This window comes from Mya arenaria, chromosome 8, assembly GCF_026914265.1.
Source record: "Mya arenaria isolate MELC-2E11 chromosome 8, ASM2691426v1".
In the NCBI taxonomy this organism is placed as follows: domain Eukaryota; kingdom Metazoa; phylum Mollusca; class Bivalvia; order Myida; family Myidae; genus Mya; species Mya arenaria.
The window spans coordinates 20,487,345-20,767,765 of record NC_069129.1 but is presented as its reverse complement, the minus strand read 5'-3'; the positions used below and the strand labels follow the sequence as shown (position 1 = coordinate 20,767,765).

Genomic DNA, 280,421 nt, shown 5'->3' with positions numbered 1-280,421 from the left:
GTGTTTCGCAAACTTTAATAACAACGATTTTCGTGATAAAATCTTCCAGAAACTGGCTTGAATGTGTCAAAACTGATCTTTCCTTTTTTGGAAAATTGTTATTTTAACACGCAATTTAATTTCTCCTTCGAAAATATAGTCACCTGTTTGAATCGAAAAAGAAATCAAGAAAATGAATTTATAATACGTGTAAAAAACTGAAAAAAATGACAGGAAATCGGGCAACATCAAAGTGTGTTCATTTTTGTTTAACTTTTATTTCGCATTGATTTTTCATTATATCAAAATATATTTTTTCTAAGATAAAAATATTCTAAATTAAAAACCATATGAAAAAAACCTTCAATCATCATTTGAGAGATCAAAATACACTTGTTCAATGAATCTCACTTAAATCATTGAATGGTAAAAGAGAAATGAGAACAAAATGGTTCTACAGAACGTCAACATGCATTATATTTTAACATGTGCTTGCTCTTTAGTTACAGCTTGAAACATGCATCACAATCATAAATGATTCTACAGTATGTAAAACACGCATTATGTTTAAATATGCCCATGCTCTCAGTAACAGATCGAAACATGCATCACAATCATAAATGATTCTACAGTATCTAAAGCATGCATCCCACTCATATGAAATAGTTCTACAGTATATAAAACACGCGTTATGTTGTAATATGCCCTTGATTTTAGTAACAGCTGGACACATGCCTCACACTCATATTAAATAGTTCTACAGTATATAAAACACGCGTTATGTTGTAATATGCCGTTGCTTTTAGTAACAGCTGGACACATGCCTCACACTCATATTAAATAGTTCTACAGTATATAAAACACGCGTTATGTTGTAATATGCCCTTGATTTTAGTAACAGCTGGACACATGCCTCACACTCATATTAAATAGTTCTACAGTATATAAAACACGCGTTATGTTGTAATATGCCGTTGCTTTTAGTAACAGCTGGACACATGCCTCACACTCATATTAAATAGTTCTACAGTATATAAAACACGCGTTATGTTGTAATATGCCGTTGCTTTTAGTAACAGCTGGACAAATGCCTCCCACTCATATTAAATAGTTCTACAGTATATAAAACACGCGTTATGTTGTAATATGCCGTTGCTTTTAGTAACAGCTGGACACATGCCTCACACTCATATTAAATAGTTCTACAGTATATAAAACACGCGTTATGTTGTAATATGCCCTTGATTTTAGTAACAGCTGGACACATGCCTCACACTCATATTAAATAGTTCTACAGTATATAAAACACGCGTTATGTTGTAATATTCCCTTCCTTTTAGTAACAGCTGGACACATACCTCACACTCATATTAAATAGTTCTACAGTATATAAAACACGCGTTATGTTGTAATATGCCGTTGCTTTTAGTAACAGCTTGACACATGCCTCACACTCATATTAAATAGTTATACAGTATATAAAACACGCGTTATGTTGTAATATGCCGTTGCTTTTAGTAACAGCTGGACAAATGCCTCCCACTCATATTAAATAGTTCTACAGTATATAAAACACGCGTTATGTTGTAATATGCCGTTGCTTTTAGTAACAGCTGGACACATGCCTCACACTCATATTAAATAGTTATACAGTATATAAAACACGCGTTATGTTGTAATATGCCCTTGCTTTTAGTAACAGCTGGACACATGCCTCACACTCATATTAAATAGTTATACAGTATATAAAACACGCGTTATGTTGTAATATGCCCTTGCTTTTAGTAACAGCTGGACACATGCCTCACACTCATATTAAATAGTTCTACAGTATATAAAACACGCATTATGTTGTAATATGCCCTTGCTTTTAGTAACAGCTGGACACATGCCTCACACTCATATTAAATAGTTCTACAGTATATAAAACACGCGTTATGTTGTAATATGCCGTTGCTTTTAGTAACAGCTGGACAAATGCCTCACACTCATATTAAATAGTTCTACAGTATATAAAACACGCATTATGTTGTAATATGCCCTTGCTTTTAGTAACAGCTGGACACATGCCTCACACTCATATTAAATAGTTCTACAGTATATAAAACACGCGTTATGTTGTAATATGCCGTTGCTTTTAGTAACAGCTGGACAAATGCCTCACACTCATATTAAATAGTTCTACAGTATATAAAACACGCGTTATGTTGTAATATGCCCTTGCTTTTAGTAACAGCTGGACACATGCCTCACACTCATATTAAATAGTTCTACAGTATATAAAACACGCATTATGTTGTAATATGCCCTTGCTTCTGGTAACAGCTGGACACATGCCTCACACTCATATTAAATAGTTCTACAGTATATAAAACACGCGTTATGTTGTAATATGCCCTTGCTTTTAGTAACAGCTGGACACATGCCTCACACTCATATTAAATAGTTCTACAGTATATAAAACACGCGTTATGTTGTAATATGCCGTTGCTTTTAGTAACAGCTGGACAAATGCCTCACACTCATATTAAATAGTTATACAGTATATAAAACACGCGTTATGTTGTAATATGCCCTTGCTTTTAGTAACAGCTGGACACATGCCTCACACTCATATTAAATAGTTCTACAGTATATAAAACACGCATTATGTTGTAATATGCCCTTGCTTTTAGTAACAGCTGGACACATGCCTCACACTCATATTAAATAGTTCTACAGTATATAAAACACGCATTATGTTGTAATATGCCGTTGCTTTTAGTAACAGCTGGACAAATGCCTCACACTCATATTAAATAGTTCTACAGTATATAAAACACGCGTTATGTTGTAATATGCCCTTGCTTTTAGTAACAGCTGGACACATGCCTCACACTCATATTAAATAGTTCTACAGTATATAAAACACGCGTTATGTTGTAATATGCCCTTGCTTTTAGTAACAGCTGGACACATGCCTCACACTCATATTAAATAGTTATACAGTATATAAAACACGCGTTATGTTGTAATATGCCCTTGCTTTTAGTAACAGCTGGACACATGCCTCACACTCATATTAAATAGTTATACAGTATATAAAACACGCGTTATGTTGTAATATGCCCTTGATTTTAGTAACAGCTTGACACATGCCTCACACTCATATTAAATAGTTCTACAGTATATAAAACACGCATTATGTTGTAATATGCCCTTGCTTTTAGTAACAGCTGGACACATGCCTCACACTCATATTAAATAGTTCTACAGTATATAAAACACGCGTTATGTTGTAATATGCCCTTGCTTTTAGTAACAGCTGGACACATGCCTCACACTCATATTAAATAGTTCTACAGTATATAAAACACGCATTATGTTGTAATATGCCCTTGCTTTTAGTAACAGCTGGACAAACGTATCGCACTCATATTTGGGTATACATTAAGTAGACATTTATTATGTTTAACATGCCCATGTTACATTAAGTAACCAGATCGACAAATGAATCACACTCATAAATAGTCCTGTACTACATAAAACGCGCGTTATAATTTAACAAAGCAATGCACTTAGTAAAAGCTGGGCATCAGGATCATAATCGTAAATTATTCTACAGTTTGTAACAGACGCATTATGTTTTTAATATGACAACGCTTTTAATAACAACTTAACACATGCGCCACAATCATAAATCGATCTACAGAACGTTAACAGGCATTATGTTTTAACATGCCCATGCTTTTAGTTACAGCTCGACACATGCATTACAATATTACAATCATAAATGGTTCAACCGTATATAAACACGCTTTATGTGTAACATGCCCATGCTTTTAGTTACAGCTCGACACATGCATTACAATCATAAATGGTTCAACAGTATATAAACACGCATTATGTGTTGACATGTCCATACCTTTAGTAACAACTCGAAACATGTATCATTATCACAAATGGTTTTACTAAAACACGCATTATTTTTTTAACAGTTTTCTTTTTAATGGTTGCCTAAAAAGGATATTAAATGACATTTTATTGTAGGTTTTCATTAATACTTATGTTGAATTTAAATGCTTTTGAAAACAATTTAATTGTAAATTTTTGATTGAAAAATACTTGCTAGATGTCAAATGTATGATAAAAAGGAAATACTACGTTAGGTTATTGATCTGTGGAATTGTATCGCTTCTCGTTTCTCGCATTAAGATACTTCTCACTTGTCTTTCGGTCTCGTACGATAAGAACGTTATTCAAACAACTCATAGTGATAACCGACAAGCAAAATATTCCCATCCCATGTTTGACTTGTTTTGATAAGCAGGTAGAAGTGAATGTTGGATTTTGCCAACCTTATACCACCATTGATATATATTCATCTGGCAAAACGAATGGTATAACCACGAATCTTATATTTGTAACAGGCGTCTTTGTCATTGGTAGTCATGTGCGCAGATTTTTGCCAAAGAGACTTACCTTTTTGTCTTTTATTTATACACATGCTCAGTAACCAAAGGCAACTGGTAAGAATCAAATGATGATAACAAGATGAATATATAGTAAGGAGAACGCATATGATGTATAGTGTATTTGTTGGTTTCAGTATGAGATAGAATTTTATCTCATTAAAACATAATTTTAGCATTCACGAATCCACGAGGAAAAATATACTTTTTCTATGATCTCGAGATTTAAGTGTGTTGTTTTTATAGTTTGTTATTTACTCCTGCTTCCGTGCAAACATTTTATGGACATGCATCAATGATTTTTTATTAATGCATCTATGTTCAGAAATAACATTTAATGCACGATTACATTTTACAATTTAAAAGGACATGAATACATCACCATATGACACTAGACGCCATTTAATGAAATAAAGGAGAATATTTACGCCACGGACTTTGTCAGTACAAACATGATCCATATGCAGGTGACATAAATATCACACCCTACACTCACAAATTTTAATTTGACTTTGTTGACAAATTCTGATGTTGGTGGGGTAAAAAATCAATAAATTGCTGTGTGTTTTTTTCCGGGAAGTTCCTAATACAAAGTCAAACAGTTTAAAACTATATTTGTTAGATGATATGACATCAAATTATGTTCGGACAGTTGTTTTCGTCTGTAATTTGTCTTATGCGAAAACAAATGTTCGAACATTTAACTTGAAGTTCAAGAAAATATTTGAAAAACTGGATTATCATTTTTCTAATAAACGATGATTGTTCTATTAAAATATATATTTGGCATTAAACATTTGCATTCTATGTTATATAAAATTATTATTATTGGCAACATCTTTTGCAAAATCTGGCTCAAAACTGATGTTTTTAGTTTTGTTTAAGATGAAGTAACTTCATTTGATTTTAAAAGTAGTTCTTAAAGTTTATATGTTCGTTCCTTAGTTTGCAATAAAAAAAATATCAAATTGGTATTTGTATTATTGTTATTTCACTGATAAAACTCAATTATTCATTGAAAGCATAAATAAAACTAGTTCATTACAAAGAGCAATTTCAGAGAAGAAATTACAGGAAGCAAAAGTAAATGACAAGAAGTGGTTAGCAAAATGCAATTTTGCAATTATTTAAAATAACAAATGACAGTTTGCAGACAGTAATTTTCAGATGGCAATGTCAAGACGGGAAAACAATGAACAAATTGCATTTGACATGAGGCAAAACTCAATTTACATTTGACAAATGGCACGAAGCAAAAATAAATTGAGAAAGGTAATCTTCCACGAGGCATAAAACAAATCCACAGTTATTGTTTTGAAATTGACAAATGTAAAAGCATATGGAAAAAAAGAAAATGGCAATAAGCCAAAATATTTTGGAATATAATATTAAAGTAAAAAAGCAATATTTTCATGAGCCAAATTGCAAGAAACGAATAAATTCATTGATAATTTTATGGCAAGTATATACAGTGCTGCTTTAGGTATTATTTTTTGTACGCACGTTTCGTAAGTTATAATTATGACGGTTGGCTGAAGAATAATTTAAATCTCATTATTAAAAAAGGATTCTTAAACTCCACTATTGGTTGGCAGAAATCTCTCCGTTTGGATTGTCTGCTGCAAATGGTAAACATTCTGGATGTGTCTGTTGCAAATGTCAAACATCCTTGATTGTCTGCTGCCAATGGCAAACACTCTGGCTCGTCTGCTGACAAAGAAAAAACACACTAGATTGTCTGCTGCCAACGTCAACAACCTGAATTGTCAAGTGCCAAACGTCCTTGATTGTCTAGCGCCAACGTAAAACATCCTAAATTGTCCAGTGTCAATGTCAAACATCCAGGTTTCTTTACTGCTAGAATGAAACACAGTGTATTGTCTAGGGGCAATGACAAACATCTTAGATTGTCTGGTGCAGCAAACGCACGGGCCAACTTGCATAAAACATGAATGTCATTATATGTTCGAGTGTAATCCTTTTAGTTGAGTATCTGAAATCAGATATTTACGTACCCCCTTATTTAAGTAATTTCGATTTATATTTATTCAACTGTACAATGTATAATATGATTTAAGCAAAACCTCGACAATTAAAATTATATTATTTCAAACTGCAACGACATTTTAATGACTCTCCATTTATAACAATGTGTCAAGAATTAAACAAATGTATTACATTGACAATTTTATCTATATACTATGTTATCAAAAAGATATTGTGTATTTTAGGAAATCAATCAAAATACGCCTATATTTCACGCGTTCGCCTCTACTTTATGCTAATTATTTGATATACCTCCTTTATTCATATCTGCATTGGAATAAGTAAATAAGTGAAACTTGTTTGGCGACTCTTGTATATAAGGAATCATTATTTTAATTTACTTTTAACGCAGTGGCTGTATAATAATGTTGTTTGTAGCTGATGTGAACGTTTGATAACAACATCAAGTGATTGTGCCCTTGCACAAACTAGAACCGTATAGCAATTTCGGTACCCTGTTCTCCTCTGTTGTATTCAGCTACTGTCAGTGGTAAAAAAAAACAAATGTTTACGTAAATTGTTAAAATTATTAAGGTAATATTTTATGTTCATATTAAGGGCATGCTTTAGCAATAGCGTTTACGAAAGTTATTTATAATATACCCCATTCCATGGGTATGACCTGACCCAAGGTTTCCTATTATCGGTCAAATAAAGGTATATCTCTTGGCAAAAAAAGAAAACAAAATCATCAAAAGGCCGTTTCAAACTTGAATTTTATTATTCTTCCCTAATTGAATACGGATCGAGTAGTTTGACACATGATTTAATTATCGTTAAATTATACCGACTAGTTTCCCTATTTTTGCATCAATGCCACTTTTGAGTCTAATTTCTCCACAAAGTTCCAGGCTGAGACAGATCCTAATGGCACATGGTTCACCTTCGCTGATGGATTTTGCCATCTAGCACACTTTCTGACGACATGAGCAGTTTGAGTGCTTCTTTCGAATTCGAAAGAGTGGTACTTTACGATATATAAATTGCTGCAGGAAATGGTATCATTCAAAACATCGATACATCTATAACGATTTAATACTTGTATCTTGTTCCAGTCCTTCTACCAGCCATGCTATGATATTGTTGCAAAGATACTGTGACTTTGTGTCTTCAAGCTTTTCAATAGACAAATATATGTTTGAGATGCCATGATCATTTTATACCCTTTGATAAAAATTAATGTACAAAAACAGAGTATGTAGCATTTCAACAGATGTTTTTGTAAAAATCAACCATGTTTAAAATTAAGGGAAAAAGTAAATTTCAATTCCGATTTCATTTAAAATACAAAACTACTATTAAACCATTAATAACTTTATGTAAAATGAACGTTTGTTCATTAATTGTTTTTATCAGTCAAGAACACTTACTAAACAGATATTTTTTTAAATCGCACAAATTTAAAGGGTTACCAGGCATTGAAATATAACATTATGGATGATGGAGCTATATAAAACCTGTCTTATTTGTTGGTCGGATTCCTAAAGCACTTATCAAAGATCGACCGCCGCATGAGACGTTTATTGTATTCATCTGACGCCTCCTCAATACATTGTATGACGTGTGGATAACGATATCAGCAAGTCACATATGTTGATGCTCAATGCTTATCCTCTTTATTGGGTAACAATTGAAGGCTATCAATTCAAGAGTTTTCAATATTGACAATGGAACGAGAACAGCCTTTACAAGAACAGAGATAAAAGTTGAAGTATAACCTCCTACGCATAACCTTCTTGACATCACTGGGATTTGAACAAGTCGTAATCACTGTACAGAATCACGTGATTATTCTGGGTTTCTCACACGAATCATCAGGGGTATTAACAATCCGGCAAGTGACGGTATTTTTCTTAATTTACAAAAACCTTTTTGTTTCATTTTAGCCAAGTGCAATTTTTTCGAATAAGTTTTACTTTAACAAACTTAGCGAATAAGAATACGAATTCGAATGTGAATGTTAATTTGTAAAGAAAAGCCGCCAGCCCAAAATACAGACAGATTTGTGTTATAAATACATTATAATAACATGTTTGTCCATGATAATAACAAATCATATCACAAAGAAAATTACAACATTTACAATGAAATTTCAAGGGTACAATATATAATAATATTGAAGCGTTTAAACTATTATCATGAGATTAATATTTTACATGGCATTAACAATATTTGATAGATTAAAATGAAAAGTGATAAATATAATACAATGACAAATGCGACACAAAACATATGATATGGTATAAGTCTGATGGCATATACAATAGCAATAGAACACATTTGGAAGTACAATTTTAGGAAATCAACCTCTTCATGAACTTAACCCGTACTTTGCTACATTCATATACACATATTTCTACAACGAACGTCTCTCTATCTTTAAAACAGGCATGATTCTTGTGAATTAATGTACAGTTTCTAAATTATTAAGGCAATAAGGAGGAAACATATTTCGTCTTATTGTATCATACAAAGGACATATCAAAAACATGTGAAACTTATCTTCTACTAAATAATCACGCCGCATGTTGAACAAAATCTAGATGGTTTGTTTTATGTCAAAGAGGTTATTTAGAGAAATAAAAAGTCTCTTACCAGTCCACACATTGGTAGTCTTGACCACATTCCATCTCAACCAGTTTCATTAAGAAAGAGTTGCAAGCGAAAACGTGTATGGCAAGGTCTAGTTTAATTATACGCAGTGCATGTGTTACATTACTAATACTAACCGCACTCCTCTCCGAGTGATATAAATACATTTATCACTAAACGCAAGTTATTTATAACTTTAATCTCGAGGGATGACTATTGTAGTTGTTTTGTATCATATTGCCTACCGTACCCAGTAATAAGTAGCGTGTTTCCAGTTATATATCGTTGTTATTTTTTTTTAAATATTGCACGTATCTTGCTCTTTCTATAAGTTACTGATCGGGTGTTAGAATTAAATTAAGAAAATAATTTCCAATGTTGTACAATAAATGGTAGGTACATGGACGTGACTAAACTTGTGATGATTTTCATTATCTTTGCCAACGACTTCCTAGTGCTATATTTATTTTATTTGAACTGCACCAATCTTCCTAGTTCCGTCGTTGATAAAAGGTTGCTCTAATTAAGATCCTAACTATCTCCATCATGTCACCAAAGCAAGCAATCAGGATGCTTTTTTATCTTATATAAGGAATAACCCACTATCTGCTACTATTCTTGACACGTAAAACGGGTTCTGATTAGAAATCTGTGAGGTTAATAATTGGCATTGGGAGGAGCAGGGAACATCATTAGTGACATAAAGCATTAATTCATTCCAACTAACAGCGACATAAGGAGAAATATGGATTCCGGTTGGGTGGGAAGCAATATACGGTATCCCTTTTCCAAACCCGGGCACTGACTCATGGTGTTGGTTTGTCCCATAAATAGTATTGCTATGAAGATTCGGATTAGAATGAATATGACTCATTTTCTTTTGCAAACGTTTTCTTTCACTCAATAAGAACCTTCTTCGATGCATTCATTGATAAGGCTTCACAGTGTAGCACATCACTGATGTCTCCATTATGATGTCCAAATAAAGCCAGACAACCACTTATTATAACTCCATTATTCAAATGAAGGTGGGCATTTGTATGGCTTTCTGTGATCTAGGTGTCGTACTTAGCCTCACCGACTAGGGAGAACATAATCAGACGCGTTTAAAGCAATTGTCCACCAGATGATCAATTTGCAAGAAAAAAGAAAATTGTCTAAAACTGTCATAAACTTGGTATTAATGTGTACAATGCATTGAAACTTAATAACTGAAGTACCACATAGTTTACAATTTATTTAAGTTTAGCAGTTATTTCGTATTTTTCCATTAAAAAGATTACTGGGTATGTCTACCTAGTATAATTAATTCCTTATGCTAGTCGGTGTTATCACGTGATATTACCGAGTTAGGTGTAAAGCTTAATTATGACACCCGAATAGAGTAAGCTGTTGTAGCTCAGTGGATACGACGCTGGACTGCAATTTTGGCGACACGTACTATTTTTTTACATTTTGGTACCTTTTTTTTACAATTATGTTATCAAAGCGTAACACATTCTATACAATAATTCTCCTGAGATTCGTTACAGAAAAAAACGTTTTTGGTGCTAATCTGGTGTACAGTCTCTTTAAGATTGAAATTGTGACCTCCTACGAAAGGAATGGCAATAGTGATTAAGTGACAACGGTTAAATCTGGTTGCATTATCATTTAATGAAATGAATTATAATCCATCACCCGTATTCATAAATCTGACTGCTGACTTTTCGTCTTTTAGGTGTCCAATACACAGGTATGTGAACTTTTAATACATGGTGACTTCATGCAATTTGCATACCACTTGACAGGGGTTTGTGCGCAGAAAAAAAGAGCATGTAGCAATTTAACAGATTTGTTATGAGAAACAAGAACTTTTTTTAAACAATGCAAGTCCGATTTCACTTATGAATCAGAAGCCAACAAGCAAACATCTCTCAAATTCACGTAAAGGTATGTGTAACCAGGCATCGAAATTTAACATTATTGATAATTGAGCTTTTTGAGACCTGGCTCTTTTCTAGGTCGGATTCATCAAGCACTTATCAAAGGTCGAAAGCCACATGAGACGTTTATTGTCTTCAGATTACGCCTCCACAATCCGAGGTATGACGTGTGGATAACGATATCTGCAAGTCATATGTGTTGCTGCTTAATGGTTATCCTCCTTATTGGGTAACATATGAATGATACGAATTTAAGATTTTTCCGGTATTGACAAAGGAACCGCGTACAACATTTACAAGGACAGAGATCATTAGTGGATTTTAAACTCCTTCGCAATCCTTCGCTGCTTTTAGAAAAACATACTGGCACAATGAATAATCCGTAATTACTGTACATAATCACAAGACTTTTGCAGGAATCACAAACATGCCATCGTGGATGAGATAAACCCGGTAAGTGATGGTTTGTTCTCAACTCATTTTTAAAAAAGTAAATATGGAATATCTCCTGCCTTAGAATACAACATTGCTTTCTGCTTCCAACCATGGTAAGCGTTTAAGAATAAGTTATATTTTAACACAGTTATCCGTGCACATAATTTCAAATAGATGGAATTCGTAATGAAATACAATGATGTGTGTTGTGAATTGTTGGGCAAAATACAACTAATTTTAAATTAGTTCACTAGCTTCGAACCAGAAACCACCGTTTTCTTTAAAAGGATTGGACAAATTTCCATATTTTTCTGTTAAAAATATAGATTGAAGCAAATTTCAATAATTTAATTTTAATATGTTTAACTCATTTGAATGATCAAAACAAAACAAAAATCATAAATTTCATGCGAAGAAAAAAAATGCTTTTTAAGATTGTCATGCTGTATTGGCCTGGTACCTTGTACTAAACTTCTACCCACAAAACACGTTCCCGAAGATACTCGGGTAAACATCCATGCATAAATTCGGTCCAATAAGAAGGTGCCATGTGAATATTAGTTCATTAGGATAGTAGACCACGTGATAACATTTTGGGGACATCTGTAAATAATTAAATTGCCTACGGCAATACTAAAACACACCAGATGTCTTAACATGCCCAAGCTTTAAATAACAGCTGGACACATGCATAGAGGATAGTGGTTTGTTTCGGTGTAAGATCGAACTATATTTTACGAACAGAACACCTAAGCTATATTTCACGAGTGACGTAACGATCTTACAGTTTTCTTTTTAATTGTTGCCTAAAAGAGACATACAATTACATTTTATCGTAAGTTTTAATTAATACTTATGTTGAATTTTAATTGCTTTTGTAAACAGAATTATTGTAAATTATATTAACAAGTACTTGAAATGTATGAAATAAAGGAAATACTACGTTATTGTATTGATCTGTGGAAGTGTATCGCTTTTCGTTGTTTGCATTAAGATACTTCCCACTTGACTTTCGGTCTGGTACGAAAAAAAACGTTATGCACAAAACTCGAAGTGATAACCGAATAGCATAATATTCCCTATGTATCGCAAAGCATGTAAGATTGGATAAACAAGCAAAAGTGAATCTTTGCAACATTATACCGCCATTGATTTATATTCATCTGGCAAAACGAAGGGTATAACCACTAATCTGATATTAGTAACTGGCGTCGTTGTCAGTGGAAGTCATGATGCAGACCTTTGCCATAGAGACTAACCGTCTTATCTTTTATTTTTACACATGCCCAATACCATAAGGCGACTGGTAAAAAGCTAATAATAAGATGGAGATATGGTAAGAAGCAGGCATATGATATAGAGTGTATTTGTTGATTTCAGTATGAGATCGAATTTTATTTCTTGAGTTTCATTGAAAAACATTATTTCAGGATACACGTACCCACGAGAAAAAATATACTTTTTCTATGATGTCGAGATTTAAGAGTGTTTTTTATAGTTTGTTATTTACTCCTGCTTCAGTGCAAACATTTTATGGACATGCATTTATGAATTTTTATTAATGCATCTATGCTCAAAGAAATAACATTAAATGCACGATTACATTTTAAACAAGACACGAATATATGACCAAATGACACTGTCGCCATTTATTGAAATTAATGAAAACATTTACGCCGCCTGTTTTGTCAGCGGACAGGATCCATATGCAGGTGACACAATTTCACACTGCAATTTCTACTTTGAAATGTCGAACGCGTAAGCAAACCTAATCTGGATTAGCATTGGATTAAAAGGGGTTTTCGATTTTGTTTCATGATACATGGATATTCAATAATCTCTCACTGCCAGAGAATATTCTTATTTGCTTGAAGACGGGTCGCTTTCCAAATAAAGAGTGGAGACAACACTAGGTTGTTGACAAATTCTGATGTTGGTGGGGTAAAATGTCAATAAATTGCAGTGTGCATTTTCCGGGAAGTTCGTATTACAATGTCAAACAGTTTCAAAAGATGTTTTTAGATGGTTTGACATCGAATTTATGTTCGAACAGTTGTTTGCGTCTGTAATTTGTTTTGTGTTAAAGCAAATATTCGAACATTCAGCTTCAAGTTCAAGAAAACGTTTGAAAAACTTGATGATTATTTTTCTAAAAATCGATTAGTTGTTTATTAACAAAAATATCTTGCTTTAAACACATGCAATCTCTTTTAAATAAAATTCTTTTTATTTTTATTGGCAACATTTTCTGCAAAATCTGGTTCAGACGTGATGATTTTAGTTTTGATCAACATGAAGTAACTATAATTGATTTTAAAAGCAGGTTCTCATTAATACTTATGTTGAATATGCATATGAAAGTGCATATGTTCACTCCTGAGTTTGCAGTAAAATATCAAATTGGTATTTGTATTATTGTTGGTTCGCTGATAAAACTCCATAATTTATCGAAAACATGAATGAAACGAGTTTATTACAAAGAGCAATTTCAGAGAAGAAATTACAGGAAGCAAAAGTAAATGGCAAGAAGAAGTTGGCAAAATGCAATTTTACAATTATTCAATATTATAAATGACAAGTTGTAGAGAGTAATTTTCAGAGGGCATGTCAAGACGGGAAAACAATGTAAAATTGCATTTGACATAAGGCAAAACTCAATTTACATTTGACAAATTGTACGAAGAAAAACTCAATAATGAAAAGTCATCTTGCACGAGGCATAACACGAATTCAGAAACATTTTTTAAATAAACAAATGTTAAAGCAGAAGCAAATGGCAAACAGTAAATGGCAATAGGCCAAAATATTTTGGAATATATCATTAATAAAGTAAAAAGCAATAATTACATGAGCCAAATTGCAAGAAACTAATAAATTGCTTGATAATTTTAAGACAAGTATATACAGTCCTTACTTTAAGCATTATTCTTTTGTAGGCAAGGTTCATACGTTTTAATTAAGACGTCTGGCAAAATAATAATTTAAAACTCATTATTGAAAACGATTCTTCCATTTTGTTGGCATAAATATTTCCGTTTGGCATGTCTGCTGCCGATGGCAACCGTCATGAGTTTTCTGTTGCCAATAGTAAAAAATCTGGATTTATCTGCTGCAAATGTCAAACATCATTGATTGGATGCTGCCAATGGCAAAGAACATTGATTGTGCCTGCATGTGGCAAACACATAGCTCGTCTGCTGCCAATGGCAACCATTCTGGATTGTCTGCTGCTAATAGTAATTATTCTGGATTTAGCTGCTGCAAATGACAAACATCATTGATTGTATGCTGCCAATGGTAAAGAACGTTCATTGCCTCCTCCCAGTGGCAAACACTCAGCTCGTCTGCTGACACTGGCAAACACCCTGGATTGTCTGCTGCGAACGTCCAACAACATGGATTTTCTGGTGCCACTGCCAAACATCCTGGATTGTCCTGTGCCAATGTCAAACATCCTGGATTGTCCAGTGCCAAGGTCAAACATCTTGGTTTGACTAGTGTCAAACATCCTGGATTGTCCAGTGCCAATGTCAAATATCCTGGTTTGTCCAGTGCCAATGTCAAACATCCTGGGTTGTCCAGTGCCAATGCCAAACATCCTGGATTCTCTGATTGGAGTATCAAACATCATGTTTCAATGATAAACATCTTAGACTGTCTGCTGCAAATGTCAAGCATCCGGGTTTGTTTGCTGCTTATTTCAAACGCACGGTGCAACTAGCATAAAAAATAATTCCATTATCTTTTCGAGTGTAATTGTTTTGTTGTGGAAAGGAAGAAGTATCTGAAATCATACATTTATATACCCCTGATGTAAGCAATTTCTAATTATTTCTAATAACTGTAAAATGTAAGGTATTTTATATCTAAAAACCGTGTTAATTAGAATTATATCATGTCCAATTGTTAAGATATTGTATTGACTCTCCATTTTTAATAGTGTGTAAAGAATGAAAAATAAATGTAACTGACAACTTACTATTTATAAAATATGTTGTCAAAAAATAATTGTGTTATTTTAGAAATCAAATCTAAATATTCCTATATTTACCTCGTTCGCCTCTCATTGATCCATACATGTTTTGGAATGATTGAGGAAGGTAATTTGTTTGGCGATTTATTTTATTTATATGTTTGCTCTTGCAAAATCAAGAACCGTCCAGCAATTTCGACACCCGTTCTTCTCTGTTGTATTCAGTTACTGTAACTGGTCAATATTAACATTTGTTATGTAAATTGTTTAGATTATTATGACAATATTGTATAAACATGTTAAGTTCATTCTTTAGCAATAGCGTTTACGAAAATTTGCTTTAGTTTGCCCCAACCCATGACCTGACCCAAAGTTTCCTATTATCGGTCAAATAAAGATATTTCTCGTGGCATAAAAAGAAAACAAAAACCTTAAAAAGCCATTTCAAACTTGAATCCTATTTATTTTACCTATTTGAATACTTATTGTGTAATTTAAAACATTATTTAATTATTGTTAAATTATACTCAATAGTTCCCCTTTTTTGCATCAATAACTGCGCATTGACGAGTAATCTAATCTCAATGTTTCAGTTCTTTAGAGCAAGGATATCAGGAAAACACTCTCAAACAGATGAAAAAATTGTGATTCGATTAGGACCATTTCTGATGCCCATGGCAAACAAGTGCAAAAAAAGACACCAGTAGTACTTCAATTCAAATTCTCCAGAAAGTATTAAACAGAACCTAATGTCATATGGTTCTTAAAACCTTCGGTGATGCATTTTTCGTCTCAGCACTCAAGAAGTAATTCTCGAGAAAATCTACGATGAAACGGAAATTTACGATACATTATACTTTGTATCATCTGATGCATTTTGCCATCAAGTACGATTTCGACACAAGTAGACAGAGTTTTCCTTTTAAAATCGCATCTCGTATTATTTCGATCAAGAGATGGACCTTTACGATTCATGTATTGTTTTATTGTTTATTTTTATTTATTTTTTTTATTTTAATAGATGATAAAAGATGTAGGTTTTTTATGAAGCGGATGCATAGTATTGTTGATCCACAACCATTTTTAACGCGTTCTAGATATGCTGTAAATAAATGTGCATGAGTAAATCTTATATATCACCGAAAGAGTGGTTCTTATTTACTATACGTATTTTGCTGCAGGAAATAGCACCATTCAAGCTATTGATACTGCTGACTTTGTGTCTTCAAACTATTTAATAGACAAATATATGGTTTGGGATGCCATGTTATTATTATACCCTTTGATAGTGGTTAATACGCAAAAACAGAGTATATAGCAAGTCAACAGATGATTTTTTTATCAACCATGCTTTGAAATAATGCATAAAAGTGAATTTCAAGTCCGATTTCATTTAAAATAAAAAATAAGTATACACAATTGTAAAAGCTTTTTTTAATGAAAATGTGTTCAGTAATTGTATTTACCAGTAAACAACAAGCAAATACTTTTCAAATCGCACCAAAATATATAACGGTTACCGAGCATCGAAATTAAGCATTATGGATAATGGAGCTATATGAGATCTGGCTTATTTGTAGGTTGTATTCCTTATGCATTAATCAAAGGTCGAAAGCCGCATGAGACGTTTATTTTCTTCAGCTAACGCCTCCTGAATCCGAGGTATGACGTGTGGATAACGATATCTGCAAGTCACATATGTTGCTGCTTAATGCGTATCCTCTTTAATGTGTAACCATTGAAGGCTACATATTTCCAGTATTGACAATGGAACGAGTACAGCTTTACAAGAACAGAGATTATAGGTGAAGTAAAACCTCTTACGCATAACGTTTTTGACATCACATGGGTTGGAATAAGTCGAAATTAGTGTAAAGAATCACGTGATTATTCCGGGGTTCACACATGGATCATCAGGGGTGTTATTAATCCGGCAAATGACGGTAATTTTGCTCAATTTCTGATTTTACAAAAAAAAAATCTCCTAGCCTTAACAAACTTTGATTTCTTCTTCAGACCAAGTGCAATGTTTTCAATAAGAATAAGAATTTGTAATGAAAGTCCGCCGGCCCAAAATACAGACAGATTTGTGTTATAAATACATAATAATAACATGTTTATCCATGATAATAACAAAACATATCACAAAGAATATTACAACACTTCAATTTCAAGAGAAAAATATATTATATTTTGAAGCGTTTAAACTATTATCATGAGATTAATATTTTACATGGCATTAACAATATTTGATGAACTAAAGTGAAATGTGGTAAATATAATACAATGACAAATGGGACACAAAACATAATATATGGTATCAGTCGTATTGTATATACAATAGCAATAGAACACATTTGGAAGTACAATTTTAGGAAATCAACCTCTTCATGAACTCAACCCGTACTTTGCTACATTCATAAACAAATATTTCTACAACGAACAAAGGACATATCAAAAACATGTGGAACTCATCTTCTACTGAATTAACATGCCGCATGTTTAAGCAAAATTGACAATATCTATGTTCACGGCTGTTATCCATATGACGCTCTTTATCAAAGAAAGCTGATGCCCAGAACAGGAAACAAAAACGTTTTAAAAGTGTTTATAACGTCTTTAATCCGGGCTTTGAATGTTTGTAAGAACGATTTTGTATCCACAATATCATTTGCCAACCATGTATTTCCAAACCCATTTTCAAACAACAGTCATTTTACGTGGAAGGCCCAATTTGTTCTGCTGTTCGAGTCAGGATTTCGTAACAAAAGGTACATCTGTCTTGGATATCTGTTTGGAGGCCTTGCCCCGTAATTCAAAATCTATGATATTGTTAGTTATATACAAAGCTGTGTGTGTCGTAAATATCGAAGCATGAATAAATTTGTTAAAATATCACTTATTATAGAATGGTCCACACCCATGGACACAGAAAACACCATGGTCTTTTAAAGGTTAGGACACATTTCCGTATGTTTTTAATGTCATAAAGGTTATCTAGAGGTAAAACAAGTTCCTTACCAGTCAACACATTGGTAGTCTTTAGCATAAGGACACGTTCTTGTGACTATACTTTGATGAGTTTAATTATATTTACCAACGCCTTCCTAGTGCTATATTAACTTTTATTTTATTTGAACTGCACCAATCTTCCTAGTTCCGTCGTTGATAAAAGGTTGCTCTAATTAAGATTCTAACTATCTCTATAAAGCCGCAAAAGCAAGCAATCAGGATGCTTTTTTAACTTATACAAGGAATATCCCACTATCTGCTACTATTCTTGTCACGTAAAACGGGTTCTGATTAGAAATCCGTGAAGATGATAATTGACATTGGGAGAAGCACGAACATCGTTAGTGACATAAAGCATTAATTTATTCCAACTAACGGTGACATATGGAGAAATATGGATTCTGTTTGGGTGGGAAGCAATATAAGGTATCAATTTTCCAAACCCGGGCATTGACTCATGGTGTTGGATTGTCCCATAAATAGTCTTGATATGAAGATTCGGATTAGAATGGATGACTCATTTCTTTTGCAAACGTATGATCGTATTTTCGATTTTCTTTCACTCAATAAGATCCTTCTTCCATGCATTCACATGGTAGCACATCACTGATTTCTCCATTATGATGTCCAAATAAGGCCCGACAACCATTTTTGATAACTCCAATATTCAAATGAATGAGGACATTTGTATGGCTTTCTGTGATCTAGGTGTCGTACTTAACCTCGCCGTCTAGGGAGAACATAAAAAGACGTGTTTAAGATTGAAATGTTGACCTCCTACAAAAGGAATGGCAACTGGGCACCGACTAGGAAGAACATAATAAGACGAGTTTAAGATTGAAATGTTGACCTCCTACAAAAGGAATGGCAACAAGGCACCGACTAGGAAGAACATAATAGGACGTGTTTTAGATTTAAATGTTGACCTTCAACAAAAGGAATGGCAACTAGGCACCGACTAGGGAGAACATAATAAGACATGTTTAAGATTGAAATGTTGAACTCCTACTGAAAGAATGGCAAAAGTGATTAAGTGATTACAGTGAAATCTGGTTGCATTATCATTTAATGAAATGAATTATAAAAAATCACCCGTATACATAAATCTGACTGCTGACTTTTCGTCTTTTAGGTGTCCAATACACAGGTATGTGAACTATTAATACATGGTGACTTCATGCAATTTGCATACCACTTGACAGGGGTTTGTGCGCAGAAAAAAGAGCATGTAGCAATTCAACAGATTTGTTATGAGAAACAAGAACTTTTTTTAAACAATGCAAGTACCATTTCACTTATGAATCAGTAGCCAACAAGCAAACATCTTTCAAATTCACGTAAAGGTATGTGTTACCAGGCATCAGAATTTAACATTATTGATAATTGAGCTTTTTGAGACCTGGCTCTTTTCTATGTCGGATTCACTAAGCACTTATCAAAGGTCGAAAGCCACATGAGACGTTTATTGTCTTCAGATTACGCCTCCACAATCCGAGTTATGACGTGTGGATAACGATATCTGCAAGTCACATATGTTGCTGCTTAATGCTTATCCTCCTTATTGGGGAACATATGAATGATACGAATATATACGAGTTTTCCGATATTGACAAAGGAACCGCGAACAACATTTACAAGGACAGAGATCGTTAGTGGATTTAAAACTCCTTCGCAATCCTTCGCTGCTTTTAGAAAAACATACAGACACAATGAATAAGCCGTAATTACTGTACATGATCACAAGACTTTTGCAGGAATCACAAACATGCCATCGTGGATGTGATAAACCCGGTAAGTGATGGTTTGTTCTCAACTCATTTTTTACAAAAGTAAATATGGAATATCTCCTGCCTTAAAATACATTGCTTTCTGCTTCCAACCATGGTAAGCGTTTAAGAATAAGTAATGTATTTTAACACAGTTATCCGTGCACATAATTTCAAATAGATGGAATTCGTAATGAAATACAATGATGTGTGTTGTGAATTGTTGGGCAAAATACAACTAATTTTAAATTAGTTCACTTGTTTCGAACCAAAACCACCGTTTTCTTTAAAATAATTGGACAAATTTCCATATTTTTCTGTTAAAAATATAGATTGAAGCAAATTTCAATAATTTAATTTTAATATGTTTAACTCATTTGAATGATCAAAACAAAACAAAAATCATAAATTTGATGTGAAGAAAAAAAAAGCCTTTTTAAGATGGTCATGCTGTATTGGCCTGGTACCTTGTACTAAACTGATATCCACAAAACACGTTCCCGAAGATACTCGGGTAAACGTCCATGCATCAATTCGGTCCAATACGAGGTGCCGTGTTAATTTTAATTAATTAGGATAGTAGACCCCATGATTACATTTGGGGACATATGTAAATAGTTAAATTGCCTACGGCATTACTAAAACACGCCAGATGTCTTAACATGCCCAAGCTTTTAATAACAGCTTGACACATGCATAGAGGATAAGAGTTTGTTTCCGTGTATGGTCGAACTTTATTTCACGAACAGAACACCTAAGCTATATTTCACGAGTGGCGTAGCGATCTTACAGTTTTCTTTTTAATTGTTGCCTAAAAAAGACATACATTACATTTTATCGTAAGTTTTAATTAATACTTATGTTGAATTTTAATTGCTTTTGTAATCAAAATTATTGTAAATTATATTAACAAGTACTTGAAATGTATGAAATAAAGGATATACTACGTTATTTTTTTGATCTGTTAAAGTGTATCGCTTCTCGTTGCTTGCATTAAGATATTTCCCACTTGACTTTCGGTCTGATACAAAAAAAACGTTATGCACACAACTCGAAGTGATAACCAACTAGCATAATATTCCCTATGTATCGCAAAGCATGTAAAATTGGACTTGTTTTGATAAACAAGCAGAAGTGAATCTTTGCAACATTATACCGCCATTGATTTATATTCATCTGGCAAAGCGAAGGGTATAGCCACTAATATTATATCAGTAACTGGCGTAGTTATCAGTGGAAGTCATGTTCGCTGACCTTTGCCATAGAGACTAACCATCTTATTCATTATTTTTACATGCATCAATGAACTTTTATTAATGCATCTATGTTCAAAGAAATAACATTAAATGCACGATTACATTTTAAAATTAAACAAGACATGAATATATGACCGAATTACACTGGTCGCCATTTATTAAAATTAATGAAAACATTTACGCCGCCTTTTTTGTCAGCGGACAGGATCCATATGCAGGTGACACAAATTTCACACTGCAATTTCTACTTCGAAATGTCGAACGCGTAAGCAAACCGAATCTGGATAAGCATTGGATTAAAAGGGGTTTTCGATTTTGTTTCATGATACATGGATATTCATTAATCTCTCACTGCCAGAGAATATTCTTATTCGCTTGAAGACGGGTCGTTTTCCAAATAAAGAGTGGAGACAACACTAGGTTGTTGACAAATTCTGATGTTGGTTGGGTAAAAGGTCAATAAATTGCAGTGTGCGTTTCCGGGAAGTTCGTATTACAATGTCAAACAGTTTCAAAAGATGTTTTCAGATGGTATGACATCGAATTTATGTTCGAACAGTTGTTTGCGTCTGTAATTTGTTTTGTGTGAAAGCAAATATTCGAACATTCAGCTTCAAGTTCAAGAAAACGTTTGAAATATATATTACAGGAAGCAAAAGCAAGTGGCAAGAAGGAGTTGGCAAAATGCAATTTTACAATTATTCAATATTATAAATGACAAGTTGTAGAGAGTAATTTTCAGATGGCAATGGCAAGACGGGAAAACAATGTACAAATTGCATTTGACATAAGGCAAAACTCAATTTGCATTTGACAAATTGCACGAAGAAAAACTCAATTTAGAAAAGAAATCTTGCACGAGGCATAAAACGAATTCAAAAACTTTTTTAAATAGACAAATGTTAAAGCAGAAGCAAATGACAAACAGTAAATGGCAATAGGTAAAAATATTTTGGAATATATCATTAATAAAGTAAAAAGCAATAATTACATGAGCCAAATTGCAAGAAACGAATAAATTGCTTGATAATTTTAAGACAAGTATATACAGTCCTACTTTAAGCATTATTCTTGTGTAGGCAAGGTTCATACGTTTTAATTAAGACGTCTGGCAAAATAATAATTTAAAACTCATTATTAAAAACGATTCTCAAACTCCACATTTTGTTGGCATAAATATTTCCGTTTGGCATGTCTGCTGCCGATGGCAACCATGAATTTTCTGTTGCCAATAGTAAACAATCTGGATTTATCTGCTGCAAATGTCAAATATCATTGATTGGATGCTGCCAATGGCAAAGAACATTGATTGTGCCTGCATGTGGTAAACACTTAGCTCCTCTGCTGCAAATGGCAACCATTCTGGATTGTCTGCTGCTAACAGTAAATATTCTGGATTTAGCTGCTGCAAATGACAAACATCATTGATTGTATGCTGCCAATGGTAAAGAACGTTCATTGCCTCCTCCCAGTGGCAAACACTCAGCTCGTATGCTGCCACTGGTAAATACCCTGGTTTGTCTGCTGCGAACGTCCAACAACATGGATTTTCTGGTGCCACTGCCAAACATCCTGGATTGTCCTGTGCCAATGTCAAACATCCTGGATTGTCAAGTGCTAATGTCAAACACCTTGGTTTGACTAGTGCCAAACATCCTGGATTGTCCAGTGCAAATGTCAAACATCCTGGGTTGTCCAGTGCAAATGTCAAACATCCTGGTTTGTCCCTGCTGGGAGTATCAAACATTATGTTTCAATGATAAACATCTTAGACTGTCTGCTGCAAATGTCAAGCATCCTGGTTTGTTTGCTGCTTATTTCAAACGCACGGTCCAACTAGCATAAAAAATAATTCCATTATCTTTTCGAGTGTAATTGTTTTGTTGTGATAAGGAAGAAGTATCTGAAATCATACATTTATATACCCCTAATGTAAGCAATTTCTCATTATTTCTAATAACTGTCAAGTGTAAGGTATTTTATAACTAAAACCGTGTTAATTATAATTATATCATTTCCAATTGTTAAGATATTTTATTGACTCTGCATTTTTAAAAGTGTGTAAAGAATGAAAAATAAATGTAACTGACAACTTACTATTTATAAAATATGTTGTCAAAAATAATTGTGTTATGTTAGAAATCAAATCTAAATATTCCTATATTTACCTCGTTCGCCTCTATGAAATGCTCATTTCTTGATTATCTCATTGATCCATACATGTTTTGGAATGATTGAGAAAGGTTATTTGTTTGGCGATTTATTTTATTTAAATGTTTGCTCTTGCAAAATCTAGAACCGTCCAGCTATTTCGGCACCCGTTCTTCTCTGTTGTATTCAGTTACTGTAACTGGTCAATATTAACATTTGTTATGTAAATTGTTTAAATTATTATGACAATATTGTATAAACATGTTAAGTTCATGCTTTAGCAATAACGTTTACGAAAATTTGCTTTCGTTTGCCCCAACCCATGACCGGACCCAAAGTTTCCTATTATCGGTCAAATAAAGATATTTCTCGTGGCATAAAAAAAACCCTCAAAAAGCCATTTCAAACTTGAATCCTATTTATTTTACCTAATTTGAATACGGATTGTGTAATTAAAAACATTATTTAGTTATTGTTAAATTATACTCAATAGCTGCCCTATTTTTGCATCAATAACTGCGCATTGACGAGTAATCTAATCTCATTGTTTCTGTTCGCTAGAGCAAGGATAAAAAGAAAACACTCTCAGACAGATGAAAAAAAATTGTTATTCGATTAGGACCTTTTCTGATGCCCATTACAAACAAGTATAAAAAAGACACCAGTAGTTCTTCGAGTAAAATTCTCCAGAAAGTATCAAACAGGACCTGATGTCACATGGTTCTTAAAACCTTCGGTGATGCATTTTCCAACTAGCACACTATCTGACGACTCGAGTAGTTTGGGCCTCTTTCGATTTTTTCACTGGTCGCAAGTTTATGGTGCATGTTTTTTTTCTCTTCCTTAACTCTGCCAAAACAAGCGTTATAACGGCAGCATTAGTGTTGGTGCCTCCTTTGAGTTTTACTTTCAAGAAGTAATTCACGACAAAAACTATGCTGAGACGGAACCTTGCGATACATTATTCTTTGTATCATCTGATTCATTTTGTCATCAAGTACGATTACGACACAAGTAGGCAGGGTTTTCCTTTTAAAATCGCATCTCGTGTAATTTCGATCAAGAGATGGACCTTTACGATTCATATATTGTTTTCTTGTTTAAGTTCTTTTTTTATTTTATTTTTTTTTTATTTTAATAGTTGATAAAAGATATAGGTTTTTTTATGAAGAGGATGCATAGTATTGTTGATCTACAACCATTTTTTAACGCGTTCTTAATATGCTGTATATAAATGTGCATGAATAAATCTAATATATGACCGAAAGAGTGGTTCTTATTCTTAACTATATAAATTGTACTGCAGGAAATAGCACCATTCAAGCTAATCGAAGCAATAGCGAATGGTGTAAATGAATATTGTTCCAACCCCTCGACCAGCCATAGCCATGTTATTGTTATACCGTTTGATAGTGGTTAATACGCAAAAACAGAGTATATATCAAGTCAACAGATGATTTTTTTATCAACCATGCTTTGAAATAATGCATAATAGTGAATTTCAAGTCCGATTTCATTTAAAATACAAAATTAGTATACTAAATTGTAAAAGCTTTATTTTTAATGAACATTTGTTCAGTAATTGTATTTACCAGTAATCAACAAGCAAATACTTTTCAAATCGCACCAAAAGTTATAACGGTTACAGAGCATCGAAATTAAGCATTATGGATAATGGAGCTATATGAGATCTGGCTTATTTGTAGGTTGTATTCCTTAAGCACTTATCAAAGGTCAAAAGCCGCATGAGACGTTTATTGTCTTCAGCTAGCGCCTCCTCAATCCGAGATATGACGTGTGGATAATAATATCTCCAAGTCACATATGGTGATGCTTAATGCTTATCCTCTTTATTGGACAACAATTAAAGGCTACAACAGATTTTTCCAATATTGACAATGGAACGAGTACAGCTTTACAAGAACAGAGATCATAAGTGAAGTAAAACCTCTTACGCATAACCTTCTGGACCTTACTGGACAGAATCACGTGATTATTCCGGGGTCACACACGAATTATCAGGGGTGCTATTAATCCGGCAAGTGACGGTATTTTTGCCCTTTTCACAAAAATAGTGTATTTCTTCTAGCCTTAAAAAACTTTCTTTTCTACTTCCGACCAAGTGCAATGTTTTCAAATAAGTTTTACTTTAACAATTTAAGCGAATAAGAATACGAATTCGAATACGAAAGTTTATTTGTAATGATAGTCCGCCCGCTCAAAATACAGACAGACTTTTGTTATAAATATATAAAAAACATGCGTATCCATTATAATAACAAAACATATAAGAAAGAATATTACAACACTTCAATTTCAAAAGTAAACTATATGATACTATTGAAGCGTTTAAACTAGTATCACGAGATCAACATTTTACATGGCATTAACAATATTTATGTTAATCAATTAAAGCGAAGAGTCGTTAATATAATACAGTGGCAAATGGGACACAAAACATACGATATGGATTGGAAGTACAATTTAGGAAATCAACCTCTTCATGAACTCATCCCGTCTTTGCTTCATTCTTATACAAATTTTGCTACAATGAAAATCATTTTTAACAGACATACTTCTGGTGAATAAATGTCCAGTTTCTAAATGATTTAGCCGATAAGGAGGAAAAACATTTCGTCTTATTGTATCATGAATACAAAGAACATATAAAAACATGTGGAAATCATCTTTTACTGAATTAACATGCCGCATGTTTAAGCAAAATTAACAATATTTATATAAACGGCTGTTATCCATATGACGCTCTTTATCAATTATAAGTTGATGCCCAGAACAGCGAACAATAGATATGCATCGTGTAAACATACTTGGCATATTGATCAACAAACAAATAACGTTCGACATTTAAAAGCGTTTTTAAAGTGTTTTTAACGTCTTTAATCCGGGCTTTGAATGTTTGTAAGAACGATTTTGTATCCACAATGTCATTTGCCATCCATGTATATACAAACCCATTTTCAAACAACAGTCATATTACGTGGGAGGCCCAATTTGTTCTGCCGTTCGAGTCTTGATTTCGTAACAGAATGTACATCTATCTTGGATATCTGTTCGGAGGCCTTGCCCCGTAATTCCAGATATATGATATTGGTAGTTATTTACAAAGCTGTGTGTGTCGTAAATATCGAGGCATGAATAAATTCGTTAAAATATAACTTATTCTAGAATGGTCCACACCCATGGAAACAGAAAATCCCAAGGTATTTTAAAGGTTGGGACACATTTCCTTTTTTTATGTCAAAAAGGTTATCTAGAGATAATAAAAAAAGTCCGTTACCAGTCAACACATTGGTAGTCTTCAGCATAAGGACACGTTTTTAATCAGTATCATTTAGAAAGAGTTGCAATCGAAAACGTGTATGACAAAGCCCAGTATAATTATACGCAGTGCATGTGTTACGTATTAATGGTAACTTCACTACTTCGCAAATTATCTATGTTAAACACATTTATCACGAACCGAAAGTTATTTATAATTTCAATCTCGAAGGATGGCTGTTGTAGCTGTTTTGTATCATATTGCCGACCGAACCGTGTAATAACTAGCGTGTTTCCATTTAGATATCGTTTTATTTATTTAAACACTACTTATTGCACAGATCTTGCTCTTCATACTGGTTACTGTTCTGGTATTAGAATTTTAAGAAAGCAAAGAAAAGAATTTCCAATGTTGTACAATAAATAGTAAGTACATGAACGTGACTATATTTGTGGTGATTTTAATTATCTTCGCCAACGTTTTCCTAGTGCTATATGAAATTTTATTTTATTTGAACTGCACCAATCTTCCTAGCTCCATCGTTGATGAAAGGTTGCTCTAATTAAGATTTTAACTATCTTGATTATGCAACGCAAGCAATCAGGATGCTTTTTTAAACTTATATAAGGAATTACCCACTATCTGCTACTATTCTTGACACGTAAAACGTGTTCTGATTAGAAATCTGTGAAGATGATAATTGACACAGGGAGAAGCACGAAACATCATTAGTGACATAAAGCATTAATTCATTCCAACTAATGGCGACATATGGAGAAATATGGATTTTGGTTGGGTGGGAAGCAATATACGGTATCCCAAACCCGGGCACTGACTCACGGTGTTGGTTTGTCCCATAAATAGTCTTGATATGAAGAATCGGATTAGAATGGATATGACTCATTTTTTTTGCAAACGTATGTTCGTATTTTCGATTTCCTTTCACTCAATAAGATCTTTCTTCCATGCATTCATCGATAAGCCTACACATGGTAGCACATCACTGATTTCTCCATTATGATGTCCAAATAAGGCCCGACAACATTTGTATGGCTTTCTGTGATCTAGGTGTCTTACTTAACCTCGCCGTCTAGGGAGAACATAATAAGACGTGATTAGGATTGAAAAATTGACCTCCTACAAAATGAATGGATATACATAAATATGACTGCTGACATCTTTCAGGTACCTTATTCACATAAATGTGATATTTTGATGTCTTGTGTCTCTTTATTGTTTGTAAACCATTTAAAAGTGTTCATGTGCAGAAAAGAGAATGTAGCAATTCAAAAGATTTGCTATTAGAAACAAGCACGTTTTCTTTACATAATGCAAATTTGAAGTACAGAGCAACTAAACAAAGCTTAATTAATTTATATATAATGCACCTCAGGTCATTAAGTGTATGTATCGATAATCAACCAGCAAGTTCTTTTCAAAACGCAGCATAATTATATAGGTTACAAGGCATTGACATTTGTCGTTATTGATAATGGAGCTATATGAGACGTGTCTTATTTATGGTTGTATTCCTTAGGCACATAACGAAGGTCGAAAACCGCATGAGACGTTTCAAGTCTTCAGCTAACGCCTACTCAATCCATATATGCAAGTCACATATGTTGCATCTTAATGCCTATTTTTCTTATGGACTAACATATGAACGATACAAACTTTATAGTTTTCCAATATTGACAAAAAAAACGCGAACAACATTTACAAGGACAGAGATCATTAGTGGAGTTAAAAGTCATACGCAAAAAAGTATTGGTACAATGAATAAGTCGCAATTAGTGTACAAAATCTCACTAATTCATAAACGTGTCATCATACATGAAATGATGAAGCGTTTTTTATATATCCATTATTCAAATTAATGTGGCCATTTGTATGCCTTTCTCTGTGGTCTAAGCGAGGTACTTAACCTCACAGGCCAGTGAGGACATAAACAGGCGTGTTTGTATCGGAAAGTTGACTGCCTACAAAATATACGGCTATAACGCTACAATCGCTAGCTAATAGACATGCATATATCACCGAAAGATGTATTTTACGATATTAACTTCGCAGTAATAAATGAATTCATTCAATCGCTAAACCAATCAGGCAATAGATGCGCTGAAAAATAATATGTTACACTTCTAAAAACTAAAACAAGGTTGTTCTTTCTTTGATGTTTTTAAAAAAGTGGTATTTCACGTCCGAGTTTAGTTGAAATAAAGAGAGGCTTACGCAAACTATAATCACTTTATATATAATGCACGATTGGTCATTAAATATATGTATCAGTAATCAATACACAATTACGTTTCGAATATTACCAGTTTTATGTTGTTAATAATGCATCAAAGTTTAACATTATCGATAGTGGAGCTATAACAGACCTGGCTTATTTGTGGGTCGGATTTCCTTAGCACTTACCAAAGGTAGAAAGTCGCAATAGATGTTTATTGTCTTCAGTATGACGTTGGATAACGATGTCTGCAAGTCACGTATGTTGCTGCTTCATGCTTATCCTCCTTTGTGGGCAATAAATGAACGCTACAACTCCAAGAGTTTTTTTCAATATTGACAAAGGAACCGAGAACAGCTCTTACAAGAAAAGAGATCATTAGTGGAGTTAAAACTCCAAAGTAATTATTCGTGATTTCATTGCCTTTATAATAGTATTGCCACAAAGAATAAAAGAGTGGAAAATCACCTGTGATATCCGGGATTCACACAGGGGTCATCGTGGATGAAATAAAACCCGGTTCAACTTTTTTCTTAATTTATATTTTGTACAAAAACATCAATGGAATATCTCCTGCCAATGAAAAACAAAAAGTGCTTTCTGCCTTTAACCATGCGTTTTTTATTAATAAAAGATAATTATATACTAATATATCTAATATTTTTACAAAGTTATCCGTGCACACAATTTCCAATCGATTTGATTTGTCGTAAAATTCCATGCTGAGTATGCCTTGAATTTTAGGGCTAGAAGAACATCTTTCAGAAACAACTTATTCTTATTAAGTGTGCATGCCTTGAACCAGACAACAGGTTTTCTTTTATATTCTTGGACAGATTTTAATATATGTCATTAAAAAAAGTTAAAATGAACAAACTTCAAGTGCCCGACAACACCTTGGTCATCTCGGGCATAGATTATTGAACGGGGACAAAGAATGCGCCACGTTTTAAACAAATGATCATTGCCCGTTCATCTTGCTCACTATTGCCAATGTCATTATTATAATAATGATTATTTAAGTACATGCTCTATCTTAATTTATTTGAGTTTTTCAAAAGTTGCAAGCGAATTCAAGTATGACATACATTAATAACATCACTTGATAATGTCATTCAACCAAACACGCAACAACAAAGCTATTGACGCTATTAATATGAATATTGTGGTATCTAAGAACGATATTTGAGCAAATATAAATATTTTTTAAATGGTTGCAGCTTTTAATAACTTAGTTTTAACACTCCTAATGAATTGCCACATTTAATTTCGTCATACACACACACACACAAGTGCATTTAAAAAAAACATGAGCGAGTACCTCAGCGATTTTTCACTGAACAACATTGATGCTGTCCTCCATCCACTTATCTGCCGCATAAGCATGTAGTGAGTCAACGGACCGGTTTGGAATTTTGATGGTATTTCCCGTACATTATTTTTTAAAAAGCATCGTGTTGACCTAGGGAAATTATCAGACGTTATATGGGACTCTAAAAAGTTACATACTTTCTTTTGTTTTTCTTTCATTATTAAATCCTAAGTGGCACGGACGCTTTGAACATATCATCGTTAAGTGTTTGGCTACTTGGGTTGTCCCTGTAGTTTTTTTATATTATTAAATATTAAATGAATATCTGAATACTGATTTCTATATTATTTGAATTGAAGTCTGTATTTCGGGTTTAAAATCAATTTCAGGTTTAAGTTTTTTTTCTTTACATTTGCATAAGTATGAAGCGTAAATGATTGCGTAAGAGTGACATATTTCAAACCGATTTATATCCAATTTAATTATTTCTGCAACTTTTTAATATGCAAACACAGTATTACCTGTTTGATTCAAGTACAGCATGAACTGATGGAAAATTACCTAATCGTTAATAACAGCCGGGTACTCGTAAATACATTTACGCCGCAGGAAAAAAAAACAATATAAAATAGTGACCATGTCGTCTAAAACAAAAACAAGTTGATTTTGGAGGTTCCTAAAAAGTTTGTCATATGAAAGTAAAAAATGCCGTTTCTGTAATAAAAACCCAGCCACAATGGTTTACATAACGCCATGTATAAAAAGCACGTTGAACAAACAACTAATCATTCACGCAGCAGGTGACATGGCTCTCGCTATAAACACAACAACACCAATTAATGAATGGTCATTTTGTGTAATAAAACTGTAACTGTCAATAAGTTCCTGTCGTTACCCGGATACCTGTTTGTGCCCCAGTTGCGAAACATGGCATATTTGAATATTTTAAAGAAAATACAATGAACTTGTTTTTCGGGGCACAATGAGCGAAGCACCACATCGGAACATATAATAAAATGTTTTAAAAACAATAATATATTGCTGGATGTAACTTTTAATTAACTGACGATAACCGTACAGTCTTTCTACACAAACCATAACAGAGGGCATCTTATACAGCAAACAGACTCATGGTGTTGTTTTGTCTTCATAAATATCCTTGATTCGGGTTAGAATAAATACAATTCATTTCCTTTGCAAACTTACGTTCGTTTATTCGATTTCCCTTTACTCAATATAATATTTCTTCCATGCATTCATTGATAAGCCTATAAATGGTAGTACATCACTGATGTTCTAATATGATGTCTAAATAAAGCCAGACAACCACTTCATACAAACGTGTCTAGGATTGAATCGTTGGCCTCCAACAAAAGAAATGGCAAAAGTGATTAACTGATTTTGGCTGCAAGGGCATTTAATGAAACGAATTATAAACCATCACCAGCAAATATGTATAAATCTGACTGCAGTCTTTTCGTATTTGATTTAGCTCACACAAATATGTGATTGTTAAGCCTGGTGACTTCATGCTATTTGTAAACCATTTGAAAGGGTCGCATGCGCAGAAAAAAAGAATATAGCAATTCAACGGATTTGCTATTAGAAACAAGCAAGTCCGATTTCATTTTTAATACAGACCATCTATACAAACTGTATTTATTTTATATATTATGTACCGTTGGTCATTAAGTGTTTGTATCAGTAATCAACAAAATATCTCATCCAAAATCGCAGCAAAATTATAAGAATACCAAGAATCAAAATAAAACTTGGATTAATAATCTAACTATATGACACCTGGCTTATTTATGGTTGGATTTTAGGCACTTATCAAACCCGCATGAAACATTTAAAGTATTCAGCTTACGCCCCCTTTTATCCATATGACGTGTTGATAACGATATATGCTAGTCACATATGTTGCATCTTAGTTCTTATTTTTATTATTGACATATGAACGATACAAATCTAATAGTTTTCCAATATTGACGAAGGAGCCACGAAGAACATTAACAAGGACAGAGATCATTAGTGAAGTTTAAACTCCTACGCAATCCTTCGCTGCTTTAAGAATAAAATATTGGCACAATGAATAAGTCGTAATTAGTGTACAGAATCACATGAATTCTCCGGAATTGACACACGTGTCATCGTGGATAAAATGATGAACCATTTTTATATCTCCATTATTCAAATGAATGTAAACATTTGTATGACATTTGTATGCGGTCTAGGCGAGGTACATAGCCCCACAGGCCAGTGAGGATTTAAACAGGCGTGTTTAAGATTGAAAAGTTGACCGCATACAATATAAACGGCAATATGTATCAACTGATAAAGGAACAATTTGGCTGCAAAGCATTTAATAGAATGTTTTATGAAACCATCACTGGCTAATAGACACAAATATATCACCGAAATATGTTTTTGACGATGTATTTCGCGCCGATCGAAAGTATCATTCAATAGCAAAACCATCAGGCAAACAGAGTAAGTTACAAGAAAACAATTTTGTTTAAACAATGCAAAAGAGGTAATTTCAAGTCCGAGTTTAGATGAAATAAAGAGAAGATTAGGCAAACTATAATCACTTTATATATATGATGCACGTTTGGTCATGGAATGTATGTATCAGAAATCAAAACGCTATTACCTTTGAAATACTACCAATGTTATATTGTAAGCACAACTGGCTTGTTTGTGGTCCGTATTCCTTAATCACTTATCAAAGGTCGAACGCCGCGTGAGACATTTATTGTCTTCAGATTACGCCGCCACAATCCGAAGTATGACGTGTGGATAACGATATCTGCACGTCACATATGTTGCTGCTTAATGCTTATCCTCATTACTGGGTAACAAACGTTACAACCCCAAGAGTTGTTCAATATTGACAAAAAACGAGAACAGCTCCAACAAAGACAGAGATCATTAGAGGAGTTAAAACCCCTACGCAATCCTTCTCAGGTATTCATTCACGGGTCATCGTGGATGATATAAACTCGGGTTAGTGACCTTTTTCTCAATATTTTTTTTTTTAAATAACATCAATGGAATATCTCCTGCCGTGATATTTGGGGCAAGAAGAACATCGTTCAAATACAACTAATGTTAAACTAGTCCACATGTTTGAAACCAGAAAACAGGCTTTTTAAGGCTTGGATGTATTTCAATATTTGTCTGTAAAAATAGGTAATAACGAGAAATACAATAATCTCCCGCCGGACATCGTCTGATCATCTTGTACATAGATTAATTAACGGAGGCACGGAATCAGCCACGTTTTAAACAAATGCTCATTGCCCGTTCACCATGCTCGCTATTGCCCATATAATTCTATAAGGACACGTTATATCTCAATCTATGTGAGCCTTTCATCTAGAAAGAGTTGCAAGCGAAATCAGATATGGTACATGACAAGGTCCATTTCAACTATTTGCAGTGATTATGTTACATAATAAATAGTTACTGCCCATACTATCCTTGTTATTAAAATTAAACACAGCAAGTGCGAATCATGTGAATCAGGTGTAGTACGTAAACAAATATATCAATATAACGTACTGCACGGAAGTTTGCTCCGCCTACTGGAAACCGTTCTCAGATAAGAACACATTTATAAAAGAAGAACATATACTCTCCCAAACTGAAAAATAGATAGCAAATGCATGAACATATCTTATATTGTGTTGATTTTAATTGTCATTGCCAAAGACTTCCTAGTGTTATATTAATTTTATATTAACTGCACAAATTCTTTCTATTTTCATGTCTGTGTTTGACAAGCATGGAAAAAATGTTGACTCAAAGAAAGTCTAATTCAGATCTTGCATTTTCACAATGCCGACAAAAAGCTGTCATTATTCCTCGTTTAACTTATATTATGAATAAAGCGCTTTTTGCTACTATTAATGTCACGTACATTAGGCTCTGACAAGAAATCTGTATAGATAAGAATTGACATTTGAGAGATGCATGATACATCATAAGAGACATAAAGCATTACTTCTTTTCCAGTAATAGTGTGCAATTGAGGAAATTGGCTTCTTGTTGGGCGGCAAGCAATATACTGTGTCTTTAAATGGACAAACATAACTCGTCTGGTGTCTGTTAGGCTTGACCTTTTGCGTTTAAACAAGGTCATCGATAATTGTCTGGCTTTTGGGTTGTCCCTGTAGTTTCGTAATATAATTATTCCTTAACAGAATGTCTGAATATTAAACAATACCCTTTTAGCCGTGTAGTGTCCATTTCGTGCTTAAAATATTTTTTAAGTAAATATGCTGTGTTTTCCGCACATATCTTTATGCACATATGTAGATCACCCTTACATGCACGATGACGAAAATGATTGTTTTAACTTTTTATATTCAAATCATTCACTTCCTTCACTATTTATGTGCATATACATTAAAACTATTACATACGAGTTGTAATAAGGGCATTGATATATATAGAATTTGGACGCTGGTTCCCGATCGTTAATAACCCTAGAGTGTCAGCATGTACATTAAGGCCGCAGAATAAACACGATATATCATAGAAACCATCTCTTTGGAGAGAATCACAAGTACGGTTTGAAATTTATTAAAACGTTTGACATATAATAGACGAAATGCTCTCTCTGTTAAAGTGAAATCAGACACAAATATAGGTGAACATCTCTGGAAAAGAACGTGAAGAAGGTACAATATTTATTCACTTAAACCTGCAGCAGGCGATAAGCTGACAGTAAACACCTAAAATCACCATACATCTTATGCTCATGCTGTATAATTTTAATAAGTAAAGGACCATAATTCTGCATAAATTTGTCTGACGGTAAAAAATAAAAATAAACTAATGTGCATAATCTCCACTTTACCCTTTATCCACATACTGAGTTTCATGAACCAAGTTTTTGATACTTTTTGAGTTATCACAGGACCAAATTGGCTATATTTTTAATAAGTCAAGGGCCATACATCTGCATCACTTTGTATGACGAAGAAATAAATTAACGTGCATAATCTCCATATTGCCCTCTTTCAACATATTTATATCGAACACGCCAAAACGCTTCAGCCGATACCACTGTACCTGATCTCATTTTATCTCCGTAGAACAGTGGACACCCTTGCCCAAAGTATTTACTTTATGAGCACCTCATGTTATTAAAAATAGTATTTATTTTGGACGGAACACCTCGATAACTGCCAATTACCGTACACTCTTTGCTAGATCTAAATGCTTGAACCTCAAACAAAACCATGGTGTAGGTTGTTTTTTTACATATATGTTTGATCTGAATATTTGGACAAGAATGAATATGACTAATTTCCTTTGCAAACGTATGCTCGTGTTTTCGATTTCCTTTCTCTCAATAAGATCTTTCTTCCGTGTATGCATTGAGAAGCCCATACATGCTAGTACATAGCTGATTTGTTTTCCATTATCATGTTTAGATAAAGCCAGACAACTTATTTTTGTATTTCCGTTATTCAAATGAATGTGGACAAGTGTATGGCTTTCTGTGGTCTAGATGACGTACTTAACCGCACAGCATTAGGAACTCCTCGGTCATTTTTATCGAAGACAACCTCGGATGTATGCCGGTACATCAGTTGAAGTAGTTCGTATTTTTTTTAATTATATCATTAATTAAATGTAGTGTTTTAGAGTTGTATTTACTGATCTTAGTTTAAGTTGATTGTCAGTGAAGGGTATTATTGCAAACATAATTAAGATTCCCAAGGGTTAAGTCATAAAGTTTAACTGCTAAATAAACTTACTACGCGATCTACTTGCAGCGGACTTAAACGTACCACTTTTTGAGTATGTAAACCGTCAAAATACATCCCAGGTTGTTTTCGATAAAAATGGCCGAGGAGCTCCGAATGAACCGCACAGACCAGTTGGGACATGAGATTAAGAGGTCGACCGTCTACAATAGGAATGACAATAGTGATTAAATAAGTACGGTTAATATTTGGCTGCACACGTATTAAATAAAATGTATCATTTAACTATCAATGACAAAATTTAACTACGAAAAAAACTAAATACGTCGTAATACACAATGATGTGTGTGAAGTGAATTTTTAGGCAAACATACACCTGATTCTAAATTAGTTCAAATGTTTGGAAACAGAAAACAAGGTTTTCTTATGTAGGCTTGAACAGATTTCCATATTGTTCTGTAAAAATATAAAGACTAATTAAAAAATAAATAATTTAATTTGAATAGGTTTAACTAATTTTAATGATCAAAACAAAAACAAAACATATATTTTGTGTACAGAAGTTTCTTAGTATTCAAAGATAGACGTATCTGTTCTTTCGCGGTTATCAGACCTTTTCAGCAGTAAAAACACTTATGAATAATGACCATACCCAATTTGTAAATTGCGTAAATTTGTTTCCTAGGGAAATGAAATAAAAATATGTTTGAAGTTTTATAGCAGGCCTTTATAAAACGACCCACAATTAAAGATAATAAAAACGAGATTTTATTTTAAATTTACACTTTATGCTTTCAGGCACTAAAGTATATGTGTGTTTAATTGTCAATATCAAATCTAACTCTATAAAGAAAATATAAATTATTCCTGCATATTGTACAGCATTTTAATTTCAATGCGCCTTAAATAAAAAAAAATGAATGTCCTAGTATTCCATTGCCAACAAAAATGGGCATATTTGCGTATTGTCAATGGAATGTCATTATAAATGACACTTTATCTCAATATAACGGTGGAAAAAAGAGCGCCGCGCAGTGGGTGCCAAATGTCCCCTTCCGGTTTTAAGCCTTGTGAAAAGGATGAGCGTGTCTGAAGAGAATCTCCATGAAAACATTAACAAATCTTACCAATAAATTAAAGTTGTTTGATACTTGTTGAGTTATCACAGGACCAAATTGGCTATATCTTTAATGTCAAAGGCAATAACTCTGCATTTCCTTGTCTGAAGAAAAAACTAACGCGCATAATCTCCATATTGCTCTCTTTCCATATACTAACTTACATTAATCTAGCTTGGATACTTTTTGAGTTATCCCTGGGCCGAAAAATAAATTCTGTCAACAGTTATATTTTTAATTAGTGAAGGGCCATAACTCTGCAATTCTTTGTTTGACGAAAGAAATAAATTAACGTACATACTCTCCATATTGCCCTCTTTCCACATGCCTAGTTTCATTAACCGAGCTTTGATACTTTTTCAGTTATCGCATGCCCGATATTTGTGAACGAAAGGATGAAAGGACGGACAGAGGGTAAACCTAAAGTCACCTCCGGTGACACCGGTAGGGGACTAAAAAGTGTTATAAGGCTCAAAAAGCGAAGACCGACATGCAATGAAAATCTATATTTTGTTTGTAACAGCTCATAAACCGCACAAACCCAACCGCGTTCATTCTTTTCTAGAACTATATGCTTGCACAAACCCCTCAATGAGGCGACTGTATACAGCAACCAACCCCAAGGTCTGGGATTTGTCCTTATATGTACGCTTAACGTACAGATAAGAATGAATATGAATCAAGTTCTTTGCTAACGCCTTTTCTTGTTTTCGAATTCCTTTCAAGCAAAGATCTTACTTACTTATATTCATTGTGAATCCCATACAAAGATGCACATAGCTGATTTCTCTATAATGAGGTCTAAATAAACCCAGACAACCATTTTTATACCTCCATTATTCAGATGAATGCGTACATTTGTATGGTTTTCTGTTGTCTAGCGAGGTACTTCTCCTTACAGGCCAGTGAGGGCATAAAAAGGCGTGTTTGGTTTTGACAGGTTGACCTCCTATGAAATTAGTGTCAATATTGATTAACTGATTACGGTAAAACCTGTATGAAAAAGCATTGAATGAAATGAATTATCAACCATCACTAGCAAATATACATAAATCTGACTGCTCACATTTTGTCTTTTAAGTATCTGATACACAAATATGTGAATGTTGATGCCTGATTCCATTTTAGTCATGTGTATAGCAATAAATTGGGGTTTATGAACAGAAAATAAAGTTGACATTATCAATCATCTGGGTAATCTTGGTATATGAGACCCGGCCCCAATATCACGAAAACCCTTAAGTCAAATGTCAATCTCAACTCATCTTACCAGACAAAAGCATTGTTTAATTCTAACCTTGCATGTTTTTATTCTTTTTGAAAACGTTTTTCTCATAGAATAAGTTTTTGAAAGATTTTGTATTTCGGAGAAAACTTATTCTAGAGCAACACATTTACTATACTATTTGTTAAAATACAATGTATAGTACTCAAGTACATTTTTGGCTGTATAATATTTTCCATTGGAATCTAGACCAAAGGTTTTATTCAACATATTCAATGATAGAATGCGGTTTAAAGAATTGTGAAAAAAATATATGTTTGTCAATACATTTTGATGATACATGGAGATTGAGTTTGAGATTTGACTTAAGTATGTTCGTGATTTTGGGGCCTGTTTTTTTAAGGTTGTATTTCTTAGGCACTTACCAAAGGCCGAAAGCTGCATGAGACGTGTAACGGCTTCAGCTAAAGCCTCCTCAATTCATGAAATGACGTGTTGATAACGATATATGCAAGTCGCATATGTTGCATCTTAATGCTTATCTTTTTATGTATTAAGAACGATACATCCCATTAGTTTTCCAATATTGGCAAAGGAACATCGAACAACATTTACAAGGACAGAGATCATAAGTGGAGTTAAAACTTCTACGCAATCCTTCACTGCTTACAGGAAAATAAATATTGGCACAATGACTAATGCGTAATTAGTGCACTGAGTCACATTAACTCTCCGGGATTTTAACACGAGTCATCGTGGATGAAATAAACCCGGTTAGTAATGGTTTGTTCTCAATTTCATTTTTTACAAAACAATATTGAATATCTGCTGCCAATTAAAGACAGCATGGCTTTCTGCTTCCAACCCAACCCTTTTCTTTTTTAATAACAGTGACCTTGACCTTGACCCTAGGGGCCCAAAAACGCAATCCCATAAAAGGTCTCCATAACCTTTTTCTCATTACCAAGTTAAGTCTAATTATGTCAACCTTAACTAAAGTTAATCAGTTTCAACCGTGTTTTTATTCTTAGTAACAATGACCTTTGACCATAACCCAAGGGGCCCCGAACGCAATCCCATGAAATGTCTCCATAAACTCTTCCTAAATACTAAGTTTAGTCAAGATATGTCAACCCTGACTAGAGTTATTCAGTTATAAACGTTTTTCTACGTTAAATTGCATTCACTTTGCCCTTGACCCTAGGGGCCCCAAACGCAATCCCGTGAAAGGTATCCATAAACTTTCATATATACAAAGTTTGGTCAAGATATGTCAACCAGAACTAAAGTTATTCAATACCATAGGTAAGTTTGACGCCGCCTCCCGGCCGTCCACCCGCCCGGACAACGACGTACGGCATTCTGTTTAACAATGTTATGAAAACAAAAATGATCAATATTTTGGATGCAACATCTCATAAACCACAGAGCGTCAGCGGCGTACATTTCTTTTAAGAAACAAATGCTTAAACAAACCCCAAAATGAGGACACTGTATACAGCAAACACACTCATAATGTAGGTGTTGCCCTTACTGATACGCTTGATCTGAATATACCGATTACTGATTATGAATATGACTCATTTTCTTTGCTAACGCGTTTCGGTGGTTTCGATTTCCTTTTACGCAATTAGATCTTTCTTACTTGAATTTACTGTGAAACGCACAAAGCTGATTTCTCTTTTATGAAGTCTAAATAAAGCCAGACAACCACTTTTTATATCTCTATCATTCAAATGAATGTGGACATTTGTATGGCTTTCTGTGGTTTAGGCGAGGTACTTAACCTCAAAGGCCAGTGAGTATAAAAAACGTGTTAGGGATTGAAAAATTGACCTCCTAAAAAATGTAATAGTGGTCAACTTATAACAGTAACATCTGGCTGCAAAAGCATACAAAGATTCATTTACCATCACTAGCAAATATACATAAATCTTACTGCTGTCTTTGCGGTTACTGATACAAATATGTAAATTGTTGGTGCCTGATACTTTATGCTACCTAGCTCTTTTTGTAGGTCGGATTACTTAGGAACTTATCAAAGGTCGAAAGCCGCGTCAGACGTGTATTGTCTTCAGCTAACGCCTCCTCAATCCGAGGTATGACGTGTGGATAACGATATCTGCAAGTCACATATGTTGCTACTTAATGCTTCTCCTCATTACTTGGTACAGACTCAAGAGTTTTCCAATATTGACACAGAAAGGAGAACAGAGATTATTTTCGAATTAAACATGTTACACCTCACTTCTTTTAAGGCAATGAACAAGTCGTATTCAATGTAGAGAATCATGTTATTAGCCCTTGTCTACACACGGACAGTAAGTGATGTTAACAATCCGGCAAGTGAGAGGGTTTTTCAATTATTTCTTATCTTACAAAGAAAATATGGGGATTTTTCCTAGCCTTTCAAATGTGTCCTTTCCAACAAAGTGTAATGTTTTTAAAATAGGTTTTACTTTATGGCAGTTATCCTTGCCCTAAATTCCAAATCTATTGACATGGTTGTGAAAGACAAGGCTGTGTGTGTCGTAATGTTTGGGCAAAAATAACATCTTTAAAATACAACTTATTCAGAAATGGTTAAAAGGGTAGGACATAATTCCAAAACAATATGGCAAAAAACGTTATTTATGTCGAAAAAAATTCCATTCCCGGCTAACACCTAGATAATCTTATGCATATTTGGATTACCGGGGACATGGCATACGTGAACGTAATTAACGGTCAGCCATGCACTTACCAAGACGATCAGAGAACCCAACAAACAAATATATAAGGACACCTTCTATAGCAATAGTGTTAGAAGCAAAATAGTGTATGACAATATCCATTTCAATTATACGCAGTGATTATGTTACATTATTAATAGTATCTGCATCCACTCATCGAGTTATCTAAATTAAACACATCGATAACGAACCGGGATTCAAATATTATTTCAATCTCAAGGGATGGATTGAGCAATTCATTCCGGTCATAAATTGTATTTATCAGTAATCAAAACGCAATAACCTTTCAAATTGCACCAAAATTATATGGGTTACCAGGCATCAAAATTTAAGTTATTCGATAATGGAGATGTAACAGACCTGACTTTATCTTGGTCGGATTCTTCAAGCACTTATCAAAGATCGACCGCCGCTTGAGACGTGTTTTGCCTTCATCTGACGCCTCCTCAATACATTGTATGACGTGTGGATAACGATATCTGCAAGTCACATATGTTGCTGCTCAATGTGTATCCTCCTTATTGGGTAACAATTAAAGGCTACAAACTCAAGAGACTTCCAATATTGACAATTGAACCGAGAACAGCTCTTACAAAAACAGAGATAATTAGTGGAGTTAGATCTCCTAAGCATAACCTTCGTGGACTTACTATTTTAAAGTGTAATTAGGCCGCTTGGCCTGCAGACTTTTATAACCGTAAATCGGAATCTACCATCGGCAGATCGACATAACATTTTTAACATTTGACGAATGGATACTCGCACGGGCGAATCAATCCCAGCGCTGTTAGAACTGAATGGTCAACGAACTAATTAGGTGGTGGTGGTGTTAGTAGTTTATACTCCGGGTCCCGGCGTGAGCACATTGAAGGGTCCCAGAGTGACAGTTCAACCACCGCACACCTATCCTGGGCGGTGAACCAGTACTAGGTGCCTTCACTTCTGCAGGGAACTGACAACTTCTGTACATGCCAGGGGCAGTGGTACAGTGCGAATGGTCGTAGAAAGGATTTCATAACCAATCACAACAGAAGTGACCTGGTCCGCCCGGGAATCGAACCCAGGCTGTCCGATTAACAGTCCAACGCTCTACCGACTGAGCTAACCGGGCGGACCTCAACGAACTAATTAACATTTCCAAACTGCTTTAATAGCTAAGGATTTGGGCTAAGTTCTGCATGAGTAGCTTGTTAAAAGTAGTGTATAACATGTTGTGCGGTTATTATTGTGCAAATAAGTGTTGTTCTGCCGTAATTACGCAATTAGAGTCATAGAAAAATGTAATTACATGTACTTTAATATTGAGTTACAAAACGCTAAATAAACAGAAGATTACGCAAGATGTTTCAAATGAACGCGTACTGCATTAAAATAAATACGTGCGTATCTGTGTTTACATTTTGGCTGCGGCTGGGGATCTAGATACTATCTGTTATAAATAGAATCGAGGCCATAGGATTAGGACAGGTTCATTACCAGGAAATTAACCCAGAGTGTTGAGCATGTTGCACATACACAATAATAAATTATTGATATAAATCTGATAATTTTGCTCGCGGGTGAAATATAGTACTTTATGCACACATAAAATTATTTATTTCATTGTGAAGCGAATATTTCATTAGCAGTCCCTTTATCAGTCAGCTGATCGTAATCATTCAATCAAGAGATTATCATGTCACTTAGCCTGTCATGTGATCTCTGTAAACCAATCAGATTGCTTCAGCCATCTCCTTTGTTTACTTCGGCACAATAGAAGCGTTCGACTGTACTTACATGCCCAATGTATTTTGTTGCATGCAATTGGTTTAGCGGACAGACCCTGGAAGTTAATTAAATACGACACATGCATATTTGAAGTGAATAAAAGATTTTAATAATTCTTATTACTTTATGCGTGGCAGTGCATTGTTTATGAAACCAGTGTCAATTAGTTTCAATAATCCTCGAAGTTGCAATAAAATACACAATCAGTTGAAACCAAAGTAACTGCATTATTGGTGTGTAAGTTTATTCATACTCACACTCTGACAAGGCTTATTCGGCGAGTGCTCCAACAAGATTATTTGTCATGTTATATTTTTGGAGCGTAATGCACAGACTGAATGGCACACTGGTTAGAGCTACCCTGGTTCTTTAACGTGCACCAGTGTATATCGCTACCAAACGGAAATAATTATAGTTATATACCCATCGAAACCACGTGACCACGTATAAGTACTTCTGATTGGACTATTTACTGGACTACCGACTATTACCGACGAATTAAAATCAACTGCAGATTTAAAACCGGAACAGGTAGGACATGGACTATAAGAAAAAATACTTATAATAAATATATTCTTAAAACATTGAACCACTATTGACATATAACCCTACTTGAACTACATGTATCCATATACTAAATTGACATTTAACTTCAATTTGGATTAACGATATTAAACATAAGCTTATAATTACCTTTTTAAGTGATTACAGTTAATTGCGTTTTGGAACTTTTGCCAATGGAAAATTTATAACTAAGGGGAAAAACTTATGTCTGTAAAATAAAGGGAGACTAGACTCAAGTAAATTATTGTCAATCCAAATTCGTCACAAGTGACAAAAAATCGTTGATAAAAGATTGCTGTAATTTAGATCCCAGCTATCTCTATGATGCAGGTAAAAGCAGTCATTATGCTTCTTTATCTTATATAAGGAATAACCCGCTATTTGCTACTGTTCTTGGCGAGTACATTGGGAATCAGTGGTGATAATTATGGAATTTATGAGAGAAGCACGAATCATGTCAGTTGCAAAAAGCCATAATTAATTCCAGCTATTGGCGACAGGTTGAAAACTGTTGTGGTTATACAGGAATCAATATACGGTATATCTATTCCGAAATGGAACAACTTAACTCGCCTAGTGTTTGTTGGGCATGACCAGGTGGATTTAAACTGGGTCATCGTAAACTGTTTGGCTACTTGGATTGTCCTTGTAGTTTCATAGTGTTATGGAATCTTATTGGACATCTGAATATTTAATCAATTTAAGGTTTATGGTAGGGGCCTTTTGACTTGTGCCACTCCCTCGGAACCGAAATTTATTTTGTTTTGAAGTGTTGGCATGGGGGTTGGCGGTACTTCTCTAGGAAAATTTTAACGATTTCTTTTCCGAAATAGTGCATTGGCGTATTTTATTACTTTATTACTCCATTATTGAAATAAAAGTAAAAACTTGGACATTCTAATTTTATTTATTTATTTGGGGAGTGGGGAAGGGATGAAAAATTCCAAACATTAAATGCATGTGCCGTTTTGGTCGGTACCGGGTACTTCAAGTGTACCCGCAAAAACGAACCCGGCCAGCGGTTACCCGTCTACCCGTCAATGCCCTGGTGCAAACATGCATATATATGTATTGATTTGTATTGATCGTATGTGTGTACCTGTGGTTTCCAAGATCATTATTGATAACTGAGGGTGCCTTTTTCACGGCTACAATTATTTTTCACCAATATACAAACAAATGAATAACGACAAAACGCCATTTGTAAATTGCATACATGTGTTCCTGGATGCCATGAAATAAAAATGTATTAGAAACTTCATCGTGTTAATTAAATACTCCCGCAAAAAGATACACTTTCTTTTAAATATAAACTTTATGCACAAATTCTGGATCTTAAAAATCGTCTCTGCAGAGTGCCCAGTTTCTTATCATAAATCTTATATTTGCGTTTGATTGAGTAATAAATATTCTAAATTCAAAATGATAAAGCCTTGTTCATGGAGCTTTTTTCACTCTCAAAATGCAGTTTCAAGTTCAAGTTACTGGACCTATTACCCGAGTAATTAGAAGTATAATTTTAATTTCAATCACGACTTTCATTGCTTCAATCATTGAACTGTTGTTTACCAATAAAGGCAACCGTTTGAAATATGGTGCAGTAAACGCGAATAGCGTTGTAATATACTTACTTTTTAGTTACTGAATACTGTAACTCCACCTACTTGTTATCGTTCCGATATTGACAAAACCAACGGAAGCACTCTCAAATATTCTTCAGGAACATAAACTGAACATTACATGGCACATTACAGACATCATAACCAGTGTCATTAAAATATACACAGTAATATTTCCATGAGCCGCTTGTACTTAAGAATAATAGAGACGACTAAATCCCTTTTGTTTATTTAAGTTCCATCTGAGTATTGTCATGTTCATTATATGCCATTACTAATGACACTTTATCCAAAAGTACAGTGAAAAACGGACTATGAATTAGCTATGAACTTTTTTATTGGAAAGATGAGTGAAGCTCACATATAATCAAAATGTTCTGGAAAAAGATATCATCTGTATTTTGAATGTAACTTCTAATCAACTATAGAACACCAACAGCGTATATTCTTCTCTAGAACCAAAATGCTTGAACAAACCCTAAATGAAGACATAGTATATACCATCCCACTAATGGTGCAGTAAGTACTTACAAGTTGATTTAAGTTATTCAATTCCATAGGTAAGTTTGACGCCGCCTCCCGGCCGTCCACCCGCCCGAACAACGACGTACGGCATTCTGTTTTAAAATGTTATGAAAACAAAACTGATCAATATTTTGGATGCAACATCTCATAAACCACAGAAAGTCAGCGGCGTACATTCCTTTTTAGAAGCAAATGCTTAAACAAACCCCAAAATATGGACACTGTATACAGCAAACACACTCATAATGTAGGTTGGTTTTGTCCTTACTGTTACGCTTGATCTGAATATACTGATTTCTGATTATGAATATTACTCATCTTCTTTGCTAACGCGTGTCGGTGTTTTCGATTTCCTTTTACGCAATTAGATCTTTCTTACTTGAATTCACTGTGAAGCTCATACAATGAAGCACATAGCTGATTTCACTTTTATGAAGTCTAAATATAGCCAGACAGCCACTTTTTATATTTCCATTATTCAAATGAATGTGGACATTTGTATGGCTTTCTGTGTTCTAGGCGAGGTACTTAACCTCAAAGGCCACTGAGGGTATAAAAACATGTTTAGGATTGAAAAGTTGACCTCCAAGAAATTGTAATAGTGGTTTACTTATAACGGTAAAATCTGGCTGCAAAAGCATAAAATGAATCATTTACCATCACTAGAAAAATATACATATACAAATATTACTGCTGTCTTTTCGGTATCTGATACAAATATGTAAATTGTTGATGCCTGCTTTATGCTACCTGACTTTTTTGTAGGTCGGATTCCTTAAGCAACTTATCAAAGGTCGAAAACCGCGTTAGACGTTTATTGTCTTCAGCTAACGCCCCCTCAATCCGAGGTATGACGTGTTGATAACGATATCTGCAAGTCACATATGTTGCAGCTTAATGCTTATCCTCGTTGCTGGGTACAGACTTAAGAGTTTTGGAATACGTGAACGTAATTAACGGTCAGCCATGCACTTAAAAACGATTATAAAACCCAACAAAAATGTATATAAGGACACCTTCTTTCTCAATATAGTAAGAAGCAAATACAATGTTTATAACAATATCCATTTCAATTATACGCAGTGATTATGTTACATTATTAATAGAATCTGCATCCAGTCATCGAGTTGTCTAAATTAAACACATCCATAATGAACCGCGATTCAAATATTATTTCAATCTCAAGGGATGGATTGAGCAATTCATTCCGGTCATAAATTGTATTTATTAGTAATCAAAACACAATAACCTTTCAAATTGCACCAGAATTATATGGGTTACCAGCATCAAAATTTAAGTTATTCGATAATGGAGATGGAACAGACCTGACTTTATCTTGGTCGGATTCTTCAAGCACTTATCAAAGATCGACCGCCGCTTGAGACGTGTTTTGCCTTCATCTGACGCCTCCTCAATACATTGTATGACGTGTGGATAACGATATCTGCAAGTCACATATGTTGCTGCTCAATGTGTATCCTCCGTATTGGGTAACAATTAAAGGCCACAAACTCAAGATATTTCCAATATTGACAATGGAACCGACAACAGCTCTTACAAGAACAAAGATAATTAGTTGAGTAGATTTCCTTAGCATAACCTTCGTGGACTCACTGTTTTTTAAGTGTAATGCCGCTTGGCCTTCAGACTTTTATAACCGTAATTCGGAATCTACCATCGGCAGATCGACATAACATTTTTACATTTGACGAATGAATGCCACGGGCGAATCAATCCCAGCGCTGTTAGAACTGCGATCAACGAACTGTTTAACATTACCAATTTGCTTTAATAGCTAAGAAGTTCTGCATGAGTAGCTTGCTAAAAGTAGCGCTGTAGTGAGTATTCATTATAATTATGTTGTGCGGTTATCAAATTGCGGATAAGATGTGTTCAGCCGTAATTACACAATTAAAAAATTAAAAAATGTAATTATTTTAATATCGACGAGTTTCAAAACGCTAAATAAACAGTTTCAAAATGAACGTGTATTGCATCAAAAATACATGTATGTATCCGTGTTTACATTTTGGCTGCGGCCGGGAACCTAGATACTATCGGTTATCGGACAGGTTTATTATCCGGAAATATACCCGGAGTGTTGAGCATGTTGCACAAACACATTAATAACTTATTGATATAAATCTGATCATTTTGCCCGCGAGTGACATAAGTTGAAGTCAAAATACATCAATACATACAGGAAATAGATAGTATGTTGTCGATTCCATCCAGAGGAAATTTGCGCGAGGATCCTGCCATTGTAGAAAGAGACCTTAAACATAAACGTTATTTACATGCAAAATGAATTTTGTTGAAAGCAATTGGTTTAGCGGACAAACCCTGGTACTTTAATAAATACAACACAGTCATATTTGAAGTGAAAAATACCATATATAATATTTTACCAATGAATTCCTTATTACTTTATGCGTGGCAGGGGTTTGTTTATGAAACCAAAATTCCAGATAAAGTTTCATATGCAATTGAATATTACTCCATACTTTTGAAATTATTTTGGTTTTCCACATATTAAATGAGTATTCCAAGTGACTGATACTTCATGGTTTTGATTCAATAGAGTATCAGCATCAACACTTAAAAGTATTTGTGAAGGAATTCATTAGCATGCATATACTTCTTTAGATGTGAATGTAATTGTTTTACATGACTATACTCACAAAACGTAGCAGGTAGCAAGTAGCAGGCTCACCACACACGGGTCATCATGAATGTAAACAACCCTGTAAGTGACTTTTGTTTCTCATTTTTTTTATTTTAATAAAAACATATATGGAAATAACCCCTAGATTATAACCTAACCATTGCTTCTACTTTCAAATACGTGAAATGTTATAAATGAAGTTATATTTAAACAAAGTAATCCTTGCCGATCATTTCAAGTAGAGGGAATTCGTAGAATACAATGTCGTGTGCCGTGACCTTTTTAAGTCCAACTATTTATTAAATAGTTCACGAACTTGGAACAAGAACACTCATTTTTGTTTATATGCTTACACAATTTGCCATAATGTTTTATCTTTTAAAAAAAAAGTCACTTACCTGACAACACCTTGATTATATTGATCAAAGAGAACTAACGGAGGCACGGACTTTATCCTTTTATACATGAACGTTCATTGCTGGTTAGCCATGCACCTACCAAGAGAATAATAATATCTGACAAAAGAATATTTAAGAACACATTCAATCTCATTAATTTTCAATTGATTATGTTTAGAAATAGTTGAGAGCGAAACGTGTATGACATGGTTCATTTCAATTTTATGCATTCCTTATCTAACTTTTTATATCTACTACATCTTGTACCCTAGTACAAAGAGCACAAAGTGCGAGTTATTTATACTTTAAATCACAAGGAATATGTGTAGTAACAGTTTTTTATTATATACCCATCATAAATCCACACGTAATACATATCGCGAAATATACGGTAGTGCGTATATCACGCCAGTGAAATACGAACATATTCCAAATTGCTGACATCACGTCATATCAAGAATCAGTGCGTGATGTTAAAATGACGTTATAAAAAAAATAGTGTGTCATTAAACTGACATTTATTTAAGGAATTAATGGCGTGATTGATGTCCTTATCGAGGTTTGAACGCAGTTGGGTCGAAGGACTCCACGCATACTTTTTTAACCAGCCCAACTACGTTCATATCCCCGATTATGACATCAATTACGTATTTTTACATCAATAGCACATAATAGAAGTGTTCAAAAAATACTTCATTTCATTTTAACGCTTGCGCCCCGTGCAATACTAATCTGCAAAAATCAACTCGAGTCGAATACATCCCGGATCAAAACCAAGTAATAACAACCCTATTGTATCCGTGTTGTATCTATTACCGACCTTACCGCATATTAAGTAGCGTTCGTACATTAAAATATCGTTGAAAAATAAACGCACGCTAATTTTGCACGCAAGTCTGCTCCGCCTACTGGTCATCGTTCTGATTTGAGAATTAACGCATAAACGAATAGAACTATTTCAAATATGAAACAATAAAAAGTAACATCATGGCTTTTTATTGCACTGGCCAACGAATTCCTAGTGCCATATTTTGTTCATTTGAACTGCACAAACTCTGATGTCAAGTAAACGTGTGTAACGTGGGGCTACTTCTCGAGCTGTCAATTGGCAATATATATATATAGTTTTTTTCCTTCATACTACTTTGTATGTTTATTGGTGATTAGTAAAAATGATTTGTAAATAATTAGTTTAAAAAATCATTAATAGGAATCAAAAGTGACATGGTTAATGTTTAACCTAACCTACAAAATTCGCCTGGTGCCATGTCCCTAAACCGACGTTTCTATAATGTGTCGTTATACCAACTGGCACGTTAGACCTCTACACCTTAGAACCTTTTCCCGCGGATTTTGCTTCTGTGAAAATGTACCTATTATGGGTATATGTTTTGCATCCGGGAAGTAGTCATTACATTGTCTAGACACTCCACAAATAACAAGTCGCAGATACTCCTCAAGTAATATTCAAGGTCAGTTTCAATTAATGTTATTAATCCTCGAAGTTACAATAAAACACACAGTCCAAGAGTTGAAACCAAAGTACTTCTGATTGGACTATTTATGTGACTCCCGAATATTAACGATGAATTAAAAACAACTGCAGATTTAAAACCGGAAGATGTAGGACATATTGAAAATCTTCTTAATACATTTAACCACCATTGGCATATAACCTTTTTTGAACTATCTATATAATTAATTGACATTTGACTTCAATTTATATTAACGACATAAACAATAAGCTTATATTTACCTTTATAATTATAAGTAATTACCGTCAACTGCGTTTTGGAACTGTTTGCAATGGACAATTTATAACTAAGGGGCAAAACTTAAAGCTAAGTCTGTAAAATAAAGAGAGAATAGATTCAAGTAGTTATTGTCAATACCAACTTCGTCACACGAGACAAAAAAATCGTTGATAAAAGATTGCTGTAATTTAGATCCCAGCTATCTCTATGATGCAGGTAAAATCAGTCATTATGCTTCTTGATCTTATATAAAGAATAAGCCGCTATTTGCTACTGTTCTTGGCACGTACATTGGGCTCTGATTAGAAATCCGTGATATTAATTATGTATTTTTGAGAGAAGCACGAACTATGTCAGTTGCAAAAAGTCATAATTAATTCCCACTATTGGCGACAGGTTGAAAATATGGGTTGTGGTTAGACAGCAATACGGTATATCTCTTCCGAAATTGACCAACATAACTCGCCTGGTGTTTGTTGGGCATGACCATTTGCATTTAAACTGGGCCATCGTTAACTGTTTGGCTATTTGGGTTGGTCCTGTAGTTTCATAGTGTTATTGAATCTAAAAAGCATATCTAATTATGAAATCAACTATCTCTATTCCGAAATGGAACAACTTAACTCGCCTGGTGTTTGTTGGGCATGACCATTTGCATTTAAACTGGGTCATCGTAAACTGTTTGGCTACTTGGATTGTCCTTGTAGTTTCATAGTGTTATTGAATCTTATTGGACATCTGAATATTTAATCAATTTAAGGTATATGGTAGGGGCCTTTTGACTTGTGCCACTCCCTCGGAACCGAAATTTATTTTGTTTTGAAGTGTTGGCATGGGGATTGGCGGTACTTCCTTTTTTATTTTTTAACGATTTCTTTTCCAAAATAGTGCATTGGCGTATTTTATTACTTTATTTCTCCATAATTGAAATAAAAAGTAAACTTGGCCATTTTTATTTTATTTATTTATTTTATTTTTATTTATTTTTTTTTTATTTTTTTGGGGGGGGGATGAAAAATTCCAAACATTAGATGCATGTGCTTTTTGGGTCGGTACCAGGTACTTAAGTGTACCCGCAAAAACGAACCCGGCCAGCGGTTACCCGTCTACCCGTCAATGCCCTGGTGCAAACATGCATATATATGTATTGATTTGTATTGATCGTATGTGTGTACCTGTGGTTTCCAAGATCATTATTGATAACTGAGGGTGCCTTTTTCACGGCTACAATTATATTTCACCAATAAACAAATTGCATACATGTGTTTCTGGGTGCCATGAAAATAAAATTGTATTAGAAGCTTCATATTGGTAATTAAATACTCCCGCAATAAGATTTGCTTTTAAATATAGACATTTTTTACAAATTCTGGACCTAAAAAATCGTTTCTGCAGAGTGCCCAATTTCTTATCATGAATCCTTATATTTGCGTTTGACTGAGTAATAAATATTCTAAATTCAAAATGAAAAAGCCTTGTTCATGGAGCTTTTTTTCACTCTCAAAATGCAGTTTCAAGTTCAAGTTACTGGACCTATTACCCGAGTTATTAAAAGTATAATCTTAATTTCAATCACGACTTTCATTGTTTCAATCATGGAACTATTTTGTACCAATAAAGGCAACCGTTAGTAATATGGTGCAGTAAACGCGAATAGCGTTGTAATATACCTGAAGTTACTGAATGGTGTAGCTCCGCCTACTTGTTATCGTTCCGATATAGACAAAACCAAAGGAAGCACTCTCAAATAGGGTTCAGGAACATAAACTGAAAATTACATGGCACATTACAGACATCATAACCAGTGTCATTAAAATATACACAGTAATATTTCCATTAGCTGCTTGTACTTTAGAATAATGGCGACGACTAAATCCCTTTTATTTATTTAAGTTCCATCTGAATATTGTCATGTTCATCTAATGTCATTACTAATCCAATGTACTTTATCCAAAAGTAAAGTGAAAACCTGACTAAGAATTAGCTATGAACTTTACTATTGGAACGATAAGTGAAGCTCACAAATAATCAAAATGCTCTGGAAAAATATATTATCTGTATTTTGAATGTAACATCTAATCAACTGAAGAACACCAGCAGCGTATATTCTTTTCTAGAACCAAATGCTTGCACAAACCCTAAATGAGGACATAGTATATACCATCCCACTAATGGTGCAGGTTAAGTACTTACAAGTACGCTTGATTTAAGCATACGGATAAGAAAGCGTTTTTGTGTTTTCGATTTCTTTTCCTCAATATAATAACATACATTCATTGAGACGCCATATATAGTAGCCTATTTCTGATTTTTCTCTATTATGATGTCTATATAAAGTCAGAAAACAAGATCTCAATTATTCAAATGAGTGTGAACATTTTGTATCGCTCTCTGTGGTCTAGGCGAGGTACATAACCTCACAGGCCAGTGAGGACATAGAAGTGAAAGGTCAACCGTCTTCCATAGGAATGAATAAAGTAATTAGAAGTTAACTTTGCTGCAGGTTTTGGCGAGAAACTACCTCACAGATCATTTAAGAAACGACAATACGTGTTTGATATTGAAAGGTCGACTGCTTACAATAGGAATAGCAAATTGAATGGTAATTAACTCATTATAGTCTAATTTGCTTCATTTGGCGTAGTTGACGTTGATTTAGAGTTATAAAGGTATGTCCGCGCCTATTGACCCCATGAATGCTTGACCCCATCAGCTTGCATATTGCGTATGACATACATATTCATTCTACGAGATAAACATGGCAAGTGCAGTCTAAAAATGGAGACAATTAAGTGTCTACGTACTTTTGATTAACCAATAGTTTTATATACATTTGTCTGGTATTAATCAAGTCAAGTCAGTTCATGTGTTTTGTTCCTTTCTTTTGATCATATTGTCTTAAAGGTGGGGAATCAACTTGACTGGTTGTAGATAACCTAATTTAGATCATACCACCAGTAGCATTTAAATATTCAGGAACATTGTATTCAAAGAAACACGAGGATAAGAACGAAGCAGAGAACATTTCCGATTTATCTAGACAACTAGTTGTTTGCCAATTCGAAGATCATTAATTGTAGCCTAATCATAAACATGAGCAGCTCGCCAATACAAAAAGAAGGCGAATTCGCGTCAACGAAAGTACTAGCGATTGACTCACGAACTTCCCTCAGTTCTCCAGAATCATTGCTTTACCGCTCACCCAGAGAGACCACGTAACCAGGCATGCCTGCCACACCTTTTGTTCCGCTAACTGACCATCGATCCAGGTCGGCGGCACAACCAGACTACATAAGGCTGACCTGAACCTGCAATGTATACTACGGCGGATCCGCGATCTAGTGGTAACACTATCAATCCAGGGGTCGCAAGTTCGATTCCCCGTCGCATCACGAAAAAATACTAATCGTCTTCCGGGAGGGACGTTAAATGGGGGTCCCTTGTGGCAATGCTATACACTGGTGCACGTTAAAGAACCAGGGTAGCTCTAACCAGGGTTACATTCTGTCTATGCACTATGCTCCAACAACCTTAAGAGACTAACAATCTTAACGGAGCACTCGCCGAATTGGCAAGGCCAGAGTGCGAGTATTAATAAGCTTACACACCCACCCGCAATGTATACCACCTCCCGGAGCATCATGTGACAGATTGGACGAGTCCATACGTGAGGTCAGTACATACTAACTTCCTAATACGTTGTATGTGATATGAGGGAAAATAGCTATGAAAACTGATATGTGAATTATACCTAGCCAGCTTAAAACTAAATGATTTACAATGATTTATTTTTCAAATTTATCAAATATCGTCTCATGTAGTCCAGCATATGCACCCTTCTGCTATCACAGAATTAGGTGCTTCTACTTTTCATTTTTCATACCAAACTGAAAGACTCATGATCATTAGCGATTCTCAGACCTAAAAGCGTATCCTCTCAAGGCTAAACAATTGTGCAGAATTTTGTTTTCATTTCCTCCAAAATGTGGTTAATGTGCTTGCAATAAACATAATGGGGGTTAAGGTGCAGAAATCGGCGTGGAAACATGTACCGTCGAGTAATAACCATGAAGTTTGGAAAATAGGAATATATACATGCAAGCACAGTTTCAACATACACAGATATGCCATATTTGCCGAGAAAATACGAAAATATTGTGGATAAAATAAACACTTTTATTTGTAAACATTGCCTTTTAAGCCACAATCTGTTCAATAACTTTTTTATTTTTAAAGTTATGATACCTAACTTAGATGTCGGTTCTTTTCATTCTAAATCCGCCATTGTGTTTGCCATGAAATATTTTTTCACTTAATGCTTGCATGAAACAAAATTATGTCCTGGCCCCTTGAGTTTTGCTATATTTCAAATTTCAATATTTTCCTTGGTTGACGTTGACGAAATTTGTTTTGCCAACTCACAAACATCATCAATAAACAACAAAGTTCGAAAATGCATTAGCAGAATTCTTAAAACCTTCAACTAATTGAAAGCTATACATATTGTTTCACCCAGTAGAAAGATTTAGGGTTGTTTTTGTTATATCTATATTCGCAAGTTAATGGGTTTTAAGATACACGTAATATCAATTTTCTAAACAACTATATAAGACTTGAGATCTGAATTCATATGCAATAGTCAGAGCTGTGGGACCACTCTCGAGGCATTTTGGGTACAAAATTACTCGTTAAGCGAATATGCCATCAACCGGTAGGGGCAAAGCTCCCTTTTTGGCTTCAACATTTTGTTTAAGTAACACTTGGCGATTTGGCGGGGTCAAGACATAATGCAGCTATTATAGAGCGCGGGCAGACACTTATAAACTACTCAACAACAACAACAACAACAACAACAACAACAACAACAACAACAACAACGACATTCACCGGAAAGCTACCAAATTTGCCTTGTTTACAAATAAGAATGTAGTGGAATTGAAATTATGCGGGTTTTTATTAAAACATATCGAAATGAATTGCTCTTTATTGGGATTTCTTCCGAAACTTGGAAATTTCAGAGGCTTATTTGGGGATAAAAGAGAGTCCGTTGCATGGGGAAGTACAATGTAGCCGGGTATAGTCTACGATAAAGGGTAAAAGGGCCAGGGATATAAATTCTAAAAGATTCATATTGGTATTCAAATATTCGGTCGAAGAATTACCGAATACACGGATAACATTTTTGCCATTCGCTTGCATCTCTATATTTTTGTATTACACACGTGTAAGATTGGATAAAAAATATATCACCCCACATGTTTGTAAACATTTTTTATAAAATAATTGCTTTGTTGGTATTATTCTACCATGGCATACGTTTATTTCTCATTTTTCTCTTTTATGATAAACATTTATTTGAAGGAAGTAGTTCATTTGGCATCTAAATCATGAGAGGAAATCGTCCTCTAGGGTTCATGTAAAACGTTCTTAAAAACGTTTGTTTCTTTTATTGCATTTAAACATGCTCACTTACTACATCTCCTGAACTCGTTTGGTACAAATGTGTCGACACGTTATATGACGACACGTGTTAGATCCCATTTATATAAAGCGTACATTTCAGAGTAATTACTTCATTGTCACATGTTAAAGAGCTATTTGAAAAACCTATTTTAAAAGCTTTTACGCTTATAGAAACAAAATATGTTTACAAATACCAGTAGAAGACAGAACAACGTGATGACACGCTAACCACCAGGGTATCTTTAAAATTAACAAAATAACTATATTATATTTTCTGTGTGTTCAAATGGCTATTAAAATTAAGTGTGCCGCTTGTTCATTCGTTAGCCGTTCCCAGTACTTGGAACTGTGCATATCAAAGCATTGTACAATAGTCAATTTAACATATCCAAAGAAGAGTTTCTAGCATCAAAAATCTTATTCGGTTGTCATATGTAACAGAAATGAATATTACATGCTCAATAAACGATGCATGACAAAAACTATTAAAGGATACGGACGGAGTTGGACATCGGACAGGAGTGGAGGAGAACGATCGGTGATTCTACAAAGCCAATTTGTTTACTATCTATTGTTTTTGAGTTGATCAGTAACTTTTGGACACCGTGATGTGGCTCGAACGGATTTAAGGGTTGGATGCAACCGGTGCTCCCCACAGTTAATTGTCCAAAGGAACTTTTTTTTATTCAATACCGGAGTAAAAAGTACTAATATAATTCACCTGAATACTTTTTTCTAAAGTAAAAATAGGCAAAATTCTAAACTCCTCTTGCCATATTTAAACCATATATATATTGATGTTTTGAGGGAGGGCGTTCCAAAGACACGGTGCGTATCTCTGACTCTATTGTTTCAGGAAAACTGTGTATTCTCTTTATACTGTACTGGTCTAGTTTAATTCGCAGCTATGTGAATACAAGGTCGGCCAATGTCAAAAAGACTCGTTAACACTTACTGGGTCAAACACCAAAAAACAAAAAAAAAACATGTGAAATGTGAACAAAAAATCGATATTTCAAGAAAGGCTGTTGTTAACTTGAATTTTATATATGCTGTTGTTAACGTGAATTCTTCGCATAACATTGCATATTTTATTTACTAATTAGTTTGAACTACTCTCTCAACTGTGACGATAATGCATTTAACATTGAACTATTATTCCAAATGATATTTCTTTCATGAAATGAATGTTTATCCATCCATTTGATTGATTGTAAAATGTTAAATTTATGTTCTAGGTTAGCCGCCATGGTGGTACGTCCAAATTATCCATCGTCCCTCTGTAAAAGACGGAGTCAATCCCCATATGTTTCAGCAAATGTTGACAAAAGGTGGATAATTTCAATTGATGCAGTGATGAGTACATTCAAATGGAAGACAAAATATTCTACAGCCAACTCCGTTCCATGTACATCCCCCGGTAAAAAGAAAAGTCAAGAAATGACTGAACTACGTGCTAATGTACACTTAATCGTTTATTAACTATTGAACCTTTATCTGTTACTTTATCCATTTAATTTATCCATCTTTGTAAACATTTGGTGAAACTTCACAGGGACAATGAGTATTTGGAAGTCCCCTTTGATGGCCTTCAGGCAACATAAATTGAACATTTTCAAATCGATCAAATTGATGTAAATTTATATCATGAATAAGAGTTTTAGGTTGTATACATTCTCGTCACGAATGAGAGAGTAATACAAACTTTAAACTATAATAAAATAAGCATGTTATGATAAGTTTGTTAAGCATACCGATTAAACATAGTCAGCTGTATTTAGATGAGAATAAGTTCACGTTAACTGCAGCACATATTACATTCACGTTTTCAACAGCATTTCTTGAAAATTCTTGATATTTATTGAAAAAACTAAGATAACATTCAGCGAACAATTCGTTTTATGAAAGTAATGTGCAAAACTAACTTTTAAAGGCATGTCTGATTTCTTAACTATTACTTATGACTAAGAAATGTGTACAATACAAAGAATTACGGCGCACACAGCGTTGCATCTTTCTACAAAATCGAGTTGATATTTTGGCCGAGGATTGCATCGTTAAAATACAAGCAAATCTAAAATATTTAACACGTGTAGAAGCAGAGAGTAGGATAGTCTTTTATAGGCTAAGAAATGTTTTTCTTTCTTTTCTCTAAAAAAGGTTATTTAAGGAATTACTGCCACTTTCTTGCTTGTTTACATCGGTTTGCGAAAGGAGCCTTTAAACCTGTTTATCAGAAATTGCAACAGCCCTATGGTATTTATCAAATCTACGCCCGGAGTTTAAAGGGGCTGTCTCACGTATGATAAAATAGCGGGGGGGGGGGGGGAGAAAATTGTCGAAAACTGACATAAACTTGGCATCGATGTGTACAATGCATTGAAACATACTAACTGAAGTTCCACATAGTTTACAATTTATTTAAGTTCAGCAGTTATTTCGTATATTTCCATTAAAAAAGATTACTGGGTATTTCTACCAGGTAGAATTCATTCCTTATGCGTGATTGGCTAGTCGGTTTTATCATGTAATATTACCGAGGTAGACCTATAGCTTAATTATGTCACCCGATTAGAATAAGCCTTAATAGCTCAGTAAGTTAAACGATGGACTTCAATTTTGGCGACGCGGGTTCGAACCCGGTCTCCGACACAATTTTTTTACATTTTGGTACGTTTTTTTACAATTATAATATAAAGGCGTAACACATTCTATTAGATAATTGTCCTGAGATTTGTTACAGGAAAAAATAATTTTGGTGCCAATCTGTGACACAGTCCCTTTTAAATGTCTTCGGGACAATGAGACTAGAGCGTTCTAATATACTGCCCATCATTATCACAGAAAGCTTGGCCAAGTTATTCGTTGACTTGAGGCAAAACACGTGACTTGGACATTCTTATTAAATAAAATAAAAGCGTGTAGTCGACATGAAACTATAATAGTTACATCACATGCAAATTTACAACATCCGGAATTAATCATGACAATTACATGCTGTATAGAAAGGGAAACAATTTGCAGAAATAATGGAAATATGTTCGGTACAGGGATTGACAAAATACATGTACATAACAATACCTATGCCAATATTAAAAATATAAATTTGAAATGCACGTCCAAATTGAATATGCTTGAACCATTTGTACTCAAATCAATTTGTACTAAATCAATTGAATGTGAAAACATTTAATTTCGCTGGTAAATTATTTTAAAATACATAATTCAAGTAATTTATTTTCGTTTTTAACAATTATTGTTATGCACATTTTGAAATTATTCAATTAATTGTGTATGTGTTGAATTTTGTAATTCGCCTTAAAGTACGACGATCGATTTCTCTATTTAAAACTGTCACATGAATTAAATGATGAAATGATCAATAAGTATAATGTTATGACTGACTTGACTTGACTCTGCTTGACTTGTCTTTTTTTTTACTTGACTTGACTGAATGCTTGCCAAATAAACGTTCCCTCCCTCGCCCCTGTATTTTCTCCCTCATTCATCCCTCTTTGTTTCCTCGATCATCCCTCTCTCTTCTACCTTCACCATCCCTTCCCCTTTCTCCCCTAGCCTCCTCTCCACTTTTCTCCCCTAGCGTCCTCTCCTTTCCCCCCCTAGCATCCTATCCTCTTTTCACCCCTAGCGTCCTCTCCACTTTTCTCCCCTAGCCTCCTATCCTCTTTTCACCCCTAGCATCCTCTCCTCTTTTCTCCCCTAGCGTCCTCTCCACTTTTCTCCCCTAGCCTCCTATCCTCTTTTCACCCCTAGCATCCTCTCCTCTTTTCTCCCCTAGTGTCCTCTCCTCTTTTCTACCCTAGCCACCTCTTCTCTTTTCTCCCCTAGCGTCCTCTCCTCTTTTCTCCCCTAGCATCCTCTCCTCTTTTCTCCCCTAGCATCCTCTCCTCTTTTCTCCCCTAGCGTCCTCTCCTCTTTTCTCCCCTAGCCTCATCTCCACTTTTCTCTCCAAGCGTCCTCTCCTCTTTTCTCCCCTCTTCTCCTCTACTGTCTTCTCCCCTCTTCTCCTCTCTTCTTTTCTCATCTAGTCTCCTCTCCACTTTTCTTATCATTCCCCAAGCATTCTCACCTCTTTTCTCCCCTAGCCTCCTCTCTTCTCCTCTTTTCTCCCCTAGCCTCCTCTCCACTTTTCTCTCCTAGCCTCCTCTCCTCTTCTCCCCTAGCCTCCTCTCCACAATTCTCCCCTTGCGTCCTCTACTCTTTCCTCCCCTAGCCTCCTCTCCACTCTTCTCCTCTCCTCTTCTCTTTTCTCCCCTAGCCTCCCCTCCTCTTCTCCCCTAGCCTCCTTCCCTCTCTTCTCCCCTAGCTTCCTCTACTCTTTCCTCCCCTAGCCTCCTTCCCTAGCCTTCTCCCCTCGCGTCCTCTACTCTTTCCTCCCCTAGCCTCCTCTCCATTCTTCTCCTCTCCTCTCCTCTTTTAACACCTTCCCTCCTTTTCTCCCCTAGCTTCCTCCCATCTCTTTTCCCCTACTCTTTCCTCCCCTAGCCTCCTCTCCACTCTTCTCCCCTAGCCTCCTCTTCTCTTTTCTCCCCTAGCCTCCCTTCCTCTTCTCCTCACTTCTCTCATAGCCTCCACTCCACTTTTCTCCACTAGCCTCCTCTCCTCTTCTTTTCTCCCCTGTCTCCTCTCCTCTTTTCCCCTATCCTCCAATCCTCTTCTCCCCTAGCCTCCTCCTCTCTCTATATCCCTAGCATCCTCTCCTCACTTCAACCCTAGCTTCTCTCCACTTTTCTCCCCTAGCCACCTCTCCTCCTTTCTCCCCTAGACTCCTCTTCTCTTTTCTCCCCTAGCCTCCCTTCCTCTTCTCCTCACTTCTCTCATAGCCTCCACTCCACTTTTCTCCACTAGCCTCCTCTCCTCTTCTTTTCTCCCCTGTCTCCTCTCCTCTTTTCCCCTATCCTCCAATCCTCTTCTCCCCTAGCCTCCTCCTCTATCTATATCCCTAGCATCCTCTCCTCACTTCAACCCTAGCTTCTCTCCACCTAGCCACCTCTCCTCCTTTCTCCCCTAAACTCCTCTCCTCTTTTCTCCCCTTAGCCACCTCTCCTATTTTCTCCCCTAGCCTCCTCTCATCTTTTCTACCCTGGCCTCCTCTTCTCTTTTCTCTCCTAGCCCCCTATCCTTTTTTCTCCCTTAGCCTTCTCTCCTCCTTTCTCCCCTAGCCTCCTCTCCTCTTTTCTCCCCTAACCTCCTCTCCTGTTTTCTCCCCTAGTTTCCACTCCTCTAGCCTCCTCTCCCTCCCCTTTTCTACCCTGGCCTCCTCTACTCTTTTCTCTCCTAGCCCCTCTCCTTTTTTCTCCCTAAGCCTTCTCTTCTCCTTTCTCCCCTAGCCTATTCTCCTTATTTCTCCACTAGCCTCCTCTACTCTTTTCTCCCCTAGCCTCCTCTCCTCTTTTCTCCCCTAGCCCATTCTCATTATTTCTCCCCTAGCCTCCTCGTCTCCTTTTTCCCCTTACTCCCTCTGTTCTTTTCTCCCCTAACCTCCTCTTCTCTTTTCTCCCCTAGCCACCTCTCCTATGTTCTCCCCTAGCCACCTCTTCTCTTTTCTCCCCTTGCCACCTCTTCTCTTTTCTCCCCTAGCCTCCTCTTCTCTTTTCTCCCATAGCCACCTCTTCTCTTTTCTCCCCTCGCCACCTCTTCTCTTTTCTCCCCTAGCCACCTCTTCTCTTTTCTCCCCTAGCCTCCACTTCTCTTTTCTCCCCTAGCCACCTCTTCTCTTTTCTCCCCTCGCCACCTCTTCTCTTTTCTCCCCTAGCCACCTCTTCTCTTTTCTCCCCTAGCCTCCTCTTCTCTTTTCTCCCCTTGCCACCTCTTCTCTTTTCTCCCCTAGCCACCTCTTCTCTTTTCTCCCCTAGCCTCCTCTTCTCTTTTCTCCCCTAGCCACCTCTTCTCTTTTCTCCCCTAGCCACCTCTTCTCTTTTCTCCCCTAGCCTCCTCTTCTCTTTTCTCCCCTAGCCTCCTCTTCTCTTTTCTCCCCTAGCCTCCTCTCCTCTTTTCTCCCCTAGCCTCCTCTCCTCTTTTCTCCCCTAGCCTCCTCTCCTCTTTTCTCCCCTAGCCTCCTCTCCTCCCCCCCCCCCCTAGCCTCCTCTCCTCTTTTCTCCCCTAGCCTCCTCTTCTCTTTTCTCCCCTAGCCTCCTCTTCTCTTTTCTCTCTTGGCCTCCTCTTCTCTTTTTTCCCTGTCACACTTTTTATTCTACCTCCCCTTTTCCTTAAAAGTGTCTTGTTTTAACAAAGATATTTTAAAAAAGATGTGGTTAAATATTCCGTAAGATAAACTTCTGAAGGCAGGCTTAATACTTAAAACATTTTTTTCGTGGACACGTTCCCTTATCCCTTAGCATGATATAAAGTTATAATAAACGATCACGTGCTATTTATTTGTTTTGAAAACGTGTTTCTATTAATAAATAGAAACACGTTTTCAAAACAAATAAATAGCCCGTGATCGTTTAGAAGGTGGCCGATATTAAGAGAAAGCAGTATAAATAGTATTTATACTGCTTTCTCTTAATATCGGCCAATTCCAGAACAACGGCATTCAAGTTGGAAGCGCATTGTCACTAGTTTTCTACATTTTATCATTTTTTATGTGATTGTGAACGAAATAGATATCCGTTTTGGTATAATGACGTTATACCATAGCTGACTAATACCCTATGGTATCATTAAAAAATCCATAGGGAATGCCATTAAAGAGCCAGCAAAGTAAGGTATCATCGACGTTAATGTCATCTTCGCCGAAATAAATTAAAGTGACGGCAATGAAATAAATCACGCTAAAGGGATACGCATATAAAAGGGGAAAATGTACTTTTAACTTTTTCCGCTAATTTGACGAATACACGAATTTAATGTACACATTTATGGTCCTTGGCTTGATATTGTTGAACTATGAAATAGCAAAATTGATGGGAGAATAGAGGGATGTGAGAGTGGGAAAAGAGTCCGGCGATGCGGGAAGCTGGGAGGGTAGGGTTGAGGGAGGGAGAAGAGAGATGGGATGAGGGATGACCAAGAGAGAGGGGATGAGTGGGTTGGAGATGGACTGGACGTGAACGGGGTTTTGGAGTGAGAAGAGAGGGATATGAGAGTGGGAAAATAGACAGGCGATGAGAGAGGCGGGGAAGGGTAGGGATGAGGGAGGGAGAAGAGGGATGGGGTGAGAGATGAAGAAGAGAGAGGGGATGAGTGGGTGGGAGATGGACTGGAAGGGAATGGGGCTATAGAGGAAGGAGAGAGGGGTATGAGATCGGGAAAAGAGACAGGCTATGAGAGGAGCGGGGGGGGGGGGGGGTAGGGCCGGATGAGGGATCGAGAAGAGAGAGGGGATGAGTGTGTGGGAGATGAACAGGAAGGGAACGGGGCTAGGGAGGAAGGAGAAAGGGATATGAGAGTGGGAAAAGAGACAGGCTATGAGATAAGCGGGGGAGGGTAGGGCCGGATGAGGGATGAAGAAGAGAGAGGGGATGAGTGGGTGGGAGATGGACTGGAAGGGAACGGGGTTAGGGAGGAAGGAGAGAGGGATATGAGAGTGGGAAAAGAGACAGGCGATGAGAGAGGCGGGGAAGGGTAGGGATGAGGGAGGGAGAAGAGGGATGGTGTGAGGGATGAAGAAGAGAGAGGGGATGAGTGGGTGGGAGATGGACTGGAAGGGAATGGGGCTATAGAGGAAGGAGAAAGGGATATGAGAGTGGGAAAAGAGACAGGCGATGAGAGAAGCGGGGGAGGGTAGGGCCGGATGAGGGATGAAGAAGAGAGGGGGATGAGTGGGTGGGAGATGGGCTGGAAGGGAACGGGGTTAGGGAGGAAGGAGAGAGTGATATCAGAGTGGGAAAAGAGACAGGCGATGAGAGAGGCGGGGGAGGGTAGGGCCGGATGAGGGATGAAGAAGAGAGAGGGGATGAGTGGGTGGGGTATGGACTGGAAGGAACGGGGCTATGGAGGGAGGAGATAGGGATATGAGAGTGGGAAAAGAGACAGGCGTTGAAGGAGGCGGGGAGGGTAGGGATGAGGGAGGGGGAAGAGAGATGGTGTGATGGATGGAGAAGAGAGAGGGGATGAGTGGGTGGAAGATGGAGAAGGGAACTGGGCTATGGAGGGAGGAGACAGGGGGATTAGGGAGGTCGAATTTCCGAATTTGTGCCCAATCTAGCACCAAATCATTGAAGCACCCTTATTTGGACAATTAATCAGAGGGACCGATACATCCGTATATTCTAGTTATTGGTACATAAGTACGTGTTAGTTTACTTTGCACCAATGTGAAAAAGTGTTGGTTTGATGACCGTAGTTATAACCAAGCGCATTCACAAATACAGATGCTAAAAGGGACCTGTCCGCACCTTGTATCCGCACCTAATAAGGTCTGATATCGAAACAAGATGTTCATTTGAAATATGAACAAAATGCTTGTAGATCTAACACTAGAAACGATTTTGGGGACCATGTTAGGTATATATTATGATAATATTTTTCATCACTAGCCATCTCTGACTGATTCAACCACCAGCCTGAGTATATAATAAACCAATGTGTGTATTTCTTTAGACCTTGTGGTCAAGGATAACCCGTGAAAGTGTAAGCATTTATTTCCAACGGGGTCCTTTGTTTTTTGCTAAATGGACAGCACGCTGAAGAGACAGTGGAAATCCGGGTGCTACACCCTAGCTCTTTTTTCGAAGAGATCCCTTGGTTCGTTCACGTGCTCGGTGTAAAGCACCGACAAACGGGGTACAACTTTCCTGGGTTAAACCAGTACTGAGTACACCACTTTTCCACTACCCTTTAAATGCCGAGCGCCAGGCAAGGGAGCTATTTGTACCAACTTTTAACGTCTTTTGATATGACCCTGCCGGTGATCGAACCCACGACCTCACGCTCCGTAGGCGGACGCTTAAAGCTGCACTCTCACAGATTGAACGTTTTGACAACTTTCTTATTTTTTGTCTTGGAACGAGCCAATTTTTGCGAAAATCCACGGAAAACAGTTATATAAGACTGCTGACAAAACAATAGATCGCAGATTTTATTATTTAAGTTCAAAAATTGATATTTTATGCATTTTTCTTAATCCGTTAGTAACGGTTTTAAGCCATAAAAAATTAATTTTTGAAAGGAAAAATGAAAATCTGAGATCTGATTTTTTGTCAGCAATCCTTCATCATTGGTTTACAGATATTTACGCCAAAATATGCTCTTTCCAAGACAATTTTTTTTTTAAAAAGTTGTAAAATTGGCATATCTGTGAGAGTGCAGCTTTAACCACTAGGCCACGGTGACGGTCGTGGATTTATTGATTCCTAATATAATCATTTTATATAAAAAAACCATATCAGTTTGAACGTCATGACTGTTTAGAGAATAGATTTCAAAACTCGCGCCAACAAGGACTTTATTGTGGTTTGAATAGTAGGGCACAATATTTCCAATGGCCAGGTGCGCGCTTTATTGGTACATTCGATTATCGCTTCGGAATCAAAACCATTTCTGCGACACATAATTCTGGCTTGTAAAAATATAATCTCAGCAATAAATATCTTAAATAAATCTTGACTAAGGTGCAATATCGAAACTCATTGCTTCAAACATATCGTATATTGACTTTAAACTTGCCATACTGTCAGCATTTCCGAGCGGTTGGTCGAACTCGCCCAAATATTTCCTAAATGAGTTAGCCCCCTTGATAATAATTTCTTTATACCCGGAAGAAAGTTTATTGACCCGAAAAAAAGTGGCACAGTTTGTCGAAAATGGTGAGCTAAGGTGTCATCTGTCGCAATATCAATCAACAATGACTTAGCACTTGTCTCAAACACGTGTCAATCTTGTGTTATTCTTTAAACCTGGATTGTGGCCGAAAATAAAAGTTCGAAGATCTGAATAAAAATGGCGGCGCCCAGTTTGAGTTGGACAGAAGGTCTCCCTGACACACAGACCATGCATTTGATTGGGGATCTGGAGAACGGGAAAGTTGTGACCATCTTCTTCTCAAAGACACGCCCAGAACGGAGGACATTAGCTGTCAAACAACAAACTAGCCAGCTTGTTTGGATTCGTGCGCAGGGTGTACGACCCGAGGGAGCAAGTAAGTTTCAGGTCATCATTTGTAGACTTTCATGAAGATAATAGTACTGAGCTTGATGAGATTTATCGTATATGTAATGTTACCTTGTAGATTAAGATAGACATAATGTTGCATAGACCATGTGCGTGTAAATATTGATGTACTGTATTTATATACTTTTATTTACATTTGCCTCTAAGTAGAGTCCTTTATATTGAAAAAACTTGACGTTCACATTGTTTAACACGCAATGACGTATGGTGTCATTGTTTTTACAATATTGTGCTCCAATTGGATTTCCATGACATCATTTAACTGACTAAGTAACAAATATCAGCTATTTTATTCAAAAGTATGTTGTCAGCTTCATTTCTTTAATAAGTACAAATACTTGATTGCAGAAGATACAGCTAATTTCGATCTTCATAAATAATTATTTGAATGTTTATATACATGTGATCAATTCTTAAATGGATGTAAGTAGAATGCAGGACATTCTCAAGGCATTTGGATGGGCCTTTAAGGTGAAATTCTAAAATCTTAACAACTTAGGCTTAAATAAAAGTAGTTATGTTTCCAGTAACCCAAAAGCCTCCGACAGTGTTTTTTTCACTGTGAAAAAAATAGTCGGTGACAATGAGGTTTATACTATATGGTTGCCTAGCGACGATGACTTCTGTTTCTGAATGCAATTTAATTTTGATAACCTGTTCTGCGTGCTGCCATCAAGAAGTTAGATGTTTACTAAAGGTAATTCCACACAGCAAGACCATAAGCAATCTAACCCTATCCCAGAGATTATTAAAGTTATCCAACCTCAATGGATGCCCTGATCTCATTTTGGTGATTATAATCCAACAGGATCCTTTGATGTTGAAGTTAATGTTTTTTTTAAACATTACAGTATTGTGTATCATTATTATGTTATTTTGTGACAATGAGCCAGAACTGCATGGAGGCACTAGCAGGGGGGTCAGTGCCATTCTTCAAAAATATATGCTCTTTAAAGTTTACCAAATAAGAAATGTCTTATGCCTTTGACCTTAATATTATTTTGATTGGCTTAAAATAATTCAGAAACTTTTCTCAATAAGGAGCTGAGGAAGCAGATTGACATTGGGGTGGCAGTCAGGGGTTGGGTTTGGGAGGGTTTTTTTCTGCTATTTAGGATGGGGAATATTTTGGGATTATCAATACAAAAAAGCGCTTTCTGTTTCATTTTAAGAACCAAAATCTAGTAAAAAATTATGCTGTAATGTCACACATTTATTTATATTAATGATTCAAAGTCTTAAGACGAACTAATGCAAAAAAAATGGAATTGCTCGGTTGGCTTGGTGTAGCCTTGTTAACATCATAAAGTCAATATGTTCATTCTACCTATGTACACCATGAAAATATTGAGGTATTTAATAAAGACGAGAGGCTCCTATGAATGAAATGAATGTATAAAGACGATTGTGAAAAAAATATGTACTTACATGAGCCATAATATGGAGTCCGGGATTTTGTGTTACATCACAGAAATTTCAGTTTAATCGTATGTATCTGGAGAAATGCATGTGATATACAGATTTGTAAAATTAAAGAAAATTTTCAAGACAAATAACTGTCTTTATTGATATGATGTTGACCTTTCAAGCAACTGTTACTTCATTTAATTCATACATTTATCATCCATTTTCCAGGTGTCCTGTGCGGACATTTTCAGGAGGGGTTGTTCAAAATACAAACTAAATGTGATTTCTTTTTATGTAATCCTTGTAGGCTTATTTGTGTGAAATAAAAACGTGGACATTTTATTTGTATTTACTAATTTCAGTTTTATTTCAGCAGCGGTAATCAGGGTTGCCAGCGGACTTGAAAAGTCAGGGAAATTGGGTATTTTTTCAAGGTCAGGGAATTGTCAGGGAATTTTGAAATTTGGTCAGTGAAAAATGAAAATCCTGAAAAGTCAGGGAAAAGTCAGGGAAAAATTATTTCAAAGGTCGAAAAATATACGCATTGAAGGTCTTTCTTGGCTATGGCAGTCTTTAGGCATTTAATATTTGACTTTATCACTCTCACAGTTAAGCATTAAATTCAAATAACAGTAAACTGTGATATTAAGAAGCATTATATGTTAACTTAGTGATTATAATACCCATTATTTACCTTAGAACATCATTCAGCCTAAAGACTGAAAGGCTTTGCAACCCTTGCCTCCAGAGCTGACTAATACGTAATTTCTGTTGTATTGTAGGAATATAACACCAGAAAAGAGAATTTACCTGACATTATATTCTAATCTATAGATTATTATCCTTGTTTCAGGTGTTGCGGTTTCTTTATATCATCTAATAAAGGGATTTGATGGCAGATAATATAATTAAATTACTCTGTTTCAGGCTCTTCCTTGTTAGCATGACAAATTAACAAATATGAGTTCAAAACAGACATCTTTCAATAATAACTGGCTTACGGACACAGAGTTTAAGTGTTGGGTAGGAAAAGACCCAAACAATGTGCTTACTTACACTTACTTACCATACTCATTCAAAGTCTTTAATTTTATAGTGATTATTTCATGATATGCCAAAATGAGCCCTATGTTCTTGTTTTCATGCTAATGTTTCACATGTTTCACTGACCAACAGTCACACTGTGTTTGAATAGAAATAGTTAAGAATAGTAGAACACTATGTTTGAATCATTACTTTGATGTACAATGTAAATGTTTTATATTTTGGAAAATAAATACAAGTTTACATGCAAAAATATAATGGGAGGATTGGACGGCTATAGGGGAGGTCAGGAGGCCGTTTATGTGTTTGACGATTTTGGTCAGTGAAAAACATGAATTGGTCAGTGAAAAGTCAGGGAAAAGTCAGGGAATTTTATTTCACCAAAGTGCTGGCAACCCTGGTAATACTATTATTTTCCAAAATAAAACCATGTAATGCGACGTAACCAAATGTGTCCACCTTGTTACGTCACAGAAAAAAGCATTATAACTCATGACCTTGACATCGATGCATCTTCGCGCAGCATGATAACAACGTGATCGATCGTGAACTTTGATAATGTCGTAAACTGGTGGTTCTGGAAAACGTCGGATTATAATGACAGGGAAGTCAACTATCGGGTGCGAAAGTTGTGTCTTTTTTGTTACGTCGCATTATTTTTATATTAGTAACAAATACTTAGTGCAACACCTCGGAAACGCGGTATTATCAGTTCTGTTTACGACATCCATAACTGTTTCACCAATTTTCGGTATTTTCGTTGCCTTTTTACGGTACAAGACGAGCATGGCAACCTCAAATATGAACGAGGAAAGACTTCAAAAAAAAATTACGTCGGCAACAAATCGCGGCATTCACTGGTCGCCAAGAATGTATCATAATACGTCCTTTTATTAGCTCGTCTGTTTTTCGAAGAAAAAAAAGTCGAGTTATTGTGATAGCCTTGGCGTCGTCGGCGTCGTCTGCGTCTGCGTCTGCGTCGTCGTCGTCGTCCAAAAACTTTAACCTTACCTCATAACTCAGACGAGCGTTGGCACCCACTCCGCGGTGCTCTTGTTTAGCAAAGTGATCAGTGATGTATGGAAACCCTTTACAATTATTTAATTCAACAGAAATAACCTTTTATTTAGTATTGACTGAAGAAAGTCGTGTCCCGTATTACGTCCATTGCATATGACAACCGTCTACGGCGATATAGATGATGTATACGCAAAAATAATGTGTTTGCATAAGTGAATCTATATATACTTTTGAATGGAAAACAATTTATAATAAAATAGATGAGATGCATTGTGATTACTCCAACTTTGTTTGTGCATAACAAAGACACCAGTGTGGATTTTGGTGTCCTGTTACACAATTTGTGCAGTTTTTGGTGTCCTGTTACACAATTTGTGCAGTTTTTGGTGTCCTGTTACACAAATTGTGTCCAGTTACATCTCACTTTGTGTCTTGTTACATCAATCTTCAACTAGGTAACAAACTGCTAAATATTTAACTAAATACATGATTCTGTATTCAAATAAAGCTATTGATTGATGTAAGTGGTCTAAATAAGTGAAAACAATCAACTGGACTTCATAAGAATGCTTTGTAATATGGTGTCCAGTGTTACTAACAATAAAACTTAAAATCCACATTACTTTGTATTTAAAGCTAGAAGTGTTATGCCATTTCAAATATAATTGCTTTAGATATTGTTCTATCCTAATACAGCATAAAATTTGACAAACGCAAATATTAAAAAAGAGGACACCACAGTGTTTGTGATGTAACGCAAATTCCCGGACTCCATATTATGGCTCACATCATTCTTTCTATTTGATTTTGCATTTACACCCTGGCCCTTTTACCCTTCTTGACCGATATTGGTGTCGGCTACTTTCCAAAGGGCCAGATCATTGTTTTGCCAAAATATTCTCAGAGTCTAAAGTTTTTGCCAATATATGTTTTGGCTTGCCCAAATATCGGGGCAGCAGCTGCTACCCCAGCTCCTCTAGCTTCAGCGCCTTTGTGAATCAAGTGTAAAATATAACAACAGAAAAACACTAAAGAACTTCCTTTTAGCCTGCTTCACGATTGGTGTCTATCAGAAATGGATGTGCATTTTCATGAATCTCTGTATTTGAATCACTAATAGTATAAGAGGCGGGGGATTCTAAACTGTTGCCTGTGCTTCATATATATAGATCAATGATCACCTACATACAATATGTCTTTCAGTGGTAGCATATAGACTAAAATTGTTCAGCTTGGAATCATTGGTTAACAAAACATCCTTGTTATCAAATTTCTTATCAAAGGAAGGTGCCATTTCTGACAGCATATCGAATACAAATGGCAATAAGTTTTAACAGTTTTCTAGTAATTGTATGTTTCCACTCTTGCTCGAATACCTTAAGTGTCAAATATACCTGATAATCATAAATGTATATAGTATTCTCTGTACTTAAGTGTTCAAGCTTAAGAGTTTAAGAAGATCATGCTGCACCTTCACTGTTTTTTGGTAGCATCCTTCTGCCCTTATACAAAACAGCATACATTTTGCACTCTGTATTCGTAGAATTGATGAAATGCTTTAGATAATAATAAAAAATCTTTCTATATGCTTACATAAGTATATAATTAAAGTGATACTCATATTTAAAATCAATACAAAAACATGTATGTATTACAAACATAAATTTGAGTGATAAACCTTTAACTACCTACTAAATAATGCATTTATGGAAAATATTAATTACTAATAACAAGATTGTATTTAATAGCTGAAACGCACAAATATTAAATAACTGGTGAGTCCTAAGAGATTTACAGTGCTCAACTATCATCTCATAAGGTACAAATATAGTGTTTTCTGCTGCCTTCTTTGAAAATAAACACGGTATCCTTCATAAGACCCATTGTTTTCGATATTTGTTCATCTTTTTTGGTAAATAAAAGCAATTGTATTAATTGTGGTACATCTAATTTGGGAGCAAGAGTGCATCTTTAATATATTTGGCAGATCAAACCTAAAGTGAATCCAATTAAAACTCAATTTAAAACATTATTATTATCATAATATCTATTTTCTTCAAAGACTTGCCCCTTTTCTGCAGCACCCTGCCCTATTTAAATCCTGACTAAAACCAAAACCCTTTTTAAAGCACCTGGCCCTATTTAAATCCTGGCTAAACCCCACCTGCATGTAATATTTATTTATTCAGTTGTTTTTGTAATGAGTAAATAAAGATTTGAACATGTTAGAAGTCTGATTTGAAAGTATCCAAACTATGTGTGATGGTACAGAATTAAGTATTAAAATCTAATGTAGTCATCAGGTATAATATGACTTGTTATTCGTGGTCGGAATTAGCACAAGCTTGGAAACTCTGAACTAGTAAAATGCTTTCTACAGTTACTGGTACACAATTTTTGATTTTTTTTTGGCCAGCATTAATATTATAATTCCGGCTTGTTCTTCCAAAAGTCTAATTGCGGAAACTGAATAGTACCATTTCTTCCTAGTATTTATGTCTTGAATTTGGGTCAGTCTGATCCAAAAAGTCTTTATTTGCTGATTGTGAAATAATATGTTGATATCATTTTAACTTCCTGCATGAAGTGTTATAAAATAGGGAAGTTGTGTTAAATTGTTTAAAACAGTAGATACCCAGACTTCTGGTATGTAATTGTGGTAAGTTTTTATTGACATGAAGATCAAACACAGCAATTTTAACCTTCATATCTGAGACAAGGCAATAGATTTACAGCTCAATATAAGCTTATGAAAGACCTTCAAGTAGGGTGAATATCCATATAAGATAAGGAAAAAAGTATGTTATCATTTATAAAGAAGATACATGTATAGATCTCAAAGTGTACAATTTGTAGTCTTAACTTTTTATGCCCCCACAAAGTGGCGGCATATAGGGTTGCCCTTGTCCGTACGTACGTCTGTCTGTCTGTCCGTACGTACGTACGTACGTACGTCCCGAAGATTGTTTCCGATCTAATTCTTGAAAACCGTTTGTCCAATCCTCACCAAACTTTAAACACATGTTTGTGACCATAATATCTTGATCAAGTTCGATAGTCATGGAAATCGCTTTAGTCATTTAGGAGTTACGGCCCTTTTTTGCCAAAATACTTCAAAAATATATGTTTCCAATCCAATTCTTGAAAAGTATGTGTCCAATCCTCACCAAACTTTACATACATGATTGTGACCATAATATCTTGATCAAGTTCGATAGCCATGGAAATCGCTTTTGTCATTTAGGAGTTACGGCCCTTTATTTGCAAAAAAAGACTTGAAAAATACGTCCCGAAGATTGTTTCCGATCTAATTCTTGAAAACTGTTTGTCCAATCCTCACCAAACTTTAAACACATGTTTGTGACCATAATATCTTGATCAAGTTCGATAGTCATGGAAATCGCTTTAGTCATTTAGGAGTTACGGCCCTTTTTTGCCAAAAATACTTCAAAAATCATTATGGCTTATTTTCTGTGACAAAAAACCGAAGTGGGGGCATCCGTGTCCTATGGACACATTTCTAGTTATAAAGGCTACATTGCTTACAGATGTATATCTGTAGATAAATTAATTTTTTGGAAGGGTTTTATTTCTATTATTTTCACTACAATTGGAAATTAAAACACCAGAAAATGATGAAAGGAATACCTGTGCCAAAAAAGCTTCGTTAAAGCTGTTCAATTAAAAAGCACAGCTTTTCAAAAAGAGCAGCTTTTCAAAAAAAGGCTTTCGCGAAGCTCCTTTTTTATTTGGCTAAAAAATCAGCGCTTTTTATATTTCAAAAAGCACAGCTTTTGCAAAGAAGTCACCAGAAGAAAAAGCTTCGCTGAAGCTGCTTTTTTTATGAAGCTTCATTTTTTATTTCGCACGGGCGTGACCCTATGTGATTAAATTAAGGCTGCATTGTAAATCATCATTGTATACCATAGTGAGTGCTAAAATGTAGGGAAATGGCTAAAACACCAAAATCACGAAAAAGTCCCTGTCAAGTTCAGAGCTGGCCAGTAAAGGCGCACAATAATAGTTGATGCAAAATTATTATTTTTTAACTTTCATGCATTATGTTTGACACATTTGACTCCAGTGGTCAAGCCAAAGAGAAGAATATGATGTGTGTAATTCACATTGAAAAAATGATTTCTAATTGTCCATTTCAGTCAACTTCCGTGACATTAAAGAGGTTCGTCGTGTCAAGAAGTCGAAGGACTTTGATAAGTGGTCGGACGATGCACGGCGTGTGGACGATAAACGCTGCTTTGTCATTTACCATGGCAACGACTTCAAACTGCGAACACTGTCGGTTGTTGGTGAGAAACAATGAATGTTAAAAAAGTATTATTCTATTGTTATTTCTGAAAAAGTCGGACTAGGCCCCGAAAAATTTATTTTGGGTCACTTGCCCTGCAGGGCAACGTGAACTTCTACTCGCCCTGCACAATAATTACTCGCCGTACATTTTCAACAAATTTTTTAGCAAAATCAAGTAACACTGATTAAACATAAGCTAGTTTTGCAGCCAATCAAATCTAATTTAAAAGACTTAAAACTTTGATCCGTTTGATTATCGTAAAAGTGTTCTTTCATCTAATCTGGGCCACCTACTGCTGTGCGATTCATTTATGAAGAAGCTGGTAACCAGATCGTATATTACCAGTTTATAATAGATTATAAATTATTAAAAACATTATAATAATTAATCTAATAGTAATAAAATAAATCTAACAATTAACAATTTGTTTTCTTTGATTCCCTGAATTATTATCCACAACATACAAATGATTAAACAGTCTCTGCCGTTCCAGTATTATATTATAATGTTTATCGCAATCATTTTTTTTTTGAAAATAAATAGGATTAAAAATTGAATCTGAAGAATCTTACTCGCCCAGGTGGACAAGAGTGATTAAATTTCTTCTTGCCCAACCTCGATATTTACTCACAAATTCGAGAGGGCGAGTGGACGGTTAGGCCTGCAGGTGTTGGTAAAAAATTACCCAAGTGACCACATGGACAGTCGCTTGCTGTGCTCTTCTATGCAATTTGGGTCTGACCTAATATAGCAGACAGATATATATCAGTGATGATATGAATATGCCCTAATGATTGAAACTGGTTTTAAGATCTTGACACATAAATTGTGCCACGATATGATTCCAACTGCTATATATATATAATTGATAAACAGTGATTTTTTTAGCTCACCTGTCACATAGTGACAAGGTGAGCTTTTGTGATCACAATTTGTCCGTCGTCCGTCCGTCCGTAAACTTTTACTTTAAAAGACATCTCCTCACCAGGCCAATTTCATCCAAACTTCACAGGAATGTTCCTTGGGTGGTCCCCTTTGAAAATTGTTCAAAGAATTGAATTCCATGCAGAACTCTGGTTGCCATGGCAACGGAAAGGAAAAACTTTAAAAATCTTCTTCTCCCAAACCACAAGGCTTAGGCCGTTGGTACATGGTAAGTAGGATCACCAAATGGTCCTCTACCAAGATTGTTCAAATTATGGCCCTTGGGTCAAAATTGGCCCCGCCCCGGGGGGTCATGGGTTTTCTCTATATGTTTATAGTGAAAACTTAAAAAATCTTCTCCTCTGAACTTACTTGGCCTAGAGCTTAGATATTTGTCATGATTTATCGTCTAGTGGACCTCTACAAAGTTTGTTAAAATTATGGCCTTGGGGTCAAAATTGGCCCCGCCCCCTTGGGGGGTCATGGGTTTTCTCTATATGTTTATAGTGAAAACTTCAAAAATCATCTCCTCTGAACTTACATTGCTTAGAGCTTAGATATTTGGCATGATTCATCGTCTAGTGGACCTCTACAAAGATTATTCAAATTATGGCCCTGGGGTCAAAATTGGCCCCGCCCCTGGGTGGTCATGGGTTTTCTCTATATGTTTATAGTAAAAAAATCAAAAATCTCCTCTGAACTTACGTTGCTTAGAGCTTAGATATATGGCATGATTCATCGTCTAGTGGACCTCTACAAAGATTGTTCAAATTATGGCCTTGGGGTCAAACTTGGCCCCGCCCCGGGGGGTTAGGATATTCCCTATATGTTTATAGTTAAAACTTCAAAAATCTTCTCCTATGAACTTACTTGGACTAGAGCTTAGATATTCGGCATGATTCATCGTCTAGTGGACCTCTACAAAGATTGTTCAAATTATGGCCTTGGGGTCAAAATTGGCCCCGCCCCCTTGGGGGGTCATGGGTTTTCTCTATATGTTGATAGTGAAAACTTCAAAAATCATCTCCTATGAACATACGTGGCTTAGAGCTTAGATATTTGGCATGATTCATCGTCTAGTGGACCTCTACAAAGTTTGTTCAAATTATGGCCCTGGGGTCAAAATTGGCCACACCCCGGGGCTGATGGGTTTTTCTCTTTATGTGTTATAGTGAAAACTTAAAAAATCTACTCCGAACTCACAAAGACAAGTAACGTCTTAATTTAAACTGGATAACATATTTAGTACACATACCAATTTTCAATATGGGCCACATGCAACAATTAATAACAAATATATATATATATATATATATATAGATACACACGTAAAATCAAGTAGTGACAAGAGCTTAGATATTTGGCATGATATATCATCTAGTTGACTTGTACCAATATTGTTCAATCTTTGGCCCTGGGGTCAAAAAATGGCCCTACCCGCGCGGTCATGGGTTTCCTTATTAGCTCACCTGTCACATAGTGACAAGGTGAGCTTTTGTGATCACAATTTGTCCGGCGTCCGTCCGTAAACTTTTACTTTAAACGACATCTCCTCATAAACCGCTTAGCCAATTTCATCCAAACTTCACAGGAATGTTCCTTGGGTGGTCCCCTTTGAAAACTGTTCAAAGAATTGAATTCCATGCAGAACTCTGGTTGCCATGGTAACGGAAAGGAAAAACTTTAAAAATCTTCTTCTCCAAAACCACAAGGCCTAGAGCCTTAATATTTGGTATATAGCATCATATAGTGGTCCTCTACCAAAATTGTTAAAACTATCCCCCTGGGGTCAAAAATAGCCCCGCCCCGGGGGTCACTTGTTTTACATAGACTTATATAGGGAAAAAATCTTCTTCTCCGAAACTGTAAGGCCCAGGGCTTAGATATTTGGTATACAGCATCATCTAGTGGACCTCTACCAGATTTGTTCAAATTATTGCCACAGGGTCAAAATTGACCCCGCCTAGGGGGTCCTTGTTTTTACGTAGTGTTATATAGTAAATCTTTAAAAATATTCTTCTCCAGAACCGTAAGGCCAGGAGCTTAGATATTTGGTATACAACTTCATCTTGTGGACCTCTATCAAAGTTGTTCAAATTATTGCCACAGGGTCAAAATTGGCCGCGCCCTGAAAGTTATTTGTTTTTATATAGTCTTATATAATAAAACTTTAAAAATCCTCTTCTCCAAAATATAAGACCTAGAGCTTTCATATTTGGTATATAGTGTTACCTAGTGGACCTACACCAAAGGTATTCAAATTATTGTCCCGGGGTCAAATTGGCCTTGCTCAGGGGTCATTTGTTTTTACATTGTCTTGTCACTTAAACATCTTTTCCTCTGAAAGTAAAGGTCAGAATGACTCCATACTTGATATGTAGCATCTTTACATGGTTCTCTCTCAACTTTGTTCAAATGGTTTTGTTTGGCCCCTTTTAGGGGTCACCAGAGCAAAAAATAGAAAAACCTTTAAACAACTTGATCTTAGTAACTGCTTGATGGATCTTCAAGTCTGAAGCATCCTAGCATGGGCCTCTGTCAGGCCTTTTCAAATAATTTTGTTTGGCCCCTTTTAAGGGCCACCAGAGCTAAAATTAGTAAAAAAAACGTAACATTGTCTTCGCATGAACCCCTTGATAGATCTTCAGCAAATTTGGTTTGAAGTGTCCTTGCATGGACCTCTCTTAAATTTGTTCACATAATTTTGTTTGGCCCGGTTGCCATGGCAACCTAAAGGAAAATGTCAACAATTGGTTACAATCATCTTCTTCTCCTAAACCCCTTGGACAATTTTGATGAAACTTCATAGGAATGATCCTTGGTTGGTGCTTTTTCAAAATTGTTCAAAAAAATTAATTCCATGCAGAACTCTGGTTGCCATGGCAACCTGAAGGAAAATATAGGCTGTCGTGTCCGCGCTGTGACTTTCTCTTATATGGACAGATTTTAAAATGACTTGCCATATGTTTTCGACATACCAAGACAACGTGTCGTGTGCAAGACCCATGTCCCTACCTCTAAGGTGAAAGATACACTAAGTGTTTGTTCACAATGGAATGCTGAATATGAGGACATAAAGAGTGTTGGCTGTCATCTAGTATGATTGTGTGTTTTTTCTATGCTCAGAGGCAATTTAATATAACTTGCAATATGTATTTGACACATAAAGGCTAGATCAACTTTTTATGTACTTGTTCATAGATCAATGTCACATTGGGGGGCATTTGTCACATACTTTGACAGCTCTTGTTCAATATTCTTTGAGAAACAAGCTATGTTAAACTCTTTTACTCAGGTGAGCGATTTAGGGCCATCATGGCCCTCTTGTTTATTTTATTGATAAAATCAACTTAATATCAGCATGTCCTTCTGATAAGGGGTAATACTGGTTTAAAGCACTCAACATTATTGTTAAACAGTGTGTTTATTGATTTTTTTTTCCATATTTTATTGATCAAAACTATCTTATTTCAGTTGATTCCTCGGACGAGCGGGAAAACTGGTTCAAGGGCCTCGATCTGTTGATACAGGAAGCAAAGTCGGCATCGCACACCCTCGTTGTTGAAAGGTATGAAGGGGTATTGTATTAATAAATAACTGGTAAAAAGTAATGATCTGAGTGATAAGGTGGTATATATAGAAGTTAAGATGGTATTTTAAAGGGACTAGACACCAAATGGTCCAAAAATCAGCAAATTCAGTATTTCTTTAAAACAAGCCTAGAATTATCAATACAAACTTAGTATGAGGCCGATGATACATCATTTTGCATGATTAAAATAATAATTTGTTGCTGTCTCAGCTGAGTTTACAATTTACTGCGATTTACTAGTAAATTCCCATTTTGAAAAATCGCAAAAACATTGAAAGAAACATGTGTTGTAAGCAATTTGATACATCAGTAAGTAAAATTCAATGCATTGTACACAACGATATCAATTTTAAGTAAGTCTTTGACGTCTTTTTTTCTTGCAATGGTATCATATGGTGTATTCCCTTTAATGGTAATTTTTAACTTGTCTGATTTCTGAAGACGAGAAAGGTTTAGGTATTGTGATAGCCTTGGTGTTGTTGTTGAAGCCACTCATAAAAATTTTACTTTTGGTGTTCACGAGGTAAAATATATTGTGATCTTACTTTGCAACAAACAATTTGTCTGCTTATTATATGCCCATAAAGGATATAAATGAGTTTTTAAGAAAGGTGCACCCAATTGTATGTGAACTTAACATCATATTGGACATTTTGTTGTTGAATGATTCATAGCCCTGTGCATTCATAGCCCTGTGCACACTGTCCTTTGAAGAAGAGAGGACTGAAATTCTAAAAGAGTGAAAAATATCAAAATGTTATTTCACTGTTTAAAAAAATGAAAAAACTGATTTTTATTTCTTTGATATTTATCTTCTATAAATCACTGGAAAGCATACATAATAAATCAATGTAATTTGTTGTGCAGTTTGCTTATATAAGATTCTACCCTATATTCTTACAAGACTGTTGCTTGTATAACGTTCTCTTCTCGAGAATTGCAGAGAAATCATAGAACTGAAACCTTTTATTCCTATCATTTCTGAGATCAAGCGTCCTCCATTTCTGTAATTATATTCTCTTTCAGAAAATAATGATACTTGAGCCTATTGTGATAACAGCGGAAAGGTTCTAGCTGCATCTCTATAAAATGACTCTTAGAACTTTTTTTTCGATTTTACACCTCGGTATGGAAATAAAAGTTTTGCGCTCTTTGTCCTTAAATATCTAGTATTGACGCAAAAGGAAATAATTAGGGATCATAATGTAAAGTATTTCCATCTTCTATCCTGTTAATTCTAATTTTTAGCTCTACTGGCCAAAGGCCAGAAGAGCTTATGCGATGGTAATGTGTACGTAGTATGTGCATCCGTGCGTCCGTGCGTTCGTGCGTTCGTGCGTCTGTAAACAATTGCTTGTGAACACGATACAGTCTTCAATTTTGATTGTATCTCGATGAAACTTGTACAGTATTTAGATATCCATTAGAGCTGGGTTCCTTTCGAAAACCAGCCAGATCCGCCCATGCATGCCTAGATTATGGCCCTTGATAGTATAAAAAAATGCTATTGTGTAAACAATTGGTTGTAAACAATTGGTTGTGAACACGATACAGTCTTCAGTTTTTATTGTATCTCAATGAAACTTGTACAGTATCTAGATATCCATTAGAGCTCGGGCCACAATTAAAAAATTCTTTGTTTGCCCTTTACCGACCCTAAATTTTAGAGGTGGGTCGGTAGGTAGGAAAAATATTTTATTTTTTTCTAGAATTTGATCTTGAACACAAAAACTGGTGTTTGTATGTTTGACCTTTTTTATTTTTTCTGGTTGATATCACTTTCTCTTTTTATATTGTAAGTAACATACTTCAACGAACAGTCAAAGGTATTGAGCACCGAAATACTTTCAGAAATGTCTGGATGGAAACTTTTGACATCGGTGCTGTTTTTGCAAACGGAAATTGTAACGGAATCCGTTTTTTGTAATGTTACGTTTGCCTTATTCATGAAGTCTGATAATACATCTTCCCATGTGTTAGTGGACTCGAAAGAACTTATTTTATTTTTCGCAATTTGATTTAATTTACCATCAATATTAATAAAAACACTGTAACAAAATGTTAATACGGACGCCATGATGATGAACTGTTTTCTAGACGCTTGCAAATCGTTCACAAAACGTACAACAAGCGCTTCTTTTGTCTTGATTGATTTAAAGAACCCAACGATTGAGCGGAAAGAAAATAAACTAAACTAACGGCGAAAAAACAGCGAAAACAAATCTTGACTGCAAAATTGAAAAAAAAAATGTTCTCACAAATTTTGCAATAAAATATTTTGGGTCGGCGGCTTTTTTTCGGGTCGGTCGGTAAAGGGCAAACAAACTTAATTTTAATTTAGGCCTCGGTTCCTTTCGAAAACCAGCCAGATCCGCCCATGAATGCCTAGATTATGGGCCATTAAAGTTTTAAAGAATAAATGCTCTCTATTTTTAGCCAGGTCTGCATGAGCGAATTCTATTTTTAGCCAAGTTTACATGTACATGTAAATTCAAGTCTAGAGTTAAGGGAGACAATTTGCAAGTCTAGGATTTTGAGAGACAATTTGCTTTTTGCTTCTGCAGCTGATTTTGTGAATTACTCTGCCTTGTTCTTGTTGAAAGCCCAAAGGCCATTTTTTAGCTTTAAGTTCTGTAGTTTGCGCATTCATCTTAACAAAATTGGTTGTGAATGTTAAGTTTTGCACCTGGTGTCATTACTGGCCACACTCAGGGTTCACAGGTTTGGTAAACATAAATCTGGAAAGGTTTAAAAATCTTTTTGTGTGTTCTGGATCCATCTCAGCACAATTGATTGTGAATGTTTGTTCAAATTGATCAAAGTTGTCCTAGGATGCCCTTGACTTTGACCTTTTGACCAACTTTTTTAACTTTTAAAACTACAGAAATTTTTACTATGAGTACAGTTTTGAAAGCATTTTTTTTTTGTCAGATGACTTTTACTTGGCACATATTAAAATAGTTCATGGAACTAATCTGCTTACAATACTTTCTGGGCTCAGATGTTGAACGTGCTACGTTTTCAGGTAAGCCAAACACAAAACATAAACCATATGTCTGTTGCCTTTTACCCATACATACATGCTCTGGATTGATATGACCACAAAAGCCATGCCAGTAGAACATAGGCCCTTTTGGGCCTCTTGTTTATGTCAACCAAGGTAAAGTTACATGTAGATATGCTTAGTTGGGCTTTTTGATTGACTGAGAAAAAACAGTAGATTGTAGATAATAAGTTTGGTTGACTTATGTAGATAATAAGTTTGGTTGACTTATCTGCATGGTTGACAAATAATGATAGTTTAAAATTTTGTTCATGTAAGAATTAAGTGTTGCAATCTGCATTACAATGAAAATAAAACAAAAAGAAAAAAACAAACATATGATCACTGTTTAGCAACCTCTGGTGCCCATGTACTTTAGACAAGAATAGGAATAGTTTGTTATTTCAATCTTCTTAATTCCTGTCCATCTAATATTGCCAAAGGTCCGTCTAGCCAGTCGACATGTGTATAATTTGGAAAAGAAGACTTAACCCTTTAGCACATAGACAAGTGGCCAGATTACACCTCCCAGTCAATAGCCATCTTACTGATAAGCAGTCCTTATCTGCATAGGTACTTTTCTGGATATTTGAAAATGAGAAAATGAATACAGCAGTATGACCTTAAAATCAATGTTACTCCAAATAATTGTGTCCAAATCTTTTTTATGTGAATTCATTTTTTATAGATAATTAAATTATCTAATAAATGGTGTCAATGATGATATATTAAATTATTTTATTTCAGCTGTGAATGTATTTTCAAGATGGATTTGTAACATTTCTTTGAAATGTCATAATTGCATTAAATCAAAGGGTAATAAAATGCTGGGATCGATCTAATTTTTATTACCCCTATCATAAAAAAGACCCATCTGGATTAAAAAGCCGACAATTTATGTTCTTGTGTATTAATACACAGAAATATGTCAAGAATATCCGGTGTCATCCAGCTGAGAGATCCAGTCCAAGGTGTCTGTTTAACTTTATTACCCCCTCATAAAATTGTTTACAAAAAAAGAAAGCCGATAAATGATTTTCCGGTATGAATAAAAAGATCTAGATCAAACAAAACGCTTGCACATGACCTATTTTACAGCCAACTATGATGGACATTATATAAGCTTCACAGAAAATTTACCCATCATTTTCTCATTTACTAATTGTTTCTTTTGTTTGTAAACAAAATATTACCTTTAAGTAAATATAATCTCAATTGATTTTAATGGTAAACTGAACTGACGTAATATATTTAATGATTTACGCATCAATGAATTTGGGGGAAATTCCATACAGTACTTAGCTCGTGGTCTTATTACGTCACAATGGGATATCACACCTGCGATTGGGAGTATAAACACCTTCTCAATTTAGCAGACGATATTTTCAAGGGAAAATCAATACACAAAAGGTTAAACTTTAATTTTATAAACATCCGGGATATTGTTTACAAAAAGAAAGATGCAAAATTGAAATATTGAAATGACCCTATTGAAATATGCGGGCCATGCGTTTACATCCAGTAATGGATACGGTCGGCCAAATGCGTATACATCTGGTAATGAGCTATGTCGGCCTATCTCGTATACATGCGCTAAAGGGTTAATAGTTGCTAGTCCAGCCAGTCCACAAGTGTATTATTTGGAGAGGCAGACTCATTAGTCTTCAAAATACTCTGAGGGCAACTTGTTTTTCACTCGCTAAGCTTGTTAGTGCGCTAGAGTGACGCTAAAATATTGGGCAGTCAGATTGATTAAATGTTCGGGGCTCCCTTGTGTAAAGTAATAAAGTTGTTGATTTAGTGGGTATTGGGTAATGTACAAATCCGTTATTGCTTTAGACGGCTGAGTAAAGGGGAAGTTGTTTTCTATTTTTCAGCACAAAATGTTATTACTTTAAAAGCTATTTGAATGACGGATTGTTTTTCGTCTATTGCGTGGTCTAGGACCATCTTGGGACATCTAAAGTCTGCAGCAATGATTACAACAATTTGAACGTAAAAAGTCTTGTTTTGAATGAAAATGAACCAGAATGCTTTTAAAAATAGATGGAATAATTTAAAGGAGACTGTGATAAAGTTTGTTTCATTAAGAAAGCACAAACTCTTCCTTACAAAAATGGTTTGGGTTCCAAATTATTTATTAATTTAGGCCCAAAATTGGCCTGAAAAAAACAGTGGTAAAATGTTTCCACTGAGTTCTTGTGGTAGATTGAAGTAACAAAATAACAATTTACAAATCTTCAGGGAAAGAAAATTACTTTAAACTGAAATTGAAAATGAGACTCTCGTCACAAGTGTCCGCTCGTTTTCAGAATTTACGGAAATGGAAATTGACAGGATTTGCATCAAAAATCACACTTGTTTTGTGTGAAAATGCAATTGAACTGTCTTGAATCAATAAGTATGCACGCGATATTGCATTAATCAAGTGCTTTTCTCGATTTTCACAGTTTTAAGCTACTTTCTCGATTTATTCTGCAAATAGTTAATTGCGTATCTCATGCAAATGGATTTAACCTTTGCTGTTTTGGTAATTTCGGACATATCTCTATAGAAGAAACTGTCTGTATGTGTAAATTAATAAGATTGTGATGTAGACAATCGTCACAGAAAGGGAGAACTTTCGAAATTTCCATTTCCGAGTAATTTTCGCCATCTTCCTTTGATGAATTACTGTCATTAAGATAAATTACTAGTTCACCAGGTTCTCCCTTAAAGCTGCACTCTCACAGATTGAATGATTTGCCAATTTTTAGCTCACCTGAGCACGAAGTACTCAAGGTGAGTTTTTGTGATCGCTCTGTGTCTGTCGTCCGTCGTCGTTGTCCGTCATCAACAATTTGACTGTTAACACTCTAGAGGTCACAATTTGGGAACTATTTTAATGAAACTTGGTCAGAATGTTACCCTCAATAAAATCTTGGATGAGTTCGATATTGGGTCATCTGGGGTTAAAAACTAGGTCACCAGGTCAAATTAAAGGAAAAGCATGTTAACACTATAGAGGTTACATTTATGACTGTATCTTCAGAAAACTTGGTCAGAATGTTAATATTAATACTCTCTAGGTCAAGTTCGATTCTGGGTCATGTGCGGTCAAAAACTAGGTCACCAGGTCAAATTTAAGAAAAAGCTTGTTAACACTCTAGAGGTCACATTTATACCTGTATCTTAATGACAGTTGGTCAGAATGTTTATATTAGTAATCTCTAAGTCAAGTTTAAATCTTGGTCAATTGTGGTCAAAAACTAGGTCATTAGGTCAAATCATAGGAAAAGCTTGTTAGCACTCTAGAGATAACATTTATGACTGTATGTTCATTGAACTTGATCAGAATGTTATTGTTGATGATCTTTATTGTATCAGGTGAGCGATTCATGGCCTTCAGGGCCCTCTTGTTTAATATTTTGTCTTGGAACAAGCCAATTTTCGTGAAAATCCATGGAAACCAGTTATATAAGACTGGTGACATAATTTTTTTTATAAATTTTTATATTTAAGTTAAAAAAATGATGTTATATGCATTTTTCTTAAACCGTTACTATTGGTTTAAGCCATAAAACATTAATTTTCGAATGGAAATATGAAAATCTATGATCTGATTTTTTTGTCAGCAATCCTATTGTGGTTTGCAGATCGATATTTATGCAAAAATTTGATCTTTCCAAGACAAAAAATAGAAAACTTGTAAAAATGGTAAATCTGTGAGAGTGCAGCTTTAAAGGGGCACATTTATAAAGGTTGATGTAAATCTTTTTTTTTATTTAATGCATTATTATGTTTACTCATTTGACTTAAATGATCAAAGCCAATACAAGCATATGTTTGTGTACAGAAAAAAATAATAGCGATATTTGGGCGTTTTGTTTAACTGTGGAATTTGTGCCACAATTTTTTAGATATTATTATTATGCACCAGTCAATTGTAACGAAGGCCCCCCCCAGGTCCGGGGAATAGCGGGGACTTTGACTTTCGGTCCAGCCAACCCCGGCTAAAGTCCCGCCCTGCGGGAATGAACAGATGGTCAAATCCCCGCAAAATAACCCCGCACCCCAGGGACCCTAGGTAAGGCCCATTCCCCACTTTATTTAAAGTGAAGACAAAACCACCACATTCACCCGGCACTGCGGGGCCATCTGAAAGGTAAAAACACGGCCCATTTCCCGGCTATCCCCGGTATACCCCCGGACCTGGAGGGGCCGTGATTACAATTGATTGGTGCATTATTATTGTATTAAATGCTCCTTTTTTATCTGTTCTCAAATCATATGCTTTTCTGTTTTGTTTATTATAGTCATTTTTTTGTATCAATCTATAATGTGTGCCTTTAATGTAGGCATTGTCTATATATTAGGACATCTGTCATTCTAAATTTTTCACATGGTTAATGGTGCCTTTTAAGTGTGTTAGTTTTTCCAAGGAGAAGGTCAAAATATTGTCAGTATTTAATGAGAAAAGGAAATCAATTGTGTTCTGTGAAATCGTTATTATTCATGGAACAATACTGTGGATTTCGTGGATGTGGAAAACCACAAATTAAAGATCCTGATGATTTTTTTTTTCCAAAAACTTACTTGTGTATATCCTTAGGAAATTTAATTCCAAACATTTTACATGTATATTCACTTACCAATGTCCAAATTGTATATAGTGTATTGTAAGTTAGATATTTATACTCTGGCAGCCAATTGAATAAAACATTCATAAATTGTTCACATGATATCTTCCGGTTATTTTGCTAAATGAAATGATTTTTTGGTTTATATTAATTATTGAATAAATATTGATAATTCAATAAACCTTTTTGTAAACTATGTCTAATCAAAAGAATTAACCAGTTTTTAAAATTGGTGGCAATTATTTTCATGCCAGTTCACAGTATGTGGCTTTATGTAAACAAAATCATTTCTAATATTTAAGATTACTGATCAGTTTTGTTTTGTTGAAGATGATTCAATTCCAAAATCTTTACTTTTATGTTTCAGATGGCTTACGAGGGAGTATAACAGTATACTTGAGCGAGATGGCCGTGTGACATTGAAGGCAATGAAATCCTGGACAACCAAGATCAACTGTAAACTGACAACAAACAAGCTCAAAGAAAAATACCAGGTATAAATCCACTAAACTTAAGTGAAACTAAACACTAATGAAAACCAAGAAATACCAAGAAATATGCTCAAAGAAAAATACGAGGTATAATTCCACTAATCTTAAGTGTAACAAAACAAGAAAGCAATGAAAACCAAGAAATACCAAGAAACAAGCTCAAAGAAAAATACCAGGTATAATTCCACTAATCTTAAGTGTAACAAAATACGAAAGCAATGAAAACCAAGAAATACCAAGAAACAAGCTCAAAGAAAAATACCAGGTATAATTCCACTAATCTTAAGTGTAACAAAACACGAAAGCAATGAAAACCAAGAAACACCTAGATCAGGGTTAACTGATGTCCAATAAGCTCAAAGACAAAAACCTAGATATACTTAGATCAATTTTAAAGCTGCACTCTCACAGATGGACCATTTTGACAACTTTTTTATTATTGTCCTGGATTGAGCCACCTTTTTGCGTAGCTAGATGTCTGAGAACCTGTTCTATAAGACTGCTAAGATCTGATCGCAGTTTTTCATATTTACGGTACGAAATTTATAAAACTTCAATTTTCAAACGTAAATATATAAAAGTGCAATATGATCTTTTATCAGCAGTCATTTAGCACTGGTTTCCAGATATTTACGCAAAAATTTACTAATTCAAAGACAAAAAATACTGTCAATCTCTGAGAGTTCATCTTTAAACTGACTACATTTAAGAAAGAAATCACCAACCAGTTGTACAAAACTGGTTAAGTCTTTGGTTTGGTTAAAGTTGGCCAATATATTTAATGATGGTCAATATTAGACCAATAATTCCTGTTGACCAATCAAATTCCTTTTTTGTGCAATTTAGCCAAAAGATTACATGTGGATAACTTATCCTGTTTTATGAAATTGATTGCATCAGCATACATGCCATATATCCTCTGCATTCGGAGCTCCTCGGCCATTTTATCGAAAACAACCTCGGATGTATTTGGACGGTTTACATACTCGAAAAGTGGTACGTTTAAGTCCGCTGCAAGTAGATCGCATAGTAATTTTATTTAGCAGTTAAACTTTGTGACTTAACTCTTGGGATTCTTAATTATGTTTGCAATAATACAATTCAATGGCAATCAATTTCGACTTAGATCAATAAATACAACTCTAAAACACTACATTTAATTAATGCTTTTATTAAAAAAATACGGACTACTTCAACTGATGTACCTGCATACATCCGAGGTTGTTTTTGAAAAAAATGGCCGAGGAGTTCCGAATGATATCCTCTGGTGGGGGGAAAAATGATAAGGTATAACCCTACTAAACTTTGGTATAACTTAAAAGTGAAATCTGGTTTGGAATAAAGTTTTATTTTTTATTAAAAGCTATATATCAATGTTTGATACTCTCTTGATATTAAATAAAACAGATTAGGTTTGTGAAATAAAAAGTGTTATGTACACAAAATATTGTTTTAAAATTAGCATAAATCTTTTTTAATGGGTTGGTCATAAAAGATTTAAATGGTTTACACTCGCGAATATGATGAGCATTATGGTGAACAGCGAAGTCACACATTAGGTACTGAATGAACTGATAATTGCACGCAGCAGTGTGTAAATATGAATTTGGTAAAAAGTCAAACTGAAATTGCAAATTATTTAAATGGCTGCATTTTTTCAGTTTTCATTTATTTGATAAAATCCCAGATTGTCTACATTTTGCCAATATCATCTGTGATAAACAGGTTTAGTTCAATTATATCGTTACAAACTTATTTATGATTACTGCTTATTCTGAATGTCAAGTTTGTATAATTTTAAACTCAAGGTAATTTACTAAACTTCAGTATTTAAGTGTAAATACACTGACGTAATTTACTTAACTTTGGTATGCCATGTACTGAACTTACAAAAGGTTAAAGGAACTTAAGTCACCAGATGATACAATTGTAAGAGAAAAGGAAAATGGCCAAAAACTTACACAAAATTGATTTCTTTTGTACAATGCCTTACATCTTACTTACTGAAATGTATCACATAGCTTACAAGACAATTTATTTGTATATGTAGTTTGTGAATATTTTTCCAATTCTAAATTTACTAGGTTTGTCTGCCATGTAAATTCCAGTTAATTTAAAAATAGTGTCAATATATGTATAGATCTGTATTAATCAGGTGTCTTTCACATGCTAAATTTACACACTATATATATATATATATAAGCTGGGAAACCGTTATGCACTATTTTTAAACATTGCCATTGTAAACTCAGCTGAGACAGTGACAAAATATTCTTTAAATTATGTATTATCAGCCTCGTACTAGCTTGTATTGACAATTTCAGGCTGGTTTTGTGGAAATAATGTATTTGACGTTTTTTTTGGAACCATCTGGCCCCAATATCACGAAAATACTTAAGTCAAATCTCAAACTCAGTCTCAACACATTTTACCACATAGCATCAAGATTTATTAAAAATCATATATGTTTTTACAGTTTTATAAGCACATTCTATTTTTTTGTCCGGGATTCATCTTTGTCGTTATTGAACAAATCTTTTTCAAACTTTCAAATATTAATGACCATGATGTAAACCTGTGCCTCCGTGGATTTGGTCAGAGTCGCATGATCCTGAGTGGAGTTGTGGCCCCTTAATGAGTTAAATTGGGCAAAATTAGCTTTGTCCAGGATTCTTCTTTGAAGCTATTGAGCAAATCTTTTTCAAACTTTCAAATATTAATGGCCATGATGTAAACCTTTGCCTCCATGAATTTGGTGGGAGTCACATGATCCTGAGTGGAGTTGTGGCCCCTTAATGAGTTAAATTGGGTAAAATAAGTTTTGTTCGTCCTACTCCTTCGTCATTTTTGAATGAATCTTTTTCAAACTTTTAGCCATGGTGAGAACATTTGCCCCTGTGATTGTGGTTGGAATCACATGATCATGTCTCCAATTATGGCCCCTGAATAAGTTAAAATAGGCAAAAATTATACAGCTTTGTCTAGCCTAATCCTTGGTCATTTTTTTTCATTTTTTCTATAAATCTTTTTCAAACTTTCAGATGTCAATGACCATGATATGAACTGTTGAATATGTGATTTGGTGCACCTGTATTAATCAGAATGTTTGCATGGCCTTAAAAAGACCTTTAATTGATTTTGTCCTTAAAAAGACCATCAAAAGTCCTGAAGTTAGGTGCATACAGGCCTTAAATTTGTTACAATATTCGCTTTGGTGGCCTACTCCTTTGTCATTTTTCAATATATTTTTCTCAAACTTTCAGCTATCCATGACCATGATGTGAACCTTTGTATATGTGATTTTGTGCACCTGTATTATTTCCTTGGTACTCATGTGTGGGGGGGAGGTGGTGGGGGTGGGTAAACAGAAATTGGGTTGGCAGACTGTCAAATTCACCCGTCCACCTTCATTTTGGAATATCCTGTCAGGAGTCATGACCCCTTTATGGTGAAAATGAGAGAAACAGGTTTGTTATCTCCCCTGAGGCCAGGGCAAACAACCTAGACAGGGAAGGGTTGGGGGGTATTCGTTAGCCTTTGGCTTACAGTTCTAGTTTGCTCTAGAATTAGTTTTCTTTGAAATATTTAAAAAAACTTTTTATCAACACATATAAGAAAATACTTTTCAATCAGTATAAAACCATGCAAGATTTTGAAGAATATTATGCTTTTATATGGTGAAATGAGTTGAGCCTGAGTTTGAGATTTGACTTAAGTATTTTCATGATATTGAGGCCTGGTGTCTAGCCCCTTTAAGGTATAACTTCGGAGATATGAGGTTAGGTAAACAAAGAATTTATTATTGGGTTTAGCTATTTTAAAATATGAAAGGTGAGAACGATACTGAAATATCTAGTGTTCATCATAAAAAAAATCAAATTCAGTTTATTTTTATGGAATGAGGAAGTTATCAATTTCAGTAGTAAAATTTAATCATCCATAACTAGCAAAGCATGTGAACAAAGGATGGAAACTGATTGATGTCAAAGTTAATGGTTGAATACTATTATGGTTTTTAAGTGATATGATGTAATTTCCATTTACACTCTGTCCTTGTTCTCATAAATGTCTCTCAGAGTGGTGTAGTTTTGTTGCCATATAATAAAAATCAAAATCCTTGTTTGTAATAAAAATTAAAATATATATTATATGTTGTTAAAGAGGCCCAAGCCCTAATAGGGGGAGGGAGGGGTCTCTTATTGGGTATAATTTGTCTGATTCGGAACTTAAATGCTTAATGCTTAATTAATCTGACTAAAGACTTCTAAAAGGTCATCATAAATAATTCCGCTTAAACATTCTATCAGCTGCCATTTTGTTTCCAGTGTACCTGCCATCGTGTCTTGTTTAACCCACTACCCAATTGTCCTACAGTAGGTTACACAAAACTAACATTCAAGTCTATAAGGACAATATTGTATACATGACATTCAAAATACTTAAAGAAGTCTTAGCAAATAACTTTAGTTCCATAAGTTTTCATTTATAGAGATGTTTTGAATGATTATCTTCTTCAGAAAACTGACATCGCAAAGACCTTCTGTCCGACAGTCCTAACCAGCAAATTTTCACTCGGTCCAACTAAATATGTAATGCAGTCAGTTCATCTGACCGACACTTTTCATGTCCAGATGTAAAAATAATGAAGATCTAATCTTTATCAATAATCAAATTTTTTAATAGAAAATCACGCTTTATTAATGAAATTTTATTTTTAATAACCATTTGTTTACGAATCTGATGTCATATTCAGTAGTGTAGATGTCAGAATGTGTTATACGCTTTAAGTCAAACACCATGCAGCATTTAACTCCTTTTGCAATACATTATCATGTAATTTATATTACTCTGTATATAATATGGATGTTTTGAAACACTAAAATAGTAAACTTTTGTCATGAACATTAGATTGTTTCAAATAACTGGTTATTATCTTAATACCTTTTTAGCTCACCTAGGTGAGCTATTAGGATCGATGAATGTCCGTCGTCTGTTGTCCGCTGTTCGTCGGACGTCCACACTTAGTTTGTTAACACTCTAGTGGTCAATTTTTGCCTCAACTGTCACGAAACTTGGTCAGGATGTTTGTCACAGTAATTACCCGGACAAGTGCGAATATGGGTCATCTGGGATGAAAAACTTGGTCACATGACCCAAAAATAGAAAAATCTTGTTAACACTCTAGAGGCTACTTTTTCAGTGCAAGTATCCTGGAAATTTGTCAGAAAGGTTGTTGCGTTGATTTTTAGTTCAAGTTCGAATATGGGTCATCTGGGGTCAAAAACTAGGTCACAGAGCCCAAATATGGAAAAACCTTGTTAACACTCTAGAGGTAACATTTTCAGCCCAAATATCCTGGAAATTTGTCAGAAATGTTTTTTCGTTGATTTCTAGCTCAACTTCGAATATGGGTCATCTTGGGTCAAAAAACTAGGTCACAGAGCCCAAATATAGAAAAACCTTGTTAACACTCTAGAGGTAACATTTTCAGTCCAAATATCCTGGAAATTTGTCAGAAAGGCTGTTTTGATAAGTTTTAGGTCAAGTTCGAATATGGGTCTTCTGGGGTTAAAAACTAGGTCACAGAGCCCAAAGATGGAAAAAACCTTGTTAACACTCTAGAGGTAACATTTTCATTCCAAATATCCTGGAAATTTGTCAAAAATGTTGTTTTGATAATTTTTAGATCAAGTTTGATTATGGGTCAATTGGGGTCAAAAACTAGGTCACAGGGCCGTAGTATTGAAAAGCCCTGTAAACTATTTAGAGGCTACATTTTCAGCCCAATGTCAAAAATTACTAATAATACACTGCCAGGCTACTGACAAGTCTTGGAAGGGGATTACAGGTCTGCTTATAGTAGACTTCTATAAAGTTTTCTTCAAATCCTGACCCTTGTGTCCAATTTATCCCTGCCCACCAGTTTAAACCGCTTTACAGGTGAGCGATCTAGGGCCATCATGGTCCTCTTGTTATTCCTTGTCAATATAAAATTAGCAAAAAAAGGCTTTGAAAAAGCTAGTTTTCAAACAAAAAATTTCTGACCAGCAAATTTTCAGACCGACAACATCAGAGGCTGTCGGACCGAATGGCCGACACTTTAACTGAACTTTTGCGATGTCTGCGTAAAAAACAAAACTAGACATCCTCATTTTGTGTCCTGCAAAGCATTTCAGTCATAACGGGATTACTTTGTCCAGCTTTGTTGATGTACACGATCTAGGACTCTAGACCCAAACCATAAAATTGGATGTTATTAGTTAGTTATTAAAACCAGTATTTTTTTCAGATAGTTAAATACATAATTCATCAATTCAGAGCATTGAAACTGCATGATAAATAAGGAAGGAAAATAATTTATTATAGTGAATTCAAATATGACATGTTGTTTTTTTTTGGTGCAATTTACTGCCTTCTTAAGGCTGTTAACCCTTGCAAAAAAATGTCCATTTTTCCCCAAAAATTATAATTTTTTCCTAATTTGATGAATGCAGATTACATTAATAATTAAAAAAAACAATGAATTTCTTAAAAAAATAAACAAAATCTTGACATGACTAACTCTTTCTCATAATAATGTATGCATAAAAATGTAAATGGGCAATTATAATAGGTTTTAAAAAATTGGCCTGCCCTGTTTTTAATTTTTCCAAAGTCAACTTTTTTTCCCAATTTGCAAGGCACAGCCGGTGAAAATAATTCCAAAAATAAATCACTGTATGATAAAGAACCATGCAAACAATAGCATAAAATCTGTAGAATTGAGAAGCAACTAGAATAGTTGTTTTTTCTAAGGCTCTCTTGTGATATTAGTGAATGGCATGCTCTTAGAAATTGCTGTAAAAAAACAACCATTGTTAGTTTGATATTTATGCCCCCTTTTGAAAAAAGTGGGGTATATTGTTTTGCACATGTCGGTCGGTCGGTCGGTCGGTCGGTCGGTCGGTCGGTCGGTCGGTCGGTCTGTCTGTCGGTCGGTCGGAATACCAAATGGTTTCCGATCAATAACTTGAGAACGCTTTGACCGAGGGACCTCATACTTGGTATGTGTATTGGTCATCACCAGCAGATGAACCCTATTGATTTTGAGGTCAGTGGGTCAAAGGTCAAGGTCAGTGTGACCTTTACATGAAAAACGGTTTCCGATCAATAACTTGAGAACGCTTTGACCCAGGAACCTCATACTTGGTAGGTGTATTGGTCATGACCAGCAGATGAACCCTATTGATTTTGAGGTCAGTGGGTCAAAGGTCAAGGTCAGTGTGACCTTAACATGAAAAACGGTTTCCGATCAATAACTTGAGAACGCTTTGACCCAGGGACCTCATACTAGGTAGGCTTATTGGTCATGACCAGCAGATGAACCCTATTGATTTTGAGGTCAGTGGGTCAAAGGTCAAGGTCAGTGTGACCTTTACATGAAAAACGGTTTCCGATCAATAACTTGAGAACGCTTTGACCCAGGAACCTCATACTTGGTAGGTGTATTGGTCATGACCAGCAGATGAACCCTATTGATTTTGAGGTCAGTGGGTCAAAGGTCAAGGTCAGTGTGACCTTAACATGAAAAACGGTTTCCGATCAATAACTTGAGAACGCTTTGACCCAGAGACCTCATACTAGGTAGGCTTATTGGTCATGACCAGCAGATGAACCCTATTGATTTTGAGGTCAGTGGGTCAAAGGTCAAGGTCAGTGTGACTGTAAGCTGAAAAAAGGTTTTCTGATTGTCCATATTTTTTATTTTCTTATATAGTAGACAGTAGAAATTTATATGTCACTAAATGCATGAGTTGAAGTATCAGTTTTCAGTGAACATCTAGTTTAATTATGCCCCCCTTCGAAGCAGAGGGGTTATATAATTGCTTTGCACATGTCGGTCGGTCTGTTGGAAGACCAAAGCTTGTCCGAGTGATAACTCAACAATTCCCGGACCTATGGTCATCAAACTTGACATGAAGATTAGGTATGACCAGTAAATGACCTGCCTCATATGCATCCAATGACAAATCAGCTGTCATTTCAGTCCATGCATATTTCATTCAATTGTCCAAATATTTCTGGCAACTTGGCGCTCAGGGGGCATAATGTTTGACAAACATCTCTTGTTTGCAATTAACAGTAAAAGCTATTTGCTATTTATATCAAAATGCATTACATTGTTTTTGCAGTGGTTCTAAAGTAGTTGTCATTCTCAGAAATGTAATTCGAGTTTATCTAGTAACAGGAATTGCATGGAGAGTGAAGGAATGTTGTAACGCACGTACGATTACTTAAACTTGATAAAAATGTTCAGGAAATAAGCTCTCCTTTTTTCAAAATTGATGAGACTTTTGATGTGTAGATTAATCAAAAAAACACATTAAATTTTGTGAAAGAAAAAAAAAGCCCTTATTTAAAGCAATAATTATCTACCGTACATGTCCTAATACACACACATGTACTTATTCCTTTTTTTCAACACGTTTGGGAAGTAGGGCAAGGGCTCTCTTATTGCTTAAAATGACGTTGAGTCAACTAAAAGAGTAGGGATTTTTTCCCCAAGGAATTTTCAAATAATGCAATAAGAAATAGAAAGAAAAAGTAAGAGATTGAGATTATGTTGTTTTTTTCCTATGATTAGATACGACAGTCCATAAATCCCTTCAGATACATTTGGGTTCTACCCAAGATACACAACACATATGTTTGGAAATGGAATCATTGTTGCTCTCAGATAGATTGAACTGTTGCATCAATAACTCAGTAATTGCCAAAGATCTTTTTGGCCCTTAATCTTGTGAAGAATGCCTGGTCTAGAATTCATAAAACATCTAAAGTTATTTCCTGACCTATGTCATTTTTCATATTTAAGTATCTCTCTATACAAATTTAAGTCTAAGTGACAGAAGTTATGAAATTACTAAAGATATTTTATGACTAAATCTAGTGGCATGCGGCTCTTAAAATGGTCACATATGAAACATGTGTTATTTACAGCACATACGGTATTTTATTTTTGCACAAACAAAATTTGTGTCTGTCACATTTCAAGAAACATGTCTTTGTTGCCAGGGAACATTATTTTCCGGTATTTGAAAGCTTTTAAGAAAGTTTTGAATTTTAATAAGTATTTATTTATGGTTTTTATGTGAACATAATCATTCTATTTATTTGTTCTTTTAAAGGGGCTGGTGAAAAAAAAGCGAAAAAAAAAAGAAGAGAAAATTGTCGAAAACTGACATGAACTTGGTATCGATGTGTACAATGCATTGAAACTTACTAACTGAAGTACCACATAGTTTACAATTCGCTGTTTTTTCCTATTTTTCCATTAAAAAAGATTACTAGGTATGTCTACCTAGTAGAATTAATTCCTTATGCGTGATTGGCTTAAGTATTGTTATCACGTGATATTACCAAGTTAGGTTTATAGGTTAAATATTCCAACCGTTTAGTGTAAGCCTTTGTAGCACAGTGGATTCAACACTGGACTGCAATTTTGGCAACACCGGTTCGAACCCGGTCTCCGACTCGATTTTTTCTGCCCCCGTCCGTCCGTCCGGCTCTGTAACTTTCCCTTGTATGGCCAGATTTTAAAATAACTTGCCACATGTGTTCCACATACCAAGACGACGTGTGGCGTGCAAGACTCGTGTCCCTACCTCAAAGGTCAAGGTCACAATTAGTGTTTATTCACAATGGAGTGCTGCATATAAGGACATAGAGTATAGGTTGTCGTGTCCGGGCTGTAACTTTCTCTTGTATGGACAGATTTTAAAATAACTTGCCACATGTGTACCACATACCAAGACGACGTGTTGCGTGCAAGACCCGTGTCCCTACCTCAAAGGTCAAGGTCATAATTAGTGTTTATTCACAATGGAGTGCTGCATATAAGGACATAGAGTATAGGTTGTCGTGTCCAGGCTGTAACTTTCCCTTGTATGGACAGATTTTAAAATAACTTGCCACATGTGTTCCACATACCAAGACGACGTGTCGCGTGCAAGACCCGTGTCCCTACCTCAAAGGTCAAGGTCACACTTAGTGTTTATTCACAATGGAGTGCTGCATATAAGGACAAAGAGTATAGGTTGTCGTGTCCGGGCTGTAACTTTCTCTTGTATAGACAGATTTTAAAATAACTTGCCACATGTGTACCACATACCAAGACGACGTGTTGCGTGCAAGACCCGTGTCACACTTAGTATTTATTCACAATGGAGTGCTGCATATAAGGACATAGAGTATAAGTTGTCGTGTCCGGGCTGTAACTTTCTCTTGTATGGACAGATTTTAAAATAACTTGCCACATGTGTACCACATACCAAGACGACGTGTTGCGTGCAAGACCCGTGTCCCTACCTCAAAGGTCAAGGTCACACTTAGTGTTTATTCACAATGGAGTGCTGCATATAAGGACATAGAGTATAGGTTGTCGTGTCCAGGCTGTAACTTTCCCTTGTATGGACAGATTTTAAAATAACTTGCTACATGTGTTCCACATACCAAGACGACGTGACGCGTGCAAGACCCATGTCCCTACCTCAAAGGTCAAGGTCACACTTAGTGGTTATTCACAATGGAGTGCTGCATATAAGGACATAGAGTATAGGTTGTCGTGTCCGGGCTGTAACTTTCTCTTGTATGGACAGATTTTAAAATAACTTGCCACATGTGTTCCACATACCAAGACGACGTGTCGCGTGCAAGACCCGTGTCCCTGCCTCAAAGGTCAAGGTCACAAATAGTGTTTATTCACAATGGAGTGCTGCATATAAGGACATAGAGTATAGGTTGTCGTGTCCGAGCTTTAACTTTCCCTTGTATGGACAGATTTTAAAATAACTTGCCACATGTGTTCCACATACCAAGAGGACGTGTCGCGTGCAAGACCCGTGTCCCTACCTCAATGGTCAAGGTCACACTTAGTGGTTATTCACAATGGAGTGCTGCATATAAGGACATAGAGTATAAGTTGTCGTGTCCGGGCTGTAACTTTCTCTTGTATGGACAGATTTTAAAATAACTTGCCACATGTGTTCCACATACCAAGACAATGTGTCCCGTGCAAGACCCGTGTCCCTGCCTCAAAGGTCAAGGTCACACTCAGTGTTTATTCACAATGGAGTGCTGCATATAAGGACATAGAGTATAGGTTGTTGTGTCAGGGCTGTTACTTTCCCTTGTATGGACAGATTTTAAAATCACTTGCTACATGTCTTCCACATACGAAGACGACGTGTCGTGTGCAAGACCCATGTCCCTACCTCTAAGGTGAAAGATACACTAAGTGTTTATTCACAAGGGAATTCTGAATATAAGGACATAACAGTGTAGGTTGTCAAGTATGGGTGGTATTTTTTATGTTCAGAGGCAATTTAAAATAACTTGCCATATGTATTTGACACGTAAAGGCAAGATCAACTTTTCATGTACTGACCTTGTTCGTAGGTCAATGTCACATTCGGGGGCATTCGTCACATACTGTGACAGCTCTTGTTTTTTACATTTTTTTTTTTTACAATTATGATATAAAAGAGTAAAACATTTTATTAAATAATTGTCCTGAGATTCGTTACAGAAAAAAACTTTTTTTGGTGCCAATCTGGTGTACAGTCCCTTTAAGAATCAAGTTATGATAATTTAGTCTTTCAATTTGCAACCAAAAGATAATTTAATAAAATTTCAACTAGACATACAGATATTTCTTGTTGGAAAGGAGGATTGTCTCTTCTTTAAAAGAAGAATTATTGTTGCAAAGAAGGATAAATCTTGTTGAAAGAAAGATGAATTAAATTCCAAATTAAGATAACTTGAGTTCCCAAGTGAAGATAGATTAAGTTCCCAAGTGAAGATAACTTAAAGATAATTGAATCTACAAAGAGAGATAATGTCAGTTCCAAAGAAAGGTTACCGTATTATATCATGTATAGGACGCTAGCATAGATAGGACGCAGGCAAAAAAATCGATGAGAAAACGGGTAAAACCCCTTAATATATAATATAGGACGCAGCGGAAAAATGTCAAAATCGGAGCCGAAAAATTGAGGTTGGTTAAGTATTTATAACATATATTGAAGTAAAAAAAAACAAACAAAAATTGTATAAAAGGCATATTTTGGTAAGTGTCTAGTGTATTTCGATAATAATCGTCGTATTTCGGTAATTAAACGTACACAACAATGATATATGTCTTGTCATTTTGAGAACATTCACGCATAATATAAGACTTATACAAAGCTGTAATAGACTAGTTCTGACTGACAGTCAACCGTTGCATCTCCGGACATGCCCTCTGAATGACAGTCAACCGTTGCAACCGTTGCAAAACTGTGTATTGTCAAAACTAATGATTGTTTTGATAAGGCTTGTCGCTGCGCGGATTAAAGCATGTCAGCATAATTATTGCGTGTCGGTAATTAGCCTTGCCAGCAGAAGGCACCTCGGGTAAAGTGCGAACAAACAACAATACGGTATTACCATCGCAATAGTTCGTTCTATTGATGTTTTTCTGATGACAGACTGCGGGTGTTTTTCACACCTTCGCACATTTGAAAAGATTTGATAGTGACAATAATGCTACTTTGCGTTATGCACATTCCTTTAATATTTTTTTAAAACAGTAACATACAACAAAATGTTTTGTAAAATATCGAAACATTAAAATCATGAACAACGATTAATTGATAAATACCTCCTTTCCCGATTTTCCGTTGCCGTTATAACTCAATCAAGTTAAAGTGCTGACTCACATCGAGTTTTTGTGAGTAGCGTCCCTTTTGTAAAAAAGTAAACACTCGTGTTTGTTTTCAATTTTTTTTCAATAAATCATTTTAATGTAAACTTTCAATATATTTCTGTGTGTGTTAACTTGCATGATTTAACCTATGTCAGTTGTTCACTTCGGTGACGCAGTACAGATACTTACTATTACCGCGTTCTTCCCCGGTCCGATATTTTCGACCTGAAATGGACTTGGAAAAAAACAGATGAAATTCTAATAGCATAGAAAGGACGCAGGCAATTTTTAAGACGATAATTGGGGGTAAAAAGTGCGTCCTATGCATGATATAATACGGTACTTAAGTTCCAAAGAAAGATAACTTTAGTTTCAAAAGAAAGGCGAATGAAGTTCCACAGAAATAGTTCCAAAGTAAGGTAACTTTAGTGCCAAAGAGATTAATTTAGTTTCAATAAAAGATAACTTTAGATTACCCCCCCCCCCCCCCCCCCCCCCCCCCCCCCCCCCATAAATTTATTTAACATCCAAAGAAATGTAATTATAGATCCAAAGAAAGATAACATTTAGTTTAAATGAATGGTAAGTTTTATCAATGGAAGGCGACTTTTGTTCTAAAATTAGTTTCAAAGAAAACTAACTTTAGATCCAAAGAAAACTAACTTTAGATTAAAAAAAAGATACATTTTCTTCCAAAGAAAACTAACTTTAGACCAAGTGTTCCAAAGAAAGATCATTTTAATTTAAGTTCCAAAGAAAGATAAGTTTAGTTCCAAAGAAAGCTAACTTAAGACGCAGAGAAAATTGAATTTAGATCTAAAGAAAGATAATTTTACTTCAAAAGAAAGATAATTTAAGTTTCAAAGAAAGGTTACTATTTTCCAAAGGAAGGCTACCTAAGATTCAAAGAAGATATAAATTGGATTCAAAGAAAGTTAACTTTAGATCCTAAGAAAAGATCCAGAGATAGATAATTTTAGAATAAAGAAAGGTAAATTTTGTTCCAAGGAAAGATAACTCTAGATCAAAAGGAAGCTTACTTTAGATCAAAAGAAAGATAACTCCAGATCAGAAGAAAGATAACTTTTGATCAACTTAAGATCAAACAAAATATAACTTAAGATCAAAAGAAAGATAACTTTAGATAAAAAGAAAGATAACTCCAGATGAAAAGAAAGGTAACTTTTGATCAACTTTAGATCAAACAAAATATAACTCAAGATCAAAAGAAAGATAACTTAAGATCAAAAGAAAGGTAACTTTCAATCAGAAGAAAGATAACTTTTAATAAAAAAAACGATAACTTTTATTCAAAAGAAAGATAACTTTAGATCAAAAGAAAGATAACTTTGATCAAACTTTAGATTATAATAAAGATAACTTCAAATCAAAATAAAGATAATTTTTAATCAAAAGAAAGATAACTTTAGATCAAAAGAAAGATAACTTTTAATCAAAAGAAAGATAACTTTAGATCAAAAGAAAGATAACTTTAGATCAAAAGAAGGATAACTTTTAATCAAAAGAAAGATAATTTTTAATCAAAAGAAAGATAACTTTAGATCAAAAGAAAGATAACTTTTAATCATAAGAAAGATAACTTTAGATCAAAATAAAGATAACTTTGATCAAACTTTAGATCAAAAGAAAGATAACTTTAGATCAAAATAAAGATAACTTTTAATCATAAGAAAGATAACTTTAGATCAAAATAAAGATAACTTTTAATCATAAGAAAGATAATTTTTGATCAAAAGAAAGATAACTTTAGATCAAAATGAAGATAACTTTTAATCAAAAGAAAGATAACTTTAGATCAAAATGAAGATAACTTTTAATCAAAAGAAGGATAACTTTTAATCAAAAGAAAGATAACTTTAGATAAAAAGAACGATTACTTTTAATCAAAAGAAAGATAACTTTTAATAAAAAGAAAGATTACTTGAGATCAAAAGAAAGATAAATTTAGATCAAAAGAAAGATGACTTTTAATCAAAAGACTTAGATAACTTTTACTCAAAAGAAAGATAACTTAAGATCAAAAGAAAGATAACTTTAGATCAAAAGAAGGATAACTTTAGATCAAAAGAAAGATAACTTTTAATCAAAAGAAAGAAAACTTTAGATCAAAAGAAAGATAACTTTAGATCAGAAGAAAGATAACTTAGTAGTTTCAAGAAATGATTACTTTAGTTTCATAGATGTATACTCCTCCTGTTCTTGCTTTCTTTTTTCAGAGCGTAGATAAGGAGAAGAAGGGAGCCATAGTCCAGGAGGAGTTTACCCAGCTTTATCATTTCCTCGTCCATGTTCCCACTGTGAGTATATAGTTTAACGAATTTATAATATAAGGCCAAAAATAAAATACATGTGTTTCCACTAAATTTGACTGTCCATTTTTTTGCCGCAAACTTTGAAACCTTCAAAGAAAAATTACACTTTTACTAATTACCTTAAATATTTAAAATCTGGTTTACTCATAATTTGCACTATATGGCATAAAATATAACATTAAAATGAAAATAATAAAATTGGCCATTGTTTTAAAAACATTAACGCATTAAGTGTACTATTTAGTTCATGTGTGGCTGTTTCATTTCCATTTTAGTGGAAACACTTATTTTGTTTTAAGGCCCAGTATTTATAGAAAAACCTAGTGTTTAAAACTTATAATAATATACAGCTTACGACAAAATGCTGTAAAAATACATATTTTGATAATACTTTTATTAAGTAGTGCACTTACATCACAATATGTTGTAATCAATGAAAGGTGTTAACAGAGTAGCCTCCATTGAGATGGATTATTTACAGTGGTGTAATGCACCAGTCAATTGTAACCACGGCCCCATAGGTCCGGGGAATAGCTGGGACTTTGACCTTCTGCCCTGCCAAGCCCGGGTAAAATTCCCGCCGTACGGGGACGAACTGCTAGTAAAATCCCAGCTAAATGCCCCTGCTCTCCAGGGACTCTAGGTCAGGCCCATTCCCCGCTATTTTTGGCACGAAGACAAAACCACCGCATTCACCTGGCACTGCGGGGCCACATGGAAGGTAAAAACACGGCACATTTCCCAGGCTATCCCCGGTATACCCCCGGACCTGGGGGTCCGTGGTTACAATTGACTGGTGCATAATGAAACCAATGTCACATGCATGGGGTCTGGCTGGCCTTCAATTAAAAGGACTGGCTCTATTTTTCTATTTTAGATGTCCTTCATTGTTATTATTTTAATCAAAGCCTATTATCACAAATGTGACATTTATACAATTTATGTGCTGAAAACAATTTGTGACATTAATAAAATATTATCTTTTGGAAAGAAAACCTGTCCGATTTATTCAATTTAAACTATTCCCAGTAGAAGGAAATTAATGATGCCCCCCTTCGAAGAAGAGGGGTATATTGCTTTGCACAGGCATGTCGGTATGTCGGTCGGTCGGTCTGTCCGTCGGTAGACCAAAACTTGTCCGAGTGATAACTCAACAATTCCTGGACGTATGGTCATCAAACTTGACATGAAGGTTGGGCCTGACCAGTAGATGACCCCTATTGATTTTGGGGGTCATCGGGTCAAAGGTCAAGGTCACAGTGACCTTTAATGGTAAAATAATTTTAAAGCTTTTCCGAGTGATAACTCAACAATGCCTGCACCAATGGCCCTCAAACTTGACATGGAGGTTGGGCCTGACCAGTAAATGACCCCTATTGTTTTGGGGGGTCATCAGGCCAAAGGTCAAGGTCACAGTGACCTTGAATGGTAAAAGGTCGTCCAAGTGATAACTTGACAATGCCTGCACCCATGGCCCTCAAACTTGACTTGGAGGTTGGGCCTGACCAGTAGCTGACCTGTATAGTTTTTGGGGCTCATCGGGTCAAAGGTCAAGTTCACAGTGACCTTGAATGGTAAAAGGTTGTCTGAATGGTAATTCGACAATGCCTGCACCCATGGCCCTCATAATTATGCCCCCTTCGAAGAAGAGGGGTATATTGCTTTGCACAGGTATGTCGGTCGGTCGGTCGGTCGGTCGGTCGGTCGGTCCGTCAGTAGACCAAAGCTTGTCCGAGTGATAACTCAACAATACCTGGACGTATGGTCATCAAACTTGACATGAAGGTTGGGCCTGACCAGTAGATGACCCCTATTGATTTTAGGGCTCATCGGGTCAAAGGTCAAGGTCACAGTGACCTTTAATGGTAAAATAATTTTAAAGCTTGTCCGAGTGATAACTCAACAATGCCTAGACCTATGGTCATCAAACTTGATATGGAAGTTGGGCCTGACCATTAGATGACCCCTATTGTTTTTTGGGGTCATCGGGCCAAAGGTCAAGGTCACAGTGACCTTGAATGGTAAAAGGATGTCCGAGTGATAACTCGACAATGCCTGCACCCTTGGCCCTCATTCTTGACTTGGAGGTTGGGCCTGACCAGTAGCTGACCCCTATTGTTTTTGGGGCTCATCGGGTCAAAAATCAAGGTCATAGTGACATTGAATGGTAAAAGGTTGTCCGACTGATAACTCAACAATGCCTGCACTCATGGCCCTCATAATTGACTTGGAGGTTGGGCCTGACCAGTAGATGAACCCTATTGTTTTTGGGGGTCATCGGACCAAAGGTCAAGGTCACAGTGACCTTGAATGGTAAAAGGTTGTCCATGTGATAACTTGACAATGCCTACACCCATGGCCCTCAAACTTGACTTGGAGGTTGGGCCTGACCAGAAGATGACCACTATTGTTTTTGGGGGTCATCGGGCCAAATGTCAAGGCCACAGTGACCTTGAATGGTAAAAGGTTGTCCGTGTCATTACTTGACAATGCCTGCACCTATGGCCCTCAAACTTGACTTGGAGGTTGGACCTGACCAGTAGATGACCCCTATTGTTTTTAAAGGGTCATCGGGCCAAAGGTCAAGGTCACAGTGACCTTGAATGGTAAAAGGTTGTCTGAGTGATAACTCGACAATGCCTGCACCCACGGCCATCAAACTTGAATTGGAGGTTGGGCCTGACCAGTAGATGGCCCCTATTGATTTTAGGGGTCATTGGGCCAAAGGTCAAGGTAACAGTGACTTTGAACGATAAAAGGTTGCCCGAGTGATAACTCAACAATGCCTGCGCCCATGGCCCTCAAACTTGACTTGGAGGTTGGGCCTGACCAGTAGATGACCCCTATTGATTTAATGGGTCAGAGGTCAAGGTCACAGTGACCTTGAAAGCAAACTCGATAATTCCTGGACCTATGGTCATCAAACTTGACATGAATGTTGGGCCTGACCAGTAGATTACCCCTCTTGACCTTAGGGGTTATCAGGCCAAGGTCAAGGTCACAGTAACCTTTAACGCAAAAAAGTTAACAAATCTTCTCCCAGTGATATCTCAACAATGTCTGAATCTATGATCATCAAACTTGACATGTAAGTTGGGCCTGACCAGGAGATGACCCTTATTGATTTTCGGAGTCATTGGGTCAATGGTCAGGTTCACAGTGACCTTGAATGCGAAAATGTTTCAAGTGATAATTGGACAATGCCTGCACCCATGGCCCTCAAACTTGACTTGGATTTGTGTCTGACCTGTAGATGACCCCTTATGATTTAAGGGGTCAGTGGATCAAAGGTCAAGGTTACAGTGACCTTGAACGAAAAATGCTTGTCTGTGTGATAACTTGTCAATGCCTGCACCCATGGCCCTCAAACTTAACATTTAGATTTCTGGTGACCAGCTGATGACTACTATGGATTTTGAGGTCATAGAGTCAAAGGTCATGGTCATAACACACTCTATCCACAAACTTTGAATGGTCATAATCTTAAAACTGCCTTAACGGCATACAATGTTAGCGACAAATCAGCTGTCATTTCGGTCCATGCATATTTCATTCAATTGTTCATATAATCCTGACAACATGGCGCTCAGGGGGGGCATAATGTTTGACAAACATCTCTTGTTGAATTGGAGGTTGGGCCTGACCAGTAGAAAACCCCTATTGTTTTTGGGGGTCATCGGGCCAAAGGTCAAGGTCACAGTCACCTTGAATGGTTAAAGGTTTACCTTGTGATAACTTGACAATGCCTGCACCCATGGCCCTCAAACTTGACTTGGAATTGGGCCTGACCAGTACATGACCCCTTTTCTTTTTGGGGGTCATCTGGCCAAAGGTCAAGGTCACAGTCACCTTGAATGGTAAAAGGTTGTCCGAGTGATAACTCAACAATGCCTGCACCCATGGCCCTCAAACTTGACTTGGGGAATTGGCCTGACCAGGAGATGACCCCTATGGTTTTTGGGGGTCATCTGGCCAAAGGTCAAGTTCACAGTGACCTGGAATGGTAAAAGGTTGTCCAAGTGATAACTCGACAATGCCTGCACCCATGGCCCTCAAACTTGACTTGGAGGTTGGGCCTGGCCAGAAGATGGTCCCTATTGATTTTAGGGGTCATTGGGCCAAAGGTCAAGGTCACAGTGACCTTGAATGATAAAAGGTTGTCCGAGTGATAACTCAACAATGCCTGCACCCATGACCCTCAAACTTGACATTGAGGTTGGGCCTGACCAGTAGATGACCCCTATTGATTTTAGGGGTCAAAGGTCAAGATCACAGTGACCTTGAAAAAGACCTCGACAATTCCTGGACATATGGTCATCAAACTTGACATGAAGGTTGGGCCTGCCCAGTAGATGACCACTATCGACTTTGGGGGTCATCAGGCCAAGGTCAATGTCACAGTAACCTTTAACACAAAAAAAGTTAACAAATCTTCTCCCACTGATATCTCAACAATGCCTGAACCTATGATCATAAAACTTGACATGGATGTTAAGCCTGACCAGTAGATCACCCTTATTGATTTTAGGATTCATAGAGCCAAAGGTCAAGGTCACAGTGATCTTGAATGGTAAAAGGTTGTCAGAGTGATAACTCAACAATGCCTGAACCCATGGCCTTCAAACTTGACTTGGAGTTGCATCTGACTTGTAGATGACCCCTTATGATTTAAGGGGTCATTGGGTCAAGGTCACAGTGACCTTGAACGAAAAAAACTTGTCTGTGTGATAACTTGACAATGCCTGCACCCATGGCCCTCAAACTTGACATTTAGGTTTCTGGTGACCAGCTGATGACTCTGGATTTTGAGTTCGTAGAGTCAAAGGTCATGGTCATAACACACTCTATCCTCACACTTTAATGGTCATAATCTGAAAACTGCCTTAATGGCAACAAATCAGCTGTCATTTCGGTCCATGCATATTTCATTCAATTGTCCATATAATCCTGACAACATGGCGCTCAGGGGGGGGCATAATGTTTGACAAACATCTCTTGTTTAAATTGCCTTGGATTTGTTAATGCAGAATGTTCTTTTAAATGCCTAAAAATTACACAATAATTAACGCCATATTTAGATGGTCTGTTTTTGGAAGTGAAATACTTGACAATTGTCATAGCCTTGTTGTTGTTGTTAGAGTCTGTGTCAACATTCAAAAACTTGAACCTCAGCCATGACTAATAAACTGTAAAATATATACATATAAAACTTGGTACACTTGTTGCCAGAGATAAAAGGCCACATCTCTGGCAAAGAACAAAACAAGAAAAGATTTGCTAAATGGCACTCTTGTTTCTGTAATAGTGTTAATTGATACTGATCTTCACAAGGCAAAAAATATAACTTTTAAAGCTGCACTCTCACAGATTGACAGTTTTGACATTTTTTTTAATTTTTGTCTCGGAATCAATTGATTTTAGCATCAATACCTTCAAATCAGTAATATAAGATAACTCAAAGAAGAGTATAACAGATCTCAATTGTTTGGAAAACTGCCGAAATTTTAATTTTCCTTAAAGCGTTAGTAACGCTTTTAGCCATAAAACATCAATTTTTGAATGTAAATTTTAAAAACTGTGATCTGATCTTTTATCAGCAGTCTTATATCACCGGTTTGCAGACATTTACGCAAAATTTGGCTCAATCCAAGACAAAAAAACAGTCAATCTGTGAGCGTCGCTTTAATGAAATTTTATTTCGTCCTAAAGATTTAAGAGCAGCTTTGTTAAAATTAAATGTTTCACCAGTTTTATGCTATATGTTTTTATCATGTTCAAATATCATCAAGAACTTCTAGAAACGGTGTATGGTTTCTTGTGAAGTGTTTTATTTCTACCAATTATGGTTTAAGGTTCTAAAACAAAGTAATAAAAGATGAGAACAAAAGTGCTTTCCAGGAACGTGTAGGCGTTTATGTCTGAAAAGTACATCAATTATTTAAAAAATTTTTTATTTTATTGAAAGTTATCTGATGTGAATAGAATTGTTGCCAAAGTTATTAAAAGTATTTCATTTTGAACTAAATTTAGAGATAGACGAAAAATGTAATAGAACGATAAATTGTGAGTCCTAGTGTTACAAGTTATGAAAAGTATGAATTATGTTAAATTTAAGTGGTTACGAAGGATCAAGCCAATGAGGGAGCCCTAATCTCACAAAAATGTCTCATTTTGAAAACTGTATTATGTATTATTTGTTACATCTTTAATTCATTAATTGTTGATTTCATGTGTGTATTTTGCAGTCGGTAATGTATATGTTCACTTTACCTGGAGTTATATATTATATAATCACACCAGCTAGTTTGCTTTAAAAAGGTTTCACCCCCATCTTATTTATAATACAGCTAGCTTCTTGAATCTGGAGATTTGCCCATATTATGCAAAGATTGACACTAACAGTTGTTGAATTTTCATGGACAACCAAATGTTGTCATCGGCCATGTGGATTCAAAAGTTAGTGTTAGCTATGCATAATATCATTGAGATGTTTTTGATTAAAATTAATTGTTTCGTAAAACAGGATTTCCCTTCACGTGAAATTTGTTATTAATAGTTTTTCATCAGAATTGTATTATTGGTGGATGGTATGGGGGGGGATCCAGGATTTGACATGAGGGGCACAACCTTGTGACATTCACCCCTCCCTCAGATCCGAAATTTAAATGCTTTATAATGATGGCGGGGAACGTGGATGGGGGATCGGCTAAGTGGACATGGTGTTTTTTGTGCGCTTTTATATTCAGTGCTTTAAATAGTTTATCAAGAGTTTAACCTACATTGAGATTCATGGTTCAAGGTTAAGGCTGTTTGTCATAGTAGCAAATAAATTGGGTCGGTCTCACCTGGGTTGCTCTGTTTATTAAATGAAAAATATTCAAGCCCCGTTGATGTAGATTTTCACATTTTCTTCCTCCATCTCATATAAAAAGTCTATTTGAAAAACAAATGTGTAATATAATATCTTTCCATGTGACACAATGGTTTTGTCTATTTCCTTATCCTTCAAAAATGTACAAAATCTAACCCAGTCTATTGCATGGAGCAATATAAGGGTATGCAGGGGTTCTAAAATTCATGTTAAGAAATCAGTTGATCTCAAGTGCTCAGATTGTTTTTTGCGAGGACTTTCGTATCAACATAAATAGCAAGTACCTTGAAATGAATATAAATGACTTATATGGAAACAGTTTCAAAAGGGGTCTAAGCCCTTTTTTTATTTACCCTGCTTTGGGCATGACTCTCTCCTCCTCAACCCCCCCTCCCCCCAGCTATTTTTTTCAGGATTGACAATTATCAGCTGTTTGAACCTCTGTTTATGTCCATACTGAATCAACTTGATATTTGCAGTAATTCTCCACAGTTATATATATGTGAAACTTTTTTTTCCTTTGCCCCAGTCTCTTAACTTGACTGTTTTTTAAAAACAGTCTTGGACCTGGTACAGTCCTAGCCTTTGTGTCTGCAGGGTCAAAATCTAATGGCCAAAACTCTTTTCAATATATTTAAATGAAACTTGGTATACACGCTGTCAAGAGATAGTTCACACATGTATAGCAAGGCCCACAACTCTGTTTTGGATAATTAGTGAATTATGTCCCTTGTTGAATAAAACAATAATAGACAAGCGTTGATGTTCAATCCGCAGTGCTCTTGAAGTTGTTTCCCTTTCATATAAAAGTACATAGAATGTGTCTTCTATGTGAATGAGATTACCTAAATAAATACTTTTCTTTTTTTCTGTTATTAACTGTCTTTTATTATTATAACTCTAGGGCTTTACCTGTTGTTGCATATCAAAAATAGATTTAAATGTGTTTGAAATTTATTGTTAGAAATGTCATCTTTTACAGGACAGAAATATTCATGTACCATAGGCTTTGTATATTGTTCAAATGCTTTAAGGTATTTGACCTACAAATAAGCTTGCCGTTTTATCGGACCATTATCGGAAATGTTTAATTGTAATTGTGTTCTGTGACCCAAAGTTTTGCATCTTTTGAAAGGGCTTTGCTTATGGATATTTTGTATATGTGAAAAAACAACTTTAAATGCATTACAGATAAAGTAATTGCAGTTTGTATATTTTTTCTTTATATTCATTGAAGCCTGTGTTTAGTTGTCTAATTAATAAATATTTTGAGGTCAAAAGAGCAAGAGCATGTTGTTGTTTTTTAAATAAGAGAAAAGCGTATATATTTTTTCAGATGATTTCTCTACACGTAATACCCTTTCAAATGATAATAAATTAATATAGGGTGACTAGGGGCCCAATTGCTTAAAGGATCTTAGACATTATATCAATATTTTTTATTTGTAAAATCATCACATTCTATTCATTTTTAAAAAAAAAAATCATCTTTATTTCTAATACTGGCTGAAGTTCAGTTAACATAAATATATAGCAAAAATAACAAAAAATAGTTTAAGTTATTTTATGACTTAGATCTGTATGGAAATGGGCTCCATAAGATTTCACTTAATTTTAAGATTGGAATTCAAGTGTTTTGATTGGACTGTAAAAATAACTGGCCAACTGAAAGGAATCACTGAGGCGTGTCTAAGGACAAAGATAAGATTGATATTGAATACCACCCCAGGCTGGCATCCAAAATTTACTTGGTTATGCATCAACTACCATAAGTTCCATATTCAGTATAATTCTTATCCATATCCTTAGTCATGCCTGAGTGATTGCATTCATTTCATTGGCCAATTAATTTTATAGGCCAATCAAAACACTCAGATTCTACTCTTATAATTAAGTTAAATTTAAGTTGTTTATTACATACAACCCAAGAATTAATTATGCTTTTTCTAACCACTTTTACTAGAAAAATTTACTTATATTTACAGATGGTCTATTATATTTGTTTTAAGAAGTCGTAACTTTAATGGGATCAAGATTTGTCTTTAAGTATATAAACTTTTGTAAAAAACTGATTTTGTAAACTGTTTTCAATGACTTAATCATTTATTTTATATCATTATTACAGGTCATTGATGAATACTTTGTTCCGTTTATGAGGAAATTGCATACTGACAGGTAGGTAACATTGGATGTAGTCAGTAACGCAGCAAGTATTAGTTAGTAAATGCATCAATGGTTGAAATTAGCAAAGGCCCACTGAGTGCACTGTTAAAATGCTTTCAAGGTTTTGCTCAATTTGTTGAAGTTTTCTGATGCACGTGTTTAAGAATTTAGGCTCAGAAAATAAAGTAAAATAAAATTTGTCCCCTTTATTAAGCTAAATTAATAAAAATAAAGATCCCCTTTCTGTAAACTATATTTGTAATACCTTTTGTAAAAATATTGTGATAAAACAGACGAATTTTTGTACATTGTTTATAATGACAATACACATGGTGAAAAATATAAGGCCTAAAAAATAAGGGTTTTTTTCTGGGAACCCTACTGACAGTGTTTTTATACCACAAACATTTTTTTTTTAAATGAAAAGGAAGAAAAAGATTTTGTGATCCAAATGTGTCAAACATTTACAGGAAGGCCTTTGATAACGGTAATGCCCTTTTTTATATAAAAGAAAAAGACAGCCATGTGTTCAGTTAAGGCTAACAGTGCTTAACTTAAGCAATTTTTTTTTGTTTTGTTTCCATGTTGCAAAGCAGGGCATACACTGCAAGCTCGGATCTTACCAGCAGAACTTGGCCACATACATGTTTACTGAACGCATGGCAGTTGTTGGAGTTTGCACCGCTGATTTACTCAATAATACTAGATTTACATGGTGTATTTTTTATGTTCACACAGGGTGGCCACTGTTGAAAAGCTGCACCAGTTTGTTACCCAAGAACAGAGGGTAAGTTGGAAAACAATCTTAAAATACTTGTTGCTTTTTTGATCAAAATTCTTTGGGAAGCCCTTCAAAAATATGGCATGTATTTATATTTCAGAATGACAAATTGTGTATTTCTTAAGAACATTTTGTTTCTGTCTATCAGTGAAAAATGCACATCCATTCACATTAAAAGAAGTTCAAAATATACATTACTCTTTTGCAAACAACGCATTAAACATAGCTTTTCATATGTAACATTCATAATGGCACATCAATACTTATGCTTGTTGTTTCTTTACTGTGCAGGAGTCATTGGGCCAATCTGAGGTGAAAGAAGTGATGAAGAACTTCCTCTCTGACCCGGGACGGGAAATCCATAATAAACTCTTCTTCACCGAACAGGAGGTACAGAATAACAAAAGATGATATTGTTAATATTGAAAGATGGTCGAAATGAATCTTATTGAAAGATGGTCGAAATACTTCAGGATTAATTGTATTTTTCTATTTTATGCTGTATGAACGCAGCACGGCACACGAGAAAATTCCATGAAGCCCCCTAGTGCTTTTTATGCCCCCGAAGGTGGGCATATTAAAATCGCACCGTCCGTCCGTCTGTCCGTCCGTCCGTCCGTCCGGCCGGCTCTGTAACTTTCCCTTGTATGGACAGATTTTAAAATAACTTGCCACATATGTTCCACATACCAAGACGACTTGTGGCGTGTAAGACTCGTGTCCCTACCTCAAAGGTCAAGGTCACACTTAGTGTTTATTCACAATGGAGTGCTGCATATAAGGACATAGAGTACAGGTTGTCGTGTCCGAGCTGTAACTTTCTCTTGTATGGATAGATTTTAAAATAACTTGCCACATGTGTACCACATACCAAGACGACGTGTCACGTGCAAGACCCGTGTCCCTACCTCAAAGGTCAAGGTCACACTTAGTGTTTATTCACAATGGAGTGCTGCATATAAGGACATAGAGTACAGGTTGTCCTGTCCGGGCTGTAACTTTCCCTTGTATGGACAGATTTTAAAATAACTTGCCACATGTGTTCCACATACCAAGACGACGTGTCGTGTGCAAGACCCGTGTCCCTACCTCAAAGGTCAAGGTCACACTTAGTGTTTATTCACAATGGAGTGCTGCATATAAGGACATAGAGTATAGGTTGTCATGTCCGGGCTGTAACTTTCTCTTGTATGGACAGATTTTATAAAATAACTTGCCACATGTGTACCACATACCAAGACGACGTGTCGCGTGCAAGACCCGTGTCCCTACCTCAAAGGTCAAGGTCACACTTAGTGTTTATTCACAATGGAGTGCTGCATATAAGGACATAGAGTACAGGTTGTCCTGTCCGGGCTGTAACTTTCCCTTGTATGGACAGATTTTAAAATCACTTGCCACATGTGTTCCACATACCAAGACGACGTGTCGGGTGCAAGACCCGTGTCCCCACCTCAAAGGTCAAGATCAAACTTAGTGTTTATTCACAATGGAGTGCTGCATATAAGGACATAGAGTATAGGTTGTCGTGTCCGGGCTGTAACTTTCTCTTGTATAGACGGATTTTAAAATAACTTGCCACATGTGTTCCACATACCAAGACAACGTGTCGCGTGCAAGACCCGTGTCCCTACCTCAAAGGTCAAGGTCACACTTAGTGTTTATTTACAATGGAGTGCAGCATATAAGGACATAGAGTATAGGTTGTCGTGTCCGGGCTGTAACTTTCCCTTGTATGGACAGATTTTAAAATAACTTGCTACATGTGTTCCACATACCAAAACGATTTGTCGCTTGCAAAACCCGTGTCCCTACCTCAAAGGTCAAGGTCACACTTAGAGTTTATTTACAATGGAGTGCTGCATATAAGGACATAGAGTATAGGTTGTCGTGTCCAGGCTGTAACTTTCCCTTGTATGGACAGATTTTAAAATAACTTGCCACATGTGTTCTACATACCAAGACGACGTGTCGTGTGCAAGACCCGTGTCCCTGCCTCAAAGGTCAAGGTCACACATAGTGTTTATTCACAATGGAGTGCTGCATATAAGGACATAGAGTATAGGTTGTCGTGTCCGGGCTGTAACTTTCCCTTGTATGGACAGATTTTAAAAAAACTTGACACATGTGTTCCACATACCAAGACGACGTGTCGCGTGCAAGACCCGTGTCCCTACCTCAAAGGTCAAGGTCACACTTAGTGTTAATTCACAATGGAGTGCTGCATATAAGGACATAGAGTTTAGGTTGTCGTGTCAGGGCTGTTACTTTCCCTTGTATGGACAGATTTTAAAATCACTTGCTACATGTGTTCCACATACGTGTCCCTACCTCTAAGGTGAAAGATACACTAAGTGTTTATTCACAAGGGAATTCTGAATATAAGGACATAACAGTGTAGGTTGTGAAGTATGGGTGGTATTTTTTTATGTTCAGAGGCAATTTAAAATAACTTGCCATATGTATTTGACACGTAAAGGCAAGATCAACTTTTCATGTACTGACCTTGTTCGTAGGTCAATGTCACATTTGGGGGCATTCGTCACATACTGTGACAGCTCTTGTTGGTCATTTGCTTGCTTGCCATACTGCATTCATACAGCATAAACTCAAGAAAAAAATGTGATCAATACTTACATTTACATTTTAAAAGAAATTTTCATAGTGATTGAACATTAGCAGTACCTCTTTTTATTAATAAGTGTAATAGACAAAATTTGTTTGTATAAAAGAATAGCTGTCTTGTAATGTTGTATAGCGTTGATTAAATGACATCCCACTAATCTAATCAGAGCGCAAAATTTGAATAAATAATGAATTCATCACTCTTTTAGAAAAGTATATTTTCACAAACCTGCCTCTATATTCTTGAACGTGCCATTTTACCTTTTCACAATCATTAATGATATACTATCTGTTTCAGTTTGTAGACTACTTGTTTTCCGGACACAACACGATTTGGGACAGCAAATATAATAGCGTGACACAAGACATGAATCGACCGCTCTCACATTACTGGATAGCATCTTCACATAATACGTATGTACTCACAATGAACTGACCGCTCTCACATTACTGGATAGCATCTTCACATAATATGTATGTACTCACAATGAACTGACCGCTCTCACATTACTGGATAGCATCTTCACATAATATGTATGTACTCACAATGAACTGACCGCTCTCACATTACTGGATAGCATCTTCACATAATACGTATGTACTCACAATGAACTGACCGCTCTCACATTACTGGATAGCATCTTCATATTACACATATGTACTTACAATGAACTGACCACTCTCACATTACTGGATAGCATCTTCATATTACACATATGTACTTACAATGAACTGACCGCTCTCACATTACTGGATAGCATCTTCACTTAATATGTATGTATTCACAATGAACTGACCGCTCCCACATTACTGGATAGCATCTTCACATAATACGTATGTACTCATAATGAACTGACCGCTCCCACATTACTGGATAGCATCTTCACATAATACGTATGTACTCACAATGAACTGACCGCTCCCACATTACTGGATAGCATCTTCACATAATACATATGTACTCACAGTGAACTGACTGCTCCCACATTACTGGATAGCATCTTCACATAATACGTATGTACTCACAATGAACTGACCGCTCCCACATTACTTGTTAGCATCTTCACATAATACGTATGTACTCACAATGAACTGACCGCTCCCACATTACTGGATAGCATCTTCACATGTTCACTGTGAGTACGTATGTACTCACAATGAACTGACCGCTCCCACATTACTGGATAGCATCTTCACATAATACATATGTACTCACAGTGAACTGACTGCTCCCACATTACTGGATAGCATCTTCACATAATACGTATGTACTCACAATGAACTGACCGCTCCCACATTACTGGATAGCATCTTCACATAATATGTATGTACTCACAATGAACTGACTGTTCTCACATTACTGGATAGCATCTTCACATAATATGTATGTACTCACAGTGAACTGACTGTTCTCACATTACTGGATAGCATCTTCACATAATATGTATGTACTCACAATGAACTGACTGTTCTCATATTACTGGATCAAATCTTCATATAAGACTTATGTTCTCCTAATGATCTTACTGGTTTTATACTACTGGATAGCTTTCCGTTTCATGTCTACATGCTTTGGCCTCTTAAAGTGAACACCGAAGTTTATTTATTCTGTTGACAGGTACCTGACAGGGGATCAGTTTTCCAGCGAGTCATCTGTAGAAGCGTACGCCCGATGCCTGAAAATGGGCTGCAAGTGCCTTGAACGTAAGTATTTTAAAAAATTACAAACTTGTAATGAAATAACACAGCTGGTTTTGTTTTTATCAAGCTTAAAGAAAATTGTTTTAGCAAAACTAAAGTCATCTCATTCGACATTCATATAGATTTGCAGACATTGGACATAATTGATAAACCTTAATTGTTAAAGCTGCACTCTCACAGATATACCATTTTTACAACTTTTTTTTTATTTTTTATCTTGGAAAGAGCAAATTTTTGCGTAAAGATTTGCAAACCAATGATATAAGATTGCTGACAAAAAATCAGACTGTAGATTTTCATATTTCCGTTCGAAAATTAATGTTTTATGGCTTAAACCGTTACTAACAGTTTAAGAAAAATGCATAAAACATCAATTTTTGAACTAAGATATAAAAACCTGCGATATTATTTTTTGACTGCAGTCTTATATAACTGGTTTCCATGGATTTTCGTAAAAATTGGCTCGTTCAAAGACAAAAAATAAAAATGTTGTCAAATTATTCTATCTGTGAGTGTGCAGCTTTAAGGGTATCCAATGTCTCACATATTAATAATATTACCAAAATAATTTTAAGTTAAGCCATCCATCATTAGGATGCGAAGATGTGTAAAAAAAATATGTGGATTTTAGATATGAAAATTGGGATTATTTGTATATTTACTTTATACTGATTAACTATTAATGTATAATTTTTGCATGGATAACATTTTTGAATAACACAATAATTATGCTACTATTATCATATGATCTATGAATGGCAGGTAATAGAACAAAAAATCAATAATTATATAGCAATTTTATTTATTTGTTTCTTAAATAATATTATGTCTATATCAAAAAAGCTTTCATTGAAAACTCTAAAAAAATCAAACTGAACATTTTCTAACTTTAAAATTAAAATTTACCTGAAGCATTTTTTTGTATTAATGATGGATGGAATTCCTTAAGTGATAATTTTACAAAGTCAAAAAATGTATTCATTTTGTTAAATTCTGTGCATGTCTTGTACACCTATTGGCCTGCAAATAGTTTTAGTTGCTTTTGAATGTTAATGTTGCAATATTTCTACTGTTTATGAATTAGAAAATTTTATTTTATTGATTTATCATAATTTGTTCTATTTGTTTTATTATCAAGAGAAGGAAAGCATGATGTGTTTAGTAAAGGTTTGAGGGACCCCCTTTCCAATGACCCTAATTATACGATCACTTTTTTGAGCTGGTAAATCCAAGAAGTAATACTATTTACATCGAACAAATTGTTTTATTTGGTGCATAAGACACAGCTAGTTTGAAATTGCAATGGACACTTTCAGTTCATTAAGTAAGTTTTAAGCCACTCTAAAGTCCTTGATCATAACAAGGTCCCAATTATATGGGACAAAAAGTGCTTGCCTGCACTATTTTTTTAAAAGGAGACTGTCAGGGATGTGATTTGTCTCCCCCCCTCCCCTCCAAACATAGGTGATAGGTTGTGATAGGTCTGTGTCCAGCATTCGGCGTCAACAATTGCTTATAAAAATAATCTCCTAAACCACCTGGACAATTTTCGATGAAACTTCCCGGGGATGGTACCCTTTTAAAATAGTTCTTAGAAATTAATTCCCTGCAGAACTCTGGTTACCATGGCAATGAAAAGGAAAGCTTCTTAAATCTTATTGACAAACACCATGGGGCCTAGAATATTTGTTGTGTAACAAATGTCAAAAACTTTTACTCAGGTGAGCGATTAAGGGCCATCATGGGCCTCTTGTTTTAACATTTGCTTCTGGTTGTTACTTTTTAGGTTGTTATTATTGACGTCCCAGTTTGCTTCAATTTGAAGTTAGGAGAAGATAGTCCTCAAAAAAGCTTCCCAAATGCCAGTTTTCATTCTGTACAGGGTGCTTCCACTCATTGAAAGGCCTTGAGAAGTCCCCAAACCCCTTAGCCCTTCAGCGGCCAGGTCAATCAAATTTTAAACTATGCATTGACTTTGTCCAAACACATCATGATTTCTTCTCTAAACAGTTCTGTTACCAATGTTTTATATTATAAGTGTGAACCTTTTGTCCACATGCAGCATTCATGATGAGGAAAGAGGATGTTTTTAAGGGGTTGGGTTGATAAAATTGGGTGGGTGGGGTTTGAAACTTGGATGGAGGGCAGAAGGATGTTCTGTTTTGTTCTCAATGCCAAAAGGCATCTGTCATTTTTCCAAATTTTGAATAAAATTCTCAAGAAGAATTACATTTTTTATTCAATTGATAAATTGTGGTTAATTTTAGTTGAAGGTATATTCAACCTGTATCATTATTTGAATGCTTATTTGAATGCATTTGTTTTGAGTTATGGGAGTTTGTGGGAGTTATGTGGGATTTGAGGCATGTGTTTGTTCAATTGAAGGAAGAGATATTTATTGGTAAGTGGGAATGAAAGATGGGAGGAAAATTTAGTGATGGCGTTAAAGTATTCCAGGAGGCAGATGTCTAGTTGAAGGGTACCCCTATATGGGAAAGAGTTTATGGGCTAAATATGAATCAGTCAAGAGCAGGGATAAATTGGAAAGGAGGGGTAAGAATTTAGGGAAGGTATTTGTACTGAAGGGGTTGGGATTTGAAAAGGGTTGTATGGTTAAAAGGGGAGGGTGGGAGGGGATAAAGGTTGTAATTAGTTAAATGTGGAATATTATTAGGGGAGGTTGGAGTATTGGATATATGGGTTTTGAAGACATGGTATAAATGCATCTCAGAAGGAGATTAATTGCCGTATTTCGAAGGGATTTGAGTTTATAAGGGATACTCAGTTTAAATTTAAATTTTAGTGTTCACACTTATGATATTTTTCTTGTTCCTCCCTGCTTGAAACTCACAGTTGATTGCTGGGACGGTCCTGATGGATACCCGAAGATTTATCACGGTCACACACTCACGTCACAAATACGATTCCTAGACGTTGTCAAAGCAATTAAGGAAAATGCTTGGGCTGTATCAGAGTAAGTTGTACACTCATGAATCTCTGACATACATGTATATATCTAGACATTTTCAAGAACAAATGTGTGGGCTGTTTCATAGTAAGCTGAACCCTGACATCACAAATAAGATTCCTAGCAGCTGCCGAGAAGAAATATTTTGGGTATATCAGAGTAGGTCAAATATGCCTGTCACAAAATGATACCTAGGCGTTGTTGAGAATAAATATGTGGGCTATATATATCAGGGTAAGCTGTAAGCTTACATCACAGGAATGATTCCTAGACATAGTCAAGGCAATAAAGGAAAATGTATGGGGTAAGTCAGAGTGAGTTGAATGATTACAACACAAATAAAAAATTTAAGACTCTTTCAAGGCAATAAAAAAATGTGTGAGCTATTTCTGAGTATGTGATAGACCAACTGACTTAACATTGTCAAGGCCATAAAAGAATAGTTATTTGAAATCTATAATTTGCACATTATTCCCGAGTTAGTGAGGCTTACTTGAAGTTTTTATCATGCAAGTTTTTCATTCTTGGTCAAATACGTCAGTTAAATGAGTCAAAGTTAGCATGGTGGTGTTGTTTCTGTTTTAACCCTGACTTTCATTGACCATGTGGTGCATGTTTGTGTGCATTTCATTTGACGTGTTGTTGTTGTTTTTGTTGTTGTTGTTGTTGTTGTTGTAGTTTAACGTTAATTTGAATGCATGCTGAGGATTTTTTTAGTTCAATCTTAGTTCACTTTATGGATATGTATAGATGTGCTTTTTAATCTTCTATTAAACCAGTTCACCTGATTTGTTTGTGTTTTTGCATGACTGTTGTTTATTGGTTATGCTAGAGTAGTTGTTTTTTATGGAAACAAAAGTTGTTTGAAAATGAGTTTTAGTTTAACGTTATCATTAGTTTTGCGGAATGGTTGTGGATGCAATGGTTTTGTAGATAAGTGGCTTTTTAGTTGGTTTGTTATTCAGTTCCTGCATCATGAATTTTGGATATTCCGTTCCTGCATCATGAATTTTGGATATTCCGTTCCTGCATTATGAATGTTGATTGGTCGATTTTTGTGCACAATTTTGATTCAAGGAGCAATTCTTTTACGAATAGTGATGATAGGGATAGGAAATCGGATCAAGATGATCGATTTTCGACAATTAACGCCATCATTATTTTATCCCTGAATGGCGTGGGTACTTTATAATTATCATGTAATAAAGTACCTTGAGCCTCGTGAAATTTGCAATTTCAAGTTGAGTCTGTAACGTGTATTTGTATCAGAACAATGTTTAACCAGGCACACTAAGCTTGTAGATGTGGAGCTTATTCGATGTGAGCATTGTATCAGCCGCCATTTTGACGTCTTTAATATACCCAACAGACATATTGTACTTGTAGGTTACTTAAAACCAATATTGTAAAAACACTTTTTTGGTTCATAATTCATTAGCAAGCTCTGAAAAAGACATTTAAAGGATGACAAATGGTATGTAAGTTTAATATGGCGAGTGAAAAAAATAGGCAGACTCCTTGAATCAAAAGTAGGCCAATATCTGAGGTATTGGAGTCAATTTTGCAGTGGATTGTTGGGATGGTCCAGATAACCTTCCCCTCGTGTTTCACGGACACACGCTGACTTCTAAAATCCGCTTTCGTGATGTTCTTGAGACAATTAAGGAATATGCGTGGGTTAGCTCGGAGTAAGTGTTGATTTAGTGTTGTAACTTGTTTGCTGAACAATACAGTTTTTAGTTCTGTTTACATTTCAGAGGTTTGCAGATGTTTTGTTGTTCTGAGATTTTTTGTTTTTGTTCATCCATTCTAAACAGATTTCTTTCCTTTTTATTGGTTTTCCGATGAGTTTTGGATTATCATTTTAGAGTTTTCTGTTTTCTGAGATTTCATTAATTTCCTGAGTTTGGTTAACTTTATTTTTTTAGAAATTGTTAAGGAAATAGATTTGTAAGTTACTATTGATGGAAATTAACTGTTTATTTATGAATATAGTATGATATTTAATAAAGATTTGAATGTTTGACATGATTTTCACCTAAATTGAATATATTTTATCACTTAAAACAGGCCAATCAGAGACATGTATTTTGTCCACTCACTTTTGGTTATTGTTGTACATGACCGAGTCAATCCTTGTATTGGACCATGATGTCATACTTAATTATCTAATTTGTTTCAACGATTAATAAGAAGTCAGTTATCAATCATGTATTACAATTTAAACGAAATTATTCTTATGGTCGCTGTTGCAACCTCGGAATTAATTCATTTAATTTGTAATTCATGATCTATGACCTATTCATATTTATTTTATTGAGTTTCCCCATGCTACTATGTGAAGTCCTATTTGTAATAAGTGAATTTTGAACTTAATTTGTAATGCATGTGAGGGTGCATGTGAGTTTGGTTTGTTGTCACCAAACCAGACAAGTGGGTTTTCCCCGGGCACTCTGGTTTTCCCCACAACACAAGGCCACACTCTCGTACAACATCATGAGTCACTTAGTATATAGTTAACATAACTTTCTTCACTATCGTTGTAAAATATATACTGTTTTAACTAAGAACTTAAATTATCATCTTTTTTCCATCTTTTGCAGTTATCCGCTAATTTTGTCAATAGAGAACCACTGTAGTCTAGGACAGCAAAGAAATATGGCCAGTGCTTTCAAAGACATATTTGGAGGTATGACCAGTTTTCAGAACATTAAGGTTATGCACCAGTCAATTGTAACCACGCCCCCCCCCCCCCTCCTTCCCCAGGTCCGGGGGTATACCGGGGATAGCCGGGAAATGGGCCATGTTTTTACCTTCCAGGTGGCCATGTAGTGCCGGGTGACTGCGGTGGTTTTGTCTTCATGCCAAATATAGCGGGAAATTGGCATAATCTAGGGTCCCTTGGGTGCATGGGCATTTGGCAGGGGTTTTACCAGCAGATCGTCCCCGCAGGGCGGAGATTTTGCCCGGGCTTGGCTGGACCGAAAGTCAAAGTCCCCGCTATTCCCCGGACCTGGGGGGCCATGGTTACAAATGACTGGTGCATTAAGTTAAACAATAAAATCACCAGTCGAAACCTGTTGGCTCGATATCCCAGAGACCGGCCAAAATACTTTGAACCTAGCAAATATCTAGCCAAGTGGGAATGCTTACATAGAGTAAAAAGAAATCGGTCCTATATATCCAGTTCGAGCCAAAGAGGAACTAGGCAAACGATATCGAGCTAACGCGTTTCGACTGTAATTTGCAGTGTTATGTCTGATTTGTTTGAAATTATGCACAAAAAAAATTAAACTGTAATTTTATCTTTACTGTGTTTTCCATCTTTTATTTGTCTTGATACTTATCAGCAATCAATACACACTCTTTTATATGACACCAAAACATTACAAGGTGACCAGGCATCAAAATGAAACAGTATCACCTATGGCTCGTCAAAATGACAAGCTAATTTGCAAATCAGATACCTTACTTAACTTTGATGGAATTGTGCATTTCTGTCATTCTTTTTCATAAGATTTAAGCCCAAATTTAAACCAAATTTATTGCATCCTAGGGCTGTTTACATTAGGCATATTTGTGAAAAAATTCAACTTGAACTTCAGTTGAATTTTAAGAAAATTAATAATACTTTTACCCCAAAAACATGAACAGAAGATAGAAAAAGGTCCAAATAATGAAGGTATATGAATATATTTGATTACGATTATTTGTAGTTAAAAATTCAACAAATTTCACAAAGTTAAAAGTTTCACTAAAAAGCTTCAATAATATAATGGCCCCTGTTCACTTTGTTTCAGACATGTTGTTGACGGAACCTATCCAGCGAGATTCCAATATGTTGCCATCGCCTGATCATCTCAAAAGGAAAATCATCCTGAAGGTGAGTCTAACAAGTACTGTGTAAATGTAATCTTTTTTAAGGTTGAATTATAGAATAAGGACACATTCTTGAATTTTTAAGAGCATATTTAAGCCAGATACCCATTAAACTGTGCGAAACTCCTTCCTAAATGTTTTTTAGCAAAATATTTAGCAAGAAGTGATGGAAGTATTTGAGGAGATTTGTGACTAGATAAAAATGGCTTAACTTTAAACTTGGGGTACATCGGCCTCTAAAATAAGTATAAAATTATTTTTGTTGTTGTCTTACATTCAAACTTTTTTGTTAAATTGCTGATTAATTATTAAATGTTTAGTGTTAAGTAACCTTAGATATAAGTGTTGTGTAGCCATTGTTTGGTTGTGTATTTGCAGCACAAAAAGCTACCTGCAGACCCCTCACAGGCAGATCCGCAGGATTTTACAGTAGATGACAGTGAGTGATTTAACATATGTCACGTTTATATGTCGAGATTTACCCAGGGGGCAAATTTTTCCCCAACTTGCCCCATTAGGCAAATCTACACCAGGGTATAATATGTGCATATAAGTGCAAATACTGTAGGGGTAAACATATACCATCTGCCTTTTGGGCAAGTTTGTCCAAAGTCTGGAGGTAAGGTCAATTTTCCCCCTTGAGTATAAATAAACACAACAACTCTATTGCCCCTGAGGGTATTTCAATTTCAGCAGAGTATTACAGTAAATGGTTGACAAATTAGAAAACAAAATTAAGGAAGGAAGTTGTAGAACTTTATTTATTTTATCAAGCTATTTTTGAAGTTTCTCAGCAGCCTGTTCCTACAAGGAACTGAAATGTTTGAAACACCATGTTTATGTCTGATTAGACTCTTTTGTTTTTTAAGGTTGGGAATTTAGTCTTTCTTTGAGAATTGTATGCTATTAAAAATATAATGAATATATATCCAACATTATATATATTTTACAACAATCGTGGAGAAAGTTATGATAACTTATAATAAGTCGCTCTGTGGTCTTGTGTTGCTGGGGAAAAAGAAGTGCTGGAAGAAACCCACATTTACTGTTTGGTGACCACTAATCAAACTCATATGTGCACTGGCCGGGAATTGAACATGTGTCGCCTTGGTGAGAAGCGAGTGCATTAACAACTGCGCTAATTGGACAACCCATATACATTTATGAATATCATTTTTTGTATAAGAATAGTCAAACTTCTTGGCGCGAACTCCAAGGGACCGGCAAAAATACCTCGTGCCTCGGAAAATTCTAGCCAAGCAGGAATGCTTAGCTTCAGTATAAAGAAATCTGTCCTTTACATCTAGTTTGAGCCAGGCCAACAGGGTTCGAATGTATATATTTACAAAGTAACAATTGCATTTGTCAGTTCAGCAATAGTTAGCAGACAAAACATTCAACATGTTGCACATACTGTAATGGACTTGAATTACTTTATCTAGTGATATTTTGTCGTACTTGCGTTGATGAGACAGCCCCAGTATCTTTTTCTATTTTCAGACACACGGGACGGTGACCTGAGTAACTCCGTTAAGAACGGAATTCTGTACTTGGAAGATCCAATTGATAACGTAAGTTATGTAGTTATATTTCAATAGCGATTAAATTAAAGTGGCAAAAAATTGAATTTTTGCAGATTAACATAGAGGCATAACTTTGCAGGTACACAAATTTTTTAACACCATGTTATTCAGTGTTGCAATTGCATGGAAGAGCATTCTCTCTGTGTCAAAGGCTCTTTCACTGGGTGTGACATGTCATCACTTGATGTCTAGTATTCACTAATATGATTTATGAATACAGCACCAGGTCTCTAAGATTTTAAACCTAACGAAATAATAATTTAAACCTAACAAAATAATAATTGTTCCATGGTTTCCAATGTTTAATAATGTCATCTAAAAGCATAAATGTAAATAAAATTCAACACCACTCTGATAACATCAGTTGAAACATGGTGTTCAGCCATTCATTAAGCTGCAATTACAGAGTTCTCATTATAAACCAGCTGCAAACGGTTCAAATGGCAATTGGGCCAGTTCAAATCTGGAAAAATAAATGAATTTTAAGTAGAATAAGAAATAGCTGTTCGGTTACTTTACTATTTGAGACGGTTCAACCAACACTTATTGAGAAACCTGAATTAAAATTATACAGTGCGCTCAAAACAGAGAGATACTCAAGACTTATATTCATAAGAATTAATATGAAGTTTTGATGGATGTTCAAAATTGTACAGTACAAAGCAGACATTATGATGTTTCTTGTCTACAAGTCATATTTCCTTATGTTTGGCAGCTGTGTGATTTATGTTTTCAGACGTGGACCCCCCATTTCTTCGTGCTTACGCCCAACAGAATGTACTACAGCGAAGAAACGAATAACGCTGAAGAGGAAGAGGAGGAGGAGGAAGAAAATGGTGTACGCAAGGAGGTGTGTATATTTATCTGAAAGGACATCGGTCCTATACACCTGTGTTTAGACATGGCATGACGTTGAACCATATGTGCTCTAAGTTATGTTGGCAATATCATCAAGCAATTTTTATTCACATGTAATTTTATTTTAAGCTGGTTTCTGATTTTACACTTTGGCCATAACTCATCACTGGGCCATTAAATCAAGATTTTTCAATGAAGCTTGAAACACTTGTTGCCCGAGTCCCATAATTCTGGCTTTATTAGTTACTGAGTTGTGCCCCGACTAAAAAACAACAATAGACAAGTGTTGGCTTTCGCTTTGTGGCACTTTTGTTAGAGAAATAGATTGAAGTATTTAATGTATAGTGTTGTATGAGGTAGTGTTGTTTCGATTATCAAATATATTCGAAAATTGATTGGTTGGGCCTGAAATTGAATGAATTTGGTCATAATCCATCATCGATTCAACCAGTGAGCTGTTTTTCTTCTTCGCTTTCGGTTAATTTTTGACACTCGGAAGAGTTCAGTTGATATCGTTAACAATATAGGTGATAACAGCAACAACACTGAATTCAAACATACACATAACATAAGCATAGTTAAGGATTAGGAGTACTGTTATTGCACAATATTAAAACTACAATTAAGATATGGTCGGAAATTGATTGTTCTATCGATAATTGGTTACTTGATTTGAACAGATAACCAATAGTCAATAGTCAAACTGGAACTGATTCCCAACACTAGAATGAGGGTACACAAACATAAAGGACTTATAATAAAGTGAACACATTTTGTTGAAAATGTTTGGAGAGTGGTACAAATGAATTTAAATACAATCCACATTATTGATAGAAAAATAGTGTGTTATTAAACACTTATATCTCTTGATTTCTTGTATCTATGACAAACAATATTTCAACGTTCAAATAAGTAAAGTGAGTGAAATCATTTTCTGTAATGTTTGGTTCAGAAACAATTGTTTATGCATGAAGAAGTATAAATGTAGCAGTTTTTTTAACCATGAAACATGAATTTGATATTTTTATGCCCCCGAAGGCAAGACCCGTGTCCCTGCCTCTAAGGTGAAAGATACACCAAGTGTTTATTCACAATGGAGTACTGCATATAAGGACATAGAGTATAGGTTGTCGTGTCTGAGCTGTAACTTCCTCTTGTATGGAAACATTTTAATAATAACTTGCCACATGTGTTCCACATACCAAGATGACGTGTCGCGTGCAAGACCCGTGTCCCTACCTCAAAGGTCAAGGTCACACATAGTGTTTATTCACAATGGAGTGCTGCATATAAGGACATAGAGTATAGGTTGTCGTGTCCGGGCTGTAACTTTCTCTTGTATGGACAGATTTTAAAATAACTTGCCACATGTGCACCACATACCAAGACGACGTGTCGCGTGCAAGACCCGTGTCCCAATCTCAAAGGTCAAGATCACACTTAGTGTTTATTCACAATGGTGTGCTGCATATAAGGACATAGAGTATAGGTTGTCATGTCCGGGCTGTAACTTTCCCTTGTATGGACAGATTTTAAAATAACTTGCCACATGTGTTCCACATACCAAGACGACATGTCGCGTGCAAGACCCGTGTCCCTACCTCAAAGGTCAAGGTCACACTTAGTGTTTATTCACAATGGAGTGCTGCATATAAGGACATAGAGTATAGGTTGTCGTGTCCGGGCTGTAACTTTCCCTTGTATGGACAGATTTTAAAATAACTTGCCAAATGTGTTCCACATACCAAGATGACGTGTCGCGTGCAAGACCCGTGTCCCTACCTCGAAGGTCAAGGTCACACTTAGTGTTTATTCACAATGGAGTGCTGCATATAAGGACATAGAGTATAGGTTGTCGTGTCCGGGCTGTAACTTCCTCTTGTATGGAAACATTTTAAAATAACTTGCCACATGTGTTCCACATGCCAAGACGACATGTTGCGTGCAAGACCCGTGTCCCTGCCTCAAAGGTCAAGGTCACACATAGTGTTTACTCACAATGGAGTACTGCATATAAGGACATAGAGTATAGGTTGACGTGTCCGAGCTGTAACTTTCCCTTGTATGGACAGATTTTAAAATAACTTGCCACATGTGTTCCACATACCAAGACGACATGTCACGTGCAAGACCCATGTCCCTACCTCTAAGGTGAAAGATACACTCAGTGTTTATTCACAAGGGAATTCTGAATATAAGGACATAACAGTGTAGGTTGTCAAGTAATGGTGGTATTTTCTTATGTTCAGAGGCAATTTAAAATAACTTGCCATATGTATTTGACACGTAAAGGCAAGATCAACTTTTCATGTACTGACCTTGTTCGTAGGTCAATGTCACATTCGGGGGCATTCGTCACATACTGTGACAGCTCTTGTTTCTGTTTAGGATGAGCTCCATTTTCGGGAGAAATGGTTTCATGGTAGATTAGCGGGTGGACGACTGGAGGCGGAGAAGAAGTTACGGGAATATTCTCATCTCGGGGACGGCACATTTCTCGTCAGGGACAGCGACACATTTGTCGGGGATTTTTCATTGTCTTTCAAGTAAGATTTTCATGCATTACTAAATTTTTATTAAACAATTATTTTTACTTTACATGATAAATTGGCTTGTCATTGATAAAAATATTGTTTTGTAAAATCCTTATTTAAAGTCGTGTATATACTAACAAGAAACATGAGCTCAATGAGCTATTTTTAGACATGCCTGCTAGCCCTCATAAAGATATTCATAATTGTTTAACCAATGGAAAGATTAACTAGTTAGGTAAAAAAACCAGGGCAATCTTCAATTGATTTAGCGTCAGGTCAATAAGTTAGATTTAGTAATAATAAGAGGGTACACTACTTAAAGGTATCTCTTACAAATAAAAAACAATAGCAGTTATGAAATAACAAATAAGTATACCAAATTGTCACTAAAATTATTTTGTTGAACCTCTTTCAATAGTATTAAAAATGAGACCAGTACAAATAGCAATGTTTTAGCATTTTATACCCTGCCGAAAGGAGAAGGGGATATAGAAATGGTAGGCTTTTGTGTGTGTGTGTTTGTTTGTTGAGGCAATCTTCACTAGAGCATAACTTGAAAATTCTTTGAGGTACTGACTTCAAACTTCATATACTGTAACAGATATATCTCATTCAGGAGAAGTGCTGCGCACAAGAAAGATAACTCTTGATGCAGTATTTTCTTACTTATTGCCCTTGTTAAATTTTTAGACTATTTTTTTCCTGAGCATATCTTGAAATATCCTTGTGGTATTGACTTTAAACTTCATATAAAGACATATTACTAAGGCTGCAGTATTTTTTCGCTTGTTACGCTTTGATAATGTTTATTGTTATCCTTGGTTGTAATGTGAAGTTGAGACTGTACTCATTTCAGTATGGGATATGGCAGTCTGTGACTGCTCTTGTGTCGATTATTCTTATTACAAGAGGGTTTAATTTTTGTTGTTTTTAATGTTGATCCGTCTGCTTATTTAGAACCTAGAAAAATATTTAATTGAAACACATGATGGCTTTCCAATTTTTGATATTTTAAAATTTTCGAAATTTTGCCTTTTATTAAATTTTTCGATAAGATGAACTTGCAAAATTTACAAAATCTACAGTAACTAATTTTCTTTGTATTTTTCAGATGGAATACCTCAATAAACCATTGCCGTATAAAATCAAAACAAGAAATGGGCCAGGTATATTATAAAAGCAAGAAGATTGCTGGGCGGTATTCATAAAGCATCTAAAGGCGTTTCCTATATTAAGTCAATTTCTCAAAATTGTTGTCAAATTTCAAGAAATGTATAAATTATTTTAACATTAATGTATGTTTTTTTTTTCAATATGGTTAATAAATATAATGTATTTTAGAAATGATTACGTTTTTACATCATATGACCAATAAGAAACTTAAATAAGGAAAGTGACTTAAGTCAGGCAATAACTTAAGATGTTTTATGAATACTAGCCCAGGTTGTTTTTTTTCCGGCATTTTTATGTTAAAATCTTTTGGGCTTCAAAATGTCCAATAAAATTTCACTAGGCCAAAAAAAAAAATAGGTCTGTTTCCGGTCGCCCGACCGACCCTCTTATTTCCGCGCCGACCCTATACTTTTTATTGGTGTAAAAGTTAACTGCGCGCATATTTAGTACTTTTCGGTACTTTCTTTCCGTTAATTCTTTGGTCTCATTTCGAATTCGGTAATTTGATAAGCAGTCTATTAAAATGGCGGCACCGCAGGGTTCGAATTTAGACTCGCATACTCGCAAAATGCGAGCGACATTTGCAAATTGCGAGTGACTTTTATTCAAGCTCGCAAAATTCTGCGAGTGGCTTTTTCTAGACCACAAAATGTTAAAAAGACAGTAGAATAAATATGAACTTTATTCCGCTGCGTAGTCGAGTGTAAACACCATATAAGTGGCATGTTTACACTACCAGTATAAAAAAGATAGTACGGAGTCACGCTCTAGTAAGTTTTCAAAAATAGAACATATACGGAAAAGGCCGAGTTTTATCTCGAATCTTTCCGAGGCGTGCATAATACAAAGTGAATACAAATGACGTAATCATCGCGCACTATATGTAAACCCCATCAACCTTTGATATATTTCCGCCAAACTGCCAAAGTGAATAGACTTCGTCGATCGATATATTTCATGGTCCAGAACATCCTCGCTAATTTAATTTTACTGTTTCTTTCATTTATTAAAATTTATAATGTTATTGCTTTTAATACTTATAGATTTAATGAAATCTGTACCGTGCTTGTCGAATGGATATTACCCGATGGTGAGGGTAAATATACAAAGTGAACAATGTCAAATTATTGGACAGCTTTGTAATCAAAAAGCGTCTAGCATCTGATGAGTCTTTCCGTACTCCCCAAAAAGAAAAAGCCATAAACAAGTTCTAGTAGTTGAGTTACTCAAGATTGATACGTTTTAATATTCATAATTTGTCTTAGGTGTAAATTTCTACTTAAATTAGACAATATTACAAGGGAATAAAGCAAATAATCAAATTGCAAGTTGATTTTTCATTTTGCGAGTTGCCTCAAAAAGCACTCGCAAAATTTTGCAATGCTCCTCAAAGTTAAATTCGAACCCTGGCACCCATGTCGAGTCCGTCAGTCAATAATCGTACAGTTATATATTAATCCTGCATAGCAATGTCCATGCTCTCCACGAGATCCTCGTGGGTATAACTGTAAGTTATGTGACGTCACACAGTGTGACTCTTTGATCTAAAGCCGATAGAATGTGTTTATTCAGTTCAATGCATGTATAAAATGGTGTTTTAATTAACTTGATGAAGGATTTTCACTACAGGCTTAATAAATAAGTTTATGACCATTGATTACTACGGATAAATTAATAAGTGGTAAAATGCAAACATGAAGAAAAAAGGCAGGTTAAACAAACATGTAAATAAAATGTAAAAATGGTAATTTTCTATGTTTTCGGATAGCGAAAAAAATAATTAATTTAAGGTGTCCGAACTCTTAGGTGAATTACGGTATCACTTTCAAATAGTTAGTGTCTTAAATTTAGTACTAAACATATTTTTGAGATTTAAATAAGAAATTAAGTTTCATACTCTTAATTCAGTTGAGAATGGAAACGCTTTGTGAACACGGGTCAGGTGTACTTCGGAGATCATTGAAGTGACAAAAAACAGCTTCTGACAATGTTTGGAATTTTAATATTCTATCAAATATAAGAATAGCATTATAGCACAAATGTGAAATTGGTAAATATGAAAAATTGACAAATCTGAGGCACTCTTTTTCGACATCTGTCATACAGACAAACATGTTCAACAATACATGCATTTATATTCTAGAAAATGTATATCTATACATTATAATTAATACACATTATACAGTTTTTAATAAATGAATGGACTTGTATTTACATTTTATGCTTTAGTACCTTTTAAAATTGTCTCATACGCAGTTAATATGGTTGTTTTTGAATAAAAGTCAGCCGCCTTCTATTCTAGATCACTCCCCCCCCCCCCCCCCCCCCAAAAAAAAAAAAAAAAAAAAAAAAATGCCTACCTACCTACCCTCTTTTTTTTGGGAAGGAGACCGGAAACGAACCTATTTTTTTTTTTGGCCCTATCAGAAATTGTAAAAAAAAAAAGAAATAAATGTTGTTCATTGGTAATGCTATAAATGCCTACAAATATATGGTTAAAAAAGTATATGAAAGTTTTGGATATGTATTGAAAAAGGTTATCAAAATATAAAATTCTTTTAAAAAAATAATAAAAATGAAATACATGAAGTGTCAGTTGCAAGATTCCAAAATGTATATTTCCTCAATATTTCATGAAGTAAATATTGAATGAAAAAGGTAAAATTCAGAAGGAACTTGTTTATTCAGTATTTACACAATAATACAGAAACTTCAGGCTTAACATAATTAATGCTGCGATTCCATTGCCTAACCAGCCTTAATTTTAAGTCTCTACCATACCAGGGTCTGTGTTCACTAACTTCTTGAGTCTGAGTTACAGACTCAGACTCAGAAACTCAGACTCAGACTCAGAAATACTGGTTGGAGAGCAGTAGCCGGCGGAAAGCAGTAGCCGGCAATCGCTTTTTATTCGTTTTTTTTTTAAATCTTCTTAAAGAAGGTGAGAATGGTAAAAAATAAACCGTAATAAAATTGCCAGGTACTGCTTCTCATAATCCGTAAATTGGCACTAATTGATTACCCCCTTTGTGGCCCCAATTAGGCACGCGCTTTGTGACGACACAAATTTTGATATTGTAAAGTTAGTAGACCTTGACCCCTAGTTTAATAATATGTAAGTATTATTTCCATTACATTTCGATCTACCGAGAAAATCTTCAAAAACATGCAAAAACTGCCGGCTACTGCTCTTTAACCAGTACTGAATTCTTAAGGGACTAGACACCCTCAGTGACACTGTTAATTGTACAAGGTGATACAATTACCTTGTACTTGGTTACTTTCCTGGCAAAAGTAATGTTGTCAGAATGTTACAATGAGAGTTTCCGCCAGAAATCCATAAGGCATGTCTGGAGGGGAGGGTTCCGGAGGGTTGATAGCTCTCGCCCACAACATTTAGAAATCAAAATGGTGCAATTTCCTGTTTTCCCGTTGCGAAAAAGTGTAGGAGGTGTTGGGGTAACAGCACTGTAAACCCCCACTGACAAGCCTTCTGGCTGTCATCGATCCTGATTGGCTGATACAAAGATCGTAATACTCCCGAAACACTTTCTAGCAGTCAGTCAACTGTTGCAACCATTGCAATCACAGCAAAGATGTGTATTTTCAAAATTGATGGTTGTGTTGATAAGGCTTGTTGCTGATGGATTATAGCATGTCGGCACAATTAATGTGTATTGATTATAAGCCTTGCCAGCAGAAGGCATGTCAGGCCCGACAAAGCCAGAAAGACCAGGTGGAAACCCTAGTTTTGATATGTGAACAATACAATGATATTCATACTTTGTATAATTATAATTTTACATATTTATATATTTATTTATAATTTATAAATTTGAAAATGATTTTCCTAAATTTGAAAATAATTTTTCTCAATTAAATGTTTTCCCGACCTAAGTAGCTCGTTTTCTGTTGTTTGTAACAGGAACCACATCTCTTTTTTTTCAAATTTACATTTGGCCTAACGATACTGATATACACTCTTTCTTTTCTGCAGGTTAAATATTATCTTATAGAGAATGTCACATTTGACAATCTGTCTTCGCTTATGAATTATTACCGCACCCATCCGCTGAAGGGAAGTAACTTCTCCATGTTTCTACGTGAGCCAGTGCCGCAGCCACAAAGCCACGAAAATGCGGAGTAAGTATAAATTGTTCATATCAGGTAACACTTAACTTACCTAATGTTGATAATTTTTTTCAGGTCAAATACTTTTTGCGGGAAAACGCTATGTTTGACAGCCTTTACAGTCTTATAGCGTATTATCGATCACCAGAACACAAACTCCGAGTCCAAGACATAGAGTTGGTGCTCAAGACTCCGTGTCCGCAACCAATCGTTCATGAGGGGAATGAGTAAGTCTCTCACCGACGTAAAGTTGTCGGCATGCGTCTTTGACCCTTAGTCAGCACACTCTTGCCCTGTGTCTTGTTTCGTTTGTTATTGTACAAAACTGCATAGATTATGTTTTATGAGAGCTCTTTTATATTTTTAAGTGTGAATTCTATTTTTTGGAATTTAATATAAGTTTATTAGGTGCACCTGTAGGTGTTTCTTTGTTACAATTTGACCATCATAGTCAATATAGATAATTCTTGAACACAAGTTCAATTTTGAAAATTATTCACACAAGTGTTCAGAGACATCAGGCAATTCATTTGGATAACTTATATGATAAATAATACAAGTTATATCTCCTGTTTTTGAAAAAGGGAAGTTTTTTGGCAAATTTCGCCATAATTCAAAATCTCCTTTATGCAATTTGCATAATAACCAAGACTTCACCGTATTAATCAGGCTTATCAGACAATTAAGTTGTATAACTCGTCTTACAAGTTATGTCCCCTGATAGACGACTGAGAAAGTTTGACTAATGTTTAACAGCAAGTTGACATAAGGGTAGCTCTGTTTCTAAATAGGTATTAAACTGAAACTCCAGGGATTTGTAAAACATAATTTTGCAGTTTTGTATGAATAATATGATGTGTCACTATAGATATTGTGAATGATGGCTTTTTAGCTACTAAGTCACTTCATCATTCTAGTTTACATTGTACTAAGGCTACGAATAATAAGATAACATGGTGTGTTTTTTTTGGCTATCAGCGTATTTTCATTAGAAATGAAGCACATACAGTTGAACACTGCTATTCCCAACACCGTTTATCCGAAATTATCGCTATTTCGAAATTATTTTTCGGTCCCGATTTTACTTCTTCTTTGTTTAACTATATTTTTAATCTTTAATCCGAAATCGCTAGTCCGAAATAAAAGCTATTCCGTTCAGTAAAATTTACGGTCCCGATTTGGTATTTCATACCTATTTAAGTCTTATTTCGAACTCGATCATGTCTTAGTTTTCATCATACTTTGAATGCACTCGGGTATTGGCTTGAGGTGACAATGGAGCACAATTAGCGCTTGTTAAAGAATGCCATTGAGCACGCGTATGTTACAAAATCATTTGGTTGATGTAGTTTGTATATCATTGCTGGTTAACACAACATATTATATATCATTCGAAAATGTCTATCTCATCAGCTTTGATTTCGTCATTGCTCATACGACCTGCTACCGAACAATCCGTGCTATGTTCCGAATGCATACATGTGCTGTCATTTTGTTTTAAATGTTTTTTGTTGTTTAAATAAAGAAGTATAATAATGAATTATTTGTCATTTATTAAACAAATCAACAAATATTTTTGTATTGGAAAGATCACTCAAACCGAATGTATCATATTGGTAATGTGTAACCGACATTGCAATCTTCACAACTTAGTATTTTAAGTTATCTCTAATTCGCGAACGCTGTCATTTTCTGAAAATTGTTGATCTGAAATATCGCTATTCCGAAAAAATTATTCTGGTCCCTACAAATTCGGATTAACGGTGTTCAACTGTACTTCAAAAATTCTATGTTTGCAGTGGGTTAGTAGGTTGGGATGCATCATACCCCTCGATAGTAAGTTCATGAAAACCCGACAAGAATTTCTGGTGAATTTGGACCTACTGTGAAATTCTGTCTCGTTTCCCCCAAATAAGATTAATCACATGCACTAACCAAACCCTTTCCCAGTCACTGTGGTATGCATATGCAACATTTGTATAAGCTTGTTTATACTCAAACTTGGGCAAGGCCCATTCCACCAGTGCTCCAATAAGATTTCTTAATTAAAGTCATGTTAGGTTTTTGAGCATTATATAGTGTACATACAGAATGTTACCCAGATTCCTTAACATGCACTAGTGTATATCACTGTGACATGGGACCCCAATTTAACATCCCTCCAGGAAGTATTTTTTTAGTGATGCGGCTTGGAATTAAACCTGAGAACCCTGGATTAACAGTCAAGTGTGTTACTACTAGACCAAGGATTTGCCACAACACCTGCTATTTGTTCAGTGGGTCTAACAATAGTTATTTTGTTACATGAATCTCCAAAAGTATTGGCGGATTCCTTTGTCCAGGTGGCGGTCTGAGGGTATTCATCACTTCTGTTATAGCTTTAGTTTCTTGTATGACTTAAATTAAGTTATAATTTAGTATTAATCAACACCGAAATAAATCCATATTAATATTTTATTTTGCCTACTCCAAGCCGTAAAAATTATGAGCCACTGCAAACAAACAATTTTTTAAGAATCACCTTCATGAAATTATTTTTCTTGGCCTTAACTGATCACATGGCTGGAATAAACTGCTGCATTTGTACTTTTGACAGCTGTTGTTTCTGAATGCTTAATCTCATCCATTTCATCTTGTGAATTGTTGTTTGAATGATGTGGATAAATAGAACTGCTTTATGTAAGTGAACTTGATCAGAATTTAGGTCGTACCTAATTGATTCTATGTTTTGTGTCAGTGATTTTTTGGGGAATTATTTTCACCGTCTGTTTCTTCCAAATGGGATTTTTTGTATGGCCTTAGTTTACGAAAGTTAAACAGCCAATCACAAACAATGTATGTCAAAGAGATGGATGTATTTTAAGGTATTTTTACTCTAAATTGTTAATTTCTGGGTTAGAATAGTATTTTATGCATTTCGAAATAAGCTCATATATACGTAGTGTCATTTGAACCAAATAGAAATTAAACAATGACCTATAAATCAGTATATACCATTTTGTTGTTAAAAAGAAAATGCCTCATCAAGCTCACTTTGTAACACAGATAATCTTTTTATGCTACTCTAGATCAGGAAATAACGCTTACCTTATCAAATTCTTGCCTTTTTTAAACATTGTCTGCGATTTATGTATCAAATTTAGTACCAGCAGTATTAAAACAATAGATTGATAAGTATCTTACTTACTTCAAAGCATGGCAGACATGTAAAAAATCTTTTTAACTAGCATCGCATCAATAAAACCATCTGCTTCACACTTTCGTTCCCGATCCATAGGTTTTTAAATCAGTCTAAATCATTTAAATAGAGTCTTTAAACTTGGAATGCCCATATTTGGGGATGTGATTTGTCTGTGGATTTTTGAGGATCTGGTGGCTCAACGGAACTTCAGCCCCTCTTAAATGATTGCACATGGTAGTTACATTATTTGTTTTTAATATTGTCACCGGAGTTCGCTTCATATATGAAACCATCTCAGAGCCCTCAATTTAAGAGCTTCTTAAAGGCCAGTTTTGCCTCTGGGTAGGGTACTGCACCCCACTGGAGCCCTAATGCTGCCCAAAGCCTCTCGCTGAAATGGTTTGAGTCCTTCATCTGCCTGTTCAGTCACATTCCTGACATTGGTCATGGTCAGTAAAGACCTCCATTGATTTTGAGGTCAGTAGGTCAAAGTTGAAGGTCTCGGTGACCTGTACTAGAAAAATGATTGGCTCTCCCAACCGGTAACAATAACACAACCAGTTTTGTTGAATTCTAGTAAAAAAATGGCACATACCACACACATTTTGTTCTAAAGTGGTAGTTTCCTCTCTATAGGTAATGCTATTTGGCTAGCTGCCTTTTCACTTAGTTGGCTTTTTATCATATACTCAACAATTATTTTCAAACGTTCCGGAAAAGAAGTTAATGTTAGAAAGTCTTCAATAATGATATAATGTAAGATGTTATTCCTGATCTTCAGTAAATCATATTTATGAACTTGATGTTAGAATGTATATCCAAGGCTGTATGCTTTATGCTAAGATTAAAAATCTTTTCTATGCTTTCGCAAAACTTGCATTCAAGTTTTTTTCACCCTAATTGCTGATTTTGAATATTTGACTGTTTCTTAAAATATCTTTAATAATTGCATGTGCAATATTTCAAAATAGAAAAACTTTGCAGTTAGCTTTTATCTATGCATTGCATGGTTGATATATTTTGGCTTTTAATTCTTATTGAAATAAAAGCATACAGTCTTATTAATAAATCATTTATTATTTGGCTATGCCATAGTTTATCATGAAAAATGTTGTTTATTAAGCACAAATTTAAATGTTTGTTTCCCCGAATCTACTGCGAAAACATAGGTTAGAACGCCATATATTTTAAAGGTTCAGCTATGTCTGAATGGCACTAAAATGCTTGCCATTTTGTGAAGTTCGATGTTAACTAGATGCTCTATGTAAAAAGTATAAGTTCATGCATCTTGCTAGTACCAAAAACTACTAAAACAATGCCAATATGGATAGAAAAATAAGATCCGGTGTGATATAGGGATAAGGGTCTATCCCAATTTCAAAATTTTTGGGTTTATAAACTAGAAACAAACATTATTTTTGTTATGCCCTAAAACAGTGTGTGTATACCACGTGATAAATTGCGTCATAAATGCTCCGTTGGAAGGCAATGTTTTGCTTCGAATGAAGACTTTAAACAAAGATAACTTTAGTATTTCTTCACCATTTTAAATGAATCAAAGCGCAGTCTATGACGGAGCCCCACCTTCAGTCTTTTACCAGAGTTTGATTGAGAGTTTAGTTTCTTAGAACAGTTCAACAAACCTTTTCACAAAACTGCAAAACGGTCAAAGTATGATTTTTGAAACAGGTTTGTCGTTTGAGAAAACTTGTCACCTTATCAAACTCTGGTAATACTGGTAAAACACTTGAAGTAGCATAGACAGCCCTTTGTTATCCCCCACCGAATCGAAGGTTTCAGGAGGGGGATATTGTTTTGGTGTTGTCCGTACGTCGGTCATTCCGTCCGTCCTTCCGAACCATATCTTGGTAGGCATTGATCAGAAAATGTTCAAAACTTGGTCAGAATGTTCCCCTTGATCAAATCTCGTATCATTTAAAATGGTGAAGGAAATAATAGTTATCTTTGTTTTAAGTCTTCATTCGAAGCAAAATATTGCCTTTTGACTTAGCATTTATGTTGTAATTTATCCTGTGGTATACACACGCTGTATAAGTTTCTAGAATGGTTGTCTGTTGTACATGAATATAATTTACCTATAGTTTACATATTTGTTGTAAGTTGTGTTTAATATTGTATTTGAAAATGTAATCTGCCGTTGTTCTTATTTATAATGAAAATGTCTGTTTTAAAAATATGTACCGTAAATGTCCTATTGAATGCGCAGGGGGTCTTTTTGTGGGTCTTTTTCCAATTCTGTGACATGAACAAAGAATGTGACCTTAACCCAAAACTCCAAAAAATGTAATTCATTGCGATGAAAAGTATTCCTATGGCTGCCATCTAGAGCACCTACTGAAGTTATACATATACAGAATAACCATTCCCTATTAAGCAACATGTTGGTTTGAAGTGCGCGTTTAATAGGACATATACGGTATTCTATAATACTATTTTAGAGATTGATAAACCACCTGATGGATGTTATTGCCATGCAGCATTTGTTGACAATAACTTTCTTGTTTATTTTTATGTGCATTTACATGTTATAGGTTGTTGAATTTATGATAGTCCATGCCAGATTGATTCTATTTTTAGCGTCATTGAATTGGATGTGTAAGTTTTGTCTTTTATATTGTAAAAAACAACACTTTAGTCCAAAGAAAGAGCTGATTAGGATAAAATGAATCAAGGAAAATAGAAGTTGTGCAAAGTTTCATTGTCAGGTGTGGACCTACAAATGTAAATGACTTTCTCATTAAGTGTTCATGATGACGTCTGGTAAGGGTGTTTTTAATCAAAGAAACTAATGAGATGTTTGAATTTCTTTTTTGAATGCAATTTTGGAAGTGGAACATGACATTTATTATAGAAGAATCAATTTGTTGATGGTTGTTACCTGAGCACGAAGGGCTCAAGGTGAGCTATTGTGATGCGTCTATGTCTGGCATACGGTGTATAGCGTCCCTCATCAACAACTGCTTAAAAACATCATCTTTTTCCAAACCACCAGGACAATAATGATGAAACTTCACAGGGATGTTCCTTGGGTGGTGCCCTTTTAAAATTCTTCAAAGAAATAAATTCCATGCAGAACTCTGGTTGCCATGGCAACCAAAAGGAAAAACTTCAAAAATCTTCTACAAAAATAAACATGAGGCTTAGAGCTTAGATGTTTGGTGTGTTACATTGTCTATTGGTCAGCTACCAAGTTTGTTCAAATTATGTCCCTGAGATCAGAACTGGCTCAGCCTAAGGGATCACAAGTTTTTACAAACTGGGAAATCATTTAAAATATTCTTTTCTGAAGGCACTCTTGATATTTTGTGTGTATTATCATATTGTTGTCCTCTATCAAGTTTGCTCAAATCATGGCCTGGGGGTCAAAACTGACCCCAACCTGGGAGTTAACAAGTTTCCTATAGACTTACATAAGGTACATATTTTATTAAAATTGATAATGATGACTTTACTCTAGAAGGAAGGGCAGCATATCTTGTGACATTGTTTCTAGGACTAAATTGACCTTTTTGTTAAAACTTGACAGTCTATATAATTATATGTAACCAGGGCATCTAAAAGTTTGAAACTTTAATCCGCCCAGACGGTATTTGTTTTAGGATTTTTTCACTGTCATGAAAAACACAGGTTTAAAACTTTCACTGAGGTGAGCGATATGGGCCATCATGGTCGTCTTGTTTTCAAAGTAACTTTAACATCTTGGCATGTATTCTGGGCCCATACTTACTGTCATTGCATTTGATGGCTAATAAGGTGACTATAGATTAACTGCTAGATGTTCGTCCCCATCCACCCCATTTTTTGATGCTGCCCCTTAAATTTTATTGATTCAAATAAAAATGTTGATCTAGGATATGTCTTTGCCTATCTGTCCGGTACTGGCTGGGAATGGCATTTATTTATACATATGGTGTCGATGTATATTATTTGCATGCAAAAAAAGAAAATTGTTGCAATCGTGTTGGTGGTTTGTCTAGAAACACATGTATATGGTCCCTTAATTAAGCAATAAGAAAAGGCATGAAGAAATTAGAGATATATAAGAAAAATAGAAAATAAAATGTCAACCTCATCCCCACCCAAGATTTGAATGAAAATCGAGCAATTAATTTATATTGGCCTATTGGTTAAACTTGCTATAAATGTGTAAATAACATACTTTACAATAATTTACACATTTTTTGTTAAAATAAATAATATTATAGATACTTTGTAATATTTTAAAAATCACTTCTCTGAGTCTAACAATAAGACTTCAGATTTTATAGTATGTGAGGTTAGAATATTAAGAGATTAAAATGATAACAGGAAAATTAATAAGAGGTCTCACAATCATTGAACCTATTGGGTATAATATTTACTGTTTCTTATTATCCAGTCATATCTTTCAGGTGGTACAACAGCAATGTTGATCGAGACCAAGCAGAAGAAATGTTACGACGTATACCGTACGATGGTGCTTTCCTCGTACGACCCAGTATTCCGCATGGCTGCGGAGATCCGGGAACATCACCGACTTTTGCAATCTCATTCAGGTAGGAATGGATAGGGTTTGAGAATAAGTCCATGCAGGGGTATGTTTAATAGCAATGACATACCTTGTGCTCAGTGGCTTTCCTCCTTTGACCCAGTGTTGAACATGGTGGTGGCTATCAGAGGTGCTCGTCTATTTACGTAATCTATTCAGGCCAGATAGGAAGTGATAACAAAATGAGTTCATACTCCGGTTTATTAATAAGTACACTCATAGTGTTAGACCCACTTTCCTTGCAAGCTCCAAGAGATAAAGTCGGGGGTTATGGGTTCCCTCTGAGGTTCTCCGAGCTGCTCTTTTACCCTTGCGTGTAATATGATCAGAATTAACAGAAATCGTCCAATGTAATTGATTTATGAACCTGTGGCAGAATTTGCTTCTGATGAAGTGTTGACATAAGCAAGAAATAAGTCTTTCGTGTATCTTAACCTTATTAAAGATACTACAGTACAGTACAGTTCATATATTTATTAAAAATTGTTACTGGCTGTGTTGTACTAGGTGATCTCTTTAAGTACATAGCAGACGGGCACTGCCTGTGTTCTAAAATCCAGTCCCCAGTTCGGTCGACTGATCAGGTGCCAAGGGCCTAAAATACATTACCCACATGAAGCGGGGAACCAACAAATTCATTGTTATTTTTCGCTAAAATCTGTGGAGGGAAAAAGAAAGTGGGTCAGACACTTTATATTGACTGTATTACTCACAATGTATCGCATTTGTGGGTGCTCCCATTATGTGCCGCATGGCAGCAGCGATCCAGTATTAAGCAATGTAAGAATTAAATAATTTGTTTGACCTAACCTGACCCACATTTTCTAGGATGGGTAGGCAGGGATGTGTTTTGTTTTATTTTTATCTTAAAAATTATTATTTAAACTGAAACAAGTAATACCCTCTGAAGAACCATTAAAAAGCAAGTTACATGTAGTTTAGTGAGTCAGCTGGGTAAGGCTTACCGAACGATTTATTAAATGTCACCTTACAACTTTTGTATATGTGGACATTTGATCAAATCAAGGCCAAAATTATATATGTCCCCTGTGTGATTTCCAGGGCTGAAGGCAAGATAAAGCATTGTCGAATTCGACAAGAAGGCCGCCTGTTCACGATGGGTGATGCAGAGTTTGAAAGCCTTCCTGAACTAGTCAGGTATTACGAGAAAAACTCGCTCTACAAAAAGATGAAACTACGAAAACCAGTGAACCAGTCTGTAGTGGATAGAGAAGGCCAGGTAAGGGGAATAACTCTTGTTAAATTTCACTTATATGTTCCTGATCTTGTATTGATAATTATTGTGAATATTTCTACCAAAAGGGGATTTTTTTTCACAGATTTATCTCCCTTTTGTTACTTGTGAGTCAGACATTTCCATAATGTACTTTATCCACAGTATAGTTATAGCTATTTGAAGTGTTTCTATGATGCTATGGGGCTCTGTCACAGTGTTGCTCTGCCATTCCAGAGGTGAAAGTGAAAAAGTTCCTAGTTACATTAGACAAAGAGTAGATATTAGAAGCAGACTCGAGAAGTAGATACTAGAAGCAAACTCGAGAAGTAGATACTAGAAGCAGACTCGAGAAGTAGATACTAGAAGCAGAGTCGAGAAGTAGATATTAGAAGCAGACTCGAGAAGTAGATACTAGAAGCAGTTAATAGAAGTTGATACAAGAAGCCGATAATAGAAGCAGATTATAGAATTTGATAAAAGCTGATTTTAGAAGCAGATACTAAGAGTAGTTACTAGAAGCAGATACTAGAAGTAAATACTAGAACCAGGTACTAGAAGTTGAAAGAAGCAGATACTAGAAGCAGATACTAAAACATATTCTAAAATCAGATACTAAAAGTTGGTACTAGAAGCAGATACTAGGAGCAGATTTTTAAAGGAGATATTATAAGCAAATACTAGAAGCAGATAATAGAAGTAGATTCTAGAAGCTGATACTAGAAGTAGATACGAAAAGCAGATACTAAAAGCAGTTACTAGAAGTAAATTCTGAAGTGGACTAGAAGCAGATACTTGAAGCAGATTTAAGAATCTTTACACTTTCACCTCTCACGTTCCCTGAACAGTCTCATTCTAACTGAGACTTCTTTTTTCATGCTTTAAGTTTTTTGTGCTTCTGTGAGATCTCTTGTGGAAATTACATCTGTCTTTAGACTTGCTGTAAGGAATAACATCAGCAATATGTCATTCTACTTCCATTGGGGGCAGATATCTCCATATAAAATACACTGTTGTTGTCAAACGTTGATAAATTGTCACATGAAAAATACATTGTGAATTAAAACATGTCATTATTCTTGTAAGAAGCATTCCTAACCATTCTTCCCTTGCTACATTTATATGCGAGCCGGTTAAAATGAAAAAAATGACTACTGCCAAAGAGGAGGTCATTTATAATGCTAGAAATTTAAGTCAAGACAATGTGATTGTTAATTTTTCAAGTGAAGTATGTGTTTCTTATAAATATTAATTTTTGGAATGTAGGTAGGTAAAATGTTGCATTGTAAAATATGCAATGCCTTAGCTTGAAATTAGCTTAAATTTTTGTCAAAGATGTTTAACATAGAAATGTCTACGAAAGTGTAACTGGTAGCGTATAAGCTGTAATTGATGTTTGTTTTAGGAGCCCACAGAGCAGGGACTTTATGGTTTATGTGGACAGACCGATATCTATATAAATCCTAACGATTTTACTTCTCAGGTATCGGAAATGACACATTGTATAGCGATCGATTTCTACCGTTGTAATGCATATGAATGCTTGTGAACTGATTTGTTCTTAAGGTCAAGCCAAATGTTGCTATTCAATCTGAAAAAGAAAAAAAATAAGGAGCAATTTTCGAATATGGATTGTCATTTTAAATTGTAGCATGATGTATGTAATATAGGGGTTTACGATGGTCTGGTTTTCAAAAAAATTTATAGACTTGATGTACGAGTTTCATTGTCGTTGTCATGGTTACAATTACTCAGATATGAAGCAATGCATGCATAATGCAAATAACTCAGGTACTGAACAATATGCTCATGATGGAAGATAATCAAGCAATCAGGGAAGTTAATCAAGCAATTAGTGAAGATATTCAGGGTAGAAAATCAAGCAATCTAGGAAGTTCATCAAGTAATTAGGGTAGATTATCAAGCAATCAGGGGAGAAAATCAAGTTTATTCAGTTAACTTATGGCATACATACATGACAAAATGAGCATTGCAATGAACATATTATACAGTAAGGGTAGAAGGGAAGATAATCAAGGAAGTTAATCAAGCAATTAGGGAAGATAATCGAGAAAAATAGGTGAGAAAAATTAGCAATCAGGGAAGATAATCAAGCAATCAGGGAAGATAATAAAAAAATCAGGGAAGAAAACCAAGCAATCAGGGGAGGAAATCTAGCAATCAGGGAAGAAAACCAAGCAATCAGGGAAGAAAATCAAGTAATTAGGGAAGAAAATCTAGTAATTAGGGAAGCAAATCAAGCAATCAGGGAAGAAAATCAAGTAATTAGGGAAGCAAATCAAGCAATCAGGGAAGAAAATCAAGTAATTAGGGAAGCAAATCAAGTAATTAGGGAAGAAAATCTAGTAATTAGGGAAGCAAATCTAGTAATTAGGGAAGCAAATCAAGCAATCAGGGAAGAAAATCTAGTAATTAGGGAAGCAAATCTAGTAATTAGGGAAGCAAATCAAGCAATCAGGGAAGATGATAAAAAAATCAGGGAAGAAAACCAAGCAATCAGGGGAGGAAATCTAGCAATCAGGGAAGAAAACCAAGCAACCAGGGAAGAAAATCAAGTAATTAGGGAAGAAAATCTAGTAATTAGGGATACAAATCAAGCAATCAGGGAAGAAAATCAAGTAATTAGGGAAGCAAATCAAGCAATCAGGGAAGAAAATCAAGTAATTAGGGAAGCAAATCAAGTAATTAGGGAAGAAAATCTAGTAATTAGGGAAGCAAATCTAGTAATTAGGGAAGCAAATCAAGCAATCAGGGAAGAAAATCTAGTAATTAGGGAAGCAAATCTAGTAATTAGGGAAGCAAATCAAGCAATCAGGGAAGAAAATCAGGTAATTAGGGAAGCAAATCTAGTAATCAGGGAAGCAAATCAAGCAATCAGGGAAGAGCAATCAGGGAAGCAAATCTAGTAATTAGGGAAGCAAATCAAGCAATCAGGGAAGCAAATCTAGTAATTAGGGAAGCAAATCAAGCAATCAGGGAAGAAAATCAAGTAATTAGGGAAGCAAATCTAGTAATTAGGGAAGCAAATCAAGCAATCAGGGAAGGAAATCAAGTAATTAGGGAAGCAAATCAAGCAATCAGGGAAGGAAATCAAGCAATCAGGGAAAAAAATCTAGTAATTAGGGAAGCAAATCTAGTAATTAGGGAAGCAAATCTAGTAATTAGGGAAGCAAATCAAGTAATTAGGGAAGCAAATCAAGTAATTAGGGAAGCAAATCAAGCAATCAGGGAAAAAAATCTAGTAATTAGGGAAGCAAATCTAGTAATAAGGGAAGCAAATCTAGTAATTAGGGAAGCAAATCAAGTAATTAGGGAAGCAAATCAAGTAATTAGGGAAGAAAATCACATTATATTTGGCTTGACCTTTCTGAAGGTTATATTTCTCTGGTTTATTTAGTTTCTATTTCAATGCTTTAATAATGGCAATTTTTCAGCTTCTAATTCAGACATTATAGCTTCTAGATCCCTGTATAGCCTTTAGCATTTACCATTGTTTGATAGGATTGTTAGCTCAACTGTTGGGGTTTTTTTTCATAAAAAAAAGTCAAAAGTGTTCTGATAGCTTTGGTGTTCAAGTCATTGTCGTCATTGACTAAAATGTTGTGCAAAAACTTTAACCTCAGCCATAACTTGAAATAACTCAAAAGAGTTATGTTTCTTGCTTGACTAAAATACAACAACAGATGGGCGTTGGACACCGCGGTGCTCTTGTTTTTTAGAAATAGTAAAAATATTGTCTGTTAATATAGATTAAAACATTGAGGGAATTTTAACCCTTGCTTAACAAGCATGAGGGACTTGGTTTGCAGAATTGTTTCGTTTTGCGGATGGTTTATTGCTAGACTTAAATTATTTTTGATAAGTTTTTTTGTGTTATCTAAACTGAGCTCTTAACTGCCAACAATATTTTAATAGGATTTTTTCTGCTGTTTTGAAATGTTTGTTTTAGTTTAAACAATTCATTTACAAGCTGAAGTGTAGAATTTGAACAACAACATCATCATAATGCTATCGTCAAATCAGATTTATTTTAGCCATTAAGATAATAACAGTATCTTAAATTTTGTTTCTTATTGCAAGCATTTCTTCTCAAGTAAAAGCAATTCAATATTTGGTAGAGAAGGATAAACATCTTGCTTCGACTTAACCGCTGTCTATATTATGACTTGATGAAAGTATAATTTGCATGACTCCATCTTCGGCAAAAACAATGTGAAGGAATGTGCCAATTCTAGTTATATGCCATTGTCCTTAGTCTATATTGACAACTTACTGTACAATAATCTTCCTTGAAGTACGGAACTTCAAAATATTTTTTACCTTAGTTTAAGTAATAATAAAATTTTGCTTGAATAAATCATTAAATCAGCATTCTTTGCCTGGCTGCCTATTTAATTGTTAAGTAAAGTAAAAATAATAAATTCTTATCTTAGTGTATGCCGATTAAATTGTTTAGTAATGCAAAAATAAGTAATAATTAACTAAGTGTTTAACCCCGAAAGTCTTTGTACAAGCATGCGCGATCCACGGAATAACTCGCTTAATAAAACCAGAGTGATGACTAAATGAAACGTTGGTTGTCAATTCTTCAGAAGCATTCTAATTTATTGATAAAAATAATTAATTTATTGATAAAAATATAAACAGTACAGCAATCGCATTGGCTGAAACATGAGCATTATCACTAAATTGATCTCTTGTTCTGACTTATTTATTTAAATGATTCTTCTGATATTTAATTATTATTTTTTTTTGTGATTTTCTTTTTTTTTGTTGAATTTTTAGTAAGCATTTTTTTACGTCTTTTTTATTGGTTTATATTTTATTTTATATCTGGCTTAAGCTGGGCTTAATTTTAACAGTCTAGAAATTTAACAATCTTATCATGATGTCTCTTTAGACATATATGCTTGTGGTGGGAGAAATTAGCCTAACAGATTTTTTTGTAGCCATTTAAATTGGTCAGGTTACTTATTCATTTTTTTTCTTGTCCGAGAAGTACAATTGATTGATCTGACAAGAGATTGCATGTTAAAAATTTAATGACCATACACATCTGAAAGTATTGGGTCAAAATACTAATTAAACAAAAATATATTAAGTATATTCTTGGTCTCTCTAACAAATGAACATACAAAATTATCAACAATAACTGATGGGGTCAAAACATAAGGAACTTTCGAGTAAATGATGCCTGCGTCACTGTTTAAAACTAAATCTGAAATTCATTTTCATTTTTGTGAATATTTTCAATCGTTTTATATTCCACATTGAAAAACTGTTTGTTATATACATGTAATTACATTTTCAGAAAAAAACTGACAGAATATATATTGTCTCAATATGAGACAGAAAAACAGATAGAAATTATGCCTCAGACATTACCCTATTTTTTCATCCCAGCTTTTGCCAAGCTTAATATGCATTCCTTTTATTTTGCATGCATTGTAGGAACCCAATATGGACCCAGAATCCTTATATGAGCCGGGAATTTATCATTCTCCCAATGTGTTCACGTCAAAGGTAACTATAAAAAAGGAAATGAATAAAAATTCAAAGAATTTGTGCATACATATGTTTGGATGCCATGGCAACCAGAACTTCTTGTGAACGAGCCTTGTGCTGACTATTTTGTATTTATTGCCTTTGATGAAGTCATTTTCATTTTGTGAAATTCTTTTTCTGAAATGCTTTAATGTCATGGGTAACATAATTATTTGTTTGTGTTTGCCTTCATGTCTTTAAAACAGTTCAACAATTTTTAAATATTTTTTGAATAATGCTAATTTTTTTAACTGAATTTTTATTTATGCAACAGATAAGCATTGGAATTTGCTCTGTAGCTCTCTTGCTTAAGGAAAGTTTTACTGTTTTCTGAGAAGTTCTGGATGTCAAAGTGTTCATAGACAAAAGCAAAGCCATATTTAAAAATTGTTTGATTGCAGGAAAGCATATCTCTGACTTGAATTTACAAAATGGTATTCGCTTCCAATGACAGTAAAAGAACAACATTGGCCTTTTTTTAGGGTCACTTCACATTAAAAAAAATTGAGGATATTATTTATGATGAGTCAGGTATGCAACTGCAATTTAATAATTTTCTAAGAATGGCCTCGCTGAAACCTGCAACAAATCAGATTGCATGGCAACCGATTTTTCTCCTTTCCCTATCAAACTGTTTAACACCTAAAATCCTTGCAGAATCCGGAACCGCTTGATTGTCAGAGTGATGGCGTATATATTCAGCCAAAAATCTTTTCGTCTAAGGTATCAACTGGGCACCAATAGTGTACACTTTATATCAAGCTGTAATTTACGCACTGTTAGACAAAACCTGCTGGATTGAAGTGGTAGTTTTTTGTTTTATTTTTAGCTCACCTGGCCATACAATTGGGCCATCTTAAAGTGAAACTTGTATTTTTAATCAATATAACAAACATAAATTTTGAATGGTAATTTAAGCCTTTAACTTCTTACTAAATAATGTATTTATGAAAAATATCAATTACCGATAACAATTGAGATTGTAACCCTGTATTTTATAGCTGAAAAAACATTACTATTAAATGACTGGTGGGTCCTAAAAGATTGATGGAGATCATGAGGTGGAAATACCGTGTTTCTGCACTGTTCTTTCAAATTAAACATGGTATCCTTCATAAGAACCATTGTTTTTGAAATTTATTCATCCATTTTATTCAAACACTTGCTTTGTATTCAATTGAAATTTGTGATCAGATGATATTTTGTCATATCACGCCTCCAACATTAATGACACAATGTCATTGGTCCAGGACTGGTCACCTGGTGACCCCATATTTTCTATATTGGGTCACCAAATTTATATTGTACAAAAATGGTGTCTATTTTCGATTCCGATGAATATTCAGATGAATAAATGAAACATTGAAACATGTAAATAGGTTGTCAACATGATATATACGCTACAGGGTTAGAAGATGACCCGATATGGGATATACAGTGTGCAGGAAACCATATTCGCTCTCACCAGATATGGTTTTCTTTACCCCATATATCCCATATCGGGTCACCTACTGATCCTGTAACTTATAATATCTCCTTCATAAGATGCTCCATTATGTATAGATAGTCAATATTTAAGATCAATAGTATTATTTCGAAAATTTCAAAAAACATTTTTTAAAAGCTTAATTGTTTAAATCATTTAAGCCATGTTTTCTTTAGATCTTTTTTTTTTTTAAATCTATCCATTGCTCAGGTGAGCTAAATTCTACCTATTGTTTTGGATTTTGGAAACATTTTACAGACAGTGAACATATTATTTTGCTTAAAGTCTTGTGATAGATATCCCATCTCATTCTCAAAATTTCTCCAGTTTAGCAAAATAGGGATTGACATGGTGGGTTTTGATACAAAATGATACACCATCTTTACACTGATTTAATTAGAAGTGTGTAATGTCTTTCATATAATTTATAATTGAACTATTGAATTTGTTAAGTTATTATACCTCTAGATAGATATATCCATGGTCTATATAGGTGTTGCGTTTGTCGTAATATATTAGGTTGTGTCACGTCACAACGTGAACAAATTGTTTCGCAGGTAGCTCCATCAATATTTCAACATACTCTCATGAAACTTCAAAGGATTGTTGATCAGTATGCGAAATGGTGCACATAAAATCTGTGGACCTTACACTCAAATTTTGCAATCATTTATATAATGGCCCTTAACGTTGTAAAAAAAATGACTAAAACCTTGCTGCACATTGTAGCTCTTAAAGTATTGCATCTACTCTTATGAAACTTCATAGGAATGTTGGTCTGTTTTATAAGGGATATATACTCAAAGTATGACATTAAACCATCCCTGTGTCCAGGCAGCATGGGGGGGGGGATGGGGGGTTCCTCATGGCTGTGATTATAGCTCTAGTTTCTTATGCATTCCATACACTAAAAAATGAATGTTGAAGTAACTTGAAAATTCTTAAGAAAATATTGCATTACTATTTGGTCTCCGATTGAAAGGGACACATCTTTGTCCAAGATTGTTCATAAAAGACCATTTATGTTTGTTGTTTTTATGTTTGCACAGAGCATGATATATACATAGTTATCTCACAATATAATTTATTGAATGCATGAAAACCTGTAATATGAAAACTATATTCACCCTCATATTGTTAAATAGATAACTATACATATACCTTACAATACAGCTGTTTAATGACTCTTTGCCTTTTGCTTAGCACTGTTTCTATGCAATTATTCAAAAACATGTATGACATGCTACATAATAAAGATAATTCTATAAGGCTCTTGTTTAACTGTATATTTATTTACACATAAGTCTAGGATTGATTTTTATCAAGAGACTGATTTTGTTTGACCATTCTTAACATTAAGCAATTGTAGTGAATTATTCGTAAGCCTAGAATATTTGATTAAACAGAAGTTATCTTAAATTAATTCATGATTCCACAGCCTTTTTTAAAATCTACCCTGATGATTACTATTTTAATCGGATTGTTAATTGCAGAATCTTTATTCTATCATATTTCCCTTATTAAGGGGTAAAAACAATATTCAGAAAATAATCAGAAAAGTATTGATAAAGTAAAAAATAAACAACATATTACATATTTTCTTAATGGGTCTCTTGCTTTTTCACTAGGTTCGCGTAAAAGCGCTGCACGACTATGGAGCCAACCACGAAGATGAACTGACCTTTTACCGTGGTGCCGTGATAACCAACGTCAACAAGCACGATAACGGATGGTTTGTATTTCATTAGGCCTAAAAAAAAATATGTCTGTTACGGGAAACCCGACCCTACCTATAAAAATGCGCCGATCCTAACTTTTTTTTTTCCGTTTTTGAGCAAAAAAAATATTCGTTAGCGAATAGAGAGTTACGAAGAGCGGATAAATGCAGATTTTAATCAGAATTATTGTTTATATGATAAAACAAAGTCAGGCAATGACAGTAATGTAGGAAAGACTGCCATGTGCAAGAAAACACTCTTTACGACAGATTTTGAAAAAAAAATCAAAAAAACAAAAAAAATCCCTACCTACCCTATCTAGACATTTTGGGAAGGTTACCCTAAACAAACAATTTTGTTTTTGAAAACTAAAGTCATTTTTAAGCTCCACAATGTTTTATTAGGTCCTGTTTTTTCGAGAAAAATAGTTGAGGTAATGTCTTAGCCTAACAGCTTCATGGTCGACCTCATTTGAGGCCCATAACTCTGGCTTTCATAATTGTTGAGTAATGCCCCTTTTTTACTGAAGAAAAACAGACGAGCAATGCCTTTCACTCTGCAGCACTCTTGTTTGAAGAAAAAAATGTCATGGTGATGTCATTGTAATGGTGTGGAAATAGGTGTTAGTAAAAACATAAATTGGCCATAAACATCGACCCTTGCAAAATTGAGCCATCCAGTTGAATCTTGTTTGTTCATGACGTAAACATAAGAATTGGTCCTTTACACCATGTTTGAGCCAACAGGGGAAATCGAGCCAAGCGATATCGAGCCAACAGGTATTGACTGTACATATAAATGTATGTTTACCAAGCTCTTGCTGAATTGTTAAGATATTCCCTGGTAAAAAACAGATGAGCATTGGCATCCTCCTGCATTACTCTTGTTTCCTTATAAGGTGGCGAGGTGACTACCAAGACAAGAAGCAGTATTGGTTCCCTGCAAACTTCGTTGTCGAGATTGAGTCTCAGGACGATAGCGGGGACAATACGCCCCTGGGTAGCCTGCAGAAGGGAGCGATTGATGTTACCAGCTGTATTGTAGGTGAGTCATGGACATAATGCAACATTATCAGGCACTATTATGGAATAGTTTGATAGAGTTTGAAATACATCTTTATAGACACTACAACACACCCTTTTCAAAATCTGTAAAGGGGAGAGGTCAGTTTAAACATTATATTTATTTAACATTGATTGTGAAGTAAGGTATCTTAACTTATGCTTAGTACAATCGTTGTTGATTAACACGATCTTAAGCAAGAATGTGGTCTTATGTTGGGGGGTAAAAGTGCCTGGGGAAAACCCACTTATCCATCTTGGTGAGGCCCGAACCAAACTAACATGCCCAGGCCGGTAATAGAACCTGCACCGGGTAGTGAACCAGGCCCCAATTTCTCGAAACTTCTTAAGCTAAACAGGCTTAAGTCGCTTATTTCAATTAGCAAAAATACATAATGCAAATGGATTTAGATAAATAACAAATGGTTTATTCTGATAATTATACAGGTTATTACTACATAATTTCTAAAAAAAAATGAAGAACTTAATATAACCCATTTTATAGAACAACAAAAATAGCGAGATTAGCTTAATCCTGTTATAAGAGACTTAAGAAGTTTCGAGAAATTGGGGCCAGGGATGCCTTGATGAAAAGTGAGTGAGCTAAAGGGAAGGGTTAAGGTAACAAGCTGAAATGTAGGTTAGTCTAGGAAGTTTAAAGGTAATTATGTGGTTGGGATTGGATCCTTAGATTTCTTACATATGAAATTTAGTAATTATTTGTTGTTGAATTGTTACCAACATCTCTTTTTCCCCAGAATCCATTCAGGGTCGCGGAAACAAGCCCTGCTGTTTCAGAATCTACAGCCCGTCACTTGTATCTGGAGACCTGGATATTGCGTGTGATGCAGAGAGCGAAATGCTTGACTGGATAGAAAACATTCGCATGTGTGCCGATAACCTTCAGGATCAGGTAAATATGGTTTGTTTGTTTGTTTTTGTAGTAAGTGTACTCCATTGTTGGGGGACTGATTGAGTATTTATTGTTGTGGTTGGTAAATTCTTGGTGAATATTTCCATTCAGTTTTATGTTGTCTGTAAATTTTAGCTGTGCTGGAGTTCATTGAAAAAATGTTTTGTGTAAGCCCTGGGCCTAAAAAAAAAATTGTTTGGTTAGGGTTACATCCTTTTCAAAAATAGGTAGGGTAGGTAGGCTTTTTTTTATTTATTTTTTAAATTTTTTATTAGGCTTTATACAAGAATGTTATTTTTATCATTGGAGAATGGTGTTAAAATCATCTTCTGTATAAGCATTAAAGGTTTTAAACTACAATTGAAAAGCAATTAAAAAAAAAAAAAATGTTTTTTTTTTTTTAGTTTTTTTTTAGTTTTTCATTTTTTTTCAAACTGACTATAAAAACGGTAGGGTCGGCGCATATTCCGTAGGTAGGGTCGGGTAACCCGAACCAAATGTAGTTTTTTTTAGGCCTTGGCGTTGTTAGAGTACAACCACTTGAACCTTGGCCATAACTCAAATCCCATTCAATATATTCCAATGAAACTTGGCATACATGTTTCCAGAGACAATACTTACTTGTAAAAAAAGGCACAAATCTCTGGCTGTAATAATGGGTGAGTGCTGTCCCTTTTTTAACCTTAAAACATACAGAGGAGCGTTGGATTTGTTTTGCGGCTGTCTTGGGATTCTTACCGGACAAAGGAAAAGGGAAACCAAATAATAATATTTATGTTCAGTTTAACTTTCCGCATGAACTGAACTTTTATGTATTTAAATGGAAATACTTGTACTGATTTATAAGCATGTCTGCAAGCTACGAATTGTTCATGTTCATTTTTTTAACAACCTTGATGTTCATGATGTTCTGTAATCAGTGAAAGCTTTCAACCAAGCCAAACCAGTATCAGGCCATACCAAAATGCTCTTATGTTTAACATCAATCCTTAAGTACGAAAACCTGTAGCTTTCAAAAAAAAAACAAAAAAAAAACAAATTCCCGGAAAAAACAAATACTAAATGAGTTACATTTTATGTAGAATATAGACACCGCAGCCTCCTTAGTCCATTCTCAATTGTTAGATGGGTTTCCTCTGCAAAATGAGTTCAAATAAAACTTGTATTTAACCCTTTAGCGCATGTATACGAGATAGGCCGACATAGCTCATTACCAGATGTATACGCATTTGGCCGACCGTATCCATTACTGGATGTAAACGCATGGCCCGCATATTTCAATAGGGTCATTTCAATATTTCAATTTTGCATCTTTCTTTTTGTAAACAATATCCCGGATGTTTATAAAATTAAAGTTTAACCTTTTGTGTATTGATTTTCCCTTGAAAATATCGTCTGCTAAATTGAGAAGGTGTTTATAATCCCAATCGCAGGTGTGATATCCCATTGTGACGTAATAAGACCACGAGCTAAGTACGGTATGGAATTTCCCCCAAATTCATTGATGCGTAAATCATTAAATATATTACGTCAGTTCAGTTTACCATTAAAATCAATTGAGATTATATTTACTTAAAGGTAATATTTTGTTTACAAACAAAAGAAACAATTAGTAAATGAGAAAATGATGGGTAAATTTTCTGTGAAGCTTATATAATGTCCATCATAGTTTTGGCTGTAAAATAGGTCATGTGCAAGCGTTTTGTTTGATCTAGATCTTTTTATTCATACCGGAAAATCATTTATCGGCTTTCTTTTTTTGTAAACAATTTTATGAGGGGGTAATAAAGTTAAACAGACACCTTGGACTGGATCTCTCAGCTGGATGACACCGGATATTCCTGACATATTTCTGTGTATTAATACACAAGAACATAAATTGTCGGCTTTTTAATCCAGATGGGTCTTTTTTATGATAGGGGTAATAAAAATTAGATCGATCCCAGCATTTTATTACCCTTTGATTTAATGCAATTATGACATTTCAAAGAAATGTTACAAATCCATCTTGAAAATACATTCACAGCTGAAATAAAATAATTTAATATTTCATCATTGACACCATTTATTAGATAATTTAATTATCTATAAAAAATGAATTCACATAAAAAGATTTGGACACAATTATTTGGAGTAACATTGATTTTAAGGTCATACTGCTGTATTCATTTTCTCATTTTCAAATATCCAGAAAAGTACCTATGCAGATAAGGACTGCTTATCAGTAAGATGGCTATTGACTGGGAGGTGTAATCTGGCCACTTGTCTATGTGCTAAAGGGTTAAGCATGTTGATTATGGAAATCATGCAGAATTCATCTAATACATAGTATGTAGCATGTTTTTAACACTTGTGTTTTTCAGTCGGAATTATAGTAAAAGGAAATTAAAAATATTTGGCAAGATCGTTGATCGTATAAAATGTGTGAATATTTTTTTGATCAGGACACTAAACAAAGATGCTGAACATAGAAACTATTTGGTATGGCCTTATTTTATTTCATGCAGTTTTCATGACTAAAACACTGAAATTATTAAAGGCTAGATTAAATAAATATGTGATCATAATATTTATATGCATGTTATTGTTTTTATTTGCTTGTATAGAATTTTGCTTCTATGTCGTGTCATACACTTTCAGCAGTTTTGTTGTGAATTTGATTTCAGAAAAAAGCAGAGGTTTGTTTTGTCTGCAGTTTTGTTTGTTGCCATAGTAACATGAAACTAATATTTACACTAAAGTTATATACTTTTCTCACCAAGTGTTGCCATGGTAAAGATGCTAGTAGGTCACTTACAGTCATAAAAAAGATCTTACTTAGTTGTTAGTAATTTTTTTAGGGTCAGAGAATTATTTTTTTAGACCCTCCATATTTTTAAAAAAAGTATTCAGATATTTGCATGAAACTTCATACACAAGTAAAAATGCCCTCTTATTTAACTAGGTCAAAAACTTGAAAAACAACAACAGAAGGATGTTGGCCTTTTGCTCTCAGGTGCTTTGGTGTTTAAGTGCTGTTTTTATTTTAATGGTTTTCAGACATGGGTGGACAGGTGGAAACTGTTATGAAGATTTCTCTGACCTTTTATAATTTACATAGTCTGAATTTTAATTAACGAACTTAATGACTGTGGGTGACCTTTGTATAACATTACTATCTCTATATAACCAAGTGCTTTCCAATTATTTAATACTCATGATAAATTTGCCATGCACATTCTGAAATATTCTCAATTTAACTATGTATATTAATCACTTAGTAGGAGAAAAAACAGTTACCAATTATCACAGAGGTGATGAAATTCAGGATTAATTACAGATATCAAGCTTGAGAGCTTCCAATTTTAGACTTTTGTACATTGTTTATTTTATTTTTTTATTGGGGGCATTAAAAATAGTGAGAAGTAACTTGAAATGGATATTAAAGGCTTTGAAAACAATTTTAAGTGGGGTACATTTTAGCCCTTAAACCCTGCTATCTCTAATACTCAAACAAAATATTTAGGATTAGGATTTTTGATTTGTAATCATCCCTGGGCCACAAAATGATCAATGAAGAAATGTAGACTATATTAATTGAGGTCTCCTCAAATATCTTGAAGCTTTTAAAGCTGCACTCTCACAGATTGACAGTTTTGACTTTTCTTTTAATTTTTGTCTCAGAATCAGCTGATTTGGAATCAATGCCTTTAATTCAGTCATATAACTCACAATAGAACAGATCTTGTTTGCCAAAAAATCCATTTTTATTGATGTTTTAGTAATGCTTTAAGCCATAAATTAAATTTTTTGAATGTTAATTAATGAAACCTGAAATCTGATGTTTTGTCAGCAGTCCTATATCACTGGTTTCCAGACGTTTATGCCAAAATTGGCTCTTTCCAAGACAAAAAAAAACAAAAAAAATCTATCAAATGGTTAATCTGTGAGAGAACGGCTTTAAAAAAAGTCTTATTTTTCAGATTCTGTTTCAATAGTTTTAAAAAACTCTCAAATTGCCATTATGTGCTATTTAACCAAATAATTCTATATAATAATATGCTTATTCACATAATTGATAGTTTTTGATTTCTTAACATCTCTAATCGAAATATATTTTGCTGAATTCTTAATCCATTCTCTGAAAACTTATAACATTTTTTTCTCATTTTTAATCCTTTTCTGAAAACTTGTGTTACTTAAAATAGAAGGCGAGGAAAACTGAGCAACCTATAGAACAATTAAAAAGAACGGTAATTAAACCACACTTCCCTGTCTTATTCATGTTGTGACTTTTGGTAAAGGAAAATCATTAGAAGCTTTAGGTGTCATATTATGTGTTTTATAATATAAATTCTTCTCAGGTAAGTACCGGTACTGCTTATTAGTTATCAGATGAGAATAGTTTTGTGATCAGATGAGAATAGTTTTGTGATTAAAACAATCGAAATGGCGTGTTTTGTTTTAGCACTGCATAATATGATCTCATAATTCTTAAAATAAAATACCAAATTCTGTTATTCTACATATATTTGGTACCAATCTTGTTTTCTTGCCTTTCTCATTTCTTATTTCAAAATTCAAAACTAATTGTTTCATTTTCCAATTTCAAGAATTTTGTTATAAGCATCTTTCATGTGTTTCATTGTGGGGATGGAAAAATTTGACTTGAGGCCACGTGCAGAAGTCAGTATTACTTACAATGCTTGCTGAGTAATCAACGCAGTGTGCCTGAGGGTCAGAATTTCCGTCTGTACAAGAAACACATGATACCTTTCTTGCATACCTCTAACTTTCGAATTTAATTAAATTTGGTTGCAAAAAAACACTGTTTTTGCACATTTCACCAGAAAGCTCAACACTGTTTTTGGACATTTCACCAGAAAGCTCAACACTGTTTTTGGACATTTCACCAGAAAGCTCAACACTGTTTTTGGACATTTCACCAGAAAGCTCAACACTGTTTTTGGACATCACTAGAAAGCTCCTGCTGTGTTGTTTACTGCTGCTATGACACTCAATAATTTGAAATCACAATTGAGTGAAAGAGTTGATTAGACCATCAGTATTTCACAGAGTTTGGGTTATTTTGTAATTACATTTATTCAAATTATAATTTATTTGTTTTTGCTCTTTTAAAATGTCATAATTTAAATTGCATGAAATTTTACATTAACCCTTAGGCTGCTGATGGCGTTTTTGAAGGCTTTGCAAACAGCTTGGAACCAGACCAGACACCAGTAACTCGGCGCTTGGTCTGATTCCAAGCTGTTTGACACTCAGTCAATATATCCCCAAAGTTTTAAGTAAATTGAAAGAAATTTAGAATAAACCAGACGACATTTTTGAGCAGACGACAATTTACCCAGCATGCAAAGGGTTAAAATATTCTAAATTGGCTTGTTATTGCCCATGACTTGCTCTTCCATGTGGGCTGGATGATAGATTTCCACGCTGGTCAGATGACCAGAAATACTTTCGTGGTATGCAAGAAATTTCCTACTTCAATACTTCTTTTGAACTCATGTCATTATATCTTACCTGAGACTTTTTCTGAAAAATATACCAACAGTTTTAAGAGTGAAGCATACATGTATAGATAATGGAACATTTACATTGTAAAAATGTTTTAAATTTTGATTAATAAATGACCTTTCTCTGGAAAAAAAATGGTGTGATATCTTATGTATAATAAAATTGCCTTTCAATTTTTTAGTTTTTGGTGAAAATATAAACCATTTACAATTTTGTAGCGTGCTTACACAAATGTACATGTAGGTGATACTAATCCAGTGTTGTTTTTTTCCTACCATTTTGGGAATGGTGCCAAGGCCTTTCTTCTGACTGGAATAAATATTTCATTTTGATTAAAATTTGGAATTCCAATTTTGCCTAAAAATGAACGTTTCTCAAAAAAGCTTTAAAAATAAAACAGATTGATTAATTTGTTTCTTTAAGAATACAACAACTTTTCCATATACTAATAAATTAAGTGTCCAATTAATTTTTTTCTTTGCTTTTATAAATATATTTTATTTTTCCAGCAAAAAATTTGGATTTTTTTTTCTCACATTTGGCACAACAATATGCGTTTGAGTGTTCGATTAAGCCAAATTTTTGTCCCAAATTGGTCAAGAAAAAACCCACACTGTAATTACAGGCAGGTGATGGTCTATTAACCAAATGCCGTGACTGATAACTAAACAGTTATGACTGGATTGAAACTAATGCAATGAAACTTAACCATGAGAAATCATCACTTACTGGTACATAGTAAAAGGAGCTGTTTTACATATGCATTGATGTGAGATTACAGATAGTACACATTGACCTGATACATGCATGTTAATAGTGGAAATGTTTTTCTTAGATATTGTAGCATGATTTGAAAATAACATTACATTTATATTTATAATAAATTGTTAAATCTTGAAAGTAACCTACTTTAGCACTTTTGAAAATTATCTCCCCTGATTTGCGGTTACAGGCCACTATAAAGCGTCAACGGGAGCGAAGGAACCAAATTGCTCAAGAATTTTCAGATCTGATTGTCTACTGCATCGCTGTGCAATTCAACTTTGACAGTAAGCATGACATTCATAGGGACTCATTCACACTATATAGCGTTTCACATTAAATTTGTTTGAAATGTGAACAAAAGTCATACTACAGTGAAAATACATCATGAAAATTTGAATCTCTTGTAAAAATATATTTAAACATGTGACAAAAAATGTTCTATTTTTTGAAACAGTTTGTTAAATACTATTGTAAATTGAATGATTAACAGAATTTATGTTCAAATGTGTAGGTGTTTGGAGTTTTTTCATAAAAGTAAATTAAATAACCTGATTGCAACAAAGTCTGAAAAAGTGTTGCCAACGATTAATCTGTGAGCGAGTCCATTTTTGTAATTCACCCATTTTGTATAACAAAAATTTGTGCAATATTGTTATAAGAAATTATACGCAAACATTTGCAATTTGCATCAAGCGTTGTTGTTTTTTAAATTGATAGAGTTTATGCATTCCATTGTAAAACTTGATTGTGTCCCCCATCATCAGGTGATGATGAAAATGCAATAGTTTTTATAATCTTTGTGGATATAATATAGGACCTCATAGCACTCATAGTAGCTGCTTCTTAAGAGGTAAATACAGCTGAACTGATGTTTTAAAGGGTAAAACCTGCTGTAATATAGAGAAAAACTGCTGTAATATGTTGTAAACTGCTGGTATATAGATTAAAACTTGCTGTTATATGAAGTAAAACCTCTGTTTTATAGAGTATAACTGCTGTTATACAGTAAAAACCACTGCCATATAGAGTTTAACCTGCAGTTATAGAAAATATGTAGTAAAACCTGCTGTTATATATAGTAAAACTGCTGTTGAATGGAGTAAACCTGCTGTTATATAGGGTAAAACTGCTGTTGAATGGAGTAAACCTGCTGTTATATAGGGTAAAACTGCTGTTGAATGGAGTAAACCTGCTGTTATATAGGGTAAAACTGCTGTTGAATGGAGTAAACCTGCTGTTATATAGGGTAAAACTGCTGTTGAATGGAGTAAACCTGCTGTTATATAGGGTAAAACTGCTGTTGAATGGAGTAAACCTGCTGTTATTTAGGGTAAAACTGCTGTTGAATGGAGTAAACCTGCTGTTATATAGGGTAAAACTGCTGTTGAATGGAGTAAACCTGCTGTTATATAGGGTAAAACTGCTGTTGAATGGAGTAAACCTGCTGTTATATAGAGTAAACCTAGTGTTGTATAAAACAAAACTTTTACAGAGATCCAGGGTTCAGGCAACTGTCTGGAGATGTCGTCCTTCCAGGAAATAAAGGCTGAGAGTCTATGTAGCAAGAGCAAAGCCAGGCAGTTCATCAAATATCCTTTACGTCACGGGCTATGTTTCTTATATGCCTCAGGAAAGATTTGTTGTATTTTCGGTAATTGGGAAATGATCTTGACCCTTCAAATCATGAATGTTTGCACCATTTTTTCCCAAATTTGGGAATTGTTTTTAAATTATTTTGTAAGACTTAGTTAATTTGCTCAAATAATGATCAGTTTTACAATTTATGTGTGGGTATTTATAATTTCAACAACAATTAACTATAATTTTTCAAACAGAACTTCTTCTTTTAAAAACACAACAAAAATTGTGGTTTTGTGTAAAGGTTTGTTGAAGTGTTGTCAGAAACTAGACTCTCAATCAAACTTTGGTACAAGATTGAAGGCGGGGCTCTGTAAGCGGCATAGACTGTGCTATGTTTCCTTTAAAATGGTGAGGAAATAGTAAAGTTATCTTTGTTTGAACTCTTCATTTAAAAAAAATATTGCCTTCTGATATAGCATTTATGACGCAATTTATCACGTGGTATACACACACTGTTAACAGGAAGGTTCTTTTTTATCTAGATTATACCCAAAACTGACAACCCCTGAATATCATTCCATTTACATATATGTAAGTACAGTGGGAAAATGGACTGAAACAATCTAGTTTTCATGAATATTAATGACGTATGGGAGAAAACTCATCCTCCTATGAAAATCACATGTTACAATTTAATACTCTTCAGCCTAGAAGATTAAATTTGATGTCATGCAGGGGTTTTGTTACTAAATAAAGACACAATGTAATGTCATGGGCTTTGGTTCCAAAGAGGTCCTCATTCAGCAACACTGATATTCAGGGGTGTAGCTAGCCCTCTATTCATGTGGATTCATAATTGTGCTGGGGGGGGGGAAGCCTGGGGCATACCCCCGTCAGAAAAGTTTCAAAAACATGGTGCATTCTGGGCATTCTGAGGCGCTTTTTTTGGTACTGGAAAAATGGACAGTTTTAGGATCATGTAGTCAAGAACGCATACTGCCACTTTGGCTGATTTTTTTCATTTGTTTGTCATAATAATGTGGATTCAGCTGCATACTTGCGTATATAGGCAGCTACGCGCATGATATTGCTTTGTAAATTATCATTCATGATTACGATAATTTCCCTGTGAAATGTCCCACAGTTGTCAAGAGAGCAGGGTGTAAGGGAACCAGTAATATTTGATAATGGCTTTTACTGCGCTCCTTAACTTCTTCCCACGTACAATAACACACAGCTGAGCAGGGTGTACCCGAAGGGCGCGCGTATAGATTCCACCAACTACAACCCCATGCCCATGTGGAATTGTGGCTCACAGCTGTGTGCCCTGAACTACCAGACACCTGACAGGTCCATGCAACTGAACCAGGGCAGATTCTTGCAGAATGGCATGTAAGTCTTTGAACTTGAAATTCGGATAATTTTGGTTTCTATATGACCCTATTTGCAAGTTTGAATATCAGTCTCAGATGAGCGCCCATATCCTACATAGATCCATGCAACTAGTAGACTAATGGTATGTATGTGTATGGGTTAAATTATGGCGAAAAAAATCAAAACAAGTTGCAAAAGACGTCAAGCTTATTCATTTTGGTGAAGAGTTAAAAAGAATATGATCTAATGATATCAAGTTGACTGCTTGGTCCATTCTTGAAGGTATGAAGGTCGCATATTGCACTTCAATTAAAATTTGCATTTTTAATAAACAAAAAACTTAAAATTGTGGCCTGACTATTTGGCTTTAAAGTTTATAAGAAATGATTGATTAACTTGAGTTTTGAGACTTGTTGAAATAATCATTCACTCTTGTTTTCAGGTGTGGGTATGTGTTGCAGCCGGAATGCATGAGATCGGAGGATTATTCCCCATTTGATAAGAAGTCGATAAAGGTCGATCCACTCACCATATCGATATCGGTAGGTAGCAGTCAACAGGTCCTGCTTTATTATTGGACTTAATCATGCTTTGAAAGTAGTTTAAAAACATATCCCCTTCAATAGCAATAACATTTTGGTAAATTGATTTAAACTAAGAATAAACATGGTCCTTCAGCAAAGTTAAGCATGTCTGATTTAAAAAAAAAAAAAATGGTGTGACTGTGTCTCCAATATGATTTCAAAATGAAGGTTTTGGCAAAAAACTGTTGAAACCTATTTTTATTTTATATGATTATATATATATATATATATATATATATATATATATATATATATATATATATATATGGCAGATTTCACAAAAAAGGCAATTATTTGGCCCATTTGCTTTCATTTATTGTTATTGCATGTCAACGTCATATATACAGCAATTGCCTTTCCCAACCCAATAAGAACACCTAATAGAAGTGATTTGTATTAAAATAATGAAAATATTGTGTTAAATAAGGTAAAAAAATGTAAAAATATGCCGATATTTAGGACAAAAAAGACAGAAAATCTTCCCAGTACCAATATACCACTTTTTTGAGGATGCTTTTCAGTAACATCTGGTAAGTATTTTATTCTTGTCTGTTGAATAATGTTTGCAAGAAATGTTAATTAAAACAATAATATATCTAAAATGATTGCATTTCGTTCGTAATATACTTAAATTTTCGGTAATTGCGCATGGTGATAACGTTACGGTAATCTGTCCTCGAATTGTTGTGTAACATTAGCAGACATGATCCACTGCTAACTGTTTTAAGCCTAAACACACCTTTATTAAATCACTGAAAACAAAGACTACGTGTCGGATAAAAACAGTATTGCATGTAACAAGAAATTGGTCATTCCCGATCATAAAGTTTTTTAGGTCTAAAAATGTGTTAATGTTACTCAAAATCGATTCTGTCCCATTTTAGCATGACGATAGCACCTTTTCTATTCGTGAATAATTTACACCGACTGAGGGTTAACATCCGGGTAGCGATTACTTTTATATTGGACTGGTTCACAGTTGACATTGAAATGATAAAAATAGTGGTGAATACCGTTGATAAAAACTTAATCCAAGTTTGGCTCATTCTGTCCTTCGATGTAACGTTAACATTATGTCACGCTAGCATTAAGACAAGGGCTTAATAAAGCAAGAAAATCGTTGAAATTTGATGACTTTCCCAGAGTCAATTATTCGAACATAACAATGTCGTCTATAAACTATCGTTTGTAAGTATTCATTCATTAGGTACGTAGTTTATATTGAATTCATACCGCTTTTGTGTTTGATATCGTTATTTATTGGACAGAATTAAGAATTTTTGTGATTATCAATTGACCGTGTTTATCAATCATTTATATAGTTTGTTTTATACTGTATCAAGCTCAAACAGTCTGTGGTAGGTCTGTATTTTAATTTGTTGTGAAACATTCTGTCCAACTGCTAATGTGACATACTGCTAATGTTACTCATTTTGTTTTGTGGTAACACTAGCACATACTGCAATTAGCAATTTATAATATATATGTTTAATATCAAAGGTAATGATAATTGCACCATACTAGAGACATTTATATTACCACAACAAAACATTTATGTTTATAGCTTATCTGATCTGATATAAAAAGAAAACCTATGTTTGCAGAAAGCATTTTCTGTCTTGTTGTCCAATTAGGGTTTGTTTCAATAAATTTATTTGAGAAAAACGAAACAATCTTTATTTTTTGTCTGTACAATCTTCTGTTTTATAGATAAATGAACCATTTAGTGCAAGACAAAATACTTCTTTGGATCAAAATATTAAAAAAAAACAAGTTTTTACCGGCAATATTGTAACACTAGCACAAATGGTATGGTGATACAAAATTCTTTTTTTTATAAAAATGCATGAATAAATCATTGCAAATGTTCTAAAATATGATAGATAAGAAATTGCTGTAAAAGATTATGTTGAAATCACAAATCTGCAAATCTGTCACCAAAACGTGAAATCTGCCATATATATATATATATATATATATATATATATATATTATCAATAACATGATACATTGAAATGGATTGAAACGAAAACAGAGCTAATAATGTGTCATCTCCATAATAGCATTATCAGGTGTTTATTTATTTCATTCTCAGAAATTCAAACTCATGCACATTGCATTGTACTTGGATATGATCTCATCTTAGGTAATTGGGGCTCGTCACCTGGTCAAACAAAAGCAGAAGATTGTGAGCCCGTTTGTGGAGCTAGAGATTGTTGGCCTAGACTGTGATAACAACAAGTTCAAAACCTTTCCAGCATGTGAGTGTTACCTGGCTCATTGGGAAAGGATTTACAGTGTGCAATCCTGATATATTTAAGAAATATAACACACCACTAAGGGTCATACGACATTATACTGACCGGCCAGTCAGCCACCGAAGGTGTATATGGACCGAGGCGTTAGCTGAGGTCCATTCACCTTCGGGGGCTGACTGACTGGTCCTTATAATGCCGTATGGCCAGAAGTGGTGTGTTATATTTCTTATATTATACCGAACACTTTTCATTACAATTCAATATTTTTAAAGCGATTTAAATGTGTTTTATTGAACAAAGCTAATAATGTTTACTTGAGACAAGTTTTCGCCGTTGTGAAAATAGCAAGCCGCACTTAACAATTGTATGACGTCAGCGGTCCATATTACATTTTTGGCGAGGTCCAGACCCTTAAATTTTCAAAGCAAATGTTATTATTATAAAAATATAACCCTGTTCTTTCAGCATCAAATGGCCTGAATCCTGTATGGTCAAAGCAGAATTATGATTTTGACATCCGCTGCCCGGATCTGGCCATGATCCGGTTCGTTGTCTACGATGAAGATATGTTTGGAGACCCAAATGTTCTGGGACAAGCGACCTTTCCCATCAAGTGCCTCAGACCTGGTAAATGATTTTTATACGCCCGAAGGGTCGTATTATGTTATGGCCTCCATCGTCTGTCCGTCTCTCTGTCCGTCTGTCCGTCCGTTAGCAATTCCATGTCCGGGCCATAACTTGGTAACTAATAAAGCGATTTTCAAATAACTTTATACAAATCATCACTACATTAAAAGGATGTGTCGCGCGCAATTTCCAGGTCCATACCTCAAAGACTAGAATCACCATGGGGGTGCGTTAGCAAATCCGTGTCCGGGCCACAACTTGGTCACTAATAAAGTCATTTTCAAATAACTTTATACAAAGCATCATTACATTAAAAGGATGTGTCGCGCGCAATTTCCAATTATTCTATGTTGTAAAAAAATACTGTTGAACAAAGGTTTTTATTAGCACTGCTAACTTAAGTATCATTAAAGTTTCAATATTGGAAGTTTAAGCCTTTGTTGTAAACACTTCACACCTAGTAAGCAGTATACTAGCATAACCTAAATGTTTATTAAAGACCTCAAGCCGAATCTTCTTCGGGCGTATAATGCTCCGTTTCGCGGTGCTCTTGTTATATATATATATTTCCTTGTTAGTCAAAGAAAAGAGTTAGCCCATTGTTATAGCCTTGAGGTTGTCATCAACATTGGCACCAGTAACCGTCATCATTGTGCAAAAACTTTTACCTTTGGCTTGGCTGAAAAATAGAAAGGTATTCGCATGAAACGATATAAAAGTAGTGCTATTTCAGTGGCGCTCGCGCTCCCACTTATGCAACACCTCTCATGTCTCTTCACAAAGTCAGACTAGAGTCAAGCTCAACAAGGTTACAGACGCTTACTTTTGCAATATGCACATGTGTGACTGTAACTCTTGCTAAAATATTTTTTGAGTTATTTCCCTTGCAGTTGTCATGTTTTTTTAGCTGTTTTGTTGTGGGCAGAAAACAAGTCCAGGTGTTGTCATGCAAAACTTAAACCTTGGCAATAACTCCCATGAAACTTGGTACAGATATTGCTAGAGGCAACGTGGACGAGTGAAGCAGGGCTCATAATGTTCAATATTAAAAATGATGAATAATGCCATTTTGGTTTTAAAATTACAGATTAACATTGGCGCTTGCTCTGTGGGGCTCTTGGTCTATGTTATGAATAAGGAGCCCCGGGTTTGAGCCAAAAAATTTAAGCTTTCTCGTGACCTCTCAACATGGACCCAGCATTGATTTCTACACAAAATGCAAACTTGAGCAAGATTCACATAAAGTTACAGCTGTTTTGACAATGAAGCTAAAATAAATCTGTATTAACTAAACACAGAGATTTTTAAGAGATGTGAAATGTAAAGCAACTTTAGGTTTTGAGGAGCTACCTGCTAAAGTTACTCAATATTAATATTATCCATAACAGGGTAGCTAAGTGTAGAAACCTCCAAAATATGAGACTCATTATTCAAATACTTCTGTTTCAGGTTACCAGAGTGAGGAAAATTCCAAAATATGAGACTCATTATTCAAATACCTCGTGTTTCAGGTTACCAGAGTGAAGAAACTTCCAAAATATGAGACTCATTATTCAAATACCTCGTGTTTCAGGTTACCAGAGTGAAGAAACTTCCAAAATATGAGACTCATTATTCAAATACCTCGTGTTTCAGGTTACCAGAGTGAAGAAAATTCCAAAATATGAGACTCATTATTCAAATACCTCTGTTTCAGGTTACCAGAGTAAAGAAAATTCCAAAAACCCATTTACTAATATTTCTGTTTCAGGCTATCGAAGTGTACCTCTGAAGAACGAGTACAGTGAACCTCATGAGTTGTCCTCCTTGCTAGTCTACATTGAGATGAAGAACCCACAGGTTTGTACTTGTTAAAAGGGATAAAAAGGGATCAAAAATCAGACCAAAAACATAATCGATGATCGGTAATAATCAGGCCCCAATTTCTCGAAACTTCTTTAGTCCCTTATAACAGGATTCGGCTAATCTCACTATTTTTGTTGTTCCATAAAATGTGTTCTATTTACTTCTTCAAGAAATTTTAGAAATTATGTAGGAATAGTCTGTATGATTACCAGAATAAACCATTTTTCATTTATCAAAATCCATTTTCAGTATGTATTTTGGCTAATTGAAATAAGCGACTTAAGACAGTTAAGCTTAAAAAGTTTCGAGAAATCGGGGCCAGGGTTGTTATTTTGATCTATCATCGATTTAAAAGTCCAGTTTAAAAAAGGAACAAGTAGGAGCAGTTGCCAAAACTTATTTGCTAACTGATCACATTTGATCAACTTATACTTCAAACTGTCTCCACAATCACTTATATAAATTAGTATATTAAAATATTGAATGAATGTAAATGCTTTATATAGGAGGAGGAGGACAGTGAAATCTACTCGTGTCTCCAAGACCTCCAGGACAAGAAAGACGACCTCACAACTAAACTACAGGAGCTTGAACTACAGGGGGATATGCGCTCAGCGCAGCAGTGCCGACAGAAGCTGCAAGAAACTGAGGACACAATAATCACGAAAAGTCGGGAACGGCAACATAGGAAGTAAGTTTTTGTGTGATAGATCTTTGGTCTTAGTTTGAATAACGCTTATCAGGGGCGTAGCTATGAGACTTGATTGTAAAGAAAATAGTGGAGTACTTTCACTTGCATATTGATTCCCAAAGGGCCTTTTTGCATTTAAAAGAAAATAATATTGATAAGCACTTTTTTATGGAAATAGCAAGAAATCTGAGGTCCAAAAAATCAACAACAAAAATCAAGGCACAACTTGGAACGGATGATACCAACTTTTCATCTTATTTTTTTTTTCAAAGAAAAAGGCTCAGATATTCTGATAGCCCTAGGTGTTATCATTGACATACGAAAAACCTTGGCCCTAACTTAATAAAAATGTTCACCATTTTTAAATGAAACTTGATACACATGTAACTAGAAACAATACACTTATGTGTACCATGACCCATTGTGCGTTTTAATGTGCATTTTTTTCAACTGAGAGGAAACACACAAGCAGTGGCATATGTCCAGTTACAGTGCATTTGTTTCTGAGATTTATGTTTGTTTATATTTAGGGCTATTCCAGTAAAACATAATTATTATAAACCCCAGGGGGGAGGCAATTATTTAAATAGTATATAGGTGGGTGTCTTTTTTTTGCTTATTTGGACCCCACAAGGATGCTTCTGTAGGGGGGATGGCATAATTATACCCCCCAAAACAAAGTTTGGGGGGGGGTATACTGGAATCGGGTTGTCCGTCTGTCCGTCTGTCTGTCTGTCTGTCCGTCTGTCCGTCCGTTTTTTTTTTGTCCGGGATTCATCTTTGTCGTTATTGAACAAATCTTTTTCAAACTTTCAGATATTAATGGCCATGATGTAAACTTGCGCCTCTGTGAAATTGGTACGGGTCACATGACCCTGACCAGAATTATCTCCCCTTGATGTGTTAAAGTAGGCAAAATAAGCCCTGTCCGGGATTCATCTTTGTTATTATTCAACAAATCTTTATCAAACTTTCAGAAATTAATGGCCATGTTGTAAACTTTCGCCTCTGTGAATTTGGTACAGGTCACATGACCCTGACTGGAGTTATCTCCCCTTGATGTGTTAAAGTAGGCAAAATAAGCCCTGTCCGGGATTCATCTTTGTTATTATTCAACAAATCTTTATCAAACTTTCAGAAATTAATGGCCATGTTGTAAACTTTCCCCTCTGTGAATTTGGTACAGGTCACATGACCCTGACTGGAGTTATCTCCCCTTGTAGGCAAAATTAACTTTGTCCGGCCTAACTCCAAGGCAAACAACCTAGACATGGAGGGGTGGGGGGTATTTGTTAGCCTATGGCTTACAGTTCTAGTTTAAAAGTGCCTTCCCCCTCGGGCTTATATGTTAAAAAATCGAACAGCCCTTAGTTTGCAAGTCTTTTTATCTTCGAAAAAGTCACTGTGGTTTCATCAGCTGCCATGATGGAGGTGTTTTGCAAAAATGATGATGTCGGCCACATTTCATATTAAAAAATTACATAAGAACGCAAAAGTTATGCAGAACAAATAAACAATGAGGAGATGGGTATTTGGTCCTAGTAACATCATTCTGACAAAATCTGACTAGAATGAGTTGTGTTTCTTAAAGCTGCACTTTTACAGATTGATTGTTTTGACAACTTTTTATTATTTGTTTGTCTTTGAATGAGCCAATTTTTGCCAGGAAACCAGTGAAATAAAACTACTGCCAAAAGATCAGATCACAGTTTTTATATTATTAATACATATATTCACATATTTATATATGAAAATTGCAGTTTTATGGCTAAAGCCTTATTTAGGCATTAAATGTTTTGATTATTTGCGGCAGTTTACCCAACTAAAGTCTGTTGTATTTGGGGTTATCTTTTATGACTGCATTGAAGGTATTTATGTCAAAATAAGCCAATTCTGAGACAAAAAAAGTAGTTTCAAAATTGACAATCTGTGAAGAGTGCAGCTTTGAACAACTTAGTAAAACAGACAACTGTTTGAGCCCACATTTTTTGTTCTCCCATGTATTTTAGATAAATTGCGTATAACATCTGCATCAGCTACGCCCCTGACCTTACTAAATTTAGTTTTACATTGTTTTTATTAATAATAATAAATCTTGTGTTTAATTATTTGATTTCTTTGCTTCATTTACTTCATAAAACAGTTTTTCTGACATAAAATTATTATAAATTATATATACATATTTTTTTTATTTCAATATAATGTTTCCTTTAAAAAATGTTGTATTTTCACTAATTTATAACACATTTTGACTAGCAGAAATTTACATTTAATTGTTTGGACATTTTATTTGGTCATTTAGTGCAATCATAACAATTTCTATGACTTAATATAGTAAAAAAATATTTGGCTTTTTTAAGCAAGTATTATCTTTATCTTTCCCCCATATATTATTAATTATTATCATCCAATAACATAGCACATTCACTTAAAATTGCCAATAATATTCTTGCCCAAACACAGTGTATTGTATAGTGCTGTATACTTAAATTTACCCCAGCAATGCCACATCAGAAACACTATCAAATAATACCATGGGGAAAAAGTCTTTATCTGGATTATGTAGAGGTGTTGTCAGAGCCCTAGTGTTGTTGCTGTCATCATTTTCATGCAAAAAAATGTTATCGTAGTTAAGAAATATTTTAAATAAAAAATGTTTTAACATTGTCGCCTGAAACTTAGTACACATGGACTGGTACCAGTGAAAATATGCGTATGAGAAGCAAGGCCACAAACTTGACAACAATTACATTCAAGGTCAAACAACAGCCTTTCTCAGGGTTTTCATGAATGTGACAGGGGCGGGCTCAACATTGTTGGCATTTCCCTGACAAACATCTAATATATAATTTAAATCATTATTTTGAATAATGTACAGTGTGTATTTAAGTATTATATTATAATGTATATGTGGTCAAACAGAGGGTATCGCTAAGAACAGAACTGTTGTAAGTAACAAAAAACCAAAGGCTAGATTGTGCTGTGACAAGAGTGTATTGTCTAGTTCTCTAGGTTGAGGGGTTGTGAAATGCTACTTGTACTGTATGTGTAAATGTTAGCTTGACTATTCGAAGAATAAGGAGAGCTATCCTAGTCACCCGAGCGTCGGCGTAACCACTTATGTTAAAGTTTGCGTACCACCTCAAATATTCCATTGTCCAATGACATATGACTTTGAAACTTTGCACACTTGTTCACCATCATACCCCCAACCTGTACAGAGGAGAAGGTTACTCTATCAAGCATTTTGACAAGATTATGCCCCTTTCTCGACTTAGAATTTACATTAAAGTTTGCGTACCACCTCTAATATTTTCAAAGTCCATTGACATCTGGCTTTGAAACTTAGCACGCTTGTTCACCATCATGCCCCCAACCTAAACACAGGAGGAGGTAACTCTATCAAGCATTTTAACAAAATTATGCCCCTTTTTTGACTTAGAATTTACATTAAAGTTTGCATACCACCTTAAATATTTTCAAAGTCCACTGACATCTGGCTTTGAAACTTTGCAAGCTTGTTCACCATCATGCCCCCAACCTGTACACAGGAGGAGGTCACTGTATCAAGCATTTTGACAGAATTATGCCCCTTTTTCAACTTAGAATTTACATTAAAGTTTGCGTACCACCTCAAATATTTTCCAATTCAATTTATGTAAATATCTCAGCACATCATGTATTGCATTGAAATCTAATCTAACAGTGATCCATGCATGTTTCACCAAAACATTTCAATCCATACACCGAAAAGCGGCGGAATAGTCGAGCGCGCTGTCTCTATGACAGCTCTTGTTTATTGCCTTGTCATCCAGATATATGTAAATGTATTTATATTTGTAAGGGTAGCTAAACATACAGGTGTAGTGTTGCAAACTTAAACTTGTAAGAATGGCTACACATATAGGAGGTATAGCAAACTTACGCTTGTTATAGAGTGGCTACCCATATAAGAGATGTAGCCCACTTATAATTATTAGAGTAGCTACACATACAGACAGCTACAAATACAGGCAGCTACACATACAGGCAGCTACACATACAGGAAGCTATACATATAAGAAGAAACACATACAGGGAGCTACACATACAGGGAGCTACACATACATGATGCTACATATACAAGAAACTACAAATACAGGTAGAAACACATACAGGAAGCAACAGATACATGTAGCTACACATTAAGGCAGCTACACATACAAGAAGATACATATAAATGAAGCTACACATACAGGAAGCTACACTTACAGGTAGCTACATACACATGAAGCTGCACATACAGGCAGCTACACTTACAGGTAGCTACACATACATGAAGCTACACATACAGGTAGCTACACATACAGGCAGCTACACATTTAGGTAGCTACACATACAGAAAGTTACACATACAGGCAGCTACACTTACAGGTAGGTACACATACAGGAAGTGTTACATTCTTAAACATATAGTAGCTGCACAAACAGAAATTGTTACACATACAGGCAGTGTTCCAAACTTATACTTGTAAGGGTAGCTACACATACAGGAAAGTGTTAACATGACATATTTAAGTAAATTATTATATGTGATTAGACAATGTATGTTAGTATAAGTCTTAATAAAATGTCTGTCTGTCATATAGTTTTTCACAACCTCTCATTCTTCTTGTCTGATGGAACCTTCCCTTTTCTTGCTTCAACTATGCCAGTTAAATGATGGATATTATTGTTCATCTGATCAACAAAGAAATGAGCAAATCTCTTCAAATTTTTTTTTAATGAGCTTAACTGTAGAAAGGTTTTATATGTATGGTATACTTTAGTTATTTCAAGAAAAAATCACCCCTAGTGTACTTGGAAAAAAAAAGGATATAAAAAATTTAGTTTTCTTTATAGAATCTGTAATGTGATGTGATGAACCAAATGATGTCTAATAATAGTACCATTCGTAAAGCGAATTTCATTATTTACTATTTATCTTTTGTCTTAAATAACATACGATAGACATGCTAAAATTTCTAGGAAAGTTATAACCAAACCACCATTATAATATTCAGGTCAACTCGCAGGAAATATTACAACCGCTCTTGTGTGACCACAGTGTGGTAATTAGTTTATATCACGCTTCACAATGCTATATTCCACTATATATCACGGGCTTTTTATTTCCCTAGCTGATTGCGGGACATCGCAAAATGTTATTACTCGGAACATACATGCCAAATTTTTATTTGCCCTATTCAGGGGAAGTTTGCTAGAACTCTGCAAATGTTTTTAAACCAGGGGATTTAAGGGAAGTTTGCTTTCAAACCAGAGGATTTGGTGAAGGGGGAATAAGCATTCAATTAAGGGGATTTGGGGTTTACCTAAGCAGGGGGATTTTGCTTTCAAATGAGAAGATATGTAATTTACCTGAGCTGGGAAAATCAGGGTATTTAAGGTTTACTTAAGCTGGGAGAATTTGCTTTTAAGCCCCGGGATTAAAGGTTTACTTGAGCTGGGAGAATTTGCTTTTAAGCCAGGGGAATAGAGGTTTACTTAAGCTGGGATAATTTGCTTTTGAACCAGGGGATTAAAGGTTTACTTGAGCTGGGAGAAGTTTCTTTCAATCCAGGGGATTAGTGGTTTACTGAAGCTGGGAGACTTTGCTTTTAAACCAGGGAACTAAAGGTTAATCTAAGCTGGGAGACTTTGCTTTTAAGCCGGGGATTAAAGGTTTACTTAAGCTGGGAGACTTTGCTTTCAAACCAGGGGGTTGAAAGTTTAATTGAGCTGGGTGAATTTGCTTTTAAATCACGGGATTCAAGGTTTACCCGAGCAGGGGGAATTTGGTTTCAAATCAGTGTTTTTGAGTGGGGATTGCTTTTATAATAACAAACCACAGACAATAACTTTCCCAGGGTAGGATATTTGGCATGTATACTTATTAAATGGATATGCTAATGGTTTATTATATACAGTAAGAATTATAGAGGAGTATATTTGGTTGAAGTGTATTAATTATCTATTTTATGTAATCATACCATATTTAATACCAGCTGTAACTGTGTGCAGTTTTAACTTGTACTTTTTTCAAAGGAAAAGAAGACTGTGGCTATTGTGATAACCTAAGTGTTGATGCCTCAATGTATTAAAAACAAAAACAAAAACATATTCAAGTGAAACTTGAAACACAATTGTCACCAGAGAAAATATGTTCATGTACAGCAAGGCAGATACTCTGATTTTAATATATAATGAGTTAAGCCCCTTGTTCTAATGTAAAAAGTTTTACTGGTGAAACTGAGTATAAGCTAAAATAAGCATTCAAAAGTCAAGTACTAAATTAAATACTGATTTTTTATCATCAACATTTCAGCACCAGATAATTTTATTTATATTGTTAAGAATTTGTTTGTAACTTTTATTTTCAACAGGTACATATAAGATCGTTTGGTGAAACCTAAAACTAAAAATTGTTGTGCAATTAAAACATGTTATTAAATTGTCTGGAAATATGGTACATGTATTACGTAATGGTTAACGTTTTAGTATATTAAGTTACAAATAAATTAGTTTGATGGTTTGATGCGAAAGGTTTGCATAATTATTGATGTTGTGAAAGTACATTCTTACAATATTTTAGTGGTCTACATTATATAATGTTAACTACCCGATATCTGGGCCAGCCCCTGTTTATATCTACTGCTTCAACTGATAAAAATTAATAACTGCTGACTGCTGATGAACGGATATAAATGTATTGGTAAACTTAAGAAATATTGCCTTATCATTGGACAAAATGTAATGTTGACCACTAAAGGGTGTTAATGCTTTGAAATGCACGTGCTTAGACTAAATTTAGAAAATGTTTTTATCAAGAATAATTAAGAGTTTTAATTTATTTAGTGAAATATGAAAGTTTCTGAATTACATAGGATTGACAGCGTCATCTACTACTAAGTCTCCTCCAGTGTATTTTCATTAATGCATTAATGGGTAAGGAATTTTGCCGTCGTAATATAAGCTGAGCTGTTTACTATCATATATTTTGCTTTAAGATATAGCTTTAAAATAACTGCTATTCAATCTGCTTGACACAATTATATACTAATTTTAGAACAGGGTTTTTGAAATAAAAAAAAATTGCCTTTGGAAATTGGCTGCTATCTCCTTTGCAATGATTTCCTGTTAGACGTGAGTGACGATATCTGCCAACATGGACGAAAAGTAGATTAATATCAGCAATGATCACTTTATGAAATATACTTTTACACGCATTTAAGCAATACTTTTTAGGTTTCATTAATTTTTGAATAAAAAAAAATGACATTTTCATTTTTTTTAATGGTCTTACCTTGTAGTCAGCATCATGTGATAATGTGTCATGTTTACTGTAAAACAAAGGCAAGCAATAGCTGTGTGGGGTTTTGTTAAATATCATACAGAGCCAATTGTAAAACATGTTTTAGTGTCTCCTTTGAAGAAGGGAAGCATTCTTAATACAATACGATGTGAAAAAGTATTGTCTTTTACTAAGCCAAGCTTGACTGTTGCTGAGGATTGTCCTAGGTAACTTACGAAGTGAATGAATTGAAATCTAATATAATATTATTTATGTGCAAAATCATTATGATACTGTGTAAGCCTGTCTGTTTGAAGAAAAAATTATGTTATAGCCTTGTTGTCAGCATCGGCATCCCACAAAAATAGTTAAAGCTATTCAAATAAAGCTTGGTATGCACCTTGCAAGGAGATTGTTCATGTAAAGCAAGGCCCATAACTCTGTCTTAAATTATGAGTTATGCCTCTTGTTGGACTGAACAAACCAAAGACAACCAAACAAGACCCGGATAAGTGTTGCCATTCTCATCTCAGCTCTCTTGATTACAAAATCAATTAACTATTGACATTTCCGGGTGCCACTTTAATTTTTGCCCTAATTTGCTCTTTATAGAGGAGGGGATTTCAGCTATCTCATCCAGGGCCACATTTCAAACTCAATGTGGAATGAGTCCGCATTGTACCAGTCTAGAAGGGCAACGCTTACCAGTTTGTCGGAAGATTCGCTGTATCAAGAAGACTTAGAATGAGATAAATAGTCAGACATTTACATTCAAGCCTTGCATTGTTTATGTACTGGTATATCTGAAATTCTTTGACCATGTATGGAGTTGAATGGGTTTCCTTTCAAACTCTAGGCTTTCCAGTGACAAAAAATGGGAGGCGGACAAAATTCCCCCGTGCAAAATCCCTCCCGCTCATTTTTGTATAGGTGGACATAATTCTCCCCATCAATTTTTCAAGGTGGACATAATCCCTCCTATCATTTTAACAAGGCAGACATAATCTTCCTCATCATTTTTTTCTAGGCAGATAAAACACCCCCAAAGGTTTTTTATATAGTTTTATTATCTACTGCATGGCTTTCCTAAAGATTACAGCTTTGCTTAAATTCCTAAAAAGGGTAACTTAAGCCTTACTTTTTCTTTGAAGTTTTTAAGTTCACATTTTCTGTCAAGGAACATGCAATTAATTTCCTCTATTTAGCGGTACTGGTGTGTGTCTTTTTGAGAAGCCTTCGTGCTGAATAAAAATGTTTTTCACCCTTTAAGCCAACTTCTAAAATCCACTAAATTTGATCAGTTATTTATCAACTAACGGAAAGCCTGTGAATGATGAATCAGCAATCAGTATCTACTGCATTATAGCTGTTTACATCCCCTGGTGTATAAAGTCAATAAAATGGTCCAGTGAACATATGGATTAACTACCCGAAAGCCTGTGATTGACCAATCAGCAATCAGTATCTGCTGCATTATAGCTGTATACATCCTCTGGTGTATAAAGTCAATGAAATGGTCCAATGAACACATGGATTAACTACCCTTAGGCCTGTGAATGTCCAATCAGCAATCAGTATCTGCTGCATTACAGCTGTATACATCCCCTGGTGTATAAAGTCAATAAAATGGTCCAATGAACACAAGGCTACACTCGACAAATGCACAATTTTTGGCAAGAATGAGGGATTTTTGTTTCTCGTAATTGGTAGTCGTGAAAAGCGTCCAAAATGGACCATTTTCTTTTTTTTAATAAGGCATACCTGAACACTTAACCCCAAAAAGAATGCAACTTGTTCCGATTAATAATAATCCCATCGGAGCCATTAAAGAACACCTGGTCTGTTCTACTGATGTCATGCATATAAAGTTAACCCCACCCACACCCGAACACAACATTTGGAGGCTGAATTATTTCAGAAAAATCCTAAAAAATAAACCCTCATTAATGTTGTCAGAAGTTGCTGGAAAGCCTGATACTTTATAATATTATGTATTATATTATTATTATTATAATTATTATATTATATAACAGGTGTTCTGAATTTCTCTTCATTTCAAGGTTATGAACTTTGTTCCTTTTTAGCTTTTTAGTCTAAAATAAGGAGAATGTATTACATGTTTGTTACTTTCTTTTCTGGTGTATGGGCCCCAAATTCTCGAAACAGGTTAAGTCCCTTAGACCAGGATTACGCTTAACTCACTATCTTTGTTTAAGGTATAATTTCTCCAATATTTACATTCTTGAGAGCTTTTTGACTTAGAATTAATTTAATGATTATTACGATATTTAGTAAATTCAAGATTAAATAACTTATTTGGTTGAATGAAATAAGCTTACCTTACTTGTTACACTTAAGAACTTTGGAGAAATTTGGGCCGGGTCTTCCTATATTGCTGCATGTTCATGTCTTGTCTCATATTTTTATTAAAATATGTCATTATGTGAATGGATCTGAAGGTTCTTGTCAGAAGGTGGAGTGGGTTTTTTTCAGAAATATTTCCCTTCTTTTTGTGCATGAATAAGTCTTCAAAATAGATCAATCTGTTTTATATCACACAAATATGATATTGATCAATTACTGTTATGTTTCATAAAAAATATATTATTTTATATCACACAAATATGATATTGATCAATTACTGTTATGTTTCATAAAAAATATATTATTTTAGCATCAATTATATTCTCAAATAAATCTTCATTTTACTTCATAAATCTGTAATCATTGCAAATGCAAACTCTTTCCATTATTCAATACAATTAAGTAAGAACTAACGTCATTTAAAATCCACATCAACTTAGGCCATACCAAGTTGATTCTATGTTTAACATTGAATTGTTTTCATTCTAAAGGCTGAAAACCTATTGTCAAAACATCATTTAACATAGAATCAATTTGGGTAATGTTCATGTAATATTTTTCTCTATCAGGACATAGTTAATTGTTCATTGTAACATTGCTTTTAAGTCAGTATGTTTATATATATATTTATCAATGGTACCATTTGTTTTAAAATATTTTGATTTATACTTTTTGTCCAATTAATTATATTTATTTTAAAATATTTTCTTTTATGTATTTCAGAAGTACAACAAGGCAGAAAGTCGTGTATCGTCGGACCTCAACTAGTTGAAAATAGACAAAAACTAGGTGAAAAAAAACTCTCAAGCTGTCTCTGTAGCATTAGACGATAACAATAAGTTCATTGTGTAGAAAATCCATTTCTGCGACTCCGGGGATGTCATTGGTATCACCTCGATAATATCTTCGGATGATGATGTCATATTCTCTTATACTGAGTATTCAGATCTATAAATAAGGATGTCAATAAGGTTTACTGCCATGTGACCATTTAGCAATCATGTTCTGCCTTGTGACCTTTGGTAAATTACTTCATACATTGTGACCATAGGTTGATTATTCTGTTATGTGTTCCAATGAGGAGAAAGAAAAACAGGTTACTTTATACTAGAAATATCAGTGTTTACAAAATATGTTTGGTCACCCAAATTGCTGGATTATCTAGACAACGTTTCGTCCAAGTCTTGACACAACATAATTATATTGTATGCATAAACTTGTGTATCATCCTTGTGTTTCCCTGCCAGAAATGTTAACTAATGTTGACCATGTTAGCACAAGCATCATTTTAGGTGTTTAACTGTTATATAACATTTGTTTTTTACTACAAATTTAGATTTTTCTGTCCTGCCATATGAATTTTTTTACTCTGTCCAAGATGAAAGACGTAGTTAAGTTTGGGACCATTGAATGTACAGTATGGCGTATTTAGTTCATGTTTCTGTCTTTATGTTCGAGTTCAATCAAGTTTATTCTGTGCTGTTTTTTACCCAATTTTTATGTCGTCTTTTCAATAATATTCGGAATATGTAGGGGTGAGTGATTTCAAGGCTTGATTATTTTTTAGCAATGTCAATTTTGAAAACAAAAATGTTATAAATATTAATTCATTAGGGGATTGGCTTTCAGCCATTCCAGTTTTTAAACGAAATGGAGAATTTGATTTTTCTTTATTTTGCCCGCTTGCTCCAATTCTTCCGGCCCAAATTCCTACAAATATGAAATATAATTTGGGTGGCCTAATAGATCGAAATCATTATATCTATTTTAGATTTTGGTAGGGGAAACATAAAGAAGAGTTTTCTAGGTATTTTTTTTCATAGACAGTTTGACAGCTCTGTAGAGCCTAAATTGTACAAATTGTAACTTTGAGACTTAAAATAGAGTTTGTCTTCTTAATATTTAGAGCATTAAATCCACAATACTTGATACAGAATTCAGTTCTTCCAAATTGTAAAGAATCAATGCTTCAAGTCCACCGGAAATATTTTTAAAGCAATCTGAAAGGTTTGCCTGTTGAAAAAAAAATATTTGCCTGTCTGAAACAGAAGTTAATCAGCTTAAAATACTGTGAATTGAAATTGTTGAAAAAAGAAAGAAAAACATGTAAAGTTTTATCTAAAATGGTTGTGTATACACATGTTCGAAGGTACTTAGGGTTCGCTCTCAAAATATGTTTTGTGTCACAATATTTTATTTTGAAGCATAATGCTTCAAATACACTAATGTGAATGTTTGTCGACATTGTTGATCTTGTCAAGTTTTCTAAAAGTATGATCCATTGGCTATGACATTATTTACTTTCTAGTGACATGTAAAAAAAAATTAAAGGCCCCTCTGTTAATCAAATTACAAGGAAATGTTTGTTTTTGAGTGAATGCAAAAAATTGTCTAACAGTCCATCATTTACGAGAAAAACTGCCATACAAAAGCATTATTTGCCGATCATGTCCGGCAGACTTGAACATTTCGGGAAGAATGTGATGGCTTTTTGTTTTTCATAGAACTTTTATTTTCCCAACCTTGAAGTAACACAAAGACAATTGTTCTGATGCAAGTCAAGGTCAATGAAGTGACCCAGTTATTTGTTCGCAGGAGTGTAGCATATTTTTGATTATATGTGCACTAGCAGTTTTAACAAAACAGTTGTATGTTGATTCTTGTATTTTTATATGAAACTTTCTAGTTGAAATAACAATGAATTTTGAAAAGCAATAATTTGTTAATGTCCGTTAAACAAAATAAAAATGTTGTGATTTGTTTTCGTTTGTCCAAAAACTTTTTTATGATATGATTTGCCAAATATCAAGTGATGATGATTATTATTAGAGTATTATACTGTTAAAGTATGTTATAATTGTCAATCAGAACACCTCTTACATCTCTGCAATACCACGAACCTCGAAGTTATATAAGACTGCTGACAAAAAATTAGATCACAGATTTTTATATTTAAGTTAAAATATTGATGTTTTATGCATTTTTAGAACGGAAATATGAAAATCTGCGATCTGATTTTTTGTCAGCAATCTTTTTTCATTGGTTTGCAGATATTTACGCAAAATTTTGCTCTTTCCAAGACAAAAAATAAAAATTAAAAATATTTGTCAAAACGTTCAATCTGTGAGAGTGCAGCTTTAAAGACTTATGTGCTTAATTAAAATAACTACGCGATCTTCTTGCAATGTGGTGAAATATAAAAAGATCTTACATTGTAAAATGGTCCATATACATTCGAGGTTGTTTTCGAAGGAAAATGGCCGAGGTGTTTTGATTGTATAATTGTGTGTTGTCTTATTTGTTTATTATTGTATTGTACATTTTGTCCATAAAGTGCTTTATAAGGATATACATATTGTTCATGAAGTACTTTTATACATTTTGCCCATAGAGTGCTCTGTGAAATATCACAAAAACATACAGTCAAGTGTATGTTTTGTCTATAAATTGCTTTGTAAGATATTATTTGTACAGTTTTAATATAGAACCTAACCAAATATATCCGAAGTCAGACATAAATTGCCATGCTCCTATCACTATTTTCATGCCCAGTTTAATACAATTAAGACAATTCTTTACCTTTAATATTTCTTCACCTTTAATATTACACATAATAATTAAGTGCTCCAAAAGTTGTACAGAAACTATGTTAATCAAACTTGAACCATTCTATTTATAGGGCAAAATATTTGTACCACTAACCAGTTATGCTCTTTTAATAATATAATTGTGCATTCTTTTGTTATTCAAAATTAGGTTGGCACCAAAGATGCTAAAAATGATGAAGTTGTGTTTATCCGGGGTTCTTATGCACCAGTCAATTTTAACCACAGCCCCCCCAGGTCCGGGGAATAGGGGGGACTTTGACTTTGGGTCTAGCCAAGCACGGGCAAAATCCCCGCCCTGTGGGAATGAACTGCTGGTAAAACCCCCGCCAAATGCCCCCGCACCCCAGGGACTCTAAGTAAGGCCCATTCCCTGCTATATTTAGCGCGAAGACAAAACCACCGCATTCACCCGGCACTGCGGAGCCACCTGGAAGTAAAAAACACGGCCCATTTTCCCGGCTATCCCCTGTTTACCCCCGGACCTGGGGGGGGGGGTTACAAATGACTGGTGCATGATCTTCAGGATTAATGCAGAAATCGGGATTGAGAGCTCGGACATGTGCATCAACAATGGTGATGAATATAAATGACTATGGAAACCAAACCTTCAACATGCTTTTGGCATGAATTCCTTGTACACAAACAGAACCTTGATATATTTTAAGATTAACAATTATCAGCTGTAAGAACCACTGACTTACACTCATAAGTTTTTCATTTCAGATTGATGATTTTCCCAATATGAAATCAAATCTAATAAGTGTTCAATTTGTTTGATAAATTGTTCATGCTTGCGCCAGAAAATGCACAGATCAAATACATGACCATAACATTTTGGGCAACTGTCTGCAAACTGTAGGACCATTTTATTATGAATATGAACTGTTGATATCCATAATCTGAAAGCACACAAAGAATTGCCATAATTGTAGTCAGTATTAGATTGAATGTCAACTGCTGAGTACTGAATGATGTTCAACATTATGAGATAAGATTCTATAATACTCACTTCATTGTTAAAGCTGCATTCTCACAGATTGATTGTTTTGACAACTTTTTTTTGTCTTGGAATGAGCCAATTTTTTGCATAAATGTCTGGCAACCAGTGATATAAGACTGCTGACAAAAGAGGCTAAAAGCCTAACTAACGCTTTAAGAAAATTGAAATTTTCGGTAGTTTAACAATCAATTGAGATCTTTTTTATTGCGAGTTATCTTATATGACTAAATTGAAAGCACGGATGCCAAAATGAGCTGATTCTGAGACAACAAACAATAAAATGGTCAAAACTGTCAATTTGTGTGAGTGCAGCTTGAAAGCTTCACTCTCACAGATTTACCATTTTTACAACTTTTTCATTTTTGGTCATGGAAAGAGCAAATTTTTGCGTAAATATCTGCAAACCAATGATGAAAGATTGCTGACAAAAGATCAGATCGCAGATTTTCATATTTCCGTTCGAAAAATTAATGTTTTATGGCCTTAACTGTTACTATATAACAGTTTAGGAAAAATGCATGAAACATCAATTTTTGAACTTAAATATAAAAATATACGATCCAATTTTTGTCAGTAGTCTTATATAACTGGTTTCCATGCATTTTCGCAAAAATCGGCTCATTCCAAGACAAAAAATGAAAAAGTTGTCAAAACGTTCAATCTGTGAGAGTGCAGCTTTAAAATAAATGTACAGGTAATGTGATAACAATTTAAGATCCAGCCAAACTCTTTATATCTACTTATATTATCATACTTAAAAAATGTTAATAATTTCTTGAATTATTTTTTTTAGTTTATTAATTTCTTTGCTTTTTAAGGCATTTTATATTATATTGTTTTCTTCCATGCATTTTGTATATCTGTCCAAATATTAGAAACATTGTATATATATTATGTATATGAAATTCTTACTGATTAAAGACTCCTTGTTATGTCCAGTGGTAGTTTGTTGTATATGTGAAAATCTTGAGATGGCTACAAGATTTAATGTGTGTATGAGGGGGTCCCAGGTAATTGTAGAATTTGTTAATATTTTAGTGTGACTTTTCCAAGTATAAGGAGTTAAAGTTGATATTTCAGCAAAAACTGAAGTATTGCATTGGAACTAATAAGACAAGTTTTCCTAACCATCCAACCTGTTGAATTTAAGTGAAGTAAAATAACTCTTATCTTTGATATAATGCAAATTATGGCCCTTTTTATTTCAAAAACATAAAAGTACATATCTATGCAAATATGTCTTGTTTTGCATTGAAACTATTTACAATGGTTCTCAACTACTAACTTAATCAAGTTAGATAACTCTGTTTTCCATGTACATTTGTAATGCAAATTATGGCCCTTTAGTATTCAACTTAGAAATTCTGGTTGCATGTAAGCGTGTAAGTCAATATCTCAGTAACTACTGCATTAATATTTTATACAAGGGCTCCCAACAATCAAAGGTAACCAATCAAGTCAGATAATTGTCTTGCATTTAATGCAAATGATTGATCATTATTATTCGACGAAATGCTGGTTAAAAGCAGTGAATAAGTCGAGCCCGCTGTCTCTGTGACACCAGATTGTTTATATCTGAAGTACAAAAAAACACTTTCAACACAGCAAGATGTGGCATCTAACTTTTCCCGCTGTATACATATCACCTTCAATTTACAAAATACTACTCAACTACTTACCTTTGTTTCAAATGACCCATTTGCAATATACCGGTAGTTTCATGGTAACATTCCTTTGGTACAATTAAATCATTTGTGTCATTTTATTTTTTCCTCCCTTTGTTACAAAAAAGCCATTTGCAATAATTTTACTCAATTTCCTCCCTTTGATACCATTTTCTATTTTTTTTTCTTGATTTCTTCCCTTTGTTACATATAAGCCATATTCAAAACCAAATTTTCTCCCTTTGATACTAAAAAGCCATTTGCATAATAATTACTCAATTTCTTCCCTTTGTTACAAAAAACACCATTTGTTATATTTTTCCTTGATTTCTTCTCTTTGTTACATATAAGCCATATTCAAAACCAGATTTTCTCCCTTTGATACTAAAAAGCCATTTGCATAATAATTACTCAATTTCTTCCCTTTGTTACAAATAAGCCATTTGCGACACATTTTTGATTATTTACTTTCCTTTGTTACAAATAATCAATTTGCAATATGTTTTCATTTTTGCTCAAGTTCCTCCCTTTGTTTCGAAAAAGCCATTTGCATTATTAAACTCAAATTCTTGCCTTTAAAAGTAACAAAAAGGCCATTTACTCTACTAAATTTTCTCCCTTTGTTACAAAAAAGCCAGAATTATGACTTATAAAGGGCTATTATTTGCATTATATTCAAAATAGATTTATCTAACTTAGTATTTCAAGAAGGTGGTTAAGTATCGTTGTATAAAGCCTACATGCGACAAATCAGTGGTTACAGAGATTTTTAACTATGAACTTCTAAGTCAAGTATTAAAGGGAAATATTTTGCATTATATGCACGATTGAGTTATCTTACTTAAGTAATTAAGTAGGTTGGATAGTTTGGAAGGCATGTCTCAATTTTCAATGTAATACATGATGGATTTGCTGAGATATTGATTTATATGTGGTAAAATGCAAAAAAACCTTAACCAGAATTTCTAAGTCAAATAATCAAGGGCCATATTTTGCATTATATAGTTATTTAAGTTGGTTAGATGGTTGAGAAGCATTGTTTAAAGTCTCAATACATGAAGTAGTTGCTGAAATATTAACATAATTATGTGTAATTACATGCAAAACCTTAATCAGAATTTTTAAGCCAAATGTTAAAGGGCAAATAATTTGCATTATGTGCCAGGCTGAGTTATCTTACTTGATCAATGTAGAAGGTAAGATAGTTGGAAAAACATGTTTCAATGCAATACATGATGGATATCCTGAGATATTGACTGAAAAGTGGTAACATGTAAAACCTTAACCAAAGTGGCGAAGTTGAATGATAAACGGCCATAATTTGCATTATATGTAAAAAAAGAGTTATCTTACTTGGTTATTCAAGTAGATTGCATGGTTGAGTACCTTTGAATATATTCTCAATGCAATACATCAAGTAGTTGCTGAGATATTAACCTATGTGTGCTTACATGCAAAACCTGAACCATTTTTTTAAGTCAAATAATAAAGGGCAATTACTTGCATTATATGCCAGATTGAGGTATCTCTTACTTGATTAATGAAGTAGATCAGAAAGTTGGGAAGACATATCTAAAGTTTCAATGCAATATATGACATATTTGCTGAGATAATAACTTGTAGGTGCTTACATGCAAAACCTTAACCAAGGTGTGATGCCAACACCGGGGTGAGTAGTATAACTTTTTTCTAGCTTTTTTTTCTTCAAATAGGTGGGGTAAAAATGAGAAAAGGAAAACAGAAGAAATTATTAAGGTGTTCAGGATTAATAGAAACTTTTCTCATTTATTTTTCACATAGAACTCTTTATCAACACATACTCAGTCATTACTAAACACGGTATGATAGGCTGATGCAAACAAATATAACTTTGTAATAACAGAATCAAATAAACATTCCAGAAACTGACCAATAAAGCTCTTAGTTTCGAAATACAATAAACAATATTCTTAAGTTTGCCAATATAAGATGCATTTTAACAAAGAATGTCAGATGACTATCAGTTTTCCACAATCAGAAAAATAGTCCATGAAACTTTTATGCCCTATTATATTTGACATAACATAATTCAGTTAACTTCAATTACAATTGCAAATTTAGGACTGGAGTTTGTATAAGATTAGATGATGACGAAGCATTATCATGTTCTTTCCTTTGACGTTTATAGCCAGTAGGCACAACTTCACTACTAGATGAAAATCTTTGATCTGTGTTGGTTTGCATTTTTACATATTTATTATCTGGAGTTCCAAAATGTTGTGATTTCCTTTTGTATGGCACAATATTAGCAGGCATTTTCCCAGCACTCTGTTTTGTCCAATCCGAATCAATTTCACTATCAATTACAGTCTGCTTGAGTTTCTTTTTGTAAGGCTGAACTTGATTGGCTGATTGAGAGCCATCTTGGATGACCTCAATTCTGGAACAAGATGGCTGCTCCCATGGTGGTGTGCTTGATTTAATCCTTTCAATTTTGCTTTCTGCTGTAACGGTGCTGCTTGGCTGTGGTTTTCCATTTGTTTTCTTCCATTCTTTTTCAAAATGTTGTCTGAAAAAATAAACTTTATTTTTCTTATTTTAAAAAAAACAATCATTTCTAAAGAAATGTTAGAACCAGGGTAATGGACAATTTGAGAGGATTGCATTTTGTCAGAAATTTGATCAAACCTGTTGGGTTTTAATTAGATATATGTAATCAATGTGTTCTGGGCCGGGGGGCCTCATATCACAAATAATTAGAGTTTTTATTTAACATCACTCATCAAAAAAAGAAGGTATTTTGTTTCACAGAGAAAAATGCATGTAAACAATACAAATAAATAAGATGTAAAAGCTTTCAAGGAACACTTATATTCAATCAGGCAAGAAAAAATATACTTGTACATGTACCTCACCAATTACATATAAATTAAGTATCTATTTGTACTTGGATTGGAGTCGCCTGCCTTTGCTCCAGACTCGTCCAAAGGAAGGCAGCCAGCTGGTGTCAGCAGTTCCTTGATGATCAAAGTTTGCCCCAACCCTCATAGCTGGCAGCTTGGCTCTTTTCTCCTGGTGCACTGTATATTAACATTAAAGGGTCTTGTTCAAAATACATTTTAAGATATTACTTAAATAATTATCACTTAAAGTGGATGAAATGACCACATTGTCAAAGCTGATAGTTTGAGTCTCCTCTCTAAAATAAAATCAAAATAAAGGTTAATTAACGTGGAAATTTTCAGAATAAAAATGATCTACCGGTACACATAATTTACAAGTAAAATAGTTACAATTGTTAAATTTGGTAGAGCAAGTCTAAATGGCATGCTTCCCTTAAATTAATCACAACACAAATTGTGGCTTTTATATGCTTTTACTTTTATGCTAAACATTTTGCACCATCCCCAAGATTTCTTGTTCTAATAGGTGACTGTTCTAAGAACTGATAAATATGGTAAAACTTTAATGCCAATATTTTTCCTTAAAAAATGGTATTTGACCCAAGCTTTTGATCTAATGATAGCTCAGAAATCACATCATCAAATCACCATACAGTGTTTCTGGTAGTCTTCTAGGGTGGGTCCAATCTCTCCCCTGGAGGTGGGCGTGTCATTGAGAAGCCAGGGGGGCATCGCACCTGAATGGACATTTCCGTCCTCCGCTCCTCCAGGCTAAAGAGGTAAAGATTTATTATTAATTATTCACAACTGTTGATGGAAAACAAAAATTGCACTGCTATTTGGTGTGACATATCTCTACCCTGAAAGTAGTTGGGTCTCTAACAGCCAGTCTGATATGGCCCATGACCGTACATTACCCTCCATCACAACTCCAGGCTGAAAAGCTAGCAGATTTTACTTTGTGTAAAGACATCTCAAGCAGGAATTATTTCCCGTCATCCTGGATGTGGACATGTTTTCCTGAAGCCATAGGCGCATTACCCTTCTCTTTCTGAAGGTTTTGCTACAAAAAAGGGGCATAACGTAGCAATATTTACAGTCAGAGTTATGGGACTTATTGTATATGAGCAGCTGGGGGAACATTTGTAGTAAGTTAAATTCATTTGATTATCAATTTTAAGGAATCATCAAGATTCCTATTTAACACTTCAGCAACCTCAACAAGGACAGCAAGGCTATGACAAAACCTAAAGCATCAAAAGATATATCAGGAATAACAAGATTTTTCCGGTCATTTACAAGGGTATTTGATCCATATTTTAGTAACATAAAGAAGACCTAGCATATGACTGTGACAAGTACAATTATATGCTATAAAAGGTTAGATTGATAAACACTTGTTGCCTCATTTTTTTTCATTTTTTTTTACATATAAGCAAGCAATTTACCTTTCAATTGCAGCTAAAATTATATGGAGTCAACAGGCATTAAAATTGACCAGAACTAAACTAGAGCTGTCACAGGAATGACTAATACCCCCAAATGCCGCCTGGACACAGGAATGGCAAACCATTCCTTTGAAAAGAGGCCGTAACTCCAAGGTTACTGCACATTGCATCTTCTTTTATCATGCATGTATTGTTTTATTTAAATCAAAACTAGCTGATGCTCTAGCTGATCTCTTCTGGAATAAGACATCTAGAGCATTCACAAGCTTTTCTTTCAACACGATCATCATCAAATTTTACAAGTACATATTTGGGTTTGAATGCATCCTTATCCACCTGGGAATAAATCCCGGGACTGTTCCTGTAGCCGAATTAACAAATCCATCTGACAGGTCAATATTTGTAGTAAGCACTACTGTGGCAAATATGCCATACTTAAGTTCTGCTGGTATTCCACTGGCATCTGGTTCAAATGAAGCATGCTGGATTTATTTTGTTTGTTCATCTTTCCAAGTGTCAATTACTTTTAAGGTAAATATTTGCTCATTTAGTTTTTGAAGGATCTATCAAACTTGACCTGTATCTTCTGATGTTACACCTATGTACCAAAATATGTTCAAATCTGTCAAGCCTTTCATGAGTTATCGTCCAGAAACCATTTTTCTATTTTTAGTAATAGTGACCTTGACCCCACCAGCCCCAATATCGAACTTGATCTGTATCTTCTGATGTTACACCTGTGTACCAAAAATTGTTCAAATCTGTTTAGCCTTTCATGAGTTATCGTCCGGAAACCGTTTTTCTTTTTTTAGTAACAGTGACCTTGACCTTGGCCCCACCAGCCCCAATATCGAACTTGACCTGTATCTTCTGATGTTACACCTGTGTACCAAAAAATGTTCAAATCTGTCAAGCCTTTCATGAGTTATCGTCCAGAAACCATTTTTCTATTTTTAGTAACAGTGACCTTGACCCCACCAGCCCCAATATCTTCTGATGTTACACCTGTGTACCAAAAATTGTTCAAATCTGTTTAGCCTTTCACGAGTTATCCTCCGGAAACCGTTTTTCTTTTTTTAGTAACAGTGACCTTGACCTTGGCCCCACCAGCCCCAATATCGAACTTGACCTGTATCTTCTGATGTTACACCTGTGTACCATAAAATTTTCAAATCTGTCAAGCCTTTCATGAGTTATCGTCCGGAAACCGTTTTTCTATTTTTAGTAACAGTGACCTTGACCTTGGCCCCACGAGCCCCAATATCGAACTTGACCTGTATCTTTTGATGTTACACCTGTGTACCAATAAAATTTTTAATCTGTCTAGCCTTTCATGAGTTATCGTCCGGAAACCATGAAAACCGACCGACCGACAGACCGACCGACAAGCTCACTAACTTGATCTGTATCTTCTGATGTTACACCTGTGTACCAAAAATTGTTCAAATCTGTCTAGCCTTTCATGAGTTATTGTCCGGAAACCGTTTTTCTTTTTTTAGTAACAGTGACCTTGACCTTGGCCCCACCAGCCCCAATATCGAACTTGACCTGTATCTTCTGATGTTACACCTGTGTATCAAAAAATTTTCAAATCTGTCAACCCTTTCATGATGTATCGTCCAGAAACCGTTTTTCTATTTTTAGTAACAGTGACCTTGACCTTGGCCCCACCAGCCCCAATATCGAACTTGACCTGTATCTTCTGATGTTACACCTGTGTACCAAAAGCTCACTCCTATATACCCCCTCAAACTTCGTTTGTGGGGGTATTATTATTGTTAATACCAGGAAACAAGCCTATATGCGAGTAGAATAGCTTTAGGGCTTTGAAAGCCAGCAGTAAACAGTGCACTACCAACCTGTGAAATACATGAGAGACCTTCACCATGCGCCAAAACTGTCCTCTTTCCAGGCTGCTTTCCATCACGACTGGCCCCACCTTTAGCCGACTGGTTCACTTTTCCTGGTGATATGGGCCATCTCATTTCTGCCGACTGCTTTACTCCTCTGGCTGATATGGATTGGTTTTCTGCTTCAGTTGTTGACTGGTTACCAGTGTTAGCTTCTAGTTGACTGGTTATCTGTTTGGACTGGTTTGACTGTGTACATTCAGGAAAATGTAATACGTATGAATTGACTAAAACTGCTTTGCCAAATCTTTGATAAATTTGACAAAGCAGTTTCTCAAAGCATTAAATTAAAATGAAATAAAAAAAACCACAATGTTCAAGTCTTCTTGACTTACAATCATTATGATGATCCACAAACTTGATTTCAGTGTTAGGAATGGCTACAAATTGTTTATTTATCCTTTATAAATACAATTCAATACACTTTAAGTAATGGTTACAATTTATCATTATTTTTTCTTTCTCATGAATACACTCAATTCGCTGTCTGATAGACTGTGAACAACAGCCCAAAAGTCATGAACATAATAGTAGTAGGTTATATTGGTTATATATGATAAATTGAACAAATTTATTCCAAAGAGACAGTGACCGTAGGAATAAGTTTGTTAAATTCATACTACATGAACCATTACCAACAAATAGTTTATGGTTTGAACTATTCAATTGTAAATTGTTAATTATTACCGGTAAGTTTTATTATGTTATATACGAGTAGGCTGAGTCACATACACTAACAACCAAAGTAGAGAGCAAGAAATACTAGACTCAGATTGGCTTCTTTGAAGCAATGAACTATAACAGTCGAAAAAATTAATCTTTTGTTTAAACAAGCGTGAATCCTACTGAATTCTTACACAAGACCTTGGCATCAAATTTCTTAAAAAGCCTTCCTGTATAACAAACAGAATTTGAGGAAGCCTGGAAATCATCTAACCAGTGCAGGGCTGGTGGGCTTGTGATAATTTCAACCACTACTTAAATATATATCTGAACATCTATAGACAGTATGCCAAAAATGTGAGGTCTACAGCAGTAGGTTTCATGAAAATAAAAATTTCATTTCGGGAAATTGAAGTTGAGCAAATAGACAACAAATTTTGAAGTTGGATACAGTGTCGCAGAATACTGACAACCTCTGAAAGGTGTTCCTGGCGTCTGGTTTCCGCTGCTGCTATTTCAAATGCTGCCTGAAATAAATAATATTAATGGTCAAAACTTGTGGTGTTCAAATTTTATTTTTGAATACACCTCTTTCATATATACAATAGACACAAAGTAAAATAAATGAGAATTGGATATGTCATATGCTAGGAGCACCCATACCGGTATTTTGAAATGGAAAATGATTCAACAATTATCAATATTCAGAAGGATTGATTTAACAAGAACAATATGTTTCACTATTAAACTCAGCATGATATATAATGATATAAATAGTTTTATTTGGCTGCCAATAAAACTTGACTGTGATATTATGCCCTTGAAGATTTTAACCCAGTGTAGAGAATTTGGATCACAAAAGTTAGAGAGAAGACAATGTTAGTTTTGTAATTTTTTGATAAATTAAGGGCCATTACTCCGGAGTGAATAAAGCCATCTGATTGTTGAATGAATTCAGTCAAGGTATTACGCCTATTAACATTGTAACCAAGTTTGGTAATTTAGGATTGGATAAAAATTGCTCAAGTTAGACAAACAACAATCTGAATTTTGTAAAAATCAAATAAAAATCAAAGGCAATTACTCCGGATGAATAACTTGATCAGGCTGTTAATCAAACTCAGTACAGATTATATGACCATATACATTATGATCAAGTTTGGTAAAAATATGCTAAAATTGGAGAGCTTCGCCAAACTATGACAATTCAAGGGCCATAACTCTGGAGTAAGAGAGTGATCTGGCTGTGGATCTTTATCGATTGAGATATAATCCCAGTGAACACTGTGACAGTTGGTAAACACTTGATAACTAATGCTGACAAAGTCAAAGTGTCTCATTTTGCTTAAGAAAATTTCTATTGCTGTTCTTTTCATGATCAAGTAATTCAGCCTGTGCCTCGATTAGCTTGCTAAAATCATGGTCAAGAACTTAAAAAAATCAAATTTGTATCAAAATCATTTCCGCTGGCAGCATAATTCTGTACTCTTGGCCCCACAAAATATATTTCCTATTATTCAACAATTCAATTCCAACTTACTTGCTTAATATCCGCTTCACTTGCTTTCTGGTATTTCTTTACAGCCAAAAAAGCAGCTTTCTTAAATCTGAAAATAACAAATACATACTGTTACTATGACCCATAATGTTACTATGATTACCAGTAACAGTAACTGCATATGTATTTATACTTATTATGATGCCATAATGTATGAATTAATATGCTTAAATCTAACTAGCACAAAAAAAAAATAAAAAAAATATGAGCACTGTAGATACAACACTTACTTTTTATAAGGAGTAAAAAAAGTTGGATTTTAGTGTCAGAAGAGGAAACTGCAGTGGCAAGGTACTTATTTGTCCATATTTCAAACACTTGCTCATTATGATAGTCCAAATGCATCCATACCAAGATTGTTCCAAGAAAATCAAGATATTATGGGCTTAAAGACTTCCTATTTTCATTCCAAACTATACACATGTACTAACATGCTAAGATCCTCTATGGACAGCACATATCTCGGCTTCATCTCCTTCTTAACAAGGTTGTCCCAGAAAAACTGCTCCAAGCCTGCCTTGTGCTCATCACTGGAAAACAATTTTCATTTGAGAATAAGTCAGTGGGTGCGGTTCTGTATTTTTCTTCCCCAGGAGGATAGTAAATATTTCACTTATTGCTATGCTACTCTTGATGCTCACTTGGTGAAATATACTATGATCTTAAACTGAAACAAAAATTATCCAGCATTTATTTTGTTTATGATTTACAACACAAATTTTTCAGGACCAATTAGTTTCAAACCTTGCAAAAACACTAAGTTTAACTATTAAAACCTCTTAACTGACACGGACAGCCAGATTTCCAAGCTTTATCTAAGAAAAGGCTCACATTATGTAACTGTCCTATTTAATAACTCATATCTCACATTGAATTTCATTAAAAAATGTGTTTTTACATGGAAATGAAACATCTCTTGAGTTAAGCAATCTTCAATCATTTTTTGTATATTCTTCTGTATATTAATAAAGTTATTTTTTTTTCAATCTTATTAGTAGTTATTTTGTTTCCAAAAGCTCACCTTGCAATATGTTGGAGCAGGCCATATCCGAGAACTTTGCAGGATTCCATGATGTCATGTTTGTCAACTTCTATGGCACAAAAGTAGCACCAGAATTTCGCTCCAGCCTCATATTCCAAATCCTTTGCTACTGGGCTGAACAATGTTCCCTTCACTTGCTGTATCTGGGAAATAAAAGACATGGACATATGCTGTTGGTTTATGGTCACAAAACCAGACAAGTCTGTTTCCTCCCGGTAATCCGGTTCCCAAACAACACAAGAAATCAGTCTTGTGTAACATCGTGCCAACGAGAGTGATTAATGGTAAGACCTTGTTTCACAATCATTGTAAAATAAACAATTTTAATCAGTAAACAAAGTTGTCGTCCCACATGACTCTAATTGTTGATCAATTTGGTATTACAACACACACAAAAATGCACATTTGGGATATTACAACACAGAAAATACTAGTAGTACATGTTTTTGGTCATAATTTATGAACATTTTTGACTGAAAGAAATGCTGCAAGTAATATTCTGTAGTTAACAGGGTCTATACAAATAGAAAAAAGTGTAGAAGGTTAAAGATGCACTCTTACTCCTGTAACGTTTCTTCCCTAACTAGCTCGGACACGCTACCTTAAATTAAACTATAAACCTATTCTCAGACTGCATTGTCCCAAAAATTAAGTATGAAATTAATATTATATACACGTGATTGACAATGATTGCTTACAAAACCGAATGATTAGAAATAATTGGTATGGTTCAAGAATCAACGTTCAATTATCCCAAAAGCAAGAACGACCAAACAGAAACAATACAACAATTATGCTATAACTTCAAACAGGACCATCATACAAAACGCTTATAAACTAATAACAATATATCAGCGAAACCCACAGTCCTAAATGTATAGCTTTTACGGGGAATCAAACCATTGACCCTGTTCCGTCTGTATCGCAATGATCCAGGCTTACTAAGAGGCCAAAAAGAAACCCCACGGATGTCCGAACCTAGAAACTAGAAGCTGTAGCGCAATGCTTCACTTTAATTCTCCTAGCCTCCAATAGTTCAGAACCCGCCCTAAACAGTGCAAAAAGATACTTCAAAGCTTCCCTATATATTAACTTGATGTTTTCACATCGGCGTCGAGACACGAACTAACTATTTCTATGCATTTCGCTTCTTATATACCCTAACATCACGTGACCAAAATGGAATGGTCCATTTTAACAAGCACGATGGGCGAAACCATTATACATAACTAACGTTACAGAGTAGGGGTGTCAAGTTTATCAAACTTACGAAAAAGTAGAAAACTATTAAGAATACAACTTAGTTCGTATTAATTAATTATTTACTAGCTAAATTTAGACATTTAATACTAAAAACATAACATTAGTAAAAATACACGAAATCATCATAAAGAAGTCATAGCGATAAAGCGAAAATCAAATTCTCTATAAAATTCACTAAAACAGAAATGATTATTTTCCGGGCTCCGGACTACATGATTCCATGAACATTACACTCCCAAATAAGCAGTACCACAATTAATACAATTGTTTTAAATTACCGAAAGTGATGAATTAATATAGAAAACAACGGTTTATATGAAGGATACTGTGTTTACTTTGATTCTGAAAGGAAAATGCAGAAATCACAGTATTTCTATCTTATGAGACAATAGTAATAGTTGATCACTGTAAATCTTTTAGGACCCACCAGTCATTAAATATGTGTGTGTTTTCAGCTATTAAATACACTGTTACAATCTTGGTATCAGTTATTATTTCCAAACTGCTTTATTTAGTAAGTAGTTAAAGGTTTAATTATCACTCAAAATGTATGTTTGTAATGTATGTGTACCTAGTCATTCTAAAAATTTATGCCGGCATTTTAGAATGACTACATGTGTACCATGTATTGTTTTAAATACGAGTGTCACTTTAAAGTAAGCTGAGATTGCAAACACCACGACACTGCTATATACTTGATTATTCATACTTAAATATGAATTCTCACTATTATAAATTAAAAAAATGAAACCGGTTTATCTTTTAACTATTTAGAAATTATAGCTGAATTACCTTTGTTTGAAATTTTTGGAGAATGTTCTTCAATATGAGCTGGTGTCTTTTTGAATAAACATGTTTTTTGCCTGTATTGTGATTTACTTTGCATAAACTGCAGTACTTATATTGTTTAAAAGACGTGCTATTTGTATTCATTCTGGCCAACTAGCTGTCAAAATGCTACCCTATTGTACAAGCAGCAGACAACAGTTTCACAAAATCACGGATTGACACTGTATTAAAACTACCCTACGTTACTTTTCCTACGAAAATGAAAACTCGCTAGAAACGGAAATATAGGTACCGTAAAAAAACAATTTATGTTTTTCAGTTTTATTCTGTTTTGCTGCAATACTTATTTCACGCATGACAAGTTTTTTTTTTCTTCTAATCTAAGTGCTCCTCTTGAATTTATAGTTGGGTGTAGCCTTTTTGTTTCTCACAAACAATATTTTTTTAACTGTGTTTACCAAATTTGACGTTTCTTGGTAATTTTCTAGAATATTATGAAATATATTTTAAAATTTCATCTCTAACATGTATAAATATGTATATGAATAATGGAATAAGTTTTTCTATGTATCATTGATTATCACACGAAGTTCGACCATTCCAGAATGTTTCATAATTGTTTGCTAAGAAATTAACTGATATTGATAAATGATTGTGTCTTGTCACATATGTTACTTTCTTGCTCTTTTTTCAATATTTTGATATTCGTTAGTTGAACAGCTCCATTTGTAAATATGTTGCAGACAAATCAATTTGTGACTGACTAATGTTCTGTTGTTTTTTTTCTCTTTTTTGCAGATAAAGTATTGCGCAATAAGTAACGGACCAGTCATAAATTTTTCGAATCAACAAGCCAAAGTTTTAACACTGCAGTAGTTACACTACTACTTGGAATTGTAACAAGCCAGGCGACGTAAAAATAGGAATTCAAGTTTTGTGCTAATTTTGAACACTTCAAGACCTCATAGTTTGTTGTTCATTACACAACAATGTCGGTGGTGAAAGAAGGCTATGTCAAACGACATAGCAGTAAGTAACAGTTCTTTTGTACTAAAGTATAAAAATAGATACTGGACATAGAATAAACATTGCCGTCGATTTCAGTCACTACATGTCACTTTTTTATGCACTCTCGTCTCTGTCTAATTGTGCTGGCTTAAATGAAGATAAAAAAGTGTTCAGTATGTTGCTTGAACCCAAACTCTTGTGACACATGCACAATTTTCAACCTATTAAGTTAACAAGGTGGCTTGTTCTTACCCACATGCACTACAGATCTTTACCAGCTTTGTAAAAAGTAAAAAAAAATAAAGATAGTACAGTTAACAACTTTATTTTACATATATATAACAATTAATACATTATATCGCCATGTAAGTGCAAAAAAACTCAATATCTGCTTCTATTTCTATATGCAGTTATTGCACATTTATTGTATATACATGTAATGTATTTGTTAGATAATTACAGAAATGTTCAAACCTAAATTTCAAACTTAGAAATCATGAATCTTGTTGAAAACACATCTCGTTGTGGAAGGGATATTTGAGGCTTGATTATTTATTTGTTTGTGTTTTACAGAGAGTTTGTTCTCAGGTGGTTGGAATGACGTCTACCTGAAGCTTTACTCTGACAGCAATCTCCTGGCATACAAGAAAAAAGGCGACATGACAGCAAAAGTACAGATTTGTATGAAAGTAAGTATATATTAAAAGGTTAAGAAAGAATGGCAGATTCATGGACTGGATTCAAGCTAGGGACTCCAATTCTGAGCTTAATGCGTATCCCTTCCATTAAGTGTAAACCATTTATTTTGACATACTATTTAGTTACCAGAGGTCTGTAATTTGTCAAGCATAAGGGTGACACTGACTCCCAGCTAAATAAAATTGTTGGGATAATCTAAAAAAGAATGATTTGAAGCAAATACAGATATTTATTGTAAAAAGTATTTTTCATTAATAAACATGTTCCTGTTTGGGCAGGATCAGTAGTTTTTTTCTCATGTTTTGGATTAAAATTACTTTTCCCGGTCATGCATCTGAAAACACTTATTAAATAATTATTTTACTCTATGATATTGAAACTGCAGAAAATTTTAGAATAAAAATGTATTTTGATTTTAGTAGGGTGCGAACACGCACCAGTCAAGTCAACAAAAAAATAGAAAACAGACGCCTTCACCACAAGTCCTCCTGTACTTGTATAAAAAAGTGAAGGGTATTTCGACCTATTAACAATACATTGATAACATCACGTGATAATGTACATCAACCAATCACAGAAAGCTGTAATTAAATGACCATTAGCCTTAATAACGCTTATGAAAAGGGTTAGTTTATCGAAGACAATATTTGAGCAAATATCAACATCTGCTGAAAGGTTCCAGCTGCTTTGGGTATTTTTATATTAGTTTTCATACTTCTAACAATTTGCGAAACTTTATTTGTGTCATAAAAAAGATGCATTTTGCAAAAACATTAGCAAGTCCTCATAACACCTTACTTTTCTTCTGTTCATTTAAAAACAGTTGTCGATGAATACATTGTATGTTTAAACCTGTTGCAATTAAGTAAAACCCAGGGGGAAAGTGTGTCCTATATACACATTTACGGTAGTGTATCAACTGTGTATTAACTGAACTGAAGTTATTTTAGACTTAAGAGAGTTATAACAATCTGGTTAATGCTCATTTCTGTGTTATCTATATAAAATAATATTGATGTGACACATTGTATTTTATAAATTATCTGATTTGAACTAAGTCTATGTTTAATTTATTATTGAAAAATATCTGCTGTAAATACTAATTACTCAGTAAACACCTGTCACCAACTAAAGACATTTTAAAATGTTCTGTTTTGCAATTGCTAATTGCTGTATAATTATATAGTAATTCATCACAGCATTCCTAACGAATACGTGTATTTTCATCTTGATAGTGACAATTCATGTCGCACACAATTCAATACAACACATTTTTTGACATATTTTCAGGATATGCTTCATTTATTTTCATCTAAGAATTTAAAACAAACCTTCAAAACATATTCAATGTAACAAAATCATGAAGATAGACTTAAACATGCACTCTTACTCCCAAATAAAATTTACCACAATTAATACAATTCTATACCAAAAAGGATGAATAAATGTCGAAAACAGTGGTACTTATGAAGGATACCAAGTTTAATTTGAAAGAAAGGTGCAGAAAACATGGTATTTCTACCTTATGAAACAATAGTAGATCAGAGTAAATCTTTAGCACTCACCAATCATTTAATATTTTTGCGTTTTCACATAGTAAGTACACAGTTACGATCTTGTTATCATTTATTAATATTTTCCATAAATGCATTATTTAGTACGGTAAAAACAAACATAAAGTTTGAGTGAGTTAAAGGTTTATCACTCAAAGTTTATGTTTGTTATATATGTGTATGTACTGATTTTGAATAAGAGTGTCACTTTAATGTATTTTCATTTAAGAATTTAAAATGAATTTCACAACATTTTCAATTACAAAATCATGAAAAAAAAACAGCCATGGACGCTTTTTTATCATTTCAGAATGTATGCAAACACTTTGCATTTGGGGAGCATGTACAGAACAACTTCAAAGACATTCCTCAGCTGCCCTCAGGGTCGAGCATCTCATGTTTGATAGCTGTCCCCGAGAAACCAAGCCATAAAGCAAAGCCACACTACTTCCTTATGAACAATGAGCAGCAGTTACAGTATGAATCATTTTGCTATGTATTACTCACAGTAAGAATTAAGTGATGCCAATTTTCCTCTTTTCATCTGATTTCTTCTTTTTTGGCCACAAAACTTAGAAATTTAATTGTTGCCTTTAATTTGATCTATACAAAAAATGATTTTTTACATAAATGAGAAAACAGTCATCATTCTGAGATCTGAAATTTTACAGATTAAGTTGAATTTATTTATTTTATAATTGCTAAAAGTGGGTAAGCAGTTAAAAAAAAAACACAAAAAACTCTGGCCTTAAAAGTATTTAGAAAAAGATATTACACGTCAATACAGACGATAACGACAATATAATGTGTTAACTGTTTTTTGATACCATAATACAAAATTCATTAATATTTCTGTTTGAAAAATATAAAACCAATTTTCCTGTATGTTTATTTTTACCTGTACATGTAGTTTTGAATTATGAGGAACAAGAACATTTCTTTTATGTTTGAAAATAAGGGGGAAAAATGCATTATTAAAAAGTAATCCTTATTCTTGTATTTTTTCAGTGAGTGGATGTCAGCAATCATTTCTACTGTAAGTATTACTTTTAATATTTATAGAAAATTGGTTGTTGATAAGTGTTTACAATGTATGCTTTAAAGGGGCTGTACTCCGTATGATGAAATAGCGAGAGAAAAAAAGAAAATTGTCGAAAACTGACATAAACTTGGTATGGATGTGTACAATGCATTGAAACTTACTAACTGAAGTACCACATAGTTTTTTGGTATTTTTCCATTAAAAAAGATTGGCTAGTCGATGTTATCACGTGATATTACCAAGTTAGGTATATAGCTTAAATATTCCAACCATTGAGAGTATTCCTTCGTAGCACAGTGGTTCAACACTGGGCTGCAATTTTGGCGACCCCGGTTCGAACCCGGTTTTCGACTCGATTTTTTTTTACATTTTGGTATTTTTTTACAATTATGATATCAAAGAGTAAACCATTTTATTAAATACTTGTCCTGAGATTGGTTACAGAAAAATGTTTTTTGGTGCCAATCTGGTGTACAGTCCCTTTAAAGATGATTAAATGAATAATGTAAAATTATGTCCTGAATGTCATCAAAACTTGATCTGTTTATGAATGCATGTATGGTATGCACAAAGGCCCTTTGCAGTCATGTCTAAAGCAATGCATTCCTCATGTTTATAATTGTATTTACATCATTCCAACTTTTCGCATATATATGAAGTTTTCAAATGAATAGGAAGTTAGTAAATCATGCTCACACTAATGTAGTTGAGTTGTTTTCTCAAACTTTGTCAATCACTCTCCACCAAGAGGGCCATTAACAGAAAATCTAAAGTCAAGTGATAGTGGTATCCGCCTCTCGCCCAAGAGGTTGTGGGTTTGATCCCCAGTAGAGGTATATTCTCATGGCCTCTTAAAACTGACGGTTGTACTGGTGTCTCACAGGGAAGCAGACTTGAACCTGCTTCTGTAAGCTATCAGCTTTTGTCACAGTTGAGCAAAAGAAATTAGTACTAACTTATGGCCCCTTTATTTTCCAGCTCCCTTCCCGACCCCAGAGCAACCAGTCTGGCCCCTCACCGCCTCAGCCTCAGGGTCCTATCCAGCCCCAGCACCCCCAAGGGGTTTATTCCCCACCTCCTTACAGCTACCAGCCAGGCCCGCCACCTCCTGGAGGCATGCCTATGCCTCAACCCATAGGTTTTGGAGGATATGGTAGAGCTTTGAATTTTAATGATAGCCTTTGTAAAATAGTTCCATGTCTGTATTTACTGAAATGCTACATTTCTTACTGAACTATGATATTTTTCATCCAAATAAACTCTCTGGACTGGAATATTAACTCTTTTACTGGAATAACTTACTTCATACAGATAATTACATGTATATAGTGCGCTTTTAAGTATCGTTATATTCAGTCAACTCAGCCCTTATTATTCACAACCAGGTTCCCTCTAAGCACAAACCTTATCAGGAGCCACAGAAAAATCAGAAGCACATTATATGGCGTATAACCTCATTGATTTAGTTCATTACCTCATCTGTTTATTTACAGCCCCCGGTCCTCCACCAACAAGTCAGCCCGGCCCTTATCCACCCCAACAGGGGTACCCACAACAACAGGGATACCCCCAGCAACAACCGTATCCACAGCAACAAGGGTATCCACAGCAACAGGGTTACCCACAACAGCAGTACGGAGGTTATCAGCAACAACGTAAGTAAAGTCAGTGAATAGGGATGTGTGAAATAATTGATACCCCGGTATTATAATAAGGAAACAGAAGTGATACGTATTGGTATATATATATGTAAGGACAATAATATTGCTATTTTTTATTGCATAATGGGTTGAACTTGTTTGCAAAAAATCTCAACAACAGTTTGACTTGGGACCATGAAACTTCTCTGGTATGTTGTATTTGACCGATTATACTTGGCGGCTCAGGTGGTCACAATCATCAACAATGCATTTGTTCTTTATACCACATGTTACTGACATAGCAGTGCACAGTGGTCATATTATTATTATACAAACACCTTTTTGTTGTAAATGCAACGTTTATTTTCCAGCCTATGGGTATCAGCAACCACCCCAGGGCTATGCAGGAGGGTATGCCCAGGGCCCGCAACAAAATGTTGCGTATGCCACTGATCACCATAGGAAAAAGAAAGGTGGCCTTGGAGGAGTTATGGGCAGTAATACAGGCAAAATGGCTGCAGGTAAGTTAGGATTGGAACAAGATAAGCAGATGATAAGATGCATTTAATATTAAGGTCCTACAACATGATAAAGATAGGTGAGCTCTGAAGAGTCATGGATAGCTATACATCGGTGATATGCTATGCATCTATCAATGTTTTGCCCCACCTGGTTTGCAGCAGGCTTACCCAGGAGATTCATACAAACTGCAACTTTGCTGAATTGTTTTCCTGCAAATTCTGTCCCAGACCTGTAACAAGGAACTTGTGTCAAAAACTCTGGGGTCAGGGTGTTTTAAATAAAAGGTTTGAAAACAAGTTTTGTCGACATTTTGTCTAAACAACACTATTTTCCCCCTATCAAGGCCGCCTCCATTCCAATGACGGTGGAACAAAACACTGACATATGATGGAACCATCCTTATATTAGTGATTAGTTTTACAGACTATAAACAGACCAGCATTGGTGTTTGCTAAGTGACACTTATGTTGTTATAAACTGTCATCAATTTAATGGTCTTCACAATATAAATATGTCCAATTATTTCTAGGTCTGATTGGTGGTGCGGCACTGGGGTATGGAGCCAGTCGTATGATGGGTGGTGGCATGGGTGGTTTTTTGGCAGTCCGTTTGGAATGTTTGGCATGGGTCGATGCGGCAGTTGGAGCTCTATGAGTAGTTTTGGAAGTTGTGGCAGTTTTGGCAGTTTCGGTAGTTTTGATTAAAAGAACTTTCGGCGTAACTAGGAAATAAGTGTTTCTTTTTATCAGAATCTCCTACGCAAGTTAAACTATTATAATTCATGTATACAGGTATGGTTTGGATGCGCTCTGGATGATGCTGTGAACTGAATTTTTGAGAATTCAATTTTCAAATAAGTTCAGTTGAACCCCATTTGCTCAAATTCACAGTGACTGGCAATAATACCTTGAGTCTCAGAAAAGTCGATCTAATTGAGATTGCTCACATTCAGTTGAAAGAAATCAGTCCTTTACATCCAGTTTGAGCCGACAAGGAAATGGAGCCAAGTGAGTTCGAGCCAATGCGGATTGACTGTATATAGAAACTTAATGAACAGTAGTGTCATATAAAGAATAAGGCTCATGTATTTATGTTATTATTTACAGAGGGTAGAGATTTAGAAAAGTTCATGTTATAGTTATATAATAAACACATGCACATGTATACTTGCCTAGCAATGTGGGCAACTTGTATTCTTATACAGAAATAATGATGATTCATACAGTTTACAACTTAGATGTACAGTGTGCCAGTAGTTTTAAATTATTGTGACCGGAGATCTGTTAAAATAATTATGTTAAAAGGATGGGGAGTTTTATATGGGGGTTTTGTTCAAGTTTGCACAAAAACAAAATACATCAAGATACAAATGTTTCTCACTAAATAGAGGTACAATGTTTTCTCACAAAAAAAAATGTGATAAAAAAAATATTTACAAAAATCGATATAAAAAAAATTCTCACAAAAATCGATATAAAAAAAAACGAGATACAAAGTTTTCTCACAATAATCAATTTAAAAAAATTTCTCACAAAAATCAGGATACTAAGTTTTTTCATAACTCGAGATACAAAGTTTTCACATAAAAATTGAGATGCTCATATCCTTGTAGATTACATGTATGAAGCTTTATTTGAAATATTTTGAACAATTGAATTTGAATGACAATTCGAAGGTTTTTTCCTGTAAGTAGTTAACAAATTGCATTATTTGTTTACCATTTGTAAAATAATTTACTCATACTAAGTAGATTTTGACATAAATGAAGTTTCTTTATACTAAATGTCTTTACAGGTCTGGACAGATGCAATAAAATTGAATGGGAAGGCATAGTTAGCCAAAAAATATATATTAATTTTATTGATGAATCAAACATCAAGTAAAGCTCATCCTCTATATATACTCATACATAATGATATTAAAGTATTAATGGTATTAAAATGTTTGACACATGACAACAGTGAAGTACTAATAATATTTAACATATTTGACGTATGACATTTATTTACCCAAATCAATCATTTAAATGTGAAATCAGGAGAAATTTAAACATGATTCATTTGTATCAACACATTCAATGTGATTGGGCAATAAGATTAACCTCAGAAAATTAAGCATTTCAATTATTATTTGTTAGACAACTTTGTGTGTTAAATTCAGGTTGTAGCGATAGGATTATACTCATGACTTGGTCAGCGGCTCACACCTATGTTATATTATAAGCATGATCATGTTTACCAACTTCGCTCATTTTTAGCTCGTCTGTTTTTCGAAGAAAAAAAGTCGAGTTATTGTGATAGCCTTGGCGTCGTCGGCGTCGTCTGCGTCTGCGTCTGCGTCTGCGTCGTCGTCCAAAAACTTTAACCTTACCTCATAACTCAGACGAGCGTTGGCACCCACTCCGCGGTGCTCTTGTTATATTTGCATTTCATTCTTTTAACATTTAAGTATATTAAGATGATATGTATCAGTGTTTTTTACTACTTTTTTGGTTTTAAAGTTATTTGTAGTGCTACACAAGTCCAGTATACATGTATATGTACCAATGACATGTCCTTTAAACATTATATTAAGGCTTTAAAAAAAATGACATTTGTTTCAGTGTTTGATTGCATTTATTTTAACTTGTGAATTTGGTAAGTGAGTATTTCACTCCTGAAATATAATCTATCACCAATGTTCATTTATGTTTGGTTTTTACTTGTATTACATTGATATGCATGCCCCAGTGATTTCATTGTCTGCGACTGCCATCTTGCGAAAATGTACTCCCCGGAGGTAGCGAATGGAGTAGCCTCCCTTAGAAATGAGAGAAATGTACTCCTCAGAAGTAGAGAATGGAGTAGCCTCCCTTAGAAACGAGTAATCGGAAAGGCCAAAAATAAGACAATGGATGTGTGTATTTAAATTATATATCAAAAGCTAAGTACATATAAACATGTATACCAAAGTTCTCAAATTTTACTAGGGATCACCTAAGTCTTCTCCTAACATATCATTACAAGGCATTGTACAAGGTATTTTTGGATAATTTATGGGTTATTGTTAATAATAGATGACAACTAGTGTTCATCAACTTTGACCTTCACCTTGACCCACTGACCTCAAATCTGCCTACCAAGTTTGAGGTCTCTCGGCCATATTTGTCAATCTGTCAAGAAACTGGTACAGAAATACAATACATAATAAACCAGAATCTATGACATATATATGTTAATCATTCAATAATGCCAAGGACCACAATTAAAATTTGACTATTGAAAGAGTTATAGAACCTAATGGTTAACCTTTATTTTCTGGGCTATTCCATTTAAACATATTACCCCTGGGGGGGGGGGGGGAAGGCAATTTAATATTATGCCACCCCTCTACATGAGCAAATTTACCCTTTTGGGTCCAAATTAGCGAAAATAGACACCCACCCATATATTATTCCCCCAGGGGTTATATGTTTTACTGGAAAAGCCCTCAGTAACATTTAAGTCTATGACAATAATAAGAATTGATTAATGTGTTTTTGATACTCCATATTCGAAATTTAGTTTTATTGTTTTTGATCCAACAAAGCATTGATTGTGTCTAATAAGTATTGCCTTGATTAAGGCCAGTATAGTATAAAACAGAATTGTATAGTTCCTTTAACACATGTATATTTCCTTACCAGAATAATTGGCGGTAATCCTTAGAATAAAATGAGTGCTGGTAGTACAACTTATAATAGAGTTTGTTCTGCATACGCAAAAAAGGCTTGAATTTATACCTCAATTCTCTTGTTGTGTTAAAATAAAATTTTAATTTGTTGTGACTATTTGTTAAGCGGCTTATTTATCATTATTTGTACATCTATAATATTTTAATAAACTATGTTTTGTTAGTGTCACTTGTTTGTTGTTCATTTGTTCAAGTGCAAAAGTGAAATCTTTATTGCTTTGTCATTCAACTGTTACTGAAGGATGGTTTTAATTTGTGATGGGTTTTTTCGGCTCGTCTATTTTTGAAGAAAAGGGTTGAGGTGTTCTTGTTCATGTTTGCCACTGCTTCATATTTGTGCAAAAAACTTAATATTGGCCATATTTCCCAAACCATTCAAAACATTCAAATGAAACTTGGTAGACCTGTTGCCAGAGACAATACGCACAGGTATATTAAGGTCCATAACACTGGCCTAAATGAGTTTTCTATATCAAATTTTCCAAAAATTAGTAATTTTAAGTACCATGCAATAAAAAAAAAATAATAATCCTGTTTTTCTGGTCTGGATAGAAAAATCTGACCTGTGCTGAAGACAGTAACAAGGCTTGCTTATACAGACCAGAAACTCATGATGGATATTATTTTTCTTATTAAGAACATTGTTTTTAAACAAGAGTGCCACAAGAGGATACAAAGGCTTGTCTGTTTTTAAATCAAAAAGGCATTACTCATGTATGGGCCTCACTATACATTTGCATATTGTCTCTTGCAACGCATGCACTCCATTGCATGTGAATATCTTTGAACTTTTTCTAGTTATGGCCATGGTTCAAGTTTTTGCACAACAAAACTAAGGCTATGATAATGTAACCTCAACTTTTTCCTTGTAAACCAGACATTTAAATATGGTCCAAGTTTTATTGCTGTGGCTTTGAAAATTAGTAAGTAGGTCAAAAGGTCACAGTCATATAAGAACCAACATGTTCCTATATAAGTTTAAAAAACACATGTGATCTCTGGGGTGTGGTCAGCTTTGACCCAAGGGGCACAAATATACATATATTTCCCTATATGAAACTTGTGACCCCCTGAGTGAGGCCAGTTTTGACCCGAGGGGCATAATTTGAACAAACTTGGTAGAAGACTACTTTATTATGCTACATACAAAAAATCATGGGTCTCGGGTTTCAGACAAGATGATTATTAAAGATTTGCCTAGATATCTTGACGTAAAACATGTGACCCTTCAGGCTTAATTTGAACTATCTTGCTACAGGACCACTAGACAAGGTTACAAACCAAATATCTTGGCCTCATGTTTTTGTCAAGATTTTTAAATTTTCCATCAGTTGCCATGGCAATCAGAGCTCTTCGTAGAATTCATATCTTTTAACAACTTTAAAAGGGCACTACCCAAGGAACATCCCTGTGAAGTTGCATCAAAACTGTCCAGGCAGTTTAGATGTATGTTAAACTGTTGAAGACAACTGACCGATGCCGGACATAGACCAATCACAAAAGCTGGTAAGCTAAAAAGGACCATATATATGTAATCTATTGTAAGGAATTAAAGTTATTTGTACAAGTTGTGTAAACCAATAATAAAGAACAAAACATTGAGCTATAATATACTTATTTATTGTTTCTTGTATAGAACAAATACATGTGCATCAATTAAAACATATTCTTAACAATCAGTAACAGAAACAGGTCATCAGGTCATCACAAATCAAACTTAATATTCAAGTATGCTTGCTTCACACAAAACATTCAATTTATCATAGATGGAAAAAAGCACCATGAAAAAAAAATGAACAAAATATTCACAAGTTTTTTCACTGAAGTTTGTTGAAATGTTGTTTTTTTGAGTAATTATGTCCAAGGTATTTGCACATCAGTGTTGAAATTGATGACTCAATGACTTTCGCAAAACCATGACTTCTTAATAAACCAAAATATAAGCTTATAATTGACTTTTAAATAATAAAATACATGAGATTTTGAGCTTTAATTGATCCAAGTGCCTCCTTCTTAAACACAATTATACAATAACCAGAGCAAAGAAGAAATGACGCTATAACATCCGAACAAAATAAATGTCTATAAGTAAAAGATACATATGTATTATGCTGTCAGAGTGATAAAATGTAAAATGGATAAATTAACAATGAATTTAAAACAGAACCAAATCAATGCAAACAAACAAAAATCTTAAATATGTCTTTACATACCAAGGCATTTATTTGATACACTGAAATGTCACCTCAATCAGGTTATAAATATAATAATATACAAAGAAGATAAATAAGAAAATGGGATTCCTCAAATTGGATGTGTGGCCTTTCATGAATGCCAATCAATTTTCCATTAAAGGTCACGATGGTCACCATGACCTTTGACCTATTGACCCCATCTTCTGATCATGACCAATGTGTATACCAAGTTTATGGACTTAACAAAAAAAGTTGATCAAACATAATAGATCAGAAAATGAAGTGTGACAATTACAGACCATGCCGACTGATCAAATTTGCAGTCAACAGCATTTTATTTTATTTTTTTTATATAAAATAAATTGAGTCAATGTTTTATTCGATTTATTTTTGTTTTCAAGAAAGAAATTTAAATTTGGAAAAATATGACCTCCCTTTTTAGCTTAGCTTTTGCCTTTTAAGAATATGTATGCTTGTCATAGTCTGCACTCACTCAAAAATATCTTAAAAAATTTGTTTAAAATATGTCTTTTTGAAAATTAAATGCTTTATAGGAAATTGCAAAAGTAGCATGCAAGATTTTACACTAAATAATACATACAATTTATAGTAGCTTTATAATGTTAAAAATATAAACTGTAGTTACACCTTCTGATTATCGTTAAATATTTATTGTTTGAAAAGATACTGAATAGCTTTATCTTGATACATCTAAAAAAAAATGAAATCTATCAGCTTGCAAAATTGGTTCACTGTTTTGCATAATCCAACAGTTATGTTTTCAGCATCCAGAATAAAAAACAACATTTCTTTAAACTCTTAATTATGCAAAGAAAATGATTTTATAGAGCTAAATAATAATTAGGAGATAATAATGCCGGTTTGAAAATATATCTTTAAATTATACCATGAGGCCACAATTAGTAGTTTATATTTTAATTATACCATGAGGCCAAAATTAAAAGTTTGTTTGGTTCGGCCTTACCAGCTACCCGGAATATTACTTTGCCTCCCCATTGGTTATTTTAATTCTTTAATTTTATTTTCATTGTGGAATTTTGAGGTAAGAAAGAGAAAAAGAAACACCACAATGCACAAAACCAGGTTTTTCGATGATTGACAGAAAAAATGTTGTGAGATTCAGTTTCACACGTTTTTCTATTTTACGGTAGGTGACATTGACCTTGACCCTAGGGTCCCCAAATGCAATCCCCCAAAAAAGGTCTCCATAAATTCTTCCTACATCCCAAGTTTGGTCACAATATGTCAACCTTAGGGACCTTGTATGGTAAATTATTGTCTAACGTAAGCAAACTGTTTTGATTTGTTTCCCTGTTGGAACTCAGCAAATACACTGCAAGCAGGAAACCAAACAGCAAACACTGGCCACAAACATGTTAAGTAAACACGGCTGGTTTTACTTTTTGAATGCATGGTAAAATAACCTGTTAACCTATCCACCCATCAAACTGTGGGTCAAATGTTTTTCAATTGTGGCCTCAGCATCTAAATTTTTTAGCTGTAAATGTATAATGATGCTTTCGTTATCAAATGCTATCAAATACATTTATTGTTGTTGTTTTCTACGGTGCTTCGTTTCATACCTACCAGGTAGGTAGATTTTAAAACTAAAACCTGATGCTCAACATACCGTAGAAATAAATTTGGTATGGCCTTATGCAAAATTTAAAAATCTTTACAAGCCACTTTCAAGACTGTGTTTTACAATAACTTCAATGCTATTGTAAATATTGTAATATCTCGCTAATTATGAAACAATCTGCTTCTAAGAGGGGTGGTGATTATAATGCCCATTACATACCAATACTGAAGACTTAAAAAGCACAAACAATGTAAAAGAAAAATAATATAACATAAAATAATATTTACAATGCTTTAAACGATGATTACCATTACAGCTCCCGATTGACGATGTTTTATCATTAAAACAAGCATTTTGGTCACATTACACACAAATATATCTTTTCCTTATCTGACCATATAAAATGAGACTGCATTCTATAGACAGCTTGCAGTTTAAAAAAAAACATGTACAACAGTTTTTTTTCATCTGAATGATCTAAAAAAAAAAAAAAGAATGATAAGCAAAATTAATGCCAACGCTTTTAATAGTTATAAGGAGGCATAATGGTTATTTAAATACAACACCGACATCTCCAACTAATTATAGTGTTATTACTTCATAAAACAGGCAAGCCAATAAAAGTAAAATGTAGGCGACCAGAGTTCGATTTCCTGGCCTGGGTGCATGTGAGTATGGTTCGTGGTCACCAAGTCGGACAAGTGTGTTTTCTCCAGCCACTCCGGTTTCCCCAACAATACAATAAAACACTCACGCGCAACCTTGTGCCAACCAGAGTAACTTATATAAGTTGCAATAACTTGTTTCGTTGGATTAAACTTTAAACTAAAATATATGCTGAATAAAATCACCTATACATTACCCTGTTTCGTCTCCAGAAAAAGAGAAACTTACAAAGCAAAATAAATAAATAAGCAAAAAAAGAGATATGTGTGATTATATAATTATTTTACACCTGAGCCCTCAATTTTCTATACACATTGCATCTCCACATTGAGCAGTTTGTAACTGTAATTGCAAATCATCCACTCATACTAAGAGCAACCCAACCCTCTCCCATCCCACCCCAGCAATTGACACACACACAGCTATTCCATCTTTGTTTTTCAGGTATGAGCTTTCATTGTCTATTTTACACATGGTGCCTCTACAATGAGTGGTGAGTCTATGGTAGCGAACCCCGCCACTATTCCACCCTCATTGTCTGTATGAGCCTTAGTTCTAAGGAGATGACCCACTTCTTCATTAACCAACTCTTCCTCAGCTGATCTGAAATAATTAGAATACAAAATTTGACATCTGGCCTAAACTTCTAGTCCATTATGACAGGATTAAGCTAAGCTCACTATTTTTTTCCAATTATTTGGGTGATATTTACCCTTTTTAAGAGTGTTTATACTTTAGATAGGAATTATCTTTATGACAATCCGAATAAACCATTTTTCATTTTTCAATATTTAAATATGTATCAAATATGTATTTTGGCTAATTAAAATAAGTTACTTAAGTCTGTTAAGCTTAAGAAGTTTTGAGAAATAAGGGCCTGAGGAGTATATTCATTTACCTTTCATTTAAGACATTGCACACAAACTCCTTAAATTTCCCTACTTTTCTCTACTTCTTCAATGCCAAAATGCCATGATAGCTCAGAAAAAAGCCATTTAGCAACACAGTAAAATACAATACCTTATAATAACTAATTTCTTCAAAGCATCTGAGTAAAATATACATATTAAAATATAAGGTTCTAAAAAATGTACTGACAAAATTTCTTATAAAATTAATTTCAAGGTGTGCCAGCTAGGATATTTAAAAAATACTTTGTTAAGTTTTTACTGAAATAAAGTACTCATTATTTTTTTTCATAAATGTCCACTTGGCACTTTGCCCGTTTAAATGTTTAACATAATGTAACAATGTGTTGTACTTATGTGTACCAATCTCTTTACTCCGATAAAATTGTTTTTAAATGATAGCATATAATTTTGATTAATGAACAAGAAAGCTGTGGGAAAATCACCAACAAATGTCACCAAAAAGAGGCATAACTCAAAAAATTTAAAAGCCAAAAATAAAGTCTTTGTTGCTAATGCACATTGTCTCTGGCAAAGGGTGTTATATTTTTCCTTTTAATATCGATCTTTTTTTTTAATTTGACATAAAAAATTGTTTGATTTTTTTTCTTTTAAAAAATAAAAAATAAAGGGTTTTTGACATCTACCCACACATTATTTTTGGCGATGAAACCAGAAACAAACATATAATTTGTTATGCCTTCAAGCTGCACTCTCACAGATTGGCCGTTTTGCTACCTTTTATATTTTTTGTCTTGGCACGAGCCAATTCATGCAAAAAAGCATGTAGAACTGCTGACAAAACATTAGATCGCAGATTTTTATATTTAAGTTCAAAAATATACGATTTATGCATTTTTCTTAAACCGTTAGTAACTCTTTTAGCCATAAAACATCAATTTTCTAATGGAAATATGAAAATCTGCGTTCTGATCTTTTGTCAGCAGTCTTTTATCACTGGTTTGCAGATAATTAACGCAAGTTTGCTCATTCCAAGACAAAAAATAAAAAAGTTTGTAAAAACGGTAAATCTGTGAGAGTGCAGCTTTAAGGCCAGGGTTTAAGTTTTTTTAACTCATTGACGCTCACAGCTACGACAACTAAGCCAAGGCTATAACACTACATAGTGGACTTTTTTTCCTCGAAACACAAGCTAAAAGCAATCAATTGATTTATTCTAGGTCAGTGTTAAGTACCTACCCTAGATAAACTCCGTAAATTCCAAGCTCACTAATGACCTCCAAAAGGTCACATGGTTTTCCCTCCTTCAATAAATGGTTGTTTTGAGGCCATGGAAATATTCGCTCCATCAGAATATAAGCGCTCCTTTCCTCTGTACTTCCCATTTTTTGCAGCATTTCTGCTATTTCATCTCCATAGATGTTGTTCCCTGCAGATATATTTCATTTTTAAAGATATAAGCAGTGAATTTTAGTTTAAAGAAACAACAACAAAAAACATATACACCAGTATATATATATATCATATTACCACAAAATGTTGTCTCATGAGTTGGAAGAAAAACCTGGTTAAGCTTGTCCTAGATTGTTGACAACCATCTTATGTCTAATGTGCCTAGTTTTCTTATCTAACATTCATTACAAACATATTATACAGGGTTCTCAACAAGAACTGGCTGCTGGCTGAAATGGACAGTTCAAATGGCAATTAGGCTGGTTCAGATTTGACTTGGTTTAATTTTTTATCTTGTACCTTTCTTGTTGTCAATTCTCATTAGGCAATGTGCCTTTCCAACTTTCATTCATCAATGAGCCTTTTCAATTTTTCTTTAACAATGTGCCTATTCAATTTTCATTTATCAATGTGCCTTTCATAGTTTCAAGTTTGATGTCAGTTTTAAACATGAGCTGTAGAACTTGTATCCAGTGCATTATGTGACAATTACAGGAATTTTTTATAATGTAATTGCAATTTAAAAATGTGCTCAAAAATGCCTTTAGAATGACCAAGAATGCTCGAAATTAATCTCTCACTCGGGAAACTTTTCCAGGCCTCCCTAGTTGGCTAGTTACTTTTATATGAGGGCTAGTTTAACTAAAACTTATTGAGAACCCTGACTACTTCATTATTACTAAGCCCCATGTTTTGATATGAAGTACTCAGGGGCTTATTAAAGAATACTCGGTACCAAGAAACATATATATATATGGCATTATTTGGAACACATACTCTCAAAAAATTTTTTTTTAAGAATTGCAAGATTCAGGTAAAAAATGAAGTCATTTATGGTTACAGGCAGGTAGAAACGCAACTACAAGGTGCTGGTTTTTAGTTATACAGGTGTCTGCTTCTCATTTAATAGCTCAAGGGTTTGAGCACCACTAATCCGAACACATACCTCCTCCCTCTCTCTAAGGTTTGAGCGCAACTAATCCTAACACATACCTCCTCCCTCCCTCTAAAGTTTGAGCCCCACTTATCCTAACACATATCTCCTCCCTCTCTCTATGCGGTTTGAGCCCCACTAATACTAACACATATCTCCTCCGTCTCTCTATGAGGTTTGAGCCCCACTAATCCTAACACATATCTCCTCCCTCTCTCTGAGGTTTGAGCCCCACTAATCCTAACACATACCTCCTCCCTCCCTGTAAGGTTTGAGCCCCACTAATCTTAACACATATCTCCTCCCTCTCTCTATGCGGTTTGAGCCCCACTGATTCTAACACATATCTCCTCTGTCTCTCTATGAGGTTTCAGCCCCACTAATCCTAACACATACCTCCTCCCTCCCTCTGAGGTTTGAGCGCAACTAATCCTAACACATACCTCCTCCCTCCCTCTACGGTTTGAGCCCCACTAATCCTAACACATATCTCCTCCCTCTCTCTATGAGGTTTGAGCCCCACTAATCCTAACACATATCTCCTCCCTCTCTCTATGAGGTTTGAGCCCCACTAATCCTAACACATATCTCCTCCCTCTCTCTATGAGGTTTGAGCCCCACTAATCCTAACACATATCTCCTCCCTCTCTCTATGAGGTTTGAGCCCCACTAATCATAACACATATCTCCTCCCTCTCTCTATGAGGTTTGAGCCCCACTAATCCTAACACATACCTCCTCCCTCCCTCTGAGCCCCACTAATACTAACACATATCTCCTCCGTCTCTCTATGAGGTTTGGGCCCCACTAATCCTAACACATATCTCCTCCCTCTCTCTGAGGTTTGAGCGCAACTTATCCTAACACATACCTCCTCCCTCCCTGTAAGGTTTGAGCCCCACTAATCTTAACACATATCTCCTCCCTCTCTCTATGAGGTTTGAGCCCCACTAATCCTAACACATATCTCCTCCGTCTCTCTATGAGGTTTGAGCCCCACTAATCCTAACACATACCTCCTCCCTCCCTCTGAGGTTTGAGCCCCACTGATCATAACACATACCTCCTCCCTCCCTCTGAGGTTTGAGCCCCACTAATCCTAACACATACCTCCTCCCTCCCTCTGAGGTTTGAGCCCCACTAATCCTAACACATATCTCCTCCCTCTCTCTATGAGGTTTGAGCCCCACTAACCCTAACACATACCTCCTTCCTCCCTCTGAGGTTTGAGCCCACTTATCCTAACACATATTTCCTCCCTCTCTCTATGAGGTTTGAGCCCCACAAATCCTAACACATATCTCCTTCTTCTCTCTATGAGGTTTGAGCCCCACTAATCCTAACACATACCTCCTCCCTCCCTCTGAGGTTTGAGCCCCACTAATCCTAACACATACCTCCTTCCTCCCTCTGAGGTTTGATCCCCACTAATCCTAACACATATCTCCTACCTCTCTCTATGAGGTGAGCCCCACTAATCCTAACTCATACCTCCTCCCTCCCTCTGAGATTTGAGCCCCACTAATCCTAACACATATCTCCTCTCTTTCTCTATGAGGTTTGAGCCCCGCTAATCCTAACACATATCTCCTCCCTCCCTCTGAGGTTTGAGCCCACTAATCCTAACACATACCTCCTCCCTCCCTCTGAGGTTGAGCCCCACTAATCCTAACACGTATCTCCTACATCTCTATGAGGTTTGAGCCCCACTAATCCTAACACATACCTCCTCCCTCTCTCTATGAGGTTTGAGCCCCACTTATCCTAACACATATCTACTCCCTCCCTCTGAGGTTTGAGCCCCACTAATCCTAACACATATCTCCTCCCTCTCTCTATGAGGTTTGAGCCCCACTAATCCTAACACATACCTCTTCCCTCTCTCTATGAGGTTTAAACCCATCTAATGCTTACACATATCTCCTCCCTCTCTCTATGAGGTTTGAGCCCCAGTAATCCTAACACATACCTCCTTCCTCCCTCTGAGGTTTAAACCCAACTAATCCTAACACATACCTCCTCCCTCCCTCTGAGGTTTGAGCCCCACTAATCCTAACACATATCTCCTGCCTCTCTCTATGAGGTTTGAGCCCCACTAATCCTAACACATACCTCCTCCTATCTCTCTATGAGGTTCGAGCCCCACTAATCCTAACACATATCTCCTCCCTCTCTCTATGAGGTTTGAGCCCTTCTAATCCTAACACATACCTCCTCCCTCCGTCTGAGGTTTGAGCCCAACTAATCCTAACACATACCTCCTCCCTCCCTCTGAGGTTTGAGCCCAACTAATCCTAACACATACCTCCTCCCTCCCTCTGAGGTTTGAGCCCAACTTATCCTAACACATACCTCCTCCCTCCCTCTGAGGTTTGAGCCCAACTAATCCTAACACATACCTCCTCCCTCCCTCTGAGGTTTGAGCCCAACTAATCCTAACACATACCTCCTCCCTCTCTCTGAGGCTTGAGTACATAATGACTGGGATCGTTGATGGCCATCTTTGCATTTGCGTCACCTTCTGGGCCCTATACATAATCAAAATATGCAGTGTAAATAAGTATGAAATTTACAAAGCAAAAGTATAATTACCTTTGTAATTTATAACATTATTGACTATTTATTTAATAAATTTGTTACATATTGGGGATGGTTTTGTGGGGGTATTTAATGTACAGTATTTGCTATTGGCTTGTTTTTTGCTTTGGTGGCGGAAAGCTGAGTACTGATACATGGATTTATAAAAAAATAAATAATGCTATTATCAAGCATCTTAGAAATACTCTCAAACCTAAGAACAGTGCAATATTACTGTTGAAAATGCAAAATTACTTCCAAGAATCTTGATGAAATGGTCACCTACTAAGTATATTGAAATATTGTTCAATCAATCAACAGTGCACACTTTAAATACTAATCGTTAAATTGTATTAAGACACAGAAGCACCAGGCCCCAATTACTCTAAAGCTTAAGAGGCTTTTTATATTAATCCAATTTCTTACTTAATCTTGATTTAACTAAATGAAAATTAGTTAATCGTGATCATCGTAACGATAATAATATTTCATAGTCCAAAACCACTTAAGAATGTAAATACACATACAAATTATACCAAAACAAAAATAGCAAGCCTAGCTTAATCAGTTCTAAAAAAAAGATGTTTCAAGAAATTCGGGCCAAAATCTCACCTGATCCAATGTGTACTGCCCAGCAAATGTGTTCCTGATTCCATTACACACTTCCCTGTCTTTAATAAACCTCTCGACAGCACCAGGGGTGGCTAACTCCTGTTGCACCTTCTTGCATCCGGCCAATTGTAGGTGGACGGATGGACACTTGATTGCCTTTGATCTCTCAAATATCAATCTGACATCCCATTCCTGGATTATAAAGTAACATGAGCACTGTGAAACACTCATCGGTGTTGTTTTTTCAGTCAAAAAGGGGCACAACTCTATTTATTAAATAGAAAAATTATTAAAGCCGGAGTTATGAAACTTGCTATACATGTGGGAGTGTGTACATAATGTTTCATTCAAATATCTTGATTAGGTTTTTGAGTTATGGCCAAGTTGAGGTCTTCGCACAATGCTCGCGACAAGGACACAGAGAATCTGACAATCTTTTTTTCTTTAAAAAAACAGGCAAGCTCAAAACACAAAAATATTCAACTCAGCAAGTTTTCTAAAGTTGAGCTTGAACTTTGGGATAAAATATACATGTCTCATCACATTCAATAAAACATTGTCACAAAATTGCTGCCAGACTGGGAAATAAACTGAGGTCTACCGAATGAGTTCTGTGTATGTGAAATGATTTTTTGAGCACATACCAATTGAGCATGTGGAATAATTAAACTCATACTTTTAGGTTATTTCAGTTGTTTTAACTGTTACCGTACAATGAACAAAGTACAGGCCAAAAGGGCCTGCAGCAACTGAATTTCAATAGACTCAAAACATTTTCATTAAACCTCGGGCATTCGGTCAGGTGCATTTTATGAAGACTGTGTGGTAAGTGACCGTGATAGTTAAAATATTTTCTGATGTGTTCAAGTCACACCTGTGAAACGTTTAAATAACAAATACAATTCTACATGAGATAGACATTGCTCTTTACAGCAAATCTGATCAGAATGTTCCTCTTTAGAATAACCTTTCCAATTACCAAAATGGAAATGGAATTCAGAGGGTGCTTATAATTATTACGGTATAATTGTTAAATTACCTTTTCTGAATGGTAGTGTGTGGGTGCATAGCCATCCCGATAGTATATCACAGCAATTTCATTTCCATCACTGTAATTAAACCACATATTCATATCAACTCGTGATTTTAAATCAGTATTCTACTAGTTAGGGTTGCTACATTGAGAAAAAACACTACAGCTATCACAGTATGATGAAAAACACCAGACACCGCCTTGACAAAGAAATGGTTAAATGTTGAGTTGCAGAATTTATTAATGAAAGATATGGCAGGTGCACAAAAGCACATCCTGACTAACGTTCCTAGGAAGTTTCATTATAGTAGTTACAATAATTTAGGTGTTACATGCCAAACAAGATCTTGCAGATCTGTGATATTTACTTGGTCAGGTGCAATAACTCTTGTTGGACCAAGTGGAATGTAAATAAGATTTGGCACTCACAAAGCAGACAAACATTCCTATGAAGTTTCATCAGTGAAGGTGCAATACCTTTAGAGCTATATGTAACACATTTTTTAAAGACCATTTTTTTCATTTATTAAAGGGCCATAATTCTTGCTAGACACTGCGATATGTCACAAAAGGTGCACAATTGAATTGAATATCATACATGCCATATTTCTGAGAGGCTTCCCAGGGGATTTTTGTCTGAATTCCAGGGGACTTTGATATAACACCAGGGGATGCGCGACGAAAATTTACGCAATATCTGCATTTATAATATAAGAATAAATACAGAAATACACTCAAAATACAATAATTTTTGGACTTAGTCATCATGGTCCTGGGGACCAGGGGATGGGTCGAAATTCCGAGGGATTTTTCCCCCCGCCGGGGGATATGGCATGTATGGAATATGCTGACCAACATTTCCTAATAAGTTTAATAAGTTAAGGGGGAATATTTTTGGAGTTATTTGCGACATTATATTTTGTAACAGGACTTAAAATACTCAACATTTTACAGTGAAAACTCACTAAACCGGACAAGGTCCGGACCGGGGAAAATTTCCGGTTTAGTGAGGATTCCAGTTTAGTGAGGATTTGATGTACGGAGTAAGTTTAGACGGAGGTTGAGACATGATTAAAGCACATGCAAAAGTGATAAACATATTTCTGCGTTTTTATAATCATCTTTTTTCCGAGTCAAAAAAAAATAAAACAACTCGCGTAATTTAATGCTTGTTAAGTATATTGATATTTTAATCAACGCACCGCTCTAATTTGATTCACTCATAGAAGTCTTTAGATAAAACAACCCCCCAAAATGATCACTTAATAACCGTTTCTAGTTCTTTATTATCTACAACAAACAAATTAATGTCTCAATCAATTTTTATTTTCACAAGTTTGATTAACGTTTGATTATCGCGCGGCAGTCAATCCACAGCGGAATCATCATTATCGATTATCGAGTTATCACAACATCAAAGGTGCAATATTTAACGACGCTCCGGCTGTCAAAACAAAGTGACAAAGTGACACGCGATTCGCGAATTCCTAATACACAAAATCATTTTGACATGTTTGAACAAATAAACGTCCGGTTTTGCGAGGTAAAATTACGTTGACAACTAACAAATTTTCTCGATTTTTTAGTCCGGTATCCGGAATTCCGAGGTTCCGGTTTTGTGGGGATTATTTTACATTGAAAAGTATAAGGGAAAAATCGGGACTCTGAAAAAAGTCCGGTATCCCGAGGATTCCGGTTTTGTGGAGATCCGGTTTAGCGAGGTTCCACTGTACTACTTACAGAAACAATAAAAATAGAATAAAATAATTCATTACTTACAATATACTCAAAATCTTAATAAGTAAACTTCTTACAGCAATAATCTTTTATCATCTGTCAACGTGGCATGTTCGTATGCATACTGTAGTGTTGTGTATCGCACACACACATTGTGGCTTAGCGAGAACAGTTGGGACTCCAGCCACCACTGGTCCACGGCATTCCGTTCAACCTCCATTGTAACAAATAAAACTGATGCACTGGAAAAAAATTATCAATCAATGATGGATTTGTTGCTAAAAAAAGGCAAAAAACCTTTTATGTTAAAGAAAAAGACATTATTTTATAAGCAAATAACATGACAAGATGATTTGGGTATATATCCTCATCAGAGGCATTTTCCATTGGATTTCAAATCAACATACTATAAATATTATTTGACATACATAAACAAGTTTAAAAGTGAGGCTACAACGAGAACAGTAGCCCTGCAGAACAAAACATTTTTATGTTATTTGGGATTTTTCAGGGGGTATAACACTACAAATATAATCTTTAATATACTTAAGATAAAATCTGACTCCAACCCGTTGGAACTTGTTAAACTATAAATATGCTTTTTATAGCTCAGCTTATAAGAAATTATGCACAACTGATAGTCTGTGTTCTTTTGGAGTTAATTGGATAATAGGTTACATCAATGTTAAAAAAAATGTAAATCATACACAAATTGACTGGCAAAAGTGTGCTTTTAATGTTGTTGTTTTTTTATATATTTTTACATAAAAATGAAGCAAGATTCGAACCTACATCGCAGATATTCAAAGGTTTTATTTTAAATATTCAAATCACATTTGGAATCCCAGTGAAATATTGGCTAAATTTAACTCTATCGCATATATACAGACTTGTTGTAAGTAAACATCTGATTGGCTGACAAAAAGGTCACGAGAAAATGACCTCCTTTGGATGAACCTTCTAGGACCAGTATTAACATATGACTGTAATTAGATCAACACAAACCTCTGATTGCCATAGTGTTCCCATGCTGACAACAGACCCTTCGCAATGCCTTCAGCAGGTGCATTTACCGGTATCTGAAAGAAATATAACACATTGAGAAATCACTTTCCCCTTTTAATTTCTCTACAAATATGTTCTCTATATGGAACTGCAGGTAAAATGTCAGTTTATAGGTTCAATGCAAACATGTCAAAGCCATACAAATTTTAATGTTGCTTCAGTACGATATTGCATTGACCCCAAAAGAAAGGTCTATATTGCGGTAAAACACTGTCCAGGGTGGCTAACTGCAGGGGCAAACCAGCCCTCTTAGACAGTCTAGATGTAATTTTTCTCCCTTGACATTTATGTCAAGGGAAATAAATTTCATGCAGCGATAAAAATATAAAATTCATGAAAAATACAGAGAATATTCACAGAATTTGGTGTAGGATCCAAATTTATTTTTGACAAGTAATCTCTGATAGCAAACTTTTTATGAGTGGAGGAAAATATAATTTTCAATGTTCACCAGTGAATTAATTTTGATTTGTTCATCAATTTTTCTGTTGTTGTTTTTTCTTACTTAAATTTCAAGGAAAGTGTTGATTTAAATAGCATTAAAAAAAAATTATATATTTTTTTTGAGAAAGATAGAGTCTTATTCATGTATTCCTTTAAAAAAAATATTGGCAAAGTCAACACTGATAAAGTGATTCTTTTGTTAAACAACAGAAACCAAGCTGTGTAAGAGCAGTAAATATATCAGCCATGAAAATATCAGCCATGAAAATATCAGCAGTGAAAATATCATGATGTTTTACTGAAAAGCATAAAATCATTTATATTTTTTTCTTTATCCAAATAAAAGTGGCCTACCTGTTCTGGTTTACATTCTATGCCAGCCTGTGCCATTGTAAACCTGCAATATAAAGGCATGCCAATAAAAACATGGAAGTTATGCATAATTTAGTCGGACCTCTCTTCTAAACACCATCTAGAAGACTCATTATGATATTCAAAACAAAGTACTAAAATCAGGCCCAAATTTCACGAAACTTTTCAAGTTCTTTCTTACATGATTAAGCTAAGCTCACTAATTTTGTTTTCTATAATTTGAGCTATATTTACTTCAGTAAGAGTTTTTTTTACTTTGAATGTGAATTATTTTCATGATATTAAAAATTATAATAAACCTTTTTTCATTTATTAAAATCAAATTGAAATATATATTTTTGAAATTGAAATAAGCTACATTAGCCAGTTAAGCTTAAAAAGTGTCAAGAAATTGGGGCCATGTGAGCTTAAAATGGCAGACACCTTTCAGATAAATCTAAAAAATTAGCATTTTCTATCATATACCTGTGTACCTTCCAGATTCCCGAAGCTAGGCCAGCAAAGCTTGATGCGATTGTGTTGATTTCTATCTGGCGAAGCTCAAGACATTGTGGCATGCCCTGAATTTCACAGCAGCTACTTTTGACGTCCAACATAAAGTCGTTACGAATCAATCCCAGACTCAACGGCTGTAAATAATTATCAGATATTGTTCATTCAATTTAGTTTTAGCTTGATATAAAGGAATTTTACAATCATATTACATGTATATAATAATTATGAAGAAAAAAAGGCTTGATTATGAGTGATAAATTATTCACAATGTACCCAAGAAATGTACAAAACTTCATTTCGATATATACAGTTTTACATGTTTTGTGCCTGAACTTTTTTACTTCCAAAAAACCGACTAGCTTTCACGACCATAGCAATTAGATGCCAACACTCGTTCAGTTTCATATTTCAACAAGAGACATATTTTTAACAAATATTTAGCCAGAGATATTAGGGGATTTGATACACATGTGCATATTGTCAAGGTGAACATGAGATTCATGAAAATCTTCAATAATTTTGGCGGTGCAAAAACGAAAATTTTAGCAAGACACCAACAGTGACAACAACAATAAAGACACCAATTTAAGCTTTAACAAAACCAAAACTTATTTGCTTCTTAAAACCAACAAGTTGACAATCTACTAAAGCAACATTTCTGATGCCTAGGCCAAAAAAATAAATGGTTTGGTTAAAGTTTCATCTTTTCAAAAACAGGAAGGGTAGGTTGTTTTTTTTTATTGGTTTAATTCAAGAACATTATTATCATCATTGCAAAATGGTATTGAAGTAATCTTCTGTGTAAAGCATAAAAGGTTTAAACTGCATTTTAAAACACACACTTAATTTTATTTTTTAAATATCTTGTTTTACCAGCTGACTATAAAACTGTAGGGTTGGCGCCTATTTCGTGAATCGCCGGTTTCTGGGCACTTTGGATACAAAATAACTCCTTTGGCGAATATCCCATCAACCGATGGGAGTAAAACTCCCCCTTTGGCTTCAAACTTCTGTTTTAGTCACACTTGGGGATGTGACAGGGTCAAGCCATAATGCAGCCATTATAGGGCGCGGGCAGACCTTTATAAACTCAACAACAACAACAACTATTTTGTGAAGGGTCGGGTATCCCGAACCAAATGTTGTGGTCTTTAAGGCCCAACCTGAGCACTGCTCTTGGACCTGACTGTTTTATAGACATCCTAGTAGTCTACAAGTTGTGGTTAAACCAACATTATATTTTTTTTCTTAGAAAAACAGACGAATAATATGTAATAAAACTTAAACTTTTATGCAATACCTGGGCACTGCCCTCCTTCCTGACTGTGGTATAGATGTCCCAGAGTCTGCGAGTATAGTCATCCACCTTTACCACACTGTAATGTATACAATATGACCATGGACATTTCTGTATAGAATTGCACAAAAAAACTCAAAAGGTACATTTTGAAGTTGATTGTAGATACATTTTGTTCAATAGCAGGAAGGGTAGGTACATGTTAGCTAGAAATAAATATTAGGCTTTATGTACGAACAATATTTTCATCATTGGGGAATAGTGTTCAAGTTATATTCAGTATAAAGCTTTAAAGCTTTTTGAACATACAAAATACAAACTAACAAAATAAAAATAAAAATATAACTGATATTTTAGGGGACTATATAAAACAGTACAGTACAGTCAACACCTAGTTTGTAACTTTGTAGGCAGTGTCCCATAGCCCAAATCAATAGAACCTAATAGAATTAAATAGACGTTCACTTACTTGTGTAGACAATGCCAAAGGTACTCATGGTCATGTGCCACTTGGTGTATGAGCCGGTTGAAGTAGGGTTGTAACGCCTTTGCTTCTGCTAGGACACCTCGTGGCAGTGGGCTCGGGAATAATGTCATCGGGGCATATTCAACATGTGACTTTGAACCTGGATCATTCTGGGGTCGCATAACCACAGCTGAGGATTAAAATGATATGAAATAAAAAATATAATTAACTGCACCTAATCAAAATATTATTCACTCATTTATGAATCCTACCAGCCTTGCAATATTTGCCAATTACACATTTTTTTCTTGACCACGAACATAAACCTGATATGGGATGTTCAGTGTTTAAGGCCAACTGCACACCACATCAATAAATATCATTAGACCGCCTGTCACCCTCCATGGAGACAACACTACATGCAGTATTAAGGCACGGACCTATAAACCATGGATTGAAAACTGCCTGATATCTGTGAAATGATAATGAATAATAATCTACCCACAATCAAAGCCTGCACTCAGCAATTACTGCCAGTAATTCAATCTGCGATCTCCATTAATTTCCGTCAGGACTGGCTTGTCACATGTATTATAAGCAATGAATATGTTTGAAGGTTTATAGGTTCGTGGTCATAGTAATGAATTTCAATTTTCAATATAGTAAATTGAAGTATATTGTTCGAAGGTCTAAAAAACCCACAATGGTAAAAAGATATTTGAGTGTATTAAACCTACACAACTATTTAAAAATACTGTAAAAAAATGACTTGAAAATTCCCAATTCCAAAGATATAGATCATTTTTCCAAAATACTAGAAAAAAAAACCTTCAAACTAAAACTGCACCAACTAGACTTTCATGAAAAATTGCGCATACTCAAATACATGTGACCTTCAACATAGATTTTTTGAGATTTAATATTGTAAATAAAAACAGCTTTAAAAAATGTTTTAAAGATTTGGCTAGAACATGGGCTCAATGTAATTTTCTTTTGTTTAATTTCATTGCAAGTGTTAGGAAAATCATTGTCTAAGTTAAATTAACTGTTGCTGTTAGGGCTTCCGTTAAAGGAAGTTTGGAAGTATATTACTCCTTAGAAATGGGTTAAAACTTCCAAATATGATTCTTTGGAAGTACAAAAACTTCCATAATTTTGAAGAAAACTTCCAAAGTTGAAAGCTTGGAATTTCAAAATTCAAACCCTTTTGTCAATATTACTTTTATGGTCACAATTTCAATCAGTTTAACTGTTTAAGTAAAATGAATTAATACAATATAAGTCTGTGATTTTGGCAAGTTAAAGTTGCAAATTATTAGATTTTTAATGTACTTGTTGAAAAATAGTTGAAAAAGATATTGTATTCGGGAGACTTAAACTTCCACATTTCAGTGTAAAACTTCCAAAATTGATTGACTGGAAGTTCATACTTCCAGTTTCAAATTCTTAATGGAAGCCCTGTGCTGTATAACAGAAACATGTTAAGAAAATTAAATGCTAACAAATTCTTTCAAATATTTTTGAAAGTTTATAAAACACAGGTTTCCATATTCTATTTGCCAAATATACATTAAGCATAACATATTTTCTGCCAGTGGAAAAAAAGTATAAAATAATGTTGAATTTAAGGTGGTACAATTTAAACTGATGCCCCAAATGTAAAGAATTACTATATTATATAAAATTATATTATACAGATATGCATGCCTTATAATTAAGATTGATCAGTTTCTCTTTGAGGTCCTTAACTTATTTTGAAGAGTATATGTTCTATATTTTGTATACATTTATCCATACAAACTTATCATACTGAAAGGTGAAATAAATACATTACATGAATAGATGTCTCGTATTATGTACTAGTGAAGCCAAAAATGAAATGCAAATTATGATGAATTAATGCAAAGTCATACACTCGGGTAAACCATTGAAGGTGGGAAAAAAATGAAGACAAAATATCAAGGATAATTATGTTTGTTCATGCATGATAGAAATACATTCAAATTTGAACCATGACTGCTAAACTGTAACACTGTCACATACACATAAAAAATTGTTAGAGATAAGAGATCAAAGCCTTATATTTGTGATTTTTTTCTTCAAAATTGACCATGTTTTTCAAAGTAAATTCATTGGCAGTTTTTACACATAAATTGAGAAAAATATATTTTTCAAAATATTGGAAATAGAGCCTAATAATGATATAAAATCAATTAAAGCTGCACTCTTACAGATTGAACGTTTTGACAGCTTTTTTATTTTAGGAACAAGCCATTTTTTGCGAAAAATGCATGTACTAGTGATATAAGACTGCTGACTAAAATAAGATGGCAGGTTTTTATCTTATGTTCAAAAATTGATTTTTCGAACAGAAATATGAAAATCTGTGATCCGATCTTTTGTCAGCAGTCTTATATCACTGGTTGTTACATATTTACTCAAAAATTGGCTCATTCAAAAACAAAAAATAAAAGACGGTAAATCTGTGAGGGTTCAGCTTTAAGAAAGGTCATGAAGTCAAGTATAAATATTTTCAGCTTACCATGTAACACCGCCCATTGCTTTCCCTTCTCTTTGATTCTCTGCAATTCTCCGGCACCCAACGTCCTACCAGAGAGGCTTAAAGCAGTCGCTGACATACTGTCTTCACTCTAACAAAATCTTAACACTTTTATACAGTATATTCTTCAGTTAGTTGATGACATTTTTTTTAAATTGACACACAATATTTGAAAACAGTTTTTTTTATATATTATCAACTAACATATCATTTCTTACTGTATCACAACAAGTGTGCTTAAACACGTTTAAGTTTCTGCTGGAGTTGTATTTTATTCTTCACTAACATTTGTCTGCTGCTGTTGATTTTAAGAACCTGTTCACAATTTCTATAGATCTAACCATAATGTTCAAACTCTCTATAACCATTATGTTGATTCCTGCCCTTCACAGTTCACTTACTCCTTGATTTTTGTATTACTACTTATAGCATTCAAAGTCATCTATTGTCAAATTATACTTAAGTGTGCTATAATTTCGACTTGTTTTCAATATACATATTTGTTGTTGCATAACTATATCAGTAATTCAGTCAGGCATAAACTTCAGTAAGTTTGTCAATACCGGCACTTGACATAAATAATATATCTGGATATTATCAGTTGTAATACAATGTAACACCGCTATGCACTAATCCACAATGACTTTTCAGGATCTGAAATATAAAAATAGATTTGTTAAATATCATTATGTACATATATATATGCAATATGAATAATATAGGTAGTTTTAATTTTAAACTTCTAACAAAGTCAAACAAATTTATTGGTTATGTTACTAGTTTTGTTATTTAAAGTTGTATTTACTTTTAAGTTAAGAAATTGAATAAACTTAATTTAGAGAACTAAGGGATGATGATAACTTGTAATACATAAAACAAAAGATTGTATTTTAATTTCATATTATATATAATGCATTATGTGAAATCGTGTGAAATAATATATATATATATATTATACTAAATGGATGGTAGGTTTCAAAAAATACTAGATTTAACCCTCAGCTTGAGAATAAGCATTTCAGGTGCTATATTAATGTTTATATTAAAAAATACATAAAAATTACAATATATTACACAGTAGATGTGTTTTATACCTTTCAATATTTAAAAGATCATACCATTTATACACTCAAGTTAAGAATATAAAATATTATACAGTAGATGTTGTTTTCACCTTTAAATATTTAAAATTTCATGCACTATAATGTTAATACACTAAAGAAAACATTTGGCTTTACCTTTTTTCAAGAATATAAATACAAAAACTATTTAGAACGTGTTCTATATTTTCAGATTTATTATTAAAACTATGACCAAAACCAGGACATCCCCATTTTACCATTCACAGGTCAGTATACATGTACATGTGCATATAATCCTACTTGCAGCGCATACAGATAATAGATAATGAATGTTTAGAGTATAATCATTTTAACTTGAATGCAAAATCACAGTGTCAAACATCAGTTTTATGATGTAACAAAATCTAAATACATTCAATAATGATAAATTCATCAAATTAGTTCTACAACTAATACTTTAGTCTATTTATTAGAATGACTGTGTTTAATCATTCCTTCTTGCAAATTCCATTCAAAGTTAAAAGGTATGATATATTATAATATATATAAACTGTTTTGATTTTACAGCAGTTTGTTTTCAATATACATAAATAAATTTTATTTCAATATCTGGGGTTTAACAGCTGAACATTTTCAATCCTGAAAAATAGCCAGGGGTATGAGAGATTCAAGCCCAAGGCTTGGGCCGGCCTTTTGAGATTGTTTCCGAAGCCATTTATATTAATTTCAAGGTACTTCCTAGTTCCTACTGTTCTTGATGTGATGTCAGAGGCTTGCAAAATATTTTTTTTTTAACAAATGTACAATAGGCTGAAGTTGAAACTTCTGAATCCTGATTTCAGCCCTTATTTTCAGAAACCCTGCATTATACCATGCATGTTGATAAAAGCATCTGAGTCTGTCCACAAACTTCTATCATAGCTTCAGGATACACAAAACTGAAGTTGAAACTTCTGAATCCTGATTTCAGCCCTTATTTTCAGAAACCCTGCATTATACCATGCATGTTGATAAAAGCATCTGAGTCTGTCCTCAAACTTCTATCATAGCTTCAGGGTACACAAAACTTTACAGTTTACAATGAGAGATATCAGAGGAACATGTACGTGTATGATTATAAAAACATGAACATTGCGTTTAACATTCTGATTAGAATTAATTAAAAACAAATTAATTTTAATTTAATATGCTTAAAATCTGACAGAATATACCTTGAAATTATTTGCACACCCAGTAGTCAAGGAATTGCTGTATAATTCTTACCACTGAAAAATGAATTCCTGCCAAGTTTATTTTACATGTCCATGTTTATTCATTCCTACTGGTGTAGAACGGAGCCACTTTCCCTCTTGACAGTTTAAAGAGTGGGTGCAGAGCTTAAATGCATTATCCATTCAATCAAATTAAATACTTAAGATAAATATACTTTACTGTTTAAAATTATTTCGGAATAAAGTAGATCTTGGCCAAAGCATACCAGTATTCCAGCAAACTCTATCAGCACTGCTCTCACGGGTAGCACACAGTTTTGTCATGTGATAGTTTTGATAGTAATGTAATATTCTGTTTATATCTCAATCATGTTAGCAACGCTGTTCAAAGTTGATGAATTAAAAGGCAAGATTTAATCATTTATCGACATTTCCTGAATCATGCTTTTAGTAACATAGAAACGTAGATAACATATTGTTTGAACACTGAATTCAGCACAAAAAAACTCATATGCAAAAAACATACCGGTATCTACACTACCAACCACACGTATTTTGCAGACTGCTTTGCATCGATTTTTCCTTACAGACATTATCTCTTGAATTTATTTTTCACTATACCCTGCAATAAAAGCATATATACCACGTTCATTTCTTTGATTTTCCCTGCGTATAGTCAACATTATATGCCACGTTGCAAAGTATTAATTCGCAGTAATTGAGGTAACTGTTTTAAAAAATTTCTCTGTTCCCATCCTCTAGCCAGTTTAATAAACTCATACAAACCAAGTCGCATACTCTATTGTGGGTACTTTTGAAAATGAAAGGGGGTTCCGGGTTTTCACCCCCACCACCTCATTTGACTCCCACTGCCCTCTCCAACCACGAACAACTACGGCATACAAGCCATAAACACAATGCAGTTTTGAAGCAACCGCGTAAGAACCTCCTCGCATACTCTTCTTTTGTATGAACTTATGTAAATGAAAGGGGGTCCCGGGTTTTAGTCTACCCAAACCCCACCCCCACCCCTCCTCCGACTTCTCCACCCCTCTCCAACCTCCAACAAATACCTCCTAGTATACTCTTCTTTTGTATGAACTTATGTAAATGAAAGGGGGTCCCGGGTTTTAGTCACCACGACCCCCACACCCACCCCTCCTCTGACTTCTCCACCCGTCTCCAACCTCCAACAATTATGGTACCGAGAACAACATTCGAACACAATAAAGTATTAAATCCAGGCGTATTTTGTAAAAGAAAACGATATACCGTATACCTATGAAAATGAAAGGTGATTTCAGTATATACCATGATTTCGGTAATTCCACCGACCGTAATGTCAGTAACACTCGGAAGAGGAGTTGACATTAAACAGAGATAGATAGACCGTGCAAACCCTGTGGATAAAAACTTAGAAAATCTATACTGGTATATATATGACAGTGTCAAGTGAGGGAAATTGTGCTAAAAGAAATTGATATGCTAAAAAACTTGACTAAAGATAACAGCTAACTTCTATTTCATTATTTTCACTGAAAACATACCTCAGAAATCATTGATTGCAATGTACCGAAATTTACCCCTGCAATTTCCACAACAAAATATTTTTCATGCACTGGCAGTTGATTGGATAAAAATTTATATGAGGGTGAAGAGCTTAATTTAAAAGAAAACACAATCGCAACTTTCTGTAAATTATTCGGGATCGCCATGTCAGAACAAAACATAGACCCCAGTACGAGTAATCAAAGGCCTAAAGATAAAGGGAAAATTGCAATGAACTCCAAAGAAACTCATTCTGTGAGCAAACGGTAAGTACAAATATTTTGTCATATATTTTCGCGAATGGTAGAAAAAATACAAAGGAGGTCGTCATTTTCGATATGCAAGTTTAATTTGATTACCACAATTTCTCGAACAATCTTTAGACCTTTAAAACAGAATAAAGTTAATATTAGTATTTTTGTTTTGATATCGTAAGAAATTGTGTATTTTTCTTCTTTATTTTGTTTATATACCACTGCAGTTTCTATATTTATCTGACAAACGTTACTTTATTATTCAAAGTTAAAATAAATTTGTATAAATATTCAAAGTAACCACCAGCAGTATTGGCTAAATAAATACTTTTACACTTGTCTACATGATACTTAATCAAAAAAGGTAATGTTACACTGAAAGTTATTATGAGAAAATCGTGTCCCGCATGTTTTACTAAATTGCATCTTAAAAGACTTAGATCTGCTGAAACCACAGGGTTTTCTCAGGATCTTTTTTTACACTGTGTTGCTATTTAATCTGTAGGTTAAATAGAAGGTAAAAATAATCATGAGAAATGCTTGTGGTTTGAACCAAAGGTAGTCCAAATTATTGTACGTTGGCGGATTTTTTTTAGATTTTTGATATGGCAAATCCTTCACGTACAAATTGTTTAGTATCGAAAGTGGGTAGTTGTTCCAATCAGGATTCCGGGTTAAAGCATATAGCGTCTATAAAATATCATAAAAACAAGAAATATTACCAGATAATGTTATTTTATATTAGTTCCGTACACTAAAAATAAATATCCAACTTATAATTATGAGTTTGACGGCTTTTCTTCATTTCATTCTGTCATAACATAACGATATATACATGAAGGGCACCTGCAAGGTTTCAGGGCACAGTTTTAAATCGCTCGGAACATTTCGGCCATGGCCGAGTTGTTATGATTGTATAACAAGGTCTATCTCGAAGCTTTGTCGGAGGAGGCCGAGTTATTACGATTGTATCGAGTTGTTCCCCTTCGCATAATTGTTTTCTGTGTCAGTCAACTTTCGTTTTATTGGAAAGGTAAACGACTTGTTTTAATGCATTAAATGCTTGTTTAGTGCAAAATAGCATTTCACTTACATGGTAAAATATGAATATAACTCTTTATGATCAATTTCAACCATAAAATACTTCACTTAAAACAATTTCAATATTTTTAAAACACCCCCGTTTTTTTTGCACATTCCCGTTTAGACGTTAGGGATTGGAAGAATCCCGTATAACACGTCTAATATTTTAGACTAAACCAAAGGCCTTTGGTTTGAACAACACAAAGGTCAGGCAAACATTGTCTTTCCTCTGATGACACTTGATAAGCTACATTTGTGTTTTTTGTTCATTTCAGATTGCAACAAGAGCTACGCACACTGTTGGTAAGATCACACATGGAAATTAGATTAATGGAATTACGGACACTACGGACCATGGACATTACGGACCAGACATTACGGACCAGATTTAGGGACACTATGGACCAGATTTAGGGACATTACGGACCAAATTTGAAAGATTGGCAGTAAAATCAGTTAAAAGCAACAGAAAAAATATTTTCCAAAACAGTTTATTTCCCAAAATAAATCGAGCAGAAATATTTTCCAAAACAGTTTATTTCCCAAAATAAATCGAGCACATATAAGAACATATCAGTGTTTGTTGCAATTCTTGCAAACTGATGTTTAAAACTGGCAATTTCTGTTGCCTTAATTAGTGTTTATTAGGTATAATTGTACCCGTAATTATCGGCGGTATATTACAAAAGAAACAAACATTATATTGACAACCTTTAATTGGCAATCATAAATGTGTGAAAACCCATTGTGACTGCGCACTTTCACTGAACCTTTCAATTGAAACAGATGAAACGGAAAACAAACAAATATGACGATCGAAAGTTTATTTCAGAAAGCAATTTATCACATATGAAAACATTAATATTCACATTTACAATTATAAGATAAACACATATTTCGTTCGTTATTATTCACATTATTATAATATTTTATTAAAAATACATTAATGTTTAACATTGGAATTTCATGGGATTTTTCAGTTACATTAAAGATAATTGTCATATACTGAGCAATTATATTAAAGTATTTATTAACAAATTTAAGACCAATGAGTGAATAAATTAAAAAAAAATGTTTAAAAACATTATAAATCATGGTCCATAAGTTTTTGAAGATGGTCCGTAATGTCCCTAGATCTGGTCCGTAATGTCCCTAAATCTGGTCCGTTATGTCCATGGTCCGTAGTGTCCATGGTCCGTAGTGTCCGTGACCCGATTAATGCTAATGATTTTCTTCAAATTAAAAAAAGATTGGACAAGTCTGCCAAAATTCAGCCTTGTGCTAATTTCGACAATATGGGTCACTCAGATTAGCAGACCATATGGACCAGATCGGCTGATATGAAACAACCAAGATTAGTGACTAATATGACCCAGGTCGGTGAACTAATTTGGACCTTATAGTCTTTTGATCAGTACCGTCCTACAGTCTGGGCCGTATGGTCCGCCAATCTGAGCAGTATCGTCTGTGTTTTCTACTGTGTACTTGTGATCTTGTTCACTGAACTTGTCAAATTTAATTCACTTTATATGTCTGTGTTTATTGTGTGTCTTTCACCTGAAAACCACGGCAGACACAAAGGAATTACTTTTCTGAGCATCATTTTGGAGCTGTGCTTTGATTTCCTGTCACGAACTCTAATACAACTTTAAGAGGCTTTACCAAAAAATGATGCGACAAGCTCTCCATCTGATTAATAGAATTCTAGGATGTTAAGATGTTTTGGTTTGTATAAAATTGTGCAAAGATGTAGTATAAGATACATGTATCATCAAATTAGTTAATAGATTTATTTGGGAATAATCATTTGTATTATCACAATGACATACATCTGAATTGGGTTTTTACTTTAATTAATATGATTTACACTTCAAATTACATGGAAAGACATTTTGTTCAGATCTTGATTACTTTAAACTAAATACGATAACAGATGCTTAAACATTTGTGAATTGTTGAATTTGGTTTAAAAAAGTAATAAACATCGGATGACGTTTCAGATGTCGGGAGACCCAGGGATCACTGCATTTCCAGATGGTGACAATTTATTCAAATGGATTGGTACTTTAACCGGACCAAATGGAACAGTATGTTTATCCTTATGATTAGACTTCAGTCATCAAGATAAAGCTTTTAAATAAAAATGTCTGAATTCTTATACTTCAGTTAGCAAAGAAATATTTAACAAGCCCTGCTTTATGAAATTTTTGGCACCAAAAGCATCTGACCATCTACGGCCTTACACAAGTGCTAATTTTGTAGACTCAACATTAAGCTATACCTGAATTATTTGAAGTAAATTAATGAGAAATATTTAAATGAATTGGACGTGAATAGAAATAGGGTCTACAAACTCTTTATGTTTATATTCCATTCATTTGCATTCTTAATTTATGTTTTGTCCATGTGTCATTTTAAGCCATTCTTTGATTATGTTAGGAATTGATCATGTTTAAGATTTTCGATAGTTCATTATATTATATTATATTAAATTATAAATGTTTTTCATGGTAATATGATACGTGTAGCTTCTGAGTTCTGTTAAAAAACAACAATAAAATCAAATGGTTGTCAGATAAGCATCCAAGGTTTGATTCCCAGCTCTTGGGCAAGTGAGTTTAATTTGTTGTCAACAAGACATACTAGTTGGTTTTCTTTACGACACCAGTTCCTCCACACACTCAATTAACATATGCCAAAGGGAGACTTGGTGAAGAAAACCACTGAAATTATTATATTTTATATTTTTAGGTATACGAGAGTCTTAGCTTTAAACTGACACTTGAATTTCCAAGTGGCTACCCTTACCATGCCCCGACAGTGAAATTTGAGACACCATGCTACCATCCAAACGTAGACAACCACGGAAATATATGCCTCGACATCCTCAAGGAGAAATGGTCTGCCCTGTACGATGTGCGAACTATCCTCATCTCACTTCAAAGCTTACTCGGAGGTGTGTTTATCTACTACTTCCAGCTTAGGGGGGATCAAACAATTTTATACGGTTACTTTTTGGTACCAAGACATACCGGGGCTTTTTTGGCTATTTTGAGAAGATGGTCCATTACCTTCAAATTGGGAATTAAAGTCAAGATATTACATCAAAGTTAATGAACAAATGTCAAGAAATATGTGATCTATAAATCAACAATTGCTTTATATAATCTGATGTGACAAAACCCCTCAACCTTTTTTGTTTTGGGCCAAATGAATCATTTGTTTTCAAAATATTTATTGGGAATTTTGAACTCAGTTTGGTTTTTTAATTGTATTGGGAAATAGGGGTTGACCGACACCAACTGGCTTTTTTATTCACCTCCTTGAGCCCTGGGTTAATTTGAAACCCCTGCAAAGCCCCTGGTAAAAATATAAGTGATACACATTACTGATACAAACATGATGATTTTAAAGAAGTTGATCAACTTGAATTGAACTTTAATTGTCTTTTATATTTAACATGTCAAAAGCATGATTTCTAGTGCGACTTTCATGTGAATCGCAGAAAAAGACAGCATGTTTTTTATGTTAAAAAAATGAAAATTTATTCATTTACAAATTAATAGAAATAACCTGGTAAACCATTCCTCTCAGAGAGTCACCACTGTTTTCACCTACTAGTAAATGAAAATAATGCCTTCTGCATAGTATGGCTGTAACAAAAGGACAATGTTTTCAGTAACGTCTTCAGCAGAGTAACTTCCATTTCCACTATTTCTTCTCCAATCTTTACAAAACTTTGCATTAATACTTACTGGCATATTATCCCAACCAAGGCCCTTGTATTTTCAAAACGACTGGCACTCTCTACATCTGACTGACGCATACGATTCCCAGAATTCTATTTAAAAAATCAACATTGCATTATTATTTTCAGAACCAAACAATGACAGTCCACTGAATGCACAAGCTGCTGAGTTATGGGCCAATCAGACAGAATATAAGAAAGTTCTGCTGGAGAAGTACAAGAGTAACGCTGCGGCTGGAAATTCATGATTCTGAATACTGATATGTACGGGATTAAAGGGACTAGACACCAGATGGTCCCAAAATCAGTGAATACATTATTTCTGCATAACAAGCCTAAAATTGTCAATACAAGCTAGTATGATTCAAATTAACACACTGTTTCGGCAGAGTTAACCGGTTTAAAAATAGATCATTACGCTTTCCTAGTTTATAGTGTGTGTCATGTTATTAGTACAGATTTATATACGGACGCTATTTTTTCATTTACTAAGGTATTTATTTGGTAGACAAACCTATGTTTGAAATTGGAAAAAAAGGCAAAAACTGTGAAAGGTACATGTGTCATTGGGATGTAATACATCAGAAAGCAAGAATCAATGAGTTGTACGCAATGATATCAATTTTATGTACAGGTAAGTTTTTGACATATTTTCTTGTTTTTCTGGCAATTGTATTATCTGGTGTCTATTCCCTTAAAGGACAATTGATAAGAGGAAAATCTATACATCATGTGAACATGTTCAGTCCTTAGTTTAAACAATGATGTCGTTATGTTCTGTCGCGTCTGTACACCATTGTTCATGACTTTATGTGATATGTAAAATATAAATATGTATTTTTTTCAAATGTTCAGGAGCTTAATTATTTAGTACGGTCTTGTCACTGTGTGACTTGGAACATTTTGTTTAGCTTAATAATTCAGAACATTTGATAACATTTCAAATTTGTAAAAGTAACAGATTTTTTTCTTCTAAGAAATCTTCATTGACATCATTTGATGGCATATATATATATCAGCCTGAAAATTACCGTTTTTTATATTACAATTTTAAAGAACAAAAACAGTTGAAGTAAACAAAATCTGTAAAAACGAAACATGCACTCGTACTCCCAAATAAAATTTACCACAATGAAAACATTTGTTTAAATATTTAAAAAAAGGATGACAAAATGTCATAAATAATAGTTCTTATAAAGGATACCTAGTTAAATTTGAAAGAAAGCTTCAGTTAATACAATATACATGTGTATGTATTGATTTTGAATATGATTGTCACTTTAACAATCTAACGCCACTATGCAAACCTTATTGACTGTATATTCATCGATCATTATAGCATATTTTAAATCTGCTTTTGGCAGGACATTTTCATATTGTACATTTACATCATGCTTGTGACTGTTTATTTCTCCCATTCAAATGAAAGAGAGACATACTGTATTTGTCATTTTTCTTCTTTTTCTTCAATGAAATTTTGTCTGGAGCAGACATCGAGAAGTACTTGAAGGTATTGATTGAAATTACCTGTGTGAAGTTATGCACCTTACAAGAACTCTAACTCTGGGGCACACAATTGTAAAGTTATCTCCTATTGTTAATTTTTGATAATTTATTTGTCCAGACACTTAAATACTAATTAATTTTTTTAAATAATGTAAAATCTATAATATTTAACCCCCATCTTCCTTTAACTTAGCTCTAGTTTAAGTAGGGGAGACATCAGTTTTCGAAGGCGGCGCCTCAAAAACAACATTTTCAGTTCATATTACAATAAATATGCCTTTTGTGTTGCAAATTTATTAGGATATTTGTTGATTTCATTGTAAGATTTATTTCATAGGTGTCGTAGAAAACATATAATCCTGAGTATCTGTTATATCACAAGTATTCAATCATCGATGTCTTATTCTCTGAAAACTTTAATTGGAAACATTCTATTCAATAGTTATATCTTTCTTGTCTTTTTCGTTTATGCTGTCATCTGTGTTTTATTGATATGCAGAATGTGTGTCTTGTTTAAATGCACCATTGTCAATTCATCGTCTCTATCTTGTCATGAATTGTTTCCCGGAACTGATTTTTAGCATCAATGCAATGATTGTGACAGTGTGCAAGTGATCCAATCCTTTACTGGAAAAACCTATACGATTAATTCTATTGCATATCTACTGTTTTGTATTCAAATCTAACCGTAGATCAGCTGTGAAATAGCTGTGCTCAGGGGCGTTGAAGGTTATGCTTGCTTAGATGCAATTATCAATATCATGTTTTTTGCAATATCTGTATTCTTCATATCTTTGTAAAGGAGTAGTCTGTAATAAGTTATTGGTTTTAACACTATTAGTTTGTCATTGGCGTTGACATTTGCAAAACATTGGCCATCACTCGAAAAACATTTATTACAGGTACAAATAAAACTTTTTACCAATGTTTTTTGTGGGGTCTTGTTTTGAACTAATGTTGCCCGAGAAAATATGCACATGTATAGTCAAAAACATTTTGCTTCAATATTATTTGAAGTAAAAAAAAAGATGACAGATTCTTTTACTTGTTTTGTGATGCTTAACTAGATTGTCTATCACAGTAATGTCCATACTCTGTGTAAAGTCTGTAATGTGTGTAATATCTGTACCATGTATTAATTCTGTAAAGTATTCTGGCTATCTAGTGTGTAGGTCATGCTGTTAGGAATGACATTTGCTCAATATTTCTCATCTTTTTCTCATTCATTAACCTTCCTCTGTCTTGAACATGTAATTATTTGTAAACCATTTGTACAATATTTGAAAAAAATGTGTTATAAATTGACAATAAAAATGTAATTTATTGAAATATTATTGCAATACTTGGTATGCAAGTTGGTCATGACTATTAGATAGCTCCTATTGTTTTTGAGATCAGTAGCTCAAAGGTACCGTCAAGGTCACTGTGAACTTGAGGTTAAGAAAGGGTCTCCGCCCGATAACTAAAGATCCTTTGGGTTCAGGAACTTCATGCTTGGTATGCTAGTTGTTCATGACTAGAAGATGACCCCTATTGATTTTGAGATCAAAAGGTCAAAGGTCAAGGTTACCTTCAGGTAAAACCCGATATGTTGGCAGTGACCTTAAGCTTAAAAATGTTTTCTGCTCAATAACTAAAGAACGCTTGAACCCAGGAACTTCATACTTTGTATGCTTGTTGGTCATGACTAGTAGATGACCCTTATGGATTTATAGATCAGTACATCAAAGGTCAAGGTCGCGGTGACCTTGAGGTGAAGAAACGGTATCCGCTCAATAACTAAAGATCCTTTAGGTTCAGGAACTTCATACTTGGTATGCTAGTTGTTCATGACTAGAAGATGACCCCTATTGATTTTCAGATCAAAAGGTCAAGGTTACCTTAAGGTAAAAAACGATAAGTTGGTGGTGACCTTAAGCTTAAAAATGGTTTCTGCTCAATAACTCAAGAACGCTTGTACCCAGGAACATCATACTTGGTATGCAACTTGGTCATGACTAGAAGATGACTCCTATTGATTTTGAGATCAGTAGGTCAAAGGTCAAGGTCACCGTGTTCTTGAGGTGAAGAAACCGTTTCCGCTCAATAACTAAAGAACACTTGCACCCAGGAATTTCATACTTGGTATGCAAGTTGGTCAAGACTATGAGATGACTCCTATTGTTTTTGAGATCAGTAGCTCAAAGGTCAAGGTCACTGTGAACTTGAGGTTAAGAAACGGTCTCCGCTCGATAACTAAAGATCCTTTGGGTCCAGGAACTTCATACTTGGTATGCTGGTTGTTCATGACTAGAAGATGACCCCCATTGATGTTAAGATCCAAAGGTCAAGGTAAACACATGTTGGCGGTGACTTTAAGCTAAAATGGTTTCTGCTTAATTACGAAATACTTGGTATGCTAGTTGGTCATGACTAGTAGAAGACTCCTATTGATTTTGAGATCAGTAGGTCAAGGTCACCGTGACCTTTAGGTGAGGAAACGGTTTCCGCTAAATAACTACACAGCACTTGCACCCAGGAACTTCATACTTGGTATGCAAATTGGTCATGACTAGTAGATGAACCCTATTGTTTTTGAGATCAGTAGGTCAAAGGTCAAGGTTGCCGTGACCTTGAGATGAAGAACAGTTACCGCTCAGATACTAAACAACACTTGAAATCAAGAACTTAATACTTGGTATGCAAGTTCGTCATGTAGATGATCCCTCTTGATTTTGTGATCAGTAGGTCAATGTCACGATGACCTTGAGCTGAAAAATGGTTTCCGATCACTAAATGAATAACGCTTGCGCCCAGGAACTTCGTACAATGCAAACTTTGTTTACATTTTCCAACACTTTTTCTCTTCACTATTTAATACGGGTGAATAAACCAAACTTCACTGTTGGTTCGTGTCCAGTCCAAAATTACAAATTTCATCACCATCATTTATTTTTTCTCAGCTACGACCACACAATAGGGGAGACAAGCGCTTTTACAAAAAAAAACAATCTCTTGTTTGTATATGTTCTTCAAACCAATGCACACTTAAATGTACGAGTCGTGTCTGGAGAAGACCTGCTTTATTTATTATCCAATGTTCACTTAATGTGAATATACTATAGCTTCACAGCAGCCTACATCACTTGTTATGCTGCTCTCGTGTAAGCATTCATTAAAAGACTCAACATAACTATGAAAAAGTCTTGTCATTGTAACAATTGGTTCACGTAAGCCTCATGTAAGCTGGTTCATATCCATGGCAATAGAATCTGCAGCAGAGAACAACGAGAATGATGACCAACACAATAACAGCCAAACCAGCCAATCCTATAAATGTGGAAAGCCGATGGTGTTTTATTTCATGGCAACCGTTCTCGTCCGACTTATCTGCGCAGTCATTCTTGCCGTCGCAGACGAGATTTTTGTCGATGCATTTCCCATTTCTGCATTCAAACTTCCCAGCGCACTTGTGGTTACACTTAGATTCGTCTGATCTGACTTTGCCAGCGCGAGTACCGTCGCAGACGACATTCTTGTTAATGTACTCTCCATTGAGACACCGGTTCTTTCCTGGACACTCTGTGAGATTGTAGCGTTCTGTAATTTAAGTATTTATTACTCGAACTCAGTTTACCAACTGGCAGAACGGATATATCTGAACACCATACATATACGAGTACTTCAAACTTCAAATATTTTCGGTAACATGTACAAAACTAATCACGTGACCATATACCATATCGGTAAAATATGTAAATTACCTTCAATTTTGATAAAAAAAATGTATTTTAACATTCATGCACCGTAAAAAATCGAAATTTAATACAAAAAAATACCAAACAAAGAGAAGAAAAAACGTCTAAAAACAGTTTATATTGTAGTTTATATAGCTGAAATGCTCGTGGTTCTGCTTGTCAGGGGAGGTCACTGCGTAGGAGATTGGTTTACGAACAATTGGTGAATTCATTACCGCTTAAATCATTTACACATATTTTGTAAAAAGAACTTGAGATCGTTGGTTTACATACACTGTGTCCACCTTACCATTACGGATTGGGGACACCACAAGCACGAGTTCTCCGTGTGTTGTGATATTGTTGCACGGAGTGAATAATCGGACCGTCAGTGAGTTTTCTGTGGATCGGAATTCGCTCGTGGAGGGAAATTTGCATCCACAGATTCCAGGTTTACCTTCAATAAAACATCAGTGGTCAGTAATACAGCTATAGATATAATGAGGGTTCAGTGCAAGACGAACTCCAAATGAAAATAGAAGTAGTTGTGTCTGCTTTACCTGAGCTTACGAATTGTAAGTCATGGTAAATTACAATCTCATTAATATCAGATCCCCAATACACGCTTCACGACGTTACGCTATGTTACATAACGTAATGAAATGAAGTGAACGTCACGATATGATTTTAATGAGATTGGGTAAATTATGATGTTACTTGGTAACTTTTATTTACGCCAAACATTTAAAAGGATTGCCATCGAAAGTATACAGTCACGGTTTCCTCCTGTCGGTTCGAGCTGCATCATATTTTGACGCTGTCGCACACAATTGAAAGTCCACCATCGTATTTGCTTTGCTCATGCAAATCGTGTATTTAGGAAATTAAATCGGGTAATTTGGCTTGTCTTAAAATGACGTGTGTTCGGTGGCATTTTTTTTCTTTATGTTTCCTTCACAGATTTCCGAACATTTAACCTGAATTATAACCTAAATTCTATATATACTGCATTTATATTAGTTCGATTTAGCGGGGAAAGTGTACGCCGAACCTACATGACCGTCAGGAAGCTGTGTCCCTGGAGAGGTACTCGTTATCAAACGGCTGATGTTGTAAGAGTTGTATAAGTAGACGCATTGACAATCCACTTGCAACTTTGCCTGGACCTACCAGAAAGGCTACTCGAGTCGTTCACCTTGCGCCCATTGTAAACATCTAGCCGGTTTTTATCACATTTCCCATCAGAGCCAGCCTCGGTGCCCAAACTGTAGAGTGTCACCACAAGCACGTGGTCTGCTCGCGTCACCATGGTTAAGGAGCAATTAAGACACGCGGAAATCACCCGGAACTGGTGATTTAATAGTGTAATGGCAACAGCGCTTTCGACATGTTCCTCCTTAGAGCAGTGGTTGGTCAATTCCACTGAAAAAAATAAGATGTAACAAAATATTTGCTTATTTTTTTATTCATTTGTCCTCAAGTTATTACACAAACACATTTAAATTAAAAAAGAAACAAAATGAAACATGATGATATTTTAGTAACATGTTAAAGCAACAAAACAATCTACTGGTTAGCGATCCCTTTTCGGCCGGAAACGGAGGTTTCACCTATGTTACTTTTGACACAAGATAGCTATTACATTAAAACTTTACACTCAGACAGGTTGGCTCTTCCGACAAAAACTGTGTATTTAAAAAAAAATAGCTAGGGATTCCGAATATTTCCACGTGCAAAGTACCCTTGCGGAGGTGTAATTTAGTAGTGTTATAAATGCAATATACTGTTATTGTTGGTATTTTATCAATAGTATAGGTTATTTTTGCAATCCTGTATGACATAAAACAAATTTAGGAAAATACGAATACATACATGTTTTTAGATTAGCCATGCACGTTTCATTTCCTCCCGGAATAAGTCCTGATGTTGCACCCAAAACCAGAACTACCAACAAAAATAAATGGCATGCAATCGACATTTTGATAAATATTAACCCTTAACAATATGTCATGTTTTATCACTATACATATCAACCGACAAAATTAATACTTACATGTAAATGTACATATTTATCTCGAGTGGAAATTTCAGGAAATCCTGTATTGAATTGACGGGTTCCGCTGATATATATATGTATATATTTTCTCAATTTATTACGGAACCATAAGAAACAAAGTATTTTATTGTAGCATTATAGTAAATATAATAATTAAAACGGTTTATTTTTTTATTTTTTTTTAAACGACAAGGAACTGACACTGATCTGATGTTTTATCCGATATCGCAACGTATCAGGAACTCAGTGTGGAAAAAAGAATTATGTGTCCAAGATGTTCTACTGGTATAGCTTCCCTGCATCCTATTTCAATGGTTATGATTTCTGCATTTCCATAATATATATATAATCAAAACGCTTAAAATAACTATTATGAGTCTAAGTCATTGCAACAATTGTTTCACGCAAGCCTTCTATACGCTGATGCATATCCATGGCAACAATATCGACAGCAGAGCACGATGAGGATGATGACCAACACGATAACAGCCAAACCAGCAATGCCTATTAGTACAAACATCAGCGTATGCTTGTTTCCATGGCATCCTTTCTCGTCCGACTTATCCGTGCAGTCATTCTTCCCGTTGCAAACGAGATTTTTGTCGATGCATTTCCCGTTTCCGCATTCAAATTTTCCAGCGCACGTGTGGTTGCGCGCGCCGGTACAGTTAGTCTCGTCTGATTTGTCCTTGCAAGCGGGAGTACCGTCGCAGACGAGATTCTTGTCAATACACTCGCCACTGAGACACTTAAACTGTCCTGGACACTCTGTACGATTGTAGAGTTCTGGAATTGAAGTAAGTATAAAATGTATGCCATTGCAGCAAAAAAAAATCTGGAATAAGTGTAAATTGCTATGACACCGTCACTGAATCCACTATCGTGTTGAATTGACAAAATACTATCACTATGCTGTCGCTATACATTTCCTCTGATTTATTCGTTCACGCATGTATTCCTCTGTGTACGTCAACAATAAGCTTGTCACCGTTAGACGTACGAAACTAAACATGCTTGTTGAGACATGCACATAATGAGAGCCGTCGTCAAATTCGGGTTTAACTCAAACAATATGAGAAGTTCTGGACCAAGTCTACCAACAGTTAAAAGGCTGAGTTTAGGCTTGCTTAAGTTTAAATTGATTATTTTTTACAATGATTTTGAAACACTTTATTACAACATTATATTGAATTCTCGTATGTACAATTTAACGCGTGCGTGTGGTCTCCTGCTGTTTGGGAAACCGCTTGTCCGGCTTGGTGACCACACACCACTTGAAGGTTTCTTTCTAGCAGGGCATTGTTGGTGAACAAATCTGTATTACGTGAACATTGCTCTATCATTTAAACACATTTTGTAAAAGTCATATAATATCAATGATGTTAGTCATTTGCTTTTGTGATCTGGATCAAGTCAGACTTTAGATTGGTCGTAAAACTACTTGGTATGGTAAGATACTATGGTCATCTTACCATTAGGGATTGACGATACAACCAGCACGAGTTCTCCGTGTGTTGATCTATTGTTGCACGGAGTGAACAGTCGGACTGTCAGTGCATTTTCTGTAGACTGGAATTCACTCTTGGCGGGAAATTTGCACCCACAGATTCCGGTTTTACCTTAAAAGAATGGTTTAGCTTAAACTGTAAAAATATGTATGTTTCAAGAGTCAGAATAATGAATATAACTACATGTATAACATTGTGCAAAACGTATAACTTACTTCGTAACTTATACCGAGTCAATGAGTCTCGTTTATACCAAATATAAGCAATAAAAACCAACAACAGAATGATTTGTTTTCTCAGTAAGATATACAAATGTTGGTGTTGTAGGGATGGTTTTTCTAAAGACGAAATAACAATCGTCTTTTTGTTCCGTATCTCGAAACATAAAAGAGAAAAAGAAATATCTGGTTCTAATGTTTATGTCATTGCGATCACTGTTCAAATTATACACGTAACTTTTCGTCGGCCTACCAGAAAGGATTCTCGAGTCGTTCACCTTGCGTCCATTGTAAACATCTAGCCGGTTTTTATCACATTTCCCATCAGAGCCAGTCTCGGTGCCCAAACTGTAGAGTGTCGCCACAAGCACGTGGTCTGCTCGCGTCACCATGGTAAAGGAGCAATTAAGACACGCGGAAATCACCTTGAACTGGTGTTTGGATAGTGTAATGGCAACGGCGCTTTCGACGTGTTCCTCCTTAGAGCAATGTTTCGTCATTTCCACTAAAAATAGAACAAATGTAAAATGTTCGTGTTGATATGTTTTCTTTTCATTTGGCTGATACATTTTGGTACGAGAATTAACAAAAATAACCACGAAAGTGTAACAGTAATGTGTTCAGCCAACGCTTGTCAACCTACGACACAACCGAACGTTTCAAATGCTGGGTAATGTCAGTGTTTCGTCATTCATGAAATGACTTAATCCAACAAGCAGCTTTCGTTTCATTAATTTAAAAAAATCGTATCTGATATAAAGATACGTTGTGAAAATAAATATAAACTATACAATACATACAAGTTCTGAGATTAGCCATACACGTGCCATTTCCGCCAGGAATAGGCAGTCCGGATGGTGCGCCAAACACCAGAAAAAGAACTATCCACAAAAAGCAATAGCACGCACTCGACATTTTGACAAATATTTTTTTATTAAAAATATGTTATTATTTAAAATAATAAATCACATTAAACATGTTCACTAAAAACCCGGACTTGGTGAATGATAATATTTATCACGAGTGCTTGCCATATGTTTTCCTGTAAGGAAATCCTGGTTTGGCCTTCCGCTTTTTGTGAGTAAAGTCCAAGTGATAACTTACTAGTGTTTCAAGATCTGCTTTGAGTTTTAAAGGCACATTAGCTGCAATTTTGAAAGTATTAAATAAAATATATATCAGAAAAAAATATCAATGTGATGTGCTGTTACATAAAATGATTAAAGTTTATAAAATAATAGAACAAATGAACCTGGGTCCATTCGGTCCTTATACGGGCACTAATCCACTAGGCAATAGTAACATTCATCTGAGTAAGGTTTTATTTAAGGAATGCATTGCGGGGTTGATGTCATTATCGTGGTATGAACGCAATTGGGCTGGTCTAAGTGTGTGGAGTCCGATGGACTCCACGCGTACTTTGACCAGCCCAATTGCGTTCATATCCCCGATAATGACATCAACCGCGCAATTCATTCCTTATATTTACACCATTAGTTCATTATTTTATTCAAGAAACGTTAAAAAGATACTTCATTTCAATTCGGATTACTTTTCAGTAATCCTTTCTTACCCATTCTGTAAATAGGACAGCCCGACTGTTACAGGAAACATTTTTTTTCAATTGACCTCACAATAACACGTAAAAAGATCAACCACTTGAAATCACTTTCAAACGTAAAAATCAAACACTTTTGGCAATAAAACGTTTAAATAATAACTTTACACTTCTTGTTGATTTATATTTTACGGGACCTGCTGACACGATACAAACAATAACAAGATCAATAGTTATCATGTATATTGTTATCCGAAGATGTTGCGTTCATCGATTGATGAACGCAATTGCCGAAAGGCAGTTCATTTAAGGAATTGAAGTGGAGGTGTAAATATTTAACACATGCACACAATTTGTAATTTGGGGAGAATTTGTAAAAGTTGGAGCGAACGTTGTTTGCTTTCAATTATTTATAGACTTTTTTACTTATTAACTGTGAATATTGTGTCATACTAAACAGCTTTAAATAAGTGTACAACTGTTTTATACTGCATGGTATATCATGACGTCATATGTTAAACTGTTTCCGGCCGGTTTTATTTTTTAAAGTGATTTTCTAGCGTTATTATGACGTGATATGATCAACTGTTTCCGGTTTATATTATTTTTTTATTAGTATGTAGGGTACTTGAACATACTTTTGAACGTTTTCATTTTTTTCGGATTAGCTTTGCTTTAAGCCAGACGGCTTATAAGAACTGCTCAAAAGGGCTAATGCAGCCAGTAATAAGTTTCTTTGTTCGTAAATAGTAACAAGTTCAAACGTTTGATAATGAAAAGAGAGTATGTGCCTTTAAGAAAATAACATGATTATATTGTGTATGTATAATACATACATATATATATTATACTTATATTATATGGTGTGGGTTACATAACATTCTAAATTTAACTGCATGATATATGCATTCAAGTTTCATTTTTTTTATATTTACGAACATTGTTAGTTTAAACTTTATTCAATTTTACAACGATTGTGAAACAAGCTATTGCAACTGATATTAATCACTCTTGTTGGCACGATGTTACGCGAGAGTGTGGTCTTGTGTTGAGAGTGAAACTGGAGAACCCGGAGAAAACACGCTTGTCCGGCTTGGTGACCACTAACCAGACTAACATGCGCCCAGGCCGGGAATCGAACCCGGGTTGCCTTGGTGAGAAACTAACTAACTAACCGGACAACCCATCTGTTCATGATAGCATTACATCATGAGCATATCAGAAAGACTAATGCACAATGAGAACGAGGCTATTTTAGATAAAAGAACATGCATTGTACAGTTCAACAAAGCAACATATAACGGTAGAGACATATGCTGCTAATAAATGGTGCTAGACTTATTTAATGTATGTGTAAAAGTGAATTGTATAACTGCAAACCACTTTGAATACTTTAATTATCACTCGAGCAATCTTATACGAAATCAGGATTTCCGTTTTGGTTAATAAATTTACATCCTTACATATATGTTCATACACTAATCGTAAACCTTTCACCTCTAACAATTGAAAAGGCAGCCTTTGTATTAAACAAGATAGTTATTATATATGGTCTAAGCTGATTCCAATGGTTGGGATGATAACTATATTCATTCGTTCAATCTGTTCGATTTTGAGCTGTTTCCTTTTACTTTACTGGTTTGGTGTAATGTATTGGCATTGGGCCGATGTTTTTAGAACATTGTTAAAGTTAAAGTTAACAACGTTGTTAATGTCACCATTGTTAACTTTTAAATCATTACTGCTGCTTTGTTGTTCGTTGTGTCGTTCTTGACTGTGCTATTTTTGTTCTTCAACTGTACTTGTATGAAAGTTGCATTATATTGCAGTATAGGAATCGTGCATGTGGTCAGATTGTGTAGGCCGTTCTTTGGCCTCTTTAGTTATGGGGGCCTTATTCTTAAGACATCTTGATGGTTTAACTTAAAAAAAGAAATTATTAAATATATATATCCTTAGTTTAATTATAACAACAGCTAATGCGCCAACTCTTTTTCACGTGAACCGGGCATGAATGCAAATATTTGAAAGGTCGAATGTGTAAAACAAATGTGGATTAATATTGGATTAAAAACAATTCATTAAGAATGATCAATATTATGATTTTGTGATCGTTAATAATATATCACTGATTTTTTTATTTATAGAATAAATTGTTTGCTTTCAAGGTAATGTCTATTCACATGTTATAATAAGTAGATTTTGTACACGTTCTTTTTCGTCTCATTTAATTTGTAATTATGTTGGAAAACCCTTTTCTAGTCGTTGCTTGCACATAAGTTTATCTTGACAACGTAACATTTTTGCTTGTTCGCAAATGCATTTTTCTCTCTTTCTTTCGACATAAACAGAATCTTTACAAATGCATTTATTTTGCCATATTGTGTTATCTTTCTGTTTGCAAATGTATATCTGATCATATCATTAGTATAATTCCACATGCATTAATCATGTCATATTTCTTTTCGTTCGTTTGATAATACATGCATTTATTATGTTATTTAACATATGTACCTCGTTCAAAGGAAAAAAGAGCATATAAATCCCTTATAAACGTTAAGTTGTGTTTATTTTCAAATTGTCTTTATATAAACATTCTTTTTTAATATCAAATTGTGATTTTTAGACATAATTTACTGGTTCAAATGTGAGATACTTTGTTTTGATCATAGGTAAGTAACTACTATCGATTTTAAAAGTGCATGAAGTTCTGAAGTTAATATTTTCACCCGATATTGAAGGCGCATTGAGTTGCGTAAATTTATACACAGAGTATATTTTCTTCCGTAAGCATTTTAACGATCCTCCAGTTGAGTCTAGTGCAGTGTGCTTAGTCATTATGTTAATGTCGTGGCCTTATGTTTAATCGGAAGGACAAAATCTACAGATAACAAAGTTTGTTACTCGGATGATAACGACTAATCTAAAACTCATAAACGATGTTAGATATTGATCAGTTCCGATCTCGTTTGATCAGGACTGTTTAACAGTCGGTTTCGAAAATCAATGTCTCAATGTCATCAAGTCATAACCGTTCGGCACGTAAATCGAAAGTAGGAGAAATAATATGGCGGAGTGTCAGGATTTATTGTTAAGCACAAGTTCTGAGCTTAAGGGAAATGAAGAAAACAAAACTGAAAAAGTGTGTGAACCCTGCAAAGAAGAAGGAAACTCTTTCAAGGCAAAGGGATATTGCCTGGATTGTAGAGACTATTTATGCGAAACTTGTTTTGACAGCCACTGCAGGCCCCGCCCAATGAGAAAGCATCAATTGTGTAGTACAGATGAGGTACATGACTCAGTTAAAGAACATAAAAGTGACAGGAAAGATGATATTTCACCATTGGTCTGCCAGATCCACGATAGGAATGTTGTGGTTTCTTATTGTGAATCACATAGACAGTTTTGTTGCGAGAGGTGTCTCAGTATTGGACATGTGGCTTGCAAAGACTTGAAAAATATCACTAGGTTTAAAAAAGAAGAATTCGAGTCATTTTGTAAATCTATGAAATGCTTTAAAAAGAAATGGGAGTGCGAAAAACAACGAGCATTGTCAAACCTCAGTGATGTAAATTGTTGTTATGAAAATACCATTCGTTTTGTAACCAACAAATTGGGTGGAATGAAAGCAGCGGACAGCGCTTACTTGGCTTCGGTTATTTCTGCATGTGAGAGTACAATTAAACAACTTGATGAATGGCTGTCAGATGTGGAGAATTTCAAAACGGTTGATCAGAATATGAATTGGTTGCTATTTATGCAATCAACAAAGTATCAGTTGCCAGTTATGGACGAGTATATCCGTGAATCCATTAGTAAAAGCCAGATTACTCGATACAGGGCTGCCAATGTTAACCATTTAGCAACTTCTCTTATCACCATTACAACACCGCCCTTTTTGTTGAAAAGAATAAACGTGAACAATAATTCAGACCAAAGTAAAGAAGCCAAAATAGTCGATATCATTTGTCTGAATCAAACTCGTGTGGTTGTTGCTGACAAAAACTGCAACATGTTAAGTCTGATTGACACTGACATAGATACAGTTACATCAAGACATAAAATAGCTGACACACCTGTGCAGATGAGTATTGGCGACCACAAGTATGTATTTGTGCTTAAGGACAGATGGAGGTCTAAATTTTTTTATCTCCAGGTACCAAATAAAACGTTAAAATTGAAAGGCATGAGTAAAATGCATGAAGGATATCATTATCGCACAATGGATTATTACAACCAATGTTTAAAAGTCATTGGAGGAGAACCGTTACAGCTGACTGAGCATACCCTTGACGGAAATCTATACAGACTCGTGAACAAAGACCTTTTGCAAACTAAAAATTCAGATGGTGAATCGCTCATTTCTCCTTATTCTGATTCTGTTTCAACTGTTGACAAAACCACTGGCTCATTGTTCGTTCCAGGACGTAAATCTATTGTTGAAATCAAGCATGATGGCACAGTACAACTATTTGCACACTCAGAGCTGCTGAACGACCCACAGAACATAAGAGTGCTTGAAGATTCACTCCTGGTTGCAAGTTGGATAAAAAAGAATGTTTACCGCGTCTATCGAAGTGGTCACGTGTGCAGCGTGTTGCCAGAGCCTCTGAATTTTCCCGTTGTGGCAATTGACTATAATGCTGTGGACAAGCTTCTCTATGTTGGCGGGGAAAACGATTTTGTTCATGTGTATCAATTGTAGACTACGAACATTTTTAGAGAAAACCTAGTCGACGTATTGTCAGACTTATTATGGACATCGACTTTGCTGTCGATTCGATGTTTTAGTATGTTGGTTGTCATTAAGTTCGTTTGTAGGTTACGTACAATATGCCAGAGTGGTCAACTATGTGACATACATGGATTCGCCTTTTACTTCGATTTTGGAGAAAAATGCAGATATAGTGATTATGTTAAGTTTAATTCATTGTAACTTGTGTGACCAAAATGTGCATCACAGTTTTGGTTTTAAAATAAAGGAACGAAGGAATAACAATGTTAAATATGTTTTCTACTAGAGCTAGTGCCTAAAATGATGACACCGAGTAGTTCTTAATGATATGTTATTGATTATTGGGAAATGTGATTATGTTCATTGTCAGCAAAGAAACAATATTTTTTATTAAAATGCAAATCCTATTTTAAATATAGTACGATTTTACTATGATTGTTTTCAAACTGTTCTTATATTTCTATTCATTTTTGAACGTGTGAATACTTGCACATTTATGTAAGCGATTTGGGATTCTTAGACAATACACAACTCAATTGGATCTTAAAACATGGTTACACAAGATGATGTTCGTTATTGCAACATATATCTTTTATGATCATGATAACCTGAATGTGACATAACATAAACAATTGCTTAAATGTTTTATTTTAATCTCACCCTTCCGTATTATTTGGACGGATAAAGCGACAACATGGTATTGAAATTATATTGGAATGTCTGTATCTATCAAAGAGTACCTTTTGATATATTGAACGACAAGGGAGTAATTTCCGGTACGCTTGTACATGTATTATGTTCATCGCTGAATGTTTGAACCACATTAAAATGCAAACATGATATGCTGTATGAATCTTTTATGACTTGAAAACGTACACCTTATGTGCATGAAAGAAAGCTTTTACCATCGCATTGAAATAAAATTCGTTTAGAAACAGTCCGCATTCATTTTCAAATCGAATTAATAAACGGGAACGAAACATGTTAGAAACTGCTGTAATACGTAATAGTTACTTTATTTTGGGTCGTCTTAATGATTGAGTTGGCATGCCAGGTATAAAACGCTGCCGACTAATCGTTTAGAACAAAACATAATATAGTTTTCAACAGGAAAACCCGAAAATGCATTAACGTAAATCAGAGCGCATGCGCGAGTTTCTAAATGACTCATTAAATGAAATCAATTCATGAGTGAATAGAAGTTTGGCGGTTGTTGTCGTTACAGAATGGTAACACATTTTACAAAAATAAATCAATAAAAAAATATTTATGCAGTTATGTTCCTAATAACAACAGCTAATGCGCCAACTTTTTTTATTTGAACCGGGCATGAATACAAATACTTGAAAGGTCGAATGTGTAAAACAAATGTGGATTAATATTGGATTAAAAACCATTTTCCAAGTTCAAAAATTTGTTTTCAATTATAACTTGCATGTAAGCATAAGTTAGCAATATTTCAAACGATGAATATAATGATTCTGTGATCGTTAATGATATATCATTGATTGCATATTTATATGATAAATTGTTTGCTTTTAAGATAATGTCGATACACATGTTATAATAAGTAGATATCGTACAAGTTCTATTTTCACCACCTTTTATTTGTAATTATGATGGAAAACCTTTTTCAAGTCGTTGCTTGCAAATAAGTTTATCTTGACAACGTAACATTTTGCTTGTTCGCAAAAGCATTTAGTCTCTCTTTATTTTGGCATAAACATTTTCTTTACAAATGCATTTATTTTGCGATATTGTGTTATCTTTCTGTTTGCAATTGTATATCTCATCATATCATTAGTATATTTTCCTATGCATTTATCATGCCATATTTCTTTTCGTTTGTTTGATAATGCATGCATTTATTATGTTATTTAATATATGTATCTCGTTCAGAGCATATAAGTCCATTATAAACGATAAGTTGTGTTTATTTTTGAATTGTCTTTATATAAACATATGCATCCTTTTTTAAAATCAAATTGTTATTTTTGTCAATTTTCTGACTCAAAATTGAGGTTCCCTGTTTTGATCATAGGGAACTAACTACTATCGATTGTAATTTAAGTAGTTCTCCCGATATTGAAGTCGCATTGAGTTGCGTAAATAAAAAGTCCCTAGAATATATTTTCTTCCGTAAGCATTTTAACGGTCCTCCAGTTGAGTCTAGTGCAGTGTGCTTAATCATTATGTTATTGTCGTTTGAGCATATGTTTTATCGAAAGGACAACTCCTACGGATAACAAAGTCTGTCACTCGGATGATAACGACTGATCTGAATCTCATTAACGTTATTAGATATTGATCAGTTTCGATCTCATTTGCTCAGGACTGTTAAAAAAAATCGGTTTCTAAAATCAATGTCTCAGTGTTATCAAGTTACTCATTTAAACCGTTCAGAACGTATATCGAAAGTTGGAGAAAAATATGGCGGAATGTCAGCATTTATTGTTAAGTTCTGAGCTTATGGAAAACGAAGCAAAAGAAGAAAAACATGAAGAAGTGTGTGAACCCTGCAATGAAGAAGGAAAATATTTGAAGGCAAAGGGATATTGCCTGGATTGTAGAGACTATTTATGCGAAACGTGTTTTTACAGCCACTGCAGACCCCGCCCAATGAGAAAGCACCAGTTGTGTAGTACAGATGAGGTACCTGACTCAGTTAAAGAAAATAAAAGCGACAGGAAAGATGATATTTCACCATTGGTCTGCCAGATCCACGATAGGAATGTTGTTGTTTCTTATTGTGAAACGCATAGACAGTTTTGTTGCGATAGGTGTCTCAGTATTGGACATGTGGCTTGCAAAGACTTGAAAAATATCAGCAGGTTTAAAAAAGAAGAATTTGAGTCATTTTGTGAATATATGTAAAGCTTTAAAAAGAAATGGGAGTGCGAAAAACAACGAGCATTGTCAAACCTCAGTGATGTAAATTGTTGTTATGAAAATAGCATTCGTTTTGTTACCAACAAATTGGGTGGAATGAAAGCAGCGGACAGCGCTTACTTGGCTTCGGTTATTTCTGCATGTGAGAGTACAATTACACAGCTTGATGAATGGCTGTCAGATGTGAATGATTTCAAAACGGTTGATCAGAATATGAATTGGTTGCTATTTATGCAATCAACAAAGTATCAGTTGCCAGTTATGGACGAGTATATCCGTGCCTCCATTAGTAAAAGCCAGATTACTCGATACAGGGTTGTCAATGTCAAACATTTAGCAACGTCCCTTATCAACATTACAACACCACCCTTTTTGTTGAAAAGGATAAACGTAAACAATTCAGACAAAAGTCAAGAAACCAAAATAAGTGTTATAATTTGTTTGAATAAAACTCATGTGGTTGTTGCTTACAAAAACTGCAGCATAATAAGCCTGATTGACACTGACAGAGGTGCAGTTATGTCAAGAACGAAAGCAGATGGTGAATTTGTGCAGCTGAGTGTTGGAGATCACAATACTGTATCTGTGCTTAACCGAATATTTATGTCTAAAAATAGTAAAATTGTTCATCTTCAGGCACAAAAGAATACCGTAACGTTGAAATTGAAAAGCAGGAGCGCAATTGAAAATATATCCACATGTCGTACAATAGAACATTACAACCAATGTTTAAAAGTCATTGGAGGAAATCCGTTACAGCTGACTGAGCATACCCTTGACGGAAAGCTATACAGAATCGTAAACAAAGACTTGTTGCCAACAAAAAATTCAGATGGTGAATCGCTCATTTCTCCATATCATTATTCTGATTCATTTTCAACTGTCGACAAAACCACTGGATCATTGTTTGTTTCAGGATATAAGTCTATTGTTGAAATCAAGCATGATGGCACAGTACAACTATTTGCACACTCAGAGCTGCTGAAGTCCCCACAGAATATACGAGTGCTTGAAGATTCCCTCCTGGTTGCAAGTTGGACGAACAAGAATGTTTACCGGGTCTACCGAAGTGGTCACGTTTCCAGCGTGTTGTCAGAGCCTTTGGATTTCCCCGTTGTGGCAATTGACTATAATGCTGTGGATCGGCTTCTCTATGTTGGCGGGGAAAACGATTTTGTTTATGTGTATCAATTGTAGACTACGAATATATTCTAGAGGAAACCATTCGACCTACTGGCAGATTATTGCGGACATTTACTTTGCTGTTGATGCAATTTTACATTAGTCGGCGCCCAGGACTATATATGATATTGACCAAAATGTAGCTGTAACCTAGGGACAAGTTTATGATTTGCAGACAAACGATTTCGATATTTTCCACGTTGCACGATAAAATGTGAAGTACAGTGTGTTTTAGAAATATTATGCTTTAATTGATAAAGAAGTTTCAAATTATAACGGTCCTGAATAATGTTGTTTTTGTTTAAAGCTGCACTCTCATAAATTTACTGTTTTTACAACTTTTTAAAAACAAATATTGGAAAAAGCAAATATTTGCGTAAATATCTGCAAACCAATGATAAAAGATTGCTGACCAAATATTAGATCGCAAATTTGTATATTTCTGTTCGAAAAACAATGTTTTATGGTGTACTAACGGTTTAAGAAAAATGCATAAAACATTCATTTTGACCTTAAATATAAAGATCTGCAATCTAATGTTTTGTCAGCAGTCTTATATCACTGTTTTCCATGGAGTTTCGCAAAAATTGGCTCGTTCCAAGACAAAAAATAAAAAAGTTGTCAAAACGTTCAATCTGTGAGAGTGCAGCTTTAAATTTTGTTTTTTAATACGGCGTCTCCCCGAATAGATAAAGGTTACAAGGTACTTTAACAATTTTGTATAAGTTTCTCAATCTCATACGCACTTATTTTTTTATTAAAAAACTAACATTTAGCTAAATTGCTGTTTTGCAAATGTCAAAAGAATAAATTCCATATTACTCCCTCATAATGGATACTCGTTTTATTCCCGTTGAATTGACATGCCAGTCAAACTAACAGGTCTATACCAGACTGACCAATCAGCATCCAAATTAGGCGGGATTTATCAGCTGCCCGTTGCTATCCGCCATGATCTCCGACAATCTACACTCATCAACAGCAGATTATTAACGCTTTTTTCTATATACATATTAAACATAAAATATGTTTCTTATAACTGAGAGATAGTTAAGACAATTAAGGACATCCAAGATTCTGACATGTTCCCTTAATGCTGCTCAACTTGTGGATTTCTTTGATAACAAAATGACCTTTCAGCAGACTATGCCAATCCTCCAAATTTCTTAATGTAACCGTGCCCAATATACGTATATTTTCCAGAAGTCTTAAAACATGAAATATCGTTATGAATATAAGTGTATATAATATTGACGACATCTTGCGATTTATTTTTATTTTGAAAATTGTCTCCTTCTTGTTGGTAAAGGCTTGAATCCGAAGCATATACATTTGCTTTGAAGTTTGTTTGGACATACTGTTAGTGAACAAGACAATTCAGTTGAACAACGAGCTTAAGGTCTAAAACGTATATACGAATAGATAATACAAAATCATATTCGTAAATGACGCAGATCAATGTATAAACCTAATGACTATGATCTTTTTTAACTCCTATGTTGCTAGTTAGAACAGTTTTGAATTTCATATATTACGGATATTAATTCATTGAGAGAAACATTACGGTAGTTATATCAATAACAAAAATTCACTAAATTAATACAAAAAGATTCTTTATGGAGAAAGGAAGAAAAACAGCAAAAACACATTTGATCTAAACAACGTCGTTTATTGTTTCTTATTATCATGTATCAAGGAAATTAATGCATTAATGTTTTGTTTCCCTAAACTTGAGCTTTACAATAGAGATTGCCTTTCTATGATTACATAACTCCGATGATATTTATAATAAATTGTTTTAAAGTTTATTTTACACATAACAGTTAAGTGTGTTCAGAAAGCAAATAAAATTATAACAATATTATCAACAATTATGTTTAGCATTGATTGTTCGGTTAGCGCAGTTGTTAGCGCACTCGCTTCTCACTTACCCGACTTGGGTTCGATTCCCGGCCTGGGCGCATGTGAGTTTGGTTTGTGGTCACCAAGCCGGACTAGTGGGTTTTCTCCTGGTACTCCGGTTTACCCCACACTCTTGCGAAACATCGTGCCAAAGAGAGTGATTAATATATGTTGCAATAGCTTGTTTTACATTCGTTGTAAAATTAGATAAGTTTTGACTAACAATAATGTCTTTCGAAAACATGTATACTTAACAAGTTATCATTGAAGTAAATACCTTTTTTGGTGATCTACTTGCATTTTTTCTTCTATTTTTATTGGTGCTATGCATCTTTTTTTTTGTTATGTTAGTTGTGATTATATGTACTTGTAGATTACGCAACCTATACCGTAGTGATGGCTTACATGCTTTTGCCATTGACTTCACTTTGGAGAACAATGCTGAGATAGTGATTCTGTTAAGTTTAATCAACTGTAACATGTGTGACCAAAATGTGCATGCAATATTTGGTTATAAAATCAAGAACCTAAGGAGTGACAATGTTATTTTATGCTTTCTACCAGAGCTAGTGGCTGAAATGATGACACCGAGAAGTTCCTAATGTTATGCTGTTGGGGAATGTGATTATGTTCTCTGTCAGCAAAAAACACTGTTTATCAATATGCAAATCCGTATTTTTTTATTTAGTATGATTTATTTTAAACTGTTCTTATATCTTTTTATTCATTTTTGGAAATGTGGATACTTATCAATGTAAGCAATTTTGGGTGCTTAGGCAAACACAACTCATTCAATCTTGAAAACATGGTTACACAAAATAATGTACATTATTGCAACATATATCTTTTTCATGAATATGCCAACCGGAATGTATTAAACATTATCTTTTGCTTAAAAGGTTTATTCTAATCTCAGCCCTCCCATTTAACCCAGACAGTAGGCAAATATACATTATTTGGATGGATAAAGCGAAAGTATGGTGGCATATAACTGCCGTAAGATAAACGTTAAACGTTAAACGTGTTTATTTGATTAAACGCCTATTTTTATACATAATATTCAATGGCGTTGTACAATACATGCATACTCTATAAATCCAACATAATATTTGAACATATTTTGATATAAGACAATATAAAGCAGTTAAACAATAATATATTAAAACTTGCAACATTCATTAGATTGTAATTGACTAAAGTAGTAATATATGTACATGAAGTAAAAACATAATTGGTCAAAGCAACCGATAAAAAATGAAAAATAAACAAACTCTAAGACTCTAAAAAATCAAATATAATATCAGACATTTCTTATCGGAGTCGGTTTTAAAACAAGTCATAAAACTGTGTAAAATAGTGAGTTTTGAGGTTTTTCTTGAACACATCAATAGACACTGACTGCTTGATATACAATGTCAGACTATTCCATAGTTTTGGTCCGATTGTGCAAAAACTTCTATCGTTAAACCTTGTTCTCTTGTTAAATGGTACATCATACTTGATACCAGGGTCACTAGCTGATCTTAATCCTTGTCTACGACTTACACTCTCAGACAATAACTCAGTCAATTAAGCAGGAGCCCTACCAGTGCCACAGTTGAACATAACTGTCAATATCTTGAAGTTGATTCTAGTCTTTATTGGCAGCCAGTGCAGATCAAAGAGAGCTTGCTTGGCCCCGTCATAATTGCCTCGGTTAAGAACTAATTTTGCGCACATATTTTGGATGCGCTGCATTTTGGTTAACTCTATCTCAGAAATACCATACAATATAAGGTTACAGTAGTCCAAATGAGAGATAACAAGTGAAAGTAAAAGGATTTCGGTTGCAGCTCTGGTTAAATATTTTCGTATACACTTCACCCTGAAAAAGTTCAACATTGCAGTGCGGCATTTACGCTTCACGTGTTCCTTAAAGGATAAGGTTTCGTCAAGATAGGCACCTAAGTATCTAATGCAGCTTTCTCGGTGTACAGCATCACCAGCAATATCTATATTTGTAGTGACACATTTATTTAGTTGAGCCTTACTGCCAAACATAATGAATTCTGTTTTGGAAGTGTTCATTTTTAGTTTGTTTGCGTTCATCCACTTGTTGATCGTAACTGCACATGTTTCTAGTTCGTGAATATTTTGCTGTTCATGTATTGGAGACGCTGGACTAAAGCATTTGTGGGCGATATGATCATCAGCGAACCCGTACACCGAAATCGACGGAGGAATGACATCAAACAGAGTACCGGCATTGGTTAGATATAGCCAGGGACCCAAACAGCTTCCTTGGGTAACGCTACATTCTAATGGACGGGGTGATGATAGAGATGTATTAACACTAACTCTACAATTCCGTGGTCTTAGATACGACTCTAGCCAATTCAACGCAGTACCACACATTCCATACTGATTATGAAGTACGTCTACCAAAATGGTGTGATCAACAGTATCAAAGGCAGCACTAAGATCAATAGCAATCAAGGCGGTGACTTCTTGTCTTTCCATTCCACCAAGAATATCATTGCCAAGTCGCAGAAGTGCCGATTCACAAGAATGATGTCGCCTGTATGCTGACTGATGTTTTGGTAAAAGGTTGTGTTTGTCTGCGTGTGCGTTGAGTCTTAGCAGAACTGTTTTGAACAAGTTTTGATAGAAATGATAGATTACTTACTGGTCTGTAGTTAGCAAGTTCTAGATCAAGTCCAGTTTTCTTAAGAAGAGGTCTCACGATAGCCTGTTTATATTTGACCGGAAATACACCGTGTTTAAGAGATAAATTTACTAATGTTGTAATAGTTGGCAATAGGTTACTAAGGTATTGCTTTAAGATGTGTGTTGGCAGAACATCTAATTCAGATGATGTTGTGTTGAGTTCGCATATAAGCTTATTTATTTCATTTTGGTTTAACTCTTCAAAATGTTCAATATGCGGAACATCCTTACATTGTGGTTGGAAACTAGCATAGTTTTTCAGCGAATTGCGTATTTTATCAATTTTGTTTATGAAAAAGTCAGCGAAATTTTCAGCAAGAACAGTGTCAGATTCACTTGGTGGCATAGGATTGTCGGACTTAGTTCCTGTCAACTCAGACACCAAGGAGTATAGTTTCTTTGAGTCACCTTTTGCATTAATTACCCTTTCGGTCAAAACTCTGGTCTTCTCATTGTTAATTTCACAATTATATTTGTTTCTTGATGTTTTAAATGCTTCAAACTGTTGAGTTTCGCGGTATTTGCGCCATAGTCTCTCTAACTTTCTGGTCTGCTGTTTGAGAGACTGTATATGTTCATTAAACCATGGTTTAGGTTTTCTACATATTTTAGTTTTTTCAATAAGTGGTGCATGGCAGTTTAATACTTGTGTGATCTCTTGTTCAAATTTGTCAACAAAATCATTTATACCAGTTTCGTCTATATCAATTTTGCCGAGGTCATTTGAGAAAGTTGATGGGTTAATTTCCCGAAAGTTCCTACTGGATACAGTTTTGCTTGTTATGCTTTCTTTTTTGATTCTAAGAACTGTCTTTACTACACAATGATCAGAGATATATGGACCCGGTTTACATGAATGAACCTCAACACCATTCACTGTTTCCGTAATGAGCAGGTCTAAGCAGTTTCCACCAGTATTGGTACTGAAGTCGACGTGTTGCTCTAGTCCCATAGCAAAAAGAGAGTTTTTGAAATCAGTTACCGCATTGCTGTCATCATTTAAATGTAGATTGAAATCTCCCGTTATTAACAAGTTTGAATATTTTGGCATGGTTTGTTCCATAAAATCAAAAAAGTCTACAACGAACTGGCCGTAAGTTGAAGCTGATGGAGGCCTGTATACACCAATAACATGTAGTGTAATATTCTTAAGAATCAGTCGCCAAAGTCCATATTCAAAACATTAATTTGAACCGCTAGAAAGTTTTGACATTTTGATACTTGTTCTACATGCCATTGCAATGCCACCGCCTTTCTAGCGGTAACTCGATAACGTTCGTAAATTGTCCAGTGTTAACCACGAATCTTATTAAGTGAAACAGTTATAATGTTACTTACTAAGTGGAATCGCAAATCATAACTAGATAACCAGTTACTGCTAGAAGAAGCCAGAAATGCATTTATAGATAAGTTGTAACAGGAATCTAATCAAGGCAACCAAAGTTTGCACGTCACTTATGAAGTGGAATTCGAACCATAACTAGATAAATGGTTAGGGTTGTACAGCATGAAAAGGTAATAAAGTGGGATTTCTGGGCACTTTTAATCCCGGTTTTAGTCGTATGCCATTTAACTTATCAAAACAGTTTCGCGATTTTCAACTAGATAGCTAGAAAATGATCGCGGAAATTAGGTGGTTAAGACGAAACGATTCGCTATCTTTATCAGGTTATCTTACGGCAGTAATGGGCCACCATACGATAGACATAAAACACTTCAAAATAAGTTATGATACTCAACTGATACCTATATGGCTCACTGTACGTTCTAGCACTCTACTACAATGATTAGCTTTTGAAATAAATAATTTTTAGTGCATTAAAGGTACACTCTTATTCAAAATCAATACATTCACATGTCTAACAAACATCTATTTTGACTGATGAACTTTTACTGAAAACAAGAGTGTAACTGTGTATTTAATAGCAAAAAGCGCAAAAATATTAAATGATTGGTGAATGCATAAGAATTACAGTGATCTACTATAGTCTCATAAGGTAGGAATACCGTGTATTGTGCACATTTCTTTCAAATTAAACTCGGTATCGTTAAGAATTATTGTTTTCGACATTTATTCACCCTTCTTGGAATATTAAAACAATACTATTAACTGTGTTACATCTTACATGGGAGAAATAGTACATCTTTAATAAAAAAGACAATGGTGCACTCTAAATTACAATATAAATCGTTTAATACGATTAACTATAGACTTGATAGCTCGAAATATTCATTTCATTTTTAAAAATCAGCACATTTTAGATACTTAGAACATAATCATGGTCATTAAGCAAACTTTAGTGGATCAATTCGATTAAACAAAGTCAGAATCAATGTCAATTTCAAATAAAGAAACAAATACTTTAGCGTCTTTATTAAGGAAAAGCTTGAACCTGACCTCAAAATTGTTTCTTTAAACCAAGGTGGTTAAACTGTGAGCAATAAAACTATATCAAGTAGACCCAGCATTTTCTATATTACTTAAAACCACAAACAATACAGCTCCAAAACATTAAAAGATGGAAAGTAACAAATGTTCCGATACATGTTAATAAACAGAAAACGCACATATCACACATGTTTATGGTTCTACTTTGTAGACTTAGTAGAACCATAAACATATTGTTTCCATTGAAACAGGTCGCTGGAATAATTCTCCTTCTCGAGTATGATGATTTTATACTACGAAATGTATAAAGAATTGCATATCAATTAGTTTTATTCAACTGTTTGAAGATAACTAACATTGAAGTTTGCAGCTATCTCCCCTCGGCTCACATGTGAGTTTCACTACTGGAATGACTCCAATGGTGGTATATAGGGCAAATTACACCAAATCAGAAATGACTTCTCGGTTTCATATTTGTTTTTCTTCTTATTAACATATATCGGAACATTAGTTACTATCCATCTTTGTATGTTTTGAATCTGAATGGTTTGTGGTTTAAAAAATGCAGAACATGCTGGATCAACTTGATCTATTTTTATTCCTTACAGTTTCACCAACTTGGTTGTAAGCATTCGAAACTCCATCGCAAACAACTCGGATGTATATGGACGGTTTACACGGTCAAAAATCGAAACACTTTTACTACGCTGCAAGTAGATCGCGTTTAGCAGTTAAACTAAAAGGCTTCATGCTTTGGACTCTTAATTATTTATGCAAGTATTCACTTCGCTGGCAACTAATTTAAACTAAGATAGAAAATACATGTTAAAACACTACAATTATTTTATACCATTATCCAAAACTTTACGAACTTTACTTCTACAGATACATCCGAGGTTGGTTTCGATGAAAATGGCCGAGGAGTTCCGAATGACTCCTACGCGGAATTTCGCACTTTTTCGAATACATAGTTGTTACGTTCAACCAATTTTATATTTGAAAAATCTTTACTCTTTTTCTAATGCTGTTTAAAGTTAAGTACATAAGAGGAACATTCATTCTATATATGGTGTTGGGGCCGTGAAACACTCGAAATCATAGTTATCGGTCAATTCACTATAAAACATATAGGAAATTTAATTAGTGGTCTACAACCTTTAAACGCCAACCCGGGTATACCCTAAACTACATGTACCAAAATGTAAGTTATATTATCATTTTTGCATTCCATCAAATCGAGCGTTAAATTATGAATATTCGCGGACAATAAAATTTGGTATATTTTTAAATATTCACGCGGAAAATTCAAACAATTAAAATTGAAAAAAATCAGCCACCATAGAAACTAGTGTACGCTATGGTTCGTTGAAATAAAAGATGGCTTGAAGCGTCTGAACCAAAAGCCTTAATGATATAATATTTGAATGAATATTTGTTGCTTTCAAAGGTTGAGAGATTGAACGACATGTGTATTTTCCGTAACGCTCGTTGCATGTTCATCGCTTAAAGGGACTGTACACCAGATTGGCACCAAAAAGTTTTTTTTTCTGTAACGAACCTCAGGACAATTATTTAATAAAATACCAAAATGTAAAAAATAAACCGAGTCGGAGTCCGGGTTCGAACCGGTGTCGCCAAAATTGAAGCCCAGTGTTGTATCCACTGTGCTATGGAGGCTTACCTTATACAGATGGAATATTAAGCCATATACCTGACTTTGTAATATCACGTGATAACATCGACTAGCCAATCACGAGTAAGGAATGAATTCTTCTTGGTAGACATAATCTTTTTTAATGGAAAAATACGAAAAAACTGCGAAAAATAAATTATTTGTAAACTATGTGGTACTTCAGTTAATAAGTTTCAATGCATTGTACACATCGATACCAAGTTTATGTCAGTTTTCGACAATTTTCGCTATTTCATCATACACGGAGTACAGCCCCTTTAAAGCACTCGATGTTTAAACCACATTAAAATGCAAACATAGTACATCCAATGAATCTGTAAAGATTTAAAAACGTAAACTTAAAACAATATTAATCAGTCGCATTAAAATATGGCTTGTTCAGAATCTCCTCACCTTCATAAATAGAAAATATTAAAACAAAACTTGTCAGAAACTACTGTACTATTTGTATTTGGTATATATGTTAGATCCTCAATGCAGTTTTGTTTCAAATGAAACTATTGGGGCTTGTCCAGTGGCAATGTTTACCTAATTTATAACAAAGAAGAATTATGTTCACGCTTTCCAACTATATAAACACTACAAAATGGAATATACAGTTCGCACATTTGAATAAAACATTTGAATAAAACATGTATGTAATCTGCGCAGAAACTATTGGCGCTACCACAATAACACGGAGATGAAACTAGTGGAAATATAAATGTAAGTATTGTTTGTTTCGATATTAAACCTCATATTTATTACAAAACGAATCATTGATTTTATAAAAACGAGAAACCATAACATTTGGAAAAAGTATTTATTATCAAATATGGATTTTCTTTACCAGTAATCGTGTATTTAAGATAAAATAAATTTAAAGCGGACCATCAATTGAATTATTGTTTATGTTTTATTCGGATTTTGTTCAGTACTCGTCCTTAGTTCCATGTTGTTCGTCTTCGTCTTCCTCATCGAATTCTCCCTCCTCCTCGGCGGTGGCGTCCTGATACTGCTGGTACTCGGACACTAGGTCGTTCATGTTCGATTCCGCCTCAGTGAACTCCATCTCGTCCATGCCCTCGCCAGTGTACCAGTGGAGGAAAGCCTTGCGCCGGAACATGGCGGTGAACTGCTCAGAGATGCGCTTAAACAGCTCCTGGATGCAAGTACTGTTACCCACGAACGTACCGGACATTTTCAAACCGCGAGGCGGGATGTCGCAGACAGCTGTCTTCACGTTGTTTGGAATCCATTCAACGAAATAGCTGCTGTTCTTGTTTTGGACGTTCAGCATCTGCTCGTCGACCTCCTTCATCGACATGCGTCCACGGAACATGGCGGCTACAGTCAGATACCTGCCGTGACGCGGGTCGCAGGCGGCCATCATGTTTTTCGCGTCGAACATCTGCTGAGTGAGCTCGGGGACGGTGAGGGCACGGTACTGCTGACTGCCACGAGAGGTAAGAGGGGCGAAACCAGTCAAGAAGAAGTGGAGACGGGGGAAGGGCACCATATTGACGGCCAGTTTACGTAGATCGGCATTCAGCTGACCGGGGAATCGGAGGCATGTGGTTACACCTGACATTGTGGCAGAGACGAGATGGTTCAGGTCACCATAGGTCGGGGTGGTCAGTTTGAGCGTCCTGAAGCAGATGTCGTAGAGAGCTTCGTTGTCGATGCAGTATGTTTCGTCCGTGTTCTCGACCAGCTGGTGAACGGACAGGGTGGCATTGTAAGGTTCAACGACTGTATCGGACACCTGCAATATAAACGAAAACAATCTTCATTAAATTTTGCTAAATCTTGGATACATTTCATTATTTATTATTTTCTTGATTTGTACATTTAAGATCGTATTCAACTAGAATTGACAAAATCTATGTTAACACCCATTTATCAAATCTTGAAATGTTTTGAAATAGTTCACCTTTGGTGATGGTACGACAGAGAAAGTCATCATGATTCTGTCGGGGTATTCCTCACGAATCTTGCTAATGAGCAGAGTGCCCATGCCGGACCCGGTGCCGCCGCCGAGGGAATGTGTCAGCTGGAATCCTTGCAGACAGTCGCAGCTCTCTGCTTCCTTGCGTACAACGTCAAGGACGGAGTCGACGAGCTCAGCGCCCTCTGTGTAGTGGCCCTTAGCCCAGTTGTTGCCGGCGCCGCTCTGTCCGAACACGAAGTTGTCAGGTCGGAACACTTGTCCAAACGGTCCGGACCTCACGGAATCCATGGTGCCGGGCTCGAGATCCACAAGGACGGCACGGGGCACGTACTTGCCACCAGTGGCTTCATTGTAATAGACGTTGATTCTCTCCAGCTGGAGGTCAGAATCTCCATGGTATGTGCCAGTGGGGTCGATACCATGCTCGTCCGAAATCACCTCCCAGAACTGAATAACAAACGACGTACCATAGTAGATAGACTGTTAATTTAAGGACAAATAAGTGAAGTTGTGAAAAGATGCGATATTAAATGGTATTAAAATTAAATTAAATACAAAGCACATACCTTAGCGCCGATCTGGTTTCCGCACTGTCCGGCTTGAATGTGGACAATTTCACGCATATTGAAAAGTTACGAGAGCAGAAGTATTTCCACGTAAATACAGCCCGTGAGGTGCCGTTTAGCTCAAAGATGCCTGGTTTTATACAGTTGATTCCGATATTACTATGGCGACTAAATAACATACCGCGCAGTGCGAAAGTCTGAAATGATTTTATTTTGGGGATACACTCATTTAAAAAGACACTCTTATTCAAAATCAATACATACACATTTAAACCAAACATTTATTGTGACTGACCTTTAACTACTTACTAAATAATACATCTATGGATAAATATCAATTACTGACAACAAGACTGTAACCGTGTATTTAATAGCTGAAAACGCAAAAATATTAAATGATTAGTGAATGCTAAAGGTTTTACTATAAGCAACTGTCGTCTCATAAGGTAGAATTACCGTGCATTCTGCACCATTCTTTCAGACTAAACTTGGTATCCTACGTAAGAACCATTGATGTTGGGATTTATTCATCTTTTTTAGTTCATTTAAACAATTCTTTAAATTGTGGTAAATCTTATTTGTAAGAGTGCATCTTTAAGTGTGTTTTTTTATATATTATTCAGCGAAAGTCAAGCCTACGACATAAATACAATAACACTCTTGAAACTATCCTAACAAGTAACATTGACATAGGTAAGTGTTGAATATGCATCAAGTCCCCCGTCCATCGAGCTGTTAGTGCATCGGATGGATGGGATATGTTCGGATAGAAAGAAAGTTTCTAATGGGTTAAGACCAAAATTTTGACTGTTTTTCTTAAATTTTTACTGCTCGGAAGAAACTGCTCATTATTTTCAACTGGTACCTTAAACGTATCATCTATCAATGAGGTGTCAGTCATAACACTTTTTCTTCATGTTTTCTGCAAGGTCCATCCGTCTATATTGAAGAAAAGTACAGACGCTTTGGTTCTTCAAAATGTGAAATATTCGTATTTTGAATGTTGATATTGTTGATAAGTGTTGGACATATTTTAGGTTGGATACTACTTAACATGTTAAGTATATTTTCTATTTCGGTGCCAATACCAAGGCGATAACCCCAACATTTACTATTAAAGGTATTTTGTTGCACGTGAAGTCGGATGTGTTGTTCTTTGACGCTGTTTGTCCCTCGTTTAGTCTCTGTACAGCCTAAGATGTGGTCTTCGTTAAATGTTTGGCTACTGGTTTAGTCCCTGATGTTTGCATTGTATAATTTACATAATTTTAATTAAACGGGCCCCAATTTTCTCTTTAAATCTTAAGACCCTCAAAACATGCTCACCATTTTTGATTTGTTATAATTTGTGTGATATCTGTGAAATCTGTTTTTGTTTAGAAATAATCAAGAACAAGAATAAGCTACTTAAGAACTTTCGAGAAGTTTTGACCAGATAAAAAAGACCCACTTCAAAAAAGAGCCAAGTTGTATTTTCAATGAACAATCAATTGTCGTTCTTAGTGGTGTTCGTTTGTGTATCGTAAGTTGTGTGTGCACCTTTAAAATCAATATATACATGCAGAAAAACAACCATAAATTTTGAGTGATACACCTTTAACTACCTACTAAATAATGCATTTCTTGAAAATATGAATAACTGATAACAAGAGTGTAGACGTGTAACGCAAATTTATTAATTGATTTGTGAGAACTTAAGATTTACTGTGATCTACAAGAGTCTCATAAGGTAGAAAGACCATATTTTTTGCACCTTTCTTTTAAATCAAACCTCAGTATCCTTTACAAGAACCATTATTTGTTTGTTTTTTGACATTTATTCAACGTTTTTGGTACATCAAAAAAATTGTATTAATTGTGGTAAATCTTATTTGGGAGCAAAAGTGCGTCTTTATAAGTGTCCCTTTCCCATATCCAGGCTTGTTCACCTTTTTCCAACCCTTTTGGAGCTTAAATGTGCTCGGGATTTTAATTCACATATAACGCTTTTTAGTGTTGCAGAGACTTGTTTCCAATAGCAGTATTGATAGAAACAAAGTACTTATGAAATGACTTAAAGCATCACTTAGTTTCTAAAGATGAGCATGCAGATTGCTTTTCAAACGTTAATAGATAACGATAGAAATAAGATACTATGGAGCAATTGGCGCGTCTCGGTGTACTGTATATTAATTAAGTTTGTATTAGCGACCGAAGATTATCTAACATATCTGTACTTTCAATTAGAAATTTTCAATGGACGTCTTAATAGATATTCATTTGCATTGACAGTAAAATGACTTTTTGCAAAAAAAGATTATTCAATATTTATATTCGATATTTCAATGATCTTTATGAACCAAAATATTACGACCATAAAACGAACATTGCTGAAAGAGTGCGGGTTTGAAGAATATATGTCATATTCACATGTTTATCAAAAGGTTTTAGTTTGACATGCACTGTCTATTTTAAAAATGAAAAATATTATCATAATCCACTGTATATTTGCGATACGCATGTGCTGGAATTCATATGCTAATTCTGATTATGTATGGGAAAAGCTGTCTAGGAAAAGCGTCAACATAGTGATTCGTCCACAGGTTATCGTTACATAGCATGGTCACTAAAATATGGCCCTTCAGTCCTTTGATATTGTTTAAATAAAAATAAATGATGCCCTTTAGTCCATTAACATTGTTTAAAAATCAGCAAAAAATAATTAATATATATAATGTATTTTTTATACTCTTAGAAATTTAGTGAAATGTTTATATTTAGGATGCACGTAGGTGCATTTTCTAATAGTGTCACTGGTTTTAAACTTCGACTAGACGTTATTACCTCAAAATATTAAGTCATTACACATGCTAGAATGTCTGTGTCTAAATTTAGGCTACCCTCCTTTAAAGTATTAAAAGCATTGAAACGAGTAGGTTGAATAAGCCGCATGCAAAGCCTTTGCATGAGTGCATTTATGCACTATTTGTAGCGTATCTCTCGGTTTAAAACTTCATTACACTGATATAATAGTTTTATCCACCCACTACCCAGATATGATCTCTCGATATAAAACTATAAAACATTATAGTGAATGAATGCCCTTTTTTCATTCAATCTACGTGTTGTGTTTTCCCTTCATCCGTACAAGTGTTTTTCGTTCGGACCTACATATCTTTAGTTAATATATCAATAAGTAGATGTGTATCGCTTTTTCGGGAATGTACGTTGCATTTAATGCACCGTGAATTACAAATATCACGAATGCGAAACAGTGGCAGCTGTATAGAAAGAAGAGCCAATGACAATTCCGAGCTCGTTAATTTATCTAATATCACGATTATGAGGGCTTATTTGGGAAAGCGGGGAATGCAGTGCCATATAAATATGTTTAATCTTCATACGCATTTCGGTTATTTTGTAAACATATTGTTTATGGAATTACAAGAACGATTCTCCCATGAAACTCATACATGTTAAAAAAGAAAGTAGAACATTTTCATCAATTTTCAGCTAAATTTCACTAAGTAAATTACATGATAAAACTAGAATTATCGAGTGCTATTATTGTGTCGGTAATGAATAAGACCGGAATAAGCATGGTTATACTCCTTTTCTGGGTGGAGCCTGAGTTTCTAGCTCGAAAGTGTAATTGGCTTTTATTCTATACACCTCATAAAATAGCTGGAGTCACTGTTTCACAGTCTTCGCGTGCATGACTAGGTATTGTAGATAACGCTCAAGTATGTGTAAATGAGTTGAGCCAGTAGTATTTAATACAGAATTTGAATCGACTATGAAACATCTTAGTTTGTTAATGTACGAGGCTTTTGAATTTAGATGTAGTACATTATTATCAATGTAATTAGAAGTCAATTTCGTACCTGACCTCTTTTGTATTATCAGTTGCAATCATTATGTGTGATAAAATGATGTTAGTGTTTGTCATCACTCTCCTTGTCATACAATGCATATTGTTAGGTTTTATATTACACCTAAAAATGGCAATAAAAACATGAAGCTGACATGTGTAATGTTCTGTGAAATGTATAATAAGAATATGAAGTAACAGTCCCTTGTGTATGTAAAGGGGTAAGTCAGCCCCGAGACGGGATTTGTATAATACATGTTGGTTCATTCTGTACAAAAGTTTAACATCACTCACTATAATTCTTGAAATACATGAATATAATGCAGTGAAAGCTATTCGCTGACGACTAGATGGTAGGCGGGGCTTATCAGATCCTTCAGAGCATATCAGAGACCACTACTACATTATATAATACAGACTCATAGTTTAGGCATGTTTTTTTTTTTAAAAGTAGTTATTTAAAGAGAGTAAAATAAACAGATATTCCACAGAAATGGTTACACATCCATAAACTGCATGATCCATAGAATATTGTTCGGGTTAGGTTTCTACATAAGTACCATCAGAAAATGTATAAGTTTGCATATATATAACGAAAAATGTCGGTATGATCATTTTGAGTGTGTTTTCACGCATAACGTTATTATTAGGTCTATGGTAAAATACTTCAGGAAACTTTTTTAGTGCTTTTAATACATGTATAAGCACTTTAAAAACAATGCCATATATCATGGGTTTGAATGTATAATCGTGAAAATACACTAAGTGTGCATAGTACGGAAACATATGGGGGCCACCACGTTGTTAACATAATGTTCCTATTGAATTCTAGGTACCAACAAATCGTGCTATATGTCAAGACTAGACGTACATTCATTATAACGACAAAGGAAGATGACAAAAATGTAATGCTTACTATTTTTAAGGATACCATTAAACTGGTACAGCACTCTTCCTTCGTAATAACAGGCTCCTGTTTCGGATTATCACAACGTTGAGTTAATATTGTGTACTCAATGATTCTTAAGTAACACATTGTGTGTCTGGGGAAAACAAAACGTCCGTGTCCTATCATTGCCAACCATAGAAATTTGTTTTTGTTTGAATAAAATATGGGGAAGTATTGAATGGTGAGATAAACCCTTGAAATATTTTTTCCATATCTACATTTTATATGTACAATAGTCAAGTGTCAAGATAATCGAGTTTATTTGGCTTGCCATGTCATTTGCACGTCCATTTAGTATCATCTGCATGCTATGTGCGTCAACATAATTTAATTTGTCAAGTTCAGTGTTATCATTGTTTTGTAAAACATTTTGCAGGAAAGGCATGGTTACAGCGTATGTTTTATAATAATGGTTAGGTAACGTTGTGTTATGTCAAAGTCTGCCGACATATTAAATGTAAAACAACTCAAATTTGATAACATTATACGGATACTTAAATGTCCATATTTATGCTACCATATTTTTTTTTATATACGAGGATATTTTAATCCTATCACGCAATTGTACATTGTTATAAACCCTTAGATATAGTATATAAAATAAATATCAGATCACTGATGCATGCTTCTCGAATATTTAACAAATTATCATGAACATTTTGGCGCTTTAATCTAGAACCGTATAGTTTGTAATCCACTTCACTCGGATGTCAAGTACTTTTTAAACCCGCAGACGTTGTATAATTTAATCTCTTATCGGTGAATTATTGCACATGGCTGTACACATAATCGGTGGCTCAGATATCAAACTACAAGTGTAAACCTGTTCTAATACATACAATCGGAAATCGAAGAAGGAGAGCAATTATGGCGGAGAGTCAGGACACAGCTGGGCTAAAGGTAAATAAGTCGAAAGAGGAAGATACTGAACTACTATGTGAACCATGTCAGGATCAAGGAAAGTCTGTGAAGGCAAAAGGCTATTGCTTGGATTGTACAGACTATCTATGTGAAACGTGTTTTGACGGTCACTGTTTACCCCGCCCAACAAGAAAACATAGATTGTGCAGTACGGATAAGGTTCCAGAAAGAGATAAACAAAGGGGAAGCCATCCAAACGATGTACCCAGTGATAACACATCTTTGGTCTGCCAGATTCATGATGGGTATGTTATTGTTTCTTACTGTGGAACGCACAAACAGTTCTGTTGTGAGAAATGTCTCAGTATCGGCCATGTGGCATGCAATGACTTGAATAACATCACTGAATTTACAAATGAGATAACCAGTAGGAAGGAATTCAATTCATTTTGTGCGTCTATGACATACTTTAAAAACAAATGGCAGTTAGAGAAACAACGAGCATTGTCGAACCTCGATTATGTAAATCGTTGCTATGAAACTACAATTAGTTTTGTAACAAACCAACTGGGTGAAATGAAAGCAGCAGACAGCGCTTATTTGGGTTTGGTAATTTCAGCATGCGAGAGTACGATAAACCAGCTTGACCAATGGTTGTCAGATATGGAGAGTTACAAAACGACAAAACGAAATAAGAAATTGTTGCAATTCATGCAATCCACACAGTCTCAGTTACGTGTAATGGACGACTACGTCCATGCTTCCTTTGGTAAAAGCCAGATCACTCGGTACTGTATTTGCAATGTGGAACCATCAGAAACATCTATAATTAACATTGCTAAAACGCCTTTTCTGTTGAAGAGATTGAATATTTCCGTAACTTGGATGTGTTCGACCATAAATAGCGATTTAATTTGCTTCAACAAACATTTGCTTGCTGTTGACCAATACAACAACATATTTAGTCTGATCGACACTACGGAAGATAAAGTTATCTCAACACAGGAGGCAAATGGTTCACCTGTGCAAATGAGTAGCTGGGAAAACAAGGATGCATCAATACTTTATTGTACCCAGTGCGGTCATATTAACAGTGTTCATATACAGCAACAAGATAACGAGTTGAAGTTGATAGACGGCGAAACAATCCGAACTGAAACACAATATCATTCTATCGATTATTACAACCAAAAGTTAAAAGTCATTGGGGGGAATCCATTACAACTGGCTGAGCTTACGCTTGACGGAAAGCTAGACAGAATCGTGAACAAAGACTTGTCGCAAACTAAAGATGCAGACGGACAGTCGCTCATTTCTTCCGTTTCTTTTTCAACTGTCGACAAATCGACTGGATCAGTATTCGTTCCCGGAAATAATTCCATCGTTGAAATAAAAAATGATGGTACGGTAGAACTATTCGCATACTCAGAGCTGCTAAAGTCGCCACAGAACATACGAGTGTTGGAAGATTCCTCCCTCCTTGTTGCAAGTAGAGAGAACAAGAATGTTTACAGAGTCTACCGTAGTGGCCACGTGTCAAGCGTGTTGCCAGAACCCCTGGATTTTCCCGTGGTGGCCATTGGCTATGATACCGAGGAAAGACGTCTTTTCGTAGGTGGAGAGAGTGATAATGTGTCTGTTTATCAACTGTAGACTGTAGGCTGTAGAAGAAAATGTACGATGCTCAGGGAGAAGGAACGGGTCTATGTCTTCCTTTATCAACTGTTAACTAGGATAAATACAGGAGAAGCAATGCAGTCTGCCTATTGACAGCCTTGTACATGTAGTTGCTTATGACTGTGATGCTGAAAACGGTGTTGTTTCTGTAGGTGAAGAGATTGACTCATACAGAGAACTAACATCCAGAGGATATGTTTTACTTTGAAGGAGATTAATTATGTGGATGTCTTTTGAAGACGATCTACATGTAGTATTCGGCCTAATGCTAGACGATTACTGAACGTTGATTACTATGCTAAGGAATTACTACTTTGTGTATGAGGAGTACGACTATCTCTGTTTTTAACAACTGAAGACTTCGATAAATTTACGCATGTAGTGGATAGATGACGTAGTGTGCCTATAGACTTTTGACTGTGGTTGCTTCTTTAGGTGACTCTTTATGAGAAAAAAAGTAGAAGAAGCAACGTTTACATCGGTGGCGAAAATAGCTCATTGACTATGTTCACGCCTATCAACAGAAGTGTGCAACAATATAAGTGTTAGTGCTTGAACGTTTCCAACTCGATTGGGGGAAGATAGTTTTTTTCAGAGTTTACAGATCTTGCCATAAATCAAGCGTTTTGCCAGAACCTCGGCGTTTTCATGTAATGGTCATTAACTAAGATACTGAGGACATGCGTCTCTGTGTCGATAGGGAAAATGATTATGATAATATGAAATATCAATTGATTATCATTATAGATTTAAACTTTTTGTTTTGATTTAAATGGTGTATGCATGTTATGAGTACCGGCTTCACGGCTTTGACAACATTTTGTGTGCATGTGCATAAACATTAATAGGAGTTTAGCAGAAATGGTCAGCGTATTACTAAATATGAAGTTGATAGATACTCATGAGATGCTGAATAAAGGCTTCATGTAAATTGAAACTGCATTCATTAGTATCAACCGTAGCGTGTGACACAATTTTGCAATTATTGCAGAAGTTATAAAGGAGTGACTTCGAGTGTTATATAATTTGCTTGTGGAGAAAGCGGTTGTGTTTTTTTTATACCAGAATTCATATGTACATGCCCGTGCTTGGATATTTTCATTCAATAATTTTGTTGTTAATATAAAATGTATGAAAGCAATTAGCTATATTCAAACAATATTCTGTTTTTTTTTGTTTCAATAAACGTATATATTACTCTGTACAACGCACCACCAACCCGCAAAATGTAATATCTGCAGATTTAGATAACCTATTGTGAATTAAACGTACAAATATCCATTTGACTAAATTTGACTGAAATATTGTTATTTTGTCCCAAATAAATAGTCAAACGTATGTTGATTTCATAGCATAAGATACAAAACAGGTATAAGCAAAATACCCTTTATCACTTATCTGAGTGGAGTCACAAAGCCGGTAATGTAAATACAAATCTTCAAAAGAACTTGAACTATCAATAAAACAAACATTGTGACCTATCTAGTTCCACGAAAATGATCAAAACACTTTTTGAAAGAGTCCTAACAAGAGTTTCTTAATTTCACTTATGAACTGCGTAACCCGACTTGAGGCGTAGTATAGAACTTGGCCTAGTGTTCGGAATAAACATTAAGATTTTCCATGAATATTGGAATAGTTAGAGGTAACGGTTAGTCGTTATACACTTAGCCGCAAAAGAAGTGTGTACTTTTCATTTTTAAATTTGCTTTCGCTCGAACATCAAAACACCGATATGTAATTAGATGGCATTTTACTCAGCGATAGTGTTGCAGATCAGCGGCTACGTTGAAATTCTCAGTCGAGTCTTGTATTAGTATTAGCAATAATAGGTTGCGGGGTCGAGTTGTCAAAAGAGGAAGGGAGCGTCTGGCGAATTGCCGCTAATTACAGAGGGGGATATGGGTGGGAGTTTGCAGGGATCATGTAGTACCGGAGAGCAAACCTTGTTATTGTCCTTAGTTATATAAAGTAACCTTAATGCTGAGATCGTTTACCGGAGTTGTTTGGTAAATGCTTTAAATATATACATAAGCACATGTAGCACTCTCAGACTTTCAACTGTATCCTTTAAAGTAAAAGCAACCCAACCACGTCCGATAATGCAAGTTTGATTGTTTGTAAATAACTATTATTAGCTGCCAAGTGTTTTTTTTTATTTATCAAACGAGAGCAAAGCAGACTCTCAAATCTTAACTAGAAGTAGACTCCCTCAAACTCTGTCCGTAAACCCTCAGATTTAAATCCATTCACATACGCTCGGATGGTTCAATTGTTTTGATAATTTCGATTAGGATATAAGACGTTTACTCATATAATGTGTGTATTAATTGTGATGCTTTTGTATTAATGTGTATTTAAATATAAATAGGATATTTGTTGATATCAGTGTAAGATCGTATTTTATTTGTATCCTGCTACATATCCAGACTTAGCGTACACAGAATATGAAAAGATGAGAAATGTACAATGCTTAATATTTTTAAGGAAAACCCTATACGGCTATAACATTTCGTTCATATTCCTGTTTCGGATTTTCACAACGTCAAGTTATTATTTATTTACTCAATGATTCTTTAGAAACACTGTGTTTGTCTGTTTGAGGAAAACAAAACATATCAGTTTTACAGGCACTTGTTTTTCGAAACATTGTTATCTTGCAATGCCTTTTGATTTGAATAAATTTTAGGAACATATTGAATGGCCAAAATAATGAAATATCATCCGTAGTTTGTGCTCGTCGACATACACATTTTACATGAAAGACATGGTTACAGCGTAGTATGTATTTATTATAACGTTTCCATAACTTTGTGTTTTTTTCATAGTCTGCCGAAATAGTAAATGTAAACAACACTGATTTGATAACATTATATGGATACTTGAATGTCCACATTAGGATACAATAGTTTGTTTAAATACGAGGATATTTTAATATAATCACGCAAGTGTACCTTGTTATACACCCTTAATATAATGCATAAAAATAAATAACGAGTCACTTATGCATACCGCTAGAATATTAAACTATTTATCATAAACGTTTTAGCGTTTGTATTTATATCTGTATAGTTTGATATCCACTTCACTCGGATGTCAAGGACTTTTTAAATGCACAGACGTTTTATATTTTTACCTCTTATCGGTGAATTATTGCACATGACTTTACACTTGTCTTAACCTCTTCTAATCTATACACGGAAAAAAGTAGGCAAACAAATATGGCGGAGTGTCAGGACACATCTGAGCTGGGGGGAAAAGAAGACAAAGAGGAAGATACTGAACTATTTTGTGAACAATGTCTTGATGAAGGAACGTCTATTAAGGCAAAAGGATATTGCTTGGATTGCAATGACTATCTATGTGAAACATGTTTGAACGTTCACTGTTTGACCCGCCCAATGAGAAAACATAGATTGTGTAGAACGGATGAGGTTCCGAAAAGAGATGAACAAAGGGAAAACAATCCAAACGACGCGACCAGTGATAACACATCTTTGGTCTGCCAGATCCATGATGGGTATGTTATTGTTTCTTACTGTGGAACGCACAACCAATTATGTTGTGAGAAATGTCTCAATATCGGTCATGTGGCCTGCAAAGACTTGAATAACATCACTGAGTTTAAAAATGAGATAACCAGTAAAAAGGAATTCAATTCGTTTTGTGCATCTATGACACACTTTAAAAACAAATGGCAGATAGAGAAACAACGAGCGTTCTCGTACCTAGATGATGTCAATCGTTGCTATGAAACTACAATCAGTTTTGTAACAAACCAACTGGGTGAAATGAAAGCAGCAGATAGCGCTTACTTGGGTTCGGTTATTGCAGCATGCGAGAGTACGATTAATCAGCTTGACCAATGGCTGTCAGATGTGGAGAGTTTCAAAACTTCAAAGCAGAATAATAAATTGTTGCAATTTATGCATTCCACACAGTCTCAGTTGCGTGTAATGGACGACTACGTCCATGCTTCCTTTGGTAAAAGCCAGATCACTCGCTACTGTATTGGCAATGTGGAACCTTCAGAAACATCTATTATCAACATTGCAAAAACGCCTTTTCTGTTGAAGAGGCTGAACGTTAAAACGTTAAATAAGAGTAAAGTGCCCAAAATAAGAGATATTATTTGCTTGAATAAAACTCATATGCTTGTAATTGATGAACACCAAAACAATATTCGTCTGATTGACACTACGGAAGATAAAGTTATCTCAAGACAGACAATAGATGGCTTACCACTGCAAATGAGTCGCGGGGAACACACGGATGTATATGTGCTGCACCTGGATGGTCAAATTAACGTTGTTCAGCTGCAAGAACAAGATAACAAGTTTGGGTTGAAAGACAAAATCCGAACTGGGACTAAATATCATACGGTCGATTATTACAACCAAAAGTTAAAAGTCATTGGAGGAAATCCTATAAAACTGACTGAGCTTACGCTTGACAGAAAGGTAGACAGAATCGTGAGCGAAAGCTTGTCGCAAACTAAAGATGCAAACGGTCAATCGCTCATTTCTTCCGTTTCTTTTTCAACCGTTGAAAAATCCAATGGATCAGTATTCGTTCCCGGAAATAATTCCATTGTTGAAATAAAAAATGATGGAACTGTAGAGTTATTCGCATACTCAGAGCTACTGCAGTCGCCACAGAACATACGAGTGTTGGAAGATTCCCTTCTGGTTTCAAGTTTGATGAACAAGAATGTTTACAGGGTCTACCGTAGTAGTCACGTTTCAAGCGTGTTTCCAAAACCTCTGGATTTTCCCGTGGTGGCCATTGGCTATGATTCCGAGGAAAGACGTCTTTTCGTAGGTGGAGAGAGTGAATATGTGCATGTGTATCAACTGTAAACATTGAAGATAATACATATGTGTATAAAAGTGTTCGGTCTATTGCTAAACATGTAGTGGACATTGATTACGATGCGAAGGAAATACTGCTTCATGTAAGTGGAGATCGACTATGGCTTCTTTTATAAACTGTATACTACGATAGATATACGCATGCACTGGTAAGATAACATGGCCTGCCTATTGAGAGACTTGTGGTGACCTTTGACAATCATTAAGATAAAAGCCGGGTTGTTTCTTTAGGAGGAGTGATATGCTGATAAGGAGAACAAACATTTAGAGAAGTCAATGTTTTTCATAAGAGGCGATGTGCATTGATTTTAACATATGTATTAAGTCTGTTTAATACGTTTCAATAAACGTATATTCTACTCTGTTCGTCATACTACCAACCTACAAATGTTCGTACTTATAAACGATAGTGTGCAACAATACAATTATAAGTGCTTAAAGAGTTCCATATGTGTCCAAACACAATGCTTGTTGATAAACGACTTCTAGAGGAAAACCTGGCGGAGAGTGACTTTGTGCATGTATATCATCAAATACAGGAAATGGTCAGCGTATCTCTAGACATGTTGTTGCCAGACACTCATGATGATGCTGAAGAAAATCTTCTTAATGTTAGTGTATATTGTATTGTATTAACCGCAGTGTGCGACGAAACTGTGGACAATCCAGTTGGTTTACACAATCAAGTTATAAAGGAGTGACTTAGAACATTATACCCATATGCTGGTGGAGAATGTGGTTGTGTTTCTGTTAACACAATACATGTTTCTTAAAATGTAATTTGTGTATAAATCCATATTTTATATTTGTATGACTCGTGCTTGGATATGTTTTACTTTTTATGTTACAGTAGTTAATATCAAATCAGATAATGTACTGTTTATATTTATATTATTAATATATTCTACTCTGTTCATCATAGCACCAACCTTCAAAATGTCAGTATGTGCATTCTACGTGATAAATCATAGTTGCAATGTCGGAGGTCAACATTTTGCTTTGGATGATGACTTTAAACAAAGATTACTCTTCTTTCACCATTTTTAATGAAAATAGAGAGCACCGCCTTTGTTATTTACCGGAAATTGATAAGGTGATAAGTTCCTCAAACACTTCGACCAACCTGTTTCCAAAATAATGTTTTGACAGTGCTTCATCAGGTGGCGGTTTTGCTAAAAGGTTTTAAGAAACTCAACTCTCAATCAAACTCTAGTGAAAACCCCGAAGGTGGGGCTGCGCCATATTTCATTTAATACGGTGAATAAATAGTGAAGTTACCTTTGCTTATCGTCTTCATTTGAAGCCAAATATTGCCTTCCGAGGAAGCATATATGAAGTAATTGATTACGTGGTATACTAACACTGTATATAGCTTATAGTAGATAAAGGTAAAATTAATGTAAAAAGTTCATTGACCGAAATATAAAATTGTTGTGTTTTGTCCCACAGTTAATTTCACCAAATAATGAGTCAAATTTCTGAGGATATTATATCGTAAAAAACAACACAGTGTATAAACAAGATACTTAGTCATGAAAACCCTATATATAACTTAACTGAGTCGAGTTCCCTAGGTTTTCGTAAAACAATTCCTCAAAGGAACTTAAACTACCAATAAAACAAATATTGGTCAAAAGAAGTAGAAATGAGTGTTGTTTTTTTTTTTTCATTTTACTAATGAACTGTGACCAAACAAGAGTACAGAACATGGCCAAGTTTTCAGTATAAATATTAAGAATGTCCATGACCATTGATGGAATGGCATTCAATAGAACGGTGGTGTCGCAGATTGTCGGCTTTGTTGATATTATCAGACGAAACACAATTCAATCTTAGCCACGATGATTGTCGGATGGAGAGGAGAGCGTTTCGAGAATTGCTGCCTACTGCAGAGGGATACATTTGGGCGTGGGAGTATAATGGGATCATATCAGGCCTGAAAATCAACCTGTTTGAGTTCATGGTAACTTTTATGCTACGGGCTGTTTACTCTATTCTTTAGTAAGATGCATTTTCATCTTGCAACGAAATAGACCTTCTAGTTTCATACTCGACATTTTATGCTTCCCTGATCGTGCGCGAATCAACATTAGCAACTTGCGAAGCCTTGAACACGCTCTCATCAGTTCAATGTCGCGTTCGATCCATGCACGTTCGCATCGTCCCTTGAGATTAAGGGTGGTCAAACACGATATTAAACAAAAACGACGTATGAAACTGCGAACAAAACATCGCATATTCGTAATGTCAATCACAATTTGAATGCAAAAACATTTCGGAACTTATAGGTCCTCTAGTGAGGTTTTCTGTGAATGCAATCAACGATACTCTGTACTAGAATTTAAAAACTCGCTTCAATTATGCAGATGCATATAAAACGTTCTACCCTGTAGATAATTATTATGTTTTGAAATTTGACCTTTTGGATTACTTTTTATTTGAAGTTGACATATTTTCATATGTATATATGTAAAGATATCAACGTATTGATAAGTGCACCATACTAGAGAAGTTTATAATCACCGCAACAAAACATTGATGTTTAAAGCTTATCTGATCAGATTTAAATTAAAACAACCTTTGTTTGAAGGAAATATTTTCTGTCTTGTTGTCCATTTCGTATTTGTTTCAATAAATTAATGTGAGAAAACAATCTTTATTTTTTGTCTTTAAAAACTTTTTAAAAGATAAAAAGATAAAAAGATAAATGTACCATTTAGTGCAAGACTTAATACTTCTAAAGACCAAAATCATTTAAAAAAAACAACAGGTTTTTAGAGGCAATATTGTAACACTAGCACGAATGTCTGCCGTAGTGGTCACGTGTCAAGCGTGTTTCCACCATGGAGGCCAATGGTGTT

At 34.9% G+C, this 280,421-nt stretch overlaps 11 protein-coding genes across 25 annotated transcripts; 5 read left to right on the top strand and 6 right to left on the bottom strand.

The window, feature by feature from the left end:
• Window positions 1-63,395: 63,395 nt before the first annotated feature.
• LOC128244051 (uncharacterized) lies at window positions 63,396-64,431 on the bottom strand. Its single transcript, XM_052962067.1, has 2 exons — window positions 64,408-64,431; window positions 63,396-63,920 (listed from the first exon to the last, which is right to left on the bottom strand). Exons 1-2 carry the CDS (start codon window positions 64,429-64,431, stop codon window positions 63,396-63,398), a joined length of 549 nt encoding a protein of 182 aa, XP_052818027.1.
• Window positions 64,432-65,668: 1,237 nt separating this feature from the next.
• LOC128243701 (1-phosphatidylinositol 4,5-bisphosphate phosphodiesterase gamma-1-like) lies at window positions 65,669-183,039 on the top strand. Of its 13 annotated transcripts, XM_052961611.1 has the most exons (38): window positions 65,669-66,069; window positions 73,730-73,879; window positions 78,280-78,373; window positions 86,427-86,553; window positions 101,512-101,592; window positions 110,604-110,653; window positions 111,380-111,428; window positions 111,714-111,812; window positions 114,346-114,461; window positions 115,666-115,751; window positions 118,602-118,722; window positions 121,320-121,405; window positions 122,517-122,599; window positions 122,974-123,034; window positions 124,096-124,166; window positions 124,915-125,028; window positions 127,425-127,582; window positions 128,682-128,736; window positions 132,950-133,101; window positions 140,468-140,611; window positions 141,667-141,844; window positions 143,244-143,321; window positions 147,311-147,382; window positions 150,518-150,621; window positions 151,506-151,651; window positions 152,427-152,581; window positions 155,248-155,259; window positions 159,048-159,144; window positions 160,353-160,449; window positions 161,663-161,833; window positions 162,258-162,357; window positions 164,546-164,660; window positions 165,123-165,284; window positions 167,035-167,123; window positions 167,636-167,820; window positions 172,863-172,910; window positions 174,723-174,783; window positions 178,217-183,039. In XM_052961611.1, the coding sequence occupies exons 1-37, from the start codon at window positions 65,871-65,873 to the stop codon at window positions 174,745-174,747; spliced, it is 3,930 nt and encodes a 1,309-aa protein (XP_052817571.1). In that variant the 5' UTR covers window positions 65,669-65,870; the 3' UTR covers window positions 174,748-174,783; window positions 178,217-183,039. The 13 variants fall into 13 exon arrangements, with proteins under 13 accessions (XP_052817571.1, XP_052817569.1, XP_052817572.1 ...); XM_052961609.1 differs by lacking the exons at window positions 147,311-147,382; window positions 172,863-172,910; window positions 174,723-174,783 and adding exons at window positions 148,061-148,126; window positions 175,742-175,885; XM_052961612.1 differs by lacking the exons at window positions 172,863-172,910; window positions 174,723-174,783 and adding an exon at window positions 176,157-176,177.
• A 2,490-nt stretch (window positions 183,040-185,529) lies between these two features.
• On the bottom strand, window positions 185,530-195,493 carry LOC128243582 (centrosomal AT-AC splicing factor-like). Its single transcript, XM_052961432.1, has 9 exons — window positions 195,324-195,493; window positions 193,248-193,411; window positions 192,658-192,756; window positions 192,209-192,275; window positions 191,142-191,195; window positions 189,955-190,194; window positions 187,301-187,418; window positions 186,692-186,824; window positions 185,530-186,313 (listed from the first exon to the last, which is right to left on the bottom strand). The coding sequence occupies exons 1-9, from the start codon at window positions 195,462-195,464 to the stop codon at window positions 185,848-185,850; spliced, it is 1,482 nt and encodes a 493-aa protein (XP_052817392.1). The 5' UTR covers window positions 195,465-195,493; the 3' UTR covers window positions 185,530-185,847.
• Window positions 195,494-195,685: 192 nt separating this feature from the next.
• Window positions 195,686-205,659, top strand: LOC128244862 (calcium-binding protein P-like). Its single transcript, XM_052962966.1, has 9 exons — window positions 195,686-195,796; window positions 196,119-196,349; window positions 196,902-197,017; window positions 198,891-199,057; window positions 199,589-199,616; window positions 200,601-200,775; window positions 201,116-201,277; window positions 201,634-201,783; window positions 202,314-205,659. The coding sequence occupies exons 2-9, from the start codon at window positions 196,310-196,312 to the stop codon at window positions 202,436-202,438; spliced, it is 963 nt and encodes a 320-aa protein (XP_052818926.1). The 5' UTR covers window positions 195,686-195,796; window positions 196,119-196,309; the 3' UTR covers window positions 202,439-205,659.
• A 1,450-nt stretch (window positions 205,660-207,109) lies between these two features.
• Window positions 207,110-229,754, bottom strand: LOC128244858 (glutathione synthetase-like). Of its 3 annotated transcripts, none has more exons than XM_052962960.1 (13): window positions 229,713-229,754; window positions 225,855-226,526; window positions 223,316-223,502; window positions 222,850-222,925; window positions 221,520-221,683; window positions 221,037-221,079; window positions 220,179-220,252; window positions 219,251-219,415; window positions 217,443-217,512; window positions 216,404-216,595; window positions 215,661-215,742; window positions 212,068-212,257; window positions 207,110-210,562 (listed from the first exon to the last, which is right to left on the bottom strand). In XM_052962960.1, the coding sequence occupies exons 2-13, from the start codon at window positions 225,949-225,951 to the stop codon at window positions 210,421-210,423; spliced, it is 1,482 nt and encodes a 493-aa protein (XP_052818920.1). In that variant the 5' UTR covers window positions 225,952-226,526; window positions 229,713-229,754; the 3' UTR covers window positions 207,110-210,420. The 3 variants fall into 3 exon arrangements, with proteins under 3 accessions (XP_052818920.1, XP_052818921.1, XP_052818922.1); XM_052962961.1 differs by lacking the exon at window positions 229,713-229,754 and adding an exon at window positions 228,692-228,770; XM_052962962.1 differs by lacking the exon at window positions 229,713-229,754 and adding an exon at window positions 228,218-228,237.
• Window positions 229,755-229,810: 56 nt separating this feature from the next.
• On the top strand, window positions 229,811-237,627 carry LOC128244865 (ubiquitin-conjugating enzyme E2 C-like). The gene is made up of 5 exons (XM_052962970.1): window positions 229,811-229,979; window positions 231,326-231,353; window positions 233,051-233,137; window positions 233,802-234,006; window positions 234,928-237,627. The coding sequence occupies exons 1-5, from the start codon at window positions 229,879-229,881 to the stop codon at window positions 235,044-235,046; spliced, it is 540 nt and encodes a 179-aa protein (XP_052818930.1). The 5' UTR covers window positions 229,811-229,878; the 3' UTR covers window positions 235,047-237,627.
• A 1,590-nt stretch (window positions 237,628-239,217) lies between these two features.
• LOC128244864 (sortilin-related receptor-like) lies at window positions 239,218-242,037 on the bottom strand. Its single transcript, XM_052962968.1, has 4 exons — window positions 241,893-242,037; window positions 241,191-241,442; window positions 240,331-240,477; window positions 239,218-239,883 (listed from the first exon to the last, which is right to left on the bottom strand). The coding sequence occupies exons 1-4, from the start codon at window positions 241,996-241,998 to the stop codon at window positions 239,510-239,512; spliced, it is 879 nt and encodes a 292-aa protein (XP_052818928.1). The 5' UTR covers window positions 241,999-242,037; the 3' UTR covers window positions 239,218-239,509.
• A 196-nt stretch (window positions 242,038-242,233) lies between these two features.
• On the bottom strand, window positions 242,234-244,856 carry LOC128244863 (vitellogenin receptor-like). Its single transcript, XM_052962967.1, has 4 exons — window positions 244,603-244,856; window positions 244,056-244,307; window positions 243,549-243,695; window positions 242,234-242,862 (listed from the first exon to the last, which is right to left on the bottom strand). Exons 1-4 carry the CDS (start codon window positions 244,715-244,717, stop codon window positions 242,477-242,479), a joined length of 900 nt encoding a protein of 299 aa, XP_052818927.1. The 5' UTR covers window positions 244,718-244,856; the 3' UTR covers window positions 242,234-242,476.
• An 18,788-nt stretch (window positions 244,857-263,644) lies between these two features.
• Window positions 263,645-265,499, bottom strand: LOC128244859 (tubulin beta-4B chain-like). Its single transcript, XM_052962963.1, has 3 exons — window positions 265,353-265,499; window positions 264,769-265,233; window positions 263,645-264,600 (listed from the first exon to the last, which is right to left on the bottom strand). The coding sequence occupies exons 1-3, from the start codon at window positions 265,407-265,409 to the stop codon at window positions 263,767-263,769; spliced, it is 1,356 nt and encodes a 451-aa protein (XP_052818923.1). The 5' UTR covers window positions 265,410-265,499; the 3' UTR covers window positions 263,645-263,766.
• A 5,519-nt stretch (window positions 265,500-271,018) lies between these two features.
• Window positions 271,019-272,665, top strand: LOC128244050 (uncharacterized). Its single transcript, XM_052962066.1, has one exon. The coding sequence runs from the start codon at window positions 271,019-271,021 to the stop codon at window positions 272,663-272,665; it is 1,647 nt and encodes a 548-aa protein (XP_052818026.1).
• Window positions 272,666-275,910: 3,245 nt separating this feature from the next.
• Window positions 275,911-277,548, top strand: LOC128244049 (uncharacterized). Its single transcript, XM_052962065.1, has one exon. It carries the CDS (start codon window positions 275,911-275,913, stop codon window positions 277,546-277,548), a length of 1,638 nt encoding a protein of 545 aa, XP_052818025.1.
• The last annotated feature ends 2,873 nt before the right edge of the window (window positions 277,549-280,421 follow it).

What these genes read in the sequence shown, in the direction of transcription:
- LOC128244051 (XM_052962067.1), bottom strand. Translation starts at nt 64,431, where the DNA reads ATGGTCCCCAAAATCGTTTCTAGT. An exon ending in TCCCCAAAATCGTTTCTAGT is followed by an intron (nt 63,921 to 64,407) that starts GTTAGATCTACA and finishes CTCCCTCCATAG; the next exon opens with CCCCGTTCCTTCCAGTCCAT.
- LOC128243701 (XM_052961607.1), top strand. Translation starts at nt 65,871, where the DNA reads ATGGCGGCGCCCAGTTTGAGTTGGACAGAAGGTCTCCCTGACACACAG. An exon ending in AACAAGCACGATAACGGATG is followed by an intron (nt 150,622 to 151,505) that starts GTTTGTATTTCA and finishes TTTCCTTATAAG; the next exon opens with GTGGCGAGGTGACTACCAAG. An exon ending in CACTCACCATATCGATATCG is followed by an intron (nt 162,358 to 164,545) that starts GTAGGTAGCAGT and finishes ATCTCATCTTAG; the next exon opens with GTAATTGGGGCTCGTCACCT.
- LOC128243582 (XM_052961432.1), bottom strand. Translation starts at nt 195,464, where the DNA reads ATGAATACAAATAGCACGTCTTTTAAACAATATAAGTACTGCAGTTTA. An exon ending in CTGCTCCAACATATTGCAAG is followed by an intron (nt 192,757 to 193,247) that starts GTGAGCTTTTGG and finishes ATTGTTTTCCAG; the next exon opens with TGATGAGCACAAGGCAGGCT. An exon ending in GGCAGGCGACTCCAATCCAA is followed by an intron (nt 186,314 to 186,691) that starts GTACAAATAGAT and finishes TTATTTTTTCAG; the next exon opens with ACAACATTTTGAAAAAGAAT.
- LOC128244862 (XM_052962966.1), top strand. Translation starts at nt 196,310, where the DNA reads ATGTCGGTGGTGAAAGAAGGCTATGTCAAACGACATAGCA. An exon ending in AAGTACAGATTTGTATGAAA is followed by an intron (nt 197,018 to 198,890) that starts GTAAGTATATAT and finishes TTATCATTTCAG; the next exon opens with AATGTATGCAAACACTTTGC. An exon ending in AACAATGAGCAGCAGTTACA is followed by an intron (nt 199,058 to 199,588) that starts GTATGAATCATT and finishes GTATTTTTTCAG; the next exon opens with TGAGTGGATGTCAGCAATCA.
- LOC128244858 (XM_052962960.1), bottom strand. Translation starts at nt 225,951, where the DNA reads ATGTCAGCGACTGCTTTAAGCCTCTCTGGTAGGACGTTGGGTGCCGGA. An exon ending in GCAATGGGCGGTGTTACATG is followed by an intron (nt 223,503 to 225,854) that starts GTAAGCTGAAAA and finishes TTTAATCCTCAG; the next exon opens with CTGTGGTTATGCGACCCCAG. An exon ending in GGAATCTGGAAGGTACACAG is followed by an intron (nt 221,080 to 221,519) that starts GTATATGATAGA and finishes TTTATATTGCAG; the next exon opens with GTTTACAATGGCACAGGCTG.
- LOC128244865 (XM_052962970.1), top strand. Translation starts at nt 229,879, where the DNA reads ATGTCAGAACAAAACATAGACCCCAGTACGAGTAATCAAAGGCCTAAA. An exon ending in ACTCATTCTGTGAGCAAACG is followed by an intron (nt 229,980 to 231,325) that starts GTAAGTACAAAT and finishes TGTTCATTTCAG; the next exon opens with ATTGCAACAAGAGCTACGCA. An exon ending in AAGAGCTACGCACACTGTTG is followed by an intron (nt 231,354 to 233,050) that starts GTAAGATCACAC and finishes ATGACGTTTCAG; the next exon opens with ATGTCGGGAGACCCAGGGAT.
- LOC128244864 (XM_052962968.1), bottom strand. Translation starts at nt 241,998, where the DNA reads ATGTCGATTGCATGCCATTTATTTTTGTTGGTAGTTCTGGTTTTGGGT. An exon ending in CATGGCTAATCTAAAAACAT is followed by an intron (nt 241,443 to 241,892) that starts GTATGTATTCGT and finishes TATTTTTTTCAG; the next exon opens with TGGAATTGACCAACCACTGC. An exon ending in GGTGTCCCCAATCCGTAATG is followed by an intron (nt 239,884 to 240,330) that starts GTAAGGTGGACA and finishes CTTAAATTACAG; the next exon opens with AACGCTACAATCTCACAGAG.
- LOC128244863 (XM_052962967.1), bottom strand. Translation starts at nt 244,717, where the DNA reads ATGTCGAGTGCGTGCTATTGCTTTTTGTGGATAGTTCTTTTTCTGGTG. An exon ending in TATGGCTAATCTCAGAACTT is followed by an intron (nt 244,308 to 244,602) that starts GTATGTATTGTA and finishes TTCTATTTTTAG; the next exon opens with TGGAAATGACGAAACATTGC. An exon ending in TGTATCGTCAATCCCTAATG is followed by an intron (nt 242,863 to 243,548) that starts GTAAGATGACCA and finishes CTTCAATTCCAG; the next exon opens with AACTCTACAATCGTACAGAG.
- LOC128244859 (XM_052962963.1), bottom strand. Translation starts at nt 265,409, where the DNA reads ATGCGTGAAATTGTCCACATTCAAGCCGGACAGTGCGGAAACCAGATC. An exon ending in GAAACCAGATCGGCGCTAAG is followed by an intron (nt 265,234 to 265,352) that starts GTATGTGCTTTG and finishes TTTGTTATTCAG; the next exon opens with TTCTGGGAGGTGATTTCGGA. An exon ending in CTGTCGTACCATCACCAAAG is followed by an intron (nt 264,601 to 264,768) that starts GTGAACTATTTC and finishes TTTATATTGCAG; the next exon opens with GTGTCCGATACAGTCGTTGA.
- LOC128244050 (XM_052962066.1), top strand. Translation starts at nt 271,019, where the DNA reads ATGGCGGAGAGTCAGGACACAGCTGGGCTAAAGGTAAATAAGTCGAAA.
- LOC128244049 (XM_052962065.1), top strand. Translation starts at nt 275,911, where the DNA reads ATGGCGGAGTGTCAGGACACATCTGAGCTGGGGGGAAAAGAAGACAAA.